Source organism: Chiroxiphia lanceolata, chromosome 9 (genome assembly GCF_009829145.1).
Source record: "Chiroxiphia lanceolata isolate bChiLan1 chromosome 9, bChiLan1.pri, whole genome shotgun sequence".
In the NCBI taxonomy this organism is placed as follows: domain Eukaryota; kingdom Metazoa; phylum Chordata; class Aves; order Passeriformes; family Pipridae; genus Chiroxiphia; species Chiroxiphia lanceolata.
In genome coordinates this window covers 20961806-21205598 of record NC_045645.1, presented here as the reverse complement: position 1 = coordinate 21205598, position 243793 = coordinate 20961806, and the positions used below count along the sequence as shown (strand labels likewise).

Here is a 243793-nt window from a genome sequence, read left to right as displayed (position 1 = left end):
TGATCTGCATTTTATTGGATAAATATTTGCATCCATAAATAATTAAACTTACAGTTTTTCTTGGGAATGAACTGATTATGTCTTAATATTTGCACCTGTAACTTTGCATTTGCAAGGACAAACATGAAGGCTAGACTGAAGGTTCCCTGAAAATCTGGTCTTGCATATTCTATGAAAAATATTACTCACATTTCTCACAGGTGAATAAACTGCATGCATGGATGAATCTAGTTAATTCAATCATTTAATAAACCTAGAATCCCAATGAGGTTATAACAAATCCCTCTGGCATCTTGGAGTTATGAGCAAGATGTACAAAATTATATGTAAGCAGAAGAACTCTTTCTGAATTTGAGAAGTCTTTTGCACATTATTTTTTTGTTCTGTTCACTACAGGAAATAACTTCTCAGTGGCTCAATTATTGTTTGATGGCAATATCTGGGGTCAATTTGCGTCTGACTAGATTTCTTTTTTCCATTTGGATAGTTTGTTTTTGAAACAATTAGGTAGCACTAAGACAGATGCCTCTCTCTTAATTTCCCTGTGAGAAAGAAGTGAAGTAGAAATTTCTGCAGCTGCCTTGTCAGGGAGCAGCACCTTATCATAAGCTGCCCCATTTTCAGATGTTAAACACGTGTGGATCCTGGATCAGAACCAATTCTCTAGTTAGAAACACAGGAATTGCAAGCTGACAAGGACTGACTGATTTAGCAAAGCAACTGGAACTGATATGACTGGATCAATCTAATGATGAATGCTAATTTTAAGGTTGCTGTACTCTGAGCTATAATCTGGACAACTAAGCAATGTGAAGCCTGGTCAGTTCATGGATGCTAAACCTTCTAGGAAAGAAATATCACTCAGAAAATGATAATTCCACATTAGGAATTTTGCTGCATTTTGATACAGAACCAAAATCCTAGGTTAGTGATTGTGTTGCCCTTTTTCAATAACATGAATGTATTGTTATTTTACAGGTATTCACAGGGGAGGATACCCACTCTAAGAAACCTAAATATGTTGGAAGGGGTCTATATTTTCAGGTGAAAAAGCAGACACTGAGACTACATGTTATCATGAAGAGATCCTACCGTATGTTCAGGAAAATAAATCTGTTGTTCTTCACAGGTTCTGAAATGGGGAACAAGTTCTACCTTCATTTTACACTGAATTAAATTTAAAAAAGCAGATAAAGCCATGCTGAGTGATGTAAATCTCCTCTTTCAGAGATGCACACATAATTTTAGAAATATACCTGGAATACAGTAGCAGAAACTGTTACTCAAAATTCTCAATTAGTGAAGTTCTGTGGAGTTGAGGAAAAAATAATGAAGCTGAAGAAAAGGGTGGTTGATAAGAAGACTTACCACTGAATATACTCCTGTATTAAACTGTAATTTTATTAATAGGTGAAGGAGGATAAAATGCGTGAAATGGCAGCTAAATACGTGGAAAGCCATATACTCTGCCCTGGTTTAGAAGATCATAAGTATATGAAATTGGAATGCAGCTGAATTGATTGTGACCTTACATTCATTATACTTCAGCACTGCTGGCAGAATCCCTTCTAACCAAATATGCATAACATGCTTGCTTAGCACTTTCACAAAACCTTGAGTTTGTAATGACAATTAAAGCACATCTTTTCCAATAATTACACAATCTGAATTGGTCTGTGCTAAAAAGCTTTAAAAAAACTTAAATTCCACATTTTAATATCAAAAATCCACTTAATTATAGGTAATCTCTGACTCTGTATGCCACCTGTATTAGCATTTATATTCCTCATTGAGTCTGCTCAATATAATTTTCTGTTTATTGTCGAGAACATACTTCTAAAATATACCTGCAATCTCATGTAGGCCATGACTGGCATCCAGCCAAGCACATAATTTATCTGTGCCTTATCTTTTATGTAGTCCATAAAAGAGTAGCAGAGTGAAGAGCAAACATTTTACATGATGAAGGGTCAAGGCAACAGCTTGAAGAAGCACCGGCTTGTTGTCATCGGCCTCTTCATAGGATTCTTTTAGAATCCTATTCTTTTTAGAAAGGAAGACCTGGTTTCCCTACCCACTTCTGGAGGCTGGGTACTGTCCTGCAAAACTTACTTCCTCACAGAAAGAGGTTATCTGAGAGGGGAGTGTTCTCAATTCTGGGTTGTTCACCATTTGGAAGAGGCAGTCAGGTAGAATGTATTTCTTTCTGGATTTTTCTTTTGCCCATTAATTGTTTTCCTCACTAGGCTATTATGTTGGTAAAATATTTATAAACATTATGATGAAAATTGGCAGGAAATGAATTCACACAGTCTTGCTACCTTTTGATTTTATTTTTTTTTCCCAGTTCTTTGAAACACTGCTGTGGTTTTGGCTTGCCTCTCTAATCTTGCTATCCTTTTCTGTCACACTCAGTAATTGGCCTAATAAAAGGCAGAAACAAGAATTTATTACACCCTGGGCAATACTTGAAATAAACTTTATTTGCTGGAGCAGCACTTTTTACCTATTCACTGCTGTATATTTTGACATTCCTTCTAAATATTGAATTTTACTTTACTAAAAGTTAAATCTTGGCTTTTTTGTGATTGCTGCTGTTTTTGCAGTTTCTTAAGCAGACTAGTACATATATAAACATATCATTTTAATGAAGCTTTTGGAGAAACAATATAAGCTGTGGTTATATCCACTTCGTTATTGTCATAATCCACAAAAATAGTGTGAATTAAAGACTAGCTTCTATGATACCTTGTAATTTGGTTTTGGAATAATGTCTGTGATTAATTGAGAGAACAAAGATGAGAGCTATTCAAGGTTTCACACCTTTTTCAATCTTAGGATTTGATGAAAGCTTCCTCAAGTAAATTATGTCCTTTACATTTAAGGTTGCTTGCAAGAGTATGACAGTAGTAGCAATAAAGCCAGGTTAGATTGTTATGATGTAATTTCCACTTTTGAATCTGGGTTTCTTCCACATACTAGGTGGTAACATCATAAACATTTTGTTTGTTGTTTGTTTTCTAAAAAGGCCTTAAGAAATAGCAATGCGTCATCCTGGAACTGTTTATGCAGGAATTTTTATTCTTTGAAATCTTCCAGTGTTAAAGCAACAAGAAAACATTTATCATGTCCTTTGGTGGAATCTTATTACACTTGTTATATATGTAAACTGATATTCTTTGATGCCAGCACGTTGCCCATACAGAGAAATCTCTGCACAATTAAATGAAAGGAAAAAGAAAAGGACTAAATAAAAAGTAATAGTTTTCTCTTATCTGATTAGAATTAAATACATTAATAAATTGTCTGGTAACACAAATAGGCAATAATACAAAAAATCTACATTGTACATTATTTCAAGAAAAATAACTTCATTTGAATACAAAAGGATAAATACACTTTTTGTCCTATAGCCACTCTTGTACAGTAGGTGAACACAGCATCTTACTGATGCAGTGCTTCTAAGGTATACAAGGATATGACTGGTTTGAGTTTTATTGAGGGGGCTGTTACACATGTGCATCACTAACATCAGACAAAGAAATCTTTCAACCAACAAGGGTTACAGAGCAACGTTCACTAAAGCACAGGTTGGGAAGGATCTGGGGACTGAAGCAGGCCAATATGGCAGCTTTTACAGATTTCCTTATACCCACAATGCACTGACAGCAAAGAATGCCTTTATTTGGTCGGTCCACACACTGGGCGGAGGTACAGTAGCGCACCATATAGGAGTAGCAAATGTTGTTTAAATTCTCTTCCCATTCTGGGGGCCGTCAAAGCCGTTTCAGTCCTGTGTAAGCTTTGCAGCCAGCATTGATTGATTTGACAGAACAGGCAGCTGCCAACGTGTCTCGAGTCAGAGGTGAACAGTCTTGACTCAGAGCCCTGTCCATAACTGATTGATATGGCTTAGTTCAGTTAGGCCTTCTTAGTCTGTATGTGGTTATTTTTTCTCTCCTTTTTCCTTTTTAGATTTCGGTAGCAAACGCTTGGGTGTTGTCCTGTTTTCGTGTGGCACGTTCATTTGAAGCAGTCTGAGTGTGATGCCATCCAGCACACGGAGCCTACCACGTGCAGAGTCCCACTGCTGCCAGAAGAGCAGTCAGCAGTACGAGAGGCCTGTGTGCCATTGCCCCCTGGCCTGAGTTCTGGCCGCAGCCTCCTGGATCCCTCTCACACTTCAACTTCTCGCACAAAATGCCAGTGTAAGCCGGAGGGCACTGGCACCGCACATTGTTGATGCATGTCCCGCCGTTCTGGCAGTGCAGTAGTTCATTGTCACATACGTTTGCTGCAAGATAGCAGGGGAGGGACGGAAAGAAAAGCAGAATAAATATAAGTTCATCTACAGGTGAAACTGCACTAAAACCAGAATGAAAGCCCTACCTCCCTCCTCGTCCTGCGACATATAAACAGGAGACGTGTTTTTTCAAACACTTGAATTTTTATTTTATTTGATATTTTTTCATCCTTTATTTTTTAAGGCTGTAGTCTTGGAGAACTACCTTGACCACTTAAGACCACTGACTATGATATTAATTATTTTATATGAATGATTAATTAATAACAAAATAATACAAATACTAATAAATTCCTTGTACCATCTTTATAGTTATTACTGAACTGAAACTAGGTGGGTGTGTTATTATTTGAAAGGGGAAATATATCTAGAGCTTTTGGAAACCATGACCAGTGGTTACAAATGCAATATGGCTTTGCTAAAGTAAAACGATCTGCATGAGAAGGTAAGGTTTTATAACCAAGAACTGCATGTATTAATGATCTGAAAAAATTATGCAAAAAAGATAAGGCAAGCACAGGCAGGAAATTCAGCATGCTATTGGATGAGGGTTATATGGAATACACATCTGGGAAAAAAAGATAATGTTATTTCCATTATAGATCAAATATTTCATCTTAATTAGATTTGCTACTTTGGTTCATGGCATCTTAAAGCTATCTTAGATATTGTAGCCTGATAACTTCAGAGATCAGATCTGACAAAAGAGTTAAGAGAAAATAATACAGGCTGCATAACGTTATAGTATTTGACAAATTGACAGCTTTACTTTGTATTACTTAATTGAAGTATTTCATGGGTAAAAATGCAGAGGTATGAGAAACATACTAATTAAATGTATCAATCTGTGTTTTATTCCAGATGTTATCACTGGAATATGTGCTGGATTAAGCTCTGCCTTCCACAGGAGAGGCAGTTTTAGAGAAGACCTTGAACCTATCTAGGTAGAATGTAACAGTAAAAATTTTAACTCAGAGAATTAGGGAAAAGATTATTTGGTTTAGAAGGAGACTCAACATTATATGCTGTTTATGTGTACCTTAGCCTGGAAATACCCTAAATAATTCAGAATAGGGAAAATATTGTTAATTTTACTTTAAACATTACTGTTTATTGCTACAAAAAAGTACAATTTTACAAATATTAATTCACTTATTTTCAAAAGCAACCCAAGTATCACAAGAATTACAATTGAAATAGTCCAAGTTCTTAAGTGATGCAATTCTACATAAATCTGTACCATTTTAGTGTCCCAGTAACCTCACTGGTAATCTTATCTGTCCTGGCTTGCTTTCAGAAAAATAATTTTCTCACTCTAGAAGGACTCTCTGACAAATGCTTTCTCATGTTCTGCATCCAAGTGGGACAAATAATAATGCAGTGTGTTAGAAACCTGTAGATGCAATTGAGAGAGAACAGTTAAATAATTATTTCTTTTAGTGATTCCTTTAGTAATCAAAGATTTTTACTAAGAGCTACGGATTTAATATTGTTGTCCAGTTTCTGAATTGTAATGGAAAACTTTGAATATTAAGGTACAACAAACAACACGTTGATGATGACCCTATATCTGAATTTTAATCTTAATGTTCTATATATGCATTACAAAAAGTAGTGTTTCTCTTATGTATAAGAAACAGTAGGTCATCACCTAATAAATGTGATGAGATTAACAACCCAGAAAATGTAACAGTAACAGGCAGAAAAAATGAAATGTCTTTGAAAAGTCAATATTTGTATTGCAACTCTTATAACTGAGACTGTGCATCTTTGATGTTGACTTTATTATTCATATTGTATATACTTAGCTGTCTCAATATGCAAAATCCAAGTACTTTATCTGATGGTACAGCTACTGAATCTATGTGTTCTAGACTAGTCATTGCTGGGATGCTTCCTACAGTTCAGGCAATGAAAATGCTGAAATATCTGTCCCATCAACATAGACCATTGTTTGCCTTTACTGAGTGGGATTCAATAGTTCATTAAATCCCACTTAAACAGCAAATGAGATGTTTCACATTTTTTACCTGGAATAATTTATCCAAATTTTCCCAAGTATTAAGTAAACAATATTTATTTATTATAAAATAAATACCTTCCCTATTTTTAAACTTATTTTGATGACTATAGCCTGTTATTCTAAGAGGCCCTTAGCCCAGATGTGGTTTGTAGTAAGAGGCTGCTGAAGTGGTGTTTTGCTCCATGCTGGCTGTTCTGCCTGACACACGGATGTGGGCTGCTAGCAAATGCCTCTAAACATTGCTGTCTACAAAATTCTTGATACAACGTTATAGATGCTGATTTCTAAATCAGACCATTTCTTTCTCATTAGAATGTTTTTAAAATGTACTTATTGAAGGGATGGATCAAAGGCTTCATCGTTATTCCTGCATCCTTTTAAGTGTTTGCCCACAGAAACACATTAAGGTAAAACAGGTAGATTTTATTGTTCTGAGCAAACTACTGTGTAGCTGAAAATTCTGGAACTGTTAATCTTGTATTGTCACAGCTTTCTTTTTCTTAATTTTGTGCTTGTATCTCTCTTGCACACACACATGTATGCACATATATGTATCAAGTAGATGGCATTTGTGATTTGGAAGTTAAATGAAACAATTCTGAAAAAGTTATGAAATCCCATTATTTATTTTTTGCCAGTTTTGTTTTAATTTTATTTTAACCAACTCTAATACCATTTTTACCTTCCTGAAAGCATGGTCAGGATTACTTTTAAAACTTTAATATTAACTAATTATGTTTATTCAGTTTAGGAATTGGATTAGCTACAGATAATGAGTGTAGAACATCAGCAGCACAAAGGGAAGTACTTTCACTGGAAGTTGAAACAAAATTTATGCTTTAAAAGTAGTCGGCATCCTGCCAAGTCCAAAGCAAGGCAAGTATATTAGTTGTTGTTATGAAAATTAACAATGTTTCTAATCTTAACACAGTATTTTTCTAAAATACATGTTATAAAACATTTCATTTCACAAGAAGCTCTAGGCTTTACCCAGAGAAGGCAATGACCCAGGAGCTGCTGAGCAGGGCAGGAAGGGTCAGGGCCTTGCTGCCCCTTGCTCTGTGCTGAAGGCCAAGGGGAGCGACTGCAGCTGGTGCTGGTGGGCACAGGTAGGGCTGGTGGCATGTGCCAGCATGTGCCTGGCCATTGGCTTCTTTGTTTCCCCAAGCAGCAGCAGCAGCCAGCCTGGCAATCCAGGGCTTTTCTGCCTGTTGCACCCCTTCTACTTCTCCTGCCTGCCATCACCCTGCCCCTTATGCTCCAAACAGTGAAATGTTGCCTCCGCTGCAGAGATGTGTTGAACCAGCTCTGCCTTATCTTCACCATCACAAGTAATGAAAATGAGTTGGAACTCATCTGAACAGCATCAGGTATCAAGTTCTGATCAAAGAATGAAACACAGAAAAGTCATGCAAATAAAAGACCTAATTCTGAAGTCATCACACATCACTATTAAGACCTGTGTGCCTGAACTAGCTGTGAGGTTGCTGACAGGCCTTCGTTAATTAGAAGACAGAACATCAAACTGATCACTTACAAAACAGAACAGAGATATCTATTTGGAGAGATTTGCAGCCTTTTTTGGGGGATATTTCTGAGCACAGTCTCCAGCTCTGTGCTACTGCGGGAAGTGAAATATTTAAAGCAAAATAAAGGAAACAGGTTTTAAGTTATTTTCACAATTCATCAATTTACAATCTAACTATTGTCTGATTATGGGATCCTTAAAACACTACATAAAAGAGACAGAAAAAAAGCACATGGAAATGGATGGCCATTTGGATGGCTATTTGAAGCTTTTCTGTCCTTGGGACTACTTCCCCCTTCACCCCCCCTTCCCACTCAAGAAACCCCTGAAATTAGTTGATACTTCTAAAATGGAATAAAAAGGGAAAACAAGAGGAAAATACCAGTCTTTGAGCCTGCTCAAGTGGTTCAAGAGGTAAATGATGTGCTAGTATTTCATAGAATTTATATTGGTATTTAATGAAATATTGAGAGTAAGACTGTTTGACAAATGTCTACTTTCCTCTTAAACGTTCAAATCTGAATAATACATGAAAATTTCTGAGTCTCTCCAAAACTCAGCTTTAATACCTTTGCAGCTTCTTGAAAGCAAGGAGTTTAGACAACTGTGGCTGATTTTTAGTTCTGAAGCAGCAATACAGAGAGGGAAGCACAACTGCAAAGCATTGTTCTCTTTGATGTGGAGGGGCACCTCAGGCACAGGATTGTGCTGTTGGCTTAATGGTCTTTCTGAGCACTGTGTCTGGGCAGCTTCAGAGCACATGCACAAGGCTTTTGGTCTGCTGCTGCTCAGACAGAAAAACAGTGTGCTACTGAACTTAAATACAGTTTTGCTTAGACTCCCATCTTTCCCAAAAGCCATCCAAGCACAGAGAAAATACATTTTGTATGTTTCTTTGTGCTACCTTTATTTTTGTACAGCTTGCCTACAGTAGCATCTGTGGGACAGGCTTCTGACTTAAAAAAAAAAAAGCACATATTCAAAAGCACAACTTTTTTGAGCTGGGATAGGTGGTGGTTATTTTCTGCATTGAAATTTGCATTTATGGTGACATTTTATTGTTTGTGGGCACACTATAAAGATTATTAATGAAAAAATCACAGAAAGATAACTTTTTATTAGAGGTCCTTGCTTCCTTTCTTGAATTCTGAAGACTTTAATTTCAAGCAATGTTTTCTATGTTCTCTTCCATCACTATTTTTCTTCCGTGTGCTCTTTTTGTGGCATCATTTGTTACAGCCTTCTCTTTTCCTCTCTCTCTTTTTAAAACCATTCCTTTACTTTTCTCCTTTTTGTTTCCCAGATCATGAGTATTATCATCCCTGGACAAGTTGGTGGGTTGACAGCTCTGAATATATTATACAGCATTTTTGTCTTTTCTAAAACACTCGATGGCAGGCTTTGACCCTACTTGTTCTTCAGTGAATTTTCCACACTGTTTGTCAGTGGTTTGTGTGACTGGCACCACTGAAGTCATGAGAATTTTTTGACCTTGGATTCCACTCATTATTCACAACTTTGAGAATGTGCAGGTCTTGTGGCTGAAGAAATTATTTTTGGCTGTTTCTTTCTCTAATGCATTTGTTTCCTTGGTACTTCTTGAGTAAGGAATGTTACTTGAACTCCTGTGTGAGGAAATTTTCAGCACGCATGCTAACAGAATATTCTGTCTGCATAAGTGAGTGAAAACCCAAGCACAGTGAAACCCATGTTTTCAGTAATGATGTTCATAGGTAGCTTCAATACATGCAGTGGTTGTCTATATATAGAGAGCTGTGAACAGCACATTGGAATGTCATGAAAAGATTAGGAGGCTTCATCTCACTCCATAAATAAGTTCAGTAAATTCAGGCCAAGCACAAGCGATTTCTTGTCAAATACAGAATTAGTTCCTATGAATACTATGAATAGCCTGTAACTAACGTGCATTATTCTCTAAAAAAGTGATTATTTAATCAATAAATGGTAAAAACAATCACAGAATATAAAAGAAATTGCACTGAATGAAGAAACTTGTGTGTATGCCTAATAAGACTATGAACATCTACACATGCATTTAGCAAACATGCACTTAGCAAACATGCACAAGAAAACCTCTGCCATTGGGAAAGTATAAGTAATATTTTCCCTACAATTTGTCAAATAGACAGTAATGGAATTGGGAAATGCAAAGCACTTAGCCTCATTCAAATGCAAAGGTGTAAAATTGTTTCCGTTTGTATCCAGTTGCATATTCCAGTTGAACATAAATGACTACAATCAAAATATTTTTAAATTGCCAGAGTTAGCAGCAACAAAGTGTCTCCATTATTTGGAAACAGTCCTAAAAATACAATACATACTTGTTATGTGCTGAAGATCTCTATGTGGAGCTTCACTGACTCATGAGATTTCACCCATATAAAGCAGATATTAGGGAAGAGGATATAAGGGGATGGGGAAAATTTTTAAGTAGTTTAACCTTTCTTCTGAAAGGTTACAGCTCTGGCTGTTACGGTTAGTGTTGCACAGCATATGATAAAAACTCAAGTTTTTATAACTTAAGTATCGTATTCATTTGAATAACCAGTGGGTAATAAATGAGTTGAAGGTTTTGTCACTGACATTTCTTCCCCTGCCTGTCTTCCAATTAGAAGTACTGTTAGATTATTATTAGAATTTCATTTATTGTTACTATTTATATTATTGCCAAATGGCTTTACAATGTTTTGCTACCATACACACACGTCAGTGTTGACCAGACTTCTTCAGTGGTTTTAATCTGCATACATACCTGATTTGAAAAACAGCTATTGCTCTTTTAAATGAGATATTCCTAATAATTTCTTTGTTTGGAAGTGACACTAATTCAACATTTGCTGTAGGAGTAAAACTATCTTCGGATACTGTCAAATCAAGACAAGGTAGATGCTTTGATGGCATGAAAAGAAAACTGGTTTGCACTTATCTACCAAAGCACATACTCAAGAAAAAAAAAATCACTGTAGACAAACCTAAAGCGTATGTTAGTGTGTCAAAATTATGGTAAAAAAATGACAACCATTAATACAAAGATCTCTGGTGCAAAGCTGAAACAATGTTGTGATTAATTATATTGCCAGCAATACAAGGAAGCAAACATTGACCAAGTGAGAGTAGTTTCTAAAGGCACACATCTCCATCTTGACTTGTCTTAGAAATGCCTGGTAGAAGCACAATTGAAATGACAATTTTTTAATCAAACCTATTTTATTAAGTTACCAGAGAGTAAATCAATAGGGGGTAATGGAGATACTGTGTCCACTGAAAATTTCCAGTAGATTATTTTGATTGTTTGTCTATGTATAATTTCTGTTCTTTCTGCAAAACCCTCACTTCAAAGCTAAGCCAGTTCTAATCACATTGCAGGTGAAGTCTTCAGAGTTTCTACATGAAGATGCAGCTATGATTCAGAGTTCTGGCCAGCACACAGCCAGAGAATGGATGGTAATTCCTCTCTCCTGTAAATGGGTACCAATTTATCCTGGCACCCACATGGGTAAGCTTAATTGATTATGTTTCAGTACTGAAAGTGCAAAATCCTCTACAGAATAATTTTTTTTTTTTTAAACCATGGTATAAGGGTAGCAGAGGTAGAAAGTCACTGTTTTTCACAGGTTGTGTCTGTGCTTTCTCATTTTTCATCTCTAAAATCCGTGGATTAAATTAATAAAAGTAATGAGAAGACACACATCAAATCTGTCAAAAGGACAAGAGGGAGAACTGGGTTTTGGAATCAATACTCTTGCATGATGGAGAAGCCGTAGTAGCTTCGGCAGAAACTACACAAGATTGCATATTATAATGGATGAAAACAAATCCAGATTTAGTTATCTAAGAATTTATAGTTGAGCTAATAACTTTCAATCTTCCTTGGTTTCAGGAAATGACTGATTAACCTTTCAAGTTTCCTGATTTCAATGGTTCCAATTTTATACTTCTACAAAAGAGGATGACTCCCAAAGTGGGGGGAAAAAATTTCCCTATTCTTTTTATTGCTTTACTTCTGGAGGAGCACCACTGAACTGGTATGTCCCTTATCGTATTTTAAGCTAATCTCAGGAGAGCAACATAGCTTTACTTGCTCAAAAGGGACTATGTACCCCTATCATTCATATTCCACTTACAAAGCTGTAAGCTGCAGTGCCATTATTTCTATCTTCCTGGAAAAAAATGAACATCCATACATGATCTGTCTTCTCTTTCCTTAACTAGGAAGAGAAGCAATTGCAACTACAGTTTTTTTTGTCTGTTGCCAACAGCAAGGTCGGGGGTTGAATGTAACCACTATCAATAAAAACAGGCTAGGCACAAACACTCCTCAGGTACAGCAGACGAAGTCATCAAAAATGCCCTATGAACAGTTGGGGGATGGGATTTAGTTCTCTAAATCCGAGGAGCTTCTGCCATTAGCAGTGCCAGAGGGCATTTCAGACCTGTGGGAGATTTAAGCTCTTGGAGAGGTGGTGGGAGGCCTGGCAGAGGATGGCCCCCATCTCAGGCAGCTGTTGGGCCCTGGTGTGCTGGCAGGCTCTGGCTGTTGCAGACCCTCCAGCTGAGGCACAGCTTCCCTGCCAGAGCAGCTGTGCACTGCTGGACACTGTGGAAGCCCCTAAGCCGTGAGCACGACCTGTGAAAAGCCTCATCTGAGGTTCCACTGAGCACCCTTTGCCCACCACTCTGGGAGTGCATTTGGACTCAGGCCCTTGCCTGTGTCCTTGCCCCTGTGACCTGGTGGGGTCTGCCCATCCTGGCCCTGCAACATTAGACCTCCTGGTGCGAGCCCAGACCTGCCTCGACACTGGAGGCTTGTCTGGCAGCCCGCAGGCTCTGAGAGACCCTGTGACTGCCACCAGAGCTGCTCTGCTCCCCTGGTTTGGGTGCTGCAGGAGGGACTGTGTACTGGGGAAACTCTCTGTCCTGCTGCCCCCTACTCCTCTTTCCCCCACACTCCTCTCCTGCTCCTGGCTTCATGACACTTCGTGGAACCTCCATTTGCCATTGCTCCTTAGCAGTGGCACCAGACACCTATGGCCAGGCAGTCCAGTCCTATCCAAAAAGCTACCAGCCTGAACAGCAGCACTTTCTGCTTCATGCATGACAAGTGATTACTTCAAACTTCCTAAGAACTATTAAACAGACCTGCAACAAGTATTGCTTCTACAGAGCACAAAAAGACAGGAGAAAGCCTGGAAAGCAAACCAAAGCAAGATCATGCAAGGGTCAGCAATTCAAATACCTGATTATGAATGACATAAAATGTTGAAAGAATCCTTGGCTGCTAGGGTGTTTGACTTGTAATAATGTTATGGACACAAAAGAATGCAAATAGCTTCTCTTTGTTTACAGAGAAAAAAGTTTCTCTTCATGCTATTCTTCCAATGAGCATTACATTGAAGACTTTCAGAATCCGTGAACTAGTCCCACACGCTTACTACTTTATTTGTCAGCAAAACCAGGCACGATAATCATAACTGAAAATATTTTCTAATGATTTCGGGGATTAGAATTATTCTAATAATTATTTTCCTAAAATTTTTAGGCAAGTGGAAAAAGAGAGTGACAGAATGTGTTGATGGCTTCTATTAATAATCAGTGCTATTTTAAAGTTATTTGTGATCTAAAATAATATCAATGTTTCAAACTTTCTTCTCACTACTTTGCCCTAAGGCCAATTGCATGGGACATATTGAACAATTAGTAAAAAAAAAAAATCTACTGGAAATGTATGTTATGATCAAATTCTACATAAAACAGCTTTTGTAGTGGAAACATTAGCACTCTTTAATTGCATTGTGATGAATATCAAAGATATTAAAATGGGACAGGTATGTAACTAAAAAAAGGGAGCCACACATATGGAAGTGTGACTTAACCAGCTATGTTACAGTGACCACAAGGAAACATGAAGCCAAGTTTATATTGACATGTCATTATGTATTCCCTCTGCATGCATTTTTCAAAAGAAAAGTTTAAGATATCAGGATAATGTTCTATAGAAAACCAAAGCACCAATAAGCAAAGTTAATGGTGTAAAACTTTCGAGGAGATGAACGTGCAGAATTTATGTGAACATTAGTTACAATGTAAAGGCAAAGGTAAAACACTTACATAGTTCTTACAAAATGTATGAAATGAAGGATGGGGCTTTTTTTGTTAAAGTAACAATGCTGCAAATCAGGAGATGTTCTTTCCGAATCTACACTGATTTATTATTTTGAATGTGGGTGAAATGATTCAGAGTGCTTTTGTTGAGTTAGCTCTAGAACAGGGATAAAAACTCTGCCCTGTAGGTCTCTCAGCGCTCTTCAGAGTAAGAGTTGTTATTGCCAGTGAACAATAGAGAAACTGATGCCAAGGAAAGTTGCCTTTGCTAACAAAAGGAGGGAATGATGCAAGTCCTGTGAATTCCTGCTCTATTTACTAGATTGCACTGTTGATTAGATAAATGCAATAGCAGAGTTATTACTGTTTCCAAGGGAGTTTGCTGACATTAGCTATAAAAAGGTTTATAAACTATGAAGTTTAAAAAAGGACTATGCAATATTGTCTTAAGTGTCATATGTGATTCCACAAGATGTGGAATATTCCGTGGAATATTCTGACAATTAGAAATACCAATGCCATGTATTGTACCTCCTTCTAATCTTACCAATCAAAACTTCAGCAGCTTTATATTCATACAAAAGGAACACGATAGAGATTTGCAAATGTTTTTTATCCCATCTGCTTTATCTGCCCTTTAAAAATATTACCTCTTATTATCTATTTTTTATTAAAGTAAAAAAAAATGACACTAACAGGCAGATTCTTATATCACAATTCCTGTCTGAGATATAATGAATGCTCTTTTGTGAGTGGGATTTTAATTGGCGCTATGCTTTACTTGTCCACTCTTATCATCAGAAAACAGCTGACATGTAGCACTCAGCAAAATTAAGAACTAATAAATTAATGTATAAAATAATTAAAGCTATTAACTGCTTCATGCTAGTTTTCATCAACAATATTTATTGCTACAGGCAGACTTGCTTCAGGTATCACTGTGCATTTATCTTCATGACAAAGCAGCCATTAGATGGGAAAACCCAGATAACAGATGCTCACTTTCCAACACAATCTTCTTCAGGCACACCAGTTTTCCTGCAATGTGCCACCCAGGTGTAGCCAGTGTGACAGTCTTAGCCTGTGTTTTACCTGAAAACACTTTTAAAAATTGTTTATAATATCACACAATTCAACAAAAATGCCCAAAAGATGCTCACACCAAAACACAAAATAACTGTCTTTTGTTTGTCTAATTATATTGCCTCTTAACAAGATCTAAAAGGCTCTGATTATTTATTTGTCTTTTCAAAAGTGACACTTTGGTAAGTACGCAGGTAGAATTCGTAATTCATTATTACACACTGATGAATACAATACAGATGAAGAATGCATACACGCAACCTACATATTTTTCACAATATTAATTTGCAGGCTACTACTACTAAGTTATTGGAATAGTAACAGAATTGCACTAGTCTAATTTAATCAACCTTAAAGTTTTGCCACAATGTAGAAAAAGATCTGAATAACAATAGACCTGGCTTAGACTTAGAAAAAGAGCGCATGGCATGTGTTTGTTACGGTTAATGTCTGAAAAGTTCTTTCTTACATGCAAGTGAGCTAAAGATAATGTTTCTAACCATGGATGTTGATAGTGCTTGCTATGACAAAGTGTTAAGATAATTCAGGATATTAAGAAGTCCAGAGTTGAAAGACTCTGGTGAGTAAGAGCTGTTTCCCTCTGAGCTTTATATGGTTCTTGCATTACTTTTGACATGCTGATTAATGTACTTAAATTTCTGTTTATCAATTGTAATGCACAAAGTTGTTAAAATTTAATTATTAATGAAGACTGAAATAACCTGGGATCCTTGAGGAATAGATAACGGACAAATGTGATTTCACTTTAAAGTACTTTCTTTATATTGGTTAAAATTATTTTTTCCAATTTTTAGTTTGTTGAGTCATGCCAGAGTTGAAAAATATCAAATATATCTCCATTAATCTAGACCAAATAAATTACTCTAACATAAATTATTCTAATCATGCTGTATATTTATTATTATATATATATATATATTTACATATATAATCATACTCTATAATGCTATATATTTCTAAAGATATATCGTATCAATATCCTTAAATTTAATGATGGATAGAACTAATTGTATTACTCAAAAAGTTTTCTACCTGCACTTAAGACTGAGAAGCCAAGCCCTTGGCTATTTTCTCATGTTCCTGAGCAGCTGTGCATATAGCAACGTTACAAACTCATATGCTCACCTCTGGTTTAGAGAGGGGAGGGTCACACAGGAAATACTCAATTTTTATGAAAACGTACTTTTAGAATGTTGTATATTCCTTTAAAACATAACGTCTGAATATATTTCTTTGTAGAACTCTCAGAGAAAAAGGAAACAAATTTCTGCTAAATAGAATTGGGATGATTAAGCTGTAGTTCCTGACAAGTTTATCTCATCAAGCCCAGTGCTGTCCTCTGCCCCCGGCAACCCCCTGCCTCACATGCTTGTCCTTCTCTTTCAGCAGCCTTGGCAGTGATGGCAATGGAAGTCTGACTTAGCGGATCCCAACGCCTTGAGAACTGTTTGTATTCCTCTCCATTGCCTCCTATGGCCGGAGGAGGTGTTTGCCTGTGTAGTGCCAGCTGATGGCTGCATGTGATAATGGAGGACAAGAAAAGGCTGGAATTCTAGCTGTAAATGACAGCCAGCACATAAGGCCAAACTCTGATAGATTTGCTGCTTTGGGCAGCAGTGACTCCAGCATGGTTCCTGCTCAGGTTTGAAACACACGTACAGTGAAGTGAGAGTGAGAGGAGGGTGAAAGGCAACGATTTTATGCTGCCTTTGTGAGATGGCATTTCTGAAGTGGTAACATGGCAGATCTGAGCGGGATGCTGGTTTTCTGAGGACTGCAAGAAAGCTATGGAATGAGTAGCTGTTTAGCTAAAACAGAAGGAGGAGTGCTAAGGGGAAGTGCTTGGAACTGGAACAGAGGGATTTGGGCTACAGCCAGGGTGGGTGGGAGGAGGTGAGGGAGGTGCTCAACACATCTTAGCTGGCTCCAAGTTTTGTATTTGCAAAACAGTCAAGGTCTTCTGATGGTGCAGTGCAGTGTGGGCTGCAGCATCATTGCTAAGTTGTCATGTTGCCACTGAATAAAGGAGAAGATATAATTGGAGTACACTTCTCTAAGCATCTTTTCAGTTGTGTTTTAAATCAGTAACAGTTTTGCATGAACTAGCAAGGCTCTCAGGTCATTGCAGAAAAATTATTGCAGTATATGGCTTTACTTTGACGGGTGGTGTAAATCTTGACCCAAATTTTCAAACCTTTGCAGAAGTTATGCAGTGTACGTGCAGACTCATGTTTCTCCCCAGTTGTGTACTGAATGGCACACGTGCATATGTAATTTGAGGCATTTCAAAATATCTGGCTCAATTTTTGAGATGTTTGTGTTGCAATACACTATTGTAACCTGTCTATAAAGATATGTGGAATAGGACACTCTTTCTGAGAACTGAAGCCTCCTTGCAGAGAGCTGTGCTTTGTTGCATAACGTCAACATAACAGAGCTGATTTAAGGGTGCTATGTTTGCCCTCAATATTAATTTCCTTGCCCTAATGCCCTCAGTTTAAATCTCATTGTGGGATTCTCCTGTTCTTGAAATCAGTAGGAAGCAAGCCAGATTTTTGAATCTTGTGAGAACTGAGGAGAATCTTCTTCTCCTTGGATGCTACTCAGTGCTTATTGCCTCATGACCAAAATGCAGCTTTAGCTCTTTAAAGAAACAGCTACATGTGGTGAAACTCTCTTTCCTTGGAAATGTAATTCTAAACTCTTCAAAGTAAGAGTCCTGTTTCAAGGATCTTTTGGCTTAAAAAGGAACTTCAATTCCCATTTAAAGTATGTGTAACATTCAGAGCTCAGTGGTGCAGCATCTCATTAGCAGAACACCCTGTTGAACTGTCTCCTATGGATTGCTGTTTCTATACTGAGAACACTGGAGCTGTTTGTTCCTCCTGCACTTGTCAGCGTATGTGGGGACTAGTTAGTGTACATGGGTAACAAACCTGGTAGCTCTTTATTTTAGCCCCTGTGTACCCCTGATCTGTAGCTGCTTGGTGCTATTTCTTAAGGCTTAGTTATATATCTATTCCAGGAAGAATTCCTCCTCCGAAGAAATTATGTCTGAGCTTCTTAAAATGTAGAAGTTTTGAAGGGCAAGAATAGATTCTTGGGTCCATTGGAAAAGACTTCAAATTTAAGTAGAAAATAGAGTAAGAACAGAGGCTGGTGTACAGGTATCATGGAAAGATAAAGGTGTGTTCAGCTGTTCAGAGATGTTTTGCCACTGGTTCCATGAGCTGGAGCAATATTTTGCTTTATCCACAGAGATATTCTGTACATCTGGAAAATATGCAGGGTTTCATAAAAGTCTGAAAAATGTGGAAGATTTGGAAAGCTACTCCATTCAGTCTCTAGAAATGGAATGAAGTGGGTAAATTGATCTACAGACAAGTACGAATCAAAATATTGTCTCTAGATTCATCCAGGGGCATCAGTACAATTGTTATTACATAGTTTTCCATGTCCATCTCAGCAAAAAGACAGATAATCATTGGAAAGAAAAAAAATAGCAAGTAAGGAAGTATCTGTCCAAGATCTAGTTATAAAAATGCAAAATAGTTTTGTGTATAATGCTTTAATCATTGTGGACCCCAGCCCTGTATTGAAATCAGTGATGTTAATGAACACATTCCCTTTACTATAATTGTTTCAAGTTGATTTCAGTTATAGGTAGTCTTCTATAGAAATTAATTATCAACAACTGAATTACGATCAAACTCTTTCCCCTTCTCTGTAGAAATCTTTAAACTTGAAGCACTGTCACACCTTTCTCACCTAATGACTATAGGTAAAAGTTTTATTAACAATTTAATTATTCTCTTTAGAAGAATAATTATAATGGGTTTAGAAGAATAATTATAATAGAAGTTAATTATAATGGGCTTGACTTGGCTTTCATCAAAAGTCTCTTTTAATGATTTTGCCATTGACTGCAGTCCAACATGAGAACAACAGTTTGTAATCAACAAAACTATATCTCAGAATTGTTGCAGGGTTGAAAGAAATTGAAAGAACAATGCTGTTAATATTTTACAGAACATCATGGTACTTTTGTATGGGCTATCAGTTCCCTCTAAATTTATACTGACTGAAATATTACAGAATCACAGAATATGAAAGTATTTGCTTTCATAGCTGTTATTCATATGAATAGCTTGACTAAAGTTTGTAAAGGGTAGTAGTCAAAGATCTGACAAAAAGCTGGACTGACATTTTTAAGATCAAGCTTTTGTTCCTGATTTTGTCATACCATGTTCCTTGTCAAAATCTGTACTTGCATGCTTAACTTGAAGATATATTTGTAGTTACTGGAAGGGTTAGTCCATGTCTCAGGGGCATGGATCTAGGGGAAGAGAAGATGATCATGTAGGCACTTATTAGAAAGAAATTAAAGGAGCTAAAGGGGTAGAATGCTTGCAGATGATTTAGTGAGCTCATTGTAAAATGAGTATCAAAAAAAAAAGGCAACTATTTAAAAGGATTATTATAAAAATTACATTGTTAACAGCAGAGTAAAAGAACTTTATAAGAAAATACATTTACAAAGGGTAAATATTGCTGTCATTGTGAATCGCAAGATCTCTTGGGAGAGTTATATTTGCACATGTGTAAAGGAACTGAAAACAATAAATACTGAAGCCTTAATAATCAGCATGTGCTGGTGTCAGCAATGCCATCGTTTGCATCAGTGCCAAGATAGGAAGCGTGGGCTATCTTTATTTGCCTCAGGTCAGTAGTTTTTATCTACAGTTAAGTAGGATGGAGAGTACTTTACTTACTCCTTAATGGTCCTTTTAAGGCCCCTTCATAAAAATATCTCATCTGGGTGTGTCTGTGGTGCTACTGAATCTCTTTATTCTGTCCTCATAAAAACGCAATGAGCAGGCAAATTACATAGAAGTTATGGCCACTGAGCAGGCTTAAAAGAAAAGCATGACAGATTTTTCAGAGGAAAAGCAGTCCTGCTCATCACTGTTCAAATGAACATTTAATAATTCATAACAACTGAGTTATAAGTTTCCCCTTCAATACGTTTCCAAATGTGAATAGATTAAATGGTAATTGCTATCAAGCTTTATGTTCTATTTCATGTACCTAATAAAAGTTTATCTAGTGGAGCTTACTTTGTATCTTTTTGATCTATTCCTAACTGACTGCAATATACTCTATTAAAATATTTATCATTGTGCTATCAAATATTAACCATTTTTAAATCATCTGACTAAAGAAAACAAATAATGTTACTTGCTTAAGTTTTCATGAATTTCCTAATATTCAGTTGTTCAGAACTGTCCCATGATATAGCACCAAAAATACCAAAGACCCTAGAATTGTATTCACTCTTTTAAAATAGGGTTGTTTTGAAATGCACTCTGCTCACATCCATCACTGCTGTCCTTTTTGGCTCTGCATGCAGAATACTAGTTTTGTTGTCTGTAAAAAGTTATGATTCTGCTTCAGTACAAGAGAATCTTAGAGAGTTGTTGGTTTTTCTACAGGTTAGTACAGAACATTTTAAGGAAAACATTCTTAGGAAGTTTCCTTAATTATCCACCTGCTCATCTACCTGAAATTATGTGGCTTTGTCAGGTAAAAATACCAGCAACTTCCTAGGCTATAATGTCAATGAAGTAATGGTGGAAAGAGGAGAATACTTATCCCCCAGATGTGCTACAGTTGCACGACAGCCCAGCCTGATTGCCAGGGCTGCCTTGCTCCCCAGCTGAGCGGGTTGTGCTCTCCCAGGGTGCCCCTGCTTGTTCAACCTGTTGCTGATTTATACCACAGAATGAACACAGCAGAAAACTATTCTTTTTTTGGTTAGCATCCTGCTGAGTTAGATCTGAAATTGTTCAATGAAAGGTCAAACAAGTGCCTGAGAAATTGCTGGGGGTGTGGGACTAAATAGTAGGGAATTGGGAGAAGAGGGATTGCAGCACTTGCAATTAGAGCAGTTTAGACAGCCACGAAATAGCAGCTTTGAAGCTGACACCTGGGCAAGATCAAGAGGCGAACACCCTCTTTGCTCCAATCCAATCCCTCACAGGGATTGGATTCTATTAAAGGTCAGGTGTATAAATGTTGCTACTGAACCATTTCTTTTCACTTCGGAGAAAGCAAGTCTGATCACCAGGTTATCAGAGTAAATCTCCTGAAGAGCTGCAGTCTGTTAAGAGCCTGGTGCCTCTCAATAACACGGTAACTATGCTAACTAGCCCCCTTTTCTGAGCCTCACTCTCTGCTTATGACCTGTTATTTCCTTTGGCTTGTCTGCACACAGGTATTACCTAATTCACAATCCCCATCCTGTTCAGAGAGGCCTCAGCACAGACACTCTGAGATAATGTCCTTGAGCTCTCACCAATGCCCCTCTAATCTATTGCTTCTGCAGTTTCTTCCACTTCCACAGTATCTCACACACATTGTAGGCAGCGGTGCTAAAAGGAGATTGAGACATGATCCCCAACTGAGACATGCTACAGTAATTATGTAGATCTGTATGATAAGTCTCTAGAGAGAGCATCCTATGTTTTCATCTTCTCCTCTGTGCTCTGCATAGAGGAAAGGTGCCTCACTTAATCATTTCTGTTAATATACAGTGTTTGTGTTCTGACATGTTTACCCTGAATAAAAAATATCCTCTCTCACGGGAGATATCAACCTTATTTTTCTCCTTCAAATCCAGTATCTCATTAAAAAATAATACCATTCCATGATGATCATACTTTGGTGCACAATTTTCTATATATCCCAGTATCTGTATGGTTATTCTGTGGGTTGTGTATTTTAGAAAGAATGCATTAATAAACACATGCACATTGTCTTTTCTCAGGTTTAAAAGACTCAGGATATGAGGATGGCATTACACCTGTAAGTCATCAGCATGCTTCCCCTGAGGCAAGTGGAATCACTGCTCTGCATCATCTGAGGATCAGGACTGATAATGCTGTAATTTTGTTTGTAGTCTTGCCTTGCTTGTCTTACATCTGTAAACCATATTTTTGCCTTGAGTTGCAGCAGTGGGATTCTGAATTGATTTAAGGAGAATTATTCTGGATTTGAATTTGGAGCCATTTGAAAGAGAGTCTGTTACTCTTGCATCCAAACCTCTGTACATACGCACAGTTTGTTTAGTCTGCATAACAATCATGTAAGATAGATACTGTGAAATCAGTATTTCATGTATAAAGACCAGGGGCAGGTTGTTCCTTGGGGACAGCAATGTTCAGCCCCAACAGAACTTTACCCTATCAATGAATTCTTTCTCTGTTTTACTTCCCTCCAGCTTCAAGCATGGCAGTGTGCTTACTGGTACCAGTCCTGGCAACAAAACACACTAGAACTGAAAGTGTATACAGCACCTGTGCAAGGGGGAAATCCCCCTGTATCCTGACCAGCTAAAAGCATTAAAACTGCTACTGGTAAAAAAGATGTAAAAAGATATAAAAATATATAGATGGCTCCCCACACAGGTGGTTGCAATAGTGAACTGGGAAGCAGGGCATCTTGGTTCTGAATTTCTATTTCTTTTTTTTTTTTTTGTATTTTTTCCCAGGCACAACTTCAATGTGTAGGTATTGGAGGACTCATCAGATTCATCTGGGTACAAACATGTATAAAAGATCACTAACCTTCAATGAGGAGACAATTGCATTTATATATTTAACCTGTTTAGAAAGAAGTGCGTGATATATTTTTTTTTAAATGTTGTTTTTTTAACAAATAGGTGGTATATATCTTTTCTTCTTTTCTTGCTGATTGGTAAACGCAATCTTCCAAAAGCAAAGGTTAATTTAAGTTCCGGGTTTACAATTTCAAGTTTGATTTTCTTTGGCAATTCAATCTGCATGACGATTTTGATCAAATGCCTCAGCTTATAACATTCACCCCAAAAAAGCTCATATTTCAATAATCATGTAATAAGTTGAAGGCACACTGTGACAGAACATGAATTATCTAACAGACTGCAGATTAACACCAGTTTAGTCTGGAAGACAGATATAAGCACTGAATGCAGTTTTAGTGTTGAAGATAAGAGTGTAATCCTTTGCCTGCTTCTATTTAAAATCAATGTAAGGCATGTGGCTGAAAACTCATTTGCTAATTGTTTAAAATTTGCACCATTGAAGGAAGATGATTTAAAACACAGGTTCACAATCGGGTGCATGCTACCATTGGTAACTCTTTTACTCTCTCTAGGCCTTTGTGGTGCTGTGGGTTCAATATCTTTATTTAGTCTTTGACTGCATGAAGGGAGATAGTGAATAATATTAATCATTGAACCTTCCCTCACCTTTCTCCTGTGAGGTGATCATGACTAACGAAAATCTGAGCTATGCTGGTAAACTGATACTGGCGAAAGAGTCACTTTTTCTTTGCCTGATTGGATAAATATGCAGGTGGTTTTGGAATTAATTTTTCTGTGAGTGAAATTAAAAGGTGTTACTTTAAAATGATCCTGTATATATGCAACAGAATTTAGTCACCAGAAATGTCATGGCCAATACAAAAGATGCAAGACTGTAAGCAGTACATGTAGAAAATCAAGTGAATGCTCCTGCTTAATATTTCGACTTCATCCATTTTTTAAAAGCTCCGGTGGTGGTTCTGTGTGTAAATGTTTCTACCTTTTGATACAGATTCCTTTTATCACAAAGTACTACGTTCAGTTTAAGACTGGTCCAAAACAACTGTAGTTGCTGGTTAAATTTCTTGCCAGGCTTGAAGCTTTTAATTACATTCTTATGTTCGTTTTTAAAGGAAATAGTTTAATTTCTATAAAACAGAAAAATCAAATATAGCTGCGTATTTTCTCATGTTCCAAGAATTCTAAAAGGGTTTCAGGACCAGACTGTTCTGTTCTTAAGTCATTCCCTGTGCTTTGATCTATGTATGCATGCTGGTGAGAAAACCATTGTGGGTGCCTGGCAGGGAGGCCCCCAGCACTTCCCTGCACACACAGCGCCTGCAGCATCCACGGTTCTGGGGGAGGGCTGAGAAGTAGCACAAGGCACAGTTGCATCTATTGTGCCTCTTTTTCTGAGGGCAACAAACCTTCCTGTACTAACCAGACCCTGCTGACCGCTACACCTATGCAGCACAAACCCTGAATGCAAGAAGATAACAGCTGTTATCACAGTGCTTTTTATCTGGGAGGCAAAGTCTAAAATTACATCTGACCTCTGTGTGTGCAGAGACGCCAAGTGATGAGAGCTCTGCCTAGATCCTCAGAGGTTTTAGATTAGATCAGGAAGAGTGAGGTACCTAAATGAATAGTTCTGGGGATAATAGCTTCTGTGTCTTCTACCCATGTGTGGTACAAAGTAGACTCCAAACTGTAATTTATCAAATGATATACTGCGAGCCTTAGAAAACGTAACAGGACTTTTGTGTTGGTTTTTTTCCCTAATGGGTTTACTAATATATAAAATTACAACGCTCCATTTACTTATAGAATCATACAAGTAATTAAACTAGCTATAGTATAGATTTAACTTATTTATCTACAAGTCAAGCTTCTGATTGCCCTAGGTCAATGGTTTTTATCAACAAAGCTCCATAATAATAGATTTTCTTAATAATGCCAATAGGGTATGTATAACAAAAAATATACAAACACATCTGTCTGTTAAGTGTGTGTGTGTATCAGTCTTTGCATATATACATTTCTATACAGCACAGGCTCAGGGAAAAACAGATCAAACCTACATGTTATGTGTCTAGAGAAATAATAATTTTGAGCTTGGCTAAGGCAATAGAATGAGTTCTAATTTTCTTGAATATTGAGGTCTGCTTGCTTGCCCAGTCATTTGTATAGATTTCAGTGGAAAAACAGTAACACATACTAGAAAATTAAATTAATTGGAATTCTGTTCCTCCATGATGAGACTTGAAATGAGATTTAAATCAGTGTGCGCTTGGTAAAACATGGCAATTTGATGTCTGTTCCACAAAACTGACAACCGCATCTAGTTGTTTTTCTTCTGAATTTGATCAGATAATTTGGTCAAAACTTGGAGAATATCTAACACACAATCAGACAGATTTGTTCAGAAAATTACAACATAGTGAGGGAAACTCAATTAGTTTTGTCAGCAAATATAAAGGCACTAGCTTGGACTTCCAGAAACTGTCCAAAGCTTTTACAAATACTCTTGATTCAGCTAAAATCAAGCTAATTATATGTTGGGCTCAAAAAATACTCATTAAAACAACATTATTTGTGTCATAATGTCCAAACCTGAAAAGATAGGAAATACTGCAATTAGTAAGCAATTGCTCTGACAAACTGGTGTGTGTACATATATATATATTTATTTAATCATATGACTGTAAAAATTGCTCCACAGCCTTCCACATGTGTTCAATATCTCAGTTACTTAATATCTTTTTTAGACCCACTGTATGGACATGGTGTTTACTTTATTCAAATTCTGCTGCAGAGAACCATACTGATTTCTTTTTTCATTTTTTTCTCCTGTAGTTCCTGTCACCGCAATATTTCAATGCTTCACAAATTCTAATGTTTTTTTTGCCAGTACCAAAGGTAAGGTACAGGGTGGTGACAAGCTTCTTCTGCATAAGGGGTGCAAGGCAGAGGGAGACCCTATGACTTCTGAGTGCTTTGTTTGGGAGATACCTAGGATCTGATTTGGAAAAAAATTAATAATAGAGAACTTTGAGACTTGAAACACTACTTTGAGACTTGAAACACTACTTCACCTGCTCTCTGCTGCATCTCTAAGTGCCCAATAATTTTGTGAATCAAAACTCAAGTACAAGCATCTGGAAAATGAGAATACAGTTAACAACCATGTGTGAAAAGTATGGTTGAAATGACCTGCCAAACATAAAGAGGAGGTTTCTGGCAGAAGCTGAGGAAGTAAAATTTTCTCAGGTAGTACTGAATACTGTTGCCCACGCAAATGTCCTTTTTCTTCATATACTCTCTTAATGCTAATTGGTTAATTATCACAATCTTTCCTGAAACTCTTTATTTATGGTTTTCTTTCCAGATATATTTGTTGTCACAAGTCCAGCTTTTCTACTTCAGAGACACTCATCACTTGGAGAGGCAGTGGTAATCTCTAGCTTTACTGTTTGTTTGTTTCTTTTTAATTTATGATATAAGATTTGCATTTGTTTTAGAGTGTTTAGAGCATCTGTATGGCTATTGACCAATTTTATAATATTTGGCTAACTAGTGTCAGTAATTACATTTTCTGTGTTTCTCAGTCTTAAGAATCACAAGCAAGCTCTTGCAGAAATATGTCTTTAATGTGTGTGTGTAAGAATGGAGAGAGGCAATGAGAAAATGTGAAGGAAACACATAAGAGGACTCTCCAGGGCTTCTGGAAGTAGATGATCAAAACAGTTATAAAAAAAATGTTAAGAATTTACTACAAACAAAATTTGCAATAAAAGTCTAATCCTCTATATGTTGAAGTGGTATTTCCACTCATTTGTTTATAAGACCTGTAAACCAGAAGAGAAGCTAAATATATAACTAAGCGTTGAAACAACATCTGCCCAAGCACCACTTAAGAAAAATTTCAGCTCTTCTTTTTAAGGATGTTAAGTATACCTCCATTTTTTTCAACCTTTAGCTTTCATCTAGTTTTCACTAATTATTACAGGTAACGAGCCAGTGTTTTGCAGTTATTGTCCAGGGACAGTTTTAAGGTATGAAAGGTTAACTTACTCAAGAAGCTGAAGGTTAGGACAGAAAAAAAGTGAATGTGCAGAGAAATCATCTTTTATCTTTTGAGAAGAATTTTGAATTTGAAGTTAATATGCTGATGTTTTAGTATAAAAAACTTATTTCACAGTTTTCAAGACGTGTGTTTACATAGCTCAATGGGAACTCCTTGAGGTGTTAGTGAGAGAGAGAGAGAGAGAGGACACTGAAAGTGCATTGAAATAAAAGGATGGCACAGTCAGTGTCCGCAGCTGGGAGTTTCCCAAAAGGTTCAGGCATTATGGCATTCTCACAGCTCATAGAGCATTTTGCTCATTTTCTGCTCTTCAGTAGCTGCACATGATAGCACACAGACCCAGAGGCAACAAAGTTGCATGAGAGGGGCGACTCTCAGAGTTACTTACGTTGACAGCCCAAGCTGTGCCAGATATATCCCGGCAGACATTTATCACATTTAGGCCCTGATGTTCCCTCCTTACACTCACAAAATCCTCTGTCATTACAGCGATCATGGACTGAACCAAAAGGGTTACAATAACAGTCTGCAGAAACAAGACAACACATACACACTGGATTCAGGTCTACATGTGGTGATAATTCATTCAATACCAATAAAGGGTGCATTTCCAGTGCTAAAGGTAAAGGAAGACTGTCTATTATGGATATCTAGAGTAGTGAATATAACTACTACATGTCCATTTATTTGTTTGCATATGTCATTTCAGGAAGAGACGTTTTATGATGTGAAGAGAAAAAGTAAACAGAAAAGATATAAAGGCAGAAGATACCACGGGTCTTTGAGGGCAAGTGATTGTAACAGATTCTCTTTTGGCAAAAATATTTTTGACAATTTAATGAACATTAGAAAAGTTTTGTATAGTATGGATATATCAATGTGCCATCAAGGTGAAAAGATTCACATTATTAAAATAGGCTTATCTGTGTTATTCAATATTTTCAGAAGTGCTGAATGTCTTTACAGGGCTATATAAATGCACTTTACTTATTTCCAAGATAGTCTTCCTTTATGGTTTTGAGCAGTATAATAATTTTTGTGGATATTTACCATTAAGTTGGTGAGATTGTATTTATCAGTGACATTAATAAACCTGTTACGTATTCCACAATGGAAAGCTTGAGGTGAGCACTAATGTACAGCAAAACTTATCAGAACTGGCTCTATGCTGCCATTTTAATTTCTCTCACCTCCCAGCGTGCAGACGGAAAATGCAGTGAGGCTCATTCCCTGCTGTATATTTTTCATGTGTTCAGCTAATTAAAGAATAAGTAGGGAACCCATTTCCTCCCACAACACTTACTGTGTTGTTCATTCACAGCCCTTTTCTTCAATGTGATTACAATATCTGTGTTCAGCTTTCAGCTAGCTGAACGAAGTCAAGACAGTAGCTGGCAGAGCTCATTTTTGGCACTCCTGTTCTTCAGCTTGGTTATTTATATAATTTTTTTCCCCCCAAATGAAGGGCTGTATCTTATATGTATGTAGACCCATGTAGACCCAGAGTAACTTCACTGTCAGCTGAGACTACAGACACCTTTTGGCAGCATCTGATCTCTGCTGCTTCCTCAATCTGGGCAACCTGCTGGGAGTCTGGATTTATATGTCTGTGAATCGGTACTACTTTGATGACTACCTTTGGCAATTGTTCCCCAGCATTACGTTAAACCTCAATGATATCATAAATGACAAAAAGGAGTTGAACTCGGAAGTTACATATATCTATATATCTATATATATCTATAATGGAAAAACTGTAACAGAAAAAATATTTCTAGAAAGACATTTGTCATCCGTTGTCTCACTGTTTATTAACTATAAATTACAGATGGCACTTTGAACATTTGGCATGCTGAAGAAGAATGCCAAACAGGGTTCCACAACAATAATAGAGTCAATTAGCTAGCAACATTCATTAATGAAGTTGAAAACTGACATGCCAAAAATACTGTGCAAGGCTGAGTATTATAGCACAGTGAGTGCCACTTGAAAAGCTGGGAATTCTCATGTTAATCAGATGTACGAAATGCTTCTATAAACAGGTGTAAAACTGAGATACACTTTGAATGCAGGAATTAAATTTTGCTTGAAGAGTGTTTATAGAAAATCCTGAAAGACAAAAACTTGGAATTACATTAGAAACAGAGGGCCCAATTCTTGTTAAAGTAGCTTTGTTAGATCTAATGGAGTTACAGTGATTTAAACAAGTATTTGTGAAAGAAATGTATAGCCTGTGATACTGAATGTTATAGATACATAATATTTTCCAGAGAGCAAGACTCTGATCCTGAACCAGTGAAACCTTTCCTACTGAACTCCATCACTTAAGCGTGTTGGAAGTACCAGGCCCAAACTGTGCTGTTTAATGGAAAGTAGATAGTAGAAACAAAGATTAAGCCAGGCTCTTTTACAAAATTACCAGATCAAATCAGAACACCAAACAGACCCAGCAACCTTTAGTAACTGAATCTAGTCTCCATCTTTCCCAATACACAACTGATAACACAGTAATACGACCTACAGAGGTCCAAAGAACATCCAGGATCATTGTCCAATGTAATATCACAGGCTGTGGAACACCTCCCAAGACCTTCCAAATACTTAAGACATTAAAAAACTCAAAGGTCACAATTTCAGGGTGCCCCTTACAACAACAGGGCATTAAATAATACTAAGCTAATGCTCTCAGATCGTCCTAATAAGCAGACCACACACAGGTTCCAGGGTGGGGGAAAAAGCCCTGCAGATCTGAACTGGGAAGGAATTTTCCTCCTAACCTCCATCTGGTGGCTGTTTGAAAGGATGGGAAGATCAACAGAAGTAGTCATCTGTTCGCTGAGATTCACTGTATCAATGTGATGCTGCCAACAAAACACAATGAAAGTAAGTAAAAAGAAGGTGGGCTGCAGGCTTGCTGCTTATCAGTCTGGGTTGACAGTGGCTACAGGACAACCCTTGGGGTTCACTTAATCATTTATCGTTAGGGCTTCTAGAAGTTTCACAGATGTTAATTGAAGTTTAAGCCTAAATGACTGCAAGGCTGGCTTTCTTAAAAGTGTGACAGCAATCACCACTTCAGTATTTATTTTGTAAGGCAAAGGCCATGTTTTATTACTCTGGGTCTACTTGGTGGTTTTCATGCTCTCCACGCTTGCCAGTGTGCGAATTCACTGAAATAGTTATTAGGGCTTTATCAAGAAATAAAAAACTCTTCAAGATGTTAAATTCTTTTTCATGTCAAATTAATGATTGTTAACTTCAGAACACCTTGATTTATTGAGAAACTGCAGTTGCCCATGTGAGGTAATTTTCCAGTTAACTTACAAATCCACAAATATTTGATATTTCATTTTAAGAAATAAAATTTATTTTGCTTCTAAAGAAATTAAGGGGATCAATAATTTAGATTTAAGCTCACTGTATAATGCATTGCATATAGTTCACTGGTAAAAACCTTCTCAGTATTTGAATTCTTTAGTTTTAAAAATTAAACAATTTACATTTTTCCATGTAGTTAGCATCAGCTAAGATTCACAGATTTGTTATCCATGTACTTACCATATATATTTATGAAAACTGTGTAAGCAGTTTTGATAAATCAGAGCCAATGTTAGCTGCCATTAAATTAGCTTATCCAAACATTTTTTACCTTTCTACATATATAGCTGAAGAGGAAAGAATTAGCCTGGCAAAATGACTTTCATACGGGAAGAAGACTTGCACATGTCACTGGAAATCTGCTTATTAAAATGTTCATGTCAACATTTCACTTGTACTTAAACCACAAAAAACTGATTTTAAACTCAGCGAAAAGAGAAATGAGCGTTTCCAATAGAGCAAGACTGTGCTTGACCTAGAAGGGTGGTGAATCCATCAACTCTCTCAGAGGTGAAAATACACTGCATTTTCCAGGATTAAATCTCAGGAGCCCCAGTTCAAGAAAATATTTTAGGCACAAGCTTCTCTGTTTTCTGAAAAGTGCTTAGGTATCTTCCCCATTTCACTGATTTTACACATGAAGTAGTATGAAAGACTTCTCAAGTTGGCAAATCAGCGAGGATACGTATGTTAGGACACATACATTTTGTATGCAGTATGATCACTGTGACCGTGAAAACTGTATTAGTCCAACAAGAATGTTATTTATTTAAAACAAATACCTAATATGTAGCAAACCTGGGTTGGAGCCTACAGTCATTTCACGTGGTACAATTCTCATGGGAGCCCAAGGGAATTCTGCTTTCATTAAGGTGGAAAGTCAACAAATGTTTCACATTGCCTTTTTTTTCCCCCAGACTCTTTTTAAATTAAAGGGTTTTAAATTTTATTTCTGCAGAGTCTAGGCAACTGCAAAGTGCATAGTTGTTTTACTAAGACATTTTAAATATATCAATTGTAAATTAATGTAAAAATTACATATTTTTGACTTATCATTTACTAACTTCCTTGTCTTATGTAGCTACAGCTGCTGTCTTAGCATTTCAGTGTACATGGGAAAACAATGTACTGAATGAGCAGATGAAAAATTCCAAACAGAGTAATTCAGTCATATTCATTAGGCCTATTTAAGCAGCTGAAATTATACAGCCCTGGTGTCATACCAATGATGTCTGTCATCTACATCAAACAAATATGTGGGACAGTGTTTTTTTCCAAGAACATTTGATTGTGTTAATCTCCTCAGCACAGTCATACAAAATCATGACTTGCCTACTAAAGTTCTTATTAGCTCAGACTAATTACTGTCAAAGGAGATCATGCATTTTCTGAATGCGTTGCCAAGCAAAGTTAAAAGGACACGTGAAATGCAGTGCGTGGATGGATCTGTGTGTTTAATCACAAAGTAAAATGTTAATCTGTCAAGTTACAAACTGAAACAAATAATAGCAACCTAAATAGTTTCTGGCTTGAATCTCAGCAATGGATTATAAAGAATATGAAAATATAATTTATCCATCCATAGTCTATTTTGGCATTAAAATATCTGCTAACTACTCTTTTTGCTTCCTGGAAAATGGAATGAAAAAAATCACAATGATAATCCAAAAAAGGTCCTACTGATGCTTATAAGAAACATTAAATAATTAAATTCTCTACTTCTGTTTGTTACTAGAACAGTGTCTTTTGTGGCTACCTGTTAACTACTGACCACTGTAGATGGCTTCCTTTATTGGCTATGTCCAGTCTTCACCTGAAGTGTCCTCACGTGTGCTATATACTGTCTGTGGTGACATGAGAATAATGCATATTCTTCTAATGTGATAAAGATGTTAATTCTTTTACTAATATGCTTCTCTTATTATGTTCTGATATTTTCCCTAATTCTGCAATTTGAATATTTATAGCAGATGCTCATTCTAAAGCACTGTTTTTATCTCAGGATTCCTTTTCTAAATTGACATCATGTTGAACTGGTTTGACAAATTCTGTTCCTAACCTCAGGGATATAATTTCAGTTTCTCCTCTAAGGAGAGGGGAGGTAACACTGCATTTATAGCCCTGTGCCTGGGAACAGAATTACCTGCAATATGTTTTTGTGAAATTTAGTGAATAAAACGGGTTAATAAATATCACTCCCCACATCCTCTTGCTGCAGCTGGCAACTTTTGTGGGTCTTCAGGCAAGTATTCAAGAGTTTGTACTAGTAATGGCAAAAGTTGGGCTGGGAACAAGTATTTAAGACTCAATCTTTTAGTTTTCACATATGTGACCCCAGCGTGGCTCCCTCCTGCATAAGGACAGCACAGCCAGTTTCTCAGGGACTGCTGGGGTAAGGACCCTTAGACAGAGAGTTTCGTCATCATATACGGATTCAAAATGCCTCCTTGGGGCTACCAGGGCAATGGAAATGAGGCAAGAAGTCTACACAGATGTTCTTATCCATTGAAAAAGCTCATTCTGCCTTAACTGGCAAGTAAGCAGCAGTGGTCCCTAGCAGCTGCCAGTGGCTGAAAAGGCACAGAAGAAAAGCCGCAGTTATCCCGGGACTGACCTATGCACACATTTTCATCGTCCAGCTCTGCAGAAGCATTTCTGAAGTAGCCCAGCCTGCATAACTCACAGTGCTGACCTCTAGTGTTGTGCTTACAGCTCACGCAAATGACCGTATTGAGCAGCTCGATGTAACTGCACCGGTTGGAGTGCCCGAAGCATTCACAGTCTTTCAAGGAAGAACAGAAATGTATACAAAATGTATACAGCAGCAGAGTAATAGCACATTACATGCTTAGTAAAAATGAACCATGAGCAGAAATATGAATGAATGGCACATACATGTTAACCAATGTAACATGGACAACAGCAGATGTCTATCTGCAATGAAAGTGGAGTTTGTTTCAGGCAGGTTAGCGTGACCCGACAACCATGGCATGACGTCGAAGGTTGGCTGTTGTTGGCAGACCTGATGGAACTGAAGCATTTGCAGTTGTAAACCTTTCAGGGTTACTGGAGGCTTTATAGTTTCTGCTGATAGAAATGCACATATTTTTGCACATTTGAGATGAGTATAAATCAAGACCCAGGAAAAACTTCCTCATATTAAAAATGTTAAATTTAGTGGACAAAATTGTCAAACTTCATTGTGCCTAAATCCACAACTGTAAGTAAAATAAATCTTTTTCCTGACAGAAATGGTGAGTATTCAAAAATGCTACTGAACTTTGGGTGCTATAATTGATAGGCATTTTGGGAACCAGACTGTTCTATTTCATGACTAAACAAATCTCCAGTTTGACAATTTTGGCCAGCACCTCCTAAAATGATAAACAGAGAAGAAAAGGAAGGAAGACAGTTGTTAGTTGAGAGCTACTTCCACTGTACTTTTCAGGTAAGCATTAACCCATTTTTGTATTCTGAGATGAAAAACAACTGGGCCAGAAAAGATCATGAAAATTCTGAAATGTGTACTGAATAGAAAGCATGCTTACTGCAGCCATCTGAAATGCAGTTGGCATGACAGCCACTTTTAAAAACCCCCTTCATTAGACATGGAATGCTAGTACCTTTTAGTCTTTAATCACAAGCAATGCTTGGCTTTATGCAGAATGAAGGAGAAATTAAGAATGTATCAATAACATTATAGAAGGCATAGCTCCGCTCTGTGTTCTAAGCCTGAGCACTCAGCCCACAATGAATGCAGGAAAGGTTATTAGGATGATCAGAGAAGTAGAGAGTCTATTTAAAAAGAGAAGACTAAGATAATTTTGCTTGTTTACTCTAGGAAACTGATGATAGAAGATATCAATGGGCTATCATCACGAGTTAGCCTTCTGCCATCCTAATGGACAACACTGGCACAAGAACTGGTGTTAACTGGTAGTTCAGAAATTTCAGCTGGAAATTAGGAGATGGTATCTAGCCATTAGGGCATTGAGGTTCTTGAACATTTTCAATTTGTAGCAAAACACACTGATGCTTTAGAGATGTAGTTTATTAACTGGTGGAAGAAATTACAGTATGTTTCCTTCAGTAACAGAGCACTGGATGCAGTGACTTCGAAGGGCTTCAAGGTCTTGAAGTTAACTTATCTTGTAATTAGATAAAGCTGTAGCAGAGGGCGTAAAATGTTTCCATACATGACAGAGGCCAAGCACTTTGTGCTGCCTTTCCTCTGGTATCCTCCTAATTATGCTGGGACACCTAATGAGCCCACTGATTGTTGGAGGTGGGCATCAGATACAATATTTGTGCCTGTCTCTATTTTTATAAAGAAATAACAGTCCTCGTACATGTTTCTGAGCATGGTATGCCCACCTAATACATATATTTCTTTGGCTTTTGTCTGATGTAGTGGACTGTAAATAGACTGCATTTTTTCTTAGACATTTAGCATAACATATGTTTCAATCTTGAGAGCTGCCTTTCTCCTGCCAGGAAACATTAATTAATTTTACATATACGCATTTAGTTAACACATATTTCCCGTTCTCTTTGATACTATACTTCTAAATCAATGTTTTGTGGTTCATGCCAATCTGATAATTTTGATGCCTGTAAGTGCTGGAGTACAGGAAAACATTTGGTGTATCAGTCTCACTTGAGACAAATGAGTAGGGATGAAAAATATGTTAATGTTTGTTGTCTTTTGCAGTTGGTCAGTGTGATTCAGCATCTCAAGTGAGAACTGGCTGTGAGGGACAGAGAAGAGAGATGTAAAAGTGAAAACTAGCACTACCAAATAGGAATCACAGAAAATTGTTAGGATCGTAAAAGTTTATGTGACTGGCTAGTGATAAGCAATCAATCTGATCTTTCTGAGTTTTAGATTCAGAAGCAAGGCTGTCTTAGTCTCTCTGTCTGACAAAGCACCTGTCTTCTACTACCATTAGACAATTTATTTTGGTGAGATGATACTGTATTGGTATGTTTGTCAAACTTGCTAAGCATTTTCATACTGTAGGTGAATCTAGAGGAAATAATTTACCTTGTTTTTCAAATCAGTAACAGGCAACCCAATACTACATTTTATGTTTCCAAAATATGCAGACTATAATGAAAATCAGGCCATACTACATCATCTTTGGTGTTTAAAGTAGCAGAAAGAAATGGAGAATATTCTGTGAATGAATGACTGCACTACTTCCACTCTGAAATTTTGATATGACCTTAATTAATATTACTACTATACATAATTACAAGCACATTACAAAAGCACAAGAAAAAAAAGCTGCACATTAAGTAATTCACTCTGTAACAAGACTTGCTCCAAATGATGATTTAGAGTGAAGAAGCATCTGATAATTATGAAGGACTTGGATGTACACACATGCTCCTAAACATATGCAAAATGACTACCCAAGTTCAGACGTGGGTCATCGATATTAAAGGTAAACGATGAGACCAGTTCTTGTACTTGGTTGCATTTATATATGGGTACTGCTCTTGTAGCTGTGTGAAAGAAAGTCTTTGTCTGAAAGTTAACTTATGCTAAGGTACAGGAAAGCTCTAGGAGTCTTGATCTGACTAGTAAATGCTACGTGGTGTAGAAAAAACCCACAGATAACTTGAAAACAGTTTAACATCTCATTGAACGTAAATAATGGCAAAAGGAAAAAAAAAAGAGGCATGGCAAGTAATGATTAAATAAATTTTGTGGTAATGTTTCCTTCTCCCCTGCCTCCTCACCATTTTGCTAGTGCAATAATTTGCTGCTGTTGGCCTGATCAATGAATCATTTTTACATCCTTCTGTGTTTATAAAAATAAGCTATGTAAAAAGTCCTTATATGATTGAAATGGAATTATTTTCTCTACTGGCTACATGAGGTGCTACACCACTCAAACATAGCACACAGAATTGCATTCAGCATCATGCCAGCTGGGAAGCTAATACTTGTTAGTGTTGTATGGCCTGTCTACCTTATCACATGGTTCACCTTAACCAGAAAGTAGCCTGCTTGTTAGAATTGTCAGAAGCACAACTTAGGTGTTTAGGTACACATCTCTGGTCTAGCAGCCTAACCACTTTTCATGCACTGGCAAAGTCATGCAATCACTGAAGGAGATAGGGAAGAAGTATCAAAATCAGGCTGCACATGGTTTACCAACAGTGTCTTACCAACATGAGTGTCTTACAGAGCTAGAAAATGCTGCTTTCAGTTCTGAGTACCACATGTCAGGAAAGACACAGATAAGTTGAATAACAATAAGGAGTGAATGGTTTGAAAACTAAAATCTCAGAGGAGAAGTAACGATAGCTAGATAGGTTTAATGTGAAGGACAAAGGGAGAAGAGACCGCCATGTTAGATGTGATCATTGTCTTTGGATGACTCAGGAATTGTCAAATTCCTTGCAAACTCATGGAAGCATTGACTCTATCAGCCTTTAAAAACTATTTTCCAATGCAATGATTCTATTGCAACAATCTTGATCCTCTTGCATAAAGTATGATAAAATTGCCCATTGAAGGAGGCTCATGAAGAGGTTGATAATCTAATTGTTTTGTTTCTATAAATTGAACACATTTTGCCCCATTACATCTTTGAGATGACATACTATTGTTGTGAGGACGAGGTTCAGCTGAAGCTTCAGCTGCAACCAGTAAAACATGAAATGCCACCACATGAAACAATGGTAAACACACATGGGAGGGTCTCATAGTTTTTAAACTAAGACAGGTAATGCAAGAGACAGCTATCAGTGTGACTTTCTAATTAAAAGCACAAAGCATATTTCAAGAAAAGTGCATTCAGAAATCATTACATTATTTTTTCTTTTTCATTCTCCAGTGTGTTCTCTGTGTTCTTCTTCCATACACTACAGCAAACAAAGGAGATTTCACTGTAACCTTAGAAATTACCTTTGCTTCATAACAAACAGTATGGCTCATTACCATGATCTCATCAAATAGGTCAAACTAAGTTCAAACATTTTTTAATAACCCTATTCCTTGTTAATATGTATTTCATGAATAATGAGATATTCACAATAGCTACAGAAAGACAAAACATCTTCATACATACTCTTTAGAGATAAACTGATGAGGAAAAACAACGAAGAGATCTCAGGGTTCAGACTGTGAATGACAGATATGCTAATGAAACGGGCTGCCTGTACGTCAGAGAGAATATTGGCATGCTTTATTATGCCTATATAATTCCACTATTTTGATGAAACATTGAACAGTTCAAAATGTAATGCCTACACTCTGAATTTGCACACTTACAATAAAATGAAGATGTAAGGCACACTTACAATGCATTAAAAGACATAACAATGCATTACACTCCATGGCATTTACAGATACTTTTTGAGGACATGGACAACTGATGTTTTCTGTATTGTTTTCCCTCAACTAATCTCCTTATGTTTCCTCTTTTACAATTTATGCATATCAGTGAGGAACACAAGACTCTAGTAAACATCCTTTCTAGGCAAGGATCTGAATGGTCATATTCATACATTTTACTCCTTTAAAAATAAATGCCATGTCACTTTATTTGCCAGACATGACTCTCTAAGAAGCAGATTTATTTTTCTTTTTATGGCCTGTGTTTACGCAACTTAATGCTTCTGTTGTATTCAATGAAGATGCCTCACTAGTAAACTAATGGGTACACTTCACAGATATTCCAGATTCATACAGTGCAATGTTTTCACAACACAGAGCACTATGGAAACACTGTATGAATCCTAGAATGCCTACCTCTCTTGTGGTTTGCAACTTGAACAGAAGAAACAGTTGACATAGCTAATTTGGGAGTAACTGGATAGTAATAAAATGAACAGTAAATTAGAAAAGATATCACATAGGAACAAATCAAAAGATTAAAATAAACATCTTTATTTTCTAACTTTTAAATTAAATTTAACAATGGTTGTTGTTTTCTAAGGAAAGAGTGAAAGATAGAGAAAATGAGTTATATACTACCAGGTATTGAATCATTTGAGCTATAATACCCAAGATCAAGATGGGGAATGTAATTCATATCGACACACTTTGGCAGTTTTGTGTTAGAGATTATTTGGTGATTTCTCCCAATCCATGACAAATGAGTATATGGTAACCAGAGTGGTCTGAAAAGGGTTTTATTGAATTTGTATGCATATTTATTCTGGCCAAATAGTATAAACATGAACCCCACAATAAAACAATTAGATATAGGTAGATTTCTGTAATTATTCTTTTCATACACTATCCTTAAAATCCTAGGATTGTGTAAACTCCTAGAAGTATTTAATCTACAATAAATGTTAAACACTAACAAATGCTGCAAACACACATAAACTGAATAGAAATGGTTGTAACTTTTTGTGTTTTATGTTCCCTAACAAAACATCAAAACTAAAGTTACTTAAGCTCTTTATTTTTGGGGAAGAAACACTGAATAATTCTTTGCTGTTTGAGACGTATTTTGCAACAAAGTCTTAGATCACTCACAGTATAATTAAGCTATGAAATCCATTAGAAATGCTAAGTATAATTTAATTGGGAATGTTTTGATTTAAAATTCCTGTGAATAATGTAGGCTAATCCTTACAGAAAGCAGAGGAACGGAGATCAATCTGGTTTTTGCTGTTTGTTTAAGGAACACATGCAAAAGCTTGGAAAACGTAACATGGGCTAAATGAAGTTGCTGGGATGCTAAGTATCACTTTATCAGGGATATTTAGTTTAAAATATATATGAATAATCTGAACTATAGTACATTGTTAATTCTTGTAGAGAGCAAAGATTAATTAGTATTTTCTGTTTTTTTGGGCACATAGAAACTTGCACATATAACATGGTAGATTTTACATGCATGTGTTTTGATTTCATCATTGTGATCCATAGATTTAATTACAGCCCTTCCAATGTAATTCCCAACACATCTTGTTCGGTTTAGTGGCTCTTTTTCTAGACTGCCTTTTCATTAATTTTATTCTCCACCTCTATGTGTTACAGCACAGAAAGGACACCTTTGAACAGTGAAGGCAAGCCACAGGCCAGATTTCTGCAGGGATTTTTGAAGAGGAAAGGGCAGTAAGTAAGAAGAACAAAAGGACATTATTTTTATAATGAACAATCATTCTGAATGTGAAGTATGGCTGAATACTTCTTCAAACAACAAAGAACCTTACTTTTATTAGTCATAAAAAGTAATTTGTTTCTTTCAATGCTAATCAATGTGCCACAGTCTGTGAGTAATTTTTCGTGTGGCGCTCAAATTATAGAAAACCATGAGTCTGTCCTGCAGAGAACTTGCTTGTATTGTGGATGGCATGAAAGCTGAGAATGCTTCTCAGCTCACTTGGGAAAGCAAAATGGAAACAAGACATTAAAAATGAGTTTGATGTAGACAATGACAATCTTTTTCACTCAAAAATCTCAAAACTTACTCAAAATATAGACTGTGCTGTCGAAACAAGTCCAACATTATCTAGGGCTTTCTGTATATCAGTACTGAGTGTCTACTTTTCCAGACTTTTTGCAGTCATGTGTACAGTCTGATTGCTGGAAGACTCCTTTTTCAGATAAGGTTTGTTTTATAGTTATTTTCTCACAGGATAGCATTACTTAGTACCAGAGAAAAGCGAGTTGGATTATCATTGTTACTACTTTTGCCACCATGTGGGACTCAAAAGCAATTTCAGCAACTTTAGACCACTAGGAATTTTACAACATCCTACCTTGGTTTGGTTTAGAAACCTCAAGGGAAGAAATATTCGGCCATATCCTATCAAACTTTGGAGGATCTGCATGCATCAGGAAAAATCAGGTTTTGTTATTTACATCTGTGTTATTGTACTAAACAGGCAAGCATATGGACAAAGACATAGATTACAAACATCTATTTCTGTACTAGTCTAAGTTGCACTTGAACAGTACATGACTCCACAGTGAACAAGAAAACAAGCAACTGATGATTCCCAAAACACCAAATGGACATAAAATACTGTGCATAACAATTTATCCTCTGTGGTTTAAAATATAATTTTTCATGATGAGAAGATATCCTAGGGCAATATATATGGTTCCAACACCAGGAACAAAACAGGAACATATTCTGTTAAATCTGCTCTGCAGAGATAAAATGACAGTATCAGACAAATATGGATTTCTTATCAAAGACACATATCTTACCTTATCATCCTGTTTTAGGGCCTTTTGAGTGAATTACATATCTGTTATCAGAAGAAATATATTTACCAGTAGAGTGGGCCTTTTCTTCAGCTCTCAAAGCTTTTTGTGTTTCATCTATTTCCTATCACCTCTGCTGATATATTTTACAGCTTAATTTTTTTTTTGTCAAAACATTAAATGTCTACATTTCTTAGAAATCCTACATAACGTGTTACTTGCATGAAGCATCTTGTGTCACAGCAAAAGAATTATCTGTGTCTCTTTAGAGCTTTATCTCCTTTGGTTAATGTGTTACAGGGCTGGAGTAGTGGGGAGTGACAATCCTCAGCGGAAGAGTGCTGGGTGTTGGAGCTGAGAATATGTGAAGGGGATGGGGGCATTGTGGAGGAAGGAAAGAAAACTCTTTTTATTTTCCATTTCCATCTGCCTTGTTTTAAACATCAGACTTGGACCATGTTTTTACTATCTTCTCTGGGTACTGCAGTGGTTGTGTTTTCTCTGAGTCGAACAGAATTTTTCTTAATGGTCACGTCAGCCTACATATGGCTACATAGCTCTCTACATAAGAGAGCTATTCCTTCACTTCCATCTATGAGGAATTCAGTTGGGTAGTTGAGTAGATTGCAGTTGTCACAACTTGGTTGGGCATCAGGGGCCTATGCTTATATATCTTTACGTTTCACTGTTATGTCCATCTTAGTGGGAGACCTGCAGTGAAGCTGTGGCAAAAAGACTGAGGCTTCAAACATCTGATATGGAAGGAGGACATCCCAAAGTTTCTTCTGACCCATTTGTCAAGGGTGAAGAGAAATTGGGTGGGTGAGGCTGTCTGTCTCCAAAGTCCTCCCACACAGAGAACAATTCAAGTAAAAGATGATGACCTGCACTGTGCCATTTACTGTTAGGTAATCTTTTGCAATTGAATGGGTCAAGGTGTAATCTAATCACATAATTACATCAGATTATTGCATTTTTGTGCTTTTTCCTTATCAATCAAGAAAAAAGAAAAACAGACTCAGTTTGGTAGATTCTTGGTCCATATATTGATTAAAAATAACCTGCCTCTACAGGTCAGATCCACCAATTCACACACATAGGAAGTGCAAACACAACAATCAGGGTGTATGACAAGCTGTACTCACTGAGGTGGCATGATAACCCAGCCCTTCCACTGAAAGACTCTACTACCATGCACCTGAGAGACCACCTTTCTCCTCCTGAAACACTGACTGACTGGTTATAGTAAATAAGTTTCAAGCATGCACAGGCAAATTATTTGCACAGTTAATTCACTGTTGAAATTCTGGTAGCTTTAGGAACCTAAACATTTTAAAGGGACTGGACATTAGAGAATACATATAAAAATATATTAAAAAAGCAAAAGCAATCTTTATGGACTACATTGTCCTGCTGTCCCCTGAGCCTTTTTCTCTTTTAGCCCTTGTGCAGCACCAGAGTTATTGCAGAAAGCTGTTAACATTTCAGACTGGAGCTTCCAATATCCTCCTTGTGTTGTTAAGTACAGTGTGGCACACCTAATACAAAAATTCACAGGTATAGTGGTCTTGAACTGAAAAGGCTTAGGTATTATCAGAGGTAAAAGTAATAGTGTCAAAGCTTTGTAATGCCTTAGGACTAACCCTCTGTAATATGTCATTTAGTAAACTGCAGGTCCTACATAGGAAATCAGACACTTGACATAATTGGACTCACTCATATAATCAGTAATATTTCATATATAATCTATTCTCATTATAATTTCTCCAAGTAATCTCATGTCCAAATAAAATCGTTCCTTGTAAGGCAGAAAAAAATCAGTGTTACCTATTTCTTAGTGATCCTGTAAATGCTATAGATCTGTGCTTGTTTTAGCGAACTTAAAATGGAGGTTGTGACTTACCACAAAATAATTAAAAATTCCCTGACCCTTTAAATTAGATAACACTGAGCTGAGTTTCTTAATGGACACCCAAAACAATAAAGAACATATTTACAGTGCCTGGAGATTACCAATTAAGCATTATAACTAGTGATTATTATGACTTATTAGTGATAATTATAACCATCTTAGAAGGGACTTCTGGAGGTCATTTGTTTCTTATGTTTGCCCATGGCAGGGTCAACGCTAAAGTCAGATGAGGTTACTGAGGGTCATATCCAGCTGAAACCAGCTGCTGCTTGGTAATGTGAGAGACTAATGAGACTTAATGCTTATATTATGTGATTTTTTTCAATCTTTGGTAAAGAGGATATCTTTTTTCATATCCTTATTCACGAACTGTATTATCATCAAGATTACAGGTTTCTTGATAAAGGTCTTTCTTCATCTCCTTGAATTGATTTATTTTTTTTTAAGGGAGATGACTTTAAATGCTTTATCTAAAAAGATATGTGAGATGTCCAAGTCAAAGAATGTTGACTGTCATTCCCACATGTATATTGGAGCAGATGAGTCATCCTTTGAACAGCCACTGGGAAGATTCACTTAGCAGCTAGTTATTCTTTCACAGCAACCTGTGAAAATATTTCTAGTCCTTAGAGATTATCATGAAGGATTTTATTTATAGAGAAGTTGACTAGATAAACCAATCTTTTCCAGAACACTTCTATGACTGCACACTGTATTTTGTAATTAGAGTCATTATTTACCAGAATAATTAAAGAATTCTGGTGTAGGTATTCTATAAGATATCCTACGTAAATCTACTGTAATATATTCCATGACAGTTATTGGGGCAAACAAGGCTACAGAAATGTGAAAGAGAGTTTCTGAATGTATGTTTTAGTGTTATTATTTGAAACTGAAGCTACTATAGGCACCTTTAAAAGTGGAGGTATGTGAGCTGTTCAGTTGAGCAGAAAATCAGATATGACATTTTATATTTGCATTGGAACTTTTTGCACTTTTAGTTACTATTGTTCTAAAGCCAATTATATGTAGAAAATAACTATGGGAAAAAAATCTTTCATGAAGTAAGGAAAAACTGATTCCATTATATTTATTAGATTAATTTCCTTTTTCCCTTCCCAATCTGTCAAAATCCCAATCTGACAAAAAAATCTGTCTCAGTAATTCACTGGAAGTGCTGTCTGCACCATGGGCTACATCATAGTTTCAGATCGGGGAAATAAAGGAAATGAACGGGTAGTTTCAGCCCAATTCCAACCAGGCAGCTGCACATGAAAAAAACCTGTCATGATCTTGGCAGGAATTCATCAGCACGTTGTTGGTTTCTCACTCCGACCAAGTAATGAGCTGACATTAAAAATAAAATGCATTCCCACTGAGAGGGGCTATCCTTCCTCAGGGATGAAGAGCAAGGATGATGGAGTGTATGAACACAGTGATGGTGCCTGGGCATCTGTGCTCTACAGCAGAGTAGCGCCTTGTCATCTCCTAAACTGTGTCTGCTGACCCAGCCCACAAACAATGTATTTGCTGTAAATTACTACTAATAAATCAGTAAGTCTTAAATCATGCTCACTAATGGTAAACAGGGAGCACTTGTGTTGGCAACTATAATTATTAATTTGATTTTTAATAACAATAAGGAACCCTAGTGAAATATTCTGATTAAGGTGCTTTCTAACTTTCCTCCTGTTTAAAACACAAAAAAGTATAAGAAAAATTGTCAATGTAAACTTGGTGATTCAGTAGAAGTTCATGTCTCCAGCCATAGAAAGCTGCCCTTGCCACTGCCTTTTTTAAACTGTAAGTAGGCAACAGTAAATAGCTGTTCTAGGATATTAAAAAATATATGCTGGGCACAGTGGAGTTACAACAGTGGTTTTAGGTGTTAATATTGAACAAAAAGCTAGGAATAATAAAAAATAATGTTCACTGAAATCAATGGCATATTTAGTAAGTGATAGAATAATTGGGTGTGTTTATATCAGATTGTGTTCCACCACTTCTTGCAAGCATCACACTATCATTATTACAGCATTTCTATCTCCTTTTGTCTTTTTGAAGTCATGATAACCTACCTTACATAAAATTTGCCTTTCAGCACTTTCATTAAACTGCCAAACTGAAAGCATTGAAAGAGAAGAAATGCTGATTTTTTTTTTTTTAATCACCCCTTTATTTTATTAAGTTTTAAAAAAATACTTGCCAATATTAGGCAATCTTTCTTGGAGCAATGTAGGAAGTTTCATACCTGTTCCTTTGAAGAAAGGAGAATTCTGCATAAATGTGAAGATGTGGTTGTTTTATGGCAGCTCCTCAGCCATAACAGCTTTTATAACTGTTGGAAGAATTTAAATGCAATTAGTCCTTTATGTGTCCACTTGTTGTAGACTAAAAAAAAGTGATCTTTTTAGAGGATTAAAAAAAAAAGATAAATCTAGCTCTGGAAACTTTCAGATATCAGAAAAAAAGTCCATTGACTTGAATAAATTGTTGGCTGATTCTCAAACTAATGAGGGCTGAGGGAATTCTTCAATTTTAAGTATTTCCACTAAAATGTTTGTAGAAGTGCACAATGAATCAAAGCCTTTTTTGAATGAAATATTTAGGTAAAAATCTCATGAAACAAAAAGTAAACAATTTTGTTGATAGTTTGCAGGGGTTGCTCCTTTTTATTTGGATCGATTCTGTTTCTTCCTACAAAAATGCTGAAATTGGCTAGTCAGTTGAGATTATTGTACAGTAATACACAGCTGATGAACAGGAAATCAAGACTTTTTTTTAATAAGTGCTATGCTGATTTGGAAATCTCATTCTTTCCTTATACTCTGTGAAATAAACTGATTACATGTCTAAGGGACAGAAAGAAAAAGGTGAGAGGGTAATATCTAGAAGTATGTTTTTTTCCCAGCAGTTTCTCCCTAAGCTTTATGGCTAATTAGATTTTAAAATATCTTTGTGGATCATGCCTGCTCTCTATAAACTTCCTTGAATGACTGAGCTAAACTTGCATATTTTAAGTGCTATGTATTTTGCATGGGTACCACGGTACATATTGAAATGTTGATATCTTATTTTCTATAGTGTCCTATCATTTCATTGTTTTTTAATGGTTAAAACAAAGATAGCTGTCAACTGAATAATTTTCCCTATATTACAGCAAATCAAAAAGCATTGAAAACTCTGTTTGACTGACAGACTGTTTTTAACTAACCCATGATGATGATGGTGAACTGGAATGAAGAATGAGAAACAATATTAAACTGTCAGTGGCTGTGTCTATGAGACTGGTGAGAACAGCTCTTCTTATCTGTTAAAATTGGTGGATCTGGTAAAAGAAAAACTGAAACAAAGGTTCTCCCAAATCCCATCCCAACAACCTGTCAGTGCTCCCTGGAGCAGCACTGGTGGTTTCTGACCCTGCACTCAAATCACTCTGCTGGGATGTTTTCTGCTCAGCGCTGGGGCCAGTTTTGCTTCCTGAACTTCAAGGGTGACATCCTAGTTACACAGAAAAAAAATGGCCTTGTTGTGAATCCTACCAGGTAAAACTACCCATTATGTCTTTTATTTGGACTGTTAAATTTCTTTCAGATCCAGTGTGTATCATACCATAAAGGCTATCCGTATTTTCTTTCAGCTCAGTAATGTTTTAATATAATGGAAAATCTAATTTTTAAAACAAAAGATTCTGAGTGCTTCAAAGTACTAGAGTAAAAGAGGGAAAACAGATACTGCTAGTGGCTTGATGTTATAATCAGTTATTTAAATAAAGTGATTGCCTTAGACTAGGAGCCTGATTAACAGTATTATTTATTAAAAGGTCAGATTTGGATAAAATGGAATTGCAATTAGAACATTTTGCTTGTATGTCCAAAATAATAGATATAGTCTGCAGACAATATTTAAATGTTCTAAGGAGATAAACATCTTAATGGTCTCTCAACAGTACAGCTTTCTGTAAAACCTGACCTCAAATAATACTAGAAAAGTAATGTACAACCTAGTTATGCTAGTTATGACATACGTGGGTGTTGTGTATACGCTCTAGTCCAGAGCTTGGCATTGTAATAGCCTTGATCGCACAACTGTAGATTTAATGAAAGAACTTCTTGGTTACTGCAAGGGGGCAAAATCAGGTCCAAAATACCTTGTGTTGTTATTAAAAAGAAAAAAAATCTGCTAGTATTTGCTCTCACAACCTTTTAAGATATGTACTTACCACATTAAAATTTCATAACAAATATGTAAAACAAATAAAGCTACACTCATCCGTGCACAATTTTAGTTCCAGAAAAACACCTACTAGATTTTTCAAGGTTAAGAAAACAATAAAATAAGAGAGTGCCCATTTGGTCTTTTCTTTTTTTTAACTTCTGTGTCTGGCATTCATTATCATAAAAAAAAGTTCTCTTCAATTGAAATTGGCTATAAAGAAGAACAAAACCACAGAGAACAAAGCAGAAAATACCGTTTGATTATTGTGATTGCATCTTGCACTTGGGTGCACGGTCTGTCTCTAAACTCTGACTCATCTGCCAGCAGCAGGCTTTAAGGTGATAATCACCCACACAGAGCTATTTGCACATCATGTCTATCCTATCCTGTATCTAATTATACCCTTTATAACAAACTGTTTAGCATAATTAGTGGAGTTATGCTTTACAGGAAAAAAAGACAGAAGCCATAGTTTAGAAGATTCAACTTTTTGAAGGCACACATGTACAGATTAGTGACTTTGGTATTTGGTCACAATAATGAACATTTTGATGCATTGGTCTATGTAAAATTGTAAATCATTATTTTAGCAAGTAAAATAATGTACTTTTCAGAATATTTACATATTGTATGTAAGCATTGCTTAAAATTATGAAATGGTTTTGGGACTCATTAATTGCTAACACTTTCACCAGTATTTTTCCAGACATGGCTGAAAAATGCTGAAAGGGCCAGCATTGTAATCAAGAATGCTGGAAATTATCAGAGAACCTATTACTCAACTGATAGACAACAGCAGGTACAAATGACCTTAATGGGAAAGCTCTGATTTTTTTATTTGTTTTGTTTCCCTCTAGATGATCAGAAAGGATGTTTACTAATGACCACTCTTTCTTTGTGTTCAAACTTTAAAAATAAGCTGCTTTAACACGAGATCTTTTGAGGTAAAAAAGGAATAGAGAATAATACATATATGTGAACACAGGAATATATTTATTTTTCTTTGCTTGTTTTCACTGCAGTCTTAAAAGTGTTAAATGAACATTACTGATGTTGGCATCTTCTTTGTATGCTGGCAATTTAGTCTTTCTAACCCCCCTGCCCCAACCCCATCCTCCTTATATAGTAGGAAAAGCTGGAAGTACACAAAAGCCAATACCCCCCCGTAGGTGTTTGTTGCCAGGCAAAATGAAACCCAAACTGCATCTCCTAAGAATAACCTCCTGTCCCCAGATGGGGGAAAACTGCTGATATGAACACAAATACTGTATTAGCATAGAGAAAAGAAAAAATCATGCAGAATCCATTAAAGCAGCCACAACTAATTAATCTTGTTTGGATTTGTGTGTTAATTGTACTTCTGTTGACTTCTCTTTGAGACCAGGATAAATTTATGGATTCTATCCTTGTTTAACAAAAGTTCTGCTATTTATGTATTATCAGAAAGATGTTCAGAATATTGTGCAAGTAGAATTATTTTCCCCATGAGCTATTTAAGAAAAAACACATGGAAAAAACAAGTAGAGTATCAGTATTTACTTGAAGAGATGCTCATGCTTCACTCTTTTCAGAAAGGCAAATAAATTTGTTGAATTCTACAACATATCATTCCAAGACATTTACAGCAGACTAATGATAAAGTACAGACTTGCAGAAACTCTTGTATTTCCTATGGAATTTTAAATGGAATTTTCTCCATTTGTAATAAATAAACTGTACTAATCACTCCAGTGTAAAATACAAAGAGGTCAACAATGCATCCTTTCAGCTCACCGTTGTTCAAAAGGTATTTGAGTTTCCCTATTAAGTTTTCAAAGGCCAACATCTGCTGATGCTCAGAAATGGGAGATGTGGTGACGAAGGCTGTATGGAGTGTGAAGTGAAAACACAACCATATAGACCATGCAACACAATACTAAGAAACTATAGCACAACCAAACTCCAAAGACCTATTTTCCCATTCATCCCATTTCTATTATTAATGGCAGGAATATTCCTGACATAAATTTTCTCTTTCATTTAGTTCTTTCTTTTTTGTTGTTATAAAATATATGTCTAAACACAAAGTTTTGAAAACAGCATATCGCTATGAATTTGCAGTTATGCAAATACCAAAGGAGATACTAGAGCAGGAAAATGACATTTTTAAGATTGAAGGCTTTCATTTGCACATTATTGTCATTGATGCTGTTCCACTATTAAAGCTGCAAAACAGATGCCATGGTGTTCAGCTTTAACGCTACTCTCACTTGCAAGGGAGATAGTTTTGATGGCATTTAACTTGCTGTCTAGAGCTTAACAAATCAGTGCCATTCATGAGCTTAAGTAAACTGACTTGATTTATAAATTGATAGACCTGACCTTGCATCATAAGAAGCGAGACCATTTTACCCAAATTATTAAAAACTTTTCAGTTGGATACAGGGCATGGCAAATTGCATTTTACAACTGTGATATTTTATAATTGAGATAGACCTGCATTATAGAAGTCGTGTCTAAACTATCTGCAAAGCTGAGGCTGTGGGGAATATTCTTTCAGTCAGCCACAACAGGATCCCATTTCTGCCTCCCTGCTTTATTTGTAATTAGCTAACGTGCCATGACTGTGTGCACTTCTCTGCTATGGAATTCAGCTGAGACCCACAGCTGAGCTGCTGTGCACTTAGTCCCTTCAAGTGTTATATTTAAGTAACCATCTATTTCATTGATATAGTGGTCCTTTACATAACAGTGTCACGGTTTTGTTATAGTTTAAGTATAATATTTTGGTCCTTTAATTGCATATAAGAAAGCATTTTTTCTGTGAAGGAATACAATTCTGTTTATTTTGTGGCGTAAAGCCGAGTTCAACGACCACTAGAGTTAACACAGATACCAGCAGATACGCTGTATTTGCAAATCTACTTCATAAAAATGAAAGCTATTACATTTATAAACTCTTCCATTTGCTCTTTGGATTTACACGGGTGTACACACATGAAAATTAATGGTCCTATACTGTTATTAGCAAACACTTTTTTTTTTCAAGATGCTCAACAAATATTTTCTGTGCAATAGTGTCTTAATTCTTTGTGTAACACTCAATTTCATAAGACTCAGTCTTCATCTGGTGATAAAAACCAATCAGAAAATCTGTGGTTGAGTGCAGATGAGTTGTCAGGAGTGACATTGTCTCTGACCACATAATAACAGTTACATGTTAATGCAACAGAAGAAGGCCAGCATGGAGCCCCTGCACTATAGGGCACCTAGTCAGAGAAACATTATCTACAACAGAAAGGGATGCTGGGAAATTAGATCCATGAAGCTGAATGACAATGCAAAACAATACTGGTTTCATTACTTACTACCAATACTGGAAATACTGGGTATACCTGTAGAGAAAAAAAAACACAAAGAAATATAGTTAGCTGTTTGCTGTAGTTGGTTGAGCTATTACATCTAAGATTCTGAAAACAATTTTAGAATACTGTGGTGGCAACTGCCAATATGTACCCAGACCTTCATAAATGCAGACTCTTTAGATTCTTCAGTATGGGGCTGCAGGGACTACTAAAATGCATTGACAGATGGGACCCACACCAGCTCTCTGCACTTCATGAATTTGTTCAGAACACTTTTGTATTCCAACTAACCAGCCATTAGGTTTAATGCTCTAGATAAAAATATCAGTCATGCATGTATTATGCAGATCTAGGAGAGTAATTTAACCAAGGGATAGATGGATTGCTAACTGCTTTGGCCAGCTGCTTAAGTCAGTTGATACCTTCTGTTGCATTAATTGTATATAGCTATTTTTATCTCTTTTACCTGACGGTTATCTAAATTAAGCTATGTAAAAGAAGTGTAATTGAGTGAAACAATCTAATACAGTAGGTTGGCCTTATTGGCTAAGCCTCTCATTGATTTTTTTTTTCCTCTGTTCATTTCATTCCTAAACTGAATTGATGCAAGGAAACCATTCTAGAGGTAGGTGAGATTTACCATAAGAGGTGGGGCTGCAGAGGAGTAAAATTCCTTTACTGGATAAGCAATGTGGGATCTCATGTTGTATGATGCAGTCCCAAGATAGCTTCTTGTCAGGTCTGCCCTGAAATGTGTGTAGCACAAAAATATGGACATGAATCTTTCCTGAAATGCCATTTACTTAAAATTAAATGCCATTGTTAATGGACTATGGCTAGTCAGAAACTGCAGATCAGTATTTAAATCCTGGATATTTGCATCTTCTTGGTTAAATACAGTTTGCCTTTTTTAAGTTTTATTGACTTTTGATGGCACGCATTTTGCTGCAGAAATCTCTCTGTTAATCTCTATTAAACATCTGCTATACTTCTTTTAACATCTATCTTGAAGTTCTCTCTTGGTCAGAGGTGGCCCCATTCTGCAATTTAGCAAACTGGAGTGAAGGAATGTCTTGAGGATTAATGATATTCAATGTATGCAAGGTTGTGGAGTCAAGTTGGGAACACTTCTAACTCGTGGCATGGCTAAGACAATGCTGAAGTAAAAGAATTTGCAGACTGGGGACAGATCTTTTATGTTTCTTCACATCAGTCCTGGGGCACATGTCAGAATTGCAGCTCTCTGGTTTCACATCCTGTGGCACCTGTGGTCTGGCAGAGCACTGAGCACCACACTGTAGACAGCACCTGCTGCGCACCCAGCCCTACGCTCAGACGTTTACAAACTTAATTATTTCCACTTCTGCTGAGATTAATGTGTATTTTCCAAAATTTTAGCATCATAAGGAATTGAAAGCTAAATGAAAATATCATCATAATAGAACAATACACTCATAGTTCTAATAGTAACAAAAAGAGTTTTTTTCAGTTAGGATAATGAAAGACAACTTCTATCCCTTTCTCTTATATGTCAAAAAGACAATCAATTTTCAAATAATTTTCCCTGCAGTTTCAATAGCAGCTTGTTTAAACTTTTGCAAGTCACTGTAGCTGGTTTAAATTAGCAGGATCCGTTTTTGTTTATACACTCATGGAACCTACACAAATATTAGATAAAATACAAAAACTGTGTTCTTGCACCGACACTTTCACTGTGAAATGGTATTTGTATTTCCTCTAGGTATACTCCCCCGCCTCAAACCTCTCTGTCTCCTACACACACACATAAATATCCTTTCCTTTCTCTCCTGAACAGATTGTAGCAAAGAGAGAGGTTTTCCTGCAAGTCTGCTCTCCTCATTTTACTGTATTTCAAAATTTTCAATGAATTCGTAGTGATAAATGCTTCCTGGGCAGAGAATAATGAACACAAGGTGCCTGCTAGTCTGAGGGGCTCTGGATTAACCTTGCAAAGGTGTCTTCAGGTTCTGTTTCAAAAGTTATTTCTGTCCTTTTTTTATTTCTGAGTTGGCGTGATCTTCTGTAACCAGACTGATTTTTGTAATACCAGGTATCCCTGTGTGTGGTGACTGGCCTTGATAGTGCACTACTTTATGCCCTTCTTACTAAAGAGAGTGAGAATGACACTTCTGAGTTTGTCTGGAAAAGAGTTGGTTATGTAGGACCATGAAGCAGGATCTATTAAAACTCTGTGAAAACCGCACATATGATGGGAAAATTATTCTTAGAATGAGTGTTTTTGTGAGATCTGGAGTTACATATTGAGGCTAGCTCTTGAATTCAGCTGAGCTGTATTTGGTGCAAATCCTTAGGTAACGAGGCACAGGAGGTGTGATTCTCTCTCTCTTTCTTTCTCTTTCTCTTTCTCTTTCTCTTTCTCTTTCTCTTTCTCTTTCTCTTTCTCTTTCTCTTTCTCTTTCTCTTTCTCTTTCTCTTTCTCTTTCTCTTCTCTCTCTCTTTCTCTCTCTTTTCTCTCTCTCTCTTTCCCTCTCTGTCAGTGCGGAGGCAGGCAAAGGCCTGAGTACACAGCTCCTCCTGTGCCACTGCCGCTGGGGACACCAACACACTGCAGAGTCATCCCACCACTGCCGGCCCTTTGGATGGACCTGCTACGTTATGTGACATAGATCATTTTCAGTCAGCCTTGTATTGAAATCTGTGCAGCAGTGAAGTGATGTGAAAAGGTTATAGAGATGAAGGATCAGGCCCATTATGTCCCTTGATGCACAACTCTATTCAGCCAGGCATAAAGAGCAAATAAAACCAAGTGATTGAATTCACATATATTCAGTTGTTAAACCAAAGCAATGTTCAGTCTAAATTATCTTCCAGTTGAAATCACTGGGATGGTTATTAATGGTAATAGTTTTAGAGTGAGGAGACAGTGAGTAAAGCGTGCAAAGAAAGTTCAGGGGTAGCTATTGGCCCCAAAATGGCAAATATTGCAGTAAAATGTCAGTAATACTATTTATTATTTTTGACTTGACTTGAAGGTGGTGGTTTGGTATATTACATGTTCACTGTAAGTGCATCTAAATATATATGCATTACTTGAGAGGAAAAAAAATCTGATGTTTTCCTTTTATATGATCTTCTGAATCTGCCCTGTAATTTTCTTGTTTCCCCTGCTTCCAGAAATGGGTTGTTTTAGCTCTTAGCTACCATGGAGCTGGCTATTGAGAATGAAGAAAAAAGCAAATCACATGCTAGCAAAGAGAGCCAGTTTTTGATTTCTTCTATAGTTTGTGTCAGTGTGAAATCCATAACACAAAGTAAAAGGATCAGGATTTCTGTGAGAAGGGTCACACTGCTGCTTCCAGTCTCCTACCCTGCAGACCCTCTCAGCACCTTCATTGTCAATGCCCACGTGGCCATTTGCCAGCAGCACAATTAATGTAGCCAGGCTGCACCTCTTCCTGGGCAGGGAGTGTGTGTGGAATGAAGGAATTATTCTGTCAATTCAGTCTCGGCTACCATCTTTCCCATGGGCTTGTCTGTCTCTTCTCCATCACAACTTAAATGTGCACCTGCCATATGACAGGGAGCTAGGGACAGGGCTCACAGCTCACTCACATTCAGGAAAATGGTGTCACCAAGAGCTCAGTGAATTATCCAAGTGAGATCAATACAGCCCAGAGACTCAGAATTAGGACTGTCTCCCATGAAGGCATGGCTGGATATGATAGTAAATAATGCAGTCCAACTATGAATCTGTATTAATTGCTGATCAAAGCTGTGTGAGAGCTTTTCTGACAAAAGAGATGTCTTTATAATTACACTCCACACCACACATTTAACTCTTCAACAGGAACAAAATATAGAGCCTTTTATAGCAAAGAGTCAGAGGAGGCAGGTCAATGCCACACCCAATCTTTTGGTAGAATATCTGTGCTGCAGCATCACAGCACTCCCTGCAGTGAGTCTTTCTTCCCTCTGCAACTCCTTCACTGAGGCATGATTGCAATATCAGATCCTCAGCATCAATATCAGAAGTTCTGAATTCTCTAGTAATTTAAAGCTCTGAGAAGCTAGAGGATCCTGGCATCTTGTAACCCCTCAAAGGGAGTGATCATTATGATCACAGGACTAAACTTTTCATGTATTGCTAAACCTGTTTTCAAACAAAGGACCACACTATGTGAAAGAAAATTCTTAGGAAATTTCACAGGTTTCATTCAAGGGCCCTGGAACTCCTGCTACTGTTAATTTTGCACTTGTTTGCTCTGTAAAGATTGAAAATCTTTCAATTCCCAGAAAAAGAACTGCTTAGATGAAGTTTGTTATCCCTCACCTCTCCTTTCTCCAGTGATATTACCAGAAATAAATGGGACAGAGGAAATAGTTATTGCTTTATTGGGTAACACCTTTTTAAATTTGGACTTTTTCTTGTTACATTTAGTGAGTCCAAACCAGTATTGAAAACTCTGTCTGGGAAACTCCCAGTGAGATCAAGAATTTTTTTTTGAAGTAATTGTAATTTATTGATAGAATATCAGAAACTTTGAAAAGCCCACTACTTATAGCACCTTGAGCATCTCAAAACAGAAACTTTGCCTTCCCATGCTGCTGTTCCTGCTTAAAGACTAGAACTCTCTTTCATTTCACCTCTTCACTGTATATGGCAAAAATAGAGTTGTTTGAAGCCAGTGACGTATGGAAGCAATTCATTTCCCAGCAACAGATGCCACCATAACCAGCACAAACAACCAACTCAGCAGGGTCATGCAAGAGGGTAGAATGCTGAAGAATAATTTTTCAAGCCCTATTTAAAAAAACCCCACAGCACATTATTTATAGTGCATTGTTTTTTGGTGCACACCTGCAATGTTTTGCTGGCTATTGCACTGGATACCTGGTTGAAGGGAAGTTAGTTTATCACTTGCAGTTTTTCCTGACATTCCTGTCTACCTGAATGCTCTTGATACACTGCAATTTTGCCCTCACCACTAGGCTTCTCAGCCCAATACAACTTTTGTATGACATGTTCCTGTGGCTTTCTATCTTCTGTAAAATTCATGGGCCAAGATTAATATGTAATATAAAATGGGAACAATAAGAAGCTTTGGTGTTTTTTAACTTAATATTGATTCATATCTTCCTTTTTCTCTTTGAAAGACTTATCAAAAGCATCAAGGAGCAATATTTTACACCCTAAGTGTAAGTGTCCCACTCCTTCAAATTGAATTATGAAGTAGGCACTGGAAAGCTCCTTCCAGTTGTTTGGGAGAATGGGACCCTTAGAAAATGGGACACTATCTACTTTGAGTCTGCTTTGTCAGGACAGCAGGATGTGTGATCCTTTCAGTTAGAGGGATCCATGCTACTTAGATTCCTGAACAAAAAGCACAACTTCCTGGCCAACTTCATTTATGCTGATACTTCAAGATGGCTTCGTGTCAGCAAATATTTACAGGGAAAACTGCAAACCAAGGTGAGGGTAACCAGTGCAGTTCTGTAAGTGCCATAATTTTTGCCAGAAACTGTTTCTGTCACAGCTGTGCCACAGAGACACCTCATAAGTCTTTTCCCATCTGGGGAGGATTAAGGCTGTGCTGCTGTGATGGAAGCTGTACGATCGGAGAGGGACTCACTGCAGGAGAAATTCAGTGAACTGATTGAGACTGCCTAGCTCTTGACTGAAAAGAACCACTAATGTTTCCCACATCCTGGTCACTTTTGTTTCATGTTGAACTATGAATTAGGAAAGTCATGTAATAGCTGGGAGGTGGTTTTCCCAGATTGTTCGGGCACTTCTGGTACAGGTTATTGGTTGTGAAGGGATTGACACAAAGCGAGCAGGTTTTGATGCATGGCAGTTCAGTGCAGTCTTAGACAGCACTGTCTGAACAGAAGTGCCAAAGATGATCTAAACAAGAGGAGGAAGAAAAGGGCTAGTGCTGTCAGACACATACAACTGCTGAGGAGAAAAGCTATCCTGTAATACCAAGTCTAGAGAAGTTCAATAAGTTCACTTTGTGTGTCAAAACACACTGCAGAAAAAACTATCCACAGAATGTGGCAGCAAAAGGGAATGAATGTAATCACAAAATAGTCAATAAAATAGAGTGAAAATATAAAATAAATGTTAGGTGGAGACAAATGCAGAAATACTGCATTTGTTAGTGCCAGTAAACAGAGTACTCACTATCTTTCACAGGTCAATCATGGAAAAATGTTTTGCATTCTCCTGAAAAACTCATGATGACTTTAAATGAGAAGGACACAGAAAACAGTTTTATATTAAGGTTTATGCCTTGACTGCAGAATAATCTGGAATGGCTTGTGTTTCATGAGCTGTACCTTGAAAAGGTATGATAAAGTCTTATTGGTCACAGAAAATGGCAGAAACAGAACAACGAAAATAACAGAAGTTATAGTTGGGAAAGATTTGGAAATGGACATTATGCTTCTTGTTGAAGCTGAGCATATTTCCCAAGTTCAGAGAATCTCAAGAAAAAGTATCTTTTTATTTTGTGGAAAAAAAAATAAATTTGAGCGTTTCATTTATACAACCGTTTTTAATGTATCTTATTTAAGATACATTCACTCCTTTAGATGGAAAAAACAGACTTTTAAAATTGGAGAAAGGATGTATTACTAGGACACTGTATTACTGGATTATATAAAGTGTCCCTATGGAATTGAAGTAATATATGAAGGGAAGTTGAGGCTCAAACCAGATAAGTTACTTCTATCAACATGTTCCAGCAACTATTTACAGAATTCACACCTGAGTAGGGAGGGTATAATGCTAGGGCTGCATTGCTGACCACACGATGGAGATGGTGACATAAAGGCAACAGAGTAAGGAAAATTACATTGGCTGTGCAGAGAGTTTACACAATACTGCAGAAGTTCATATGCTCCAACACATAAGGCCTTAAATCAGAAAGTGACAAAAGACATGAAGCTTTTACATACCATAAATGATGCTGCTTGTAGCAAGTAATCAGACAACCCACAAGAAGAGAAGCTGATTTAGTTCTGGAGGAGGTACATAGGACCCAAGTCAAGAAGTAGTTATCAGAGAACCACTTCTGGACTGAAAGTCAACATGTTTTTGAGAAGGAAAAGGATAAAAAAAATCCACTGCAGTAATATTTAAGCTTGAGAGAGCGAGGAGCGAGCAGATTAAAATGAGGAAGTTAGCTAAAAGAAAAATGAAAAGAACATCTAAAAAGATATAATGCAAACAGCATGTAGGCAGGCTGGAGACAAAGTGTATGAGAGACTCAGAATAATCACATATAACTCATTTTTTTTTTAATTATAAAAATGAACTCTCTTTTAAGCTAAAATACCCAAATCCCAAATTGAAAACAGCAGAATGTAGATGATTTTGGAAAGACACCCTTCAAAAGTGTAAGTCTTCTCAATGAAGAAAGATAGGGGGGAAAAAAGCATAAAATCTGTCAATTTAAATATAAACCACAGTATTTTGAGAATCAACTTTCTACAGACACATAAGTTAATAATTCTTTTTTGTTAAAATAACCACAGTAGAAGCAGGAGGCCTCCCAGAGAGATGACTGGGGAGACAAGCAATCAAGGTATTATTAATTAATATTATAGTTAATTAATAATTTAATATGAAATTAAATGTTTTAATTAATATTGAATTTAATAATTTAATTGAATTTAAATTGATATTGAATTTAATTAATTGTTTTCACTGATGTTCACAGCAAAGATGGTTAGAGAGATTCTCACAATCTGAGGAACCTTCTCAATGTTTGTCATCACCTGAAGTAAATGATATCAACAAGAATTGCCATAAGGAGATGTACACCTAAGAAGTATTTTGAAGGAACTTAAGCATGATGTTTCTGAACTAACTCCTGTAGCATATAACCTGTTGCTTATGCCAGCCTTGATGCCAGAAGAAATGTTTTAACTGTGGTACCGTCTTAGAAAAGGACTCAAGGACTGATCCTTATAGTAACAAAATATAAAGCAGACACATTTTTATGCTACTGTAAAAAAGCCATGTTGTTGTCATGTCTAGAGTATCGTGTAGTTTTAGCCTAACCAAATAAATAACCAAAAAAAATAACACCATGGACCCAGAAGAGACCAAGAAAGCACAGATGGCCAGAGATGTGGCACAGTTTTATGGTAAGATGAAACAGACCAGGATTTGTCATTTAGAAAATTGGAGTGGATAATGTCAAGTCTATGTCATGATACATGGTATAACAGAGCTAAATAGGTGTGTGTTATTCTATGTTCCTTCCTATCTAAGGAGTTACAGGCTTAACCATTTAAAAACATTTAAAACAAACAATATACCTTTCACTCATTGTCTCATTAAAATGTGAAACGTATTGCCATAACATATCACTGAAATCAAGCTTATATCAGCTGGGTTTCTCCTGCTACTCAGCAGCGAGCAAACACTGCGATTATGATGGAGGGTCCAGCTCAAAAAGCCAGCTTATTGCTGGTGACTGAGAAGGCAAAGAATAAATCCTTCCTGCTTCTTCCTGTTTGCCATAAATTCCTGCTGCTGATCATTGCTGAAGTCAGGATTTGAGGGGAAGTGGAGTGTTCTTCAGCTCCAACAAGGTTCTGTTTTCATGATGTTATCATCATAATAGTAATAATAATAAACCTCAGAAATGACTGCCTATTATTTGTGAAACATTTTGATTTTTGACGTAACTGTGTATCTAATGAAATTCACTAATGTGGTATTAACATAAAGTTGTTTTAATTTCAGATGCTTCAGACATCCTTTAGGTGGGCGCTAATTCCACTGTTCCGTCTGGTGTGTTCTCAACTGCCTGGAAAGGAGGTAACTGACACAGCAAGCTGCATTTAGCAAGAACCCTGTTTTCATGTTCAGATGTATCTTGTCACTAGGTTAGATGATTGCTGGGGTAGCAGCTGCATTTTTTTATGTATACATATATTTATAAAATATGTATGTATATGTATACATATGTATGTGTGTCTACGTAAAAATATACAGATAAAATCAACCTGGTAAATCTCACAATTTTTCCCAAACATAGCTTTAAACTATTAATTCTGTGAGCCACACTCACTTTTTATATGTGAAAAAAGTGAATACTCTTACAAAATGTTTTTCCCCAGCTTCTTGGAAGTTCATTTTTTTTTCTGCTCAGTAAGAATTTTATCATAATTTCATGCCCCCACACTTCATGGTTTGTTACTTGGTCTATTACTCTCACATTTTACTTGATAAGGTCCTGCTTCCTATGATCTTCATTTCTGAGTTTTGATTCTTCACAGCTGCTGCTTTGAAGTCTTAGATAACATTCTGAGCATTGCACACTGTTCCTGGTTTTAAACTTTTCATTCAACTGCAGTTCATAGCTCTGTTTCTTCCAAATAACTTTTCAATAAATGTTACATTCTAATATTCTAAAATGAATGTTTTGCTTTTAATCAGGGCAAAACTGTGCACTCCTTTCTTAAAAATAGCTAGTAACTTTTGTCAAAAGGTTTATTCTCATTTTCAATCCTTTCTTCAAAGGAATTTAAGTCTGTGGTTACTCAGTTCAGGAGAATTCTGAGTCACTGTGTATTTCATATGTGCAGGAAAGTGAGAACTGATGCTCAAACTTGTCTTCATGCCCTCTCTTTCACCACCATATTCTTTTTGACCCAATCCTGTCCGGGACCTGGAAAAGCAGCTGACAGTAACTTACTCCTCTGGATAATATGAAAGTGCGCTGGAGTAGTGAGTGTGTGTGTGTTGTTGAATGGCTGTTAGCTGGAAGCAAGCAGATATAAAACCTCAGGTTTAGCCCTTGCTTTCCCTCTTGATCTACAAGATCTAAAAGAGTGCAGATGAATCTGGACTGCAGGTCACCATTGGGTAAATATTTCCCAACCTTTAGATCTTTAGTTATTAATTTGAAAAAATTGGTCTGTGGTTTTTTTTCACTTTCTTGAATGGACAAAAAATGAGCAAGGACCTCATCTCACATGTTGAGCTGAGAGTGTTTCCAATCTCAAGGCAATAAGGATGTATGAATGGAGAGCTGAGGTCACTGTGGCTGGAGCAGTACTGCACAGATATTTGCACTGTTTTCTCTCCTCTGTGTGTTTTTTATGTGAAGAGTCCTAATTTTTTCATTCCTTAGACCTTTCTGTGCAGTGTCCACAGATATGTCTATGGATACAAACATGCAGTTCTCATGTAAGTTATTTACAACCATGTGAGAGCACAGATGATGCATACTTAGAATTAACACTTGCAAATTGACACCTTGTTCAATTATACACACTGAGTCATAAAGAAATGACAAACTTTTGCCAGCATTAATCTTTCTTCAGAGTCATGATATGGGGCAGAATTATAATAATGAAATATCCTTATTATACAAAACTACTTACAGATATTAGCAGTGCCCTTAGGTATAGGCAGATAAGAACCAGGGCTCCATGGTCGGCCCTGGTAATTCTTCTTGCATTTTCCACAGTCTGGGCCAGTTGTGTTATGCTCACATTCACAAAGTAGTCTTTTGTTTTCTTCTTTACAGCCAGTAGCATGAAGGTTGCACTTACACCTATTTTTAAAAGGCAAAAATAAAACAAAGTGGGATATTATTTAGGGGTGAGGTGGGTTTGAGTTCAGATCATCTTAGAAAAGCATGTCCTACAGCAACCACTTGATCTCTGTGTTGTGGCTGTAGTATTGTTCTGCCATGCTTTGTAAATAGCAAGTTGCAGTATCTTCAGCTTGCACAGGTCTAAAAGTAGAAATTTCACCATGACTCCAAGATGCTGAATCCTTTCTTGTTTTCAGTAATTCAGCTCCACTGAGAGCAACTAAATTATTCATAATTTTTACTACAGACTGGTCTATAATCTTGTAGGAATTCAAGAGTTACTCACTATTCCCAGGAACAAAACAAGTGCTCTGCTCATGTCCTTAGAGAATCTGGCCCAAATTAAGATCCAAATTAGGCCCTGAGAAAACAGACTTCAGTTAAATATCCTCTGCAATGCCACGCTTTGGTAGAAGGGAAGCTCACTATAATGATGTCTTGCCATTCTTGTTCAGAAACTAGTGTCTTGCTGTTCTTGTTCAGCAAGTGCTATTCTTGTTCAGCAAGTACTATCTTGCTCTGAAAGGAAAAAAAAAATTCCTACTGTAATTTGATATAGCTGTAGTTGCTGAAGGTCAGAGGAAATATTTTGGTAGGCACACTTAGTTTTACTTGGGAAAGAAAACCTAATTGAACCTTGTGACAAAATCATTAGATAAACCGGATGCTGCATCTGGTCTCTGAACAATTGTATTTTCTTTAAATTCCTCTCTTTACCTGAAACTGCGACACTTACAGAATGGGAAGTTAGTTTCATAAACAGTCAGGCATTGTCACCTCTTTCCATCCCTTTCCAACAGATGTCAAAGTCAGCTCAAATCTCTTTCTGTTGGGGGCTGGAGAGAAAACTAGTATTTAACGACCTTTCCTGTTTGTTTTCCTCATGATTGTACATCTAGTGATTTAAAGGATTCTCATGTGGGCATTTGTCACCTGTTCCATACAGTGACCAATAATTAGAGCAAAACAACACATGGAATGGCCGAGTGCAAATTAACAGCTCTCAAGCTGACTTCCATTTGGAAGGAATATGACCTGAAGCAATTGGCCACATACGTATATATCCCCAGGGTAGAACAAGCTTGGAGTTGTCATAAGTGGCTGCTGGAGAGAATCCCTAAGAATATGTAATACAGTAGATGGTGGATCATTCTCCTCAATGCTAGAAATGAGACAGATGAAACTGCTGTTATTTGAGCAATGCTCATTCTAAAGAAAAACATGTTCAGCACCTTTAAAATTGAAAATTGCCAAAATGTATTGAATATGCTAGACAACAGAAAGAGCGAGTCATTTTTGTACAATGTCCAAAATATTGGTGCTTGAAGACTAAATCAGTTGTGAATTTTCAATGACTGGCCACTGCAGAATGAAAGATGCCTGTCTGGGTGTCAGTGGATGAGATATGCCTATTCACATAGAGATTGAAGATTTTGGTAAATGGAACTGCTATTAAGAAAAGCAATGGGTGATTTTACTGTCCACACAAATATGAAAATGGAAGACTCCAAACAGGAGAGATGTACAATAATAACAAGACCAAAAAATAGGGTCAGAGGAGAAAAGCAGGAGTAACTGTTCTAGTAACTGTGGAGTTACTAGAACTAATGAGAGAAAGGAAGAGACTGGATTTCTTCCAGTAGGAGATTTCTGTTTTATTGTAGGGACTCATCAGTGTCTGAGGCAGCAAACTGCTCTAGGCAAGAAGAAAAAAAAAGGCTGATTCTGAGGAAAAGCTGTAGTTCTTAGAGCTCTGAAAGGGTGCTGCAGACTGGTAGGGGAACAGAGGTGGGGGAAAATAAATGTATGTCCATCTGCTAATGGGTGTAAATGTGCACAGCTCTTTTAATAAGCACCCCAAAATAAAGAATGGTTGTGTCAGAAAACCTTGTGCAAAATCTCTTTGCACTTCTTAGATGCTGTGCTTGTCTTGTTCCTGGATAGACTGATCCTTGGTTTTGCTTGTAGACAGTGCTGACATTGAAAGAGAACAAAAAGCAACTATAGAAAGCAACGTGGAAGGTACCACGTCTGGGGAAAACTAAGCCAGTATCAAATTCTGTGGTGTATGTGGAACCTTTCTTTAGGAAGGCTGCACTAGGAACTGGGCAATCTGTCCCAGGGACCTCATCAGAGTGTACATATGCACAGTCTTAGAGACTTTTGCAAAGAGAAATGTCTGTTGTGCTTGAGGGACTGACTTCTCTGAATGACTGAAAGAGGTAAATATGCATAGCAGGGCTAAGAGATGATTAGAGTACAATAAAAAGTTAATTCTATCTGTAGGATAAGCAGTAAGAAAAATAGAAATATTTAAGGTTACGGAAAGAAGACTATTTAGGTAAAAGTACCATCCAGATGGACCATGAGAAAACCGCTCTAGTGATGAGATACACTGGATTGTGAGTGGTGTGAAAACAAAGCAGCAGAGTCTGGGCCTTTGGCATTTCAACTGCCAATCAGCTGAGCACCACTGATCTGGTAGCTGACTTGGACTCCAAGCAGATCACTGTCAGGATGAGGACATCAGCTTCCTGTAGAAGACTGCCCAAGTTCAGCTCTTTTTTAAGGAAGGTTACCTTTCTTTTGTACTCCGGAGGTAAGGAAATATTTTGTTACCTTATAGAATATCCATGATGATAAATTATTACTGAAAATCCTAGGTACCATTAAACACTTGCTTTGAAGGTAGTTCCTAGCTGTTATTGCTTTAATTCTGAGATAGGAACAAAAGGTTTATGAGATTTACCTACAAAGCACATTGAACACCAAATTTCATATAGCCTTTGTTGATCCTCCCCTTAGCAGAATGTTGTCGCTTTGGCTGCATGTATAAGAATGGAGGAGTTCTGAAAACCTAAAGAACTGATTTGACATCCTGTGTATTGAGTTCCAGATGACAATATTTTTTGTGCCTATACAGTTCTTGAAATCCAAAGAAAAAAGCCAAAGTCCTGCGTGAGGTATTACGTATACACGCCCAGAAATGCAATTACTGGGTAGCAGTGGGTGGGTAGCAGCTGCTTGGCACACCAAGTAGGTTTGCCTGTGCACGAAGAAGGGACAACAGAGGGAGCTGTAAAAAGTACAGCAGGTTTGAGAATACAGGTTAAGGTCTGGCAAACGTGGGAGGACGTATGCTGCAGCCTGTGCACTGCACTGGCAAACAGCCTAAGGACAAAATCTCATGTAAGGACACAGCAAATGTTAAGGGCAAAGTGCAGTTTTGAGATACAGTACATGCTCACTGTAAATGGCACTGCTGAGGTCTAATGCTTGTATGACTTTACAAAGAATGTCGGAAGTCCATGATTATAAATATCAACAACTCCATGGACAATTAGGTCACATATGGGGAGATGCAGGCCTTGAAATAGCTTTCTACCTGAAGGGAAAAGCTATCTGCCTATTATGTCTGGTGACAGTTTTTCCAGCCTTTTTTTTTTTATTGCTCCTGGTGGGGGGCAGCTCTGCCAGTGTTGAGCTTGTGTAAGTGAATGCCTCTGCTCCACAATACTTGCCTGCATTTGGAAACTTCCACCCTGACGTTGCCACAGCACAGCTGATATCCATCTTTCCAGTTAAACCTGTGAGGACTCTCCCTGTTAAGCAGCCTGGTTACAGCACACGCAAGAACACATTTCCCTCAACGTGCAAATTCAATTTGGAATTGCTGGAGATTGATATTGCTGTCCAATGCTATAAACTCTAATTGTGTGGGAGAACAAATTTGTTTTTCTGACCACTCATCTCTGACAGACTCATTATTTTGTCATAAAGCAATTGAAATGATATTTTTGGCAGTTACATAAGGTGCAGGAAGCACTCTGGCGTGCTGAAGGAGCAGTGCTGTTGTAGTGGGAGCCCTGGGTGCGCTGTGTTCCTCACAGACTCTATTTACATACAGACAACTGACATTAAAATGCTGTAAATATCACCAAGGTAATTGCTAATAGCGTGCTGATGCTCCTGCATGGGAGTGCCAACCAACAGACTGGGGGGCACGTGAGGGGATCGTTGATGTTGAAGAGATTATTCATGAGAAAGAAAGACAAGAGAAGCTCTTTGATACATTTTTAACGACTAGCCATATGTTCCTCACTTAGAAACATCTCTGAATCGTTCTAGGTCATCGCCGAAGTTTGGAAAATCAACTTAAAACCAACTTGGAAGACTTCTGCCCAGACCCTTTGCTTTTACATGCCACGAGTCGGCTCTCTGCTCCCAGGTAAGCAAAGCCTGAACTTGCAGAGGAGTTGGTATGTTTGCTCTTCACGTTCCTGCCCACATATTGTAAAATACCATCCCTGCACAGTTTTAATTAGGCATTTTAAAACACTCCTAGGAATGTTAGGAGCCTTAGTCAGCTCCTTGGTGCTAGCAACTACTTCCAGCACCTTGTTACAGTGGTCCTAAAGGACTCGGCCATGCTTTTCATGACATCAAATGTGTTAAGGCTGTCATCTACATTATGCCTCTCAAGCTTACTAATGACCTTAAGGCAGCTTCACCAGTGAGATTTAGTTTTCTAATATAATCTAGACAAAGATGAAAATTCCACGTTACAAACACATTTGAAGTAGAGGAGAGATTAGGTTGAGAAAGTGAAAGTCAAAATATAAGCACCTTTACAATATACCATGAAATCTTTTGGGTAAAACCAGCTTTGATGGTTCATTATTTTTCAGATTTTAATTTTTTTTTGACTCTTTATGAGGCAAATTCAGCATAACTTGAGAAACTGTATGTACAGGTAAATTACAAAACTTTTGCACCATTGAGTGTGCAAGGTAAACAACATGAAAATACTTAGAATAAGTCTGATTTTCCTTTAATTTTTTCTAACAAGTGGAACATGTTTTCATTGAGGCTTATATTTGCTGAATATTATTATTCATTATATTGTAAGATTTTTCCATGTCATGTCAAAAAACCCCACAAAGTATGCTGGTCCTTATCCTAATTTCCAATGCTTAATAGATTTTGTGGGGATGAAAACAAGTATAAAGGATACTGTCATGAAGAAATAAAATGACTGCTGGCCAATTTATTACTGTGAGGATGCAACAGACAGTGAGAACACGCTTACATAAAAGCGATAACAAGACAATTACTGCAATCTCTGCTACCAGTGCTCACTGTAGGGACTACCCATCTGAAGAAGTTCTGAGCTAAAAGGGTAAAAAAAAAACCCTAAGGATGGTTGACAATCAGAAAATGGCATGGGTTGCTGGCTGCAAGTAGGTCTGCTGAACAAATGTTCACGTGAAGCAGAAAAGTAAATTCGGGTTTCTATTCTCTTTTTTTTTGAGTCATATGAATATCTCAGGTCCACGTTGCTGTAAGGAATCAAACTCCAAAGAAGGCACTACATATTTTTCTGGAATTTAGAAACAAGATCCCTATGGTCTGCTGGTAAAATGTAGACACTGTAGTGAGAGTAATGAAATGTGAGGCCTCTTTTTCACTTGTTTATTTCTGGAAATGCCTTCTGCTGGTCACCAGTCTTTTTCCCTGTCCTTTTCCCTGAATTTATCTAATACATCATAATCTCCCACCGAAAAAAAAGTCCTTTGTGGAATAGGGCTAAATCAATAATAAAGGATAAACAAATTCAGTAATAACAAATATAACTTTGTATAGGTAGATATATTATTCTTTCATTTGCAAAGCAAGGACTAATGTTGGATCAGGTTTTTAAGCTTCTTAAATCTGTAAGTAGCTTTGTGGCTAGAAAAGAAGTTTAACCTGCGCTCAGTAATCCTGCTGCACCTTAGTACCTTAGAATCCAGAGATTTACAGAAGCCTCTTCAACTTTATTCTTCACTGTTTCGTTTTCACTGCTAAATTTGGGAGGAAATTGAATTAGACTCCCACAGGCAGTATGGAAAATTGGGGAAAATAGCTTCTTATTCTCCCTCAGCTGAATATAATATATCTAGTGGGGAACAGCAAAGCCTAGGCAGAGAACATGTTTGCTTTGCTTTCTCAGTGGCCTACTTCCAAGCAGTTCAGAGAGCTTGAAATTAAAAAAAAAGACAACAACAAAATCCAAAAGGGCAGCATAATTCCCTTTCCTGCAGTCCCAAGGCTCACAGAAAGCATTCAGGGCATAGTATTGCCCACTGTTTGCACTAAGCCAGCCCAACATTAAGAGAATGCAAGTGCTAAATTTAATATAAGATTTATTGTGTTCATAAGCTAGTAAACATTTCTATATACTGTCAAGTAAATCCTGGCCAATACAAGTAAGAACTATCAGATCATTACTGACCAATTTATATCTCAACCTGTATTTGATTAGTACATTGTCTGATAGATGCACATTGTCTTCCTTCTGAAGGGAAACATTAGTGGGGCAGGTCCTTCTGCCTTGCTGCTCCTTTTCCCCTGCCACTTTCAGACAGAGGGCCACAAGCTACCATACCTTGCCAAATAAACTGTAAATGTTTCTGAAATGCAGTAGTTTACCAGATGACATCCTTCCAGACAAACAGAGGCAACTGAAAATGTTTACAGGCTACATCAACAGCACTCATCACAAAGACAGAAAGGAGGAGGCAGTACCCTGAGCAAACTCTTCAGTATTTAAGCATGTGAAACTGTTCTGATTTTGTGGCTAGATAAAAAATGTTACAGATCAGCAGATATGAAAATATTCACTTTCTTCAGTCTCTTAGATCCAAAGTCTAAAAATAATCCACTGTTGCTAATGTCTAGTAGAACAGAACAGCTAATTCTGAGTTATTTCAGTTTACCACATAAAAAAATGCTCATCCTTAATATTAAATACTTGGATAAACCTAGCCAAGTGGCATGGGCACATGCTTTTTTTAACTTTGATTTCATATTCTCTAAGTGTTAAAGCAGAAATAAATGTTTGAACATATACCCGCTGTTAGCTGCTGAAGAGAACCAACTTCCATTCCCTTCCTAAACATTCATTTTTGCTTTTTTTTCTTCAGAGATATTAGTTTTCATTGAAATGTGTCAATAAAAAGAGTGGCTATAAAATCTGCTAGGGTTTGCCAGCAGCATGTTCTGCAAATAATTTCACTCGTGAACACAATTTGCCAGATTCTTAGCTGATGTAAATCCATCTGGCTCCTGTAGATTCAATGAATTTATGTTAGTTTGCACTGCCTGAAATGAGGCCTAATTTGTTTCCAGCTTTCATTCATATTATCCTAGGCTTGGTGGCTGTATTTTTAGATAATGGCAGATAACCTTTTTATAATTTTCACTGGCAGGTCCAAGATCTTGAATAAGCATGGGATGGAAACTGGGAGTCAGTGGAGGATAAGGAGCCCAGGTGTGATGTGCTTAGGGACAGGACTGCTGAGAAGGTAGGATGCCAGTACTTTACATTGTTTCTATGCATCCATTTTGCTCTAATCTTTAACCTCAGAAATAGGAAGCTTTTCTTATCTACATGAAGGATGCTGAATAGGCACAATGGCAGTCATGTCTCTCAGAGTGGAAGCAAAATCTCTTGCTAAGATGAAGACCAATAACGACAGTTTTTTCCAGTGCTACCAACTGATCATTTAACACTAGTGGTTGTTTGGGAGGCTCCCAAAGTACCAAAGAAGAATTGAGAAAAAACATCCACTGCTTTTTCTCAAAAATTAGTTTTTCTTTTTCCTTCTCTCTCACTTGAGATTTCCTTCTTTCTCACTGGAATCCCTTTAGTCTCACCCACTAAGTTGCTGTATTTCACACTGCAATCAATGTCTTGATACGTGGAAGGGACGAGATGGCAGAGGGGGAAGCACGTGCTGCAGAGGTACTACACAGTTAAGGTGTTCTGAGTTGTCATGATGCATCTCCTGTTTTCATTGGTTTGCTCCAACTATCAAGAAAAGCTAGGAGAACTAAAAACCTGAATAACCTCACTTCCCATACTGCTGTGTATCTGAGAGACAAAGGCTACTGGGACAGGAATGTATCTCTCTCTCCTCACCAGCTGGAATAACAAAGTCTGCTTGGCAGTACCCTGCCATAATCCATTTGATAGTGCAAAGAAGTTAAGCACAGCATCTGAGATTTGACAACTGCTCATTGCTATCAGGATATTAAGGAAGAAAAGTTTTTATTATTTTAAATTTTTTGCTGCTGTCCAATATCCTGCTTAGCCAGCCTTAGTTTGCCATCCATTATTAGGCAGTAAGTCATTATCAACTAGTCTATAGACATGAACAGATACCCAAAACACACCTATTTTAATTGCTGTAATACCACCTGGCAGAATTTAACCACTTTATCACAGCAAGTGTAAAAGTCTGTACCGCAACCTGGTAGATTTTTAAGAATGTGGCACACAAGCCTCTGATAAATGGCGGATCAATATATCATTGCAAAATTTTATAGCTTACAAATTTAAAAACAGAAATTAAGAAGTCTTCAGGAGTCACTGTTTTCTCCCAATACAAATCTGAACATTAGATTGGAAATTCCCAGCATTTTGCTAATGTGCATCACCACTTTTAAGTTTATTGAGAAACCAATTTTCCTGGGTTTAATTTAATTAATAAATACCAGTCTTACATCTGCTCAGCAGCAATCCCAAGAAAGCTGCTCTAAGATGCTAGTGATTACACCAAATTTCCTGTCTTTATTTGTAAGTAGTATTTCACAGCATCAGCTGCCAGCTGGTATCCTGAATTCTTTTTCTCAACACAACACTGAAAAGGAACAATTTGTTGTGTGGGAGGTCTAGAATTGTGGTCATTAAATTACCATCCAAGCGGACATGCCTACAATACCATTCAAAAATGTTGTTTAACTGTCTGCAGTGAGGGAAATTTTATTCTCTCACGCAGCAATACCCTAAAGTGAGCTGTTACAAATTTGTGCCCACAATCGATGCTGGATGGACCTGACTGAAGCAGAAATACCTTTACTTCAAGCTTAGAGAATGACTCAGGGTGTAGCACCTATTGTGTCACAGTAGGGAATAAAGTATTTTTATGAGACATTGGCAGGAGAGCAGTGTTTCTGCTACATGAGAAACAAGCAAGGTTAATTTCATACTGATTTTGGTAACTTTTTGAGGACTATAATAGAGAAAAGCAGCATAAAAATATCCATGGTGCACGCAGAATTCAACACCAGGGAAACCAGTTCTGTGAAGCAGTACATCTGCTGCTCTTTTCAAAAGATTTTAAAGCATTTCTGTTTAAGAGACCTCCCATGGACTCATTTAAAAGCTCAAATGTGCCCCTACTAGTCACTGCTGCAGAGATGGTATATATAGAATAGTGGCGTAGGGACTGAAACTGGTTGCCTCCAAGGGAGAGACAATATGCCTTGTGCTACTCTGAGGAATACTCCTGAGAGGAGCAGTGGGTGTAAGCCCTGGCTCAGGGCAGAGACACCCTGCTGTCCTCAACGGGTGTCCTGCACAAGGACTGGCCCCCACAGCAGCTGGTAGGGCGGGATCCTGCATGTGGGCAGGGAAGAGGTGCAGAATAGCCCACCCCACATACACTGACTTTTGGACATCAGGTATCACTTGACAAAGTGAGATCTCTCTGATAGCTTTAATGCAATGAGTAGCAAGGTCCTGTTCCTACTGCAGTCAGTAACAGGAAAGGTTTTTCTCTGGGTGCTGGTTATCAGGACTCAGTGAGGAACCTTCTCTCTTGCTCATTCTCTGATAGGCATCTGCTGTGACTAGCTCTGCTTTTAACCCCTCTTGTTCTGTTTAGGTCTGCAGGTGAGGGGATTTTACAAATCAAACAAAGCTCTGATGAGACTTCCACCTCCTTTCCAAAAAAACACCAAGACCATGGAAAAATTGTTTCCAAGAAGAAGGTGGGTTGTAGTTGAGAGAAAAGCAAACACAAAGCAGAATAATTCACAGAGGTTGTTTAACCCTTTCAGAGCTGCTGGTTCAAGCCAACTCATGGTAGCTCCTGTGATCCCCCGAACTGGGCAGGCTCCTGCAGCGACAGGATTCATGCAGGATGTGCAAGGAAATGGAGCTGGAGCAAGGGATAGGAGCCAGCAGGAAAGATTTGGGCAGTTGATCAGGAGGTTGCACTTCTGTTTAAAAACAGCCAGAAAGGAGTCAGACTTTTCTCCAAAGATAAAAGGTCTATTGAAAATATCCTTGGTTTTTTTGCTACATATGTTGGCTGCCTTTTGCTTCAGGTGTACCACCAATACACACAACCAGCAATAAAGCACACGTAGAGAAAAAAGGCTGAGTTCTCATTCCAGTAAGTTCTGTTAATAAATAGCTACATACAACCTAACAGTCCCTGAAAAGCCCAGGATTCAAGTGCTTTAAATAGACAAAATCAGATTTCCTTTCTTTTATCTGTCTTGTTCTATAGGAGATATATTAGGGAAAGGTAAAGAAATATTGATAAAAGCACTTTTTTATTTTTAATATCACCATGAGATGTCTAGGCAGTGACTGGACATTTAGAAAAACCAGGGTAAGTGAGGGCATAAGCAGAAATGTAATTCAGGTTGTCTTTTGAGACTCCTGAGAATCCAGATGTGAAAACTTTTCACATATGATTTAATGGCTTCTTCATGGATACTTTTATATAACAAATATGTAAATTATCATTAAATTATGAGGACACAGCCTAGCCAAAAACTAATGTTTGATTCTGATAAATAGCTTAATATTCGTCTTTTCAGACTTTTTCCTCACTCCTCATCTGCACAGAAGCCATTACCCAAGATTCATCGTTGCAACCACTCTGAAAGGCACCTTTTCACACAGCTAAACTGTTTCCTCCTGTTCCCTGCCAGTGGTTTGCTGTTCTGCTGGTTATAGCTGATATTACTCCTTGGTATTCCTGACTTTAAGGCCTTGGAATCGCCCCTCTCCCTCTGCAGTGATGCCATGATTACCAAGAAGCAAGGAGCGCAGGGCAGCCGCTGCGTGCGGAGCGCTGGCCCCGTCCCACCGCGCTCTGCCGGGTCCTGCCGCTGCCTCCGCGTGGTGCTTCTCACACGGCCGAAGGAGAAGAACGTGCTTACTGCGAGGGCAGGTTAATTGATCTCTTTTTGAAAAATCATGTTGCTGAACTTGAACTTTAAGGATAATTATAAGGCATAAAGCAGCTCTGTTCTTTTCTGGAGCGTGTTCCGAGGTATTCATGATTCAACTATAAAAGCTGAGGGTGCATAATGAACTGTTCAGAGCAACTAATGCTGACTAAATATTTCAAAAGTGGTTTTGTTCTGGTGTTTTCTTGTGTTTCATTAGGGTTGATTTTCAAAAAGCTTAAGCCTCACAGCTCCATCTAAAATAATTGGGAATTGGTAGTTGCTTATTACCAAAGCCGACACTCCCAATCCACTTTAAAATACATACAACTTTTATTGTCCCTTTTTTATTTCTTTTTCTTTTCTTTTAGTTTTTTGTCTCAATTGGAGGTCATAACTTAAAAGAGAAAAGTTAAAAAACCAAACAACATTTCTCATTGTTTATCATGCTAGCCTCAATTTTTTAACTTTCAAAATCCATACAGTATAAGCTCCTTGTCACAGAATAATTCCCTCTGGAATTATTATGATACGAATTATTTGCCAGTAGTGCCATGTAAACAATTGATTTTTCAGTTCACTGATTGAACTGAAAAAAACTGGGGGAAAAAATAATTTGTGTCAAATGAAATGCGTTGTTTTATTTACAGATTTTAAATCCAATTTTAGAAATTATTTTTGAATTTTTTTTTTAAACAACAATATTTCCAAAGGAAAAATTGTGCCTTTTTTTGAGTTCTCAAAAAAATCAGTCAAAACTACTTATTAATGTGAGTTGAATTCTGATACTTTTAGCCATTCCGGATAGAATTTTCTTCTGTGAATAATTCATACTTCAAAAATACTAATCCTTTCTCCTGCTGAAGAAAACTAGATGACAAGTGAGCTGTTGAAGTATGTCAAAAGCACTTAGCATCCTCTAGCTAACTTAGATACTGAAAAAGAGCTGTTGGGTCACTTTACCTCTAGCCCTGTTGGTATAACAACTGGCACAATGAAATTATTTGTTGTGAGTAATTTTAAACAGTTCAGGAAATGAAGTTCTAACTGTATCTTTTCTTTTTAATTTGGGAAAACAATTCTTCTTTCATCTAATATATTTCAGTTGGTGACTTTGTGTAGAGAAAGATTACTTTCTTTTTCAAAAATACCATATGACTACTGTTTAATTATAGACACTACTTATTGTTATCTTGAAGCCACTATACTGGTTAGATCTGCAAACGTTTTATTATTTCATATTAAAGCCAGTGGAATTAAACAAGATAGGAAAATTTTAAAGGCTTTTTAGTAAGAGAATACTTGAGATAACCACAGAAGCACAGAATATTCTGAGTTGGAAAGGGCCCACAAGGACCACAGATGGTCTGTGGGTATGACTCCTAATGGATGACTTGGTCTTCTTGGAGCTGGGTGGTCAGAGCTAGGCAGTCCTATTCATTAATCAGAAGCAGCTGGAAAGGAGCTCTTGAACTTCAAATGGTGAAAGGGAGAGGAGACCTGGCTTCTGGCATTGGCCTGGGAGCAGCAAGCAGGTGATGTATGGACGTGTGTACAGGCCTGCCCATCGTGGTACCACCAACACTGGTTTTCCCCCAGGACCAAAACAGGTCTGCCACTGGGGTTAATACTTGCCCTAGCCCCAAACTCATGTGACATGGGACAAGAGGCTTTGTGTATGTCTTTGTGAAATGGGGTTGATGACACTGCTTTGATAAGTTTAGATGGCAAAGGGCTGGTAGCTTTAAAGCAGAGTCTTAAAATTCTGACCTAATGTCAGATGCGAATAAAATAATGATTGCTTTTGGCCTTCAAGTGCACTGAAACATTTATTATTCATGTTTGTTTTTAACAAATACTGGGTAAATCAAAGAATGTTCACACAGAAGCTGCACTGTCCACTGAGAAGCTGGGAACATGTTTTTGTTGTCTTCAAAAACAGACATGCTGGGAGGTCGAATTTGATCCAGTGACTATAATATTCCATGTACCAGAAGAACTAAACAACTTCATTTATATTTTAAATGTTTCAAATCAATACTTCCCTTCATATTGTGTGACCCCCGCCAGGAAACTCTTATAACTGAAAATTTAAGGAATAGATTGCAAGTTATGAATAATGTAAGGCTGTCAGAGGGGAAAGCAAATTGTGAAATACTGCTGACAGAAACAATCAGTACATGTTTATACTGAAGAACAAACTTTAGCAATTCCGTCTTGCATAACACAGTTTTTAAAATCCCATACAAACTTTTCAGTTTCCCCTGAAATGTCAACCAGGCTTCCTCAGCATCAAACTCCCCTGGAAAATATACAGTCTGTTTGTGTTCTCAAAGAATGAGCTAATCTGGAAGTAAAATGCTTGCATATATATATATATATATATATATATATATAATAAATAGCTCTATGAAAAATAATGGAGAACTAACAGATGCAGGTAAAGAAAGAGCCTGGATTTGAAAAAAAAAGTCATTAATACAGGGATGTCTAGCAGCGTCTATTTCTCAAGCAGCAGGCTATTACAAGGAACATATCTAGCAAGATGGGACAGGATCTGATTTGGGGCATAGACAGTCAGATGGTGAACAAGAGCTTCCTTGCATTAAAGCATTCTTCAGGGCATAAGGAGAGTGCTGTTCAAAATGAATTGGGTTTTGTTTGCACACTGACAGAGAGGTGCCATCAACTGAAAATAAGAAGAGGTATTTGTCCTGAAGACCTGATGAGTAGGAAGAGACAAGGTGCCCTGAGAGTGTCCTTATAAGAATGCCTGCATGACACAGAGCTTTATCTTTAATGAACTTGGGCATAATTATGAGAAACCTGAATTATGCAAATAAAAAATCAAGAAGAAAAACATAATGACCACTTTATTAGAAAATATCTTTGGAAGTAATAACTCTGGGGATGAAGAAGTTGGTGCCTGTGTCTGATGTGTTTTATAGCTGTGTTCTCTCTCTCGGACAGAGTTGCAGAGAAGAAGGATGGAGACAGCTCTACTGGGATTTAGGATGGTGCCCACAGCAGTCACCACCTCCTGTCCCCACCATTACTGTTCATTGTTGTTCCTCATTTATTCTCATGCCTGCTCAGCATTTCCTTCCATTGACCTACACAAGCCAGGAGGGGGGAGCATTACACAGGACATAGAATTGCCCCCAGATCTTGTTAAGGCTGTTCTCTGCTTTCACACCGAGCAAAAAACCTCAGGAGAGGAAAAGGGCAGCACTTGTGGATTTTCTGCTATATACGGATTTATCATGATATAGCAAATGGTCTGAACCAAATGACTTAGTGGCAAGTATAATCATATCACAAAGGTAACAAGCTTCTGGCACCTGTTCAAGCATTTTCTAACAGAAGTTGAATGTAGCTTTCAGAATACAACATTTCTATTCCTTTTTTTTCCTATGCAAATCACTCCTGCGTTTTGTCTCTGTTTTACCCCTTTATGATATTGTCTGGGTTTTCAGATGCTGACCTACCTGTGAAGATAAAGAACTTGATAAAATAAGAGAAAAAAAGTCTTAGTCTGTAACAGGATTCTGTTGAGATGCATGCACTGCAGACTGTGAACTCCAAGAACAGCCAGGACAAAACAGTTGTCGCCTTCTTGGTCTTGCTGGCCCTGGCTCCTGTGGCTGCAAGGTAGGACAAGTGCCCTGGGCTGTTGCTGGCAAGTTTCTTAGGATGAAGTTTCCCCTACACCTCAGGGCAATTCTTTCTCTTTCTTGTTTGACTAATTTAGTTATAGAAGCTGAATTTTTAAACCTGGTTTCTTTTAAAATCTGCTAAATTTATGAGGATATGAAAAAATACACATTTTATGTGTTAGGAGTTAGAGGGAAGCTCCTGTATACAGAGCACTGAGACTGGACTTTGTGTTATATTAACTATGTTTGCATTGCAGCAAATGTTTGCACAACTCTCCAAAAAGTCTCTCTTCTGTTACAACATACACTCAGCCAAATTTAAATTGCAGAACCTTTTTCTTTGGGAGTAGGCCTTTTTTGTGGTCTTAATATGGGCAAGAGGTTTTTAGAAGCCCTGGTATAATAAACACAATCAAAATTTACAAAATCCCTAATTTTATCCAAGAGTCAGCACTAAACCACCTTTAGGTCATTTCATTTTAAATGCCAAATGCCTCTGAAAATCTAATGTGATGCTCTTTGGATGAAGCCTTTAGAGCATATGTCTCTCCTCTCCACAGTTCACAAGCAGGCTCCATTTCAGCTACACTCTACTTAGTCAAAACCTGGGTATGACTGTACAGTGAGGAAACCAATGAACTGCATTAAAACGATATACTGCACCTGCTTGTGGAATCAAAAGACATAACCCTTTGTCATTCTGGTGGTATGGCTGTCCTGCATCCCTCCTCTTTAAAGCATCTATATTTTATGAAGCATTAACAGACAAACAAACACATAGACCACAAAATCCAAAGTCTGCATTAGTCTCCAAAAGTAACCATTGGAAAAAAGAGATATTTCAGAATCTGATCTCTCAATATAGACATTCAGTATCTGTAAAAAACAAAAGTGCAGTTGTATATTTTAAGACACCAAGTCTAAAACATGAGATATTTGTACATGTCAGAATGGAGGCTGTTGTGGTCATCTACCTGAAAGGATTATTACTGGAAGGAATCACCACGTTGATAGTTACTTCTGCAGTGACTAACTGATCTACCTGATGAGAAGGTAAAATGATACAAACTGGTTTGGGTGCGTAAGGATTCTACACTGTCGAAACTTTGAGACATGTACAGTAGAGGAGAAATTAAATGTTATTTTACTTTTCCTTTCATCCAACTGTTTCTCCACTTCCCCTTCACCATTCAGGAAAAAATCAAATGGAAAAGGGGGATGAAACCCTTTACTTCTCTCCATCCCCCACTCCCTCTCCCATCTAGCTTCTGGATTGGGTTAAACATTTTCAGTAGCAGAATATTAGCAATTAATGACACTCAGATTGTTTGATCTTTACTTCATTAATAACTATAACACACCATTCTGGAACCACAGCTTCCCACCTTTTAATTTTTCTCCTGTGTTGCAGAGGGGAAGTAGCTGCCCTTGCTGGCAGACTGCAATTCCTATGGGATACAAGTGATTAAAAATGTAACTGGCTCCTTGCTGTTTCACTGTCCTGCTGGAAGAATTATTTCAGGGGCATTCAAAGGAAGGGAGGCATGGTTCCATAAGCACAGGATCTTTAATGAAGCTTGCTAAATGATAAGCAATTTTCTGCATTGACAAAGTATAATAGGTTTACTTTTTCTTTGTAAATTGAGATGTTCTTGCTGAAGGTTTCAATTCCTTCTTTGAGCCACATGGGCAGCGCTACAACTAAAGGAGTCATGATCACCAAAGACAGAAACAAAGACAGTGAGAAATGAGCAGCTGGAGGGATGCAGGGTGTGGGAGGAGGGAAGGAGGATTTCCCAAAGTGGGTCACTGACAAAACAGATGTCTTGTCATACTGCAGCTCTGTCCCCTGTCCCAACTGCCCTCAATGCACCCTGTTCCTGCCGTCTCTGCTCCCCCAGTGGAGTAGAAGGTTGTGGGACCTTCTGTGCTCTAACTGGGGGGTGGAAATGGCAGGGTTTTTTAAAAAAATTTTCAAGTCAATTCATGGTTGTGCTTACATGACACAATCAACAGCCTCAGTTCTAACTGGGAAGAAACAGCCCACAGTTCAATAAATACGATGAGAAAAATCTAAGGCCAATTAAAAGGGATCAGCCACTGAGGGAATGAATATCATGTTCCCTCTCCTGCACAAAATGCTACCAGAGGTTCCTGGACTCCAGTTCATGTTCATGTGGCTTAGATTGACTTTCTGAACAGGCCTAAACAAAAGCTCTATAGAAGCATTACCAAATCAAAGAAGTTAAATTACTGTGTTTATGACAACTTCAGTAAACACCATCCCAAAGTCTAAAGATTCTTAATGCACAAGAGAGTTAGAGGGGAAAATGAGTAAAATCAGTTTTATCGAATATAAAAGTCAGAAACAATAAACGGTTCTGCAACCGTTCTGTCTCTGGTAACTTGCATTAAAATATATATAAAGTGTTCTGGGAACTGAAGCAATGCTTCAGTTCAATAAAACTAATACAATTAAAGAGAAAGAATCCTGTTTTTCCTCTGCTTGCAATTTCAAATGAGAGCTTCCTAAAACTTGTGACCATCGCTGGAATCCAATTCAGGACCTCAGCTTATCAAATTCCCGGCTTTGGCACCATGCCTATGAGGTATTATAAAGTGCTGCTCATCACAACATCTCTGTCTATAAATGCTCCAGATAACTTTAAAGTGCAGACACCCCATTTTGAAACAGGCAGGTGTTCACTGTGAACCAAAATGGCGTCACCAAACACGTGCAGCCTTCAGCCAGTGCTTCTCCTCTTGCAAGGCAACAAAGGAAAATGTGTTAGCACGAAAGGTCTCCCTATAATATTTGTTTAAACTTGGAAAGCTTTGCAGGACAGCACACCCACACAAAGCCACAGGTTTTCTAGATCCTGTAGACCAAGCATCTTATTCTGTAATCCATTCCAGGGATGAGAAACTGCCAGGCTAATGACCTCTCCTGCAGCCTGCAGGTGCTTCCCTGGAAGGATAATCTTAAATCAGACACTGCCATGCCAGATAAAACTCCCCCAAAAAACACCAACCCTCCCTCCCAACACAGCCTGAGCAAGCCTCAGCAGCATCTGACTTGGATGCAATCACAAACTTCTTTTCCATTCAGACAATTGGAGCCAAATTAATTCCTCAGCATCTTTAATGCTGAGAGCCACGTCTTGGGAATTTAGTACAGGAACATATTAATCTCTCTGATGGGTGATAGTGCAATATATTACTGATGGGGGAGCCAGTATGTCAGCACTGTGATAGTGACCCTGACCAGCAGATGACTGAATGGGTAAGGGGAGAAGGAGCTGCTCTAGCTTGAAGGCACAGCCTCAACTTTGGCAGGCAGTTCTTCACTCTTGTCCTACTACTAATTTTCCAATGCATTACTTTGTCGCTTGGGTATCCAGAAAAGCTCATTACGAAGGTATGTGACAGCCCCTGATAATACATGTCTGTGGCAAAATAACTGATCCCTCTTTGCAGCAGTGATCTTTAATGCTCATAGGGCATGGGAGTTTATTATATGGCAGGCACCTTTTGCTGGTCTCTAGTGTAATATGTTACCAGACAGCAATGCACCAACTATCTATCACTTACAAAATAATGTCATCCCTGAAGAAGGGCCTGGCAGCTGAGGTTAGGGGAGGAAGAGAGTTTAATTATATTTATGGATGAAAAGATGTCCTGAGAAGAGTGGGCAGCCTGTTTATTTATTGGCTGTTCAAAAGGGCTCAACACAATATAAGAAAAAGATCAGGCTTTGCGTTACGGTGGTTCACATTGCTGTTACAGACTACAGCCTTGAAATCAAGTTCAAGATGAAGAACAAAATTACCTCTTACAATATGTGGTTTACTTCTGCAAATGAAAAGGGTAAGAGATGTATTAGTAATGCTGGCATTAGTGGAGGCAGCTGGTTTTAGCTATTTGGTATTTCAGGGATATGAGTTTAGCATCGTTACTAGAAGTACAGGTTACTGTATTCCTCTGCTAACTTTCCAACAGTGAGCAGATGGTTATCCTATTACCAACCATTTGCATTTAACATATTGTAATGATTTGTATACCACATGTCACCAAGCAAAGTGAAAACAGTAAATGGTAACTAATTAGTTGAGTGTGAAGACGCATATCTCAATGTATATATCCTTATTGTAATAAAATTTTATCTTTTTGGTTGTTAATAGATTTAATGTGCAGTGTAACAGAAATACAGGTGGCAGTTAAATGGGAACCACCACGTCACTCTACATTCAGGACAGCATTGCTATCATTAACATTTGTACCACTACTCCCTTCCATGCCTGTTTTATGAGTGATGGTGCACAGAGGACAGATTATAACCATCCACTGTGCTTCTCTACCAATCTTTCTTAAGTGTATTTCAAAGTACTTTATAAATCTTAATATATCAGATACTGACTAATATCATGGAACAACACACATCTGGAGAGGGTGGAAGTGGGCATGCTGCATGGCAGAGAGGAAAGACACTCTGCATAGCTACCTCAAAGACACAAATAGATTTAGGGGAGAAAATGAAAAGAATCACAAGTCTTCCAGGGAGTTTACAAGGAAGAAGCAGACAACTACTGACATTTTCAAAAACATCAAAGTCAGAAGATAAACTGAAGGGTTCAAAGAAAGAGCATAATTTTAGAAAACTGCCCTCCAGCACTAGAAGAGGGGCTTACGTATGTACCATGTATTGCATTACCCATGGTATGTCCCAAGACCTGATCAGACTTAACCTACAGTATAAAGCTATGGATTATCAGTCTCTTCCTGAAATGTTTTTGTTTAGTTTTAGCTTATTTTAAAATGGTGTCCATCACTCCAGAAATGTCAAAATAATTGCCAGTGAAGTACAGCTATGTTACTCCAGGGTATAGCAGCATTTCCAGCATAAAGGTCTGGATGAACTATTGTGAGAGGAATCAGATGCTGTTCACAGACAGACTCTAAAGCTCCAAGGACTTGCTATGCTGCTAAAATTAAAGGTGGTCTCACTCAGGAGTGGTAGCATGTCAAGAAGTTCTCCAGTTTCTGCTCCCTCCTACTGTCATTAGGACACCTCTTGCTATTCAGTATCCTTTTATTTCTACCGTGTCCCTCAAATCTAACCAGTACACAGCCTGTTTTCCTGTGAAGGGTTGCAGCTAGCATTATGCTCTTTTGAATGTGTCAGCAGCCAGACTTTCTCTTGGGAATATTACCTGCAGCATAACTCCTCATCTCTTTTCCCTGACCATATTGCTGCCTGCTAAATTTGCAGCATTGCCATTTGTTTCTGTAGCTCTTTCCTTAATTTTCCATGAACAAGATTATATTCTATGAAAACAAAATTACAGCAGTGTTGAAAACTTACCCTGTTGTTCAGCCCAGTTAACAAAATGTTAAACCCGTGCTTTACTGAAGTTTTTTGCACTACAGCCTGCTGTGATCAAGTAGGGACCATGATGATTCCCTTTGTGCACGGGTCACCAGTACTGCTGAGGCACATTAATCCCAGAGATGGACTCAAGAGTGAATGGGAGGAAGGGTTCTCACAAACCCCATATAATGATACTATTAGACCTTGACCTTTACTAACTCCCTTTCCAGTTTCTGAATAGGTCTTTCCATGTGACTGTACCACTGGACTTAGCAGAACTGTCTTGCTTTACATCAGCCTTATTATGCAAAGAGGGGAGAGCATGAAAAGGCTGAGAGGTGTGTTTTTTTCTTGATTTCTTTTAAGCAGAAACTGGGATACCCTTCTTCCTTCGGTACTCCTTCCTCTTTTTTATCTTTCTTTCCTTCCTTCTGTCCACTCTTCCTTTCCATCACTTGTTTTCCTTTGTTCCTCCTACATGCATCTGAAGCTCTGTGGGTTAGTAAGGTAACTTCACTAACACTACTCTGGAGTTACAGGATTGCATCTGAAACTAATATCAGGACTTTTAATGTGATAATATGTTGTACCACTGCAGCTTCAACCTCAATCTGAAGGACATTCCTGTGCCAGGAATCATTTGTGTATGTGATCCAGGAGATCCTTAAGCTTATTTCAGTGTTTGCATTAAATTGAACTCTTTTCAAATGAAAAGCTTAAAGGAAAGAAAGTTTCTGCAAGCTATTGGAATCACTGAATTTATTCAGAAAGGCTCTTTGGATAGCTTTTCAGCATACAAAGCAACACAGAAAGAAAAAATTCTCATTTCTTTCATCAGGAGTTTTATCTCTACTCCTTTAATATTCATTGGCAAAATGAATTATACTACAAAAAGGCTTGGTGCATCTCCTCAAACACCCCGATCCTGCACGATACTGAGCTTCCTTGAAAGACAGTTGGGGGAAATCAGTATGGAAATACTGGACATCTTGCAAAACGAGCCAAGAAAAGATGATCAAATGCTGGTGAGCAAGGGTGGTGAGTGAAACCTGGCGATTAAAACCCACTCGTTTCAAAAGCATATAGCAGAATGAGAGTCCTGGACAGCATTCAGGCTGTACTGCTCTGCTCCCCTTCCAGTCACTATGACAGACCACACTGAGCTGATGGACAGGACTTGTGTCGCTGCGATGGAGGGTGGAAACCAGTATTATCTGAACACAGGCAGGAGTAAAACCCACCCAGGACACCTATATTGAGTAAACCACTGGAGACTGCTCATGTGTGAATACACACTGTGACCATTTAATTATCTCAATTCCTGATGATCCTAGATTTGTTTACAGAAAATGACGGACCATTTTCCTTAGTGACATATTACAGTAGATATATTAAAAAAGCAAATTGCATTTGGGAGTTAAAGATAAATTGACACACTCCTAAATACATACATTTCTTTTTCTTTCCTGTTCTCTAATGAGTTCATAATTTAATCAGAGAAACTGCTAGATTCCCTCCAAAAACTAGTAGAAATCTCAAAGGATAACAAGCTGCTTATGCAAGTGTTCCTGTAAAACAAAGACTATTCAAGTACAGTAAATAAATATTAGAAGCAAGAATGGTATTCAGTTGTCTCCTTAAAAGCTAGGAGCCTGTGTATCTTAATATTGATGGTCTGGTTCTGAGCTAAACACCAATGAAAACATTTTCTATTATAAATAAAATTACAGCATTTCTATCTATTATCACTTCCCTAGGGAAAAGTTCTGGTTTTGGGTAAATTACAGAGGGATATTATGCCAAGTGTATGACAGAGTAACATGCAGTTTTAATCCAAGTAATCCATCCATAGACTGGATTGGCAGAACAAGCAAGAGGATGAAACCCAGCAGAGCCCAGCCTCCCCACTGGGACTACTGAAGGAGGCAGGGAGAGCTCCCCACTCAGGGGAAGGGCACTCACCCACCCCAAACCCACCACAGCCTCACTGAGCGGTTCAGGGTCACAACTGGCAGGAGGGGTAGGCTGACTAAGAAGACAGAAAAGCCCCAAGCCCCTAAGTAGAAAGTATACTTTCCTTTGGAGTAATTTATTCAGATACTGAGATGGATTTAAATTTAGAAGAGATAAGGTGAGAGCAAGAAAGTGTTAAAATTGAGGTTACTTTTCATTTGTGTACTGTGAGTTAGAGGTTTCTTTTGCTGCTGGAACAGGAATCGTAGCTGAGATGGGGTCAGAAAACCCTGGGGCTTAAATGCAGAAGCTTCAAGGCAAGAAGAGTATAAAAATAAATTCCAAAGGGCTTAATAACATCGTACAGAGGCTGGATATTCTGGTGTCAGAAAGAAACTGGTGGCTCTTAGATCAAAACATAATCATTCAAAAGCAATAAGAGCCTTTGTTTTAGCCAGCTAGACATTCTGTTACCCACTGGGACAATGTTTTTTTTACTAGTATCCCAAATTACAGTTAATTTACAGTGTATAAATGTACATGCCACTAAAAATATAACAAAGAAAAAATACTTTAAAATGAACATTGTTAAACCTTTAGCAGTCTGACCCAAAATCTGCTAGGAACCTTTTGCTTGACTTCAAAGGAATTATTATCAGCATTTTAGTGAACTTCTTCTTCTAAAAAAAAAAATGTTTAAAAATCGGAGCTGTACCTCATGGCTTACTGCCAGGACTGTTCTTCACAAGGAGTCAGAGACAGGCAGAGCCTGCAGACAGCTCAGGCCACCTCTGCAGGCAGAAAAGTGAGAGAAACCTTCCTGAGGTTACTGCACAGGACACACTCTGATCCTCTGCAGCAAGGCTAGAGCAGGGGAAAAATGTCTGCTCTTTCTTAGCTTCCCATCCCAGAAGACTTTCTTTATGCATTAGTTGACCTTTCTAGTCGTTGTACCATCTTGCTTCAGCAGTTAATTAACACAAGTGCCATAATTTAATACAGTTAATGCTACTTTATGCCCTTTAATGTACCTTCCATTAGTGATATTATTGTAGTATTACCCTGTAAATTAAAATAAGATCAAGACTAAGAGAGGGTCTCTTTAATTAAGGTACTGGCACACTACAACGTCCATTATTCACTAGAAAAAATCACCCTGATTTAGTGAAGCAGACCATCAGTAAGTCAGAATTAGTTCATGTGGATTATTAGGTTTCTTGAATAATGTGAGCACAATGGGGTTGCTGAAATTGCTAACAGCCATGTTTCCCTTTTTCATCACCTTAATAAATACACAATGGAAGTGGTAAATTGAAGATGGATAAACAGGTGGATAAATAGAGGAAGGAAGGCATTCATTGAGAGGACGCAAGTTTTCATCTCTAATGCAACATACATCAGCCTTATTTCACACCAAAATGCAAACCAATGACAAAACAAACCCTATATTAAGTGGGCAAATTAATAATTCATTGTGAAGTATTAACCACTTCAGTATCCTGTATATTTAACATAGTGGCTTTAAGATAGATGCTTTTCACTGTCATTGTCCCTTAAAACACATTACGAAACAAATTACATTTTATGCTGCCTTTAGAAATATGCTATTATGAACTTTGGTGATTTTAACCATACTTAACCTACAGGTTATGTTTTTCAGAAAAAGGACTAGCTTTAAAGAGTGTCTGCTAGCATCACTCACCCACTACATGTCAAGTTCCTTGGTAATGTCCCTTTGTATCCTATCTTCATGGAATAGTTTGAGCTATCTTTACCAAATGGATACAAATATCCGGGTCTCACGTCCCATAATATGAAACATTGTAGCAAAATAAAATACATTTGTAACTTAATTTCCAGTTAACATCCTAAATGAAGCTGTAACTAACAGCTGGAAAGCTCAGCTGAATCAGAAAGAGTGGCACAACCACCCTGGTAACCCTTGCTTTCCTCCACTAGTTACCATGCTTAGGGCATGCCAGGGCACATGCCTGGAATGCTGATTGGGAGACTCTGGAGGGGGCTATAAGGTTTCTGGTAGGGACAAAAAAAATACCTAAAACCAGGTGACAGTGGGCTTACTGCAAGTTACATTTGGTGCACCTTAACAACCAGGAGCTGTGTCTTGCAGCCCCACAGCTACTTAGCAGTAAGCAAGCCCTGAAGTCTTTAACAAGGAGGGTTCACAAGATACTGAAGGAAACGGCACCAAATCCCTAAAGAGCTGTTCTTCTCATTAGCAGAACAGTGATAAGAATTCACATGAATCTAATCTAGTGAAGTACTATTACCTATCAGATATTTCTTTTAAAGCATGTGTCCAATTACTGCAGCATTTAGACAACAAGCATCAGCATCAGATAAGTTCTCTGTACAGTCATGCTTCATTTCTATAGATAATTTTTCACAAGATTGCTGAGCCCCAGATGTTCTCAGAAGGTTCCTGTTTCTAATTTGCATGCAATGCACCCTTTTTTAATCCTTCAGATGCTTTCTTTGATAAAGCACTGATAGTCTAATTGAAGTCAGACTAAGCTCCAAATTGGTTTTCAGATGGGGAGCAGGCTTTCCTTAAAGCCTAAGGATCTTCAAATCCTGAGCTTTGATATGATGCCTCAGTAGAGCTAACCTATGTGGAGTCCAGCGGAGAAAGGATACACATTAAATAGAACATAGGTGTAATTTTTTTTTCTACACTGAGACTAATTTTATCAAACTAATTAAAACAGTATCTTAAGCTGTTTACAATCCACTTAGCCCTCCCAAAAGACTTCAGAAATATTATTTACAATGTAACTAATGAGTATTACAAGAAGAATTCTTAAAACAGCAACATTTATCTTATACTTTCTAATGTTAAATTAGTGATCCTTCATGTATGGGTATGTATTTGGTGTGGATACAGAAGACCGTAACTACATACTAAATCTACAGTCCTAAGAAATGTATTTTGATGATTTTGATTTTCACCACAGGAATAATAAAAATATAGCACCAGTGTTTTATATAATCACAGTCACTATTTTTTTTCCACTCAGTTCTGTGTCTGCAATGAGAGCCCCTGGCCTTCCAAGGTGCATTAGCTTTTCCATTTGTTTTGATACTTAGCTTCTCTGAAAAAAAAAAAAGAAAAAAGGTTTTTTAAAATGGAAGACTTCAACTCTCCACAGAAGAAACAGAGAAAGATAAGGTGAGTGAAAGAGAGGTGAGTGAATTGCTAATAGAGATGATCCCATTTATTTCTTCGGAACAAACTGGCATCCAAGACACATGTAAAAGGATCACCCTCCTGCTTGAGGGCATCAGTCAATTGCTAGTTTGAGTTGGGAAGACAATTTCCTGATAGGAATGTCATCACACGGTTCTTATTTTTGGGACTACAGCACCTGACACTGGCCACTGCTTGCCCTAAAGGGAACTCTTTGTCTTGAATCCAGCTGAATAATCATCTTTGTTATATTCAAATCAGTCTCTCTAAAACACTGTTGTTTTTTTCCATTTTAAATCATCTTCACTGCATTTCAGAGCTAATTAAAGTACAAGGAATGGACTCTACTCTCTGCTGCCCTCCTTGTTCACAGCTGGACCTAGAGGGAAGAGTTCATGCAAGAGCTGCTGTATCAATCACAGCTTACATTAAGGGCCTGGAAAAGTCAAATGATAAAATAGAATCTCTGTTTTTAGTTAACTGCTCTCAGAGCAGGCTCCAACTACATAAAAGAAGAAAGTGTCTCACTGCCAGGGTGAATTTCTGAGCCAACATATGAAGCAATGCTATCCTGCTTGTGAGACCTAGGGCTCAAGATCCAAGGCTAGTGCCTGCGAACACCTAGGATTTTGTCCTGTGAGAGCCAGAAACTTCTAATATGACCAGAAACAGCCTTCAGGTGAGCCTGATTTCCAATGAACATGTCTTCACAGAAAATGTCATCATGTTTAGGGAAATAAACGGTTTTGAATAACTTCTAAAATCAAACACATGCCTGTTTCTAAAGTTATATATTCACTTACCTTCCATATACCCTTATGTCTGAAATTGCATAAAAGTAGCGTGCCAGGTGTTGCTCATCTACATATATTTCACCCGTTGCTGGCCTAAGCAGTCTTATCCTCAGATCCGTGATGGTAAAGAAATCTCTTAACTTCTTGGTTGTGTCAAGCTGGCCATAAAGAGAAGCCATGTTATGAAGCCGAGGTCCAGCAAAAAAAGCAAATCTATCTTTAATTTCAAAGTGGATTATTTTACTATTTGTCATGTACCCAGTAGAGTATTCCTCTGTGCAAATGATTTCTAGGACTGTGTGCTGTGATAAATCCCTCACTGATTTTGGATCCATGTGAAAAGCATCTAAGCAGTCTGTGGCATAGTACTGGTAGGGCTGCCATGTTCGTCCATAGTCGAGTGATTTCTCCAGGATCATTTGGTCTGGACGGCCAGATTCAAAAGTGATAACTATGTTATCTGTGAGCTCAATGGTTTTGTTCCAGGAGAGCGTAATATTAACATGAAGAGGCTTTGGATAATCCTTCCAAGTTGTGGACTGCCAAAACGTGGAGGGATGTCTTCCTTCAAGATCAAACATCAGTTCTGGAGGATGAGCCAGTTCTTGGGTACTTGCATCACATTCATTATTGCACATGTAGGGATTCCCCTGAAAAAGAGCAAAACAGTGTTACAAGAGGCACAGTATAGGTGACTGTGACACATAAAGATGTTTCTTGACTGAGAACTGCTGCTTTTTCTCCAGGAGTTAAACCAAGAGAGAAAAAACAAATGCTTGCAAGTAATACCTTTATCTTAATGAGATTTATCCTGGCCATTTTACCTGTCAAAGTAAATGTACAAACCTAACATATAGAGCATCCCTGCTTCTGTAATATTAACATTTTTCTTAGTATATGCTAAAGAAAGAAAAAACCTTATTTACCCTGAATGGCTCAGACCAGGGATTGAGTCACAAAAGACAGAGAACAGTAGGCAAGTCTTTAATAGTTCAGTAACTCCAACTCTTCTTAGAAAGCGCAGCAGCCAAAGAGAATTACTTTTCAAAACAAGTATATTCCTCAGAGCTCCACCCACGAAAGAAGTAATTTTTAGGGCAAGTGTTTTCTGGTTAGCAGCGCAGCCTGTATGCACTCAATATGAACCAGTATTCAGTACACCTTCGAGTTTCCTTTCACCCGGATGTGAAATTTATCATGCTTAACCATGCTCCCAGCTCAACACCACCTTGCCTTAAAACCTTTACACTTGCTACCAAAAGCCAGTAGAAAAACAGTGCTCTGTCTGCTCTGGGGCTTGATTCAGATATCTCCCATCTTATTACAGGGTACTGAAGTACTTCAGGAAAGACTTTTCATGAGGCACCAGCTTCAATTTATCAGGACAAATAATCCAGCACCTGATTAGGAGGGAGATGTCAGCAGCTTCAGCTGGAACAGTGCCAAGGTGGTTGTAGCTCTGAACCGAGGGGTGAGTTAAAAACAGCAACAAAAAAACCTTGCCAATAGTGCACAGCTTTTATTGCTGCTTGTCCTCTGTAGCAAGGTGAAAGTGAATTATTCTCTTTCTGGCCTTTTGATGCATTAACTTGCACACTACAATCTTCTGCTTCTTCACAAAGGCTATTTTGTCTGCAGATTGGGGATATCTTGTAGCAGTTGCCAAGATATCAGACCCCGTAGGCTGCACTGAATCACGTATGTCTAATTTCACCTTTCAACAGTGCATTAGTATTTTGCTACTTGTTCATTCCGCGTTTGTTCCAGAGAGCAGCCGCTCTCTGTGTCCTTCCCTCTGCCTGACATACAGATGGTGGAAGAAGCCATGCCTCTATTCACTGATGGTCAGCACTGCTGGGGAAAAATATGCACATCCCTATACCTAGTAGAGCTCGATGAGATTATAAGTGTAGCTATTATTGTCATTAATCAGAGCTCCCTGCACCTACCCTGAAAAAAGAAAAAGCCTCAGTATGATGATCGACCTTTTCTTTTCTTATAATTACAGTTATGCTTCTCTCCACCTCAAAGCCTCAGGGCAATGAAGCAATTCAATGCTATCCACTGTGGGAAATGGGTTTCAAACATCAGTTTCCACCTTGGCCACTGCTCTGCTCCTTGACATACTCCCACAAAACACAAGCAAAAGAACTTCTGCACTGACTTTGCCCTCCCCACTGGCAAATTCCTCTTACCTGGGCTGGAAAATAGTATTTTCTTTCTCTCTCTCTTGTTAATACAGCTGAATGCTAAAACTGACAACAATTCACTGGGACTGGAAGTTATGAAAGAAAACTACAAGATAACAAAAAGGGTTATTTGAAAAACAGCATGCTGCTGACAGCTTCAAAGCATGCAGCTGTAACTGGAAATACTCTGCAAAATATTGTCTATAATAAGTCCCCGTTACAGCTCTGATTTTAAGCTCATGGTTGCTATTTCTATGCCTTCCTTTTGAATAAAACAGTGAAAATTAAAACTAAGTTTCCAAAAGAATAGAGAAAACACCGAATATTTTAATATTTAAGTTCCATTTAATATATCAGATATAAATGCCAGAATTTGCTAACTTACAAAGGCCTTTTCTTTTCCTCGGGGAAAATATACACACTGTGAAATCTGTAAGGTTCCAGACCCTTTGGCTATATGTAAATACCAGTTTTTCAGAAAATGCTGAGAGTTGCGTAAATCACACCTGTCTGAGGTTTCCTAGAAAAATCTGGTCCCTTCTGTACCCAATGCCACAAAGCTGCCTGTGTACCTATAACCTATATGCTTCTGCCCTTGCTTTCGTAAAAGCAACTTCACTGGGAGGTCATGGGTGTTGAAACCCAGCAAATAAATGCTCCTGTGTAGCCAGATAGGAGCATTAAGCACTGCTGAGGGATGGCTTTGTTTTCCTTTTCCACAACCAACCACTGAGTCTGTTGTGATTCTTCGTGTTAAAAACTAAAGCCGCTCTGATCCACTAGTCCCTGGATGCTGGAGAAGGCATGTTTTATGACTTCATCGGGTAACCCAGATTGTATGAGATGTAGTCTTTCTTTCTGCATATTAGTTGATTTATTTTGCTCTCTTTGCCTTTTATCTTTTGCTTTTTAGCAAAAGCTGAGGTGCCAACAGAATCAGAGAATAACTGGGAGTGGGGGCTCTAAAAACCCCGCAAGCTAATGTGAATGAAGTAAGATGACAGAGCTGGTTGCAATAAGTCACCTAAAAGAATGGCACGGTGAATGCGTATCCTCCCAAATAAATGGAATTATTGTTTTAATTTTATGGCACACTATTTTAAGAGGTATATGATTTGATGACACCAAAATAATCTGTGTGAAGTTCAAGTACTCCAAAGAGAAAATTAGGAGAAAAACAGCTAAGCTGATATAAGCTGATAAAATAAATGTCCTGAATTTAACACTGGGACAAGGAGAGAAATTATGAGCTTAGGTAAGTTCCCCTCTGTCTACTGACATGGTAGTCACTGACGTAATTTTGAAATATGTAACATAATTATTGCTTCAGAGGCTTGGAGTCAGGTTCCCATTTTCTCTACCATGCAACTTGGCTTTAAACTGCTTCTAATTAATCTTAAATGTAATTTGCATGGTAAGTCATACTAACACTACCGAAACAGTGTAAAAGGGTCTTACTCTACATGAACATCCCTTAGTACATGTTATTATGAAAACAATTAATTTAAATGTGATTAGTTACATATTTTAATGTCTTGATCTCTATAATAATCCTCTTTAAGAGTTCTGTCTCGCTAAAATGAATACAACAAAGATAAACTTTCCCCGATTTGTGAAAACTAAGCTCAGTCTGTGTTGGGGACATCTAAAGGATCAGAGCATTAACAACTCTAAGTAATTTTGTGACTAGCAGGCAGCCATAAACAGATCTTCATTTAAGCCTTCCAAGGAGCAGCTCTTCTGTTGGACAAGGTGGAAAATATTTATAACTTTTTAAAATTATATTTAAGCCATTAGGAGAGTTCTAAATAATTAAACACTGAGAAATACTTCTAAACACTTTACTGCCAATTAGCATAAAAGGTAGCTGAGTCTTTCCCAACACCACAACTATCTAAAAGAAACCCACTATTTTCCCATACAGTAATTGGAGATATTAAATAGCTCCTTGCAGGCAAATAAGGTTGCTATTTATTTTGGTTTTGGCTGATCATGGAATTAAAAATATTACCAAAACTACTGACATAGTCTAAAAGTTTTGGCTTTAGGAAGAGGGGTACCTGTTTTGCAGGCACAACAAAGGCATATGGCTGTATCACGACTTGATCACATTCAGCCCTGGCTGGAAAAAGCAGCGTTACCTGAGAAGCTGCTGAGTAGGGCTGGCTGGTCCCAGTAGGGTTTCCCCTCACTTAGCTGGATTTAGTTTGTTTTAGCACACAGTAATGTCTGTTTGTGCCAGCCAGCTTGAACTTCCATAGTGGTGTCTGAGGTGCTCTGCAAGTGTCCCTGCCTGGGACAGGGCACTGGGGCTGGCCTTGCTCCCACTGGGCAGCACTGTCTTACCAAGTGCCTCCTCAGGAACAGCTCAGTGATGGATGGGACAGTGATCCTAGAGTGAGGATTTTGGTTAAAAACAGAGGTCTAGCAGTAGTATGACTGTTGAATGTCAGCAGGGGAGCCAGCAGCAGTGCTGAAGCTGCCGTTCAAGGGTTAAAGTTTGAGTGCTGCTGCTCAGGTGAAGCCTCTGGTCTCTCACCAGTACAGCTCCTCAGTGATACCCACACAGGCTTATGGTTTGATTAAAGACGTTGCTTCTTTCAATCTATTCCCTGTCCACACTAACACCTCATGGACTTTTTCACTCAGGAACAAAGACAGAGGGGCTTAACCCTTCTGTAGCATGAATATTGGAAGCTGTATCACAGATTACATGCTGTAATAGACACCTGGCTAAATCCCTACAGAGCATTATAACTTGCGTTTTCAAACTGGGGAAGGCTGCTGAGGTCAAGCAGGCCAAGATTTTAAGAAGAAGCAAAATACATTTTCAAGAAGTGAATCACAGCAACTGATTTTTATACCGCTGCCTCAAGGTAATTAGCTCAAATGCACCAGACAAGAAATAAATACAGCCTGACTCACATTTGGAGAGAGGCTGTGTGGTAAATTACTGCATTCAAATCACACTTTTGGAAATAATAGAGTATTTCTGTTTTCCTTTTCAAGAGATCATAGAATTAGTTCACTTGGTGCCAAGCTGTACATCGTCGATGACTAATTAGACAGTAATAGCTAATAGCAGCAATTGCCCTAATGCTTACATTTTGCATGTGGTTTCTAACCAGGAATTACTTGTTTACCATGAAAGAGCCAGATTATGAAACCATTAATTGTGGGATACTGCTCATTAGGTTGTTGTCCTACTAAGGGCAAACAGTGTGGTGGAGGATTGGCAAGGCACAGGATCTGCTGAATGATAAGTGATGTTATCAAACTCACTACATCCATTAGCTGGTTTGAGAGCATCTCGGTCAATGTCTGCAGAATTATTGTTGTGATGAAGAGAGGAATGGCTCTAGACAAGAACATTTTACCATTAATAGCCTTTCATCACTGCAATGACAGCATTTTAAGTTAAAGTGATTTAAGTTAAGAAAGAAGAAGTGCTAAAATTTCAGTGAAAGATTTCAAGCTCTTCCACAGAGCTCCCAAGTGAGAGGCATCTGGATGGCCAGACAAGCACTTTGAACTCTGAGCTGCAGGCTGAACAATATACATTCTTCAAAACGAGCAAAAAAGAAAATAAAAGCATATTTAAATCAATAACTTCTGGGGAGACTTAAAAAGATTAAACCAGAGAGGATGTGAATGGCCAAAAATAGATAATAATGCTTAACAACTTTGTGCAGTTTTAAGCTTGAAAGTACATTGCAGATTATGGCCCTGATCCTGCAACAAACTCGGTGCAAGAAGGCCCATAAAATTCAGATTTAAAAAAGACATTTAAGCCTCTAAAGATCTGGCACTTTGCCTTGTGGAACACAAACCTAGCTAATTAATCTTCATGACAACACCTCCATGAGGTATGGAATTCTATCCCAAATTTACATATAGATGCAGAGTTAGAGAGAAATGCTTTAGCATGATGAACTCTGTAATCCCTGATTATATTGTACTGTTTCTTCCAAAGCCTTTTGGTAGATCATGTGAAGGCATTCTTGGCACTCAGAGTAGTTCTCAGATTATTGCCTCTCTTCAATACTATGAATTGAAAATGTATAATAGGAAAACATTTTAATATTTGCAGCACAAATTTGGTGCACTTGCCAAAGGCATTTAAGTCCTAGCAGAACATTCTCTCCTTTTAGATACTTTAGTTACTTTTTGGAAATGCTTTTCAATTTACTTTATGAGGCAAATGGAGTTTTGTGTCCTCTGAAATATCTCTACCCACTTTTGAGGGGTGAAAATTTTATTAATTCCTAATGGGTGGCTTTATGCTTCTCAGACTATCTTTGACTCGGCAGCCTTGCTGATGTTATTCTGACCACTTGATCATTCTGGCATAACCTTAAGACAGATCTGCTGGCACTGATCCAAGTGTGGTTTTGTTATTTCAGAAGCTCAATATTGGTGTTTTCCTCCTGTATCAGCAGCTATCTGGCAATATAATCACTTTCCTATTTATAACTTATGCAGTGTCATGACATGTGTAACGCTGGGACTCCATTGTGCTGAGCTCTGGCTGAACAACACGGCAAATGTTCCAAGAAAACCTGAGTTTCTTCTACACAGGATGCATATCTGGATTTGAGAAACTGATATCCCAAGGTATGTAGAATTCCCTTCTCCAAGCACACTGGCACTCGTCCTGGGTAAATCAGCCCGTCCACGAGAGCACTCCTTGGACAAGGCAGCAGAGGGTATCAATCTCCTGCATCATGCTCAGCTCACACATTTTCATCTGACCCACTTTTCCAGCCACCTTGCTGCCCTGCAGGAGCTCCGGCAAGGAAGTCATGCAGGAGATACAGGGGTGTCCTCAACTGGGAATAGCTTATACTGTCAGTAACAACCACCTTGGGTGTCTCTACCTTAGATTTTGTGTTCTGATACAGCTCTCATCTTGCTCACTGTTTGATTATTTTGGACTATTCATGAATTAGAATGGGTAGAAAGGAGTAGAGAGGGTAGAAAAAAGGAGATGTCTAAAAACTACAGTTGAAAGGTGCCATCCCTGGGCAAGGAAAAGCCAGCACAGAAGAAGTTGGTCCATTATCATGAAAAGATGGTATCAGTTATCATAGAGATCATGGAGGGAATTAAATCACCTTGGCGACAGCAGGAAGAATCAAGGTTCTGAAAACACTAAAATTAAATAAATTTTTAAAAATTTTTTTTTATTTATTTGTGGTTATAAATGATTGTATTCAGATTTTTGATCCAAAAAAGAAAACTGTGGAACACAAAACATCTGAGAAACTATGGAGGACCCCAGCAGGCTTTAACATCTCTGGCCAGCCCCACCTGAGCAGCAGGGGTTGATGTCCGTGACCAGCCTCAGCTGGGCCCCAGGCCCAGGCCCAGGCCCTATTTAAGCTCAGGCTGAGATCTCCATCTGGCCTGTTCTCCTGGGTGGGCTACAGGGCTGTGTTGTAATCCTGTTTCCTTCTGGTCTTCCTAAAGGGGCTCCCTCTGTGACCCTGCTTTGCCCATGTGTTGTACCTGGGGCTGCTGATGGGCCATTGGTGTCCCCTGACACCATGTGGGATGGCACGTGTTGTTGAGGGCACAGCTAGTGCTGGGGTGGGTCTCCCACATCTGGGAGACCCCTCCACATCTGTCCCTGCACTGGGTGACTCTACTCCTGCTGCTCCTTGGCCTCCTGCTCCCTGCTGAGGGATATGATGGACCTCTGTGGGCAGAGTTTGACTGGTGCTCCTTTTCAGTGGGTGAGTTGTGTATGAGCGGCAGAAAGGTCTCTGCTGGTACATGACACAATGGAAGCAGTAAATGTAACTAGTTCTGTGTTTCTACTGCCCACAGGCAATAGAAGAAGAAATATGCTTTGCCATAGTGCTGGAGGCAGCTGATTTGTGATGGCTGTGGCTTCTGCAAAAGGTTGTTCATAGCTTTCTAACTGGTTCCCAAGAAAGCTCCACCTTCTGCCCCTGTGGCCCCCACTCCTGTGGTAAGGGTTTTCTTATCTTCCTGGTGGACAGCTCTGGAGTGGTAACGTGGAGGCTTGTGAAAAATATTGATGCCACAAGTCCTGGTCACTGAGTACCTTCAGGTCCAGGCCATGAATTTCAACCGGAGTTTTGTGTAAATCAAAGGAAGTGAGCAGAACAGAGCACCGGTGTGGTGTTTAAGTGATGAGCTACAATGGTGTTCTGCGCAAATCCTGTCCTATGCTAATTTCAGTAAATGCATCTTACTTGGACAGCTCTTTATGCAGAGCGTTCATCACAGCTCTAAAAAGGTCACGCATATACCAACTCTCATGTGAGGTTAGAAATGAGCAGTACAGAAACATAAAAATACTGAAGTTAATGAAAAATAAATGTAGAGTGTTGTAATTACTTGAATGAAAACTACATGGCTCTGGATCTCTCCATTAAAGGACAACTATGATTATTGCGTATATAGATTAAATGGAATTTGAATGAAAACTTTTTTCACAAAGCCATTACTGATTAGTAATTGTTATGGTAAGATGTTAGATATAACAGGATGGTTTTATACTGCAGTTTAAAAACCTTCTGTCCCTAATATATGTGGGCTAAACTTCTCCATTATCAAATTGCCCCTTAAATATCTTAATGATAATGCCAAATCCATTATTTACTTATTGAGAAAGATGTACAAAGCCCCTTATTCTTTTTTCTCTTAGCTATGATATTTTTCAATCCAGAAGCTTTCTAAAATGCTATGTAGGTCATTAACATGGCTTTAATAACTATCTGACTGTCCACCAAAGCAGACTGTCATAGCTTTTTAATAGCATACAGCTATTCTACAGCGTTCAAATACTTAGAGTAGAACTGCTGCATCTGATTTAAGCTTTAAAAGTATTTTACATAAGCACATACAAAAATGTAAAGTCAAAATCAACAAACTATTTCTAAACAAGCAAAGCTTTTTTGTCTATTCCAACATATTTAAGTATGGTGTAATAAGAAAACTCCACACGATTACAGGCAGTTACTATAAAGCAAATTACATGAAGAAATTCTTATTTTTTAAATAATGTCCCCTTAACCTCGATAATACTGATTTCTGTGCAGGTTTGCACTGGATGCGCCTGGAAAGCAAGCACTTTTTTCCTCAGTCTTAAGATTTTCACTGAATCAAGTCTCTGATCTGACGTACTGCTTGGCCAGAGGAGTGCTGATACTGCCAGAAGGGATGCAACAGCTGGGAAGGAAGCGAAGCAGTGCAGATAGATTGACTGGCTTAAGGGCAACATGAAAGCACACCTAAATACTGAACAAAGAGTGAAATTAGCCTGTGCTGTCATACTCATGCTTATCTGTTGAAAGGTCATTTACATATAAAAATAGTTACTTGCATGTGTATGTGTTATTTATACTGTAAAAGACCACTCAGGGTGTGTACATGTGTATTGGGCTTAGGTAAAACCATTTCTGTCCCCAAAAAATGAATTTCAATACATACATCCCCCCAAGGCATCATTACAATTTTATTTTTACAAAGAACAGCAGGATTTAGGACAACAGGTTTAGATTATTTCCTTTACGACAGATGTAAACACAGCACCTGCAAATGCTACCGAGGTCTGCACTGAGGGTACTGCTGTTGCAAGCTCTACAATCTAAATTCAGGTACGAAGATTTTTGTTTTTTCTACTGGCAGGTGGTTTTTTCTCTGTATGTACGCATACAGAGAAAATGCATGTTTTACATTTTTAATTTGCTTTATTTGATAATTTTATTCTTTCCTAAAAGTGGAACTGTAGGATATGCTACACCTGGGAAGTACAGCAGAGTGTGATGGAAGGTATGTCATGTCCTTGTGACTGTAGGTTTTATGTTTTACTCAGAATACTGGTAGTCTGTATTAATGAAGACTGAGATAGCCAAATGCACTGTATATCAGTGCACATATCAAGATATTCTGATTGACAGTTTACACAAGACTGTTTTCATGCACTGAAACACACAACTCCTGTATGAGGAAGTTAAAAGGGAAACTCACAAAACCAAACCCCAAACCTTAACTAGCCTTGCAAAGATAGAGGCCTTGTTTAAGTATTCACCCTCAGAAGCAAGATCTTACCATTTATTTCCCACTTATAATTTCCACCAACCATCTTTTAAGATGCTATTTGCTTCCCTAAATGTGCAGCTACACAGTCATTCTGCAAAATCTCTGGGATATCAACTATGAATTATGGCCAGACAATGAACAGAAGTATACCAAATTCTCCATGGTATTCATTAATGATTGCCTGTGACAAACCACTGTCAGCTTTAATAGTTTTCCTGGGGTAATTCCTGCATCCTCTGTGGGAGACCTTTAAGATTGTTAAAGAAGATTCCTAAGTAGCACCAATAGTTAAGTAACTTTAGTCAAGTGTAATGCAAAACATGGAAAAAAAAAATCTTTAATTTCATTTTATTTCTTCCAAAAGGAAGTAATCTTCTTAGAACAGATGGTCTAATCAAATACCTATACAGCCTAGACTGAGTAACGTGTATATTGATGAGAGCATTACCAAAATGTAAGTTGATGTTTTACTAATCATCCCAATGAGAGAAACAGAGTGCCATTCAATAAACAGTTGATTTCCCAAAGCTGAACGACCTTTTACTTTGTTATTATTGAAATTAGACAGCTTTGCTAAGCCAAGGCAGGTTGTCTTCCCCAACTCTGATAGTCCTTTATTTTGCATGCTGTCACACCAGTTTCAATAAGCCACACATGTAATAGGATGTAGTTTACTAGCTATGAATAAGGGTAGTAAAACAGTGTCACATAAAGCTGAAAAAAACCTTTCAATCCATGTTAATGTAATGTTTTGCATATTAGTTTTTAGCTCTAAATCTCCAAATGACTTACAAGCAGGTGTGTTCAGCTGCCCACAAAGTAACAGCTGGGGGAGATCAGACAGAGAAGTGAAGTAATTAGTGCTCAGACAAGTGGTGGCTAAGCCAGACTCTTTTCCTTTTCTCCACAGGCCTTTTTTTCAAAGAGAATTTTTTTTGTCTTTGTATTAATTCTATGGCTAATGCCACAGAGAAAAGAGCCAGACAACAAATAAAAGGGATCAAAGAGACAGAAGAAATTCTTTTCTTGTTGGGGATGTCTCAGCTGTGCTTTTGGGACTGTCTGCATCTGTAGGTACTGTTCAATAACACTCCAGAGTGTTATTGATTCTGTGCTCATGGATCTCATGCAAAATTGTATTTCTACAATAACTGTAATTTTATTTCTGATTCTTAATGTCAGTATTATTTTTGACATTTTTGGATCTGCTCCTATATTAGCAATATGTCTACTGCTGCTTTTAATAAGTTTTAGAGCCAATGGATTAACACTGAATATCAAACACCACAATTACAATTGCTGATGTTATGCAGGAGCACTGCTCTAAATATATATATAAAAAAGTCTATCTTATTATCACTACAGAATCTGCACTCATTTGTTGTATTTGATAATTTTTGTTACAGAATTCCTAGGCTCAGAGGAGTCTTGTGTGTATGTGAACCACTTAAAGGAAGAATGAAAAGGAACATAAACAATAATGACAATTGTAAGTGAAATCCAATTTCACCTCATTTCTCTTAAAAGGTGGGACACATTGTTTTCCCTTCATTTGTGTTTGTCAGGATGATAAAATAAATATTTTTAATGAATCACAGTGTATACCTACATAATGGGGAATTGTTATAGAAACAAATTTAAATGCTGAATTTCATTATACAGTGAAGAGATGTCTTATTAGTATTCACAATGAATTGTGTGATGTCTCTCCACATTCAAATTATAGCACATAGCGCTTTGAAAGAGAATGAAGACACTCATCAAATCCACATTAGGATACTGCTCCAATATAAGTAATTCAATGAAATAAAACACCGTACAGTATCTTTTGAGGAAGGGTTGCAAACTTTGTGATAAACTGGTAATTTGTTCAGTTCCGTGCGGGAGATTGTCATGTAATTTCCTTTATCACATATGTCCATAATAAAAAAATAACTGCACACCTCTGAAAAATATACAGTCACTTTCTAAAATAGTTAATACTAAGACTGTTATCTGTGAATTACACTTCAAGCATGGTGTGTGGTTGCACTGTCTCCTAACAACCTGTCATTTTTAAAATTTATGTCATCATAGCATACTGAAATATGGAGAAGCCCAACTGGCTGGATAGCAGGGCTGCTAAAAGGGAAAGGAAAGCAGCTGCTCCTGTCCCATGCAAAGAGCAGGGAAGTAATATCTGCATGATCCCTGCTGCTGCCTCAGATGGGAGACTCGGAGCAACGGGAATTGGGGCTGAAACCAGTCCCCAACAATATTTCATGGCCTCAGGTACTGTCCCAAATGACACAGAGAACCTCCCAAGTCCAACTGAGAATATTCTACCTGAAATAAAGCAAGAGCATCTCTAAGTGCAACAAAGGCTTATGATAGGGTATGTAATACTTTCAATTAACTCATCAGATGCGTAGCATGCAAGCAACTCCCTTGAACTGAGGCAAACTTGCTTCCTGAGTTGATTGTAAAGTAATTCAAATCTGGAGATGAAGAGGCTTCTTTCCCTACAGAGCTGTGGCAAGACTGCTGCAAGGTGAGGTTTCTCTCTGAACATCTGCATGCCTCCACTACAACCAGGAGTTGTCATCAGCACATTAATTGGGCTAACTCAGGAAACCTCGTTAGTAAGACCAGGGCAGCCTGGGCCATGTGGTGGTGCTTGGCATTTCAATGTTGTTTGCCTGTGTGGAGGTTGTGCTGCCAATTTTTTTTGCATGTTATTAACGCCCTACAGAGATTGAATCTGGGCATGTATGCCAGGATGAGACAACTGTAACTCATGAACATTGTAGAATGAATAAACCATTTGACTTTTGGTAAGCATTAGGTGGAGAAGTTTCTCACAAGAAGAGACTGAATGTAATTTTTCTATAGTGGTAAAAATAGACTTTCTACAATTGCCTGCTGGGATGCCTGAAGGTAAAGTTTAAGGACAGAGATTTCTTTTATCCTAATACACTTCAATCTATTATGGAGTAAGACGATAAGAGAAGCTCTAAGTATGCTGCCTTCCACTGTATCACCCTGGGAAGAAATAAATTACGGCATATTATGTTCCCTATCAGTTCTACCCATCACACGTCTTACAGAAGACGTGATGAAGAGAAACACCTTGGATAGAGTAATGCAATTAACTGCTGCCGTTTGAAATGTGAAAAATTACATTTTTTTTATCCCACCCTGTCCAGCTGTTCAACTGTTTTTGAGCAAAAATGCTGTTTTAGGACTTGCTGGTTGACTGTAGGACTATTTTCCAACAGACTCTGCTTCTCACAGTAGGTCTAAGAAAGGTCAAAACCTTGCAGCAGCTGCCAGTATCCTGGCTGTGCAGCCCAGAGATCAGGGATGCTCAGGGACAGGAGTGTACCAGGATAGCCCAGCTCCATCTTCAGCAGCCTCTGTGAGGGGGCATGACAGCTACATGACCTCCCTAACACTTGGATGTGCTTCTGATGTCTGATGGTAGCTGGGCAAGGCAGCACCTGAAGCCAGAAAGGGATGAAGTTGCATTGCTACAGTGACAGATGTTCCTACAGGTACTCTATAATTTAAACAATCTAGTACTGTTCAGCATTTATCCTTAAATGCAATTTTAGGTTCCAGTTTGTACTAAAGGCGCTATATGAAGTGCACTTACTGGAATGAAAAATATCTGCTTATAAAATGAATCAGTTCTTGCAAGGGTGCAAAAATAAAAGACCTCAGAGAAGGTGAAGTATTCTTTCCTCTGGCACAAAATTTAAGGCTGTGCTATGCTACAAGCCAAAGCCATATGCCTTTTTCTTTCAAGGTACGCAACATTTACATTTTTTTACCTAAAAAAACTTTGCATATACCATCTGAGTATTTTCAGGCCCTAATAAAGTGTTTTAAGCATAAGAAATAGCATAGCTCTGCTTATAACAATGTCTTTAGAGAGCATACAAAATCGTGCTGTTCCACATGGCTATGTGTGATATGTTAATGCAAAAATATAAAAGAAAAAAGCAACTTCAAAAGATATGCCCTTGGATTTTTTAATTTTCATTTCTCCTGATTTTTCACTCAGCTTTTACTGAAAGTGCTGCAGTGAGATCAGTGAAAAACAACTCTTGATTTTAGCTTATAACTGAAGTGAACATAGGGTTGTAAATAATTTTAAATGGATTTGAGGTTATTTTTGTGAATTCTGTTACATAGCATTTGAACACATTAGTTAAATAATATTTCATGGGCATGAAAACTGGAAATTCAGAATGTTGACCAATAATCAAAATGTATATAAGAAGAAAGCAAGTCTGTTAAGGTATCTTTGATTTTAATAACTCATAATGACATAGTAAGGCTATGGAAATGACATACTAGTGTAATTTATTCAAGAAGCTGGAGAGGTACTTGTCTTTGTCATAGAAGCTATTAAAGAAAAAAATAGGCTGTTTATCTCTTGCCTCCTTGAAAACATTTGTGACTCTATATCTCAACTTATCTCTCTATATTCTGCAACACAGTACTGACTAGCTTTAAATTAAAAAATCAGTTCCTTCATCTGATACTATGAATAGTCAAGTTCCTCTCTAAAGCTTCATATTTCTTAGACTGCTTTTCTAGACTTAGTTTTGTAAACATTATTTTGCAGATGTAAGAGTTAGAAACTTAGAATTACGACAATATATATATATTTATATATAATATATAATTATATAATATATATTATATATATATAAAATATATATATTATCACAACAATATATATATATATTTATTTATGTAAAAGTTTGCAAATAGCTTTAACTCTGACTTAGCATTTTCTTTTAGGGTGCCGTACCCCCCAAACCTGGAGAAATGACCTGTATACAAATTGATGACAGGACTTGGCTGCTGCCAAAATTTTGGATATGATGCTCAAAAATAGAAACTTCTGACTTTTTTTAAATCTGCAAGCACATAAGAAAACCATTTTAAACTATATGTTTTATATATGAAGAGATATTTAAATATTCTTTTAGAAAATAACCTTATGCCACAGAAAATATTTTATTAGGACTTCACGGTTTATTTAAATTCTCTAAAGTTCCTTTCAATGAAGCAAATCCTATCCTGAGATTCAATTAATTTAATTCCTACACAAGATTTCTCTGAAACCAACAGATGTTCTTACTGAATAAAACCTGAATAGCAATTGAATAAAAGCTCCAGGAGGTATCCCAGTGCTTATGAAGTCCCAGATCATCCTGTCACTTCCCAGCAGCTTTTAACTCCGCATACATTGCGCTCCTCTGGAGCTGGCCTGCTTTGCCATCAGCTGCTCTACCCCAGTGTCAGTGGAGGACAATGAGGAGGAAGTTTTTTAGTGAGAAAAAACTAGAAGACCCCACTCTGCTCCTGGAGCTTGCAGATGTGGCAGGGTTTAGGACAAGATCCCTGTGGCATCCAGGGGCTGTGGGGACCATGTGAAACCGGGGAACAGAGGCCACAGCCCCACCTGAAGGCAAATAAAAAGGCAGTAAACAAATATGTGACTCAAGTAAGTCTGAAGAGTAATTGTGTTTCTCCGAGTGTAAGGCAAGTGTGTTCCATGCCAGTGCTTGCCTTCTCAGGTATCACCCTTGTTAATTAAAGAAATGCTTTATAATAGAATAGCTGTCATAGATGATACAATGCTATCACTTTGATATCTTAATTAAATTACACCACAGGCTCTAAGTCCTTCAGGGCACCTTCATTTAAGATCTCAATGCTTGTCAGTCACCACCCTGAATGGGATCATGATTTTTTCCAATACCTACACCCACAAATGCATGGCTTTATTAGTTTGAGTCTAGGCTAGCAGGGCTAAGTCAGGCATGGGATGATGCAACTACAAGAGATAAGACTGAAAAGGCAGATTTTCAGGTTCTGACTAGCTTTTACAAAATAATGGATCCTATCACCCTGCAGAAGACTTTAGCATAAGTTATGTAGTAATGGTGTTCAAATTCTGATCCTGTACTAGATAGCCCCCATTTGTCATTAAAAATCACAGATGTCAAAGAGTCTAAACCTGGTGTGTCTCATCCCACTATTCATTCTTATTCACAGCTGAGGAGCCTATTTTCAGTTTACCCAGTGGTCCAAGGGACACAACTGTGTTGAATACCATAGGTATGTGTAGAATGTTTATAGTTTATAGTTCAGTTAATGTTTATAGTTCAGTTACATGAACAAGATTTATGCTAAACAGAGAAAGAACAAAGCTTTCTGCTGGGCTGTTGAATGTCTTAATTACTGCTATTTGTTTACACATTGTTATTGCAGTGGCATGTCCAAGCCCACAGCTTGCTGAAGGGCATTGCCCAAACAGGGATGAAGATAACCTCTGCCTGGAGGCATTCCCTATCTTGACAGCATTTTGATATATCTCATTGTCAGTTTTATTATTTTGTTGATGGCCAGCTGCTCTTTTGTCACCTTTACAATGACATGCTGTCAAGCATGCACTGGTCTTAGCAAAGCTCAGGCGTTCCATTGTTGTTGTGCCTTGGAGAGGTGGATGCAGAACAGCCACATCCTATACTCCTGAGTAAATCCCCGTAGGAAAACTTCAGGAAGCAGCACAAAGAATTTTATATATATATATATATGCATGTATATGTATTTGGTGCTGTTACTCTGGCATTTGTGATGGACAAATCCTTCATGTTTCCCTCTTAACTCCCACTAAAGGCTGTGGGAATCTTTGCAACTGATTTAAATTGAAGCAGGCTTGCTCCTAGATGTTCCAATTATGTGAACAGCAGCAAGAGTGTCTAATACAAAATTTTCTCAAAATAGCAGAAAAAATAATGAAGGGACACACTGTGTCCAATGTAGGACACTGTGGGTAAAATCAATCTCTTAATGATGAATAATTGTAAAGATTAAAAGAATGACATTATTGCAATAAAAACTGTGCCCCTCCAGTCATCTCAGATGAGGACTGATCTCCCACTGTGTTTTATTGTTTGGAGTTATTTTATTACTGGACTTCATGTAAAATTAATTACTCCTTAATATATCTGCATTTAAAAGAAACCAAGCACCAATTATGAATTATGACATTTAAAATAATTCACCAAGTGAATTTAATTAAGTTACAAACAGAATGTTCTGCAAATAGAACTGCTGCTTTGAGAGCAGGCTGCAGCATGCTGCCTGCATGGCATTAGCCAAACAGGCAGTAATGATGCATGTGTGTGCTAGACTTTGGAAATGAAATTTTTTTGAACCAGTGAAATACCAAGAATAATAATTGTGAGTCTGATCTGTAAGAAAATGTGCTGTTCATCCATAAAGGCAGCACCCCAGACTGCAGTCTCCTTAGTGGTTTCATGTTTTGTATTTTTAAAATACTTTAAAGGGTAGCTGCATTATAAGCCAAGTCAATGGTGAGAAGGTTGCAGGAAGGATTTATTTTTGGTTTTGAATCTGTAGTAAACCAGATGAGTAAGAAGGGCTGGGGAAGGCTTATTAATTTTTGCTATGATTCAAGATAAGCAAGTTCTGGTAAGAACAATACAATTTCACTCTTTCAGTATAGTTGCTTTTTCAGTTTTAGAGAAAACTCGTGGTTTTTTCCACTCCTCCATGATATGGAAGAAGTTACACACAAAGGACACTCTGTGCTACATTTGTAAACTTCTCCAGAGTTTTAGGGAAGATCACCTCCAGCTTCCTCGATGGTATCAACAGTGTCTGAAAAAAATCTCTGGAAAAATACACATTTACTCTTTTGTGCTGTGAAAATCCAGTTAAAATTGGTCTACATTGCTTGCATTCTCATTTTTAATGAAATGTTATGGGAAATCTGTGTAAGTCAGGATAAACTGGGAGTAACTTTTGTGAATTCGTTAAAGCTGCAGTAGACAAAAAAATTTAGGAAATTACATCTTTGAACATGTATTAGGTTCTCCTGCAATGTCTTTAATCAAAATCAATTTTCTCTGAAAAATACATTAAGACTTCAGAAGCTGAATATTTTGATACTCAAATATGTGAACAGAATTACGTTTTGGATCCCTGACCAATCGCAACTGATGCTGGCATCATTACTGGGATTTTTACTTTTCAAAATGCCACAGAGTGGTTGACTGCAGCAGAAGTGGGAAGTTTCGCGGACAGAGCAGCTTTTCACAGGCAGCATTTATGGACACATTGCTGTTACGAACCTTATTCTTTTGGAGAATAGAATGTGAATTTTTTATCCACAGCTGAGAGCCTTTACTCCCCAAAGTAGTGGCCCTGAAGTCACCGCAACTGTATCTGAGAGCCAATTGTGTGAACTGCATGTGATGCTGAATAAACGGGATCAGCGACCGGAGTGGTGTGGGAGTGCCTGCTTACAGGAATGGCACTGCAGTCCTTACTCCTGCATTTCTACAGGTGGGCTTTGGGGTGTGTTCTTGGCTAAGAAGGTAGTCTGAAAAGACAGCCATTGGGGGGGACAGGAGGGGTGGAAGAGTACAACTAAATTTTGAAACAAGTTAGTGACAACTGTAGAGAACACCAGATAAAACTGAAACAGAGAGGTGATAATGGTATGAAACAGGAAAGGAGGAGTGTGAAGAATGGAGGTCATCCAGAAAAAAAAAAGGCAAAAAGCAATTGAAGTTTAAAATAGATAATTTCTTTTTGTTACTGTTTTCCTTCTCAATTATTTCAGGTCATTCCCTGAATACATGTCATGGTTTAATCCCAGACAGCCACCAAGCCCCACACAGCCACTTGCTCCCCCATCACTAGGATCAGGGAGAGAATTAGAAGGGTAAAAGCCAGAAAACTTGTGCAATGGGATAAAGACAGTTTAATAGGGAAAGCAAAAGCTGCACACACAAGCAAAACAAAACAAGGGATTAAATCACTGATTCCCCTGGACAGGCAGGTGTTCAGCCATCTCCAGGAGAGTAGGGCCCTATCATGCAGAATAGTTACTTGAGAAGACAAACACCACTTCTCCAAACGTTCCCCCCTTCTTCCCTTGACTTTATATACTAAGCATGATGTCATATGGTATGACATATTGGTCAGTTGGGGTCAGTTGTCCTGGCTGTGTCTGCTCCCGACTTCCCAAGCACCCCCAACTTCCTTGCTAGCGTGGCAATACAGAAAGCAGAAAAGGCCTTGGCTCTGTATAAGCACTTCTCAGCAACAACTAAAACATCTTTATTATCATCGCTGTTTTCAGCACAAATCCAAAACATAGCCCCATACTAGCCACTGTGAAGAAAACTAACTCTACCCTGGCCAAAACCAGCACAATATATAAGCCAGGAAGTCACAGCCAGGTCTTTCTTCCCTAAATGATAAAACGATACTTGGAGTCCTGCTGGTTCCTCTTAAAACTGATGGAGAAGGTGTGCTGTTAATGCAGGCCTAATTATTTGCTATGAGTACACAGAAGGTCCAACTTACCAAGCATTACGAGTGAACTACCCAGAGGCAGTTTATTGAACCATGCCCAACTATGCCAGTGAGACTCTATCCTGTGTTGGTAACATTAGCACTGAAAGTGTAGGATAATAGGATCACATATTACTTGGAGTTTCCAGATATCTTGGCTTCTTATTCCTAACTTGTTCTTTCTTTTTTTTTTTTTAATCTGCGCTAACATAGTCCAAATTGCATAACTAGGTTCATGCACATAAAATCACACCTTCATTTTGCTGTGTATGAGGTAAGAATTGAGTGCCCAGTCTACAGGCAGAAGCCTATCTACAATGAGGAATTTTGCACACAAGAAAAGCAAAATGAAAAAAAAGGTCACTGTCTTAAAATGGGTAAAGAAAATGGGATGTAAAAGTGCTAGATTACAAAAAAAATTACTTACCATTAAGTCACTTTCCCTAGTGCCTAATTTTCTTTCACTCCTCCATCTTAGTAGACATTATGCTAAATGACAAAACAAATGGTAAAGACCAGGACAAGAACTTCTCATGCAAAACAGCCAGAAGTACAAATTTGTAAGTCCTATTTTCCTTCCTTTTTGCCCAAAAGTCTAAAGATGCTCTTATAAAGAGTATATGTTTGTTACCAGAAGCGGGCTCTTAATGGAACTTGACCATAATTTATTTTTATGGCTTGTAATGTTAAGTAATTTTACTTAACATGTCATTTTAAAACCTAAATGCATGAGAGAAGGAAAAGTATGAGACACAGCAGATGCACTAAGGAAGATTTATACATTTCCACTGAAAAATGAACTGATGGTCTGGTTCACTGAAACTACATTTCTCCGGTATTAGGCAAGTGTAGCAAGTAAGTCTCCTTCGGAGTTTGACCAATAAGTCTACCTGATACCTCTAAAATACTTTTTTCAGATGAGGGAAAGATCCCTTAGTTTAATATCAATGTCCTTACTGGATGGACTAGTGTGAGGATATGCACTAAGCACTGTATTAAGAGTGGTATCACTGCACAGCATTTTGTTTGCTGGATGCAAAGCAAGTCAAAACTAACTTGTTAATTATCTGTTTGGTACTACTGTGTCATATCCATCACCACCACATCTAGTACCCTCTACTTGACAGTTTATCTCAGTAAAACTACTAAAAAGGGTCCTCATATGCTCTAAATCATTTCTGACTAGAGCTGCTACTGGTTCCACCAGGAAATGTCGTAGGAAACAGAGCTCCTGTTTGCAACACTACCATCTTTAATGCTTGCTAAGATCTTTTATCAGGCTCTAGTGATTATATTTAAGTTTAAAAGAAATATTTTTTTCTGCTTTATTAGCCCCTCAACTGAAGTAAAGTGAATTATATGAATGAACAAAGACAAACCTAACATCTGTTGCAAAGTTATACATAGCCTTATACCTTATTCCTATTATTATCTAAGCATTGTATTGCAAGTCACATTTTAAAATATATTCAGAGCATGTATGATTCCTGATCTATTTATTTTACTTTTTTGTCTTCTTTTCAGTACCTTGTACTTTTATTGTTGTTTATGATCATGCGTTTGGACAGAAAAGATGCAGAACAGGTCAGGAAATATGGATTGTGAGTCTATCTGTTTACTGGTTAATTAACATATTTCAAGAGGGCTACAAGAGATAAAGGAAAATCTAATGGTTCAAATTTGCCTCTACCGTTCACCAGGTCTCCTAATTTAACTTGAATTTATTCTTGGATTCCTTTAAAGCTAATGTTCCTAAAAATACCTGTAAAACCTAGATACTAATTGGAAGATTGTGGTTTTTTCCACAGAAAGCTTCATATTCCCACTTCTGCCTCAAACCGGACAATTTCTAAGAGAAACATCAAGCAATTCATTCCATTTGCCTGTGAAGTCTGGGTCACTCTTGTGAAATGATGAGGTTCAAGGCCTGGAAACTTGGATTTTTGCAAATTGCATGACAGGTACAGCCAGGATTCAGGTGGGCTCTTTCGTAAATCATTTGTCTCATCTACACAAATCTGCCAATTGGCATTTTTCTGATAGATTTTTAATTTCTTTTCCCTCATTTTAACTATGAGAGGTACATCAGTGCCTAATGCTATGTTACTATCTCTAAACTCAGGCACTTTAAAATAAATGCCTGTTTTATAAATCTTCTACTTTCTGGCTTGGTATTAATGCAGATGTATGTCGTGGCTTCTTGATGTGGCAGGTGTAGGTATCCTCACTTCTCAGTGGCCCTGGCCTCAGTATATTTGCAAACATTTAAGCCTAAAAGATGTTTTTCCCCCAGAAACCACAAGGTAAATGTAACAAGTAATCAATCTCCTGAACAGCAGTCAGAAACCTCCTAACAAACATCCTACACAAACACCATAATTAATCTAAGCTATGACCTGAATTGCAATGGATATAATCGGCTTCAAATGGTGTGCATATTGTACTCATTTTTTTGGCTGTCACAGTTAGTCTGTTATATGCAATACAAACATATTGGTTTGTTTTGAAGAATACTAATTTCAGGAGGGAAATGTGGCAGAAATGTTGTATGCAGATCAGGTTTCCTGTTCTTACACGTTCAGACTAAAGCAAAACACAATGTCAATGTCAAAGCAGAACAAAAAGGATATATATATACTCAGAAACTAAAAAAACCCAAGCCACCAAACCTAACACAAACTACACAGCAAACCCAGCCCTCTAACCACAAAGCCTCAGAAAGCAATTGCGGTCTGTGAACATTAACTGGCAGAGAAAGTGATGTGCTTGGGCACAGGTTCAAATTAGGTAGTGTAAGCTCTTCTTTATTAATTAGGAGGACATGTGAACATTTGAAAATTTTACAAAGGAGTGAATTTCTTGTTCACTTGGCATCCATGTTCAGCAATAAAAGCGGGCAGGTTTCACTCCCCAGCAGGGCAGGCTGGGAGGCTACTGTGCACAGTAATGTTTACAGGGCAGCATTGTAGAAGTGTTTTTAAATAGGAGCAGAAGTGTTTTCCCTAAGGATTAAAATAATGCACCTTCTAACAGACACATTTCTAACAATCTTTTCTTTTACACAGATTTTCTTTTTACAAATCTACCTACTAAAATTAATGTTGGAAATGCCTAAAGAAATGTGACCAAACAAAAGTTCCTCCTTGGGCAAAGACAGATGACTCTTACTGATTGTCACTATTAAATATATATGGATGGGATTTATTAATACTGTTTATTTATTTAGCTTAGCTGTCATTTCAAAAGGATAGGGGGAAAAAAGAAAAAATAATTCCTTGTGCTTTTTCTGGTGGTAGCTCAAACTAGTTGAGATTGGGCAGATTCTCCCTAGGGACTGCCAAGAAATGATCATCAGCACATTTTTCTCAAATGACACTGAAATTGTCTTGTGAGTCATTAGATCTATCACTTAAGTCTGCATTATGCACATTATATCGGGCACATGAAAAGGTAGGGCTGGCCAAAGGATGGAAAAGTCTGACAGGCAACTGTTGAACAGTTACACACTGAGAAGAAAATCGTTAATAATAACCTCGCTTCCTCACAAAGAAGGAGCATGAGGAGCAATGGAAAAATAAGTGAAGAAAACCACAGAAAATGAATGGGGCTAGAGGGAATACAAGAACAGCAACACACTAATGATGATTCAAGAAACACCTTAGCACAACTACTAAAATGTAAAATACGTTTTATTGAAGATTTTTCCTCTTCAATAATTATTTTCTGTGCTTCTCTGTGTTGTCAGCACTGAGAGCCTGGTTTTCACTTCCTCTGCCATGATTCAACACACACCTATGTTTTCTTTCTCCATACAGTATGAAAGTAAAAGACTTATTTTCCTAATTTCTCAGCCGTTGAAAGAGCACCTGTTGCCATTTCCACAGTGGCCTACACTATTTTTGCCCTTCAACAGCGAAGGAATCAGCAACTCCCAAAGCCAATTTTTTTTGCCCTCCATTCCACACCGATGTAATTTGTAGAAAGCAAGCCTCCTCCTTTCCTCTGTCTTTCCTGTCTCACAGAGCTTGGCCACTTCCTTTGGATTTCTCTGTGGTCACTCTTATCTGTTAGGACCAGCAAGAGCTCCTTCTGCCTCCTGACTCCCACGGGCACGGTTCACATCCAGGTCCTGCTGCCCCGGGGAGCGCGGCAGCCGCACTGTCCTCAGACAGCCTCTGGGATCTTCTCCTCCACGCTCCGAGGCATAAGGCAGGCAGATGGGCTCTCAGATGGTGACAGGGACAGCGAGGCACAGGATGTGCAGAAGCATCCCTTGTAGAGAGTGAATGGGAACAGACTGTGAAAGGGGGGTCAGGCATTTTCCAGCCATGCTTTGCAGAGGACAGAAATTGAAGCTCGGGAGTTTGAGGTTTCAAAGTCTGGGCTCTGAGCTGGACATCAAACAGAAAATTTTAAAATTTCACTCAAAAGAAAATTTCCACCAGCAATAATTTCTGTATCTAGCATATATAAGTTTTTAAAAATGTTGACATAAAACACTTTATTTTGGGTTTTTGGGGAAGGAAAGAAAGAACAAGAAAAAAGTGGGATGCAGAGAACCGAGAAATGGCAGCACTAGACAGACTGTGACTATTATTTGGGAGATTTTCACAGTTGTGACAAAATAAACCTGACTTTTTATTTCAACAGCTAACATCATATTTTAAAAACCAAATAAAGCAAGCCAGATCTACAGACTATCTCTAACCAGTTCAGTTGCTATGGTATAAATGAATAGATTAAGTATGTTAAGGGTATCCCTGCTGAAATGTAAAATGCAAGTGCTGAGAAGCTAGCCAAGCCATATGAAAGCATACCAGCCGGGCTGGGACAGGAAAGGAAGAAGGTCAGGAACTCTGGATAGAAAGAGGATCAATATCAAACTCTTGAGAGGAATGAATACGAGTCCTACAGAGAAAAAGAAAACTACCTTAGGTGAATTGTCAGAAGCAGCTGCTTGTTCTAAAAATAATAGTGCTTGCTCTTTTGCTCAAGTTTCTTTTTCTTCTCTTTTTTTTTTCCCTTCTCATTTCCTTTTCTTCTCTGCTTTCCCTTGATTGATAACAGAAAAAATTGGTGCCTCTATATGCTATTGCAAAACTGCTGAAATCTGGCAAGAGCAAAAAGGCTAGAAAAATAAAAGATTAAAAATGTTAAAGTACATTCAGCAGCCAGGAAGCTGACCCAAAACTTCAGGTAACAAGTTCATGCAGATGTCAACTTAAAGTTCAGATGGATCAGCATTTCAAGTGAATTTTCTGCAGGGTTTTTAGAGAGAAGGGTAAGAAAGAAAGTAATAAAACTGTAAGAAAGCTTTCAAGCTTACTTTGGGCATACAGTCCTCTCTGCAGTTCAGCTTAATGGAAGAGATATTCAAATAGTCGATTTTTTCCTTCTGCAAATTTCTCAATTAGAAATGGTTTATTAATTAATGGAAATTAGGGATAAATCCCACTAACTAATCATAGACCTTCCCCTCTGAAAAATGGCTTGCTTTCCCTAGGCTTAGCATCAAGGAGAGCTCCAGTACCAGTCCTGGGTTAGGGGCAAGGTGCAGAAGGAAGGAGGGGAAGCACAATGCTCACCCCATCTCATCCCCTACTCTCACATCTCTCTCTCTTTTCTGAAGCTCAGATTTTGTCTAAATGCTTTGATACTCTTACCATAGTGGGGCCTGAAAAATACTAATGTCGATAGAGAAAATGAAAGTAAAACTGTATAAATTCTGCTAAAGCTACTGATATTAGTCTGGATTTAACTTGTGCAAATCAGAGCACTCTATGGCCCTGAACAGCTGAAGAATAGAAATTACTGTACAAAAGGCAGCATCGTGTAAACCTAAGATCTATAAAGTCTCTTCATTCAAATCTTTAAAGAGTCTCTGTATTTTCAACTTAGTTACAGCTATGAAGTGTAATGAGATATGATGCATGCTAAAGACCTCGGCTATCAATTAGTAATAGGCAGGAATGAAAGATGAATATCTAATGTTTGACTGATATGGTCTCCAGTGAGAATGGCTGGGTATTTTAAGTGCATGCCTGCGTTAGTGGGGAAGACACAGTGAGCGGCTTGATGCCCACAGCAGTTGGCACCAAACAGTTGGCAGCTTCTTCATCTCCGTCTCAGGAGAGCACCCGCTGTACACCAGGGTTTGGTTTCATGTTTAAATCTCACACAGAACCTGCCATGGAGAATGACACTGATGGTTGTGGAAAAGACATTCAGCAAAGGCACCATGTCAGACGTGGTAAGAAAGAAATGTTTTCTATGCAGTTGAAGCGGCTGCTCAGAAATAGGTTAAAACTCCTGTGGCACCGTCACCCGTGGATTCGATGGGGCCTGGGGGGCTGTGCAAACACTTGCACAGGCAGGAAGAGCCTGTCCCCAGCACAAGAGCACAATGAGTGTGGCCACTCTCCATCCCCACTTTCTTAAGCACCTCTGCTCAGAGATAAAGTTATATCTAATGGGACTTAATGCTCTGAAGATGTGAATGTAAGTGCATATCATAGACCTGTTGATATTCTAAACCCTCAGGTATCTAGACATCCTTTTAAATGAATAGCTCACATAATGTTTAGACACCTGAGATGGAGACCAATGGAGCTTTTCTACTAGAGAAGTTGTTTTTAAGGTACACTTCATTACAAAAAGCCAAAAGCCAGCAAGATTGTGTTCCTTATAAGGGTAACAGCAGCTAATGCATACAGCACAAATATATCTATTATTTACTAGCCACCTAAAGTCCTACCAGTGCCGGCGGTAAAGCAGACTGAATCTTATCAGCAAAACTGCTTTGACACCAAGCTGCTTTTCTCACAGATAGTTTTCCTGGATTCTCCAGGCTCTGCAATGAGAACTGGAGGAAAAAGCAGGATGGCATACAAGCTCTCTGCAAACAAGCCTACAGAAGCAGCCTGTGCTAATCATCAGAGCTGCTGGCACACCCTTAACCTTCTTACCATCAGCTGTGAAATTATTCTTTTTTTTCAGATCTGATATAAAAGAATCACAGTTTTATTTTTTCCTCAAAAAGTTCAAGCAACAGTGATATGACCTTTAGGGGAATGCTACAGAAAATGAGAGAGATAATGGGTCCTTTGAAACAATGAATCAATGGGGTGAATGTATTTTCTTACATAATCCATCACTCTGATAAAATTTGCACTTGCTCTGTTAGGGAATAAATTGGCTATCACTCTGTGGTGGGAGAGTGGCACTCATGCACACTGCAGTCTTTAATGAGGACACACAGCTGGGGATATTTTGAGCTCAGCGATTTACATAAGCCAAGAGTCCTGTGCACGCAGGACTCTGGAGCAATGGAGAAAGCAGGGAAGCAAAAGAAGGAATTGCCTAACTTTCATGTGTCCCCATGACTTCAGCGTTTAAAAGAAATGAATGGAAGATAGTGGCTGTGTGTGTCACCAGCCAGAGGGATGGCACGGGGGGCTTGCTGGGGCACTGCCACTTGGCTTTTCTGCCTGCTGGTCAAGAAAAATACACTGATTGTTGTGAAGAAGAAAACTTACACTTGTTCTTCTCTGACAGTCTAACACACCTTTTGAGAGATGTGTTGGAAATTGTTTATCACAGTTGAGGGCTTTTAAGTAGGGTTTGTGTGATTTGGTGGCAGTCAACAGAAACACCAAAGGTAACTAGAGCAGCATTAATGTAGATTGTCTTGGACTGTAGATAATAGTCATACAGTTACAGTAACACCTTAATAAAATACCTAAATATTACAGGTATAGAGAGCATCAACTAACTTCAAGATAAAAAGATGTATCTGCATATCGAGCCTTCTGTACAATCCCATAGCTGTCATCTTCCTGCAAAGCCAAAGTCCTCTGGGAATCAGAAATACTTCATGGTTTTAAAATCTTTATGAATCCACTATGAAAAGAAATCATAGCACAGCCGTATACGCCTAGGAAAAAATCTCCAAGCTACTATTCTTTTTAAATGCTGAAAAAATTAATAATTCAGGATAATAAAATTCAAAATCATTGCACTTTTTTTGTCCTTATAGTGACATTATTAAACAAATAAGTAAACCAACACTCAAATTTATTTTTGTTTGGTTATTTAAGTGAGTTTTAGCCAATTACTGTGAAAGATAAAACCACCATATTACTACCAGCATAAAATGAAAATAATAGAGAATTTTTTTTTCTCTGCTTTCTCACCCTTTCATCATCTATACACAGGACAGTACTTTGGATATAGTTCATCTCACTGCTGCCACTGCTGGCTTGCCCACCCGTTAGTCAGGCTGCTTCTCTTGTGTAGGGTGTCAAACAGATACAAGAGAAATGAACACAGAGAAAAAAATGCTTTACAGTTACAGTCATGGAAATTGCTGAGAGGATTAGGCAGGCATCACAGCTGAAACCGTTTTTGCCTTTTTAAAAAGATAATGTTTCAATTTGATACTGTCACTTCAAAACAAACAAAGCAAACTAACATTTTCTTGAAGAAATAGTAATTTCTTAAAAGACTAGTCTTAAAGATGTTGCCTTTTCGGAACTGGAATAATTCATAGCAGAGACAACATGCTGAAAGGTACATAGTTTGTTAGCAGCAAATAGTAGTAAATACAATCCTGTTCTCTCTGTTCTGCCATTTATAGTGAGGCTGACGGGGCTGCCAGCTCTTCTGTCCAAGAATCATTAGCAATTCATCAAAAGAGCAAATGTCATTATACACGGGAAGCCCAGGGAATTATTTTGCATTTGATTTCCAGCTCTGATAGCATTGTTATTGATTAAAATATCCTCCTGCATAACATGAGCTAGACACAAAAGATCATTGTATTTTTGAACTTCCAATCCCAGTAATCCTGAGTTGCCCAAATACTTAAGGGTTTAATAAAACTGAATACACAAACCTCTTAGGTCAGACTTCTAGCCTGTTGACTAATGACCTTCATGGGAAGCTGCCAGACTAAGGCACAATTTCTGAAATACCTAAGAACACAATCCTAAAATCATTGTATCAGTATACTGTATACCAACAAAGCCAGATATCCTTTACTGCAGAACTCTGTTTTAGGTAGAAATTATGAAAATGAGGAAGGAAATATTTCCTTGTGTTGCCTGTCTCGAGTAAATAACAGGACAGTGAGGTCAGCACAGTGAGGTCATGTGCAATCACACCTCAGCCTCCCCAAGGGAGTGATATAGGGCCTTCCTGTGAGCACAAGCCTCTACCACTTCCATTAGAAACTTTCATTTTATGAGAAAAATGGGAAAAGACCAAGCAGGTAGAGAAGAAACATGACAATTTTGTCTTAAAGTGAAAAGGCTTTTAACTGTATTTCTTGAAAATGCGCCTTTATGCTTTACATAAAGCACAAAACTATCTGGCTGCAGTGCTGTGTGTACAATTGGGAGTTAGGCAGGTGTTGGTACTCCTGAGGTGTAAGAAAGGTGTTCCTCTGAATGTCTCCAACAGATATCATATGTCTCAGACCCCCCTGACAGGACCTGTGATTATGGATGCCTACAGTACATGGCCAAGACATCTTCAAGGACTTCGCAAGCTTCCTCAAGAAGCTTACAGTGTTGTAGAAAACAAGGACTCATGGATAGCTTTTGGTCCCTTTGAAGAATAAACAACATTAAGTCTTCACCTGAATGGGAAAGAGACTTGGCAAAAGAGCAGGCCACAAAACAACTTTGACAGCGGTTTGCAAGATGTCTAGAAGAAAGATGGGGAGTTGTTTCTGCAGCCAGTGAGACACTATATTCTACCATTTGTGGGACAGGCAGGGCTATGGTTTGCAGCAGTTTAAGGCTACATATGGATTTAAATCAAGACAGTTGCTGAAGAAACCAGGGAAAGGAAACAAAAAGATCTTATGGCTCCATGTGGGCATATCAGAGAGGATCAGCTGGGATGTTCCCACAAGGCCGAAATAAAATGAGTGTGAGAACTCGGTATAAGAAAGCACCAAGTTTACTATTCAATGGTTAGTCTGTCTGTAACTAATATTGGATACAGAGGAGAACGGGTACTGAAGGAATCTGATCCCTCTCTCTGTAAATGTCAAACCAACAAGCAAACTAAAGGAATTTGATCCCTCTCTCTTGTAAATGCTAAACCAATAAGCAAACAAATAAACAAACAATCTACCAAAAACCAGAGGAGCTTTGTTTAGATAAATGCATTCATCCAAAGCTAACAGACATGAAGCGCTGCTGGACTCAGACACAATGACACTTCCAGCCCATGAAGGCCTTTGACATCTACTCTCCCGTGACTCTGGCTGAAGGGATGAGTTCACGGCCCCTCCCTGGAGGTCAGAGCCCCACAGCAGTTGGCAGACTGGACTGGCTGCTTGCATCAATGCAGAATTCATCAGTTTAGCTGACTGACCTGGCAGCTTGTGGTTCAGAGCTAAACCAGGAGACCTCGGGGCTGAAGCAGTGGGGGACTCCCCTCTGTGGCCCCTGCTGAGGGGAAATGGGCAATAACCACAGCAAGGATGGAGAGGTGGAGACAGCAGCAAAGAACAAACTATCTTGAGCCATGTGGTGAACACATCAAAGTTTAAAAGACACTTGAAACATCAGGTTCTGGGGAACTAGAAAACCTCCAGAGGTGGTGGTCAGTAGAGAGGACAAAAGTGGCAAAGATTACCACCTCTCTTCCAGATGCCTCACTAGATCAGCTTCTGCTTTATCGAAATGTGTATTTAGCTTCAGCCTCCATTGCTGGAAGTGACGGAATCAATCTGAACTTTACCAGCAAAGAAGGACTGTGGTTCCAAGATAAGAGAAGACAGGACATGTACAGACATGCAGATTACTGCTGTTTTCCACACTCTGCTGTCATAGCTCAGCTTTGTCATATTTAGCCATAGACAGGTCACAATTATTTTCTGTTTCCTTTTCTTCTCACCTAGTGAATTACACTGGAAAAGTTTAGTTAATCAGAACTAACTTGTTTCTGCCACACTGGTAATTACATACATAACTGCCTACATGCTATATAAAAATTCAGTGATCCCATACCTAGAAAAACACATGTATGTGGGCTAGGGAAAGAGTGGGCTGAGGACAGGTACAAACAGCATGATTTAGTTAGCTTGACTGAATGTTAAGTTTCTGTGTGTTATTCTAAGATACCTATTTACTTATAGGTTTGGATTTTTACCATATCAAATATGTACTTTTTAAATAAAATTAAAGTATCCTCTACTGAGAAAGCATCAAAAATCCCACTCCAGATATTTAAGGATGACAGTGGATTTGCTCTGCTTGATTTATTTATTGAAGTTTTATCCACCTACATCTTTCTCAGGTGTTACCATTCTGCTTCCAGTTTCACATTTTAAAAGGAGTATTATCCATCTAAAAAGAGGCATTCTTAAATCCTATGTAATCTTCACACTAGACTGTTACTTCTAAAAATCTGTCTAAAAATGCAGTGAACCAACGTATTTTTCATTACATAAAAACACAATACTGCTGGAATGTTCCATTTCTGATTAATTTAAGTGTGAGTACTGTAACATGCATTTTTTTTTTTCAACTCCATTTTTTAGGTTCACTTCTTTTGAAAGCCATGGTGCAAGCTTTGCCTCGCTATGGACCCAGCTTTCAGAAATTAGGCGATAATTAGGTGTGGATAAGTCTTCTGTTTGAGAACCTCCACAAATTTATCCAATTAAGGTTGGTAATGCTCGTTGTTTGTTAACTAAGAGCTTAAGTGAGCATGTCAAGGTTAGTCTCCTGGTGTTGCCAAGTGTGTGGAAGACCGTGATGGCTTCTAGTCAGTTCTGAGCAAGGTAAGTTTCAAATTACTTGGGTTTTTCTACTCTCCAAGAGTTCTGTGGCTGTTGATTTATGGATAGCATTTTATGATTAGCCAGTATGTTTATTTCTAATGCTGTGGATACTTGTTGAAATTGCTGTATGTTACCCTCTGCTGCATGTGTTAGTGTATGCTCCTGCTGGAAGTGCCCTCAGCAAGTGTGATGGGGAGGTCAGAGGAGTATGTTGATAGGACAGAAATTGCTTGTTTGCTGTTGAGTTACTGCTGGAGCTGGTACTAATGCTGTGGATCTATTCTGGACGCCCTCCAGTGGAAGTGCTTTGTCTCAGTTATGCAGTAATGTTGGCTCTCCAAGTCTCAGAGCTAAGGGATTGTGCTGTGCCCTCTTGGCTCATCAGGGAAGGCTGCAACGCTGGGAGACACCAAATCAAAAAGCAGGCCTGGTGTGCAGGGCGGCTGCAGGAGCACGTCAAAAGTGCTAGAGTATCACCACCGGAATTTTTCTTTTTCTGATCTAAAATTTGACATGTACTGTGATAGAAAAAGACCTTCAAACAATGTGTTTTAATAATTTGCTAATGAGCCACTTAAAAGTAAGTTTAAGTAATAAAGAACTCTATATTAATGAAAGGTTACCCCACTTCATAAAAAAATAGTAAGACTGCACTTGGCATCAGATCCTCTAAAAGCACCCGGCTGCCATACAAACTGTTTCCAAGACGTTACAAGCATATGACTCATACAGTAAGCGATGTAAAATATCAGTTGCCAAGCCTTCCTTAGAAAAGCTTCTTCCTAGATAAATTTAACAACGTCCATATTGTATTTTGCTTAAAGCTGATTTCAAAGTATCTTAGCTTAAGCTTTGAGGAGTCCAGTGCCTACTAAACAATTTTTAAAGTATTTTCAGTGGTAAACCAAAGTTCTTTAAAGACTATAAAAGACCCTAAGACAGCACAGTGCATATGGAGCAGAAACTTCCATGGGGAAAAAAAATCTCATAATATGAGGATGCAAAAAGAACAGGACAGAAACACTGGAAATATTGAGATGTCACTCCATAAATCATTGTTGTACCCTCTCTTAAAATATATTTTTGCTTTTTTCACCTGCCATAGGGCATTGCAGAAATAGAAAAGATCCAATATCATGTGATAGAAATGATTAGATGTCTGCGCTGACTTCTACAGGGGGGGAAAATGAGAACTTGGTATTATTTAGGAAGAAATACAACAGTATAGTGTGACTTGCTCAAAAGCAGTAAATGAAGTGCTCTGTTATTTTAACTAATGAAGTGAGGCAAATCAGTAAAACAGGCAACATATTTAAAATGTATTACTGATGGAGCTTAATCCTATGATGTTTAACTGAAAGCCTGGTCATTTTAAAAAAAGGTAATGAACATGTGATGCAGAAATGCAAGAAAACACCATTTAGGTCAAGCTAGATGCTGAATTTATGTTGGTTGTTGCAGACAACAGAATTTAGTACTGAAAGAGAATAACATTGCTACTTAAAACCTGAAAAGAAAAAAAAAAGCAACAACTCTTTCAAAAACCATTTTCAACCCTCTAAAGGTCAAATTCAGCCCCAGAACAGCAGGTACAAAGTAAACACAAGCTGAATTTGGTTCTAGATGTGTATGACTTTATTTTCATCTCCAAGGTTTTACTGAAATATTTTTTTTTTTAATTTTTGTTAAAAGCTCAGACTGAGTTATTCTCAGAACAGTCCCATATTCTTTAATGGGACTATCATATTTTATTTGTGCATTTTAGTCAAATGCATTAGTCATGTATCGGAGATGACCTTGTAAGGGATAACTTTGAAAGCAGGAGAACATTACAATATTATGAAAGGAAATCTAATTAAAATAATACAAGTTAATAAAGACAGAGCATTAAATAAAAAACAAGAAAAACATGCTCAGGGAGGGAGCTAACTCTAAATGGAAGTATGCAGTGAATATTGCCATTCTGAATTATTTTGCTCTAAGTATGTCCCTTGTTATGGGCATTTGTAACTGAATACAGTTAATATGTTCCACTTTGTCAAATACAGAGCAATCTATTTTACAGTGTTTCCTTTTTTTGCAAGAATGAAAAAAAAAATTAAAATTTGCCCATTAGAAAATACTTAATCAATAGCAATTGCAAAATACAAGCCAACTGAAATAGGAAATAAGAAATTGTTACTTTTCCTAAGAAAGCTCGGTGGGCTTGGTTATCTATTTACATCAGTGCTACAGGACTGTGAGACACACGTAAAACCCTAAAATGCACAGCTTGCTACACAGTGCAGGCTCTAACCCACCCCCTTGGATGTGGATGGAAAACAACTTCCGCGTGCCAGTGATGCTCTTGGAGGTGCAGAGCAGCTGTGGTTGTCAGTGATGCCGAGCAGAGCTGTGGGGAGCACAGGGTTAGCATGGCTAAGCTAACAAGCCCCGCAGGAGGGTCAGTGGCGTGGCTGTTTTGTTCTGGGAGCACAACAGGCTCACCATCTTCTCTGTACAAGCTGATAGAACCAGGCTGGCCCTGCTAACGCTACCAAAGGTGTGCGTTGTCGTGTCTGAGCCCAGAAAGCACCACAGGCGCTGTGAGCACCGGTTCCTGCCCCAGGCAGAGCTGTACATGTATGATGCACAGCACATACAGGGAGACTGTGCTTATGGGACTGGAAACCCAAAGAGAAGAGCAAAGAGATGTATTTATATCCACTGCCAAGGCAGAGAAAGAAAATGTACCAAATTCTGGCTCCTAACTTGAAACTTAGAAAATGCCATCATTACAGTTCTTATGTACAATATTGCCTGAGGATGCAACCATGGCAATTTGCACATCCTCAGGAAAACTAGTGATTATCTCAATGTGGCCAGAAGAAAAACAAAAACGGAATCCTCCCAATAACATAAACACCCCCAACACGTGATTCTGATTAAATGCTGCCCTCACTGAGGAGAACTGAGCTTTACATGCAGAAGCTATGCTATGCCCCGAATGAAGACTGAAGCTATTTAATCAAAATACGGTTAAACTGAAAATTGCGTTATCCCCTTTTTAGCCTAAATTATGGGCAGACCTTGGCACATGAAGCCTGACTTTGGAAACATGCCGATTGCATGTCGCTGCCTCTTTGTGATGTGATTTGATGATGTGATTTCGATTAGCATGGGGCAGTTGGAGGGGGATGCTGATTGTAAAGAGCAATCCCATCACCTGACAATAGCTCTGTGATGAAATCTCTCACACAGATTAAAGAGGGAAGGGCAATAACTCATCAGAAAAAGCAGAACTGTCTGCTTAATTACTTGAAAAATGTCTCAGCCACTACCTTTTATGACACCTGGTGGGTATAAACATGTCCGCAGTTTTAATTAATTTTACCTCCTTTTTCATTGCACCTGTATAGCCTGGAGAAATGGAATTCTAATGAAATTACAATCAAGCTTTTCTATGGAGTTTGAAACACACTTTGGCAATAACCAGAAAATGAGGCATTTCCATGGATTTAATTAGGGACAGAAAGTGTACTTGGCAAAAATACTTGCCTACAATTATAATTATTCCAAATCAAGCCACAGTGTAAAGTCCCATCTCTTAATTCATATACATTGCTTTTTGGTGTCCATTTTAATTTAAAAAGATAATGGAGCAGGCTTTTCCCTGGGGTGAAGCGGAGTTACAGTGAAAATCCCTCTCTTGGCATTTTCAAAGCAGCAACAGCATAAGCTCATAGCTTTGACCTTGCAGTCCTGTAACTCTCATTTAAAGTTAATGAGTGAGACCCTTGAATTTATCCTGCTGAAAACAACACTTTTTATAATGACTTTTATAAACATATCACTAATTGTTCAGCATCCTGAAGTGCCAGCTCTGCAGAAAAATGAAAGGAGCAGAGGTCTTTCTCACCACCTTTTTCTTTTTTTTTTTTTTTAATTATTATTTTACTCTTTTTTAGTTTTTAGTTTATCTTTTGGGGGAGGCAGGAACAGGTTTGCTTGCATTCTTTGGGGACACTAGCTAGGAGCTGCTGTCTTGTCAAACATAGGCTGAGTCTGTGCTGAAGCTTAAGAAAAGATACCTTGTGTGTTCCCTCTAGGGAAGTCATGCTCATGCTGGTCTAAAGCAGATAAAATTGAGATAAAACCCTGAATACAAATTATAGATAGAAATCCAATGTTCTCTAACACAATAGTCAGTCACAACATGTAACCCTCCTGCAGCTGAAATCTTTTACTCCATTCATATATTAGTCTGTGAATTTGTCATGCATCTTAATAAAGCAAGTGCTTTAGCGGGTGAAATCCATGTGGATGAAATCAGGAGAAATTAAGGAAGCAGGATAAATACTGGGGGAAGCAGAATCCAAAATGTGCATTAACAATGCAGTCACAGCAATGTTGTATTAACGTTTCTAGCACACCTCAAGCTCCACAGCTTGAGAGTTTGGGTTGGTGTAGGACCAGCACTCAGGCATCAGCCAGGATATTCAGTGTTCCACAGCACCACTGAGGAATACAGTGCAGGCCTCTGGCTTTGCTAGTGCTGAACAGAACATTTTCCATGAGCCCTAGCCGTAAAAACACAAACCCTCTGAACTGGTGAGGTGTGGTTTGAAGTTAGTGACTCAACATTATTTTTCTCTTGTCATTAAGTCTCCCATTCTGTGGACAGATACTTCATAGTAAATGTAGCTCCAGTTTCTAAAAAACTGACTGACTCATTGTTTAGCAAATTCACACAGGCATTTAGCTAGGTCTTATTTTATGCAATCAAGCACTTACACTTGTTTTAATTTTTTCCTTCAAAGGCTTAACATCTGGAAGTGACAGAATTAATAACTCTATGAAAATGTCATGCAAGTATATGAAGTATTTTTGAAAGTAATATTGCATCCTGGCCACAGTATACTAATGGTAGTCAGATGCAAAGTACCATAGCATGAATTTGCAAGGTTTCTGACACCATTTTTAGAAGCATTTTGGATTCCATGTTTTCCCCCATCCCGGTTGCCTGTGTTTATCAATTAGCTTCACTGGAAAGCTGTCAAATATTATCACACATATAAAATTCTTTATTGAAAATGCATTGAATGGTTTGGGCCTAGGACAGAATGTGAGGAACCTGTACCGGTGCAGACTGGAACTACCAAACGACTCCAAGGCAGGCATGTCTCGGAATGACTAGTATACGCTTTGGGAAGTGGGTATCTGAAATCCTCATGTGTTTAATTGCCCTGAATAAAGCCACAGAAAACCTGACATGCTGAGGCCAGAGAAGTGACAATATGCCACTTATGAGAAATACAGCAAAACAACAGATTCAAAAGATATGTCTGTTCCTTTGAGTATGTCACTCTTCTGAGTGCCTGTCACCCCGAGCAGCCGTTTTTGTCATGACAAAACACTGTTTGCACTGACATGGAAGACAAAGTAGAACTTGACCCTCAGTTTTAAAAATGAGGTACTGGGGGAGGAAATGGGGTTGCTGCAGTGCAGTTGATCAGCAAGAGGAGAGAGGCTGTGACAGAAGTTGAGAACTGTGAGTCAAAAGCAGGACTGCAAAGAAGGAAAACCAGAACTGTAGGTAACATTCTGCAAAGAATGACTTAAAGTGAGCAGGATCTGCTGTACCTCCTGCCTGTCAGGTGGATTAATTTGGAAAGTCACACTTAGGCTAAATATGTTTCCACTGTATTTAGCTGCGCAGAACAGAGAACTTAGCTAGCTATAAATCTGTTGTTTAGATGTTCTTGTGATAGTCACAAACCCGATAGCTTGGGTAACAGCAGCCTAGCTTTGGCAGTGCAGTGCTCATCATGGGCTAATTGGCCTTGCTGACAGTGCACTGGCTCTGCCAGACGATTTATGGCTTCCATGCTACATCACTATCGTATCACTACGATACAGTCTTTCCTATCCATTTTCCCAGTTAAACTCTCATTCAGGCTTTCGCCATACCGTGTTTTGATTACAGCAACAACCTTTTCTCTGGCTTTGACAAATGCAATCTTGCTCTGTTGATAACCATCCAGAAATCCAGAATGCTTCTGCAAAGATCATTTCTCTAGCTCACTGCATGCTCTGGTTGCTTTCCAGAACCAGCTACTCTTTCTCCATCACATCAACCATCAGCTGTTTGCCCTCACTTTCAAGACCCTTCGCAACCTATTCCTGCCCAACTCACCATCTCCAGTTTGGCATCAGAAAACCAGTGCTGTCCCCATATTGTTGTCTGGTGACAAGAGCCTTCAATCCTTACCGGTTTGACTTTTATTTACTTATTTATTACACAGGCACCCTTGTAGTTTCTCCCTTGCTGTTTTCACACTTGGGAGAAGTTCTCCATAAACATCAGTGAAATGAGACCATTAATCTCCTTAAAAGAGTCTCTGTTTTGCAGTGATGACTAGTGGAAATATGGTACTAAATACTAAGTGTTTGTCATGCTGGCTAGTGTTGAATCCTTACCTCCTTGTGCTTCACAACTTGTCCACTCTTGTTGTCTCCTTAAAAAGAGAGCTTACATTTGGGGCAAGAGATCATCCAGTTGCTTGGACAGCATGTAGTTAGCATGAGAATGACTAATAAATACGTTATCCTAAATAATAGTTGTATAAATAATTTTTACATAATAATTAAATAATTTTCTATAGCGGTACTATAGAAACTGCTCACTTGGGAATCAACCAGTTAAACCCCCATCTTCACTAAGTTTATGGATATGATGCATCATTAAGTGCCAACGCAGAGTGTAATATTACTCTCCGCCTGACTTCCTCTGCAGACTCCTACAACATTTTAGGCATTGTTACTGCTGTTATTCTCACGCTATTTTGACATTCAGAGAACTCTGATTATCTTGTGACAAAGAAAGGATGAGAGGCATGGGAAGATTTTTAGATAAAGAAAATCTGAAAAGGGTGGACTGCTTAGCTGAAGAAGGAGATGTATAGAGAGGTGATACGCAGCAAGTAGATTAAGTTGTTACAATAGCATCATCAACTTTTAAAAAAAACTACTTGGAATGCCTGAGTTATAACAGTAATCTCCTAAATTTAGCTGGCATGGCAAACAAGTGCTGTTCCTTGAAACTACCAGTGACTGACTTTCAAGAATTCTATACAAAAGCAGGAACTTTAATGCTCTGTGATCCCCAATATAACCTCTAAAGCACTAAAAAATGTATTTAATTCTTTTGAAGGTACCTAGAGTGAACAGTGAGATAGTAAAGGAAGTATGAATCATAGTTTTCCGTAATTTTCTTATATTAATTTTCCTCTGGGAAAATCCTTAATCGCAGTATTCATTAGGAGCTTGTACACTAAAGCATTTAGAAGCAATGTGGTACTATGGGAAGTTGCCAGCTCATCCATGGAACTGGTGTGAGATAAGGTACAGGTGTTAGCTCCTGTTCACTGCACATTCCTGGAAGTATGTAGATTGTCACAGGCACTTGAGATGAACTGGAAGATCATGGTATAAATCATGTTATTTGAATCAGAGATCTTCAAGTTTTAGAGAGTACCCCATCATGCATTTGATCCATTACATAAATATTACGTGCAATGAAAGTCCATCAGAGGCTGCTCATCTGCATTTCTCAGCAGCAGTCCTGCGACTCTGCTCTGTACTTCAACTCCCGGTAAGAAACTGTAGTGTAATCAGCTACCACTGTACATGTTTATTTCTGGTCCTTGTAATTTAGATTAGTCCATGCCTCTCTGGGATTTCTGTCAGACACCCTGGTTACACGTGAGTCATTGCTCTGGAGAAGGGACCAGCTCCATGCACTCACAGATATCCACACTGATCACAGCAGAACACCTACAAATACTTTGGTCTGCTGTGAAGGGCAGGAAGCAGTGCTGATTTACATGCTACAAACTGAAAAGAAACAACACAAAGGGAGTATTTTAAACTTAAGATAATGCTATTCTTGGCTGCCAAGATCCTTCTCAGATACATAGCCAACAGTGAGCTATCTGGCTGCACGAATCCCCCTGCTTTTCTTCTCTCTGTTAAATCTGTGATTCGAATGCATGCTACAGTACTTGGGAACGTTATGTAGATTTGCAAAACTTTCAGAAAGACTTCCTGTCCATTAGCCATTGGCTGCTTTACAAAAAGGCATAAAGATAGCATTTTCCTCTTGTAACAGATGTAATCTCCTTGCAGTGTTGTTCGTGCTGCTTGAAGCAAAGCAATATTCCCTTCCTCTTTTTACTGAGATAGTGGCATCTCTCAACATAAACTGAAAATATACTTGGAACTTAATTTGCTCAATTTTCAGACTTTCACATGTGAGGGATGAACAAATGTGGATCAGCTTTCTGTAATTAGTGAGACACGTTGGAAGGGCTGGATCCTGTAAAATCATCTGTGCTGCAAACAACTTGTTTTTGTAGCGTCAAGAAGCACCTAAGATCTGTGTCCAGTTCTAAGCCCCTCACTTCAAGAAAGACATTGAGGTGTTGAAGTGTGTCCAGAGAAGGGCAATGAAGCTGGTGAAGGGTCTAGAGAGTAAGTTCTATGAGGAGTGGCTGAGGGAGCTGGGGTTGTTTACCCTGAAAAAAAAGGAGTCTCAGGGGAGACCTTATTGCTCTCTAAAACTATCTGAAAGGATGCTACAGACAGGTGGGGATTGGCCTCTCTCCCAGGCAATTAGATACAGGACAAGAGGGCTCTGCCAGGGAAGGTTCAGGTTGGACATCAGGAAGAATTTCTTCACTGAAAGGATGCTTAATCATTGGAGTGGGCTGCCCAGGGAAGTGGTGGAGTCACCATCCCTGGAGGTGTTCAAGAAACAACTGGATGTGGTACTTAGTCCTATGGTCTAGTTGACAAGGTAGTGTTTGGTCAAAGGTTGGACTCGATGAACCTGGGGGTCTTTTCAAACCTTAATGATTCTGTGATTCTACTCTATCTGCTCTTGATGTGACCCACTAAACTGAAAGTTTTATTTCAGTTGTCATTCTTGAAGCTTATTTGAAACAGCTTTACTTTTTAAATTTATGAACATACTGTAGAAACTGTTACCCGTAGTGTGGAGTGAATTAATGTATTTGATTTCCAATTTATGCTCATCACAAATGAAGAGGGAGAAAAGTAGTCCTAGAAAGCATACCATCCTGATTAAGACTTGGAACAACTCTAGGCACAATAAAGGCTGCTCCAACTCGTGTTAGTTAGACAAGTCCCAGTGTTCTTACTGTCTGAAAGGGTTTTTCTCAGGTCTGCTCCATGTCCTCCAGCAGCTGCATGGTCCATCTCCCGAATAAGCTCCTGAAATAGGAGGAGGATCAAAGAGCATATGGCATTGAGCTTATTTTGCCAATCCTCTGACACTGGAAGAAATTTTGCAGTGCCAGTAAAAATCCCCTGCTCCATCTTAAAGCCTGTTTTTTTGGCTAATTGACATGCTGAAGACAGTATGGAGAAAGCCAATCAGGGTCTAGGTGCTTCCACAGTGATTTCAGTGGGCTTGCTCCAAACTCTCACAGGCACTGCTGAGGGTGCAGAGAAGCCCATGGCAGATAAAATAGGCGGTTTGTAATGAATGAGTCAGAGCTGTGCAGTAAATTCGTCAGGGACACTGTGGCAGGCCCCAAAAGAGAAAGAGGTCTAATATCCATTGAAGAGTGCTGATAAAAATAAATTTTGAACAGATGCTCTCCTCACTTTGCACTAGACAAGGACATTTTTAAGGGTGAATATTGTTTAGAATAATTTAAAGGCTTCTGCACAATGGATTATCAATTTTTTCCACAACACACTTCCAAATAGCTACCCTGAGTTGTATCAAAGGACTGTCCACAACCATATTCCTAAAAAAATCATTAGGAAGTACTCTATATTTCAAAATCTGAACAAAGTGCTTTAGCAAACTTCACAGTGAAGCAGAAGCAAGCTGCTGGGTGAGTGGTGACAAGGTGTTTCATAACTGAGGATCTGCAAACCCTTGCTGACAGCAAGATCAGCACAGCGGGACCAGTGTTCAAGGAAAGATATTTTAAGTCTGGCAGAAATTTTATGGCTCTTCTACAACCTGAATTGTCACAGAATCAGTTAAGGCAATTTTTATTTCTGAAGGGCAGCATCTGGCCTATTTGGCATGCTTAAAAACTTCAAATGTGTGTTTTTTCAAAGCAAAAAGCATAACGAAAATACATAATTCAAACTGGCAGAACACTATACTTCAGATGACATTTTGTAGTTAATAACAATTTAATATACCGTAAACTGTACATCTGCTGCACTTCAGCCTGATGCAACCTCGTAAAGCATCACACAGTTTAGAAGAGACATGCTAAAAGTTTGTTTCAAAGCAGTGGTGCAACCAGCTTCTGCTGCTCTTGCAGGAGCAGTAGCATTTGCATTATTAGTGACTGGTTTTAGCGTTTGATAACTGTAAATGGACAAGATTCTGAAATCATAAGGGAATATCAGGCATAACATCATTGTCATGGGACTGCAAATTTTATACTATAATTTTGTCTATTCACAAAATAAAAATCCTGTACAAACTTTAGAAGACTTGTACCAAATTCACTACATGGAGTTTGACTCGTGTCCCCATTCACATAAAAAGGCCTCCCTTGGGCTGAACCCGACCTTGCCTTGTGCAGGACTAGCTCAGGTCCCTCACATTCATCCCTCATGTTCTGCTGCCCTGGTTTGCATTTGGTGTCACTTTTACTTTATTTTCCTTTCACAAACTGCCCAAACATAATCTGAGCATGTCGTAGAGAGCTAAGCTGTGCCTGAGCAATTCAACTGAGCACCAGCTGCCTTTGTTTGTCCTCAAGTACCATGATACTCCTCCACTTGGTACCTTCTGGAAAAACCTTCAGTAGCCCCCCACTGTGCCTGGGAATGGCCAAACCCCGGGATGTGTACGCACACCACAGGCTGGAGGAAAGCCAGGTTGGCTAATTCCTCATTTGTGTTGATGTAGTTAAGCTTCTTCCTAATGATATTTTGACCTGGGTAGAGAAGAGGAGCCATATGGCATCTTCTGCCCCTGACAACAACTGCTGTTAGTGCAATCAGCACATTACCTGGGTGATTTGTTTAGATTCAGCTGTCACTAACTTGTGGCAAACTCAATTATAATTAACTTGTGTATTAGGCAGGGTCCTAGTATAAACTGGTTTCGTTTTCATATGCCATTTCAATTGTATTTTCTGCTGTAATCCTGCTTACAGATGAAGTGTCCTGACCAACTGCTCCTTGGGTCCATTGCCTTTCCCATCTTCTAATTCAAGAGCCCAACATGAATCTGTCTAGCGTGGCACCCCCAATACATCAGACAGCTACAGCATCAGCACAGAGCCATGCCATAATTACAATAAAAATAATGCATAGTCATCAGTCTTAACACCTTATCTTGCCTAAGTCAGCCTTCAGAGCCCCAATTTTTTATTGCTTTTTACACTTGTGGTTCAATTATACTGCAAGCAATTTAAAATGGGGACAACATCTTTCCTTATTTTTGTGCCATATCCAGCCCAGTGCAGCACCAGGCCTAACTAAGGGCATTCAAAGTCAGAATAAGCCACTATTTGTTTTTGCAATTTGCTGTCCTAGGAGGTAAATGACAGCTCAGGGAATGGCTCTGGGTTTCAGGAGCACTTTTGAAGGTGTTTAGCATGTACGTTTTCTCTAAAAGCATTGATGAAATAACGAATACTAGTTCAAGTCTTTCAAAATTCCCAATTCCCCCAGACTGTTTCCTGTGTTTAGTAACAGGAATGAAAGAGCTCAATAGTGCTAAACCCACCCCTTCAAAATTGAGCTTTCCCCTGCAATACCCTGTGGGCAGAACGGTGATAACCCTTCCTTTTTACAGCATAGATTTCTGAATCAAATACTAATGCGAAGCTAAAGCTTAGAAAGGAATGAAACAATGATGAAAGGTATCTACGGCTATACTATTTCTCAACTTTACTGTGTTAACATGTTAGTTAACAGAAGGTATGTAGTTCTTAAAGCTTACTGCTCAAGAATACTGAATGGCAAAAAAAAATTAAAGATACCGTCAGCTCACTGCAGCTGCTTTACAAGCTTTTGCTTTTGAACCATAACCTCAGAACAACAGGGAAAAAGATCATAATATTCCAGTTAAAAGTAATGATTAGATATTGAGTTATGGCTTTGATAAATACTTTCAAAATTGTAATAATAACAAATTAGCACCCTTTTACTATGCAGTAAATAGCCACAATTCACTATTAAAACAACAAAAGGATGTAATTTCTGTAGGTATTTAAGGTAAGTGCAGGACAAAATACAGGGCAGCAGACAATGGAGACTTAATCCCATATGAACACTATTAATATCATAAAAATTCAGCAATTTGGCAAATTCTGTACATCCTCTGCCTGGAAATGGAGACGACCAGAATGAGATGCAAATCAGTGCATTTATCTAATGAATAATGCAAATGAGCGCTCCTCTTATGGCACGGCAGTCTGCAGGAATCCTCTCTGCCTCACCTCACATTTCGTGTGGATTTAAGCACCATGTGTCAGAAGAAATTAGAGAATGGAATTGCCAAGAAATGACAAAGCCTTGGAGCCCCAAGTCAGTGCAGACAGCAAGGTATATTAAGATGCACAGTACAGAAGAGGAGAGAGCAGACATCTCATTAAAAAGAAAATGTTGCTATTTTCCCTTCACCTACTTAATCGAGTTGTATGACACTTTAATCTGCAGTTATTAGTGTGGCTACCAGTCAGAAAAACCCTCTGAAATAATACCGAGGTGGGATCTCAAAACCTTGACAAAATCTTTCAGGGTTTGTTTGGGGTTTTTTTTATGCTAGTGCTATTTTATCTCTCTGATATCAGTTAAATGCATCAACATTTTTCTTGTAGCATCACAGAGCATCCTGCATCTTATCCATCAGTCACAAGCCTTGCTGTAACTTTCCCTTAGCATCTAACATTACCCTCCAAAAATATTCTCAAGCAAACAAATCTGAAGGCATGCAAGCCGTGAAAATTAACTCTGTTTTTTCCCAATTGTTATTTTGCCTGAATGCATCTATGAGTCAGAAGCCAGGACAGATTTCCTCTGCTCCATTAAAACCTCTTAGCATGCAGACCAGCCATCCTCCCACAGCCATCATCAAGTCCCTCCTCTTTGTCATTGCATTGGGTCCCCAATCTGGGGATTTGTGAAACAATGCTTTTCTGACAGGTATTCTCTTAAAATACAGAGCAGATAGACCCAACCCAACAAAACCATTTGCTCCTCAGACAACTTCTCAGATACAGAGCGGTAAAGGAGCAGCTCAACCATGAGAAGGATATCCCAAGGATTTGGGATGTGGGGAGAGGACCCCTCGTCATTGAGACACGCAGAGGATACACAGAGACTACAGGTCTGAGACTGCAATTTGGCTAGGTTCAGTTCATTTTGGGGTGGAGGAAAATTGCCTCTCACTTGAAAAGAGATGAGCACCTCTAAGTCCTGAACTGTAAAGCTGAGAACTTAACACAATCATTAAACTTTGGGGTGCCAATTGTATACAATGCAATCTTAGGGCTGTGTTCCTGTTGTTCACTGAGCTATAATGCAAACCAACAGGCAAAAAATCAGTGTTTTGAATCAGTAACCCACCAAAGAGATAAATGTATGTATTAAGCAAACAAAAAGATGAGAGATATATTACTACATGTCCTTTCAGGAAAGGTGAAAAAAAACAAACCCCAAATCCAACCCTTTTTTCTCACAAGCTGACAAAGACATCATCTTTATTTATAGTTGTGCTTCAGTTCATCAGTTGGCGGCACACTGCAGAAGATGCTAAAGCACTAGCGACATTGCTACTAAATTAAGAGCTTGTAGCTTCTTTTTAATAGTTAAAAGCAAAGCTATTTCAATATCTTGTAATATTGAAAAAAAAAGGTATATTATTTTGATGGATTTTTCTCTCAGGTCAATCCTAGTGAATCGAGGGGGAATTGCCTGGAATGCAGGTCTACAAGGAATTTGGTGTGAACTCCATAAAAATGTGACTTGCAATCAATAGCATTTTCACTCTTAAATTAGAAGGACATGGATAGGTTCTCTGCTTCTGTTCCTGTTGGCAGTTACCATGCCAGGAATATACAGAGAGTTTAGGTTTCTTATAGCAAGGGCAACTGTAACTATAGAGAAAAAAATACTGATAAAGCAAACTAAGCAGTTGATTTGAAGCAGGAAGACAATTAAAGCACAGCATTTCTGAAAGAGTAATAAAAATGTCACTGCAAATGACAGATTGTTACAAGTCCTTGGCTTCTTCCTAGCACTGCAATAGAATACGGTGTTAAATCAGTTCTGAGAGATTATTAGTGGTATATGTTATTTTCCCAAACTGAAGGAACTGAGCATCATTTCATAAATCAACTGCACAATAAAATTAGATTTTTTTACAACTTTAGTTCTGTGACCCTTGCACATACAATTAACAAAGAAAATTACAAAAAAGAAGCAAAATAGTTGAAATGTGACTCAAACTGAGAAAACCTAAAAATATTCTACCAAAAACCCAAACTAAGTTGGGAAACAGCTCTTTTCTACAGCTGCAGATCTGCTCAAAGCCTGCAAGGTTCATGGATTGCACAATAAGACGTTGAGCCACAGGTACTGTAGGAAAGGACTCTTTCTCATTAGTTTCAGGTTCTGTAGATTCCCTGTAAAGTGTGCCCTTATTTTGTGTTGTGCTTACCTTCTGTACTGCTTTTCTGCATAAAGTTTTAAGAAACCTAGGGCAGAAAACTATAAATAATTAAAGCTGATAATAACTGAAGCCAACTACCTGGCATGTGGAGATCTATGAAGCGCAGGGTTGAAATAAATATCTGTGTTATCAGGTACAGCGGTATTGTAGGCTCAGGTATAAGTTTCTCTGCTTCATGTGTTTATGGGCCAGATAATGTCTTCTGACAAAGTCTGTGTGACAAAACTGTTAGAACCTCATAGGCATTTCTCATATGGAGAAAAGCTGATTTCTATTGGAAACAAGTTATCCAAGAGTTCTCCAAGTTCTGCATAGAAATAGGAGGGATCTGTGTCATCATCTTCTGAGATGCAACATTGCTATATGCTTCTCTGCGTGCACCATGGGTTGTTTAGGGGCTGCAACACCTCCTGGGACACTGTGGGTGTGTGTAATACAGGGTAGCGTCTGCCACTGAGACTGGCATCACCTTGCAGGCCACCTTCCTAGCTCAAATGAGGTTTATTGCCCTCTTCTTCAGCAGCAGCCCTTTGCTATAGCTGCACTGCTGTATTTCTCAGCAAAATTCTGTGCATCTGATCCTTGGTTCAGAGGGATATTTTTGAATTCAAAAATATTCACTATTAAAAACAGTTTTTTGCAATTTATGATTTATTTCATCACTGTAAAAGTAAACTTGTTCTGCTCTTCCGGCAAGGCTTCATACAGTTCATAATTATAAACGAAACAATTAGTAATCCAGAGTAAAGGCAGCGACAGCAAAGGCTTGCTCAGTACAGCCATTACATTTACTTTCTGAGGCCTTGGTGTTTGGCTAAGATGAAAGACAAAAAAACCCAACTGTGGCTTATGTGACAGGAGTTGAGAGAAGCTCGTATAGGGTGGTGTCATTAAAAAAAGTGTTAAAACAGGTCATTGAGAGCACAGCTGCCATTCATCTCTGCAGTAATTTGTGAAGAACATGATTTTTTTTCTTGGTCAGTTCCTGTAAATCTTTTGGAGTATGAGAAAAAACTGGCCTGGCAGGAGGAGGATCTTGGTGGTTGCATTAGTACAGGTGCAATGACCTTGAGGATGGGAACTGAAAAAACCCCTGAGGCTAAGGTTAAATCCAGTGGGGCCCTGCTGCTTTCTGATTTTTGTTTCTGATCTTATGCACAATTTCATCATTCCAAGCCCATTACTTAGCAGTATGAGGCCCTTAACAAGACACAATCACCAGAATGACATTTACTCCAAATTCTTATCCAAATTATCATTGATCAGAAGAGCTGAACGTGGCCTGTAAAAAGACTGTGCCTGCTTTCTCCGAGCTCCTGCAATGTATTTACTGTCTTAGAGAGTGTGCACCTAGGAAAAGCAGCACAATGAAGGGTTCTCATCCATGGATCCACATTTCAGCACACACTTCTCCCATCCTACTGTTGAACTATTTAATCTTTAAATTTTGAAAACATTTAGAAAACACTTCACCCGTACCCATCTAAAGTCCCCAGATGAGGTCTGTATGGGTCTGTACCCTTTTCAAAGAGACTTTTACCCAGAAAAAGTAGAAGTCCAAGAAAGAACAAACCCATCAGCTCTGCTAGCTTCTTAAGGTGTGGAGCATTTAAGGTGTGACAAGACAGGGATGCAGTGAGGAGGAAGGCAGGCTCTTCTGTTCTTTGGAACACCTCCTCATTTCTCTCATTAGTCTTTTTTTTCCCCATAATTTTCAAGAGCGTACATTTTGGGGTGAATGGAGAGAGGGGATGGCACACAGGAGGGGTGCATGGACAGCACAAGTGGCAGATGCATGGGAGCTACCTTTTCCACTACGCCACTAAATGCACACACACCCCTTTACATCAGCTGAGGACTTGAAATAACTTGTAGAAGGAGGGGAAGCAAATGTGTATATGGCTTCAAAAAACCCAAACAAACCCCACATGAATTTCAGACATCAGTTCATTGTTTAACATTGAAAAATGGCATACTCTCTGTCAAGGCTTTAAAATTTCATAAAATGTTATGCTGAAAATCCCACCTTTTCTGATTAACAAAAAGAGGCAACTTGTAGTGTTTTTTGAGACTTCTTTTTAAACCTAAAAAACTTAAAGTTCATAAATTATGATGGTTAGCTAATGTTCAAGTGCTGCAACCGATGATGATGCAATTATGGAGAACTACGGGAAGATTAGTAATAATAGTAAATAATTGAAAAGGACAGAACACAAATAAGCCATGAGATGCACAACACTGAAATGGCATATTTTAATAGGGAAACCCTCTTATGTATTCTATCTGTCTATTGCAGCTGGCATTTTCCAGCTAGATGATCTAAAATATGCTTTCAGTGTATTCTTCTATGCCCCAAAACTGTACCCAAGAAAAGATGGATAATGTCCCATTATCCAAATCCTGTCACTACAGACAACCTTCCCTGCACTGAAGCTCACTTTACATGCCTTTACTTAGGATGGTTTTAAGGTTTCCAGTTTCAGAGTTTCAAACCAGTACAGTACAGAGGATAATGCACACTGCTAAGGAAGCCTTATTTTGTCACCATCCTTTGCTGTTAGGAGGAGTCCTGTTGTGCAAAAAAGGACCCATTAATTTCAACGGAAGATCACATTTCAAGTCCTGTTTATGGAAAATCAAACACTAGTGTTAGGCACAAAATATACATGCTGATTCACTTCTACCTGCCTTTTAGTTATTGAAGGACACCTTTTTTAAAAAATCAAAGCCAGTGCTTTAGATAACAAAAGCTTCTATGCTCTTAACCGTTTATTTTCAAAAGCTTATCTCACTACTTCTTTTTCAGAAAAAAAGGGGTTTTTGGCTGCAAACTACTGGCAAAAATTTACCCCACAAATTTAGTGAGGAGAGCTACAATGCTTGAACCCCTTACAGCCATTACTTAACATGTCTGGAAGTCTGAGTCAACTCTTGCAAAGCGAGACACCTTGCTAGGATATTTCTGCAGGCTATCCCTACAGTATTCCTACCACTTGGCAGATCCATATGGTCAAGGAAGCCAAGAGGCTTGTCAGAGTCTGGAAGCCTGCGATAAAAATAGACAGGGAAAATAGCACGTGTAGAAAAAGTTGTTTTAGCAGTTAGAAAATTGCATTCTGTACTTTTCTTCTATAGCTATGCATATTGCTGTTTTTAAAGGAGGAGGGCTTTTGTGTAGTTGTTTGCTATTCCTCTTTATTTATTTATTTTTTAGCTTCCCTCCTCCCCAGTCACTTGTAAATGTCACCCACAAGTAACTCTGTTTCTAATTTTTGCTAGAAGAAAGCGTCTTATGAGCAGGTGTAGCTGGTAAAAATCAAATTGATGAGCTAAAATGTGGCTCTTGACAGTTTTACAGATAAAAATCTAAAATGCACCAAGATGTTGGAAAGACACAGCACGTACATGTAAGAAAATGCTCCTTTCATCATAATGGTGTCTTCTTTTAAAGGTTTTACAACTACTTAGCTATAAAAATTCTCTCTGGGATGAAGCCTGACATAAAATATCCCTGATATAGTACAATTTTTTGCTCGTAGTAAACATAATTAAAATTCATTTGCACCCTTTTCTTTCCTCTCCTTTTTTGTTCCTAAATTCCACATAAACAATCTGCATAAAGAACTAGAAGATAAGAAATAAAACCATTTTCCAGAAAATACAACACAGCAAACATCAAAGCTACATGAAATCACTTATGCACGTTGCCAAGTCAGCTCAATGCCAAAGATTTTCATGTCCCTAGCTATATTTGTACTTGTAGATCAAGATGATGTCACTGCAAGTGACCTGTGAAAACACAAACTTCCATACTTAAAATGTGTATCAACAGTCATTGTTTCTACAAGTAAATTGGGTACAGAACTACTTCCTACATTTTAGCTAGGGAGATTAGCATTCCAGTGTACACAGGGATCTGTATCTCATCAGTCAATGATCTGCATAGTGTCTGGGATATTTTTTTACTTTTCAGATTTACCTAGTACTCATAGGCCTTGAAAAATGTAAAAAAATATTTGGTTTAATCTCTCACCTGGTTTTAGCTACTCTTAAATAAGTATGCTGTTTTATGTATCAGAAATGGCAGCTTTGGCAAAACAGTATCAGTATTGTATTAAAAAAAAAGCATCAGTGGTACTCATACTAAAACTGACCATGTCCAGGAAATTCAGCCCTTTCTAAACTCTGTGGATAAAAACAAACAACAGGTTTTCATCCTTGCATAAGGAGGTGGATAATTTCCATACTCTGTCAACAGGGACTGCTACTGCTTGTTGGTTTGTCTCCCCCTCTGCTCCCCAGCATGGAGCAGAAGGGATGGAAGAGCATGATTGTTGTCTCAGTTTGTTCATTTAATTTTTCTTGAACAAATGAAGGTGATTTGGGCTGTATATGGGACCAGATGCTTTATAAGTAATATAAATCTCTAAATGTTAAAATCATTACTTGAGAGTCAACTTACTCACTTCTACCTTCTCAAAGGACTCTGGGGAGCTCAGAAACCAAACTGGTTGTCCTGACGTACATTAGGTTTGTAGAACTGTTGGCTGAGTTCACTTGGCTTTGTTTCAACTAAGATGCTTACAGATGGAAATTTTAATATATGGAAGTGCCTCAGGAACCTGCATTTGGTTTCCAGTGATTTTTAGCCGTTACAAAATATAAGCTCTGCAAGAAAGAAACATGAAACTCTGCGGTTTAGAGACATACAAGTACTAAATGAAGAAGGAAAAACATGTTTATGCAGATAATTTGGACAAACCTGAGCAGTGTAAAACTATTTCTGCTCAGTTCTGCCAAGTAAATCCAAAATTCACACTCTGAGACTTGTCCATCACAGCAGGAAGAAATATAATATCACACTCCTTGTATGCTGTCCTCAAAATAAGACAGCAGCCTGGAAAGCCTAACGCTGCACAGCTCACTTGGGACTGCAGGACATCGTGCCCCTGACCAAAATGTGCGAAAGCAAACTGGCTGATTGCTGTGAGGGGGGTGATCCTGCACCACCGCTCCTCCAGTTAGAAACCAAAGGTCACTCTGCTGAAAAGAGGATTTACCACCCTGGAAAAAATTCTCAGTTCAGGGTTTCTAGCAGAGAAGAAACAGGGTCACCCGGTGCCGCCTCCCCTGAGTCCGGGAGGGATGTGCTGTCCTGCCCCGGTTGAGAAGCACCAGTCTGGATGCTGCTTTACTGCATTGGCTCTGCACCCCAACAAATCTTGTCAGGAGTCTCCCTACAGTGAGCCACAAGCTCGAGATCACCTCTGCCCCACCAGAAGTGGTTCACTTTACAACAGGTTGCTAGTAAAGATTTTATTTATAAAGTAGTATTGTTTTACTGCAGAAGATGGCACTAAAGGTGTTGCTGAGGGGACATTTCTGGTCCAGCTGCATTGACAGCAAGCCACTCACATTCCCCATGGATGTCTGGGTATTCATTTTATAGGGGAAGTTGTTTATTTAATTATAATATTGGTGTTGCTGGTTCCACAACCAAACAAGGCCAAAACCCCAAGCTCCCGAAGTACTTGAGCAGCTCCCCCCAGATATCCACCTGGTGCTTTGAAGGGCCTGGAAGGAGAGGAGCAGGGGGGTCACCAGCTCAGGTATTTGTAAGAACCTCATCCATAGAGCCACAATCACCCCCAGAGCTGTTCCTTCCTTTTCAACGTCAATTGTTATTAAAATAATTGTCTAAAAATATCTACTATTCTCAGCTAAATTCAGGGGCAGGGAAACAAAATAGAAGAGCAAGTACCAAACGGAAAAAAGGCAATGTTAGAAAATGCTTAACAGCTGCTTTTACAAAGTGTATTTATAAAATATATGTCTCCTTAAAAGGATGCACTTCTACACATACCAGTGATGTGCTTTAAAACTCTGCAACTGAAAATATGTAGAAGCCCTTGACTTTGTTTAGGAATCCTGTTTTAGCCCCAAATATATAGTTTTAACAACTTAAGTACTTTGTGGGCATGCTTTTGCTTTGTTTAAGGCTTGAAAACATGCCAGTACCCAAAGTGTAACTGAGAATAAAAAAAAAAAGGCAACTGGCTTGAGTGTTGTTAATGATTTACTGGGAAATCTTGATGTGTGATAATGAATAAAATGCAAATCTGTTTTACTGCCAATCCTCAGTTTTGATTTAGGAGCAATTATTAATTTTTAGACTGCTTCCAGTTGGAAGAAAACAGAGATTTTACCAAGCTATTTTTTTTATTCCTGCTGTCGTTAAGTATACTCATTTTTTTTTATCTTTTATGAAACCAAGAGATCCTTTCCCACGAGGACCGAGGCGCCTTTGAAGTGTCTGCAGCAGCCGCTGCCGAAGGCACAGGTAGGATGTTGTCTCCGCGCTGACCAGTGGGAGGGCGCTGGGGGGGACGGCAGGAGCAAAGGGCACGGTGTGTGCTTCTCGTGTCCTCCTCGCTTTCCTCTCGTCCTCACAGCTGCTCTGAGGCTGCTACCTACGGAGCTAAGTGGTGCTTCGGCGGGAACAGACATATCAGTGGGGTGGCTGAGGTGTCCTGCCCTACACGGGGGTCAGGGGAAGGGGTTGTAGCTCACCATACGAGTCTCAGGGTATTAGAAATGAAATTAAATATTCAGTAATTTAAGAGGAAACACCAAAACACTCTCCTCCCTGAAGGATAAGGTGCTTTCCTACAATGACAAAGCAACACTTGTAATAACTACACGTGCTCAAAAAGAATTCAAATTAGATGAATGCAGGTGCCGCAAATAAAGTCTGCAATAACTTTGAGCTGTACATACTTTTAAAATATACAACTATGAAAATGCACTTTAAACAAGACAGTAGCAATAGCTTCATCTTTAACTCCCTGCTCCCATTCTACCCTGTGCTATCTAATAAGATTACACAGACAGAATAAATATGAAGGATTGTATATTCTTATTCAGCCCATAAAAGAAAAGAGCTTTTTTCTTAACAGCATCTCTTAATGATATTGCTCAACACTATTTTAAAATGTCTTTCTCGAGAATGCATGTATGCATGCCAAAATGCTTCCAAAACCAATTTTTATTTCACATTTTGATTTATACATTACTCAGAAAAGTATCTGTTCATTTAATTATTTTAGTAAACATAATAATGGTATCACTAACTATGCTACACAGTATTTTCCCTTTTTTAAGGAATATGAGCCTACTTGTAATTAAAGGAACGCTACATTAATGATGCTGAAAGTCTCAGAGGGAAAAATTTAATGTCCACCTCATAATATTATGCCAGAATTACATGCGACTTTTTAATAATCTTTGTTTCTTAATTTAGTTTTGATTGGCTATGAAATACAGAGGAGCACTCAAGGGCTCAAATTTCTACTGTCATCAGCATTTCTGCTCTATAAATTGTACAAATGCTCAGGACTCCCATCTGCAGGCTTCTTTTCAAGCTTCTGTTTACCCTATGAAGGAAATTAGCTACAGGCAACTATAATTGATGATAATTTCATCATTTTTTAGCCCTTGGGATGTGGGATGGTGTTACAATTTTCTGTTTGGGTTTAGACCTAGCTTAGCTGCAAACATAGGTTGGTAACAAATTCATCTCTAGTTTGCAAATTACAGCAATAGCCACTAGGAGTCTCCTGCTTAAATTCATGATGAATTTGCACACTAATGCTGGCTAAGGTTTGAATGCAAACTTCATGCTAAAGGCTGGATTTCAGGAAAGAGGGCTAGTCCGTGTGCAAGGCAGGTGTGAGTAGGGCGATGGGACCCCTGAGCCGTGTGCATCATGGGGTTCCTGATGCTTGTACCAGTTGTATAGACAGCAAATGCTTTAGAAATAAAGAAACCAGAAGCCACCCATGTGCTGTTCTTGCAGGGCCAAAGATGGTGACAGTCAGATGTCAGATTTGTTTATTTTTATGACTGGACAGAGTATTGTGGAATTGTAACAAGCGCTTACAAAGAGGGAAGTAGATTTCACCAACTATTAGTTACTCCCAGGGATTTAAAGCAGATTTGTTTTGTAAATGGAAATGCTGCAAGCCACAAGAACTGGCACAACCAAGTACTTCAGAATTTGCTTACAGTATCTCTGCAAAGTGAACCCTGCAGTTCTGCAAATGTAAATAGCTTCTTTCTCTTCTCTCTTCTCCTTCCTCTTCCTTCCCTCTCCTCCCAGGCCAACTAAGCATAAGCGTACGGTGCCAGACACACTCTTAGCAATGCCAAGTGCTCAAAGTTCATGAATTACAGACCTGCAGGAACGGTCACACTGGCTCAAGCACTGTGGCTGTTCAGTCCAACTCTGTGACTGACAGAAGATGGCCAAATTTCCTTCAAAGAATACCACAGAAAGCAGACATGCACCTTCTGCCAGCATTTGTGCCTCACTCTAAACAACTAAAAATTGCTTTAAAACATACAGGGAAGACAGAGGTGACCAGTCAACCCTTTCCACAGGGAGCTGGTTATCCTGGCAGGAGGAGTACTACCCGTTGTGGTAGGATGCTGTCACATCCTCCTTACAGACACATGCAACTCCATGTCTATATACTGTTCACTGCTCTTAGCAGGGAACCACTTATTTGTTTATAAGTTTCTTTCATGCATCTCTTCTCTTGCACAAAATCCTTTCCAAGCCCTAAAAATCCTGAATGACTTATAATGTGATGAGATTTTAAACAAATAATAATTTGAAGGGCTATTTATTTGGCTTCTGCTTTTTGAGCTTCTTGGTTTAATTTCCAAACTTTTCCCTGAAACCAGAAGGACTAAGCAAATAAAGATGATGTTTTAAATGAAAGCTGAGAATCTCACATAATCATAGGACTCCAGGGGCTTGAGGTTTCAGAATAATCTCAAGAGCTGTCAGTACTGAATGTCACCAGAGACTCTAATGTTATTCTCAGAATAGACGCGTAAAAGCAACTGTGGGGTAGTTTTCCTTCTGCATGTTCCCCATAATACCTACAAATGTTTTTCTGGAGGGACAACCCAAAGGTACCTGCAAGTGGTGAGCTACCATGTGCTGGGCTTAGATACCAACTAGGAGTGGTGAATTTTGCAACAAATCTATGTATGCAAAACCCTGTTATACAGTCTGTAAACTCAACAAGCTCATTAAGTAAAAATTCATAATGGACTAGGAGGATCATCTAATTCCATGGGGAATATGCTGAAATAAGCAGGAGGCAAATTTACCTGCCCATCTCCTCTGTATTGTATGCTTGTGCACATTGCAACACATGACTGCATTGTGTGTTATTGCAGATTATTATCATCTCCCTCTCACAGACTTCCTTAGGTTCTACCAGAATTTCCCAGTAGGACTTGGATGAACCTCTCAGTCTGGTTTGTTTCAAGGACATAATCTATACTACACCAAAAGCTGACAGAGACTCAACAGCTAGTACCTGAGTCCATATAGTCTGTGGTGAAAAGAAAGTTACTAAGCCTGATCCTAGAACTGACATGGAAATAAAACAGAAGGCTGCTTCAACCTTCTTTTTAGGGATGAGAGTGCTCTGCTGTGGCCATGGACAGTACTTTGGGAATATCAAATATTTCTGTCATTTTCCTAATGTTTCAAGTAAGCCAAGCCATTACCAGTGTGTATCCAAATATAGTGTGTATGTACAATATACAGCTATACTGCAAACAAATGCAAGGGTTTACGACATAGGAGTCAGTCACTCTAAACTCGCGTCACTAAATACACACCCTCATGTGCGGGCTCTCTCTCCCTCTCCCCCAGTTGTTTCTCTTTCTCTACTTTTCCCGTGAGGATTGTCGTGCATCTTATGCATCTCACAGGCTTAAGCTGCGAGGGGGCTACAGCTGTAACCTCAGGTCATTCCCAAGCAAACTTTCATCCCACATCACAGCACTGATGACCTTGCGAGGTCAAATGTTTTCAGGAGGAGTTCTGGCACCATTTTTAATACTTAGTCAAAATGTCTTTTGTTTGGTTGGTTCTTTTATGTTTAAAATCATTATTTTAACTAGAGAATGGACTGATAACAAAGGCCTTCAGAAACCTGAGGAATTACTTAAGAGAGGAACTGCTGCAATGTTTATCTGCACTAAAAGGAAGAAACAAGTTTTGCTGGACAGTTTTGTTTTTTTTTTTTCATTAAAATAACAAATTTTCATATTACATGATGAGTTTAGTAAACATCACTGAGGGCTAAATCACAGCTATTATTATTCAGAGGGAGAAAATACATTTCAAGATTGAGAAAATATATTTCAAGATTAAGAAAAAAGAAAAGATGATACTATGTGGGGCACATGGCTCTTATTTGTTTCTAAACAGTGGCTGCTTGAAACTGCTTGGAGGTTTAGAGTGTCAAAGCCATGTCAGCAGAGATGGATTAGTGGGCAGAGAGCAAGTGGTGCAGTTAAAGGTTCATAGTGCATGTAATTTATTCATGTAGCTCTGCAATTTATCACGTGGCTATTACCATAATGTATGTGGGAAGCAGCTGCACGCGTGCAAATAATGCCCTAAATGGATGTGTGGTTGGATCTGAACTTCTCACAGACCAGTAGTGGTGGAAAATGATGCCACAAGACATTTAAAAGCAAATTTCCTTCCTGCGGGGATGCTGTCACCCAGCAATGATGATTTGTACACAGGCAAATAGGTATCTTGTAGACTTTTCTCAGTTATCATAACCTCACTTACCAGAACTCCTTGGTTTTTCAAATCTAAATTACGTAGGTAATGTGATGTAGGTTTCTGGTGCTGTATTAGCAGAAGAAAGTACATGTTTTGTATCTCAAACAGAAGTTTGAGAAATATTCAGTGGCAAATAAAATGAATCCTCTAAGTTTGTGAGGAGAAAGAAGTTGAAGATCTCCTTTAACTCAAATGATCTCTCACAGCACGATTTATCAAACACTTAGGAGCAGCACAGCTGTAAAAGATTGATATACATATATATATCTGTATATATAGTGTCTGTCTGGTTTCTCATATCTGTACAATCATTTACCATGCCAAACATTTCCAAATCTGGTCTCTAATTTTAGGACCATCTAAAATAAGGAGCTTGACTTTAGTCTCTTTTAGGTTACTCAAATGCCTACAGTTCCAGCTAAGAAGAAAGCTGTGAGTAGATGGTGGAGCTGGCCCCCACTTGCAGGGGTTTCTTGCTGCATTGTCCACATGCACAGGTACAGACATGCTGTGTGCAGTAGCAAGGCTCTAGCAATGCTGTCTATGGCTGTGTGGGCTAGCTGGAAAAACTTTACCAGCTCAGCTCCTACTATCACTTTTAAGCTTCAGCAATTTGAGTTCAGTTGGTCTCATTGCTTGGAAACTATGCTTAATTATACCATGCTATGATACTTTAAACTGATTGTATTGGAATCAGTTCACTCAAGTCTTTCTTGATGCAGGCAAAGACAACCCCAGCTATGGGTTAGTGCACTAGTAGTTTTATGCTGCTTTTGACGCATTAAGAGTTGACCTAGAGAGACACCGAATTCAGGTAAAGTCAAGTCAGGTACTCATAAACAGAACATCTCATTGCCCAGCTTAATGTACTGCTCAGCATTTTGTTCAGCAGAACTTTTCACATTTTGGAATATGATGCAGATTTTCTTGCATAATTTCATGTGTGCTCTAGGGCTTCCATTTTGAAGCCATTTATCACAAATATACACCCACTAATTTTGCAAAATGAAAAGCTTGCCTTACCATTGCACAGAAGGTCTCAGGAGGATCTCCACATGTTATGTCTGGAGGATCCAAAGTCACTTTTACATATTTGATCATATCTCTGGCTTCTGGCTGGCAGGCCATGTAATCCCATACTTTTCCTTCTTCTGTGTAAATCTGAGTCTTACACACGTCATAGTGTCCCCACACAGAAGGGTAATGCTGCATCATGGAGGAGACAGTAACCCAGAGGGCGTGAAGTGACAGGAATCTTGACCAATACATTTCTAAATCCTTTTATGTCACCTTTGCAAGGATGCTCAGTGCTGGCTTACGTGCGGTCTATAGATTATACGTACATACACATGTATATATTTATAAAATAGGTTCCAACTCAAACGTGAAGCATTAGGATAGGATGTTTATTTCACTATGTTAAAGACTTTGGTAGAAGCCACCCAGGCCCTGATGACAGCCTTTCACAGCAATGCAGCGTTTGTCCTTTGTCTTATAACTTATCTGTCAGGCTTCTTGTAAAAGATGTCCAATAGCAGATAATAATTTGTGAAGTTGCAGGTCTTCAGCTACACTGTCGATAACCCTGAGTGATCCTCTGTGTTCAGGGCTCGCAGGGGATGCCCAGACACACTGATAAATCAGTATCCGAAGCAAAAGGATGAGTGTCTACAGGCTGGTGTCTGTTTCCCATCAATCATTCTTTTCTTCTGGCACCAGCACCCTTTTAGAAACAATAAAAATTAGAGTTATTGTCCAAGAATCGATGCATTACAAAATATACGATATGTTGACATTTTGGAGGTTTGATACAATATAAAGCAAATTGGTATAATATGGGTAACCTTTACTGTGGGTGCTGTGCTAGAATGAACAAACTACCAAAATCATTCACAGTAAAAAGTATTTTGACATGAAAGGTTTAACTCTTCTCTAACAAAGACAAATTTATAATGTTCCAGGTGATTTAGAGGTTCCTGCTTACAAAACTGTATTTTTTACCCTAGCAAAACAGGAGAGCAAACTACTGAACTCAACCACTGCCCAGATGGTGCAGGCAGGCAGGGAGCAGGCAGCCCAGCACTGTGGGCAGCAGCAGGAAGGTTCTTTTTTAAAGTGACACAGAGTTGGGTATCAGGACTACAAGGTGCTGGTAGTTTCTTGGTCAATGAGCTCCAAAAGCCTTACGCATTTCTTAGATTTTTTTTTTTTTTTTAAAGAATAACAAAGATATGGCAAGCACAATTCAATTTCCTTGAAATTTCTCATTTGCATTGGAAGAGCTTTGCTCCTTTTTTTTTTTTTTCTTTGCACTGTGATTTACTGACCACACTGATGACAAACTACTGATAAGGATAATGGTTTATTGTAGTTATTATAAGGATGTTTTCCCCCTCTTACTTTCTCCCTCTTAGGTTTGAGTGTGGCTGTACCTGAGTACTCAGCAATTATTTCACAGCAGATATATGCCCTTTCCTCTCTTCAGAAAGGAAATAGAAATTCCCTTAGTTTGTAGCACCTCAGTCACACTATTACAGGTATAAAATGCTATACACAACTACCTAACTATATACTAATAATATACTATATACTATAGTTATATACTAACTATATAATGCTATCACAACATATTAAAATATATATTTCTTAAAAAATACAGGTAAAAATACAAATTACGTACAAGGGAAACAGCAAAAACAGAATAAGTGCCCTAACACGGACAAGGAAAATCAGGGCTAGGAACTCCAGCTTGTGCCTGGTGTCAGCCCATGCCACCCGAGGATGGGCAGCCAGGGCACTGGGCTCTCAGCAGGATGAGGATTTCAGCCAACTGCCACAGCACCTCCACAATTCCTTTGTCTGCATGCTAAAATCTAAGCAAACCCATGAGACAGATGTTAAGCAACAACCATAAGTCGCCACTTTCTGCAGCCTTCTTTGCTTCCCAGTTTTAAATTATGCCCAATGGCATGAACCCTCCTATACCCCAAAACCACGGGAAGCAGTTTGTGACCCAGTAAGCTCCTCAGCGTGTCACATTGGTAGTGCGCATTTTCAAAACTTATCTTCAAAGCTATTTGCAAGCAGCCTCCCTATATTTAAATAATGCTTCATCCTAAACTGAGCTAAACTACAGACACCATGAAATGCCAACAGATGGTTGAATTGTGTTTCCATAGCAAAGTAATTTACAATAATTGCCGTATGGATGTAAATGCAATTTTCCATTATATTCATTTTATCCAGTGTTACCATACAACTCTCATGTATTTTATCAGAATATGCGGCAAATATCTGAATTTTCATGCAATAATCATTCTCAATTAGTTCAAACATATTTAAGCTTCAAATCTGAATTTGACACAAAAGCAGAAATACCTAAGACCAAATTAAAATTAAATCTTTTCAAGGAGCACGCTATGTAGTACCATTTTTTTTGTAGGAACCTTAGACTTTAGTTTTTTGTTTTCAATGGGAGCGTTTACTTATTATTTTGGACTTCAGTAATTCAGAGTACACTTTCCATGTCATTCTGAAGACATCTCATACTCTTCCCTCTGGTCTTTTCCAATGTATTTTACTATTTTTAAGGGGAAAAAAACCATCCCCAAGACTCCCTAGCTTAGAACAGTCATTATAAAAAAGGGAAACAACTACCTCTGCTAGAAAAGGAGCCAAATTATTTTAAATTTATGGCAAATAAAATACTCTTTATTGGAGAAGGCTTGGTCATAGCTGGCATAATATTTTTGTGTGTGTGTGTGTAGAAAAAAGAAGTTACTGCATTTAATTATCCTTAGACAACGAACTTACATATTCAGGTAAAAAAAAAGAAAAAAAGTTTGTTTTCTTTACTATCTTCCTTGCTAGCTTTTCAGTTACCAATAACCTTTTATAACTACTGAGACCCAGATCCACTAATAAACAGGACTGGATAGGACTAAATAATGTTAAGCAAGCCACTACTTAACACACTGTGCTAAAATACTTCCCATATAACGAATTCTCATTAAAGTAAGCCAGTCATAATGATGGTCATTACACAGAATTATAGACTATAACATCGATTGAATTTAGTGTACTGACAAGGAAAAAAGTGCAGAGGAGTGCAAGACATCCGAGCATTAAGCAGCTGTAGCAGTGTACGACAGACATTCCTGACAAGAAGCAGCCAATTATAGCTTAAATTTCTGGCATATAACCAGTTCTGATTAATAGTTTTCCATTACATTACAGACATATTATTAATGTATTAAAAATGTCAAGCTTTGGCAAGAACTAGTACGGCATGGCTCAGTTAGTCTGCAATATCTTCTTCTAATGAGCTTCCATTGATACAAAGAAAGATATTGACCAAAGCACATTAAGGATCATGTGCTGAGCGCTGCTGGGTTTTTTCTGATGGAGCTATACAATTTGTCTTGCTTATATTTATTCTTGCAGAGTCACTCACAATATGCACTCTACATTTCAGCGCTCTATTGCTAAGGAATATCTATTTGAATTATTCTGAAAAAAAAAAAAAAGTTTAGAATAACGTTTCTGAAGTTTACAGCTGTACCCTAAGCCTCTAGCTCTGGGCAACACAAAGCAATGTGGTTTTTTTTGTCCCTAGTAACGCCTGTGCATTTGACTTTCCAAAAAGATAATCAAACAAATCAGGAATAACTAATGCCCTGATCCCCTCCACCCTGCAGTGCTTTGCTAGTTGCACACCCTGGGTGTTGGGGGGCCATGGAGGTGACAAAGAGGGATCAGCTTCCCTGCTGACTGAGAGCGAGGGAACGGCAAACTGCTGGAAGGACTTTAGCTAATGTATGCAAAGCCTCCAGTGCACAACGCTCCTGGAGATCTCCTTTGTGGAGCAACAGCGGTATGAACTGCAGGACGTTTTTGGCCTTGAACATTCCCATGTGCCACAGCCTCTGCAATATGGAAAACATTGGGAGGCACCTGGGAGGCAACGGTGCAGAAGGCCACATCTGCTGCCTCTTTGTTCCCCTCTGAGCACTGCTCCATCTGGGAAGTGCTGGATGTTCTGGCCACAGTGAGTATGTTACAGCCGTTTGAGAAAGAACAGCATGCAGCTGACCCCCAGACTAAAATCAGCTGTGAGGGAGCTTTGAGCACACCCATCCCTTTCTAGGTGGGGAAGTCATACCTCGCAGAGCATGCTAATTCTGCTGATGGAGCATATACCCCTTTCACAGAACAAATAAAATGTATCTTGGCAGAATCAGTGCCAGCGAAGAACTTCAGATCTCGTCAGGTGTTGGTAGCAAACACTCCTCCTCTGCCTCCTTCCATCACTGTGAAAATCCACCCCCTTCCCCAGATAACTCCCTCCACACAAACCACATCGGCTGGATGCCCTGCACGAGCTCCCTGCTGGGAAGTCACTGTGCAATCCATAGGGGTGGGCTCCGGGCCTTCCTCTTTGGCAAATGCAGGTACGTGAAGGAGGTGATAAAATAACGAGCCATCACCTCTCACACTGATCGTGCATTGGATCGAGTGCGCCCTGCCACGACGCATGAGCAGGAACGAGAGCCAAACCCAGTGATTACAGTGCATGGCGGCCTGAGGAGAACTGGCTAAAATAACAGAGGCAGGCAAGGAGTGCTGGCTGTCACCTCCCAACACCGCCAGCTGCAGAACAGATTTTTCCAAAAGGAAACATGTTTCAAGTTTGTTATCTCTAACAGTTTCAGCAGATGAATGTATCCAACAAGCCCAAGTAAAAAGCTCCTTTGTGTCCACTCCAGGTATTAATTATTTAAAGTAAGTTTAGAACATAGGAAATAATGTGTATTACAAAACAGAACTAACTCTCATGCAACTTACATTTAACAAACCTCAAGTGTTTTTTACCATGCTACACCTAGGCAACTTGAGAACCTGGTACGTATTCAAACTGACCCCTTTCATAAATGCAAAATCACTCATCTATGCAAAGAAGGAGGGCACCTGTATTTAACAATATACATTATTTCTGTCAATACTTGTATGAAATGCAGCATAGTCAAACAATTGCTTTGATGTCTTTAGACTCAAATGCTGCTCCAAACAAAGTTTATGTTCTATTATCCAGCTTATTTAACTATTTAGCAGAGAAAAGTTTCTTTGCCTCAGGAGAAATTTAAAATGTCAATACTTATTGGCTGAAGAAAAGAAAATACAGCATTCTGCTACCAAAAAACTGGGATTCCGCACTATATTTGAAATATTTTTGGTTTTCCCACATTATTTTTTGCTGAGTGACACATCATACTACCACTGCTACTACTTGCCAGGTATCATCAGCTGTCAGCATACGGAGTAAAATGCACTTCAGCTATTTAAGTTTTAGAGCCTTAGTACACGTAGCTGCTTTTTTTCCTACAGAATCTTTATGATGGGGGCTTACTGTCTTCAATATCTCTGTACCCAGCACCAGTCTGTTCTGCAAGTATTTCCTCTGGGAATTTAAGTTAGCATTTGGAGCAGTTATTTTAATGATTATTATTTTTCACCCTTAGTAAGGTAATACATGCTCCTCACACAGTGTATCCAGGGTACAAGGGCTACCAAGCTTTCAAGTTAGGGTGTGAGCTGGTGACTTTCTAACTGAAAGTTCTTAGCCTCAAAAATGAATGCCTACTGGTCACTGAATTTGTTCTATTCCTATATTTTACATACATAGCTAGAAAGTTGGTGCCGCTTCTTATCAGCGTCAGAGGGCTGAGGGTCGATGGCAAAGTTCAGAACTCCGTCCGACTATCGCCACTCACTGCTGGAAACTCTCTGGTGACCGTTCTTTCAAGGTCCAAAAATATGCCAGAAATCAAAGTTTATTTTTTTCCACATTAAAAACCCAAACCAAAACAACCCCCCCCCCCCCAACAACAGCAAAAAAAACAAGCCAGGGGAAGCTCTGCTGTGGTTTTATTCCCTTTGACGGGCTTCCCAGGCCACAGCTGCTCATCCTCAACCGCACTGTCCCTAGGCAAGACAGTGATTTATTCCCTCTTTAAAAGAATCTCCACGGCTTGTTCCACTCACTGTCTCCGATAACATCTCTGCAGAAGTGAGGCTGGCTCCTACCATATCAGATGCAGAATATTGAAAAGTTGATTGCAGAACAATAAAAGTATATTCAGCAAAGGCCAAAAACGCAAATGCACCAACTTTGAGAGTATAAAAGCATCTGTTTTATCGGGTTCAGCCGATCTGCGCTGCTCACCGCCATGCGGGGTTTCTTTGGGGGTTCTGCGTGCATGTGAATGTTTAGGAAAGCCGCCTGCAGTTTCCGATGCAAGGGAGCAACTGTTTCCAGGCTGGGTACCAGTGACCTGCCCGCCGCTCCTCGCCGACGGGGCGATGCCCTGCGCCGCCGCCCCCGCCTTCTGCGCACCGGGACCGCCGCTCTCCCCCGGCCCCCGCGCGGGTGAATCCGCGCTGCGGGGCGGGCGCCGCGCGAGGGACGCGCCCCTCCCTCAGGGCTCCCGCTCCCTCAGGGCTCTCCCACAGCCCGCGACCCTTCAAAGCCCGGCCCGGTCCAAGCTCCGACTCCGGCGGAGGAGGCACCGCGCAGGTACCGCCCCGACCAGCCCCGGCCCCCGCCGCGCTCCGCTCCGCGCGGGCGGCAGGGGGCGCGCGGCCCGCACCGATCCGCCCTCGGTCGGCGGCCGGAGCCCGGCGGGGGGACCCCGCACACACCCCCGGCACACGCACCGGCCCCTCCGCACCGCGCTGCCCCCCGCCCCATCGCGCCCCGGGGCGGCGGGCGGGCGGTACTCACCCTGCGGGCTCGGGCTGCCCAAGCCTCACCACGGGGCGGCGCGGAGCCGCCGCGGCGCCGGGACGCGCTGGGGCTCCCTCGGCGGCGGCATGAGGGGCCGCGGGGCGGGGGTGCTCCTCCCTGGCAAAGTTGCCGGCGGGTCGCGGCGGGGCTCGGTGGGGCCGCCGCTGGCCCTGGGCACTTGTCGGCGTCGAAGTTTGGCGGGGTGCGGGCGGCGCGCGGCGGGCGGGCGGGCGCACTCCTCCGGCGCTCGGCGGGGCGGCGGGCGGGCGATGCCCGCCGGGGCTCCCCGCCCGCCACCGCCGCTCAGGGCGGGGGCGGCCCCGCTCGGGGCGCCGGCGGCCGCGGCATGAGGCGCGGGGCGAGCGGAGCGCACCCCTGGCCGGGGCTGCGGCACGGAGGTCTCGGGCGGCGCGGCCAAACTTCGGGGGGCGGCGGCAGCGCCTCCTCACTTCGGAAGGACCTCCCCGCGACTGCCGGCGAGCGGGGCGGCGGCAGCTACCCACCTCCGGGCCCGCGCTACGCGCGGCCCTAGCGCCGCCGCCGCGCCCGCCCCCCCGCCGCCGCGCTCCCCGCCCCACCACCCCCGCGGGCGGACCGCCGGCGCCGCCTGCCCCTCCGGGGGGCACCGGGACAGGACCCACCGCCCCGACCCGAGCCGGAGCCGCCCAGGAGCCGGCGGGGCTGCGGCCGCTCCCTTCGCCTTAGTTTTCCCGTTTTATTTCGGCTTCAGCCTGGTGAAGCCACGGGCGGAGATGCTGTCAGTGCTGCTGCCGTCCGAGCCCCGAGCCCGGCGCGCTGACCCCAGCGCACCGGCGCTTGGCCGCGGGGACAGGGCAGCGTCCCCTTCGCCTCGCCGGAGGGTCCCTCCGCAGTGCTGGGCGCGCCGCGGAAGCGCCGGTTCGTCCCGCGTCCGCAGCACCTAAGTGCCACTGAAACAGGGAGGGAGAGCGACTTGGGCTGTGCTGGTGTTGCCGTGACCGCCCGCCCCGTACCAGCCCTTCTGCGCTCCTGAAAGACGTGAAAACTCCGGCCCCGCGTTCTGCTGTGCTGCCCGGTTCCCTCCTGCACGTCCTCTACTTCTATCGCTTAAAAGAGAGAAACACACTTCTCCCTTTCATATTTCTCCAAGCTACAAAACAGTATCTAAAACTAATAATGACTAGTGAGTCCCGTGTAGGAATTGTGCTTACTCCTGGCAACTATTTGGTTACGGAATTTGACCGACTGCAGGTGCCCAGGAGCGCTGGCCGGTGGGATACTGGCTGCATTGTGAACGCTCAGGAGCCAAGTTTATCGTTTGTTTGCGTGTTTTGCATATTAAGAGGTGTTAAATATGTTTATGTAGGCAACAGTGCCATTGTATTTTGTTGACAAAATTTTACGTTTACAGTGCCAGTAGATAACTAGCTGAAACGAGGCAGGGGATTTCTGGTAGAGTAAGAGATTTGTTCTCCATTTGAGCCGTGGAATTTGGTAGGTTGTGTAAATAACTGGTAGAAGCCATTAGGAAGGACGTTTTAATTCTTTCTCCTATGCCAGCTAAACCGGCAAAGTAAAAAAAGATACCTCCTAGTTCCTCCCAGCATTTGTTTCTCTGTGTGGGCAGTGGTGTTTTGCCCTTTTTGTTCGTTCTTTGGAATCTTTGTGGCTGTCTTAGTGCAGGTACCACATACATGGAAAAGTTTCTTTGTGTAGGAAAGCCAGGAATGATCAAAGAGGTGGGAAAATTCAGCTTCAGGGGTTTTCAGCCCCCATAGTAGTTCTTGCTTTGCTTGCAGCCTTCTGGTCCCTGAAGTGGTTCAAAAGGATAGAAGATGGAAATCAGTAATTTTTTCATTCCACTTGAACTGGAATGTGTCAGGCATCGAGGGTCCATAAGGCCTTTTGTAAAGAAGAGGGGCAGAGTTTCACTGCAGTTGGAAGAAAAGGGTTGTTTTCCTAATTACAAGACAGATGGAGGGCTGTACAGCAGAGTGCAAGAGACCATACGCACTGAGCCAAGTCCCTGCAGTGGCACGTGTGGATGGACCAGCTCCCCTGCCCATGACAGCTTTGGGGTTTCTCTGCCTTGAAGGTGCTCCATGTGTGGTGGCTTTGTGTGGCTGTGGGCCAGGCTGCAAGGTGAATAGTGTGGGAGCTCTCAAGGAGTGCTCTCTTGCTTTAGACTTGAACTGGGAGAGGATACCTCCTTTCCATGTGTGGAGAGCGTAGGTCTTCATGTCCCAATAATGCCAGCGGCAGTGTTGTACGCGGTGGAGGGCAGAGCTGAGTGTGCCATTCACACCTACCCTGTACCTTGTGCTGTTCCGGGCATGTGCCCTAAACCTCACCTACAGGGCTGTGTTGGAAGTTTTCTCTCCTCCACGCAGACTCTTTGGCCTCTCTGCTGAGACCATTACCTGGCTGGTGGGACTGGCTGGCCGCAAAGATTAAAGGCAGTACCGCGTCATCTGATATGTCAACATCATTAAGTTCTTCATGCTAATGAGCCTCTTCTGTATCAAAGCTAGAGCAGCTGGTCTGAGTGCAGTGTCACCAAGTCTGAGATTAGATGTGCCTTGCTGGTAAGAATGATGGCCAAAAATCAGATCCACTCAGAGAATGTGGCCAAATTCACAGCCAAATTTTAAACTCATCAGAAAAAAGGGATCTGATTTAAATTCTTTGTCAAAGGCTGTTGAAAGGATGGAAAAGCAGATGGAATTCAGCAGCCAGAGAAGACTTGTCTGTGTTGTTTTTGTTCTTTTCAGAGTCATAAGATGGAGTTAAATGGGGAAAGGACGATGCTTTTATAACCAAACTGAAAATATTGCACCAATGCCTGTATTGAATTTCTGACAGCTCCTTTAGTAGTGAGTAATGATTGTTCACATGTAAATGGACTGGGTAACTCGCTGTCACAGCACCTTGAGGCTGGACTTTAGTAGGATTCCTAAAGCAGATTTGATATGTAGACAGAAGATAAGATTAACTAAAGTTTGAAAGGAATATTTGAAAACATACAGACCACTGCAGGTCCCACTGCTACCTTACGGGATTGGAAATTGACTAACGGGAAGATTTAGACATTTGCTAAATACCAAAGGATGGAAAGTCACAACATGGGGAAAGTGTTATCTTGAAAGTGCTTCCAGCAGTATTTCTTATGTCTTCTCAGTAATAGCTGGCATTGGCCCCTAACGGAATCAGGGAAAAGGATTAATTTTTGATTACTAGCCTGAACATGGGAGCATCTATGCCTATTAGGACACTCTTTGCTACAAGGCATAATTTATACTGGAAGCAGCATAAATTGCTGGTACAGAAGTGATATCGCTGATTGCAAACTTTTCTATGAAACACCATCTGAACTGCAAGTTTTTAACCAAGTCCTAAATCTAAACAAGCTTTGCATGATTTCAAGCTGTGGTTTGGCTATTTAGTGCATCCCCTCATGTGCTATTATGAATCTTTTATTACCTGCTCTAGTCCGAGTTGACCTCCAATGATACAGCAGAATTATTTTATTAATGCATTTCCCCACAGCAGAGGACTGCTGCTCTGGGCAGTAGCAGAGTACCTGGCTTTGCCTGAAGTAGTAAGTGTCCCTGGAAATGTATCCAAAGACAATGGGAGCTTTCCTGCCTGAAGTCCAGTGTTTCAGCATAGTGGTATCTGGGGCCCAAAGTGAAATGTGCAGATGTGATGTGATGCACAAGCTGAGGCCTGATCTCTAAACAGAGAGGCTGATCGTGGTGGGGCCGCTGCCCTGGCAGGGCAGAGGAGAGGAAGCAGTGAATGCAGGTGGAGGGGGCTGAGTGGCATCAGGGAAGGTCTTGCTGTGCAGGAAGTGGATTGGTGCTCCTGTGGAGCACTGCCTGCTCCATGTGCTGCTCTGCTCCTCCATTACTCTGCATATGTACTTCTGACTTCTTTTGCTGCCAGCTGAAGGAGGTTTTGTGAAGCAGCAGGCAAAAGGTGTGGGAGACAAGAACAAGAGTAGTGCTAATTTGCCCCTGCCTCCCCCGCTGAGCTGAGTCAGGGGTAGAAATGCCAAGAAACAGCAAATTTTCCCAGAGGCAGAGCTTGTCTGTCCACTTTATTGCTGCGTTGCCCAGGGTAGTTTAACCTTCTGTAAAGTCAGTTGGTTGGCTAGAATTTGAATTTTGGTCTGGGCTTCCACCTTTAGTGCCTGCAGCGTGTCATTTACAGGAGCATGACTGGAAAACTGTATTGAGATAAATGACAAAACCAAAAGGTTTCTGCATTAGAGTTGGAGTTGTTCAACCTGGAAAAGAGAAGACTGGAGTCTTCTTATAGCCCCTTCCAGAACCTAAAGGAGGCTAGTAAGAGAGCTGGAGAGGGACTTTTTGCAAGGGCATTTAGTGATAGGACAAGGGGGAATGACTTTAAACTGAAAAGTTATAGGTTTAGATTAGATATTAGGAAGAAATCCTTTACTGTGTGAGGATGGTGAGGCACCGGAACAGGTTGACCAGAGAAGTTGTTGATGCCCCATTCCTGGAAGTGTTCAAGGCAGGGTTGGATGGGGCTTTAAGCAACCTGGTTTAGTGGAATGTGTCCCTGCCCATGGCAGGGGGATTGGAATTAGCTGATCTTTAAGGTCCCTTCCAACCCAGGCTGTTCTATGATTTGTGCAAGCAGGGAGACAAATCCTGACTCTATTTAGTGAAGCAGTGAAAACGCAGATATCCCTAAGCAGTGTTTTGACACTGCTTGAGCTTCAACACAGCTCAAGGGCACAGGACAGGGAGCCTACTGAAAAAATGTCACCCCTCGCTCTGAGACCTCCATCACAGTACAGTTTGCAAGAGGTTTTCTCTGAGCAGAATGGATGACAGAAGAAGCATGCTGGCAGCTACAGGTGCCTTGTCCAGACCAGGGTTTCCATCATAATGCTCTGCACAGAGTGGACCCAGCTAGCAGCACTGGGAAGTTTTAATGGAAAAGGCCGGTGGAGGCACGCCTCTGAGTAAGGTAATCTGGGCAGCCAGCTGGGAGTATGATGTTACACTGATGCACACTACATAAAGAGATATGCCAGTCTGACTCCTGCCTCCATTTCCATATAGCTTGATAATGACTTTTTCTCCTTAGAGGGTAAGGAGATCTTTCCCAATCATGTTTCAGAGCTGAGAGCTTCTTTGACCAGGACATCGTGGTCTGAAATCTTGAAATAGGGTATGTATGAAATTTGGGAAGAAGACTACCTCATCAGCAGGGTTATTAATGTAGCTGGGACTGTTTCATGCTAGCAGAGCGTGGGACCCCATTACTCCTTCCTCAGGTCTAGGATAGAAAATGAACCATTTCAGGTCTCCTGGGAGCAGTGTTTTTGTAATTCCCATGCAGTTCCCCAGGGAATGCAGCAAAGGAGTTCCATGGAGTGTGCCCTCGGTGAGAAAACAAAGTCAGTTCTTTTTATACAAAATCTTGTTCTTAAGTATTGGACTTGTTGATTCAGAGATGCATGTAAATTATAGCCTGGATTTCCACTTGCAGAATGAAAAATGTTTTGTTCTAATAATAAATACTGAATCTCTGCTGTTCCCATTTACATAACACACATGACACAATGTGTAAATCCTCAACAATATTTTTTCAGAATTTAGCAGCTTGTTTTTCTGCAAACATAAACATTTATTTTTGGTGTTAATAATTAATAATATGCCACATGCCCATAATAAATGCAAAATCTAATCTTGTATAGACATAAATGTGTCTGCCAAAGTGGTCTTTCTGTGCTGTAAATGACTTTCACAAAGTGGTAGCATATATTCTGTTTTCAGTCACTGGTGTTTTGTTTTGTGAACAGATATGTCATTAAATTAAATGTTTTCTTTTGCACATAACAAATACTTCACACATCTATTTTTTAGAAAAGAAAAATAGTTGATAATTATTAAAAAAAGAAAGTGTCTAATATAAAAGTCTTTGCTGTGTATCCTAAGCAAAATATAGACAGAAATGTGGAAAATCCCAGCAATGCAGGGAAAGAAACATCAGTTATGAGAGCATCAGTCCTCAGCTCTGCAGTGAAAAGAAGGAAATAACCTACTTGGGGTCAAAGTCACTCCAGCAGTTGGACAGAGAACAAATCTACACAGTGCAGAACAATACACTAGAGTGGTGCAGGGTAGCAGATATAGGTACATCCTTCTCTCACCTATTGATTCCTCCCTTCAGAGCCCAGTTTTTTCGGATTTCATCATTTCCTAGAAACCAGCAGCTGAAAAGCCTCCTGACAAAGCCTTGGGGTTGTACTGCTGTTAATGGCTGTCCCGCCTGGGGCCCGGCCGGCGGTGCTGCTGCTCCCGGTTACGGTGTGACTGCTCTTCCTTACGGTGTGGGCACAGCCGTCAGCAGCTGCTGGGCTGAAAGCTGTAGCTGTGCTCATGACCCCTGCTTAACAAATCGCATCAGATTTTAACACTGATTTCTGGTACTAGGTGGAATGTAGTTCGTGACTTCATCTTCAGTGAAGTCACATATAACTGTGGTTTGCTAAACTGCACAGGAAATAGCCATCTTTCCAGAGTAGGCTGAGCTGACTTTTTGGGAAAGGTAGTGATATGCTAACACCAAAAGTTTAACAAAGCATGAAATGTTGTATTAGTCGTTTTGTACATACTTCTTATTTATAGATTTGTTCTGCTTTTCTTTATCCTATTCCAACCAACTGTTAACTCTCATCTTTGTTGACACTTTAACTAGTCAGTTCATTAGTTGTGGTTAGTAGTGGGGATGACATGAGGGTCCTCAGAAACTGGTCAAACCTTCCAGAAAAAGTAAACCTTAATATTCTACCATGAAATAAGAGAGGAGATGGAAGAGATTTATCTGGAGCATTTTCATGCTATCATTATGCATTCTGTAGGAGACAAAGATCGTAAAAGTCCAGGTGCTATTCATGAGCCAATACTTATTAATCAAAAGCAAGTAGGGTGCTCTAATAAGCATGGGTTCAAAGTAACTAGGCTGGGATGACTCAGCCATCTTTACGGTGACAAACTCCCTGAGTGGAATTGTCCAAGGTGCTTTGGAGGAAAGTTTTCAAAAATTTCCTATATTCTGAATTTCTGTCTACTCAGTTCATCTTCTGCTTGTGCACTCTTTCTGCTGGAAACACACAGGCACACAGAGCTTCACTGAGGCTTATGTTGCTCTAAAAGAACTGAGTTCTGGGTGAGCCTACTTACCTGCATGGGTGACCATAGAGTACAGCTGTCAATACAATTGATCCACAGTGTGCACAGCAAGGTTTTTTTGTACTTCCAAAAAGGCTTTTAGTAATGAAATATTCTATAGAAATGGCCAGCACCAGTGCAAGCTTCAGCCATTTTTCAAATATAATAGTAAACACAATATATTATAAATAGGAATAGATTGTTTGTCAAAAAATATTGAACCTGTTTTTGAAATGGAGGCTCTCTCTTTTGATTCTATATTTTGAAAATATTTCATGTACTTGGGCTTTTTTTTAGCAAATAGATTTATCAGGACTTGGAGTCAGGGTCTACTGCTTGCCTTTGTGTACAGAAGCTAACCCTGCTCTCATTTGAGTTATGCATCTAAGGTTGGACTTGCTTCATATAGTAATACAGTAATTAACAGTAATTCATCATCTGTCATCAGAGACCTTCTAGCTGTTGATACTATCCTAAATGTATTTCCTTTTAAAAACAGCTTTTTTAAAGACATGGAGCTCTCATAGTATGTATGTGATAACTAGCTGAAACAACCAGCTAAGCTAAATTCAGTTCCCAGATGGAACCTAATGTTTGGACACAATGACTATTACATTTGCTGTGTTAAAGAACCAGCTATATTCTGTTCCCTCAGCAGGGCAAAATGCACGAGTTGAGAATTACTGGTTATTTACCCAATCCCGCCCGTGTTCCTACACAAATATGGACATTACTTAATACCACTTTTAATTGGTCCAATATTTTAATATTGAATAGAAACACTCCAGGGATAATTTTCATTGTTCTGTTGTTGATGGATTCCTTTCATGAAGGAAAAACATAATTTAACATTGAGGAGGGAGTTACAGTAGTGCTCTGACATGGGATAAAAACACAGGAGCAATGGGCAAGGATAGTAGTACTTGCAACTACCTTATCCCTCCCAATGAAAGGGACAAATAAGTATATAAAAGCATTTACTACCTGAAAATTTGGATTATGAAGAGCAGTTCTGGGTGTTGATTTGATAGAAGTGTGGAAGTCCTGGAGGGAGAAGTAGGGAAAACTCAGTTTTCATGTGACCAAGCCACACTTTTGTCAGGTAGACATTAGTTTTGATTTGTGGTATACCGTTCTGAACCAGTGAAGGGCAGCACTATCCAACTGTTTCAGGTAACTAGATAGATCACTAATTATGTTTTCAAATTTACAATGATGAAAACATTGTGCTTGACTGGATTTGCTATGAAAATGGTTGTGTTGCTGTATTACTACAAAACAGTAACTTCAAGAGCATTTTGTAATCATCAGCAGAATTCTGCAGCTACAAATTAACAGCTTACTTGTAATGGGTTTTAGGAAAGGGCATTGCATTTATTGAAAAGCTGAATCTCTTGCTACAAGTATGGTCAGTTCAATTGCTTTATTAGGTTACAGCATAGGGTCTACACATCAAAAGAGATTTTAGCAGATTGAATTGTGGTTTGTATCAAAAACACATAAACAGTACATAAACAATTTGTATAAAAATACATAAACAATAATACAGATGTTTTTGTAGTTCTGAAGTTTTCTTCAGCTTTTTTTTAATAGGAAATAATGATTTGTGTGTCTGATACTCATATTTATACTCAATATAACAGGATATTGGAAAGAACTTCCATTGAAAATTTTTTTTTCTTCACATCTGAAATCCGGCTGTAAACTTATACAAACTCTTTCAAAGTTTTATCTTATTTACTATGGTGTTTGGGAGGGAATAAAATTAAAATGTGGTCTACTATTTAGTCTAATTTAAATATTATAAACCCATGTGCACATTTAAAAATTACTTTACAGCTTTTTGGGTTTTACCCTCGAAATAATATCTTGACTTTCTAGAGGAAGCTATGTTATACTACAAGTTCATGCTAACAATAGTTCATCTATTTACTTGTAAAAACAAAGTTATACATTGTTCTGAATTTGAAGCATTCTTCATGGCTGTGGAAAAATTGGTAAATTGGTGAATTGGTCCTGTTAGATGATTAACTGAATACCCTATAAGTGAAGATCTTCATTGTGATTTTATAGTAGAGAAAGGTCTCTCCATGTATATTCAAATAGCAGCCAACAGTATTAATTTGCAGCCTTATTCTTTTTCACAGAGAAAATAATTATTTTAATACTAGGAGTATTTTACTGCTGAAAAGAACATGAATTCTTAGCTCATAAATGCAGGTGTGTGCGAAATTCAGCCTTAATGTGTCCTTCCCATCCATGCTGGCCAGCCATTCTGCAGTGGGCTTGTGCAGACCCAGGGAGGTGCCAAGGCCTGCAGAGAGATGGAAAAATGTGTCTGGGGTCTCTAGGAGCAGTTCTGGGTGGAGTGCCTCCAACTGACCCTGTGGACAGTACACTGCTGATTAGCTTTTTAGAAGTGATAAAGATTAGCGTAAAGCCCAGCCATAGGGCCAGCCACTACCAACTAATCCAGAAGCCTCTATGTTAACCTCAAGAGTTTAATCCAGAAGCCTCTATGTTAACCTCAAGAGTTTTGGGCTGTGATGTATGTATGAATAATCGTTGAGTATGCATCTGCTGTAAGCAAAATGCAAGCTTGTGAAAGAAGTTTTACATAGTTGCTAGAGTTAGCAGAACTCCTTTTGCTTTATCTGGAATTATTTTTGTTGTTTTATCCACTCTGAATATTTGAAGTGGTAAAGTGAATTCAAATGGTGACACTGTGTCCTTGCAATGTTTTACATGATGTGAATGCTTCAGGTTTTTTTAAAAATGTCTTTCCGGCATACTGCAGGCCTTTCTGCCAAAAAAAATCCAGCTGTTGTGTAATAGAGTAGGAATTTCCCCACAGTGCTTCAAAGATAGAAAAGTAGGCACTTGGTCTGAGCAAGTTACCTGGGCTCGCCAGTCTGAGGGGATTAGATAGACAAGGATTCACTGCGTGTACGAGATCTGAGTTAGTGAGAATCCAGCTGGGAGCCTTATGGCTTAGAGATTGGCTCCAGGTGAGTGATCCCTTGGTCACTGTCTCTGCAGCCCCAGCACGGCTCTGCTAAACCACATTTGGGAGAGGTCCTGGCTTTATTTCCTTATCCTCTTTTTCACACAAACGTACAACTCCTTCAGCCTCGGAGTATTGGAAAGAGGATGTCAGGGCCAAGATGACGCTAGTTGTTTTCTTTCTCTAGCAGACTCGCTTACCAGCTAAACATAAATATCAGGAAATTCACATTCCCATAGCCAACACCATTTATTTATATTTTAAAGTTCACCTACATTGCACAACATTTATTACTATATTTATTGTGCAAGACTGTGTAATTAATTAATGAAAAATTCCCTTTCTCTTTTTAAGGAATTAAAATAATATTTTTTGGGATGTGTCTGGGGCACCGGTTACAAATTAAAATGGCAACATTTGCTGCGATAATGGTTTTTATGTTGAAGAACCAGACCAATAGATCAGATTATAGAAAGACAAATGAATGAACAAATGAATTAAATGATTAAAAGCTGAAGATGGCACTGAAGTTTATATGTTTACTCTGGTATGTAAAACATCTATTGATCTGAAGTTTGATCAGTAATATTTATTCTCATATACGTTGTTATGATTGTATCCTCTGGCATTAAGAATGTGCTAGATTACCTGAGTAGGGCTCTGGCACTTCACCTTGAACAATGATTACCCAGGCTGCTGCAGCTTCTCAGACATCTTGGAGAGCTCTGCTTTCCATGTGTTGGTAGGGCTTCCACCTGAGGGGAGAAAAAAAGAGCAGGAGGGAAAATACTCCTCCCAGGTGAAATTATACCATATGGATGCATCAGTTCTCTAGTGGTGGTGTGTCCTGTGTCTGAAAGCACAGCTGAGAAGAGGCTGAGGGGAGCTGGTGGGGCTGCCCCTGGGCCCAAGGCATCTGTGGCTGGAGAGGGAGGGAGAATAGTCTGGGGCTCTCAGCAGTGCCTCCTCCTTCGGGGCAGGGTTGTCTTTCTGAGCAGGAACAGTGGAGTGGGGAGGGCCACAGGGCAGTGACTGCATGAGTTTGGCAATTGGCACGAATAAGAGAGAGAAGGCAGAAAGAGATGAGACCCATCTAAAAGGTGGACCCGTGTCAGGCTTGTGAGCTCAGACTGCAGGGCAGTGTGTCTCTGGAGATTTCTTTTGTTTGTTTTCAGAGGTCTGTTTCTTCAAGGTTTTTAAGAGTAAGGTTCCTGAGGGTAAGCATTTCTTTTCCTCATCCCTTGTTCCTCATTTCCTTTATATGTGTTCTGAAAAGGCATTATATTAAACATCGCACGTGCGCTCCCCTGCGTTTGGACATTTTGAGGGGTCCAAGGACTGATTTCAGGACCTAAGAGGATGGGAACTCACTGTACTATGCTCCAAAAAGGCATGTACAGAGAGAAAAAGATGTGAACCTGGAGGTTTCTCTTATAACATAGATCTTAAAAAGAACTGTGAACAATAGGCAAGTAATTCCAGAAAAGCAAAACTGGATCAAGCTGATCCAGGGGTTTGTTAAGAGTGAAAAGCTGGGCAATAGATATGGTCTGCTGATAAAAGAGAAAGTACAAGGGATCTCTGAAATCAAATATTTTAACAGAATTAATTTTTTAAGACTTTTATGCACAAACACATAAAAGGGATTAGAAAGAAAAGTTTCTGAAATCAGAATTTAAATGCCAAGATGATGCATCTAGCATCCATATTATAGTTGATGCTAAAGCTATAGCTGCTTTCAATGGGTGCAGGGTTCAGATTTGGCTCTTCAGAGATGCCTGTTGTGTCCTTTGGACCATCTACCCTCTTTGGCTCTTTGATTTCAGCAGCTTTGTTTGCAGATCTGGGGCTGGGTTCTCAGAGACTGAGAGCTGGGAGAGCATGTTCTGACATTAGCATCTACCCCACTGAGGAATCTGGCCACCAGTTTCCAGTCCTGCCCAGCATTTCATGCAGATCAGAATCAACATCAGCTAAAGCTGTAACGGGAAATACTGGCCATGTATATCTTTCTGACTTTCCAGTTTGCAGTGCCCCTCTGTATTTTTTCCTAAACAGAAAAATGGTAATTAAAATTATATGGGGAACATACAATTGAAGGTTGAAGCAGTAGAGCACAAAGAACATAGTCATGTCACTTATGCAAGGCTATAAACAAAATACTTGTTCTCATTTTTCATATTTCTCACCTGATGGCTGAAATCACTGATAATATCCAGAATGAGAAATATTGTGCACTTGACTAGTACATATTGCAACTTTTAAAAAATATATTTTTATACAGTCGTATTATTTTTTATTTGTAGATATTTATTGACATGGATCTGAATGATATTTTTACAGGAAATATAAATGTGCTGCTCTGATTGGAGTCTCTAGTGATCCTACTGGGCCATTCGATAACGGGCACCACCAGCAGGCAAATCGGGTCGCAGGAACCAGCAGGAAGGGTGTGATAAATACGCTTAGGAGAGTCAAGGCAGTACAGCTTCTAACTGCAGATACTAAAGCCTGTAAGTAACTTTACTTAGGGGAATAATTTCATATTAGTTCTTAAGGGTTCTTTTGTCTTTCTAATTGCATTCTCATGTAAATAAATATGTAGGTTATCTTACCAAACAGATAACCCAAAGTCTTTTACAATCTGAAATTTAAATATTTAGAGCTGTGTCATGTCATAAGTTGTTGCCTGAGCACTCATTTACTTCCAAGAAACTTGGTCCAGCTACCCTAAAACAGCTGCTTACTCCATTAAAAAACTCTATTTAAAATAGGGATCTGAACTAGTTTTTATTTTTTTTTTAATTTTGTTTTAAGGCCCTGTTTTGCTCAGCCCAGCAATCTGAGTCAACAGATATGCACTTCTTAACATGAACAACATGAAATTTATTTTAAAAGAAAACAATTAGAAACATTGTTTTCTAATCCATTTCACAGTTTATTGATGCTGACTAGTGAAAAAAAATACGTCCAGAGTAATTCTGTCACTGGACCATCATAGAAATAATAAACAATGTGCAGCTGGAACTGCAGGGAGGAAGTGTGTGCATGGCTGCAGTAGAGGTCTCATGGGCTAATTGTGGGTGTTAAGGTCCTCTTTCCTCCCTCAAATGAAGAAATGAGGATCTAGCAGCACAAACAATTGCTGTTCTGTTGTCTTTCATACCCAGGCTGCTAAAAGAGTATGGGAAATTGAGATATGTGTCAAAAATGACACTAATATGCAAAGTCTATTTCCTTGCCATGGGGCTCTCTAGGATAACTTGTATGTGGTTGTCTCACTGCAGCTGTGGTCTTATTATCACCATCAGATGCATCCACTTGCTCATTCCTGTATCCTTTTATTCACCACAGATCAAAAACAGAAGGTCCATTTCAGCAGTGTGCATGTTCTCCAGTCAATCCAATAACTTCACCAGTTTTCTCCTGCAGATAGGCTTCTTTGCTCCCATCTGCCTTGTAGATCTTTAAAGTGTTGTGGGAATTGCTTAAGCAACCTCAGTGTATCAGATGAGAGATGCATTCACCGTCCAACAGATAGAGAACTTCTCTTTGCTTTTAACAGTTTTGAGTCATTTAGTTAATAGCTGGTTAGAGGTTCATGTAGCTTTATGGCTTCTTGGCAGCTTCCTGAGAAGGTGGGAATCCTCGGATGGTGTTATTGCACCGTGGTTACATAATATATGTGATGTCATCCTCTACCACAACGGTTGTTAGCAACAGTATGGAATTAATCCAGCAGCCTGGGGATTTCTGGAGAAGCTATTCTAGTTTTGTGCTAGTGGATACTGAAAATATTAAGGCATGAATAGGATGAAGTTTGTGTTAATGTCATCTTTGCTCCGCCCTGCATGGTATGTTAACATATATCAATCATCTGTCTATATCTGCATTTCTCAATCCTATTGCAAATTACTGGAACCAGTCACTCTCCGTATGTATTTTAGAAATTAGTCTCTGATTATTAAATCATGACTGCATGTTAACACACATTATTTTTATAAATCCACTGCAGACTCCCATGCATTATAAATAAATTTTATTAACTCCAGTTCATATGAAATATTTATAAATATTATAGAAAGGGCTCACTTTCTGTGCATAGTTATTAGACATTTTAGATTATAAAAGATTGAAAATGGTCAATTATGTAAAATTATGAGAATACAAACTTAAAACTAGGCTCATAATCCTACAATGAGACACAGAAAACCAAGATTCCAACTGGGTTCAAGAAGAGTGGTATGCTTTATGTTTCTTAATTATTTTTATTTCCCAGTAGTATTGCTATTGCCAGAGCTCAATTTACTATGTGCCAATGAAAGAGTAATAAGTTGCAGAAACGCTTCTATATCAGATGAGAGAGTTTTACTCTCCTCTGTTTTCAGAACATAAACTCATAGAGGACAGATGATTTTAGCTATACCATTGACTCAGAGCAATTTTAGAATTTGGGCAAGAATCAGTTGTGAAGTAAATGGGTCTTACTGAAAACCCTTCTGGAGATGGACAATGAGGCTGTTGGTGTCACTGAACATTAAGCAGCTAATAGGAATTACAAATTTAAATATTTTTATAAACCTAGATCACTACTACTGAGACTTTGAAAAGATAACCTAGCATGGTAATAAAACCCAGAAGCCACAGCAGGACTACTGAGGCTGCTGGTTCACAGTGCTCTAGTTTATGGACTAGGGAAGGACATGGCTGAGTGATAGGAAGAAGTTTTCAAAAATATTTGAGGTTCCACTGAATTCAATGGAAAGCATCTTTTCTTCTCTCTGAGAACCTGGGGAGACCAGTGACAAATACCTTTGAAACCCTCAGCCTGGTGGTCCAAGCTGGCCTTTGTAGAGCTGCCCATTAGTTTCCCCAACAGGGATTAGAAGCTTTTGAGATGTTTTACCTTTTTATTTTGGTGAGGAAGGACTTCTAAGAGGACTCCGTATGGTCTTTTACATAAATATGATAAACTTGTTTACCCAACCTCCTCTCATCCACAGCTTTCTTCTAACTAAATCTAGGTTATGTCCCTAGTTAGAAAATTTAATTAATAAATAAGTTAAATGTTTGTGCAGCACCTTGAAGCTGTAAAGTGCTGTCTAAATCCCAAGCACTAGCAAGTCTCTCAATTACGTTACAGCGTGTTTATACAAATATGTTTCACGTCCTTAGAACATTTGGACTAAGTGGAGCATATTTCCTGTTGAGAATAGATTTTGCTAGTTGGAAGCCATGCCTTATGAAATGCAGACTGCTGTCACAGCATCCAATTCAGGAAAAAAACAACATAAAGAATCATAATTTGCTGCATTAAACCCACATTTTCTAAATATTTGGAAGCAGGAGTAAAACATTTCAGAGAATCCCTTCTTCCTGGTTTAATCTGAATTGTGTTGATTTGCTGATTAGAGAAGCACCTGCAAGTTTTATTATAGTGGCATTGCATTTGACTATAGTTAGTGGTCTGACTATTTTCATTATGTATTGTTATGAGTGTATCGTTTGGACATTTTAAAATGAAAACATAATGGAAATCTAATAGAATTAGGAAGCTATTCTCTAAAAGAACAGTTTTCTCCATAGCCAATGGAGGAAACTACCAATACTAGTTTTCCAATCGCAAGCAAAGGAGAGTGCCGGCTTTGGGAACACTGGGATTTGCTGTGAGGTCCAGGACTGCAGACAGGGAGAAGCCTTTCTCTAAAGTAGTCTTCTGTCACTGTAGTTGCAGGAGAGATGTAATAAGATGCATGAAAAGACTTAAAGAAAATGTAGTCTAAGTCACAGTTCTCTTTTTACACTTAAGACAATGACTTCTCTCTGTATATACCAGGCTATACATTATAACCATAAACTTTCTTGGACTTAGATTATCTTTAGCATTTTGATTCTTGAGTGTTGAAGCTGTCAGACAATGCCTCAACAAGCAGAATCTATTTTTTCAGGGAAGTATTTCTCATCATTACAGTGCCTTTCAGCCCTAACTAAGGATAGTTTATGAATTACAATGTCACTGCTAATGCCAGTAAAGAGGTCACATTTTGCTGTGATGGAGAAGAAAAATCGTGCCTAAGGACTCCAGAGAATGCACATACATTTTGGGTAAAGAGCTGTTAGGCTTCTAACAGCCATGTCAGAATTCATATGCTTGTAGTTGAAAACTGATACTGGATAATTAAGCCCTGCCAACAGATAGCCTCAAAGATATGCTACCAAGGATACAGCATGCTATTCATGGCATTAAAAAAGCCTTAAGGTAGAAAACTCTGAATTGCTCACCATTAGGCTGACTCTACTGCCAATGAAGTCAAAAGTAGAACCCCTGTCATCCTCCGCAGGAACCATGCTGCACTATGGACACACGCGTCAGGTAATTTTGTCATTAATTGCATGACCAAGTATCTCAATTTTAAATCTGACTCAACCTTACCCATCAGTTAAAAGTATAGATGGGCAAAAAAGCAATTGTTTTTGCAATGACTATCAAGCCTTCAGCATTATGGAGTTTTTTTGCCTGATTAAATTGAAGTTGCGAGGAGATAGAGAAAACTCCTTTCAGAACAGTGGTCTGAAAGGACACAGCCGCTTATGCAGTGATTAGGAAGTCATCTAAGTGATAGTTAAGAGAATGATTCCACATACTTGAGCACTAGCCTGCTTATGTGTTGCTTTCCCTCCACTCCGTGGGAGCAACAGTGCCCCAGCAGAAATTATAAATCACATCAGGCAGGGCTGCAAGAAGCTGTCCTGGTCCCCATCATTTGCCCCTCCTCCTGCAGGGTCCCTGTGTGCCCCACTCCATCCCACCTCCCCTACTTTTGGGCTGCGGGAAGCATCCACGTGGCACAACTGTTTTCACTGGCAAAAACTACCCACCCTAAAACTCTTCTTTTGCAGCTTCATGATCTTTTGTCATGCTACGTTCTGAGTCCATGATTAATACCCATCTTTCATGTGAAACTGTTACCCTGAAAAGCACTTCTGAATTATGCTCAGGTCCCTGGGAGCTTCCCCATCCCAAGGTACTGCTATTCACTTCCTGCATTTGCTCTTCATCAGCCAAAGGCAGTTTATTCTGCCTTTTTTTTTTTTTTTTTGCTTTTAGGTCTATTTTCTCTGATATTTTCTATTCTATGGAAATCAGATGACAGGCAGAACTACAGATGGAATTGAACTGAGTAATGCTGGAATTCATTATGCCAGACTTATACCTATGTTTTGCATATCTGAAAGCTGGTAATGATTTTTTTGTGGATAATTTATCACTGACGCAACCTTTACTTGTCTCACCCTTTCGCTTGTCTTGTCAACCGAGACCAACCCTGTAGAATAGAAAAATCCTCCACTTCCCTGGCCAGCTCTGTACTGAGACCTGCTGGTTTCTCTGCCTGTGATCCTACACCTGCTGCATTGCTGGACTTCCCTTAACTATCTCATGATTTTTCTGTTAAATGCATGAGATGGTATTGCAGACAAGTTGAGCTCCTGTAACACAGGGGCCATGGGAATGGATTGCTCTATTTTAGCCTACTCTGCGTGTTCATCCCATACCTGCTTAATTGCCTAAATGCCTGATTTTATTTTTACTTTAAATCTGGCTTTGCAGGTGAATTTTTTGGTGTTACAGAGTGGGTGTAGAAGCTTCTCTTCTTCTGTGGGTGTCTTTCAGTTGAGGTAGCCCATCAGTGCAGGCTCCCTGGTCCTGTGTGACCTCAAAGGACTTTTGTCCATAGGAATTTCAAATCATTGTTTAAGCTGATTAGTAAACAGCATTTACTATAGATACTAAAAGCTCAAACACTTAAGAGATCTTCACACTGTATAGGCTATTATGCAATACCTACACTGTTTGTGGTTTTTTGTCTAAGATAATCATATGTCTTATAATTTGGTTCTCACCAGGAGCAATCTCCAGTGTTGATCAAATGTTTTCTGGTGATTCCTGAAGCTTTCTGGCTGACACCTGCAGTAGTGACCCAATATGTATTTTTGGTGTATGGTATGCAATTTCCTTCTTTAGAATGATCAGGAATCCTAATACGGAGTTGGGAGATTGCAGTGTTTTGTTCCCAAGAACCAGGCTTCTTCACCCACCAGGCTGTCCAACTGGGCAAAGTTGCAGCTAGTATCTAAACTACCTGTTTTGTTTGATGGGGAAGTGATGGATGATCACAGTGTAGATACTTTCCTTGTTTCTTTAGTAAATATTGGGACTTTTTCACGCTTTACTGGGTGAAATCCTATAATCCTTTACATGAATGTAATAGTACTAATGTCCATTGGATTTTGTTGTTAAAAATTGAGCTGAATTTAATTTATTACATTTTACTCAATTAAATGCAATTTCTAATTAAAAAGTAGTAGTTCCTATGATACTCTTTGCATTCTTTGTAGCACGTGTGTGTTTTAAAGAAACATACAGTGTTTATTGAGATCATACTTGCTGGCATGAGGGTTACCAGACCAATAGCTTTAACTCAAATCTACAGTAAATAGAAGAATAAACCCCAGGGTAAATATCGGTAGCTTTATAGCTCCCCATAGCACAACAGGGATTGCTATAGGAAAGCAGTCAATTTCTGTACAGGCTTTCAGTGTTGGTTTTCTGGCAGTTATAGCAATTTGAAACTGAAAATGCACAAAAATATTGCTTTCACATAAGCAAAATATTTTCTCCAGCACTCTTGTCCAATTGCCTGATGAAGAAATGGCCAGTGAAACAAGTAAGAGAACCCCAAGCTACAGCTCTATTGACCCAGCTGAGATCAGGCTTCCTTGGTATGTTTGTGTGACACTGGGCAGTGTCACAGCCAAGGTATCGTGTCCTCAATGCAAGGCGGGCTGTATCCCTGTAGGATGTGGGGGTGCATCTCAGACTTTTCCAGAGGTGAACGCTGCCTCTCTGCTTGCCCCTTTGAGCTGTCATGTCTAAAGACTTTTTAAAATCTTCCTTTGTCTAGTTCCAGTTCTAGTTCTCCAGCTTTATTCTTCTGGTACTATGAAATATATATATATATAAAATATTCCCTAACCAAGTATATTAAGAGAATTGTACTTCTTGGTACTTATCAACATGTTATCTGGATGTGACTTCTGGATGTGAGTTACAGTACAAATATGCATTGAAATACATGAAAGATTTAGCTGTGGAAATATTCTTAATTAACAGAATTTACAATATCCCCTTCACTGACCAGTGGAAGAAAGGAATCAAGCATGGGCAAGTGAAGCTGTCTGATTTTGACAAGAAGTATACATTGCACTTTCTTAAACTGGAATGCTTCCCAGTTTCCTACCCCACACTGAAATTCAGAGTGCAGGGCCGGAAGGATCTTGAGATTGTCCAGTCAAACCTTTTCTTTCTGTTACACTGTTCAGTTACTCTCTGTTTGATGTTGGGCTCAATAGCTCACTGAATTAGTAATTAAAAATATGTTCTTAATTTTTAGTTTGAATTAATCTGCCTTCAGCTTTCAGCCTTTGCTTCTCGTTACACTTCTTTCTGCTAGATTAAATGTCCCTTTAGTGCCTGGTATTTTCTCCCCACAAGGTGTGTATCTGTTGTAATCAACTCACCACTCAATCTTCTTCTTGATAAGATAAACAGATTGAGCCGTCCAGGTTTCTCACTGTAAAGTATTTCCTCCAGCCTAAAATAGCGTATGTGAGTCTCTTCTACACATTCTTTTTTTTTTTTTTTTTTTTTTTAACATCCTGAGCCTTACAAGGCTTCTTATATCTAAAAGGAGCAATCTACCACAAAAATTGCTTCCCCCTATACCCCCCCAGGAACAATCATCATACAATGACCCTATGCAAGCCTCAAAATAACAAGAACTGGATTTCTTTTGACAGCGTTCATTTATTAGGCAGTGAGGGCAGCTGAATGTATCTGAATCTTAGTGCTTCATTTTTGGGTGAACCAGATTGCAGTAAAATCCTCTGATTCACTGGAGGGAAAGGTGAACAGTGGCTCGTCACCAGGAGAGGCCACCTTGTCATGTCACAGCTGCTGCTGTGTTGGAAGCTGTTAAACCTGGAAGCTTTGTGGAGGGAATAGGAATTGTGTTCAGCACCAGCACTAGGGATCATGTCATGGCCAGCCCTGATATGCCAAACGTGGGAGCGGGTTCCTTCCAACTCAGCAGATTCTGTGATTTGGTGATTTTAAGCATATCTGATATCAAGCAGTAGCAAACATATTGTGGGTGCAGAGGGCTCGGGGGAGGAAGGCAAGTCAGATGAGTAGTGCTGATACTGCTGCCTTTGGGGGTGGGGAAAAGGGAAGGTTTATCCTGGGTGTGCAGGGAAGGGCTGAGAGCAGAAGGAAACTGCTTCATCACTTGCAAATGCTCAAACCCCCTTGTTTACTACTCCTGTGGTATTGTTGGTAGTGATGTGGTCCAAGGTAGTGGTATTGTTGGTAGTGGTGTGGTCCAAGAACCAAATGCTATCAGCGTTTGCATTTGCTATCAGTGTGCTTCAGTAAGTTTTTAAAAAAATGTGATTTGCCCCAATTTGGTGACTATCTCACTTTAAAACACAGAATAATTATATAGATAATTAAAAAAGCAGTTTTAGGGTTAGTAAAAAGAATAGCAGAATAAAGGACATACCACTTAAGTTTCTCTTTATTTACCTGGTGGAATCAAACTCCATTTTAGAAGACAAAGTAAGTTACAGGTGAGTTCCTCCTGATGCTGTTTTACAGAACTTTGTTTTTCTGCTGTTTGTATCTGCAAACCTCCACATGAGTGCAGGAAACTGCCCACAGAGGCTTTACTGCATGGTCTAAATAACAAAAAATTCCTGCACTCTTATACAGGAATGCTATATATGATGAAGCAAATGGCATTCCTGCCTTCAGCTGCTGAAGGATGGAGGAGATGATGTGTTGGGATTTCAATAGTTGTCTATGACTGAACAGTCATGGTTGAATAGTTTTTCCCTGCTGTTAAAAAAAGCTGTTTAAGAAATTGCTAATACTTCATTTAAAACCTTGATCCTTTTGATGTGATGACAGGGGGTCAACCTTGGAGGCGGTGTCACCAACAGAAAGATATGAATGTTCGGCATATAGAAGTATTCATTAATGACTCATAAGCAAGTATGCCTGGCTACTAATTGGAGATTTTGTACAGAAAGATTATATTTAAGGGCTCCATACAATCTAACTTATTTTTGTTCTGCTGCTTGTAAGGCTATCTTTTTGGCAGGAAGAACTCATTAATCAGAATCCTTCCTTTTGTAAATGACAGGGTATTGAGAGGGTGGGGAGAGAGGAGGGCAGGTAGAATGTGCATCTGAAATGCCAGAGAGATTTTGCACTGATACAGCTCATACCACCAAATAGCAGAAGGGATGTCAAAAAAGAGGAAAACCTCTATTCTTGTGCTCCTTATGTTAGTGCGTCATTGGTGAAAACTGGCTCTACTTCTGCATGTGAAATCTGAAGTTGCACTTTCATGATCCCTTTCTATTTGTTTATTTTTTTAAGCAATGCAGCTAAAATCCAGCGTGCTTACCATCAAATTATTTGAATTAACATCTTACATTTTACATTCTCAGCTGACTTCTCATTGCCTAAGGGTTCTTGTTGGAGTAAGGGTTTGTGGGGAGCTGTGGGGTTTGCGCAGGGAGCCTGATCCTTCTCCCGCTGGGTATGGAGTATCCCCTTTCTGCCCGTGTGCAGGGGTTGCTCTCCAGCTACTAGAGGCAGTGCAGCCTGGAGAGCCCACTGCCCAGAGCAGCAGTGGAGTTCACAGGGTACCTAGAAATAGAGAACAGCTACGTATGTGCCTGACAAACCTTTCCTTGGCAAGCTTCCCTTTGAGCTAAGGCCAGTGCTGTTTTCACATTTTATTGTTCTTGAGCAAGAAGCAGATATAACTTAAACAGCTTGAAATGTATCTCCGCCCTTTCAAAGGACTCAAATATGCATTCTGTGAAACAGTTTTCTTGGAACAGAAAACTTGGTATTTAAGTCTTTTTGCTTATTCTATATCATAGGCTAAGAGGTAGAGATTTCACATGTTTCTACTGGCAGAACCACCTTTTATCCTGTTCTAGCAAGGCCAGATTAATCTATTTTTTAAGATAATAAATATGTCATTGATCCTGTCTGCTACCATACTTTACAAATTCATTAACATTTTTCTATGTTGTATTATTGACTGTGCTATACAGCTATGCAAAGAGAGCTCCAGCCACTGTACTGTAAATCAGTAATACACAGGCTGAAAGCAGTTGCTGTTAATGAGATAGCTCACCTACCACTCACATGTCAGAGACATTATTAAAAGCAGTGTGATCTACACAGCTTTGGTGGAGGCTGAATTTGTGTCTGTAATAAATGGAGGAAAAATGGACAGGATGGTTGGCCACACACCTGAGCAGTCTGTCTGCGATGCCAGCACTTTGCAAAGAACATTAGAGAAATTAACAGAGATGTCCTTCTGATTAACCAGCTTTTCCAAGTCTAGCATAAGCTCTTTACTCTTTGGAAGGAAATGCTTCCAAGGAGGATAGAGAATTGTTTTTAATGGAGGTAATCTTCTAATAAATTACTTCTGACCAAGGGAAGACTTGGAGGGGCAAGGTAATCCCAGAGTAAAGTTGATTTAACTTCTCCATTATCCTCAGGAAGGCTCTGGGATTGGAGCTTTGAAGAGCTGTATGTGACATTTTTAAAAGGTTTCAGCAGGGGCTTAAACTCCTATAATGTTAAATATATTTTCTGAAGCGATGAGATTCTCGTGCCAGGGGCAAGACATGAGGAATATTTTTGCGTGTGCACTAAAGCAGATGACACTGGCTTTTTGACAAGGTCACAAGATGCAAAAATACATGTGTTTTTTTTTCTTCGGAGTACAATCTTATTACTTTCCCACTTAGCAACAAGCAGGGTTTTTTCATTTTTCTCTGGAATTCAGAAAAGGAACTTATGCTATTTGTGCAGTTCCTAGCGGACACGACTGCACATCACGACTGTGTCTGATGCAGCCTCTGCCTGTGTACTCTTGGTCTGGCATGGAGCATGTTTGCAAGGCTCATAGTGTAGCTAGCTGCCCTCCCTGGCCTGTGCATAGAGAGTATATGACTTTGCAAGTCTTAAGAACCGGCACCTTTTTCGTTCAAGTACAAGAAGAAAACCTGAAATTGTCGTTTTTCGACAGGATGTACTGATTTGCATTACAAAGCTGGGAAGAAAACATGCACTTCATCTGCTTTGACAGTTGGCCTTCTGAATTACACTTATCAGCTGTATTAGCCCCGTGGCCTTTGGCAGAAGAGAAGCAGGGTTTGGTAGTGTTGTTCTTGTCGATCAGAGACAATGCATGGCTCCAGATTTCTGCATTCCCTTTGGCACTTTGGTGGCATTTATAAATATGACAGCTGTGAATTACCTCAGCTATTTACAGGCTGGATTCCACATGGCTCACTGACAGGGAAGGTGCAATAGGTTTTTTTCTTCTCTTTAACTTACTGTGTGATTTCCACCAGGAAATCTGTGGCAGCCAAATATAATAGCGGTCACAAGCCTCAGTAAGACTGTTATCTGTTTGCTTTGCTAATTTCTGTAGACAGCTATGCTTGCATCTGTGGTTGGTCTCGGCAGGAGGATCTTCCTTTACAGCTCCATATGATTGTGTTATAACATAATGAAGATGAAGGAGGCTGCACACCTGAATTCCTACCCTTACAGAGGACCGTGTCTCTCCCTTGTAGCTGTTCAGGTGCTAGTTGTGCTTCTACCTTTCCCATGACCTGTTTGATGGGTGTTCCCTGCTGGATGGGCTCTGTAATGAACTGCAATGCAGTTCATGTAGCTCCTGTACCATTACTTTTTCTTTCTTAGTAAGAAACCACTTTGCTTTTATTTTCAGAAGTTTCTTTCTATATTCCACCTAGCTTGAAAGTTTAAACTTTTGCTGAATTTTTCTGCTGTCATAGACAGAAATGAGCTTTTCCTTAGACTGTGCTGGCATGTATATGAGGGTGTGCAGAAAGCACCCAGTGTTGTGGCAGAAGAGGGGAGGGGAGCTCAGCTGGAAAGACAGTGGGGTAGAGAGTGGCCAGAGCCTCAAATCTGCCTGGGATTTGAAGGGAAGAGCAAAGGCTTCTAAAGCCCTGCTTTGCCTTGCAGCAGGCTGTGTCCTGGTGGGGTTGAGGCTGGGCATTCATTCAGACTGGGACACTCTATGAGTGACTGGCATGTTCTTGCCTACTTTCCCTTCTCATGGAGAGAGTTCCTGTAAGCCACCAAGAGGTTAAACAGGGAAGACACATTCCTTCCTCCAGACACTAAGAGGTCTCACTGCTGCCTTCTGTATCAGCCATGAAATTATCCATGTCCTTATTGACACTGGTGAGGCTCCCCATGCATCACAGTGTCTAAGGGTCTTAAAACAGCGAGATGATTTCCCCCTAAGCTTTGGGGGAAACATGGACTTCTCTTGTCAGACTGAGACTCAGCAGCACCTCTGCAATGCCTTGCTGTGTAGACGTAATCATATGCCTCTGATGTTATTTACTGTGGGTTTGTGGTACAGAGTAGAGGATTGGTGTGGAAAACTATTTTATGTCTTATGTCTTAAGAGTTATTTCTGTGATAGATGCATGTTTCCACACCCCCCCCCTCTTCAGATTGTTACAGTGGTCTCTTTTAATCTCTTCAATACCTCCCCTACAATTCTGCACAGTCACCACCAAAATCAGTTATCATGGAAAATCCTTCCCCTTCTGCCCCCTCACATTGCTTAAATCTAATTTCAGCCTGGGAAAAAATGGTTTAACGGATTCATATGGGCAGGGTGAATTTTGTGACAGACTGGTCCAGAGCTCCATCCTGGAAGCAGTCCTGTCTGTCAGCTGAGCCACTGCAGTATCTGTAATTTTTATGTATTAGTGATCTGGCACCTTTCTCTGGCATTTATGCTATGCAAAATAAGCCCGGCATGTGGTTAGTGTAAATCAGAGGGCATAGGTTTGAGTAATGAACAAACGGTGACTATGTTAATTGGCTTCATGGGTATGGAGTTTGGTGTCTGTCGAGTAGAATCACCTCAGCTGTTTTACAATAAATAAATAATAAAAATGAGAGTCCCTGATTTGGCAGTTTATTTTTTTTTCTTTTCGTCTTGGCAATGGTAAATATTTCTAGCCTCTTAATTATTGTGATTAGAGTTTGTGTGCAGCCCTGTTCTCTACATATTGTAATGAATGGCTCTTACAAACAGGTGAGCCAACATCTTTTTCCTCTAAGTTTTTAATGTAGCTGCAGTTGATAATAAAGATCAGTACATCCAAAGGTGTTCGTCAAGTTATAACATCAAAACGGTAAGGAAAGCAGGAATCACTGTGCTCATAAGAGCTGTATATACCTCGTAAAACTGAATATCAATTTTCAAAAAATAAAGCTTACTATAAAAGGAAAACCCCAGAAAGATATATTTTACAATAAGGTATATTTTATGATTTTCTACTTACTACAGCGGTTTCCAAACTTGCCAGGCTGAATTATTTTTTTATTTTCCTGCAAGTGTTTTAATGACCCTCATTTTTCCTCTGCCTGATCCTAGCTCTGCCACCCGTGGTCACTGCTGGCTTCTGTGCTGGAGCGACCTATGGCACCGGCAAGTGCTGAGTCAGCAGCAGCACTGCCTCCCTCGCCAGCCCTGCTCCTAAATCCCGGCTGGCAGAAGCACCCCATTGCTGCAGGGCTGAGTGTGTTCTTCATCCTTCCAAAAATCCTGGGCCCTGTTGGCTGGGGAAGGTGGATCTGGCACGGAGTGGGAAGCTGGAACACCTTTGGGAAAGCGTTTGCTGCCATTTAGGTGCCTGTTCTCGGTGCAGGAAGGTCTTGCCAAACACTAGTGTTGAGATTTAGTGCAGAATGAAGTTGTGCAAAGTGAGTGCAAGCGATTTCATCTCTCCTTTCACTATAAAAAAAAAAAAGATGTGGGAGAGGGAAAAGGAAAGAAAAAAGATGGTTTTGCCATGTGAAAGCTAGTTCCTTATGAGAAGGTGTGCTTTCTCAATGCTGTACAAGCACACTTCAGTCCTCACATTAAATTTTACAATCTGTGTTTTTGGGAATGTAGAAAGTGATCCTCTAAATGAGGCATTTTGGCTTTTAGCTGTGGCTTTTTGGGGTAATGGGGATATTCAGAAATTGCAAAGTGTGATCTGAATACAGTCTACAGAGGACTTAAGCTGCCTTCATTCCTTGGGTTGGTTTTGAACACCAAGTACCTTTATTTAGATGCTGTTCCTGTAGTTTTAACTGTGAGTAAATGGAGGAATTTGATAGTCACATCTATCCTTGATGAAAGGTAGCTCTAACTTAAACATGTTCCTTGACTGGTTATAAATTATAATTCATATGGATTCATGGTAAGCGAGCTAGAAAAATTCTCCTTTCTGTCATACCCCTCCTCAATAATGTGATGATCAGTACTATACTAAAAACCTTAAGAAATACTCTAAAAAATCTGCTTATTAATACAAGCCTTTGTAATGGAGATATATATATATTTATATATGTATATGTATATATAGGTATTAACCTTTAAAAAAAAGGTTAATAGTACTGTTGTTGTAGTACTGATGTTCTAGGGATTTAAATGGGCAGGATTTTTAGAAGGATACTGTCTTAGATCATTAGATCAGCAGTTTTAGTTGGGAAACACTGGTAAATGCTGGTCTCAGTTCTCTGTCAGCCTTGTAACAATACTTCCTCTTTACTGCAATGCTCACACTGTTGCTGTCATTACTTCTGCTGCAGCTTGGATTCCTCCCCTAATCATGATCAATTAAAAGCATATTTTTGTTACTTTACATTGCACCTTCTGAAATTATCTGTGGGAATAAAGTCCCGACAGTGGCCCCTCTAGCCAGGGGCATGCTCACAGTACATGTTACTTAGAGATTTCCTATTTATGCATGTCCACAAACTTCTTGATTATTTTTCAGGCCTACTGCTCTTTTCTTAAAATTGAATTGCAGAGTTCTTCTCATCTCAGAACTCATGCAGTAGGATCAGGGTAGCAACAAATGCTGTAAATCCTAGCCAGTGTTTTATATCACTGGCTTATCTGCTCTCTGTTAGAGGAGTGCCTGTGTGTTAGTGTCCATGTACCTCCATTGGCGAGCAATGACTTCATCTGCTGGGAGTGCAAGTAACCTAATTTTGAGTAATTTTTAGAACAGACATGGCTAAAATCTCCTGTTGGCTTTGATATCTCCAAGATTTTATGAAATAAAGGAGCTAGGACTGTTCCACCTCCCATGCGCTGACTTCTGTCTTAATAACTATCTGAAGACTAAGGGAAGAATTGGATGGCTGATGTCATGATAATGAAAAATTTATCTAAACATGAGCAGAGACTTTAAAAGCAAAAAAGTCACGATCTACACTTCTTGTTTTGCCTCTCACGCAGTTTTCATGAGTTCTTATATACAGCACATGCAACAATAATGTGTTCTTTATACTCTGATAGATGACTGAGAACAGCCACTTTGAAACCTGAGCATCAAACACTTTCACCCTTTCTAGTAGATAATTTTTAATTCTTTCCAAATAAAGTTGTGCAATTCAGGCAGTACAAAGCTTGGCAGGTAGCATGATGATGAAGATTGAACAACTTAATTGTGTTCTAGATAGAAAGTGCCAAAAGGAATCAATGATATGGAGGCAGTAAGAAGCACAACTCAGGCAGTTACTCTCTTGCTTTCCATCAGAGAACGGAGTACTCTGTAATTTAGTATTCTTGCATTAAATCTTTTTTCTTTTTCTTCCATGGAGGTGTTCATAGGAGAAATTCAAAAACTTTACAAATGTTTAATTACAGTTTCAGGTTTTCTTTATTATTATTCTGTTTGTATGGGTATGTCTAGTGAAACACTTTCTTTTTTTTTGTAGACTTTGGTCCAATGTGTAAACTGTATCTGAAAAGGCTTATTCAATTTAACAACTGTCTACATATCCTAAAAGAAAATCACAAAATAAAGCAAATTAACTGCTTTTTTCAGGTCACAATTAGAAGCTTGGTGCACAGCACTTTGCTATTCTAATATTTTTACCTGATTTTGTTTTTTATAAAGAAATTAAGCACACACTTTTAAAATATTTTTAATAACATAATATCTAGCGATTTCATAGTATCCTTCCAGTAAGAACATAGCTTACTGTTTTCAAAAATAAATAGAATCATACCATTTATGTTACATGCTCAATGTGTTCCATCAAAGGCCAAGGGTTACAGTGTCAAATCTACAAGAAAAGAAACAATAATGAAGAGAAAAATCCTTGAAGAAGAGAAACACAGGTTTCCATCTGGATATAACCTCTCTGCTGTTTCTTTTAGAATATAATAGATTTATAATAGATCTACTCATCCCAGACTGAGCTGATGGTCACCCCCTTGTAAGTACTGTTAGAAATAATCAAGGATACCATAACAGCACTTCAGTCTTACACATTATTGCTTTAATTGTATACAAAATAGAGTTAATAGGTATTATATTGACTTCTACATTTCAATTTTACCTGCTCTGTGAATTAAAAAAAAAAAAAAAAAAAAAAAAAGAGAGAAAAGATGGAGAATGAAAAAAACACTTTCCCTACCAAGGCAGAAATCATTTCATCCGCTTCTGATCTGGGCCACAGCAGTTCAGAAATATCAGAGAACAATTTGGCAGAGAAAGAAAAGATAATTCTGTATCTGACTCTAAATCCAGCAATAATTTAGTTTATCCAAATTGAAATTTCTCCTGGATACTGTTATGTTTAACAGTCCTGCACTCACAGACAATGCTGTGGGCTCTTTAGCAGTCACTGTCCCCGAGACCCTTGCTCTATGTTTCCCCCAGAAGCTGGGCTGTGCCCAGCAGCACAGCCACTACCCCCCAACACAGGGCACTGGGATTGCTCCTGAAAGATTGTGTTGGGTCTCTGAGTCTTCTCACAGACTTCTTTACTGAGGGAGAGTAGCAGGACTGTCCCTGCCAGAACTGAAACATCTTGGCATGGCTTTTGTTTGTGGTGTTACAATTCTCAGGCGTGCCAGGTGGGGTCCCTGCCTGGCAGTGGGGCAGGAGCTGGGGGAGAGGGGCTGGGGCAGTCCCCTTTCCTGGCCTGGGTGCCCCTCAAGGCTCTTGGACATTGCCTACCCTGTTGGCAGCTTTGCTTTTATAAATGCTGTGTTGCTCTCTTGGCAGGGCCCTTGGAGGGCCCTGTTTGACCAGGACCACCTTCCTTCTTCCTATGCCTTTCTGAAGCTGAGCGAGCAGGAAGCTGGAGTGATGCCCTGTGCCAGCTGCCTGCCTCTTCTCTCTTCCCCAGCCTCTAGCCACGTTCCTGATGAAACAGTACTGCCGTGGCAGATCCTGTTCTTGGAAGAAGCTGTCTTTCCTGGTGGAACAGTGGCACAGTTTTCCGGTAGCTGTTTATTTGGTCTCCCCTCTGCCTTGTGCATCAGTGAACTGCAGCGAGCTTTGAGTGTGGTTTGCCAGCCCTTGTTTTGCTGGTAACACTTGCAACAGTCTTGGCTGGACGTGCCTTGAACATGACAGGGTTTGTAGCCAGGCTGGGCAAGTGTCCCCTTGCAGGCATTGTAGGATATTGCTGACTCTTCTACTTTATTTCCCTAAGCTAATTACATGCAAAATGGAAACCTGTGCCTTTCAACACTGAGTGTAAACTCTGCATTAGTCTGGCACTGGAATAAACTCTGCACATAATCCTCATTAAAAAAGGGAGTCTGCTCAGGTGAGACATGGAGATGAGTATATATGGCAGTAAGAGGCAAAAAGTCAGAAAACACAAGCAGTTCCTGTGCTCTTTCATTGCAGCAATTTACTGTTCCCTCCCTGCTCCTACCCTGTGCCTGAAACTGAAACATCCTTCCATAGAAAAACAATTATAATTTGGTAGTACCTCAGGTTCAAATTAGAATGAAACTTGGTAGTTTCAAAATTTCTGCAAGACAAAAAAGTCCAAAAAGTTTTGGACCAGAAATGCCAGAGCAGGAGGTACTTACTGCTCCATCGATCAGGGGCAATTTCACATGTTAAAATCAAATCTCAACAGTGTTTCTCCAAGTGATGGTGGTGAATAGCTCCCATGTCTTTGCTGATGGCAGAGTCATTTCTGGAGTCCCCCTGAATCTGAAACAGCCACCCAGCTCCAGCCTCTCTTGCAGGCAGTGCTGGAGGGACAGGTTTACACGGCTCTGCCCTCAGATGTGAGCCCACTGCCCAGTATGCCCTACCCACTTTGAGTTGTCTGTGGGGAAGAATGAATATGACCTGGTAAACCTTGGCTTTCTTTAACTGCCAAAATGTGTTGGTTGATAATTTTTTTTATGCTTCCTGCTTACTGACCAACAAATTGTGGTGGGGAAAACCTCTTGTACAGCTGCAGAGTGGACTGATTGACACTGCTATGTCTTGGTTTACTAGAAGCAGCATCAACGTGCTCACTTATGACAAAAAATCTAAATTACACTTTAGCAAATGGTAAGGTTCCCTTGGATGAAAATCTCACTTGAGGAATGGAAAGGGCCAGGAAGATGGCAGCTCCCCTGGGTAATCATACGACGAGCTAAATTAAAAACACTGGCAATTTAACAAAAGAAAAAGAGATTCACTGTTTGAAGTTTATAAAATGGGTAGAGGAGGAAGCCAAGAGAACAGCTAAGAGAAGGACAAGAGCAGTTTTTACAGTACTTAACTATAGATTATTTCCACCAGTGTACATATGTGCTGTGACTGTGATTTCATCTTTGAATTTTGGTAACAGAAACCAAAGTCTTGAGCATCAATGCCAGGGTTGCTGCTTGCACCAGAATCTCGAACAGGAATTAGAAACTAGTGCATGGATGAGCATATATTCCTCCTAGTGTCCTCTTAACTCTTTTAAAGGATTCTGGATTAAATGCATGCTTAACGTTTTCATATATTAATAGAATGTATAAAAAAATAATTTATATTGCTGCCTATGTTGTTTGTACTGCACTGCTGCAATAAAGGTGTCAGGAATATACACAACAGGAACCACATTCCTGATGTCTTGGTTATTAGAATAGGTATAGGCCCACACAGGATGGAATGGGAAGTGCTTCTTCAAAACATAGTGATTGATCTTACGTTTTAATGCTTCCTACTATATATGCACTTGTTTTTATTACAGCATAAAGTACTTTTCCATGGCACAATCAAGAAAAATACAGCACATGCATGTGTATTTATCATATTTTTGGCTGGTATACTTCTGGTGAAAATTAGGAATAGAAATAGGACTATGAATACTAGGGCAATGTGACAAGTAAATTTAGAACAAGAAAGTAAGCTGCTATCTGTGACTAAATTTTGTACAAGGGTTTTCTTTGTAAGGATATAAGGATAACTTTGAAATAATTCCACAGAATTTATTAGGGTGAAAAACAAATATAAAATTGAGGCAAATAAATCCCTGAGTCCTCACTAGTTTGGGGGAGAATTTTGGAGAGTGCAATTTAGGCCTAATTCTCATCGGAATGTATGTTCAGATATAACTGTTTATAGCTGAAGTCCAAACCCAGGAATAAAACCAGTGTGTGGTCTGAATTTATATGAATTATTTAATTACATCTGTAGTTATAAAAAAGTTGGAAATAGTCTAAATTTTGAGGAAAACAGCCATTATTCAAATCCCACTTTAATGTAGTCCTTGCCAATTTGCCTTCCATAACAGATGCTACTTCTCTTGACAGTTTATTGTGGCCAAACCATTTATTTCTAACCAGAAAACTGAATAAATTATAAAAGCCATAATGGAAAAAGATATATGTTTTTATCAATAGAAAAGTTCACTTTCCCCCCAGGATGATGCTGGTTGCACAGGAGATTGGGTGCATACCCATGTGTGTGTGCAGACACCCCCATTTGCCTTGTTCTTCACGTGTTCATTACCTTAGGACTTGTTTGTTTACATCTTTGCTCCTCTAACTTTTTTTTTTTTTTTTGTTTCCTTGAAAGTCTGGACATACAGGCACAGCCAAGCACTGAGCACTGCCTTGCGAGTCTGAATACAGGATCCTGGCAATGGTTTGCAAGAGTGAACAGAACCCTTCTGGCCAAAATGATCTGCGTAAAAGTAAGGTATTATTCTTGCTTGTGAGACTTTTACAGATTCACGTTGTTACAATTACTTTCACAACATGACTGAAGAGATCTTCTGCTAAGAATAAACTCGGTGCTTGCGCTGTATTATAATAAAATTGAAGATAATTTTCCACAGAGAGAGAGAGCAAAAAGAAACATTTGCGTCTTTACTGATGGCATAGCAAACTGCCAGCTGTTCAGCCTGCCACCAGTTCTATACTGCTGTGTTACAAGGGAAGGAGGCAAAGGTTTCATGCACTTTGAAACCTTTAATTTCTCTGACTAAAAAGCTCATTTTGCATTATTTGTAATTTTACACATTTCATGGCTTGTCACAATCTTACTTGCATTTGAATGCAGTTTCTACGTGTGTTAAATGTAGCCTTTTTAAATAAGTGACATTTCCTGTATTTTACACAGTGACAAATTGCAATTGTCAAAGTAAGGATCTTAAAAATATAAATGACATGCATAACAGGCCAGTGAAAATAGGTATCTTGGTGTTTCAGCTCTTCTAAGGGATTCAAGCAATTTGTAGTCCATATGCAAGGTATCAGCAAAGACACCACTGGGCATCACGTAATAGGCATTGTTGTCTTATTCCTTTTTGCCCCTAAAAATTGGAGCTACAACTTGAGTTCAGTGTGTTCTTGGGTACTCTGTGAAAAGGCAATCTTTGCCCCAAAGGGTTTGTGATCAAAGCCAAGCTTGCTCTGATTTTTAATTCTGTATTTTCTTTCTCTTGATTTTTCTGGATAAGCACTGAGCATATAAAGTGAGCTATTTTTTATCGCGTTTTGGAAACATTTAACCCTAAATTTTCTGATTCTATCCCACAGCTATGCATACAAGGAACCACCAACAACTGCAGTATATTTGCAGTATTATAATTTAGTAGCTGCTGAACCAGGTTTCCCCCTCTGTATGCCAAGACAATGGATTTTACTTTCTTTGGTATGGGAAAAAAACAAGGGAAAACTTTGTTCGAAATTTGTGAGTAAAAAATCACTGACCATCCCTAACATCATGGATAGGTGCAGGCCCACATTAAATTAAAAAAAAAAACCACCAGACTTGCACACATTTAAGCTCCAAGATGATTCTAAGTAGTATAGCATGTCTCTATTGCATATTGCCTTATCTTGTTAATGTCAGCCTGAAAGAGTTCCAGGCAAATCTGTTCAGAAAAAGAGCACAGTATGTACGAATGTCTAATCTGAACAACATTGGGTGCTGCTCACAGGTATGCAGTTTACAAGGCATGGAACATATGCTGAGTGAGGAAAACAAAAGGAATCGTGATCATGTAGCAATCAACCATCTGAATAAACAAGAATGCTATAGACAAATGTGTTTCATCACTTAAATGATCACAAAGAGTGCAAATTAAACTTGCATTTTTAAAAGGCTTTATTGACTTATTTGGGGACTTTTTTGCCTCTAATGCCATTGTTTTATATTCTATAGCAGTACTATTCAGGGGGACATGAAACAATCAGTATAATTCATGCAGACAACAGGCAAAAGTCTTATTAAACTAATAAAAAAGTCTTAATAGACTCTAATTATAACAAAATATCTTGATCAAAATATCCCAACACCCTAACCTGCCAAATCCAACCTGATTGTAATGGTAGGTTTGCCAGCTGTTCACATGAGAATGGGTCAGAATTCATCATTTAAAGTAATACGCAGTTAATGCTATTTTGCAACAGATGTCAAGCATTTTTTTTCTAGACCTGAATCTGCCTATAACTTCTATGTCGTGTTAAACATGTCCTCAGAATCCCATTTTTGCCCTCTGTTTTAGTACAGCCCAAGAAGAACTTGCCATGAAGGAATAGCTGTGGATCACCCTGATGTTCAGATGTGCAGAAGTCAGAGCAGGGAGCAGCGCTGAGCACTGGGGCTGCTGTGGGTGTGTAATACACGATCTGGGTCACAGCCGGTCACTTGCCTCAGCTGCACTAATTCAGCTCTGTGGCCTCCTGGGGTCTTAGGACAGCAGGAGGCCAAGGGCATAAGACTGTGGTGATTGTTTCACCTCAGTTTTGTTCGTTTATGGGCCAGTTAGTTCAGCCTGTACACTCCTATGACTTTTATACCACTCGCATTCCCGATCAGTGCCTGTGGAGAGGCTGTCTGGGGCAAGCCCGTGTTTTAGCCAGGCAAAGCAAAGTGAGTCAGCTGCAGCCTGCATGGCAGTGCTGAGCTGTATCTCAGCAGAGCTAGTGACGTGTCTGAGGCCTCCCACTGCAGGTAATTTTTATTCTGCAGTCAAGAGAATTTGCCACAATTCACCAGCCCCCAGTGATTTCCCTCTGCTGCCCCAGCTCCCTGCGCCGAGCTGCTGTGCGGGCACTCCGGGGCTGGCAATGGCAGTGCTGCTCCTGAGCAGTTCAGGGGGCCTGTATGGGCTGTGCTTGCCAGGGATTGGTACAGTGCTGGTACACTTTGGTGTGCCTTCGTGCACCTTTCTACCAAAACCACAGCTATCCACTGTGCACAGGGAATTATTCACATGGATGTCTGTGGAATTATATACAGAAGTCCCATTTTACAGACTGAGACAGAAAAAGACCACACCCAAGCATGTGAAAAATGACAAGGAACATGAAATGGGTGAAAACTGGAGAGACAGCAGAGAGTGCAATGATAGGGGAGGCAAGTCTGAAATGTTGCATGGTTTTGTTTTCTCTCTCATCTCATCTACTGTCCAACCTGCAGCTCTTCCAGAAAGAAATAAAATACAGCTTGGCTTGTGGAAGTAAGGAGAGCAAGTTTTGAGTTGGATATGGCCTTATACATCTTGCTTTGCATAGGGCCCAAAATTCTAGAAATAACAGTGTAAGCCATGGGTTGACACGCTGGAGTGAAGCACAGAGATGGGGGGATGGGGGCATGGGGGGATGCTCAGTAGGGCAGGCTTGATATTTTTAAAACAAAGTACAGTAACAAAAGGCAAGTGTACATGTGTCTGTATGCACATACCTGACCTTACCCCTCAAAAAAAAACCTCCAAACAGAATTTTGCAAGTGTGACCTGAAATTTGAAGCTCAAGGAAAGACTTCTACTTTCCTTCTCTAGACCTTATTCTGCTTCAGTTGAAATGTGGAAGGGAGGCGAAACAAAAGTGGAGTCAACCTATTTTGTAGCAGGAGCAAGCTTATGCTTCTACAGCATGACAGCACCTGTTAAGGCTGATGTTCATGAGCTCCCTCTTTTTTTTACTGATGCTTCTAATTATTCAATGGACAGAGACTAAACTATTTGAAACTGACAAATGCCATGGAGACAACAAACTTTGGGGTGTACAAATTGTGGGGATATTTTAAAGGACTGATTTCTGGAGTCTAAAGTCTCTCGAATTGAGACATTAAAAAAAGTGCTTTGACCAGGAAAGAGTATTTTTCTTTATTTTGAGCTTTCCAGCTTTTGTTAGCTTAAAATGTGCAGAAGTATAATAAAAATCTGTTTGGCATATACCAAGACACTTTAAAATTTGGTGTAAACATACAAAATATTTACCTTCTTTAAAGAAATTATTTACTTTTAGGAGCTCTCCCTTTCCTCCTTGCCCAGTTTATATGAATGCATGGCGAGAAACTTTGTGATGAGAGGATAGCTTGCTTGACATTTCTCAACAAAAACTGAGCTCTTGGTTTCAGGCTATTTTTCTAGTGTGAATGAATTTTTATAGTTACTTCATAAACCTTCAAAAATCATAGTTTATAGGGAAAAGAGTGATACAGCCTTGGTTATGATATATAATGAGTTGCCATTCTAAAAAAAAATTGTTAACTCCTTCTGGGAACCTGTGCCTATATTATGATGTTCATGCACCATCTGTTTGATTATATTCCAAAAAAACGTGATGGTGAAACATGTATAGTCTAAGTGTCAGTTTAGATTAACTTATCAGCTCCATGAACTACAAACACAGACACAGACCTACGCAGCTAATCAATCTAGACTTCATCAGTACAGCACATTGCATTGGGAGAGGAGAGAACAATTGCATATGTTTAGCATGGTTAACTTTGTAATGAGAAGGCTTTTCCTGATCTATATGTTTTCCCTGGGCTATAATTCTGTTTTGGTAATAAAATTTGGTGAGTGCTGATGTTGGCTTAGAAATCATGACTTTTCAATTGTAAAGACTCGGAAAACTTTTTGATTAGTCTTTGACTTTGAGGATTTGTGTCTTAAAACCAAAATAAAACAAACAAACCTCTTAAAAACGTAGCTAATTTATGAAAATCATAAATTAGCAGACATCCAGGGGCTGGGACTTTGAACAAGTTCTAACAATTAGCAATTACTTTGACAAGGAAACACTTTGAGCAGTAAGATAATCAGAATCTGCCCTCTGACACCACTGGTGTGTATCAGACAGTAGCTTGAGCTGTGGTGTTGAACAGTTCCCCATCATTCACTGCTGCACTTCCATTGTGCACATGCTGAGCACTTGTGGGTCTCAAAGCTGGCAAGACAATCAATACAAGGAAATTTTATTGTTTTAGTATAGCTATCAAAAGTTATTGGCCAAAGAAATCTCAACAGCTGAGGATGGATCTGTTAGAATTACTGGTTAAAAATAGCGAAAAGGGTCTTCCTCCTCCCAGCTCTGCAGAAGAATGAATGAAGCACAGGGATTTCAGTTAAAGTTAATGCCATGTTAGCTGACGCACAGGCAGCTTCAGTTCTCTTTAATTAGTGCAGTGTTAAGTGACAAAGTATTTAATCAGCAAGCTAACAAGTGCAGCAGCTGATTGCTCTGTGCACTTGTGTGGGGGTGTGACTGAAAAAAGTAAATAAAATTACTTTCCTTGCTTTAAATGAAATGGGATCCCTAATTTTATTACAGCTGCAATTGGTTTAGAGCCATGATAGAGCAATAAAAATTGATTCTATCCTGGTTTATTCCTTTAACAAAGTATTTCATTTAAGAAGCTAATACTGTAGTTTAACTGTTTACTTCTTGAGGTATGAATTTAAGCCTTATTTCCACAATGTCTCTCTCAAGGGAATGATCCAGCAGTCTTATCTTGATGTTGTACTGTTGTATTTAAAGCACACGTATTTCTATTTGCCACTGATCAGATTGAAGATTGAGCCCTCTTTTCTTAGAAAGGTCTAGAAATCATGATCCAAGTACATAAGCTTATTAACTTTCAGTATTGCAACTCATTACATCGAGGTCTTAAGATAAATACTGTGAAAACCCTCCAACTGCTGCAAACCATTTACTGGCTTAGTAATGCAGATTACCATCAACATGTCACCCTGGGCTACACTGCCTGCTGTGTAGGCAGTGACCTTCCCCTTGAGGAAGGTCCAGTTCATGATTTCTGGGTTAGATCCAAAGCCCTCTGCATAGACCCTGAAGAGAACCTGTGAGTTCACTACTCTAATGCACTGAACTAAGAACACATTAACTGGCAGAGGATGGCTTATATGGCCCTTTGTTGCCACCGAGCTCATGGATATCACAGACATGAGCTGGAAATGGCCCATGGGCCATTTTCAGACTTGTTAGTTCCAAGTGGAGTTATTGCTGTACCTGGAGCTCCAGACACAGAGGGGACCCCCTGGGACCCCAGGTACCCATGGGTCAGAAAGGCAAACCTTGTCCTAAGAAATTTTTGAAACTAAATCAGACAGGAGGCAATGAAGATAGGTGGAGGAGCTCAGAGAATTAGTGAGTCTGTATTAATTTGTACGGCCATTAGTATGAGAACAGTAGGAACTCAAATGGGCTTTGAAGTAAATGAACCAACTACTTTAATATTAGCTACTTTACTATTCAAGAACTTCCTTTGTATGTCTCTACAGAAGGAATGAAGAGGCTTTTCAATTAGTCAGTAAAAGACAGGACTCACAAATGGAAAGCAACCCCTCCTAGCCAGGTGCTGAAAATCCTAAAAATTTGTTGAGATTTTTGTCATTGGTTTCAAAGAACTCATAATTTCAGCTATAATTGATAATTTATACTGGGGGCCACCGCAGAAACACAGTTTGAGGCCAGCAATGGAGGCTGAAATAACTCAGGTGTCAGGGCTGAAATAGCTCTGATGTGACTTGCTGGTTTATGGAGGAGTGTGGTGCAGAGCACACCACCACCCAGCCCTGGGAGCCATGGAGAATGGCTCACATCCACAGCTCTTCCTAAGACCATGCATGAGGTGGTGGAAGTCACCAAAAATCTGTAACATTTTTGTCACTCTTGAGCAACAGCAGCACTCCTGTGAGCTTTGTTTTTCAATTTACAGTAGAGTGCTGAGAGAGGTTAGCTTGGGAAGACAGACATGGAAAACAGACCCTTGAATATGAAGTTGACAGGTTTTATTTAGAAAGCCAGCATATGCACTGGCTGCATTCATATCTGCAGTGTTCCCCAAACTGACAGGCAATCTAGAGTATCGTGTATATTAAAGAGAAGTAGTTTTGAACTCAGATTTTGGTTCCCTTCGTACAATTCCTGTAACACTGAACATTTTTAGACAACTGCTGGTTTTGTTTTTCAGTAAAGACTATAGATTCAGTTTCTCTCATGGCTTTTTATTTAACAGCTCACTGAAAAAAAATTGTGTTTTAGCATAAGTCTGGCTGCCTACTTAGGCAAGTTTACTTGCATTTTTTTCTATGAAAGTAAAATACTGTCAGAGTTGATCATAAAGCCCTGCCTGAGGAGATTATATGAATTCATGACAAAGTTTTTTATGGTTTTAATATAATCTCAGAAATAATATCCAGCAAGCAGAATACTCTACATAACTACGTAAACAATATTCCCATATTCAGAATTCCTTTGAATTTCTCAGTGACCTTAGGAGGATGGGTTGATGCTGCAGCTTTTCTCAGGCTAATGCCTTCCCTTTGAGATGACAAAAAGCCTGTTAATGGGACCTAATGTATAGTTATTTCTTCTCAGTCCCAAAGAGTCATAGGTATAAGAAATATATGATTGAAAACCATGTGCTATGGACCTCGATCAAGTCCTGACTCAAGGAAATATCTTTGATAGAGGACTTAAAAACAATGCTTGTGTTTACATGCTTTCCAGAGGGAAGATGGGCTGCAGAATGTGTGCAAGTTCTTTCTTGAACTAAGATAGAAGAAAATGCATGTAGTAATGTTTGTAAATCTTCCTAGAATGAGAAGAATTAGGAAACCTAAAAAACCCTGCTAGACATAATTGTTGTAGTGTAGTGGTCCAGAATCAAGGTGTTGCTAAATCTGTGTAATGAAGTGTACCATGTTGCACTTTAAATGTTGCAATTTAAAAAAATTTCTTTCAGTTATTAAAGAAGTGATTCCCACACAAGTCTTCTCCTTGTGTGTAGAGTGTTATTGGAGACCTCTATCACATAATTTCTTAACCTTCACATGCAAAATATGCTTGCACACAGAGCACACCATCACCACTGTTATGCTCCTTCATGATCCTGGAACCAGAAGACCAGCTGCTGGGAAAGATGTAGATCCTGGGAAAGTTATTGAACAGTTCCGAAGATTACCTTAAATTGGTTCCAGTAGTTAAAAGTTATTAACTGTTTTAGAGCTATTATAAAGTAGCAAATAGAGAAGCCTTCTGCAACTTTAAACTTAAATCAAACTCAGAGATGAGTAAAAATAAAACAAAAATAAATGGAAATTAAAATTTTATTGTACAAATTAAAACCATTTATATTCCCCATTGGTCTCTGTAATATTTGCTTTCTTAGACTTGTATAGACTTATCAATATATCCCATGATATACCTCTTACAGAACTTCATTATAGTGATTCAGTGAATGCAAATGTGAAAAGAACAGAAAATAAGCATAGGGCAAAAAATGAATTATTAGGATTTCTCCTAAAGTAGGGGCTTAATGGATGTAAGTACTAGCACATGGAAATAACCCCAGGTGTTAAAGACATTTAGCTCAGGAGACCCAAAGTCTGGCAGCTGATTGACTCACTCAGGGTGCAGGTGGGGGTGATTTTGCTGTGGCCAATCAGGCCATTTTCCAAGTAACATCAGGGAACCCTCAAGGCCAAGTCAGAGATTTTAAGAATGGGCTTTAGAAAGCAAGGAGGTTTTTAAGGGGTGCAGTTATGTAGTTCTTTGGAGTATAAACTACTTTAACTTCTGGATGTAGCTACAAAGCCTGAATAGCTGGAGGAGTTACAGAAGGCTGATTGTTTGTTGACTGGTAAGAGAAACGAACTTGTTGTTTTAATCCAAATCCTACAAGTGTGTGTTCAGATAATAAATCCTGCAGCTATTGCTACTGCTGTTTTGGTAATCTTGAGAGAAAGTTCCCTGGAACTGTAGTTTGGGACTGAGGCTGAAATACAGAAAATAAGGGTCAAGAAGGTTTTCACTTTCATTTGTCCACTACGTGCTGTTTCTGCTTATAGCAAAAGATTGCTCATAGTAAAGCAAAAGGAAGGGCTTTCTGTGGACGAGCATGCTACCGCATGGTCTGAAAGGTCTTAAATGAGCTTCTGGGAACATGAAGAGTTATTCCCTGGCAGGAGAAAAGAACTTCTGGAGAACCTTGGACTAGGAGCGAAGGTGTTAACAGTGTTTTGACTGTTAACAGTATAAGTATCTATCTGCTTTCTGTGGACTGAGTTCTGGCTGGACTAGCCATGCAGATATATGGCATCTTGATGACTTCACTGCTTACTGTGCAAACCTCGGAGCTGTTTTTTGTTGAAAACTGAGTACAGCAACACAGTGAACAGAGATGCAAATAGAAGTGAGAAATACAAGTGGAAATGATAATTTTGGAGTGATCCTTTCCTAGATTTTTAAGGCTTTTGCTGTACTGCATTGAAATACCACTGGTATGTAGGAAATATTTTTAATGTATACTTATTTTTCTTTGGTTAAAATGAAATATTTAACATAGCATGTTAATCTGTCTATGTGGACAAAAGGGAGTAAACAAAAGGGGGACAAGGACAGGGAAAGGGGAGAAAAGAATCTCTGAAGAAGCTGAGGAGCTTTCCAAAGAACAAATAGTATGATCTACTTTGCGGCTAAACTGATTAGCTCTCTTATAATCACATCTCAGCTGATGAACTTTGTGATCTTCCTCTGTAGAGCCCTCTATGGCTGTTCTGTTTCATTCTTTAAGAAGATTAAGTGGGTAATCCGAAGCTCCACAAAACCACCTGTTGTTTGGGCTGCTGTATAAGACGGCTTTTGAGGCAATCCTTTGACAGTTCAATAGTAGGATTGTGAATGGGCTCACTTATTTGTGTACCTACTGCTTCCAGTCTGTGTGGCACGGTGTGCAGGTTTCTAGCAGCATAAGTAGCTGACCCTCAGGAAAACCGGACCCAATCAACCTATCCTCCCTCCTGCTTTTCCTTCTCAGTGGACAGTTTCTGTCTGCAGCAGCACTGCTTTTGTTGTTATAATGACATTTGCAGAGAGTCTGTCTCTTTACTATCTGAATGTTCCTGGGTTTAAAATGTACCAAGCGTTGGTGAAGTCATCCACTTCATCAGGAAGGGTCCCTTGCAGCGTACCTAGAACAGAATTATTAATAAAACCCAAAAATAAGCTAAAAAAGATAAATGCATTGGAAAGAGAAAGAGGTAAAACCAGGAAAGCCAGTCAGCTGCAGGTTGAGCTATAAACAATAGTTGTGCCAGAACTGGGTCAAAAATCCTTGTTCTACATAATCTGCTGGGACACAATGGTAGCTGTTCAGGTTAGGATGTTTTCCTGTAAGCCACACTCTCTGAATATCCTACTCAAATGTCACTCGCTACAAGTGAAATTCCTTTTAAGTTCACAGCCTTCACTCCAGAGAAATGTAGGAATTACCTTTTTTTTTTTTTTTTTCCTCTGAAGAGTTCAGAATCCTGTGATGATAGAATGTATTTGTAAGGTATAAGTTAAATATTCTGGATTTCCTGTTTTTCTGCCCTGCCAATGTTAAGAACACAGTCTAACAATATGTTAAGCTGGTGCTGAGTTCTAAACATCTTAATTATCTGATGGTAGTAGCCAGTAGTGTGGCTGTTTGTCTGTTTTGATTTAAAGACTTCCTTAAATGCATTGCTGACTTTGGCCTTCACCACCACAGGTTAATACATTATGATTAAAAATGAATAAGTTTAGTCATATCATCATCCACAAAACTGTCTTTGTCAATCCATTAAAATAAGATTCTTCTCATCAGTATGTTTATTCTTTTCCATCTCCCCCCCTAATGAAGCCTGTGAGGGGAGGAAAAATAATTTTCAAGTTTTAAATCTTATTTTAAGTGGTAGAAGTATTTCAGGAAAAAGTCTTATCTTAAGAATGTCTTAGTGGCTTTTCCTATGAAAATATAGGACAATCATTAAAGTAGTTCTCTGATGTCCTGCTTATATATCTGTCTTTCTGCCCTACTAGGAGTCTAGCAACCCTAAATCAGTGTATGTCAGTCAGAGGATTTTTCAGCATCTGGGGAATACATCCTGGGAGTAACAATTGCACACTGCTCGTGTCTTCCCTATGAGCCATGATGACAGGCAGAGCTTCAGTTGTATGCTGTGGTTTGATTACAAACACAAGATTTTGTGAGCCATGGGTGCTGAGAAAGTCATGCAACAACTTGTCAGTGCTTTTCTGACTGTGGCAGTCTGATTGCTTAAAAAACAGTAAGCATATGGCTATTGTGTTTGATTAATCTGTTCCTTCACATTCCCTGGAAGTAAAGAAGGGGTCACCAGACCTGAGCATAGATAAGTCACTTCTGGTTGCCCTTCAATGTGATCTCTACTAATCACTATTAATGTTGGTGCAGCTTAATTGAATGTTTTATATTGCAAAATGGATCTGTATGATTAGCACTTTTTGTGGTTGAAATAGCTCAGTAGAAAAAGAATCATCTGAAAAATGTTTTTGACAGAGTGTCTTAAGTGGCAGAGTGAGGGACTAAAACAGAAGATTACTGTTGTGAGAATCAATTTGATCAGTGGTGCTAGGGGTAGATGGAAAATGGATTAATCATCCCATTCCTGAGAGTGCAGGGCAGAGAGAGTTAATAACAGGAGTATTCTTTCACAGTGCTCTTCTGGCTGAGGAAGCTCAAGGAAACCAAATATGGGACTAGGAAACCATAGGAATATGATTTGATTGACAGTTTATTCATCAAGGCATTGATTGTTTCTTGCCACTCATCTTGAAGACAGGTCGTTGAGTAAAGGACAACTGTCTAATTAAAATTCCTTTGTGGTGCAATTCCCCTAGAATGGCATGAAACCAACAGTTGAGACAGCAGGAGAATTTAAAAATACTGTTTTCCAGGATTTCAAAGTACTTGTTTTGCATGATCAATTTAGAAACTTAATTCTGGGGTTTTGTCCTTCTATGTGGTTGCTTAGGTGTAGCTGCCCTGTGAAGTTTCAAGGCAGGTAAATGCCTTTGTTTTCCTTTTTGCTTTTGGCTAATGGCTTTGTATTTCCTAATGACAACTTGCCAGGGAAGAGCTATGATAAACTGGACCTTCTCTCAAGATAAAGAGAAAATAAACAAACCAGGGAATTTACTCTGGTTTTGGTTGAGGAAGTGAATTCGAGTTGTTGATGGCTTCTTTTCTTCCCTAGAAATTCACACACAAACTTGAGTGGAAGAGAGCTTAGCTGTCTGAAGGATATAGACCATGATACAGGAAAACAGCTGTTTTGCATGTAGCAATTGTGTAAACAGCAGCATTTGTGAAGCGTTAATGAACATTAACACTCCAACACTCAGCATGCTGTACCTCAGCTTTGTAGTTGCTCCCATTGTACTGATAGTAATTTTCTGTCCAATAATCTCTGTAAGTGCAATATTCTCAATATTGGAGACATTTCCTTCTGTGTTACTCGAAGAATTACACAGTTTCCCAGCCTTCCTGTTTCCCAAAGGAAGTGTTAGACTAACTAGGCTGTCACAGGGATAGTAAAATCCCAAGTGTGTTGTACGAAGAGGGCTTTTAAAGTGTAAATTAATGCTGAGCAAGCGTGACTTTTTATAAATCTCTGTTGTTCATCTTGTAATCTGTAAGACAGTAGAGAACCATTTTTCTTAGAAGAGAACTCTAAATTGTATCTTGCAGAATTGCAGAAGAGTTGAGTGTCATTACATTCCAAAGTACTGAGATACAGGTACCACACCCTCACAGGAGACAGAAAGAGCTGTTGTATGTGTAAAAGTGCTAAAGGGAAGTAAACTTTCCCCCTGTGAATTACTAGTTTCTATTCTTTAGCTGGCAATGGCCATATTTTTTTATTGTAATGAAATATAAGGATAAAGACCCATGAGTGCCGAAGTGACTGTAACTGCATTAATACAGGTATTTACATGTTCCAGATGATAAAAGGATCAAATGAGACTTATTTTAGATCAGTATAAAAGGATCTTTCAGTGTTGTGGTCATTAATTCTGGATTTTACATAAAATACTTGTAAGTCAAGCAATTTTTCTTCATGTCTACGTATTTCTAGAAGCTGGCTGCAGTGTCATTGAAGTGTTTATTGGAAATAGGGGGAAAATAAGAGTTGTACAGCTTGTGCTGAGAAAAGTCTAAAAGTTACCTCTTAGAGAAACAAGGCCTGGACAGATGAAGAAAATAAGTTATTGGATACTTTGTCTTATTAATCTGTATTCTCTAACAGGACCATTACTGATTATTTTGTTGTAATACTTTCATGAGGATGAAAGTTGACTACAAACTGCAATCTTCCTAATTCTATAGGGGCTCTGATACGAAGCAGCAGATAGAGCACTGTTGTCAGTGGCAGGAGTGATATGCACACTTCTGCTGCTAACTTTTACCTAAAGAAGTTGTAGCAAACCTCCCTTGCCACATAAGCAAGATAGAGAAGAACAAGCCACAGAATCACAGGATTTGCTGAGTTGGAGGGGACTCACAAGGATTGAGTCCAACTCCTGGCCCTGCACAGGACTATCCCCAAGAGTCACACCCTGTGCCTCAGAGCATTTTCCAAATACTTCTTGAATTCTGTCAGACTTGGTGCTGTGACCACTTCTCTGGGGAGCCTGTCCAGTGCCTACCACCCTCTGGGTGAAGAACCTTTTTCTAATATCCAACCTAAACCTCCCCTGCCGCAACTTCAGGCCATTCCCTTGGGTCCTGTCACTGGTCACCACAGAGAAGAGATCAGTGCCTGTCCCTCCTCTTCCCCTCATGAGGAAGTTGTAACTGCGGTGAGGTCTTGCCTCGGTCTCCTCCAGGCTGAATGGGCAAAGTGACCTCAGCCACTCCTCACACACCTTCCCATCCAGACCTTTCACCATCTTAGTTGCCCTCCTTTGGGCACTCTTATGGCTTAATATCTTTCTGATATTGTGGTGCCCAAAATGCCACAATATTCAAGGTGAGGCCACCCCAGTGCAGAGCAGAGCAGGACAATCCCCTGCCTCGACTGCCTGGCAATGCTTTGCCTGATGCCCCCCAGGACAGGGTTGGCCCTCCTGGCTGCCAGGGCATTGCTGACTCATGTTCAACTTGCCAGCGACCAGGACCCCCAGGTCTTTTTCTGTGGCACTGCTTTCCAGCATCTCATTCCCCAGTCTGTACAAACAGCAAGGCTTGCCCCATCCCAGGAGCAGAATCTGGCACTTCCCTTTGTTGAACTTCATATGGTTAATTACTCAGTCCTCTGATTTGTCAAGGTCTCTCTGCAGGGCCTCCCTGCCTTCAGGGGAGTCAACAGCTCCCCTGAGTTTTGTGTCATCTGCGAACTTGCTTAGTGTTCCTTCCAGTCCTGTGACCAAGTCATAGAAAAGATCTGGATTTATCAGAGTATCTAGAAGTACTTACTTTTAATTTACTATTTTCCTAATGGAAGATGGACTTCAGTCCCAAATGTGGCAAACAAATTATTTGGCTATATTTGGGAAAAATGTCAATAGATCTGTGGTGTGATTTATTATGTGCCATTGAAAGCAATTTAAATCAGAAGTCATAGTAAATATGTAATTAAAAGTTCTCAAAATGTATGGGTTAAAAATGTATTGGTTTGTAGTATTGGTTTGTAACAGCTTCATTTGTCCATGTTGTACTTGGAGTTGTATGGCAGGGCACAATCACATGTATAGCACAGTGATTTATAGAACTGAGAGCAGACACTAATGAGAAAAAGCTTTTAAAATAAAGACTTCTATTATATCATTTATGTAGCTATGCCCATAAAGGTCAAAAAAAAAAAAAGAGTGAACAGATAGGTTTCTAGGCTTAAATGTGAAAGTGTCCAAACTTATACCCTTATGGATATAAGAATTATAGAAGGAAAGAGTTGGTAATAAATTTAGAGGAAAGCTGTATCTTGCTAAGTGGCACTTCGGAACCGATATTAATTCTACAAGCTAAAGTCAAACTTGCCTTTTCCCTCCTTTCCTTAAGCAATGAGGAGTTTGGTCTTCAGCTAGTGTTTGAGTTTTTTTGTGTTGTAGATGGGCAAATATTGCTTGCATATGCTATAGAGAAATTGTTCAGGGAGAAGCCTGTTATTTAATACAATACAGGCAATAAAGTTTTTCATAAAAAATTTCTATAAAGTATTTTTGTGACAGTGAAGGCAATGCCCAGCTCTGAACAGTACAAGTTAGTACAGCAGTGCTGATATTAAAAGAACAGGGTTGGCTTTCATCTACTGCAGAAGTGATACAGCCCATCCTCTGAGTTGTAGCATCAGCTCTTGTTCCTATCTAGTAGCTGGGTAACATGGGAAGGCACTGGCAACCTGGAAACCAGTTCTACACACAAGTAGGAAACAACTGTGGAGGGAATATTGCTGCCTGCTTGTCCCAACTTGTGTGGACCTGCTGCTATGCCTGTCTGCTGAGAGTGATCTGGGTTTGAACCATACTGTTGCCTCCCATGAGCAGTTGTGTCTCTATCAAAAAGTCCTGCTCATGTTTTTGAGCTGAAAAAGGTTCTGCTAATAACAAAAGGAAAAGGGAAGAAACAAATAAATTATAAATAACATTTCTAGTAGATAACTTCAGCAGCAAGGAATATCTTACAGGAGAACCAGGTGATTTGTTATCTAGGTACTTTCATGTACAAATAGATTTCCAGTTCTTGCATCTGTTTACCAGGCAGGTAAGGTTAGCTGTTTTTTTCCTGACTGACATCTAATAACTGACTCAGTAATACTATACTGTTACCAGAACACTGCTTGTAAGAGTATTGCAGGGCACTCTATGCGTTTAATATGGCTTCCATAAGTAATGCTGCAACAATTACAGTGCACTAGCTCAGAGCAGGGCCAACTTGGGGTCCCTCTCCAAGAGAGAGTTGAATGATGGTAGGTAAGCATCCATGATTACAGAAACCAAATGAGCTTCTACCAGACTTTCTTCAAAATTCTACAGAAAAAGAAACCAGAAAAGGAAGAGCTGTGTTCTGGGACTAGTGGACTCCTGAGCATGGGTTTTCATTGGGAAGGAATAGGAGGGTTTGTTGTCTTTTTTTATTTGCTTCTAGGGGCAGTGTTGGGTAGGAAGTTATGTGAGAAAGTGTAATAAACCTCTTTGTAAACCAGGAATAGACTTATAAACCTAGTTCCTACCTGTGGCTTCATGGCAGGAGTCAGAGGAATTGCTGGAAAGCCAGTAGGGTGGATGGCCTTCCATTTGGGTTAAAGCTTCCTTTCACTAGAAACTCTGTACAAGGAGGAAGACTCATGGCCCAGTTAGATATTGTGATGAGTATCGCCTTACCACCTGGGGAAGACCTTACCTGCCTCCCAGGTAAACTCTCTGGGGATATCACAGCTGAGGAGAGGAACAGCCAAGTCTTTTGCCCAGTCTGGGAGCCTGAGCCAGGCTGGAGGCCAGTGCCAAGTGTAGCATGTTTGAATGACTGCCCATCAGCTGGTAAAACCATCACCTTGTTCAGGTATTCGAAGATGTAGTTAGTCTTATTTTGGCACTGTATTTCTGAGGCAAGTAGTTAGGAAAGATAGTCAGAACCAGCCTTTCTGTAAGGAGCAGCTACTGTATTCTCAAGTACAACCTCTAAATTTTCTGAACCTCAGGAGTTACTTCAGCCACGGGGACTGTTTTGTGTGGCATAAAGCCTAGTGGGATTTCTTTGTATAATATACCATGGATGGGCTTTTAGAAGGAATAGTAGTAGAAACAGTAATATTAATATACTCATTAGTTCACATACCTGATGAATTACAAGTTGTTCTAATTATAAAGCAATTTGTCTTTCTTTTTTAGAACTCCTCATTCCTAAACAATAGTTGGTCTTAGAGAAAGCTACCAGGAGACTTATTTTCAGCTAATTAATAAAAAATGCAGTATCTCCAGAACTTGTTTTTTGCTTGGCGTTTGTTAGATTAATAATTTACTAAATATTGTGGAGTGTGTTTAATGCAATTTTCTCCTCTTTAAAATCTTCTTGTATGTAAAAAGAAAAATCACTTTTATTTGTGCTTTCATGAAAAGACTCTCATTTTTCCTTACTACAGGAAAATGGAGTGGGGGGGAAAGGCTTGAGCAGCCAGGTTGTTCAAGAATTGCTGTCAGGTTTGAAGAGTCAATGCCAATTATTTGCTCTTCATAGTTTACATCTTTGTAAGTACTGTGTCTCTTACCGTAAACTTTAACTGAAGAAAATTTAGCAACAGTGCTGTGGAAAAACAAGCACTAGGTAGGTCTGGAAGTGTCAGTGAGCATGAAGTCATCTGGGAAGCAGTCTGCTCTTGCTTTGCCTGTCCCCACATGGACACAGCAGAACTGCAGTGTTGGGTAGGCTAGGATCTCTTCCTTTGCTGCTCTTTGTACAGTGTGAGGTCGGAGTGATTCCAGGTACTAGTGTGCTGACAGCTGGATGCATCTCTGGCTCTTACTGGATTCTCCTGGCCTGCTTCCCTTTCCTGCTTCCCAAACTCTGCTCCTTCACCGTGTGCTGATACCATGAGCTGCTCCAGTCACTGCCACAGATGCTACAAAGGATTGATAAGTGCTGTTGTGGCTGTCAGCAGGTGACCCTCCCTTATGTGCCTCATGGACTTCAGAGCAGATTGTGTCAGGGAGAAGATAAGGAAGGAAGGATATGGCTGTCCACCCACCAGCAGCGGGGCTGAATCAAACATTACATTGGACAGGTCTACTGCTTTCTGCTGGAAATACAAACAAGCAGTAGGCAGGAAAATAACATGGTCACTACTTTTATCCTTAGCAGTGGTTAGCAGCAGAGGATACCATCTCCTTTCCCCTAGAGGCTGTCCAGCACATGATTTGCTGCTGTAGGCTCTATGCTCAGCAGCTGAAAATTGTCACTTGGGAAACAGATATTAAGTATTTTTCCCTAATTCTGCAGAAGTCCTACTGGAAACTAGAATAGGAATTATACTGCCTGGTATGTAAATTATATGTTAATTAACTCAAATGTTTAATCAAAAAACCCCAAACCTGTCATCTTTTCACAACTGGAATGCAGAGCAGAATATTCAGGTAAAAATAATTTATGATAGTAATTATGGTATAAACCAACTTGTCAGCAACTAGTTGTTTAAATTCCTTCTTCCCCACTCCAGACTTAGCAAACCTGTAGGGAAATCACTAAGAAATACTCCTTCTGCCTGCTATATTCATACGAAACAGGATGCTGTATGTGAACACTTAACTGTATAATGAAAAAAGGGCCTCATATGCAATGATCTGAAGTATCAAGAGGTCAAACAGTTTTTTGAAACTAAACTTAATCTTTACTGGCAACATCTAGTATTAATTACTAATGCTCACATCTTTCACCATTAAAATCTGAATATTTATGCAAGTAGCTGTGAGACATCTAATGGCTCAGCAGCTTTAATTTTTTTCACTGTGTGTTTCATTTTGTTTAACCATGAGAAAACTGTACTTCTGTTTATTATGGGCAAAATTGATTCAGAATAAATCCTGACAGTTTGAGTTACTTCTGAGCTTTTGTATTTGATGGAAACACAGTATGAAATCCCTTTCTATGCTCCCTGTGTGGGAAGGGGGGGATTTGACAGTAGGAGAGCAGATATCCCCACTAATGGAAGTGACTGCATGGCAGGGTGGGACAGACACATGTTGCTTAGCTCTTTTTGCATCAGGACCCTTCACCAACAGGGAAACACCAGGACCCTCATGATACATTGTTATTTAAGTGCAGTTCTGCTCTTGCTGCCTTACCACAGATACACTAAGAGTGGCTCCAGCAGGCAATATTAGCTGTTGTGCTAAGTGTGAAAGATTGCTACCTTTACACCAGGACTTTCTGCAGACAAGATGTAGTCCCTAGATGATCAGATGTCCCTTCCCCAACCATCTCTTGATATCTCCAGGCAAGCTGTAGCTTGTATAGTAGTTGCAGATACTACATTCAGAAAACAAGCATTATTTGGTTGAGCTCTTCCTCATTGCCACAATAACCTCGTGGAGCAGCCCCTGAGGTCTGATGCTTGTTGGAGTTTAGCTGAAATACTCCGTCTGGTGTGATAAGCATGGATGCCAACTGGATAATGTATTTATTGCTGCAAAACTGGAAAATGGCCACCAACGCATTTCACACTGGCTACTGGACAGACACCACCTGAATAGAATGGCATAAACTTGGTTTGGGATTCATTTTGTAACTGCTGAGAAACAAAGCCAAAATGAAATGATGAAGGAGGCTAGTGGAAGACAGTGCAAGGCCCCAAGGGAATTCCTTATAGGAGAATAGTTATTGCAGCAGAGTTCAGAAGTGGTTCCTTGCTCTCAGTGCTCAGCAGCAAGGAGAGAGTGGAAAGAGCAGATGAACAGTCCTTGATAAGACTGTGACTATTAAATAGCAATTTCTGCCATTACTTGCTTTTCTACCTTGTTTTTTCACTTTGACTCAGCATGAATAGTAGCTTAATAACTACTTTCATATTGGTATTCCCCTGACACAGAAGTACTATCAGGTTGGATGAGTTGTGAGAAATTGTGGACTCTGAATGCAGAGGTGGCTCTGAACTCAGGTGATGAAGCTTGGTCCCTGCCTCTCTGTAACTAGTCACTCCTGCTCTCAGTGCTAAAGGGAAGATTTCTCCTCATCACTTCTCTGACACTTTTCAGTCTTTAAGACTGTTTTGTAAACCATGGATGTTGTGAGTATATCTAAGCTGTCTAGAGCTCAGGCTCTTGTGCAAGGAGATTGCTTGACAGGGGGAGAAATCCTTTATAGTCCTTACCGTGCACTAACAGAAGACAGTGAGCAGGAAATGGTCTGATAGTTAAAACAGATGGTTTCTCAGCAAAAGCCTTCTGTGGCTTGTATTCTCTGCAATTTTTTTTTCTTTTTTTTAGTGAGACAAACCAGCTTTCCTGATACGACAGCTTCATTGCTGTGCCTTGTGGAAACATGCTGCCACTTATACTAATTTTACCTTGTAAGAATATAACTATGAGAGCACATTGGTAAAGCAAAAAAATCAATGTTGCTGTGATTTAAGAGATGCCTTTTTTTTTCTGCATAAATGGTTGCCAATAGAGGGAAGCAATTTGTAAAACTATACAGAGAATAATGACATTAAAATAAAGAGAGATGTGTTCCTGCTTCTCCTGATTTTTACATATGCATACCATGAGCCAATGCAGTTGCTGAACAAGTGCTCCCCAAAAGGGCCGTTCTACGTCTACGTGGTTTGTAAATGACAACAGTAAGGGAAAAAATAATGAAGACAAACTTATTCCAGAAGACTGCAATAACAGGGTTTAGAGTCTGAAAATAGGGTGCATGTAAATGAATGCAGAGCACTAGTGTTAGTAAAGGCTGGAGACTGCTGCTAGCAGGGCTGTGGAGCTGGGAGGTGTAGGAGTGGGCTGGCTTTCTGGAGAGTCAGGGGGAGCCAAGGAGGTGGTGACACATCTGACCTTGGTTTGTGCAGAGCAAGGGAAGGAGGGATGATTTTGCCTTTCCTCTGAGGGTGGTATAAAGCAGGAGCATACTGATTCACAATGTCTTTTCCTCTAACTAGCGCATCATCACTTCGTGTAAATTGGAGATGAAAATAGATAATTGGTTTCTTTTAGGCTGTATTGACTTCCATTGAATATATCCAAAGGTTTCAGATTAGAGCCTAGTATATTGAGGTCTGTCTTCCTATAGTGCTACAAACAAGGTCTTCCTACAATGCCAAACAGTGTCTGTGTTTCTTGGGGAGGGGTCATAGTGATACCTGATTCAGGCTTGTCCTTAGAGTTATTCTTTTTTTGGAGTGATTGAGGTCCCTGGAGGTCAAAGTACAGGAACTAAAGCTAATAACCATCCACAGCAATTCAGAAACAATCTCTGGAAATGGATTTGGTAATTCTCTGGTTTCACCATATTGATTTTTGAGAGAGAATAAGAATTCTGAAATGATTGTGTGTTCATCATTGAAGCAGTATGAGACTGAACTCATTGATTGCAATTGCATATGTTTGCATGGTCTCTTATTTTGGGGAGGAGTTTAAGGTGAAATCTAATCTGCTCTGTTAGGAATATATAGAATCCAAAGATAAGGCAGTTAATGGGGTCAACTGTTGCTCACTCTTAAGGCTGCTTATTTGAAATCAGTTCAAGAATTTCAGTGATGGCAAACAAAAATTCAATTAGTGCTCATTTCTCCAGAATGTCAGTTAACCCTTTTCATGGAAGGCATTCAGCATAACTATGCTCAGAAGCTGCGTACTGGTCTCTCTGTGCAGAGAAATGACTGAGAAGGGACTGAATTGCAATCTGTACAGTTTCACAGCTGAAACTTTTTTTCAATGCCACAACACTGGCAAGGAAGACAACTAATTTGGTCCAGTGCCTTAATTGGTTTCTGTTGCAGATGTGTAGTAGGAAAGGACATGAAATGCTGTAGCTGATGTACAAGCAAAGAATACTTTTATAGCTGTATGTACTTATAAAACAAGCCATGGGGTCTAATCATTAGAGGTCAGGATAAGAGCTCTGCACACTCATATTCTAACAAGAGAGTTTGATTGGTATATTTTATGACCCTGTAAAAAGGAGAAATAATTGTGTCAAGCTGTTTGTATCTCAGAGCTGTTTTATATCTATATTGGATAACATCTGGAAGGCAAAAGACAACCTGCATATAGCAACAATCAATTAAGTATGATTTTGAGTATTATAACTGGGAAGGAGAACAAAATATTCTGACCTTATGGACCAATGCATGATTTTTATAGGATTGTGCTAATAGCTGTAGTGTCTCAATTACCTTAAGTAACTTTTCTATCTTTAGATATATTCAAACACCTAACTCTGAGCACCTCTACTGGAGCAGTGAATGTTGCAATGGTTCTTCAGCCTGATTTGTTTCATATTCTGTCAGTCTACTGTCTCATTATTGACCTTTCTATCAGTCTTTGTTAAATTATATTTGATTTCCAATAGCTTCAAAAACTTCGGGGCCAGAAATGTTCCTTGAAGGAATGTGGTTCTCCTGAAATTGAGACTCCTTAGGGTGAGTCCCTGCTAGCACTCATCTACCTGTAGGACTTAATGAAAGTGGATGTTCCTCTCCTGCTCTAGGTCACCCATCTGCCTGAGTGTTCCTCAGGAACATAAGGAGCAATATTAACACATCCTTTTCCTGTGGTGGGTGGGCAAGAAGCACCTTATCTCCTGCTTTGGGATCAGATCAGTGTTTGTTGGTGCAGCGGTTGGGGCTGACAGCATGTTACCTGGTCTCCCATCTCACCTGGAGGAAGCCCTGACCCTTCTGAGGAAGATCAGTTCTTTCCCCTGTAGCCAGGGTCTGTCCTTTCACAGCAGTCAGGAGAAGGTCACATCCTCCCACTGCCTGCTCACATTGAGGTTTTTTAGGCAGAACAGTACTTGCACATACTGTTGACATGACAGTAAACTAGGTAATACCACCACAAAGGGACAGAGCTCCTTAGAAGGAAAAAAAACCCTGATATATAGTGAATGCCAAGGACCAAATATTTCCTCAAACTTATTTTTAATTAAAACACTTGACCTCTCTGAATAATGAGATCGGAAAAAGAGAACTGGTCCTGGTTTAAAGGTACATGACATATTCACAAACAGTATTGCAGAGACTGAAAATAGGCATCTGAAACAAGTCTATGACATCCACATACAAGGAGTTCCTCAGGTGTATGCGCTTTTGCCTTTCCTCACATTGTTTTTTTGTTCCCCATTTAAACAAAATAAACCTTGCCCGGAATTCTTAAAGCTATGGTTTTTGTCAAGACACATTGAAGTTCAGTTTCTTAAGACACTTCTTTCAGTTACTTGACCCTATAGTAGGAATCTAAATAACAAGTTGATGATGTCATGGTAACTTCTTATGTAATAACTGGTGAAACCATTAACACAACACCTAACTGACTAACCTATATGACTTCAGACCAAAGAGAAAAGTTCTTACTCAAAAACATATCTTCAATAGCAGAGAAAACACAGAAAATTACTGTTGATGTAAGTTGCATTTTGTATGAATACCATCTCTTTTCAAGTTTGCCCCAGCATGATAATTCTTCTTTATTTACTGGTGTTGCCCTTTTCTTATTAGAGACCTTTACTGAAGACTTATTTTATATTTCATGTATCATTAAAGTGACTTAAATGATCAAGAATGTGTTAGGCCTGACATTTATTTGTAATTACTAGCATAAAAAAAAGAGGGATCTCTATTCCACACCTGCTGCAATTATAAGAATATATTTTCTTAATTTATAAAACAAATTATGTGCTTCAGGGAGTCAACTAGGGAGACAAGGGGTTGTTCTTTTTGGTAGTCTCTGTATATTGTCAATGTTTATTAGATCTGACTGCAAAGGACCAATAGTGTGGTGATGCCACTCAATTCATGACTTCCATGCAGTTTCTGGGAAGGGTATCTGCATAGTAGTGAAAACAGAATTGTGGAAGAAAAATACTCCAGAAGTGTTTTATCATAGCCTCATGTCTACACTGCTGGGCAGCACAGCCTCAGATATTGTATCTTTTCTGAAAAGAGAGTTTCGGTGAGAAATGCTTTATTGGTCACCAAAAACTTAAGCTAGAACAGAAAAGAAGCCCCTTCAGCTTATAGGCGTCATCTAAAAACCACTTCAGTTGAAATTTTGATCAATTTAAAGCTGAAAAATTTTGTATGACTTAAAAAAGCTGAGCTATGTTTTGCTGAGCATTGCTTTCCATTTTTCATTCTATGTGTATGTATAAGTCAGCATTAGTTATAAAATGTATACATAATCACATTTTTATAAAATACAATAACTTCACTTAATCTAATCTGACTCTCTTTGTCAAAGTACTCTGCTTTAATAGTTCATACTCCCTTCTCATGTAGGCTGTAATTTCTTTTTTTTTTTTTTAAACCAAAAATCTATCTTGAAATAGTAATGGTATTTTAATGCTCTAGGCAAGACTGGATACAGCACAACAGTGGAATCAACTGGTTACAGCTAAATAATTCCTCTTTAAATTGTGGTGCTGTAGGTTAAACAGTCTCATCTAACAAAGTTGAGAGAAGCTTTCTGTACTTTTCTGTTTGGTGGAAGAAGGAAACCATCTCGTGTAATATAAAAGAGACTATTTCCAAAGTTCTTCCTCCTGTTCAGCAGTTAACTGACTTCAGTGAGTTGTGCTACTGAAAAGGAAGTGAAGATTGTCTTACATTTGGATGTTTTCTGTCTGGAGACTTCTTGTGATCCCCTTAGATGTAAGGAGATTACACTCTGTCTACTAAAGTCTGTGTGGCTCTTAGTCTCTGCTGAGGCTTCCCCATCTTTATAACATGTCACAGCCCTTCACACGTCTGAAGGTTTTTACAGTACTGGGTGTCTAATTTGACATATTTGCCTCTTGTGACACACCAAGTGCAAAATATTATCTGAATACTTTTTGATAAAATAAGATACGACAGCAATTGGGTAATTTAGGGCAAATTCATAAATTTGTTGTTTAAAAGTTAAGTAATTAGTTAAAAGCTTTTTGATTAATGATAGCTAACAGCTTGTATGTATGAATATTATAGTGCTGAATGGCTGAATTCCAGGTGAAGTGATTGATTGTGTTCTAGGGGTGCACATATGTTGCTGGGTGCATATAAATTGTTAGTCATGCAGTTTCACTAAAAAGATTATTTGCAGTGATATTGCTTCCATTTTAATGTCTTTGCCTTTCAGTCCGATTTTAGATATCCAAGTCTGCCCTGTCTTGCATCACTCCCTTTGTTCCCTTGTTCTCTTTCACGTAACTGTCATACTTCAGGGACATTGGCAACAAGAAAAATGAAAAGCAAATATATTTTGATGTCTTAATGGAATGGCAATTTAGACCAAAAAAACCAAAACAAGACCACAACACTTTATATTTTAAGGAAGTAAAAGGTCTCCTCTTCTACCTTGTGACAAGGCAGTTTGGCTTTTAGGGTAATGCTTTCACATATGCTCAACAGCCACAAAGGTAAACTCTTTGGATGTTTGTCTTCCATTTGCTTCAATTTGAGGTAGGAATCCAGACTATATGGTGAAAGAAACTGGTCTCTAAAACATTCACACAACTTGTTCCTCAGGATGTAGACCTCTATATCACTTGACATTTGATGAAACTAGTGTTCTTCTGCTACAGAAATATTTCTTGAAATTTTATTTGAAGGTAACAAACTGAACTGCATGAGCTTAGCTTACCAAGTGTGTTGCAGCTGCTCTGGTAGTTTTGTTAGCTCAGATAGCCCACCTGGCATCTCTGGCTCATACCAAGAGATCTGTGTGAACACTAAGCCTCTAGGACACAGTCAGAGCCAAAGAGCTTCAGTGGAACTTTGCTGCATGTTGTTAGATATCACCTTGACCCCACTGGGGGTTTTAACAGGTAATATAAAACAAACTACAAGGGGGGGGGGGGGCAATTTAATACCAAACCAGCACAGGAGAGAGGGAATGCAAAGGTGGCATCAGTTCAGTTTTGGCCCCAACCTCTGACTTAGGCAAAAGCTCTTTGGCTGCAACCCACATATAAAGAGCTATATAACATATTGTCCTGAAAAACAAACCCAATGCACTAGACTGACAGCAATTGCTGTGGAGTGCTCAATCGTCTCAATGATGCAACTAAAAAGGCAGCAACCAAGCATGTCTTCTGATGTTCCCCATGCCTGTGAAGCTTACCCAGGATTTGCCAAAGCCAATTTTAGACATAAAGGCGTCCTTGTATCCTTTCAGGATCTGGCCTCTATGCTCAGACTGTCTGGAATTTTGTGGGGAGGATGCCTGTCTCCCACAGCCCAGACTGGGACCATCCACTAATTTCACACAGGGAGGAAAGCAGCTGTCAGACAGTAACTGCTTTCATTCACTGACCCTCTCCCTCTGTTATTTGCACATTACTGTCATTTCTGCCTCTTCTCATGTGCAGCATATCTGCTTCTAGATGTTCAGAGCAGTTTCTGTATGCAGATCTGGAGCAGGTTTCCTATCAGAAATCAATATTTTAAATGATGTTTTCCCCAGAAGATTATTATCATTGTAAAATGAAAATATTTTGCAATTCCTGAAAGCTCCAAGAATATTCTGTGTATAAGCTGACAGGAAACCGTAATCAAATTGTCAAGCAATTGCTTCTACTGTGGCAAAGTGAGAATGTTAGATTACATGTGTCAGCATGTGAAGATAAAGACTGTGTAGAGAACAGCACGCTGAAGGCTTGATAGGAGATGGGAAGTTTATTGCTGTGTACTGTAACCTATTGTAGACAGTTCTGCTGCCTCAGCAGTCCTCAGTTTGCATTAAAAACTATGATCAATAAAATGGCTCAGTTTTGTCATTCTACCAACTTTATTTAGTCAATTAAACTGAAAGCTAATTGCTATTCCAAAGGGTTAAGTAATAAAAGAAGCGGAATACTAATATACATTCACTAGTTGTTTACTGAATCTAATATTATTATCGCTGCTCTAATCTCTTCAAACAGGCACCAAAATGCATGCTGCTGTGATTATTTGAGTAAGAAGAATGGCTCATTTATTCTACATATGCACTGGCTGCTGGTCTGGGTTTTTAGATGTTTAAAGATTTATGTTCAAATTATTTTTCTCCAGTTTTCCTGTCCTTTTACCTATTCTTCTGTAAACTCTTCAATCTTCCTGTTCTCTACGGTTGCTCTGTACAGTGGATATTCACTGAAAACTTATCACCCAAGTGTTTGGTTCTGAGCTTGGGGCTGTAACCCAAAACCTGCCAAAGACTTGAACTCTCATTAAATTCACAGAGAATTAATGACTCATCATCTTGCAAGATCAAGGCTTGGGGGAGCATGTTCTCAAACAGCCCAATCATTCCTGTAGTAAGATTAGAAAGGAGATTTGCAGGAATGAAATTTGAAAGGTTTTTAACTCTGATAATCAGATTGTCATTTGTGGTAGTTATTTAACTGCAGCACAGAACAGGTAGTTAATGTCAGTTAATAAATTAATAACCTTAGAAAAGTACAGTATTTTAGCCACTTAACTAGCACAATCTTCTTTGTCTGACTCTGAAGTAGCTTGTAAATCCCTAACAAAATTTAAAATGAAACAAACAGTGATACATGATGGAAGAAGGAAAATAAATAGTATACAATCAGAATTAGGTCACCAGTGGTAGGTGAAACCAGTATTGTACATTGGCAAGGTAACAAAGTGAATGGACTAAATTTTATCATTTTGGTTAGCAGGAAAATATTTGGAAGGGTATTGTTTAAAAGAATATGAAGGGGAATATAATGGGGAATCACAAATACATGAGGATTGGAAACACCACATTTATTTAATGCAGAGATAAAAAAAAAAAAGAAAAAAATGGATAAATTGTGACTGTTCAGACTGATTTAGAAATAGAGTTTTAATCTTTCTGGCGTAAGGCCCTGGAGCATCCTTCCAGCAAGACTAGTAAGTGGGAAATCTGCTTTCACTTGTAGCCATATGACTTGATTTCCTCTGACTTGCACTAGAAAGGGCAACACAACCAGTCTTGGCTGTGCCTCTGCTTTTCTGTCAGTGGGTACAGCAGGTGGACTGTCATCTTAATACCAAAAGGAAGATAGATTTACTTTTAAACTGGAAATTAATGAGATATTGAGAAAATCATGTAACATGGGTTTGGGACTAGATGGGTATCCAACAAGTCAACTCCATTTCACTAGTCTTGCACACCTTATCCTAAAGAGCACATTATTTCTCAGAACTATTCTATGTCTGGTAGGTGCATTTAGTCACAGATTAGAGGGCAAAGTCTGTGCTTCTGTAGCCAGTATATCTTCTCTGCTGCTTTAGAGTGTATAATTTGAAGAATATGTATTATGGAACAATTGGGTCTAGGCTTGTACATTTATTTAGTACCTACCAGGTGAAATGTCTAACTCTCTAGATTTGAATTCCTTTGCTCCTTCTGGGGGTCACATTTATAGCTGAGTCCTATCCCCATTAAAGTAGTAGGAAGACTACAGATGAGTGAGAGTAACCTTTTTCATTTTCATATATTTATATTCTATTTCAGGGTCTTGAAAGCTTATAAAATGCTAAAGACTTAGATAAACAGACTGAGGCTGTGACTGATCCAAGATTCAAGTGCAGTGCAAGACAGGGGGAAAACTCTTCCACTCCAAGATACTAGTTTTTGTAAATGAGCACTTCAGTGTCTCATCTCTCCTTGATCCCTCTCCAAGATAACACTTTTCTTACAGTGGGCAGCAAGGTATATCTCCCCAGCATAAACAATTTGAGAATGTTGTTGAAAAAGGCATGATTTGAACATGCATAAAAATGATCATGTATGTATAGTATTCTAGAAGAAGACTGAAGTTTGAGGTACAAAAAGAAAGTTAAGAAAACCCTGTGGTCTGAAAACTTGCTGTTGATGCAAGTTCAGTATGCACTGGTTTAGTGGTCTGAAACTTTTGTTTGCTAGCAATCTGTAGGTCTCTTCATTAGCAAATTACTGTTCATGTTCAATCACTGTTTCCTCATTCTAAAGGCTTATCAACTCTATTCCACTAAGCAAATCTATCCCTTCAGTGAAATTTGTTGATCATCATGCACTTGCAGCCCAGAAAGGCAGCTGTATCTTGGGCTGCATCAAAAGCAGTGTGGCCAGCAGGTCAAGGGATGTGATTCTGTCCCCCTACTCTGCTCTGGTGAAACCCCACTTGTGCTGCATCCAGCTCTGGGGTTCAAAACAAAAGAAGGACATGGACCTGTTGAGGTGAGTCCAGATGAGGCATAAAGGTGATCAGGGGGCTGAGTCACCTTTGCTGTGGAGAGAGGCTGAGGGAGCTGGGGCTGATCAGCCTGGAGAAGAGAAGGCTCAAGGGAGACCTTATAGCACCTTAGACTACCTATAGGAGGCCAAAACCAGGGACTTTTTACAAAGATGTGTGGTGGTGGGATGAGGGGGAATGGCTTTAAACTGGAAGGGGGTAGGTTTATATTAGGTATTAGGAAGAAATTCCTTACTATGGGGGTGGTGAGGCATTGGAATACATTGCCCAGAGAGGTTGTGCACTCCCCATTCCTGGAAGCATGTAAGGCTGGGTTGAATGGATCTCTGAGCAATCTGATCTAGTGGGTGGCATCCCTGCTCATGACAGAGGTTTTGGAACTAGATGATTTTTAGCCTCTTCCAACCCAAACCATTCTATGATCTTGGTTGACAACTAAGCAGCTAATCAGTTTTGTGTCACTGTACTTAAATGAATCCCCACCGGCTACTTGGTGCTGCCACAACGGGAGCTGCAAATAAATAGGAGTTAAGTAATAGTTACTGTTGCTTTAACTCTTGGTTTGAAACTGCTTACTTATGGTTTATTTTTGCACTGCTCTCCAAACTGCTTATCTGAAAAGGCATTTAAACTGTTGGTTGTATTGCTGGGAAGGATAGCCTGCCAAGGGCTATTATGATGACAAAGTAAATGACAGTGACTGTACTTAACCAACAGAATATTGGGCTATAACTTTTTTCAATAGTTTCCACAAACCCTACCTGAATGGAAGATGGCAAGAGCGTTGGGGTGAAATGCCAGATTCAGAATTCCCCTTTGACTGGCTCTGCTCTTTCCTGGGAGGACCTTAAGTACACATCTTCCTGAAATAAATCTTATATGGGATCCTACTTCATCTTCCTTCCTGCTTCAATTGCTTTGATAATGAGAATAATTTTAGCATTAGAAGAATGTCTTTGTACTATCACTCAAGGAGGAGTCTTTGTCATACATCTTAATAATTTATCATGCTCTTGATAAGAATTCTAGATGAGTAGATAAGAGTAAACAGGCTCAGGGAGACAGCCCTTTGATGCTGATGTTGTTAATTTTGCAGCAACTGAATTGGTCTTCTGTCATTACAATTTAGGATGCAAACTTGGAAGATCATAATTTTGGGAAAGTTACCGCTGCGAAATATTTTACAAAATGTTTATTAATTAAGCAAATACACCTTTCCTTACTAACACATAAGAGAGGAAAAAACTGTAGTGTTGAGACCTTAAAACATTTATAAATGAGAAGAGTGAGCTGCAATCTCTATGCTAAAATTAGAAAGAGTTTTTTTGGAATATAACCAAGCCATTAGATATGGGCAGACTAGTTCAGATAAAAATAGAATGAAACTGGACCTATACTTAATATTCAAAAATACTGAATGCTTGAGAAATTAATAATAATTTTTGCATATCTCAGTAACTGGGATTAGTAGGGACTAGAAAGCAAAAAAAAATGTCATAAATCAGGTAATTCTAGAGAGAGAAGTGATTTAGTGATCTAAACTTAAGTATTTGGGAGTCTCTGTGTGCTTTTTTTTCCTGATCATGCCTGCTATAGCATTTAAAAATACCTATCGTAGGGACCCGTATGGAAGAACCGCTCTGAGAGAAAGAAATGCTTGCAGTTGCTTGTGATTGTGGCTGCATTTGGGAATGGTGCACTTTGTAATGCCCTTTGTCAGAGATAAAAAGAACGTGGCGGTTCTTAACTCCCTCTGCTACACTCCTTGTGTGAAGTGACAGTGGAACTGAGTGATCTGTGAAAAAGGAGAGCACAAAATCTGTGACTTGTATCAAGTTTCTCCTCAATGGAATGAGAACAGCAAAAATGGCTGCTGGATGTTACTTAGTGTCTACTTCTACCATATTGTCATACTCTTCTTTAGCTACTGCAGAATTCTTGCTACTAGCTAAAAATCTATTTTGGAGAGAGCAGGCAATCTTAGCTGAGTAGATAAAGCTACAGCATTATGGAATATTTCAGGGAATTTGAGGAAATGGAACCAAAATCCCCAGGATCAACCCTTCAAGACATTTAACAGTTTTGGAGCACAATGTAAGGAAAATGGTGCAGAGGGTTGGTTTATTTGATATTATTATGCCTATTGAAGAAAACTAGAGCTTAGGTTCTGGTCTAAGATGCAGTGGTAGAAGCCAGGAATTACTTTTTAAAAATAAAAGGTGTTACAGAAGTTTAACAAAATCTAATCTTGTGGCTCTGGTGATTTGAGTTCTGCTAGTGGAGTTATGTTTGCCTTTAAAACATATTTTAAAATGTTTAAGCATTTACCTTTTTACTCTGAACTGGCTCTGCTTTTACCTGTAGGCAGATATCTAGGAACAGGCAGATGTGTCTGTTGATCCATTTTGACTAGACCAGCTTACTGCCCAAAGGCAGGAGAAGCCTGGCCCATAAATTTGTTTCTTTGTGCCTTTGTCATCCAAGTCACTGTTCCAAGAGCACTGATTGCCTGCTAACATTTCTGGTATGAGGACAGCAGTAAAGACAGCTATTACAGAGGAAATGGAACTGAGCACAGCTAAGTAAAAAGCTAATTAAAAATGAAGGGGATGAGGAGCCTGGAAGAGGTAATGGTCCTGCAAAACATATTGGTCCTAGAACAAAGGTTTACTTCTGATAGGTTTTTCTTAAAAGCATTGTCAACATAAGTTCCTTCAGTTCTGTAGAGATCTTTCGGTTTTGGGTATCTTTCACAAAAACACTTTTACTCTGTAATTGTTGCTGTCTTACCTTCTCCACCTGGATGTTTTCTCTTCAAAGTGATTTTGTTTCAGTAACATAGCTATTCTATGGATCTTTGTTGCATTCTCTAAGAACTCTTGCCCAGTGCTGAACCAGGGTTGAAGCTATCCATTATGAACCAAACACAATGCAGCTTCATAGGCAGCATTATCGAAGAGGCACTTTGCATTATTTGAAGTACCCACTTTACTAACATGTGTCTATTCTAGAGAGTAATAAGGGCTGCATTTGATTCTCTGCAAACAACTTGATGATCAGGGTCTAGACACAGTTGTGCTGGGACAAATGCAGAGGAGCATCACGGAAGTCAGTTGTTGTTATGGCTTTGTATGGCTGGAACTGAGATCGAAATGGATTTCTCTGTATCACAAATAGGGCTCTCCCAAGCCAAATACATGGATTATATTTGCTGAGCACTTACTACCAAATGGAAGAAATAAGTATTTAACAACCTTACAGAAATGAAAATAGGATTTAGTAGTTTAAGATATTAACATTTTTTGTGAGTCTTCAGTTGTTTGTTTTCCCTTTTTCTCTAACACTGTTATTGCTTGCAGCTTTCCATTCTATTTGGGCTAAAAAAAAAAAAGAGATGAAAAAGAGGAGTAATATCTTCCAGCATTTTTATAGTAACAGTTATGGTAATTTTAGAACATTGTCATGCCAGTTGGTGTGTTAAGGTAATTTGAAAACATTACAACAAGATGAAAAAAAAATCTCTTATGCTGATGATGGCTGATTTACTCACAGTGGAAGCCTGGGTTTTCATCACTGTTAGTGTACCAGGCCTGCTATAACACCTGCCTCACTACTTCCCAAATAATATATGATGGGCTTTTTGGAAGAGGACTGGGAAACTTAAACAAGGAGTATAGCCCAGTATAATTTCTGATTTTGGGACATTCCTGACTGAACCCCCACTGCTGAGAACAGAATCTGACCCGTCTGATGCTGCACAGCAATGTGCTGCATTATTTTATTGAAGAGGACTGAAGGCAAAGCGATTATAGGTATTTTGCTCCAAAACATGTAGGAGTCTGTGCCAGAGAGCCTGGGCTCTGTTGAGGCTGCTGAGGCAGGCTTCTGGTATGCACCCTGGGCAAGACAGTGTCTCCCCCATCTTGTGCCCTGTTGCGCCTCCTTCCCAGGGCCTGGGTCTCCTTTTCTCTCCTTTCTGTCTCAGTGTGGGCAGGAAGATGTGGTTCCTCTGAGTTGAAAAGAAGAATGTCACTTTTTCACCTTCAGACTTTTAATGAGCATGGCAGGTATAGGAGGAAGGCTGGAGCTGGCTGAGGGGCAGAGGTTGCTGTGGGATTGCCTTAGGATGTTGAGGTGGCACAGTGGGCTGTGCTCTCAGCCAGGGGCTCTGCTGAGGAAGAATTCCAGCCCAGGAGACAGGAGACCTCATCACCACAGAAGCTGCTGAATCACAGGGGCTGATCAGTTCAGATGTGCTTCTGGTCCAGGGTGGTTTGTGGAGCAACCTCTGCCTTGACACCATTTTCCAGGAGAGTGTGATGGGGTGAGCCATGTGGCAGGAAGAGGAGAAAGGGGCCAAGAGTTTAAGATAAGGGCTTTAGGGATTTGCAGGGAATGTCCTCAGAAGTGAGCTGTTCCTGAACCAATGCTTCCTTACTGAGGTGAGAAATAACTGCTCCTTTCTAGTGAATGCCTGCCTCTGGCTTAATGCCAGCGTCTTTGTGCCTGTAGGGTTTAACCCAGTCAATGGGCTCTAGCTCTTGACCCCTGGCTGTCTTGGAGGACCAGGGGGTTGGCTTTGCCTGTCTTGTTCAGCAGGACGAACGCAGAAGCTCTCGAAGGAAGCTGCTGGCCAGGGCACTGTTTCCCTGTAAGGGCGTGGATGTCCACAAGAGCCTTTCATACCTACTCAGGGAGCAACGAGGAAGGAGAAACAGTAACAGTCTCTTCAAAAAATAAAGCTTAAAACGTCCTTAACAGGAGAGTGGGAGTGAATACTGTTTAATCTCTTGAGTTTTAGCACTCTCAGGAGACGAGTGGAGGAGTGAGGAAAGTACATCATGACATACGCTGTGACATGGCAGAGGAAGGTACTCCCCTTTTTTCAACATTGCTGAGGAGCACAAGTTATTGACTTGCACTCTGTTGTAGCCAGGTTAGTGTACAAAACACAGCAACCCCCCTGTAAACTCCTTGGATAGGGGCTGTCTTTCTAAGCCAGGGAGTAGAGACCCCCTTGTTTTAAGCTCTGAAAAACTGGCTTTCCTGCAAGTCAAGCACTGTTTCCATAAAAATCAGAAGCAGGTGCCTGTTTCACATATTTTGCAAGTGGTACCTGGTGTTCCCTGCCTTCTCTAAATGTGTGCATGTGTGTGCCCCAGAGAGCTCAGCATCTTTTTCCACAGTGAATTACCCATTGGACTCATCTGAAGTTCCTGTGGTTTCGTAGCAAATAACTGAGTAAAGCATTCTCTGAGAATCAGTAATTTTTATTCTTTGTTACAGATCCCTAAATGTATACACAGTTATTCCAAAAAGGGGAATTTCTTGATGAAGATGATTATAAATATTATTACACACTATTATCATAATACAAGTGATAGCCATTCAATATTGCCTTTTCCATAGCTTCTGGTACAGGGAAGAGATGAGCAAACGGTCCATTTTGCCTAATCTTTGCTCCGAATGACACTTCAGGTGTGTCTACACAATACAGAATTGTGTGTCTACACAATGTACAATTCTCATGGGAAGTGATCACTATAAGCAAGAGATTGGTCTCTCCCTGCCCACCCCTTTTCTCTGACGGTTGGTGATAGCTCTTGGTTTGCAGTAGGTGACCCAATGGTACACATGTGTAAAGGTTACAAACTTGCTGTTGGGCAGCACCTGGCCCTGATTAATGTCTGCTCCTGTCAGTGCAAGCAGCATCATAAGCAGGAGCAACCTATTGAGAGTTTGATCAGGTCCTAACAAAAATGAGATAGCTACTGTGGGAGACAACCTACTGCATTGGCAAGGATGCCCAGGGTAGGATACTCATATCCCCCCCAGCTGGCTACTGGACAGAGATGCAATTTCTCTTTTTCTCTTTGTCCTTTTGTTGTACTTTTTTCTTCACCAAAATGACTTTAACCATTAGAGACAGTGTATGCCATTAGCTATGGCTTACTAATGAATCTTGGTGCATGTGAGCCTGTCTCAATGTTATGTGTGCTACAATTAGCGTGTTAGGACTCAGTATCAGCTGAAGTCTTTGTTAGTGATAGTAATGCAGTAATATGACATCACAGAGCTCATTTGTAAAGGATGTCAGGTGTTACTGTAGTGCCACATAACCCCTTCTAGAAGGACAGGGAGACCTGAGAATTTTACAAATAAACTGAAGAGGAAAAACTACAACTTGTATTCATTTATAGTTAGAATTCCTGGCCAGTACACACTTCAGATAGAGCAATAAGCTTTCAGCTTCCATGTAACTATGCACAGCAGGTCACCCGCTTGGTCTGTCTGGATTTAGATGAGAAAGGAGGTTCTTGTCAGAAATCCAAAAATGCTCTATGGACCAGATTTTTAAAAGAAAAGTCATTGTACACAATGTGAGCCAGACTTCCTTCAAAAGCTTATCCCCAGTTTAGGCAACAAAACAAAGTGACCATATTCAACTGAAGAGCTCAGTGGTGTGTGTGTGTGTGTGTGTGTGTGTGTGTGTGTGTGTGTGTGCAGAGTTCTGATCTCTGTGGCACTGCCAGGGCAGCGGGGGAAAGCTGCTTCTTGTGGATCTAGCCATCATCAAAGTGTCTAAATACAACCTTGGCATATTGAAAATCTGTCTGTCCACAACTGGGGGTGCTGAGCCCTTGAATATAACTCCCTGGGCTCTCATACAAGTCTGGCCTTGCATCTGTTTGATCTGTAAGGGCTGGGAGACAGCTCTTGCTATGCAGATTCACATTCCTTGTTGAATTAATTTAGAACTGGTTATCATGTTTTGTAATTATGCTGTTAGAAGCATAAATACATTTGGGGGAGTAAGAAAATTATTATTAATTTGTTAATACAATATTACAAATCTCTTTGGTGTATTTTGCATTATTCTCTATTTTGTTTGAAGTGTGAATCTTTCACAGCAAATTATAGTTCACTTGATTAAATGCTGGGAGAAATTTTGCTTCCTGTCAGTGGACCAACCTTTTTTACTAAGACAATGGTTGTTCTACACTTTTCACTTTGTCTAGCTTCAGAGAAGTAAGCCTAAGAAATAATTAGGAGTATATTGCATCTGAAAACATTTCTAATTATTTTTCTTTCTTTTCTGCAGTTTTTGGCTTTTCTTTCTTATGATGTTGATAAAACAGCTCTGTTCAAACCTCTTTTGCCTTCAACATGTCAGGAGGCCACCACAGGGCCTAAGGGTTCTCTTTGGCAAACTGTGGTCTGCCTTTACCCGATTTATTATTTCTAACATTATTATTTTTAACTTAGTTTATTATTTCCTCTGTAACAACTCAAAAATTCTGGGATGTTTTAAGGAGTTGCTAAGAGCACAAGCCTGTGTGCAGGAGAATGCAGGCAAGCTAACAGCTTGGCTGATGTCATGCACAAAAGCCGTTGGTACAACTGAGAACAAGCATGAGCCTTGCAATCAATTATTTCTTCAGTGTTGTTCAGAATGGAAGCCCACTTAGGCAGGCAGTGGGTTTGTGCCATGAATACAAATAGTAAAACACTGTGATCCTCTGGCTAGAAGAGTTCAATCCAGATGTGGAACTGTGGTTATTGTTAATGATACACTTTACCCATTGTTATAAATAATTTGTGGTTTTGCTAAAACAGTGCTTTGACTCGTTGCAAACCATAACATACTTTCAGTATGTACTTTCAAGCTGTAATCTTTGAAAACTTTTAATTTTGTTCTGTAGATGTTTCCAAACATTTTGAGTATAAACTGCCACACAGAGATTATGTGGTGTGCATTACTTCTCAGTTTCTATTGCATTGTTGAATAATTTGCCACAATACAGCCAGTACAGTAATTGAGCAGAACTTACTGCTCCGCTATCTCTGATTTGCAGTAAGATAAACACTGGGAGTCAGATTCCCTTCTGGCACAGCTTTAACCTCACTGGATTTATCCTAATGGAGAATATCATCCTTTCTACAGAGATGTACATTAAAATGATCACATTTTTTTGTCTGTGGATATTCATTAACCTAAGGGAATATCCTAAACTTGTCCTATGGTGAACCTTTTAACACCAGGAGGAACGGAAGTATTGAGAGGATGACATAGCTCCGATAAATAAATATTCATTCCTCTTGATGCCTGGGGTTTGAAGATTAGGTTGTCCAGCTTAACCACTGATAATCTGCCATCCATTAAAGTCAAAGACCCCCTTCACTTGTAACCTGTATCCCTGTATAACATATACCACTCTCAAAGTCTGTACATGCCATGAATAGCCTGTGTTGTATGAAAGTTATATATAGTCTCTTCTGTTTCATGATTTCTTTTTTTTGTTGTTGTTGTAGAGAAGAAAAATCATATTGCTCCTCATTTCTGCAGTTTCTTATTGAAGGGGGAAGATTGTCAGTGGAATAAGTTTATGATCCTATTTCTCTCTTTAAATAAGAACATGCAGTAAATGGTGGGTGACTTTGTTACTCAGCAGCATGTGTGGTCCTGGCTGGTGCCTGGGGAGAGCTTTTTCTCTCAGAATCTCAGTCCCTTTGCAAACACTGAACAGTGCTGTTAACTCTATTTTACACACAGACACATGAAAGACAGATATTATTTATGACTTTTTATTTAGAAAAGTAACTTGTGATGTTTGGATGCCTCAGTTTTGTTGTGGTTGAAAAATGACCTCTGCCAAGAAATCCCATAGAATTTTATATTCTTGTATTCATCTGCATTTCTAGGTCTTAGACTGATACTTTCTAAGTAGATCACTGCTTAAAAGGGTTGTTTTTGTTTTCCTTTTTTTTTGATAGCCATTATTACTGGGTAATACTTGTAAAAATCTCATTCTTGTGGTTTTAGTAGAAGAATGATAGGGAGAGACTTCATCTTAGTTTTCAGCAGTAAAATATGATGAACAAAAAGTAAAAACAACAGTTTGGATTTGGTATTTTACAGAGATAAGAGATTCACATCCTGTTTAATGCTGGGTTTAATGCTGATATAACCCAGGGGCACTTATAGAAGGCAGTGAAAATCCTGGAGTGCAATGTGGATTCGAGCTTTTACTGACTGAGTACAGAATAGGTAATAAGTCCACATGGACATTGTGGACAAAGAAAACAAGAAGTGCAGGAAACCAAAATACCATTGAAAACAGAAACAAAAGTGTTTGACAGGCAAGAAACAAAGTCATGATTTCATTCATAGTCAGCCTTGAAATGAGAGGACCTAATCCTTAGGTCTTCTATTGTTGCAGTGTTTGATTTCAAATGCACAACAGAAGGTTTCCCTGCCACTGTTTTTACTATGATTTTGACATCTGATATAAAAATGTTACTAAAATACTTTACCATATCTTTTCAAAGGATGCCATCATGGTGTCATCTTTTTTATTTTTTTTTTCCCCTGAATGGCTACAATTACCTTGGAAAAGCATCCATTATAACTTTTTAGAGATTGTTTTGACTTACAGTATTATTTCAGTTGATTAATAATAAAATAGCCATTGTTGTTACTACATAAAAATCTTGAAACAAATTAAGTTTCAACTTAAGAATATCAGATAGCTCTGACAAATGCTTGAGACAAGTGTGTCCTGATTTGCTTTTGCTGTTGGCAAGAAAAGAGAGGGGGTAAAAATTATATCTGCAGTTATTCCTTTCCTGGGGAGCAGGCTTTGAGGAATGAGTCCTGTGAACACCTGCAGCAACACTGTATTTCTCATATACACAAAATTAGCAGACACTCAAAGTGCTTTTGCACTTTTTGTGGAGACACATCCTCCAGTGAACTTAGACAAGAACTATAGATATCCTCCAATAATGAGAGCTAGGGTGTACCTCCACAGGTGATCTAATGTGCAATAGTCACTGTTTGTAGAAAGGAATCCTTGTCACATCTGCAGGAGCGATGCTGTGCACGCTTAATGGGTACTGAGCAGCTTGTGAAATGGTCTGTCTCAAGCTGGTCTATAGAATGTTTAGGGTTGGAAGGGTCCTTAAAGATCATCCAGTTCCAACCCTTGGTTCCTCAAGTACTTCAGGACCATACTCCTGTACTTCTGTCTGTTTTAAGCATTTCCATTTTGGAGGAATGTGACTAGAGACGTGGAATTAGTGGCTCATTTGTAGAAAATGTTTATAAATGTTTCCCTACACTTATTTCAGGAACCAGGGCTGACTAGTTCATCTGTAATCCATTAAGTAAAGAAAGTATTATTTTTTATTTCTTTAAAAATAGTCAAGATGTTAATTGAGAAGCTTTATAACACCACCTTAAAATAAGCAAAATAGATCCTATGGGTGCATTCGTAGTGTTAAACAGCATTTAACAAGGCATCTCCTATTAACATCAAAGATTGCTGTCTGGGAAACAAAAAAGCAGCAAGTAATGGGAAACAAAATAAATCAAACAAATGCACACTGAATCTTAGCTATGAATCTGGCCTTAGGCAATTTGGCACCAGTTTGCACCCTTGGAGAGCAGCTGCATTGCAGAGGAGCTGCTCTCTGATGTGAGGGTGGCTTTACAAGTCTGTTCAAGGCTCTGCTGCAGCACTCTGCCAAATGAGTTTCTTCTGCCCAGGGACAGGTGCTGAATCATGTCTCTCTTGGTCAAACAGAAGCCATCTGCTTCTGTACCAGCACTGTCCTTTCCTGGTGGAGATGTTGGCCTCTCCTCTGCAATGGAGAGGCTGCAGGGTAATTGTGATTCTTGATCTAAGAAAAGGGATCAATGCCTGAGTAGTGAATCTAATCCTGTGTTCTGAGTAACTTAATCTTTTTTTTTTGTCAACACTAAAGTGGTCACTCATTTCACTAACTAGCCACTGGCATGATATCTAAACCTTTGGTTGCAATATAAACTTATGCATTTGAGCAATAAGCACTAGCTGAGAGTATCAGTTAAACAGAATGATAAAGTCAGGCTTATAATAAAGGAGGAGAAATCCCACCTGCCTGTGCATGTTGGTTGTTCCTACAAATCCCAAAATAGGCTGAAGGAGCCCACATGAAATTTTCAGTGGTAACGAAGTGCAGTAAGCCCAAACCTGGGTCCTGTGTGGCTTCATGTTTAGTAGCATTGTTTTTTAAACCATCCTGCTTTGGTTCCTTCTTAAGGACGTAAAAGTGACTTATAGTCAGGTACTTTCGTCACTGAAGTTTTTAAACCAAGGCTATAATTCTGCAGAAAGGGTGTTTTTTGAGAAGGTGGTTGAATGTGGCCTAAAATAAATGGCTGGTCCCAGACTCCCCAAAGCAGCTTGCTTTCCTTGGACAGCACAGGACGGCAGCGCGCTAGGCTTCAAATACTGACAAATATTTTTGAAATGCTACTAGCTGTATTAAAACTGCAAATGCTTACAGTAGCCCCCTTTTAACCACTTATCTTTGTTTCTTTCCTGTAGTTATTATTTGTTCCCATCGGTTTCCTGTGGCTCAGCAGTTCTCTGCCATGAAAATGGTACACAGAAACAATATTGACAAAAAAGGGGAGAATAGATTGAAAATATATGTATATAGATAGATGTAAACATTTAAGCATCCCACATTAGCTATTATCATAGAACATGCCAATTAAACTAGTCTGCACTGATAACTGTTATACAATTACTTGAAAATATTGCAAACTAGCAACTTGATCTGTAAAGGGCACTGAAAAACAAATGCAAGAGAGCATTCTGGAATGGGAAAGTATATGTTTCATTTTAAGGATGTTTAAACAGTTACACTGAATATCTTAGGACTCAGATACCTATTTAAATGCTTTACTAAATCATTACCTAAAGCTTTCCAGCTACCTAAAGATAAGAGTAAAAAGAAGTGTGTTTAATAAATGAAGTATTTTAAAACAATAAAATGCTGATGCTGGTTATTTTCCTGGGATTAGTGAAAGACCACTGGCCTTGGCCATCCATTGATTAATCCAGGAGGAACTACATGAACTTTGGTGGTCACCCATCTCTTTCAGATGAAGAGTAAACCCATGCTTCTTACGGGAACTTGTTAAATATCTCCCTTTGCCTTTTATAAGTACAGAGGCATTCTTCCACTCTAGGAAAAAGAGAGATTGGATCCTTAGCTGTTTAAGACCAGCCTAAATTTTATATTTTGCCAGCCTGAACAAGGACTGATATCTGTCCTGTGCTGTTAATAAAAAATAAATACTTTATTTCTCAAAAGGATGCTATTTTTATTTATTGTAAAACAGCTTAGTGCATTTTATATGTAAATAAAACTTGCATTTGAATAGGTATTAATTCTTACTGACAGTGATGAAAGAAAAAGTAAGTTGTTCTTAACTCATTTCTCGATACTATAAAATATGCTTTGGAAGTGCTTTAAAAAATGAGCCTCATACTAGAATACTAACCTTCCATAAATATTTTTGCCTATAAAACATTCAATAGCTAGAAAATTCTGACAAAAAAAATAATTAGATTGTTGTCAACCAGAGCAGAGTGCCTGCCAGAAATATTTAAAGCAGATATTGATTGAGATACCATCTCTGTCTTGGCAGCTAGATAATTTTACACAGAATAGGGAAAGCCAAAAGGCTAAATTCTCTGAAGAGTAGGGTGTTCAAAAATCTGCCTAGGCTTATGACCTAAGAGCAGTCTCTTCACAGTACTTCTGAGTGAAACAGCCTATTATTGATTCAACAGGCTTTCTTGCTTTCCTTGTCTTTAGTTTCCTCTGCTGTCCTTCAGTTCAGTCATTTGGGGCTTTTCAGGAAGTCTCAGAGAGGAAGTATGTAATCTCTTGCTTTGCAATTTCTATTATTCACAGCCAGAATACCGTGTTAAAGTTCTAAGAAGTTTGAGAACATAGTATTAATTTAAGGATGTAGAGCACTGAAAGAATATTGTATGCATTTGTGTATATAGTGTGTGATTTTTTTTTTATGTATTTATAGATACACATATAAAAATATATCTAAAGCCCTGCAGTATTCTCACGAAGTTTAAAATGCATTCCAATGCACTATCAAGAGTGAATGTCAATGAAACTAGAGAATTCTGAATAATGGAGGTGCATGGTTAAGGTCACTCCAGCCAACTTTTGTGCTGTTCTTGTTACTGGGACTATAAACAGCCTTTTGCATAGTTTAGGGGATTAACCTGAGAGGAGGAGAAGCTGTACTGCAATGTGCGAGAATACTGTTGTCTTATAAGGAACTCATGGCAAGTTTGCCTGAAGCATAAAGGCAGATTTTCAGCTAAGGCAAATTGGTTTCTTTTCTTTAGAAAGCCGTGTATGAGCCGCTTGTGTTGGCTGAGTAATCGAAGTCAGTTTTTATGAAGAAATACTGGGTTTATGTGGCTGCTGCTGCCTCACGGCCAATGGAGTCTTAGTTGTGGTGTGCATTTTTGTTTGTTAGCTTGTTGGGGTTTTGTTGTTGTTTTGCTTTGTGGGAGTGTTGGGCTTTTTTCTGGATTGATTTGATTTGGTTTTTTTTGAAGAACAGTTCTATTCAGTGAGGATTGTGTTCACTGAGGTCAGTCAGAGCTGTAGCTCTTGCTAAGCTTCTTAGGAAGGTACAAACACCTTTTTGGGAATTGAGAAAAACTAGGCAAATCAAATTCCGAAAGACTTTTTTTTTTTCTTCCCTGTTTTTGAAGGACTGAGTTAAAAAATGGCAAACACAAAATGCATGTATAAAAAGTGCAATGGGGAGAAGTAGTGGAAAAGTTTGGAAGAGAGGGATGGGGAAGAAACGCAGTCGAGTTTTTTAACGGTCTTTCTGGTTATGATCAGATTTGTTATAATTTCAAGCACTTAAAACTATACAGTTTATATTTGTTTCTTAGTGTTGTCTAAGAAGAGAAAATATTTTATTTGTTATTTTGGATTCACTTCATTCTCAACTTCTTTCTGTTTCTATTGGAAGACCTTTATTTTACTACAGGTTTCTGGACCAGAAATGTGTAAACTTTTAAATATACATTTCAGTTTAAATTGACTCTACAAAACAAAGAACTTGAAGACTTACACTAAAACTGGCTGGGTACATTTAAGCCTCCATCTTAAACAGCACATCTGTGCCCAGTGTGGATTATTCTCTGAGTGACCCAGGGCAAGGCACAAACAGTTTTATGAGGGCCTGGCTTGGAGCAACTCAGCCTGGGGTTTTTCCAAGTTGCCATTCCTGTTCTTTCTAGATCTTAGTGTTTTTTAGTCCCACCTCTTTTTATAGGCCTATTCTTCTTCACAAAAAGTGTGAAACATGTAGCAGTATTTCTGACACTTCTGGTTATTTATTATTTAGTAATGGTTGATGCTAGGTGGGCACACAGGACAGGAGCTGCTTTTTCCAGCTGCCATTTGACACAGTCCCTTACACTGTAAAATTTTCTAGACACTATGACTCCATGGGGATAGACTGGTTAATGAATTTTCCTTTTTCTTACCATTTTAGTATAAATCTGTATACTGCGGTATTATTTTATAGTGCTATAAATCCATTTAAGTTATAATAATCTTATCAATAGCTGTCTCTATCTGCTTGACTTTAACATGCTTAGTAATATGGTCCATGGACTGAAGATCTTAAAATATAAATAATGTGTTGTATTCAATCCTCAGAGAAAAGGTTCAGTAGATTTACTACAGCTGATCTTCCTTAAATTCCTGTCATTTACTAAATTCCTTAGAATTGAGACTTTGCATTCTGTATAGGAAACTTTAGAGTGATTTCCTGGATGTAATATAGCAAGCCAATTATATAAATTCATTCTTTTTTTTGTGATTTGCTACTGGCTGCTTATTGATCTTTGATGAAAAAGTGTTATGAAAGGAAATTTATGTGCCCATAAACTTGATGGCAACAGGATTTGCATGCAGGCATAACTACTGCTTGCATTCCCAGCAGAAAGATTATGTTGCTTCACTCCACATGATTTGAAGGGAGAAATAGTGTTCTACCTTTTAGATTCATGAATTTGAGGATGGGAGAGTGTCTGTGCATGTGTGCATGCATGGAATATACTAATCATATGGTATATTAGAGATGTTTACCTCTTTCATTTACATTTAGTGACTGCAAAGCATATCTTGGGTAGATCAGGCCTGGCAGTCCAGACTCTGTGCTATTGAAACATTTTCCATACAGGAAGTGTCCCCCTGTTTTTCAGGCTTCTCACATCCTTCCCACTGGGTCATTATCTTCAGTGGGCTTCATCTTTTCTCAGTTTTTCAAAGGGGGACAGTTGGTTATTACCTGTATAGTTAATTCTGGGGTTGGAGGTATCACAAATTGAGTTTCCTTTGAGGCTCTTACTGCTAAATATTTGGATTGGTATTGCTGAAAAATAGGGATTAGTTGTCGTATATGAATGGATATGAATGTAGGAAGATGGTACTTTCAGGCTTCCCATCAGCATGGAGGACAGGAGATAGTCAGAAAACCTTTGCAGAAACCTCTGGTGCAAGGCTCAGCCAAATACAGTGTGGTATCAGCAGGGACTAACCATTCATTGCCATGGTTTAAAGTAGAAGTCATATGAAAACTGGGGGCTTATAATAACCTTGTAATCCATCCTCAAGGTGTTAATCATCCTCACAGTACATTAAACACTCAATTTTATCTGTGCATCAATCTCTCACCCGCAAAATGTTGGGAAAAACAACATCATAGTAAGACAACCCAACATAATAATTAATATGCAGTATTAAATCTCTCATAAATGGATAGTAAGGAAAAGAAAGCTCGATCATTACATTGGATTTAATTTGCTGTGGGAAACAGCCTTCACACCTGAGCCACAGTCACAGCTTGGTTTTCTCTCAATTAAATCCATGCTTGTCTAAAGCAATGAGGTTTTGGAGGACAAGATCAGGGCACATGCTAATGAAATTCCCCGCAGAACAAGGGCATTATGCAGAAACTGTTACAAGGCAGAGACTACCTAATCTGTTTTTAAAATTCTCTCTAAAGCAATGAGTGTAAAGGCTTGGTGAACATTAGATATATACCATCCTATTAATAATCAGAATTATTTTTTCAAATTCTAAAATTATAAAAGTATATTTGTGCCATACTTAAGGACTAAAAATTGGGAATGTTTATATTTAAAAATATTTACTCATAAAATATGGTTATTTTTAAGTTATAGCAAAAAATATGGCTTTTTCTATATGATATTGCCACTCGAGTACTAATTACAAGATTTATATTTCTACACTTACCCTTTTGAAATCTAAACAAAAAGTTGTTGCTCACTGCTATCCAGATCCTTTTTGAATTCTTCCCTTCATGCACTATGTTGTTGGCCAAATCAAGCTATACCACTATGGTCTACTGCAATACTACTCTACTAATTAGGTTTTCTTGCCAGACTGTTAGAATTTCTGGCAGTATCACAATAGCTTCCAGAGAATCTCTAAGTTGGGGCTTCCAGAAAGTTGCTGGTAGTTACTATTACTGATCATTTACTGAAAACTGTGCCTTGGAAGGACGATGAGCAATTGCATTCAAGAAGACTTTGAGGTATGCCTATAAAACTGCAGAATGTTCTTCAATTTTTTTTTTTCTCAAATATGGTAAAAAGTTTTCAGGAAGTTTTTCAAGGTTCTTTATCTGTATAAGCAAGTGCCCCCATTAAATAGTTCTCCACCATATGCTTATGCATTCACACATTCCTTCTCTGAGTGTTTCTTATATGAATAGAAATTGAACTGTTTCAAGTCATTCCTAAGTAATCCCTTTCTCCGGTACTATATATTTGGCTTCTGTCTGTAGCTCTAAAGAGAATGTCATAAAAGAAATTTCAAGTAGCTTAAGAAGTTTGTTAAAGCTAATGCTTTAACATTTAAGAATGCTTTCTTTTGCCTTCAAAATATTAATTCTGGTGGTGGTTTTGTTTATTTGTTGTTTGGTTTTGTTTTTTTCCTGAGCCCAAGTCATGAATCTCAAAATTTGGCATTAGAGAAATACAGCATTACAGGTTTGCAGCTCTGGGAATCTTATTTTTAACTGGCTTTACACCAGCTTCACTCCACATAGTTTATTTAAATAAAATATAGTATAATAAAATAATCATAACTGATTGGAAACAGGAGACCCCTTTTCAGATTTTGTTTCTGTGGAAAATACTGAATTAAAAATATTAGACATGAAAAGAGAGGGTCTAAGAAGTCGACAAGTTTATCTTTTCCCTGCTATCCCTAGGTTTCTCTTGAGTTGGCCCAGTTTTATGCAGGGGGTCTAGATGACCTATTTCCCCTCTATCTCAGGATATTTTGTCAACTATTCAGCTATTTTTATCATATTCTTAATGGGATCCAACTTGTACTTGTGTCATATGTCACATTTATGTCACTGCTATTTTTTGTCTAGTTTTGGTGTTTATATATGACAAAAAACTTCCTAGCTGAGCCTACTCATTGGGCTCCTGTCCATAAACTGAATTTCAAAATAATGAGTTGGGTTTGAAACAGGAAACAAAACCCTTAAGAAATGATTAAAAAAATCCCCATCCAAACAACTTAACAGAAACACTACCATATGTCGATAGCCTCTTAGGAGTACATCTTTCAAACACACTGAGGTACTTCTGCCATGAACAGTGCTTAACTAGACTGTTTAGAGGTTTGCTATTTAATAATTCAAGAAAATCTCCCAGTAATTTCCACTTTGGTGTGGCTTTCTGATTCGTGTGGGATGTTTTTTGATTGTTTTCGGTGTGGGTTGGTTTTTTTTCTTTTTTTTTCTTTCTGACCTTGTCTGGTTTGTGTAATATGATGAGTCATCAAGAAATGGACTATGAACTCTGTGCTTATGTTGTTTTATTTGCATATAGAACCCAAAGTAGCAGTGGTAAGTTCACAGATTCATAGAATATCCTCAGTTGTAAGGGACCCATGAGGATCACTGAGTCCACAAAGGGCAACATATTGTTGTATTGAGAGCGTTGTCTAAATGCTTATTGAGCACTAATAAACTTGGGGTCATGACCACTTCCCAGAGGAGCTCATTCCCGTGCTCAAACACCCTCACATCTCCTTTGCATTGAGTGTTCTGGGTGGTTGGTATTCTTCCAAAAGTAAATGGTCCATCACTTTTGTCTTTCAAAGGTGCTATCATAACTACAGCATTGAAAATTCACGTTGGCAGAAGAAAATTGAAAATTATAAATTCTTCAGACTATGAAATGTGTACAAGCCAGTCTCGGAATGTTTATAAAGGCAACCCCATCCTTGGCATATCACGTTTATGCCACTTCCATGGAATTGTCTCGAATATCATAGCACTACTGATAATAATTCCCAGTAAGACCTGAAAACAAGCTTGTGTGGAATAAATAACTAATGCTCTCAGGGGCCCTGTGAATTCTGAGATTGATGGGTGTGGCAATAGCCAATACATGACTCTGCAGATTTAAATATGCAAAGATAAGCAGAGTAAGAGATGTTAGAAAATTGGCAAAAATTAAAGACCTATTTAAAAAAAAAGTCTCAAATGATGGAATGCCTGTAGTGTAAATGGATTTAATGATTAAATTTAAAAAAACAAGAAATGAATTAACTCCTTTTTCATCCCAAACTGAAAATAAGACTCAGGTACAGTCTCTAAGTCAGAACATGAAAAACTGAAAAAGGATGTGCCTGTAAAGAATTTTGCTGTTGTCAATCTCCAACCCCCACATCCAGCATTAAAAATTATCTTAGAAATAGAAGGATAATAATAATGTGATACTGAAGCAAACTTAGCATTGTGACTGGAAGTCTGGCCAGTATTAGTGGTCACAGCAAAGGAATTGGTTAATGCAGAGTAACAGATCTGTGCAAAATGTTTCCATGTTAGAATTGGACATTAAATAGTTGGCATGTTTCTGAGGGGTTCTGCTTTTCCCTTCTGATGCACAGATGTTGGGATAATACAGATCATTATTCTTTAATTCACTCTGATCAGAATTACCTCTAAGGGGATCTAAGAGCAGGAAATGGTGCCTTATACCCATTGAGGTTTGGGTTTCATTACCAGCGCTTAACCATGACAGACACAACAAAGTGGGGGTGGGAGTAAAGATTTGGTAAGAAATGGTCAGGATGGGTACATAGATTATGGAATCAAGCTACGTGTGTGCTAAAGCAATGATAGCCTCGATGGATTAAGGATCTGAAGAAGAGTGTGTGGTTATAATCTCTGTGAATATAACTTAATATTTCAAAACTGTCCTAGTCTTTTTTCTTTTTTTCCTTTCTAAAATTTAAAGAATGGCCAATTTTTTTTTCTTATGAACTAACTAAATAAAATACATGACATATGGCATGATTGAAGGTGTTTTTTCATATTATGACAAATTCCATATCTTGGGAAGGGGAAAAAAGAAAACTAAAAAGTTAAGAGTAACTACACTTCAGTTTTCAAAAAGTGAATCAAAAGATTCTCTTTTTTCTGTGGGATTGCAAGGACAACTGTCCTCCAACCTTTTTCCTTCTGTAAAAGAAATCCAAGAAGAGGGCATGTAAGCTGGTAATTAAGTCTGCTTCACACTGTGTGGTTCAAAATGCAGTGCTAAAGCAGAACAGAGAGAGATCCCTCTGCTGTACCTATTGAGCTGCAGAGAATTAAATTCTTTTTGAGCATCCTGTTATCTCAAAGGAAGGACTGCTTCACAGAAAAACCCGAATAAAATCCTAATAATTACAAATGCTCAGTGGTTTGTAACAAGTTCTTGTAAGGGGACTAAGGCACCACAAAACAAATTTCAGTTTAGACATGGAAAGCAGTCTTCACACTTACTGCCATGTTAGAAACAACATTTGTGACTCGGCCCAAAACTACAGAAAGGAAGCTTAAGGTGCATTCACTCAGCTGCGACTGGCCGTGTTTTCCTATTACTATTATCAAATGAAACATTTAAATATGAAACACAATGTTGAAGAGTATTAGCCTAAAAAGTAAGAACCAAACATAGATGCATCCAAAACAAAATAATTTCCCAATCCCCCCGCCTAAAGCAAAGAAATCCCAGAACAGTGATTACCAGAGTGAATAAATATAAAGTGATCTTATTTCTGAAGAGATCATGAATAAAATTTCTTTTTTTCTAACAAAGAGACTGCTTCTGTCAGCGCCTTTTCTGACAAACATTGTCTCTGAAGCCAGCTGTAGAAAGTTATAGCAAGATAAACTTGTTGCATAGTAAGAAACTGGTTGAATTTAATAGATAGCTTGCAAAAGAAGCAGCTTATAAGGAGTGGCATAGGCAGGTGACAACTTCAATAATGATCATTTCTGAGACCCAAAGTATTACTGGAAACGCTATAAGTGGCTTCTATGCAATACATCTGATTGTAATAGCTTTAATTTTATACAGAGGTATGTAATGGAGAGAAGTGCATAAGAGTGATGGAACGCAACGGGCAGGTTTTGAGGAGAGAGGATTATGAAGGACTTTGGCAGTCCCTGTGTTCAGCAGGCCTGTGTCAGTCCACGCCCATGTGAAGGGATCCAGGGTTGTGCCCTAATAACCTGGGACACCTAATGGGATGCTTGATGTGGAATAATCTTCTCAAAAAAGAAGAAAGGAAGTTTAGGCTAAAGAAATGATGTGACAGCAAATGCCCCCAGTAGTACTGGGGCAAGTTTTAGCATGTTCTTGCAATGGTACATTGCCATTGCAAACTGGTAACTGACTGTTTAGGAAGTAAGGTTGTTGTACTCTGAAAGGTAGGATTGAGGTACAAGGATTAGATGGTTTTATCTGTATGACAGAATTGGGAGGGAGGAAAGGAAGCAGGTAGCTGAGCCTAGTTAATCAGGATGTACCATGACATCCTACCAAGGTTTCTACTGGACTACAGGTGTGCCTAGAACTGGACATTTGTGGGTTTTCTTCATGGACAAGGTATTGCACAATGAGAATATGTGGGGTGTGAGGATGTTCAAATACATGACATGGACAAAACTGGAAATTGATGTACTTGTGGATTATATAATTATTTTAAAGAAAGGGTTTATCAACATATAAGACAGTAACCTACAAAAAGCATACTGTATGTATTACAGTTTATAAAAAGACAAGCTTTATGTTGCAGATATTGGTGCTGGGCTGTTGGATGGACAGACCCTACTGTGTAAACTTTACTTTCTCAATTGAGTTACTGATTGCCAATTGCTTAACAGCCATGAACCGACCCCTCTGAGGTGTCAGGGTAAAACTTATATACTATGAAGGAAATTAAGCCCTTGGACTTGTTTTACAGGGTACTGCAGGTGCTAAATATGATGAAGCAAATTCATGTAATTAAAAATCTCATGGGGGCTATTAAACCTGTAAATATCCCTTGGAGCCCAGGAAAGTGAGATTAGCTGGGAGGGGAGCAGCCGGCCCTGATAAGGGTGACCTAGGTCATGTTGTGAAAGAGTCAGAGCCCCAAAACAAGAAACGATGAACTATTATTTCTTGGGTGACAGATGGGGAGGTGGAGGAGAAGAATTGTGTTTTTGCAGCATGAGGTACTGGATACAACTTGCTGTGTTATGTATGTTATATAATTATATCGCATAAAGTACTTAATAGAGTTCGTGCACTAAATTAATTATATAGTCTTGCCAGATATGTTGTTTTCAATTACATTTCTGAACAGAGAGAAAGAGATGTTACTATGCAAAGAGCAATGGGTACAGTGCCAGACATGGAATTATTTTCACAGGAGCATCCTGACTGGGTGTGAGTAGGACGCAAGCCTGAAGAAAAGGGCATCAGAGTAACTAGAAGTTGAGAGGACTAAACTCTGTCCAACGTTGCTTGGAGATTGCAGTGATTATGAAGAGGCTGGTTCTCAGCTAAAGGATAGGGAGTTCCACCAGAATATTAAATTTGCTGAATTTGTTTTTATATTTTGACTTTATAGGGTTATGCAGTAGTAGCATAACAAAACTGAAAAATAAGAGAACAAAGAGAAATTGCTGTCGTGTATCAGGTTGCACCACGTCATAACTTGTTACAATGTGGGAACTTAGTTTTCATAGATTTTGTTGCAGTTATTTTCCCTATTCTTAGATATATCAGCATTGTTTGTTGCTTCTGTTGCACCTTCTCGGTGTGAATTTCCCACAGAAGCTTAATCTGACCGCTAGAACTTGGTTGAGACTTCAGTGATTAAGATTTTAGCTTGCCCTTTGTACTACTGAGCCCTTATGTCCATAGCTTTGGATTGCCCGTATCAGAACCATACTAACCACCACTTGGGATCAAACCAGTAGGCATAAGGGCTGAAGACAATAAGAGCTTTATGGAATCACCACCAACAAATATGTGAGAGCTATCAGATGACTAGCTAATGTATGAAAGGAAAATGTGACTAAAGTAAGGTCTGGAATGGGCTGATCTTTGGAGATTTTGCCTTGGAAGGACAGATTTAAAGAAAAATGGACAAAGCAAACAAAGCCATATTTTCGTGTGCAGATATCCAAATTTCAGGATTTACATTTTCAATGTAAAATTTGCACATCGGTTTGCTAGAATGTAAGGAAAAAAATTACAATTGTGAAGAGTTTTGGTTTGTTCTTTTCCTTTCAGGTAAACTACTAGACAGATATAGTAACTGTAATACTTAGAAAGGTGTATGGGGCAGAAATCAGGCAGACTTCAGATATTACATACAAAAACTTATAAGGGTTGGACTTGATAAATTCTAGGCGGTAAAGTATCAGATTGACTGTCAAGTATGTTGTACTGAATAGGGTAGAATCAGTGCTATATCTAGTCATTTGCCCAAATCCATAAAATCTTATTTTAATCCAGATGTTTTACTATATACTTGCTAAATTAATTTCTGTGAAAGCCACCAACTGGAAGAAGCAGTAGAAGAAGTACATGGGGGAGGTATGCTACAGCATATGCTCTGGTTCTGCCCTTGAATAGGATAGTTCTGAAAACAAATTATATAATGTGTTGACAGAAAACTATAATCCCTGAAGTAAATTTGGCTTTAGAAAATATTCTCCAAGAATCATTTGACAGGTCCTTTGAGAATGACAATATGGTAAGAATGGTATCTGATGCACTGTTAGCAGATTTGAATCTATCTAATCTCTTTTAAGGGACCTGAGGTATCCATGATTTATAGTAGATACAGGTAAATACTAAAATATTTGCTTAATTTTGAAGGGAAAGCTTTTCAGTCTACAGGGTTATGTTCTAACACATTTGTTCTTGATCCTATATCTAGCAAAACGGGTGCAATTCTGCTGAGAGTCCTGCTGAGAATTTGGTCAAATTTAGCTCTCAGCTGAACTGCTAGAAATCCAGAATGAACTGCTTCAGTTAGTAAAGTCTGTGTGAACTTGCACAGAAAATTACTGTTAGAAGAACCTGACTCAGTCAAGTATTATCAAGTGGTGTGTATTTTTTAAATGACTGGTATCAGACTTACAGTTTCCTCATTGATGTAAGCTGGAAATATAATAGAAGTGGAGGAGAGTGCGTGGTGCAGGGTCATGGCTCATGCTTCAATGGATTGTTTTCAGAGGCTCTTATGTGAGACTGTTTTAAAGAGAGCACAGTTTCAACAAGGAGGCTTAATACAGTTATTTTGGTACTAGCTGGATTCCACTGAAATGAAAACTGAATAACCCCTACATTTTAAACCCCTTGTTAGTCATAGGAAGAGTATTATATACTACTATATTTACAACGTACACCATTTAACTGCTCTTTGATATGTGAACCTGGGATTGAGAAGCTCATTTGCATGACACTGTTATCATGAAAAAGTCGCTGACATGGCTGATCTCTGTCAGGACTGATCACACATACAAGTGTTCTATGGCTGACTAAGTATGTCTGAAGCTTCAAGTTTCATAGGAAAAACAGAAATTCACATGACAGGCAGTTTTGGGTGTTTCCTTTGTAAAAAGAGGCATTCAACCTCCCAGTGGGTTAATAAACTCCTAAGGATTTAGTGGAATTTGGGAATAATTATTAATGCCCTGCAGAGAAGGTGAGACGGTTCTGGACAAGGCAGTGGGTTGGTGGCTTAAGCTTGCTCATAGAAACATGTGCATTACTTTTTCATACTTGGCTGCATGATAGCACTGTTTGGTCTTTGATCATTCCACTGGATTAAATGGCAATTGAATATCACTGGGATGCATTTTTTTTTTAGGTAAAAGAGAGAAGTATCATGGTTCACATGCAAGTTCTTGCATGCTTGAAATAAAGGAAGATCTTACCAGTCTTTGGGTCCATGTTTTAGTTTATCCATACTTACAAACTCAGTATTTGATGAAATTTTTTTTGTTATTAGACTTTTATTTAGCTCACTGAAACCAGCTATGACACCTCAAATGTAGCCCAGTTTTGAAAGGAGTGCAAAAGGATGAAGATCCTTTTGCAGACCTCATATATAACAATATCAGAAATATTCACATACCAAGGAAAACTTTTTCTTCCTCTGTAGTCCATCAGGAGAGATATTTCTATTATTCTATTTCAGTTACTATTTCACGAAGATATACCTTTCAAAGAAGTGGGAGCAGAACATTAAAGCACAGCAAAACAATGCTGGCTGTAGTCTATTTACAGAATAAAAAAGATTTTTTCTGATTCTATTATTAATTTTGTTTATTCAGTGTGAAATACTAAAAGGATTAAATCCTTCCTGGCTGTTTTAACAGGAAGGATTTTAACAGGCAGTTTTAACATTCTTTTTGATGATTGATATTTGTGAGCTGGCTTTTGCTGCCTGTACATCCTCTTGTTGCATGGAGAGCTATCCCCTTTGGCAGCCTGGGGCATCCTAGGTAGAAGCAAGTCATCTTTTTTTGCCTCATTTTTGTTTGACTTTTTTTTATCATTTTATATTTATTTATTTTTTCTTCTTCTAGTTTTATTCTAGTAGTAACAACCGTTGCCCTACTAATACCCTGCCCTCCTCCAGCAAAAGGAGCAGAAGTTTTTGCTCTTGATGCTACATCCAGATTAGTCGTCGGGAATTATATTAGGAGCTAGGAAATTGTCACACTTCCTCCGTTGTAACCAGTGTGTATGACCCTATCCCAGATACCACAAAACTTAATTCTCCCAGGGTATGGAAGGCTTGAGTTTGTACTTTTGCCCTGGTATTGTGACTACATCTGGCTGCCCTACTGAGACAGCAAGACTGTCAGAGCATAAAAATCTTGCTTTGAGAAATGTATCCTGTGTTTGTGTGTTTAGTACGGAAAATTTTTTGAAAGTTCTTTTACTTTCTTTCACTGTTCTGTTCTTACCTACAATATGTTTCCACTCTGCACTTGTGAAGTCTTCTGTGACATTCATTTGGTCCTTGCAGGGAAATCTTTTACCTACACAAATTCAAAGCAAGTCAAAGGCCACCTCAAGGAGACCATGGTGGATGAAGTTGCAGTATAACAGTATCATGCTCAGAATAATGATCCCGCTTCCATTTTCAATAGAAATCAGAGGTACTTCTCTGCAACGTAGAATTTTCATTCTGCTCACATTCTTTATTGATTTCCAGTGCTCGAATCTGATTTTATTGAAGTATCCTCCCCAGCAACTGTAAAATGTCAACGTAGTTTACAAAATTTTTCATCTTTTCTATCATCAAATTCTATTCAATTAAATGTATAGCATCAGCAAACATTAAAACTCCAGAGCTTTCTGGAGGAAATAATGTAGTTGAGTTTTAAATTTATTTTTTTTTACTGTCTGAGGGCTTCATTCAAATGCAGTAGAGTAAGACAACTGTACTGTCAATGACTGTCAGCCTTTCCAGCAGCTGAAAATAACTGTGGAACTGCTGAGTATTATTTGTGTTTTAGACCAAGTTACTCTTCGGTAATTATTAGCCAATTATAAGACCTGGCAATTATGTGACTCCCAGGGATCAGAGTAGCTGTGAACAGGATAGTACTTATCCACTGTCTATGCAGGGACTGATTTTTGGTCTAGTATTTCTGAAATATCTTGATTAAGAGCTAAATTCTCTGATACTATGTGTTCAACAGTGTTTAAAGAATAAGACAGTGCTTAGTGTGAAGAGAGGTGGTACAGTCATGCTATACAATATGAGCCATTCATTCCTATATGAAGAAAAAACTGGATGTCATTAAAAAAAGAAAAGAAAAAAATATTTTAATTTTTTTCTGTGTTTGAAATATTCAGCAAGGATCCAAATGATCCTTGGAAATCTATTCAAAAACACAAGTAAGCTGCAAATATGTGTTAAGATGACTGAGGATTGGCAAACTCACACCATTTGAGTGTCTTAGTCCCATGGTGCCTGGGGCAAGGGTGTTTGTGTGTTTGTTGGCAATTAGTGAAACTGGTCACTACAGCTCAGTGGGTATGAAATGAAAGATTTTCCTGCTGAACCTCACTCTTCAGATGTTATTTTAATTTTTTCCTTTAAGAATCGCATATATTTGAGTCCCACCTCTAAAACTGTTCCTGCTCCCTGCCTTAGTAGACAGCCAAGTTCAAGTCATGCTATAATAAATCAGGTACCTAGAAAGGAATAACAGGGAATCTGAGGTCAGAGCTCTTCTCTTGCAGCAGACACAGAGCATAGCCATCAGCACATTTTTGTGGCTTCAGGCAAACATCATCAGACCCACATGCATTCCCTCCTGAGCACACCAAAGGGATGCCCCTTTCTGCCCCGGAAGAAGAAAAGAATAGAGACATAACCTCTAGAGTTCAGAGCTCCAGTTTCTAGCTTTCTGTACCACTTTCCTGGCCCTGTAAGGGATTTGAAAGGATTGCATAGGCAGTGACTCAGACTTGTTGATTTAGAGTCACATTGGATCAGCCCACAGGAACTTGAGAGCAACATATATACTTATCTGACCCACTTGAGAAGATGAGATTTTAAAAGGAAGATGACTGAAATATGGCAAATGAGAGGAAAAAAAAGATGTGAGAGTCTGACCTGTACTAAATTTTTCAGTGCTTTTTCACTTAAATTGGTTCGCTTTACATAATAGGTCAAAGGAACTACGTAATCTTTGCAAGAAAAGCTTGAAAAAGCTTGAAATGAGACACAAGCTTTCCTTTGTACCTTGCTGGCTTCTAATGACAAACAGGACACCCATTTTTTAGTTAATTACTACGTATCTGGGGTCTAATTCACTTGGTCAGATTCTATGACCATTTTAGTTAATTACTACGTATCTGGGGTCTAATTCACTTGGTCAGATTCTATGACCAATTTAGACAAACAATACATAGTAATTTTATTTTATTAGCTCTGTGATCCATTTTTTATTACTCTGGACTTGATAATGATGATAAAAATGAGAGTGCATTAATAAATATTGAAAGGGTTTCAGTCACTCATACAAGTGATACATTTCCAAGTGACTGAAAGACTCTCTTCAAAGTCAGGGAAGAGAAACAGAGGACCACCACATTGGAACTACTGCTTCAGGTAAAGAAACAGCTCATCATTTTTTTTATAAGATCTCTGTAGAGTCTTTAAAATGATGGAAACTTTTGTGAATAGTGTAGACAGCCTACTATTAATCATGTCAGGTTAGGTGGGAGGAATCCCAGGCCGTGTGTTTTGAAGATTTTGTTTATTGTGATACCTCCTGAAAGAGCATTTGTGTTGTTATTGACTCCCCTTCAGTTTATGAACTTGCAGCAGCTCCCAGACTCTTCCCTGCAACACGGTTGCCTAGGCAGGCACTTTGATTCTCACAGATCATCTCCCTTGCCCACATATAGCAACTTATATTTGTCACTTTGGAATTCTGTTGTCTTTTTTCCTCTGTCAGGATTATTTCAAACTCTAATCCTGCTTGTCAATGTTACCTGCAGTCCCTCTTGGCTCTGTGTCAGTTATCTACTTAATTTTATATCCAGCTAATAGTAATTTTACTTGCATCATATTTCTAAAGCTTCCCTATGAGAATGTCATGCAAAACTCTCAAAAGCTTTACTAAAACCAAGGGACATGACACCTACTCCTTCTTTCCTGTTCACACAGTCTGTCTTGAAAGAAAACTGGGTTGGTTTGATGTTTGTTATTGACTAACACACTGGCTGCTGTTAACCTCCTTGCTACTGTCCAAGAGCTTACAAATAATTTATAAGTGTTCTGGATTTTTCTGTATGTTGGGCCAATTCACCTAAAATTGTCCAGTTCTTCTGGTTTCCACAGAGAAAGAGGTCACATATAAATGTAGAGTTTATGGTATAATAAATCAGAAGGCGGGAAGAGTGATGGCTTTTTTCTTGGTAAAATTCTGTTACTCAGAATTTGGGTTTGTGAAAGAAAACTGCTCAGAGACAGGCTTCTGTTTTGGTCAAAACCCCTTGATTTAAATGAAAGAAACGACTAAATAATTTGAATCTGTGGGCAATGCTACAAACTTTTTTTTTTTAAGCAATGAGGTCTTTTGTAAGAGTCTGGTTAGGATGAAAAGTTATTTTCTTTCAGAAAGAGCTATGTGATTTAGTACTAGTACTACAGGATCTAGGACTGCTATTACAAACAATTTTGCCAACATCTGAATTGATTATTGCCTGATACAAGGCCAAACTTTTAATGTTTGCAACAAATAATACCTAGTTTTAGTAAATAATCTATATCTAAGAATATGGCCAATAGAGAGAAAATCCTATGGATTTTATTTTCTTCTGGTGCTTTGTTTTTCACTGGAAAATACTGACTCAGAAATGCCAACTGTTTGCAGGTTTTTGCAGCAAAATAGAGAGGTAATGAAAATTTCCATGGGATGTTATAAAATTTTTTTTTTGTTTCAGTAAGTTCAAAAGATGCTATTGAACTGCTGTAATTTCAGGATTGATACTAAATATACGTTATATATAAAACACACCACAGAATACATGCAAGATTTACAAAATGCTTGATAAGAAAGGGTTAAGGTATTGTATTTGTTTAGTGCAGAAAAGAGAGTCTGGAGGGAGAAGTTTCCATAGTTTCTAAGAATTAAAAGACTATGAAACAGGGAGTAATTACCTTAATTTTAAGAAAAGCTGACTTAGATTAAGTAAAAATGTTTTAATTATATGGATATATAAAAACCAAAAAAGGCTACATGTGGAGGCTGTAAAATGGCCTTAACTGCAGAATTTTAATTATAGGTTAGACAAATATCTTGCATGGATAGCATATTTATACTTGACCTCATATCAAGTTTTGGGGTGTAAATGGGATGACTTTTTAAGGTTCTTTCAGCTCCTTTATTATTTTTGTAATAATTATTAAAGTAGTCACATTTAAATTAAATATTTAAAAAAGATAAAGTGACATAGATCTGGTATCTTCGTGCATCAGTTGATTACAGAACTGAATCTCAGACTGCATTATAGAAGAAAAACTGTAATTTTTGACTAGGCCTAGTTAGGATTTGGAGAAAAATTCAACCTAGGTTGTATCTATTTGTAACAGAATTTATAAAGTTTAGTCAGTAAAATATACATATTTTCGAAAGAGCTAAGTGACTCTACTCCTGCTCTGATCTTTCTTACTGCAGTTCTGTAACAGCACTGCTGAATTCCATTGAATCAGAGTTGCTGCTTATTTTCACCCTGTGAAAGTGGTTTGGTTTGGTTTCTTGTTTCCTTTTTCTTATCCTCTGTTTTGTTGTTACTGAAACCCCACGGATCATACCAAGGCCTTACCAAATTATGAAAGAAGAATTGGATGTAAATTCCATCCATAGTGTAGGCAATCTGGTTAAATGCTAACATGTATCATCCCACTGAGTGAAGGAAGACTGGCTATTGTCAGATACTGGGAAAGGAAATTCTGAACGTGCAAACCAATGTGAATACAGGAGTATAATATATAACAATGTAAAATGATTTTCAGATTCTCAAATGGACTAATGTTTTCTTACATGCAGCCCTGCTGCAATCAATATTGCTTTGTCTCTGTCTATTATTTAACACCTAATTTAGGCTTCTAAAAGCTGTGATTAAAAGCATTCTTCCCACAAATAGGTCTTGAACTAATTGACTGTCTTTGATAAAATTTACCTAACCAAAACCACATGACTTCAACTGTTCAGGGACACATGGCTGCATCTTGGATGAGTGGGATCAATCGTGTTTTACCAAAGAAAATTAATATGATGCATTATTATTTCTTGTTTTCATGGCACCAAGAAAGACCCAGGTGCTATTAAGGTAGGTAACAAAACAAAAGGGAATGAGCTCCAAACATAAATGATCCTGTTCTGCACAAAAGTGGATCCAGGCATAAGAAAGGAATGAGCTGAAAGAAAAGCAATAAGTAGTTCTTAGCCTGAAGACCCAGCAATTATTATGTGGAACCCATTAGTGCTGTGATGTACCAGGGTGCAGGATGACATTACAGGGCTGATTCTCTGAATCATTACAGAGGTGATGGCATCTCTGCAAAGCTGAACATGTCTCTTCTGGAAGCATTAGTTATTCCAGCTGAAGGTGGACCAACATTTATCAAAGGAGAGAATTTGAAGAATCATGTGCATGTATGTGCAGGATCATGCACATCACAGTGAATGTATGAATAGACTTGTTATGAATACAACTATCACGACTTTAATAGTCAGTGATTTACAAAGAAATTATGAAACCAGAACCCATGCTTTATAACTGCAAAACCAGCATATAGCCAAAATAAAATCTTAGAAATAAAAACATAAAATTGTTATCAACTGTAATTTCAGTACCAATTATTTATGATTTATATTACAACACATTATTTCCATGGTACTAGGAAGAGTGTGTAGAATATCACGAGCTTGCATTTGAACCAATCAAAGCTGAAAAATTAAAAAAGAGGGTAGGACAGGAGAGAAACTGCATAAAATTTGTGTTTTTAATGCATTTAATCTGCTTTTTGGAATGCAGCTTTGTGAGCTAGAAATGAGGCAGAAGACTGCAGGGGAAACTGTAGCCACTGACAAACATTAAAAAATTAATAAATACCATAAAATTGAGCCTGTAACTTGCAGGATGTTTAAGGAACTTCCTGATATTTGTAATGGAGTTTTTGAGCTTTTAAGGGCATGTATTTTCAGCTTTTGTCTGTAGGCTTTTTCCTTTTTCTTGTAAACTAAAGTTTGACCTACTCAGAAAGTCACCGGATTCTAGCATATAGAAGTTTGCTCAGAGTTATAAAACACTGAATGTTGTAAAACTGAGACACTGGGCAATATTAGCTTGAAAACCATAGGATTTAAAGGCAAATATGCCAAAGCAGGAGGGGGAAATGGAAATAACGGGAAAAGAAAGTATCAAATTCAGAGATGAAAGGTGTAATTTGCCCTATATATAGTTTACCTGGTTGTTGGCCACAAGGAACAGATACCTCACACCTAAAAACCAGCACAAAATTCTGAGTGTAACCTGTTGTTAAAGCACTGCTTCAGGTAATTGTCCCTGGTTCCTCCACACAGTGATTTGGAGGCCTTTCAGGTGTTTCTTTTTTCGGCCGCAGTGTGAGCCTTTTCAGTTCTCCTTGCCTTTGAGAAGAACCCTCACCTTCTTCCTTTGCAGTGTGCCTTTCTTGTGAATCTCTGGGCTTGTGCCAGAGTGCATTGTGTACTGAAAGATGACTGATTGTATTGGGGACACTGGTGCTGCTGTTGGAGGCATTGAGGACACGCTGTGTTTGTAAGATAGAAGAGGTGAAATAGAGGAACAGACTGATGACAGGAAGACAAGCCACCCTGCTGAGTTGTTGTAGTAGGAAATCAAGGAAGTAGGTTTTCTGTGAAGCTTCAAAAGAATGACAGCTTCCCAGTTTTCTTCTATTCTAGATGCTGCTGTGGGCCTCTGAACTGGAGAAATCCACTTGTGAAATACCAAGGTTGCTTGTAAAGATCATCTTGATTCAGTTTCAGAAACTTTATCTGACCTTGTAATAGGATCAGATAAAGCCACTAACCCCTATGACCTACCCAGGTAAGGGAAATGTTGAGTAATTAAGAGGCAAAACTACTAACATAAACACCTGACTTGGAAAACATCAAAGCCAAAGCACTGCAAAGTGCTGCATAAAGTATTTGACATGAGACAGTAGACATTCTAGGCTCCTGCAGATTTCTATTTTGATAGGCAGTAATTGTAATTTTGAAGCAGTGACAGAGCAAGTCACAGCAGGCTGTACTGTTCATGAACTGCCATGTTCTTCAGATCACTGAAACACAAAATGTTTTCTGTTTTACAGAAACTGATTTCAGTAACATCATCTTGTTTTGCTTTATAATGGCACGCTGGGAAACAACTCTACCCCGTGAGGGGTGTGGTTAA

At 39.0% G+C, this 243793-nt stretch overlaps 1 protein-coding gene and 1 long non-coding RNA gene across 11 annotated transcripts; one reads left to right on the top strand and one right to left on the bottom strand.

Moving 5' to 3' along the window:
• Window positions 1-1379: 1379 nt before the first annotated feature.
• On the bottom strand, window positions 1380-151129 carry NTNG1 (netrin G1). Of its 8 annotated transcripts, XM_032696421.1 has the most exons (10): window positions 151023-151129; window positions 144266-144965; window positions 86424-87064; window positions 60211-60383; window positions 49828-49854; window positions 39900-39965; window positions 37933-37992; window positions 32782-32949; window positions 27178-27315; window positions 1380-4294 (listed from the first exon to the last, which is right to left on the bottom strand). In XM_032696421.1, exons 2-10 carry the CDS (start codon window positions 144509-144511, stop codon window positions 4068-4070), a joined length of 1746 nt encoding a protein of 581 aa, XP_032552312.1. In that variant the 5' UTR covers window positions 144512-144965; window positions 151023-151129; the 3' UTR covers window positions 1380-4067. The 8 variants fall into 8 exon arrangements, with proteins under 8 accessions (XP_032552312.1, XP_032552309.1, XP_032552307.1 ...); XM_032696418.1 differs by lacking the exons at window positions 27178-27315; window positions 32782-32949; XM_032696416.1 differs by lacking the exons at window positions 32782-32949; window positions 37933-37992.
• Window positions 25287-67771, top strand: LOC116790907. Of its 3 annotated transcripts, XR_004358531.1 has the most exons (6): window positions 25287-25621; window positions 26091-26155; window positions 39175-39252; window positions 45423-45807; window positions 52344-52503; window positions 67676-67765. It is a non-coding gene; the product is annotated as an uncharacterized LOC116790907 (long non-coding RNA). The 3 variants fall into 3 exon arrangements; XR_004358533.1 differs by lacking the exons at window positions 25287-25621; window positions 26091-26155 and adding an exon at window positions 27335-27411; XR_004358532.1 differs by lacking the exons at window positions 25287-25621; window positions 26091-26155; window positions 39175-39252; window positions 45423-45807; window positions 52344-52503 and adding exons at window positions 64554-64653; window positions 65755-65875 and having other exon boundaries at window positions 67676-67771.
• Window positions 151130-243793: the final 92664 nt, after the last annotated feature.

Excerpts from the sequence above, each read along its gene's own strand:
- NTNG1 (XM_032696421.1), bottom strand. The coding sequence starts at position 144,511 with ATGTATTGGTCAAGATTCCTGTCACTTCACGCCCTCTGGGTTACTGTC. Across the intron at positions 87,065-144,265 it reads CTGAGACCTTCTGTGCAATG|GGGAATCCCTACATGTGCAA; the intron begins GTAAGGCAAGCT and ends GCTCTTTTTCAG. Across the intron at positions 49,855-60,210 it reads TAAGGGCACTGCTAATATCT|GTATACCCAGTATTTCCAGT; the intron begins GTAAGTAGTTTT and ends TTTTCTCTACAG.